The 288,358-nt window shown below is 36.5% G+C and overlaps 2 protein-coding genes across 15 annotated transcripts; one reads left to right on the top strand and one right to left on the bottom strand.

Moving 5' to 3' along the window:
- Positions 1–3,037: 3,037 nt before the first annotated feature.
- On the bottom strand, positions 3,038–30,732 carry GABRA6 (gamma-aminobutyric acid type A receptor subunit alpha6). 7 transcript variants are annotated; one of them, XM_084535496.1, is made up of 11 exons: positions 30,521–30,732; positions 30,157–30,275; positions 29,873–29,940; positions 28,387–28,607; positions 28,201–28,283; positions 27,468–27,611; positions 26,875–27,027; positions 26,642–26,794; positions 22,285–22,544; positions 11,688–11,948; positions 3,038–6,838 (listed from the first exon to the last, which is right to left on the bottom strand). In XM_084535496.1, exons 1-11 carry the CDS (start codon positions 30,556–30,558, stop codon positions 6,788–6,790), a joined length of 1,551 nt encoding a protein of 516 aa, XP_084391622.1. In that variant the 5' UTR covers positions 30,559–30,732; the 3' UTR covers positions 3,038–6,787. The 7 variants fall into 7 exon arrangements, with proteins under 7 accessions (XP_084391622.1, XP_084391625.1, XP_084391627.1 ...); XM_084535499.1 differs by lacking the exon at positions 26,642–26,794; XM_084535495.1 differs by lacking the exon at positions 3,038–6,838 and having other exon boundaries at positions 11,288–11,948.
- A 19,830-nt stretch (positions 30,733–50,562) lies between these two features.
- GABRB2 (gamma-aminobutyric acid type A receptor subunit beta2) lies at positions 50,563–240,697 on the top strand. 8 transcript variants are annotated; one of them, XM_084535314.1, is made up of 12 exons: positions 50,563–50,633; positions 71,801–71,918; positions 72,707–72,939; positions 73,063–73,154; positions 74,087–74,154; positions 133,898–134,118; positions 168,182–168,264; positions 212,281–212,418; positions 213,598–213,750; positions 214,858–215,102; positions 230,706–230,756; positions 234,253–240,697. In XM_084535314.1, the coding sequence occupies exons 3-12, from the start codon at positions 72,863–72,865 to the stop codon at positions 234,598–234,600; spliced, it is 1,476 nt and encodes a 491-aa protein (XP_084391440.1). In that variant the 5' UTR covers positions 50,563–50,633; positions 71,801–71,918; positions 72,707–72,862; the 3' UTR covers positions 234,601–240,697. The 8 variants fall into 8 exon arrangements, with proteins under 8 accessions (XP_084391440.1, XP_084391439.1, XP_084391441.1 ...); XM_084535313.1 differs by lacking the exon at positions 50,563–50,633 and adding an exon at positions 70,210–70,949; XM_084535315.1 differs by lacking the exon at positions 50,563–50,633 and adding an exon at positions 70,966–71,078.
- Positions 240,698–288,358: the final 47,661 nt, after the last annotated feature.

Raw genomic sequence — 288,358 nt, forward strand, 5'->3', positions numbered from 1 at the left:
GGGCACAAAGAGTTGTGGTGAATGGAGTCAAATCCAGCTGAAGGCCGGTCACTGGTGGTGTCCCCCAGGGCTCGGTACTGGGGCCAGTCCTCTTTAATATCTTTATTGATGATCTGGATGAGGAGATTGAGTAAGTTTGCAGATGACACCAAGTTAGGTGTGTGTGTCGATCTGCTCAAGGGCAGGAAGGCTCTGCAGGAGGATCTGGATAGGCTGGACCAATGGGCTGAGGTCAACTGCATGAAGTTCAACAAGGCCAAGTGCCGGGTCCTGCACCTGGGGCACAACAACCCCAAGCAGAGCTACAGGCTGGGAGAGGAATGGTTGGAGAGCTGCCAGGCAGAGAAGGACCTGGGAGTATTGGTGGATAGTCGGCTGAATATGAGCCAGCAGTGTGCTCAGGTGGCCAAGAAGGCCAACAGTATCCTGGCTTGTATAAGAAGCAGTGTGGCCAGCAGGGCTAGGGAAGTGATTGTCCCCCTGTACTCAGCTCTGGTGAGGCTGCACCTCGAGTACTGTGTTCAGTTTTGGGCCCCTCACTACAAGAAGGACATGGAGGTGCTCGAGAGAGTCCAGAGAAGGGCAACGAAGCTGGTGAGGGGTCTGGAGAACAAGTCTTACAAGGAGCGGCTGAGGGAGCTGGGCTTGTTCAGCCTGGAGAAGAGGAGGCTCAGGGGCGACCTTATCGCTCTCTACAGGTACCTTAAAGGAGGCTGTAGCGAGGTGGGGGTTGGTCTGTTCTCCCATGTGCCTGGTGACAGGACAAGGGGGAATGGGCTAAAGTTGCGCCAGGGGAGTTTTAGGTTGGATATTAGGAAGAACTTCTTTACCGAAAGGGTTGTTAGACATTGGAACAGGCTGCCCAGGGAAGTGGTTGAGTCACTATCCCTGGAGGTCTTTAAAAGACGTTTAGATGTAGAGCTTAGTGATATGGTTTAGTGGGGGACTTGTTAGTGTTAGGTGATCTTGATGGTCTCTTCCAACCTAGAAATTCTGTGATTCTGTGATAAGAAAATGAAGAAAGGTTCAGAAAACATTCAGGTAAATGTTCAGATAATGCTAAATTCTCCGTACTAGGTCTGCATTTTAAAGATTAAAAAAAAAAAAAAAAAAGATAATGTCATTTCTTGCCCTCAGTCTATGTTTTGGGCTTTGGCTTCCATTAGTAGAATTTTTAATTCATGGAAGGCACCATGTGCCCATCACAGACAATTCTGCTCACAACCTTCTACTTGTATTGAGAGAGATTTAATGGTTAGATTGTTTGTTTGTTTTAATATTTTGTGTGTGTTTTTCTTTCTTTACTGTTGTAACAATACTTTGTTTTAAATGTTTTGAATTAAATTATTTGACAAAAGAAAAATCCTGCACCTGGTTCCCCTACTACATGCTGCCATCACAGTACATCAGTAGGTTATTCAGAGTCTGCATTCTGGGTTTCATGTGCGTTTACAATACTAAAACTACTCCGTATTAGTACTTATCCAGCTACTCCTTTAACACAGTGAAGCTGATTTGGAGTAACTTAGTAACACCTTAGAAACTTTTGTTTTTCAAATAATTGTTTAAAAGGCCTCTATTAAGTAGATTCATTTAGTTTGTGTAGGAAAACATGCTAAAAGGGTAAAGAGTGTTTTAAAGTAAAATGTATTTGGATAAAATTTAAAACTGATAAAGCTTACAAATAAAATTTATTTCTCCCTTTGAATAGAGTTCCAAGCAGATTTTCAATACCAAACAATTAATGATGTTTTATATGTGAAGACTGGATAAGAAAGGAAATGAAAGTTTTTACTCATCTAAAACATGATTGGGGGGGGGGGGGAGGAGGGGAATAAGTCAACTTTTAGCCCATAAAGAACGTATGAATTCTTAGAAGTTGAGAATATACAATACATTTACATTTACATTTACTAGCCACAAAGGATCTTTTCCTTCAAACATATTTCTGCCAATTAAAAAAAAAAAAAATTTGCAGTAGAATTCACCTCTTTAGATAAAGAACTATTCTATTTCTGGTTATTTCCAGCCTGTCACATCATCACAATCAAATCCTTCCTACAGACTAGTATAAGGAACGTAAAGACCTTTATATAATATAATATAATATAATATAATATAATATAATATAATATAATATAATATAATACATTACATTACATTACATTACATTACATTACATTACATTACATTACATTATATATTTTAATATAATTTATTATAATTAATATAATTTCCCCAATGAGATCATAAATGTTCTCCATTGACTTAAATAGTAGTCAAGTCAGAACACTTCGTAGTCAGGAAGAGCAGAAAGTAAATGACATAGTATTAGTTTCATCGTTGTCTCTTATTATACTTTGTTTTACATGGAGGTAGAACCTCTGACTTCTTAGCAGAGAACCACATTTTTAATCTTCTAACCATCCCCCACATCTCTATTGGGAACACCTTGTTTCCAGGTAGGTTAAGTAAACACACAGAGTTCACAGCCCTTAGAAAGGTCAACTTCTAACAGTAGCTATTTCCTTATTTTCACCAAAGCAAAGCTGTCATTCAGATATAGTAATATAGCTTTTTTTAATGTACATGAAGAGTAGACATAAATATTCCAGTAGTTTCAGATTGTTAATTTTATTTAATTTTAAATTAGAAAATATTATATTTCTATCTGCTATATGAAAACATTATTATAAATGAAGCAGGTGGTAGCAGGAGAAAAAAAAAAAAAAGAAACAAAAAGCAACCTTTGCAATAATGCTTGAATAGTTAATTACACATGGCCCAAAGAAGGCTTATTTGCTCCTTAAAGCATGTAGAGGATTTAGTACCTTAAAACCATTAAAGATCACTTTTATAAAGCTAAAAATAATCCAGTCGTAACTGATGTCAGACCATGTTTTCATGAATTATTGACATCTTTGACCTGATAAAAATCCAAGTGCATTGCAAAGGGATTTAGTTGAAATGCCCATTTCTATGTTTTAAGTTCTGCAATGTTGGCCTACTTTCATAAAACTACAGTAAATACAGGGGATTCTTTCTTTTTCTTTTTTTTTTTTTTTCCTCATCTGTGTTTGATTTTGTTCGTTCCCTTAAAATTGTATGGGTGGTGTTGGTTTCTTTGGATTCCTTCGTTTGTCTTGGTCAAACTGTTTTAAGACTTGTATACCAGAAAGCATGTCTGGGCCTCATTCATGGTTTGTCAGTAACTTTTACTTCCAACATACTTTGCTGACGTGTAATTGACTTGTATCAATCTACTGCCTGGAAAAAAAAACTATGGATCCATAATCTTTGTACGCAAGAAGTAATGAAGAATGGAATTGTTTCTGCCCAAGTCTCTACTCATTCTTCTTCTGGATAAAGGACTTTTTCCTTTGCAGGGTTTAAAAAACCCTAAAGTAAAGCCAGGTGGTGGACAGCATTTACGTGGAGAGCTGAAATACTTTGTTTTTTGATTAAAGGTGAATCCTGCAAGAATGACTTATAAAGAAAAGTGGATAAGTAGATGAGGAGTGTTCTTGTCATGAACAAGAAGAGAAACAAGAATAATCTAACCAATGACAGTCACTTCTGAATTTTGTTTGCATACAAGAGAGACACTGAGTTGGTAATGTGATAAGGTAGATCAAAATATCAAAACACGGGACAGTACTTGATACCAAACCATAGCGAGGACTTTCATCTTTATATGTACATTTCATGGATTTATTCAATTCTTGCTGCCACAATAGTGGATGATCTAGCGTCCCATTACATAGATTCTGTATCTGAAAACTCTGATGAATTCAAGCCACATTCTGTCCATTTGAGGGTTTATGGGCTCAACTCAGTCCATTCTTTTTACTTGGATACATAGAAAGTTAGGTCAATAATGTATTACAAGTGTGTGACAGCTCAAGGTAACTGCCAACCTACCTCCCCCTCATCTAATGTCCTTTTTTAGAAAAAAAAAAAAAAAAAATCAATTTTACAGAAACTTTAGCTTCTGATCTTCTAATTGCAATGCAGTCAAAAATACTGGAGGGAAAAAAATAAAAATCCCACCATCTCCCTTAGTCTCCTTTAAATTAATATGTATTTTTCTATTTAATACTATTTGTATTATCTTCAGAAATACATATCCATATGCTTATATATATATATATATGAATCCTCTTTTTTTCTTTTCTTTTTTTTTTTTTTTTTTTTGATGCATATCTTGTTTGGTTACTGTTGGACCATAACTAGTATTTTTATGTTATTATGTTACTATGTTATTATGACATTAATTGTAAGTAATTACATTTATTCTAAGATATAACTTGGCATTATGAACATTATTGATGTTGAATATGATTGAATATGAACTGTTTCCTTACAAAGCATTTAATAGGTTAAATACATAGCCCCTTCCTACTATTCAGACAAATGTGGAGGACAAACCCTTCCCTATCTTGTCCACATGGAAATCTCCTTTGAAGCAAAATCAGCAGTCTTTGCATTGATGTTAAAATATGGTATCAAACACCAAGAGCTGTTAGTATATATTAATATGCTGATAGAACCTTACAGTTAGGAATTTACCATTATTTTATACATTGAAATACTACATTCCAAGGAAATAATGACTATTTAGTAACTCTCTGGATTTTCTGTAAAATTCACATTCAAATATTTTTTAAACAAAGAAGACTGGGTACAAAATTTAACTTCATTGTAACTCTTTTTTCCCCATAACTTCTAAACATTAATGTATTGTGCATAAACCCATTCTAAAGTTTTTAGAAAACTCTTAAAGACGTTAGTGTATTCAAAATAGAAAGTTAGTCCATGGAGCAACAACGAGTAAAGTTAGACTAAAAGATAACCTCTGTGTCTTTACAACACCTCTTTTTTTTTTTTTTTTTTCCAAAATAAAATGTATTTGCATGCAAACTGCAAAATGGTAACTTGCATAGTGTCCATATTTTAACTTTTAAAAATGTAAAAGATCAATCTCACAATTTTCATTTCACAATTTTGATTTCAAAGCAAAGTGAAGAAAAAATTCAGTGCACTTGCAAATACATCCAAGTGTGCCGCCTGTTGCCAGTCAGGAAAAAAACAAAACAAAACAACAACAAAAACACACCTGCAAACACAACATCTCTGTGCAGCAATAGTTAATTTTGACTCAAGCCTACTTAAATTGTCTGCAATTATGTTCTAAACAAGAAGTTTGAAAAGTGATCTCACATTTTCAGTCCAGGAACCACACCAGTAAAAGCTATATGCTTCTCCTGAAATAGGAGAAAAAACAGTGGAGCTGTAAAAAAACAGCTGGAGCTGAAAAAACAACTGGAGCTAGCTTAACAGATAGTTAAATTATTTATAGTGCCAATGAAGCCAGTAGGAGCACCTGATAACTTACTGGAATTAGCCAGCCCTCAATTATTTTTTCATAAGTGACCAAGTATGACCAAGATGTTTGTTTAGACAAAACAAAAGACCCTGATTTTTCCATCTCACTTTAAAATGAATTTAATTTTGTTGCACTACAGTTAAATTCAGGATAGGGGACCTCAATTTATATTTGGCTGCATGTAAGACTTGTGTGCTTCTGACTCCCACCAGTGTCCGCTACACCCGCAACAGAGGTGGCTCAGGTTTGATTTGATTACCTTTCCTATATGATTATCTTTCCTACTTGAGAAGGACTACAGAGATGAAAGGTTTGAATGTACAATAAAATAATAGATGACTATGAACTATGAAAAATAAATCCTGTGCCTGTTTTTGTTGAGAGTGAGAAATAAAATACTAGGACCTTTAAACTCTGAATTTGCTGACAATAACTTGTCTCTGAAAAAAAGTTCTAAGGTGTTTGCTATGTGCAGTTCAGTAGAAACAGCTGATAAGAGTTTGTTTCCTAACTAGCTGTCAAGAATTGCTTCTGGGAAATTTCCTAGATTTTCTGGGAAATCTCCTAGACCTGGAGGCTTGCATTTCACTTGATGGGTAGCTGCATCTTTCTAGCCAGTCAACTTTAGACCCTGAGATCTCCCTGGCATCAGTCCTATGTTTCTAGATACTGCCCATAAATTGCTTGTAATTAGACTGGTTTCACTTTCACAGTCACTCTCAATAATAATAAAAAAAAAAAGCATGTAGCCAGCTAAAGTACATAACCAATCCTTTCTGTTTTGTTCCTTATTACATATTTTTTCTTTGCAAATATTACCTTGGATTAAAGGATATGAAGTTGAAATTACAGAAAATCAGTGTTCATCATTCATCTTATCTATTAAAAGGTTATGAAAAGGTAATGAGAGTGCAGCTCCCTCTCATAGCTTTCATTCTTAACATTATTTTGGGCCAATTTCACCTGATGCAAATCAGTGCATCTCCTAGCACTTCAGTGAAACAGTGCTAATTTATACCACTTCAGAATCTGGCTTCCTTTAGTAATCCTTCGTTGCATCTAAGAGAAATAATCCCATTACTGATTTTTATACCAATGTAAACATTCAATTCTTTGTTACAGAACTAGAACAAATACACATTCTTTTCTTTGACTGTTGGACAAAATAATTTAACAAGAACTTTTATAGCAGAATCACAGTAAGAATTTGTAAGAAAGTATTTTTAGAACACTGTGCAGTTTCTATTTTTTTTTGATTCGTCCAGAGTTTGTTTCCAAGTGATGTCCAATAGAAATATTCTGTGTTTGAACATTGAGAATACATGTGGATAGACAATTCCTTTGAAGTTACTTCAACCCTACGAGACCTTTGGTGATTTTTTTGAAACCTTGATCTGTTCCTTAGTTGGACTGATAGTCATTTCGAAGATGCATTGCAGTAGGTTCAAAAAACTGGAAGAAAAGTTAAGAGAGAAGTTTAAGCTATGGATTGTCAACTGTGTAGTTAACCAACACAATCACTTGATTTCTAGCGGTCTCAACAGGCTTAGAATAGAACTGCAGTCCAAAGGAGAACCTTCTCAGAATTTGATATTCGTTACCTGATCTCCAAAGCTCAACTGTAAGTACATGCAGCAATGACTATTTTCTCCTGAACATTATTTTTCCAGTGTTAAACTGAAGCATGATGCACAATACACACTGTAAGCTTTATGAGTATCAACAATCTAAAGCAAATACTTTTCCAGTTTTTGTTTCTCTGCTCTTAGTTGACCCCATGCATCATTGGCTTCTCATCTTCTCTTTCAGCCTGATATGTAACTCCTTTTCTGCCATCATGCTATGTTCTATGTATTCCAATAATACCTAGGAGTTAGCACATTTACCACATTCAATTACATTTTACCTTCCACCCCCAAACATAAAACCTGCCCCTTCTGCTTGTTTTTCTGCAGTTCATCATCAAAAATTTACCATAGTCTTCATGAGCTTAAATCACTCCACAGACCTCATTCTGTGTTTTATTACATTAAAAACTGTAATATAGTATGATACATATAAAATATTGAGGCAGGTTACTTTAGAGAGGATATGTGTAAGAAAATGTGAGAACAGCATATGCATTATGAATGACATGAGAAACATAAACTAAGTTCTTATACCCTTGTTGTTAAAAGGGCATTTCTTACATTCTAAATCAAGCACATTTTTTTATTTTTTATTTTTTTTTAAATAAACCAAGCATGCAATTCACTTATCAAAGTCACTATTATAAATTAGTGTTCAGCTCAAGGACTTAGCATATTTAAGAATGAAAAAAAAAAAAAAGTATGACAAAAAAAGAGGAACTTTTTTTTTTTCCTCAATTGTCAGGTTGCTTTTTTCTCCCTTCAAGAACTTCTATGTTTGGCTAATCTGGACATGTGTATATAGTTTTTTTTTGTGTAGAGCTTTCTGTGGATAGCAGATATTAGTGTGCTTTACAGAAGAACATACAACATCAGAATACTCCTATTCCACTCTCCATGTATAAATCATGGGGATGTCACATCCTCACATATTCCATCTAAATTAATTACAAACAGACCTTGCGTATGTAGATTGTAAATCCTCCTAGTGTAATTTTAATGCCTTAATTTTTCATATAATAAATGGCACGGTCATGCTGCCATAGCTAAACATCTGTTAACATTTCAGTTATAAAACCTTTTGAGAGAGGAGGGCTTATCATACAAGTATCAGCATTATATTTGGTCTAAAACTTTTCATCTGTTATTTCTGCTAAGGATTCTTTCATATAAATACTTGCAAGTACTTTCTTTCCTCCACTTATGTGTTGTCTTTTGTTTATATGAGGTTCTAACAACGTGCTGTCTAGCAAAATGCAGGCAAAGAACTGTTGTCTTCATTCCAATATTTTTACCAATATAACTGTTTTGCTGCAATATTACTGCTACTCCACAGTGCAAAACAGTTTTTGTGTTGAAACATCATTTATGGATCAAATTGCACAGTGGATGTCTTACTGAATAAGAATGCTTACCCACCCATTCCATTAGAGAACAGAACTGTTTAATTAGATATCAAGGCCAGAAGAAGACTTCATCTCCTTCCATGTATTAAAAAGCATTCAGTTAAAGTGCTTAGTTTCAATACAGATTTTTTTTTTCCATCCATTCTAGAGAATGCTGATATTTTGTTTAAAAAATATAATAAAGGATTAATTGTATAATGGAAATTTGCTGCTAAGCTTCCTGGCTGAGCTACATTTGGTTCATTGTATGTGTGGAAAAACAAACAGAGTTCAGCATAAGTTATCTTGTTATCTTCTCAATCCTGTCTGCTTTTATTAGAAACACCTTCTTTAGTATACAAACTTCCAAATCCTAAAAGTGCTGTGTAATTAACATACTTTTAGATTACATGTACAGTATGAGAAAGGGTAATTGATCTAAAGTCATCCAATGAGACAATGAGTAAGAGGGAGGGTGAGTGGGAGGTACTCCAAGGAGTATTTTAAAAAATACTCAAACCCCACAGTGTCTTAGAAATATTAGGTAAATACAGAGGAATGACTTCATTTCTGTAATGTGGACTGTTACTTGAGCTATAAGAAAATTCATTACCAGTGCACAAAAATATTACCAAAAAGCTCAGAGGACAGCTCTTCATCTCATGCAACTGTGTCTTTACATTAGTAAAGCTGATGGTCTGAATTCTGAACAAGTAGTTAAAAAAAAAAAAAAAAAAAAAAAGATTTTTGCACTTCTTTGAAGTCTAAGAAAGAGTCTGGCCAGAAGATAGTGATAGGAGTTAAACATTAACTTTCACTCCAGTTCTAACAGCCTGCTTTCACAGACAGCACAAAACAGATTAATGTAAAGCTCTTTGATTTGTTCTATATGCATTGCCCAAAGACACTAGAGAGTTATTCAGCTTAGGAATCTCCACAGTGACAGGCTGGAAGGAAGTGACAGGAAATTTCTGCACAGGAAATTTGGTTGTTTCAGTGAGCTGATTATGTATTTTTTCCACTTTTTTAAACATAAGCCAAATAAACTCAAAAACAGCTAATATATTTGAAATACCACACAAAATGTACTCTTTTCGAAGAGTCAGATTCCATAACTGGATAATACTGAATCAATATATAATCTATTGGGCTTGAGGCTGACTTGAGCTAAAGTGGCCTTTAAGAATGCCAAGCTTTGCTCACCTAACTTTTGTATCACTTCTGCTTGAATGGAAAAGCTTACCTATTTTTAAATACATTTTTAAAAGCAAAAACAATCCTTATTTTCCTTGAAAGTAACAACTTTCAAGGATAAAACATATTGAATTAGAAATCTACCAACGTGCATCACAATCATTAGTTACAACTGAGCACATGAACAGGAGAATGTAATTTATGAAGAAAAGCTTGAGCAACACTTTACATAACTGTTTATATTCTTTGTCATTTGAAACATCCCAGCTGTTAAAACTGTTCTGTTCTATAAATCTTGATGGTGGATTTTTTGCATTCTATAATAATTGCTGCACTTGTGAACAGGTTTGTGAACTTACAAAAAGGGAATTTTAAAAGTATTTACAGTCAGCACTATGTCCTATTTCTTAGAAGTATTTTTAAAACCTAGTTCTACTATAACTATTAATATACAAGGTTTAGGTAAATATTTCATCACTATGAAGGTAAAATGTTCCAAATATTTCTCTATCCAAAATGAGAATGGTTGAAGGAAAGAACTGGAATTATGGCAAGCTACGCAGGCTGAGAAACTGGCCTCTAAACAGAAACTGTAATGATTATACATGAGCTTTTTTGATACTTCCCTTCTCTGATTGAGATAAGTAATGTGCAGACATAGTCAATATTTTAATAGAGGGATCAGTATCTCTGGCACAAATGCTAAACTTAGCATTGGGCAGATTTTGAGTGGCCAGGCGTTAGCAGCTGTGACCTCTTGAGAGAGACATCTGCAGAACATTTGCAAGAGGTAGTGCCTCCTATCTTCCTGCCCTTCTGATTTCATATAAGCTGCTTGGCAACACACTCTCTCTTTGAGAGACAGCATTTTCCAGATCATACTAGTAGCAAAAAATCAGCAAAATTAGAGGCTACTAGCCTCTGCTTCAAGTAGAGGCAAGATGCCACCAGTCAGCTGATCAGCACTGTCTTGTTAGTTTGAACTGCGTATCTCCTGACTCTCCAAGAGATTTCCCTTGGCCTTCTTTACCTCTAATCTGGGAAATAAAGGCAGAATTTGCACACCACTCTGATCAGATTTCCAGCCTATTTTGTTATTGATATAGGGACTCTGTGCATTCAGAACTGTCTAAATAATATCATTATATCTGTAGCTGTCCTAAATAAAACTAAATTGACCAAACATATTGACTGCAATGTACAGTGAGATTCAAAAACTCTGTGGCAACAAGGCAAATGATTTTTTTTTTTTTTTTTTTTTTTTTTTTTTTTTACCAAGGAGAAAGGGCACCATTAACTGTATTTCGACAAAAAGGAAAATCAGAGAATTAAAGCATTAAAGACTAAATTTTAATAACTGTTTGAAAGTGATAAGCTAATCACTGACTGATTATTCTAGGCACGCTCAGTTTGCAGGGTACACATCTCTTCTGCACTTCATGGACATCTAAAGGCACAGTAACTCTTAGCCTGATTCAAACAAGCAAAGAATTTAGCAACTTTATCAGAATAAAGTAGTTCCATTTTATGAAGAAACATGGAAAATCAGCATTAAAATGTATAAAAACAGGGACTCTCAATTTACAATGTATGCTGTAATTGTCAATAGTTTCTCATGCTGTAGATACATATTTAGAATAAATGACTTATTTTAGTAGACTGTTATTGTGTCATTGAGAAAATATTAGCAGATATTAATGTTCTTATCTCCTTTATTGTACTGCTGCAACAGATAATTTAACAGATAACTTTACCATTCCTTGCTGATGACAGGAAGATGAAGAATTGGAAGATTTAAGATTGGTATGTTTGCTGAGAATGGTGTCATATGTTGTCTTACACAATTTCCTATGTTCTGCTCAGTGTAACATAGTAAAGAAGTAAGTGTTTACATTTCTCACCTTCAAATAGCCTTTCTACAGTTTACCGAGTGCCACTGTTATTGTAAGTGACAGCTGATTTTTAGATCAGTAAACTTTCCTCAGACAGAACTGATTAACTGCAGTTGCCAAAGCAAATGAACAGTTCAAATAGTATTGGCTAACTAAGCATGGTACATATTACAAGCAAGTATTCTGAAATTCTACTACTCACTTCCATAGTGTCTTTTGAAAGGTAAACAACCCAGTATACCAGGTTGAATCCTGCAAATGCCACTGGGAAGAGGATCCTAGAATACTGGTCTATTTTACTTGTGCCTCCAATAGGTGGTGGTGCTGGGGTGGCTGGTGGAGGAACAGACACTGGTTGATATTGGGATGCACTATTTGATATTATGCTGGCTTCAGGAGATTGATCTGCCTGAGACGCTACAGAGTTTGCTCTCTTCTTCAGGTTACAGTTGGAGTCAGAATGCTGTGGAGGAAAAAAGAAAAAAAAAAGAAAAAAAAAAGGTTGATTTATGGCTACAAGAGTCTTAGGTCATGTGATCATTACATTTCTCTCCATCATTTTACACAACTTTCTGATTTGTTATTTTTTTATTGCTCTGCTCTAGAACAACCTTAGGAAACCACAAAACAATACTAATCTACAGAGGTACATTTGTGGCTTTACTGTAAAAAGATAAAAGACCATATGCTCTCTGTATCGCTAACATGTTAATTAACAGGAACAACGAGAGAAAGAAATAAAAGAGGAGGAGCTGTAAGGAAAAGATGATAATGGTGTACCTAAATTTTAGTATATTTGTGTGACTGAAGCTTTTGTAGATATGAAATCAGCTCCAAACATGTAAACACTTATCATATCAAATGGGAGGACATAGAAGTTCAGAGACCTTGCTAGCAATTCCTGCTGCTGCTGCCACCACCCAGCATGACTATTAGTAATGTGAATGCATGGCAGCAGCCATAAGATTTTACTGATAGCTAAGAAAATAGAGAAGAATGGCTAGAGTGTCATGGTGCTGTTTATTGTTTTGATATGAAGTACTCAAGTTTTCTAAAAATAGGGAGCAGTATAAATACCTTTAGATGCCACCAGGCAATGGAACATCCAACATTTTGGCTGAGTTTATGTCTAAAGCTTCATTAATAAAAAATTACAAGGATTATTCCCAGATTACTGATGTAACCATTGTACAACATAAACAGCTATTCTTGGCTTTGAATAAGCAGAATTTTTGGTCAGCAGAAGTAGATGACTGAATGAATGAAGTTGATGAGGGAAATGTTAGGTGACGCAAATAATTTACAATACACAGTATATTTATATATATATATTTTAAGTGGAATAGTAACATTCAAATGGTTTTGAGGCAGCAAAATTCTGCTAGATGTGATGTTTCTAAAGTCATTCTTTGGGAGTGATTTAGTGGCAATCATTCACCTATATGGAGCCCTCTGTCAGCATTTTTGAGATTTATCCTGCAGGACTTCTATGCATGGAAACAGGCTTTAGTCAGATAAATGATTGCATCATTACAAGGAAAAGAAACATTTATTGCAGTACATTGCCTATACGTGTATCTGGGCCAAAATTTCTAGATAAAAGACCAGCCTAGCACAGCTGGTATCTTATGTATGATTTCAAATATAATTTTAACAGGAATTATCCTTTTAGCAATATTACTGCCAAAGTATGAGAAGAAGTTACATTACTACACTAAAATGCTAAGTTCTGCTCATGGATGAAAGGACTGGTATCCAGAAGAAATTAGGGAGAATGGATTCCTCACAGCTGAATTTAGTCTACGTAAAAGGCTCTTTTTGTACATATGTTTTTCAACTATTATACTCTTTTTTCTTTTTTTTTTTTTTTCTTCCATATCCTATCATACCTACCTCTTGTTATAACCCCCCAACTTCCACTCTGATAGCAATTAAATGATCACTATCATGTTTTGAATGGGTATCAAAGGGCATTCATATTCTGGAGCTATACCTATCTAGAAAGCAGTTATTTGTTTTCATATTTTCCAGTTACACAGCAAGCAACAGACAGATTTAAATGGAGGATGATCTACAGATGTGTCACAGAAACAGAAAGAGGGTTATCCATGTCCACTTGCATTAATCATAATAGTAATCCCACATTTTAAGTAGACTTACTGTCAGAGCCTAGGCCACTGTTTTTCTGTCAAGTAGCTATTCTATTTTGCTTGTATGCCCTGCTTTGAACTCAATTGTCAGAGTTGTAACATAGCTTGTTTTTTGCTTGCAAGATAGCTCGACCTTTTGTGGAGAATGAGTGGTTGCTAAAAACATAGTTGCTGAAGTGAAACTTAGACCTTCTTATCCGCAATACATGTATTGTGATACAAAGAGGGTCAAATTCTGCTCTGGATCACTCAAGCATGAATTAGAAGTTATTGTTCTGAGGTAGAGTTAAAAAAATTGTAGGCATAGCAGATGTAGCATAGGGTCAGTGGATTATGTTGAATAGTGGACATATTTTAGAATGCAGAAGTACTAAAATCATTGTGATCATCCACACGGGCACTTGGAAAAGGGTAATCCTGGTTTAAATTTTATTTATAACATTTATTAAATCTTATGTGTTGCTGTAGAAGGAGGATGATCTTGATGTGACTTCAGGAACTGAGATAGAGTTTTCAGGAAAAGAGTCAGAGACAGGAAAATCTGGAGTCAGCGTGTATCCTCAGATTTGGGGAAGACACTGACTAACTTGCTTACATGCATGCTATGGGGCCAATTTGGATCCATTTCTATAAATGGAGCGATATTAATTATTACCTAAAATAGCCTGTTTCAATATTTGGGAAGGATCAGTGCATTTTGCTCTTTCAGGAATGCCACAGTTTTTGTGTTATGCTATTCAGGTGCTTATATAAATCTTTAAGGAAGTCCCTAAATAACTTCTTACACTAATACACTCGAGGGCCAATCCAGAAAGTCAGCGTCAAGAATATATTTTTGTCTACCACTATGCTACCCAAGATACAGAAGCCTAAATTTATTTTGGATGTGTAATGAAGTTGTTTCTCAATTTGGCAGCTGACAGTAAACCAGACTTGCTGCCGCAGGACAACAACCCATACTTTTCATTAGAATTTACTATTAAACCAAGAGGAAGAAACAGCAGGAAGAGATCATTCTTTTGAAACTATTCTTAAAAGATCTGAGTTCTGAACAGCAGCTACAGCAATTTTTTTTTTTATCATATTTAGATTTAACCCCTCCTTTTGACAAAGATTTCTACCTACAATTACATGAAGTTTTGGCAAAACACAAAACTTATAAAACAGGAATGATTAGCCTATTTCAGTTCCGATTTTTCACCATTCACATAGCCAAACGGTGTAAAACAATGAAGACTGTTTTACAAATAGCAAAAGCAACAGCAAGAATCATGACATAGCACATTGGGTCATAATGAAATAATACATTATGATAAGTTACTGAACCCGCTTCAGAAGAGTACTTTTGCACTCCTAGAGACTGCTAGTCCCATTAGGCCATTTAACTTGTCACGACGTATGGCTGCCTAGTGACGCAGAACAGCTTGCAAGATCACTGCGTAATGTGAGGTACCATAAAACTGGACTAGACAAGAGATTGGCACGTATATGGGCTAGGAAGGTATAGTCTGAATTCTGTTAAGGTTTTGCAGCTCAGCTACCTGATCTCCTAGGAAGCTCACAAAGTAGTCTTGTCTGTAAAGGTACTGATGATCTCTCAAAACTCTCATCAATATCACTAGAATTTGTTTATGCTCAAAACATCTCAGGAGGCTCTCAGTAAGTCACTCTGCTTCCAGATATACAAAATATAGCATATATAATTTTGGGGTAAACGGAATTCTTCGTCTCCTTTTTCTGTTTTCTATAGATGCTAATTGTGATGAATGCACTCAAGAGATTTCTGAAATATATATAAAATTCTCTACAGTTCTGTTTTCCTTTATACTGCAGATGTGTATTCTTGCTATGAGTTTAGCTTATGACCTAGCAGTAAAATGAGTATCTTATGTATGCATTCAGATACTGGCTAATTTTAAACAAATGCATGCCCTTACCTCTCTCTCTTAGTCACTTATGTCCCTTATTGCTGTGAGCACCATGCAGTACAGAGAGGTTTTTGAGAATAAATTCTAAAAGTTTAGACCAAAAAAAATATTATCTCTCCTTTAAAAAAGTATTAGATTGAGACAATTAAATTTTGATATCACAAAAGAAAACAGAAACAAACAAATAGCTAGGACCAAAATTCCATCTTTGTACAAAGCAGAATACTAAATTGAACACATAACATTCTTTTTCCCTGCTCATCTAATTTGTAGATACAGTAGTAGATTATTCAATAAAAACATTCATATTACCTACATAAAATCACATGCTGGTAACCTAGCTCCCAAAAAGGGAGCTAAGCATAGTTTAGGTATTTAAATCCTTCTTAGACTTTGCTCTGCATACATCAGTGTGATTTGTAAGACCTCTGGTTAGCTATTGATCTATATACAGCACCTTGCAGCAGAGAAATTCACCACATTGTGTAAGATCTTGGGCATGTACTAAGGTACCTCAATCTTTACTGTCTTGTGCAGTTTAAATCTCCATCTAATGCCAGTGATACGTTATATCCTGAGATTCCTTTGCATATCTCTTGTGGGGTCTGATTAAAAAAAAAAATGTGAATTATAAACATTTGTAAACAATGTTCTGCATAATTAACAGCTGAATTTAGTTTAGATGTCATTAATAGTTCCTAGCTTTGGGCATTTCTTTAGGCATTCTAAATTTTCTTTCCTAGGCATATTATTAGTAATTACTACAAAATTATTTTATTTCTGCTTTACCCTAGTAAAAGGGTTAAATCAATTAACTGGAGCATGGAAAAGTCATATTCAAAATTTTTCTTAACCTTCACAGACTGAAACTCATCTCTCTGAAATTATAGCCTAACCTTCAGGTGAACATGGGTAGGGGAGACTGATAATTTGTTATTCTTTTCAATATGAATATACCATAGCAGAGTTTCTCCCTAAAATTGAGATGTACCATGTCAGAAAACTCATATAATTATCACAGAGCCTCTGTCAAAAGATATATTTGTGTATGTTAAATTTAAGCGAAGTCAACTTTGGGCTTTTAAACTTAGCCAGTGTCTGTCCTGATACTTGGTGGGAGTCTGAGTTGGGAGTAGGAGATAAGGAATCAAAATTCTGCCTGTTTGTAGTACAAACAGTACTACAGAGCTTGTATTTTTCATATTTCCATTATTTGACTGACTTTGTTTTTACTTCCCCCCGCAAAAGAAAAGGATTAGACTTCAATATTTAGCAAAAATGTCTAAAGCCAGGGAAATCTTTCCTCCCCTCCCCACCTCTCCCCTCTCCTCCCCTCATTTCTCTTTTATTTCTCTTTTCTTTCTAAACCTTCCTTGCTGCTCTGCATTTGCGTTGTCAAACAGATAAATATTTAACTCTGGCAGAGCCTAATAATGAACATCTACTTTCCTTGTTGGGATGACAAAAAGTCAATAGAATTGAAAGTTGTTGTTTGCTTTTAATAGTCTATTTGATACCATGCAATTGTGGAGAAGCAGGAAGGTCTCTCTGATTTGATGGAAAGTGCTGCATTCTCAGTCAAGGCTTTATTGCACATAGCTTTTCTAGCATGACCTCATAAAGGGTTGTTGATAATCCAAATAGAAGTGCTCTCCTTTCAGCTATACTATGATACTCATTAAACATCCTCAATATATTCTGACGTAATTATAGAAAACTAAATCCTCTATTGAGAAGTGACATATGGCTGCTCTGCAGTTGGGCAGGGTTGTTAAAAAGAATGAGAATCCTCTTTTGCTCAAGTCATGTTATTTTGAAAACAGGTACAGAGCACTTTGTTGGGACAGGGAAGCTCCCCCAGCAGTATTTCACTGTTCTGTGTTGCTTTCTGTTAAAACAACAGGTCTTTAAGACAACAAATGTAATCAACCAACCACCATATAATAATCTTTTGTCTGTTACATGTAGTCTTCCACATGTAAAGGGTTTCTTTTCATTCATAGTGTGTACTCCCTGTCCTCTGCTGGGTACTCCCTGACCATCTTGTAGAGCATTACTTAAAATGATGCACTCCAAACAGTATCACCAACGCCTCTTCCCCCACAACTTCTAGAAATGGGGTAAAAAAGCCATAATGATGAAACAATATGATATAAGAACAATACATTTGAAATGGATTAAAACACTAACTGCCACAATGAACTATATATTTACATATATACGTGTGTGTGTGTGTGTAATATATATATACACATACACAAACATACACTAGGTGTTTGTTTTTGACATGCTATAATAAGCTTGTCACCATATGAATAAAAACAGGCTTCTGTCAGGGTCCAGATGACTGCCCAGCTTGTTGCCATCATGTTGTGGAGTGGAACACCCATAGTTTTGTATTTCATACAGGGATTGCCTACAGCTGACAGAGAGAGCAAGCCAAACTCTGCCTTCAGTTAACTGAGGTAAATAGAGTTGCTTGCCTAGAACCAAAACAGGCATGCTGGGCTGTCATCAGTAAACAGAGCACATACTCGGACCATTGCATCTCTTACTGAATCTAGTGAATTCCAGTACCTTCAACAGAGTTTCTCATATTTTCATTAATATAATAGAGAAGAATGTGGTTTTATGCCATCTTTCTTTTCTGAATGTATTGTTTTGGGGGAGATATAATAAAAACCTGAGAGAAAAAGTGTTGTTCATTTGAATAAAGCACAATTTTGAAAAAAGTTAACTAGATTCAATTGGGAAGGAGTCTTTTTAAAAATAAATACTATTTTGCAGGAAATATAGTTAATTTAAAAGGGGAGGGGAGGGGAGGCGAGAGGAGGGAATTCCATAAATACTTTTGTCTTCATGAGTTCAGGTCCTCAGTGAAAGCAGCAAAAGCTTCTACCTGACTTTTATAGCTCCTTATTTTCATTTGTATTGAAGCTATCTCCTTGGGCTTGTCTTACGTAACACAGTAGAACAGGTCTCCTGTCATACAAAAAGTACTAGTTCATACAGGGTAAGGATATTCTCACCACAATGTTCTTTCAGGCAAAATTCATCAGGCAATTTAAGATAATATAACGTAAAAAATATACAGTCTATTTGTTAATTCTACTGCTGCTGTGGGTTAAAGAGCTGCATAGGCAGTTGTACAGCTATGACAGTTTTGCAGTAAGAACATCTCACTTTTTCACTTTTATGTTTACATTTGGACTCCCCAAACCTTTCAATTCTTTGAAAATTTCTCAGTGTAAAAATACTGACTTCTATAAATACAGAAGACAGTAAACATTTTAACACATTGTGCATTATTCTTCATCCTGTATCTACCCCTCCGTATAACTAAAATTCTGACAACTTCCACACATTTAAAAATTACAGGCAAATAAAAACGCTAACATTACAAGGGGATGAAAAACTTTACTACCCTGTCTAACAGGGCAAATAAATAAGTACAGCACAGATTAGGAAAAACAAAGTACCAAAGCAGGAGAGAAGGAAAAGATTTTAACACATACATATATATCACATGGAACAGACAATTAGTTAAAATCATTTTAAATATATATGACAGATTCAAAATAGATTTTTTTTCTAGTGAATTAGAAGAAGGCAGAAAGGTAAGAGTCAAAAAGAGGAGCAGAAGAAGTAAGACAAATTATCTAAAGAGTAAAGAATAAGAACTGGACCTTGTAGAAGGAAAAGTGGTAAAAGAATTTAGAGGTGAAGATTTGGGGTAGCAAGCAGAAGGGAACGACAAGGAAGAATTCAGGACCTCAGATATCTACGGTAAGAAAAAAACTGAAAATTATGTTTTGTGCCATACTTAAACAAACTTCTCTAAGATCAGTAATGTAACTATAGAAGCACAGAGTTCAGTAGAGGATGGTAATGCTGAGGAAATAGTCATATACTCAGATCAGCCTGTACTAACTACATTGTTAGCACTGAAGTGATCTAGTTCAAATTTGTTTCAGCTGAAATTATATTACTGACTGCATCATATATCCATTTATATGACAACATGAAGTTTTCCCCCCATGCTTCTGTCACAAGAAAAAAATAAAAAGAAAGAAAGAAAAGGAAACAAATAAACAAAAAAGCCTTTTGAAGCTTGTTATCTTGTAATTAGTCCTTTTTCCCAGGATGCCTTTGTGGAATGGGACCTTTGATATCCAGTAGAGTTAGCTAACTACATTCCTCCAGAAACCATTTTGACGGCATCTTCTTTCCTTCAGTGGTAGGTACCCACCATTTTTGTGATCTCACTGATTTTTCTTTTACTGAAGTGTGGGGTTCTCGGAAAGAACTGTTCCATCGAGGAAAACATGATGGACTTACAGGCTTGAAAATTACTATTTTAGATTACAAGAGCTCTGAGGAAGAGTAGGATTATAGCATTTTTTGGATGCTATAGACTGCTTTAGAGACTGAGTTTACCTTAGGACTTTGATGTGTCTTTACTTATTTTCTAAATTTCTGTGTTATTAACTAGTTGTATATATGTGTGTGTGTGTGTGTATATATATATATTGAGGAAATGGTTTTAGTGTGCTTACCGGATGTTCTTAATGCTTGATTTTTGTTTGGAAAAACTAAACTGTGTCTTGAATTTGGTTCTGTGCTTGTTTGTGGGTGAGGCCCTTGATAAGGAAACTTGAGGTCTTAATGTGTGTTGGTTTTTTTTGTTTGTTTGTTTTTTGCTTTTCCTTTTATTTTCTGTTTCAATAGTAATTTTTAAATTTCTGATTAGCTTGGTCTTCAGTGATATAGAGAACACCCAAATCTCACCCTCTAGTAGTGAAGCAGCTACAGTCATCAGGAATACTCCTGTATATTCCAGTAATATCAATGTTATACCAATACCAATATGTATGTTCCAATAATTATAATAAAATAATACTCCAATACTCTGGTATATCTGGGCATATGTAGAGAGCCACATGTATTTTGAAATAGTTGTCCTCTAGAGATTCTGGGGACTTGGGGAAGGATTTCTAGTGTCTGCTCTGAATTCACCACCAGTAGCATGTGCAGAGTAGCCCAAATCAAGTTTTCATATCACTCATCACAGACATCAATATATGATTTTTTTTCCCCCTTCTTGGAAACCTCACTGTGATTAACTCAAACTTGAACTAGAAAGTGTGTAGTGCATAGATTGTTCCAGCAGTATTTTCCTCATGCTACAAAAGGCTAAGTGATCTCTCTAGGCACTTTTCTGATAGCTTGTCCTCAAAAAAAAAAGTCAAACAGAGTAAAACTGCAGCTTTAGTACATTTTAAACTTCCTTCAGTCTTAACATTATTCTTCTCATTTTGCATTATTATACTGTTACAGAATTCTGCTCACTCAGTCCAAAGTAGTTCTCAAATATGATATTTGGGGGGCGGGAAAGCATGTTCTAAATACTAGCAAATACATATTCTCTTTCTCTTATTGTTTTTTGTAAGGTTTAAATATAATCATAAAAGTTTTTTTGATCTCTCATTTGTGTTTTCTTTATACAACTGGGATTTAAAAGAAATAATCTGTGGTTTTCAGTTAAAATTTATAAAGATTTAATTCTTCTATCATTAACATGTTTAGTGAAATAAAATGCATGTTTGCTTTCTTATTAAGTCTGACAGTGTTTTTGAATACTTTTTTCAATATAAATAAATTAAAAAAAAAAAAGTAAAATGCAATATAGTTTACAAGCCCAATGCTTCCCAGTCAAATTGAGGAAGATTAGCTGATGAGTTCCTATAAAGACTACTAGCAAGAATCTTTGTAGCTTTGGATGCAGTATTATATGGAACTTATTAATTATAACAGTTTGCATGTACCAAAATGTTACAAGTCTAGCTGTTATTTACAAGCAAAAATGAAAAAAAAATGACCATATGATGGGTAAGGTGTTGCCCTATTGTTCAGTAGCTTTTAAGTTGACTTTCCTATTCAACTACAGACTCAATGGTTTTGCAGGTCATTCAAATGCTGTTACTCCTCTCAGAATGGGAAATGTGGTGATAGTAAAACTGATTCTGAAAACGGGAGGGCTATGCTGATAAATATATTAACATATGTTGTGAAACAGCTTTAATTACTTAGCCCAAGATGTAAGGAACAATATTTACAAGCAATTCCAATATAAGATTTTTGGTATTAGACAGCCTTCTTTTTTGTCACATGGAGTGAAATCTATCCTTACATAAATCTTTATGTTTATGCTTTTTATTTTCGCCAAGCTTCCACCAAAGCAGACTTTATGAAAGTAACAGATGCCAAGTTTATGTAAAGGCTAATTCCTCTTCTTCCAGATGACCCACTTATGGTATGTGCCAGTATGCTACAGTGATCCCATAATCATCTGGCCAATGCACATGTTCGTTGCACTGTACAGTGTCTTACAAATTCTACAGACTCACTCAGAGAACAACACAGCTGCCTGAACACAATGCCTCCAGCATCCAGCATAATAAAGTATCATGGGTAACAGTCTAATGTATTACCTTAAATATCTTATCACATAAACATCTCTGTAGTAACTTATGTAACAAATCAAAATAAACATTATGAATAAATGACATCTTTCATTTTCTGCAATAAGAGCAATGTCTTGATAAATAGATATGATCCAAATGCATAACCTGTTTCAGGTTAAGATCACTTTAATATTTCACATTCACTACTCAGCTGCTCTTCCTATATGATACTTATTATCAGAAAAGCAAGCAATTACCGAGACAATCTCGTCCTCTGCCGGTACAGTTGCTGCTGATAGTGCTGCTGCCAGTGCTGCTGCCCTTGCTGCCTTCCTCATTGCTCTCTGAGTCTGAAGATTGGTAAAGTAGTTGACAGCTGCAAACTCAATAAGTGCAGAGAAGACAAATGCAAAGCACACAGCTATGAACCAATCCATGGCAGTAGCATAGGACACCTTGGGCAAAGAATGGCGTGCACTGATGCTTAAAGTGGTCATTGTTAGAACTGTAGTAATTCCTTGAAAATAAGAGAAAGGAAAAGGGGGCATTAGAATTTTGCTAAATTCTAGATGTAGATGTAAATGCCTCTACATATATACATATGTGTGTATATATATATGCGTACGTATCTGTTTAAATACAAAATACATAAAATATAAAACCAAAGAGGTTTTAGCTGTCAACTAACTAACAGGAATTCTAAGTATTTTGTTATCATAAATAATTCATGTATAGTGGCTTGAGTATCTAAAAGCTCTGAATAAACTTCCTTAATAGACCAAGCAGATTCAAAGTTAAGATAACCTCGTGCTACAGGGTACAGCTTCTTAGAATTGTGGTAAGACATGGGTATAACAAGAATCAAGATCAGGCTCTGAAAGACACTTTATTTGAGAGGTTGCTAAGTGGAATGCTTGGCAAAAAATCTAAATTAGTTTACCATGATTTCCTAAGTGTTATGATCCGCTATTTCTCCTATTGTTGGACAAGACAGATCATGGCTTCCAGAACCCTCACTAGATTCATCAGAATTTTGCATTGAAGTCAGTGGTAAGCTATGATCCAAATATTTCTAGTAATAAGAGTTTGGTCATCTATACAGTGATCTTTAATCTCTGAATACATTTTTAAAGATTCACTGACAGTATATTGATTTGAAAGTTCCCATAGTAACAAATATGGAAGGATGGAAAAGGTGCTTCTCTAGAGATCCTTTTGTGTTTTCATACACAAAAAATCTGGTCACATAGCTCATGGGCCGCAAAGTATTTTTAAGGTCTATTGTGACCTTATGATTTCTCTTTTGTAATGTAAATCATTAACAATGTGGGAAATACACTTCCCACTGCTGCCTGATACAAGCAAAAAGTACAAGAGCAAACTTATCCATTAACATATAAGGCTCTGTGACTCATGTTTGCTTGTAATTATGCCTGCTGGAATCTGAAAATTGCAGGTATTTAAAGACAGTAAGCTGGAGAATACCCTCTTCTGCTCTTTTCTGCAGTTGGGAAAGGGGAGGTGGGAAAAATAAAGGATGTTATAATGTCATGCTGTGATGATGAATCAATATGCTGTGAATGATGCTCAGTAGAAAGGATGCAGTGTCATTGCATCCTGCATCATCAAGACAGGATGACTTGATTATTTTCAGGATTTTTTTGCAGCTCTCTCACATGATGTAGCTTGCCAGCTGTCTGAGGCTAAATAAGTCCCAATGTCATTACTTAACATGTTTTAATGAAATGCAGATAGAAGATAGTATAAAAATATGTAGGATCTCTACTTCTCCCAAATCTGTCAGACATATTTAATAATATAAGTACAAGAATACTGATAAAAATTTCAATTTCAAATGTCCAGAATGAACTTTTCAGTATGATATGTGATTAGATTAGAATCTGCCCATGTGCTAGTTAGTAATAAAGAAAGATGCATTCTGTGTCTGTATAAAAACTTACTGCAGAAGGAATTTAAACTTAGGAGTAGGACTCCTATTCTATTACAGATATAGATAAGAACACTCTCAATGTGGAGTTGGTGAAATGCTCTGCACTGTGGAAAACTACTTTATCAAACAGAATGCCAAATTACAGTTGGTAAAGTGTGTAACTGATGTTCTTTCCACTTTGAAGACTTCTTGGTAATTTTTAAAAAATTTGTTACATATTGCAAATACTGAAATATGTTATCTTTTTTTTTAAAATACAAAATCCATCTCTGACACTTCATAAATAAAGTTTAATGACTAGATAATAAGTTAAAATTTCCAGAGTAATCTGCTAGAACAGTAAAAGCCAGCTGTGTGTCTCTGCAAAACAGCAGATAACTCTTTGCCAGGACTAAAAAAAATTAGATAAAGACACAAAAATGCAAAGTAGTAGCCATTGTTATATGGGTTCAAAGCATTTGATACTTAATAGGGCACACTTAAAACTTGGCTTTAATAAACATGTTTCTTATTCCAAGTAATTTCTGATAATGAAATGCTAAAAAAAAAAAATAAATATGTATGCATATACACATGTCTACATACAGAAGCTCCATGTAAGGTAAGAATTTCTTATTGCCAATCTGCTGTTCTTTCCAATGGCATAGCTACAAAGAGCACAAGAATGTCTTGTCTCTTCAAGTATTTCTGTCTCCTATATTTCGTCTGTAGGTCTGTAAACAGCAGATGTTTATTAACATTAATTTATTTTATTGTAATGTTACCTGCAAAAGATAACTAGCATCCACTTTGCAGGTAAATAGAGTTAGGTGAATTTATTCTGAAAAATTAGTTAGTGCACACTTACTTTTCTACCATTAATTTATCTTCTCTCAAATTTTTGAGAATGTCATGCTTTATAAAAATATAAAACTCTATGATTCTCACACTTAAAGGCTTAAAACATAGGAGCAAAACTGAAACATCTTTATAATTCAAGTATTTGCAATATGATGCAGAAAGGATGCTTACTTCTCCATTTTAAACCTTTTCTTTGTTGCTGGTGCCTAACAGTCAAGCAAATATCAATTTTTTCCTTAGATGATGGTATTTAGAATCCATGGGATTTTGAATTAGAAAGGATTATAAATCCATGTTGTTCTTGGGAGAAATAAGAACGGATTGAAATATTCTTTTAAAATGCCAACATGACTAATTTTCAAAAATACTGAGAAAGGTGTCTATTTAACAGTTTTCTTAAAATATTTTCTATTCCTTATTCTATATTTCCTCTTCAATATGACTAAGTCATTATTTCAGGGTTTGGGATCTTTATGTAATTGTTGCTGAATCATCTTCAGACTTATTTGGACATTGCTTCAAGTGTATAGAATTGACCTCTGCTGCCCATTAGATAGCAAGTATGTTTTACTCACATGTAAAGAACGTAAAATCCAGAGATGCAATATAAAGTTGAATCAGGTAGTATTTATCAGATACATTTAGCATTGGATGCCAAATAGACCAGAATGTATGGTATACAAACTTCCTATGCATATTTTATGCTTCAATTGCAATAAACATCTTTGAGAAATTATTGCCTGGTATTTTAGTATTTTAAGCAGTTAAATATGAATTGCTGGAAACTATTACATACAAGTGCCTAATGATACCTAGCTGCATCCCAACTCCTGATGGGTATTTCAAGGAAAAAAATGTATGTTCATATTCCTTCAGAGACACCTGAGGAAGCTGTGCTCATGTACGATTCCTAAAAGTTTGCAGTGCTTTTTTGAATACCATTCCATGCCTGAAATCAAAGCCCACAAATTCTGTATCGTGCTAACTACAACTGTAGGCTTATTTTGAATTATATGACTTGCATCATTCATGCTTAGGCAATTTATACCTGCCTATTTGCTGTTGAAGACAAGTCTGGCAAAGGGAATTTGTTGTGCAGAAATACTGGGTTATGAGAAAATAGTAAGATAGGGTTGCAAAATATGTATGGATAGTGGATTCATGAGAAATTTCTGACAAGTTTTATTATTTCTGCTTGGTGTTTTTATGATTATTTTTTTCCCTAGAAACAACAATTCAGTCAAAATTTACCCCTTGACAATAAGTGTAGTTTCAGAGATTATTGATATTGAAGCGGGTGGGGTGGCAGAGTAGTGGGAATCAGATTTAATAATAGCTGAGCACACAGTTAAGGAGATGAAGCTCCCATTTGGGGGAGCATTAATTCAAACCACTAAAAAGAAAAAAGGGCCCATGCAATACGGACATGCATTCTGCATTATTACTATAACTTGTGCTAGGGACGATACATCTCACCTAACTTCATTCATCTAAAATCCTTGCTGGTTGTTTAGAAACCTTTGTAGGGAATAGAAAGAGAACACTCTGGAATGAGTGCTAGATGAATTAGGTACCTAGCTGAGTTCCAACCCATGTGATTTATTTATTCTTTTTTTTTTTTTTCCTAAAAAATGCTTTAACACAGGTAAGTTTCACAACAGAATAAATTGGTTTAATTTTTAGTATTTGCTTTTGTTTGCTGAAACCTACTCTCTGTCTTTCCCAATTTAGAAGTTAATCCCCATTGGTTTAGTCTAGCTGTTCAATACAGTGGATTCAACACAGTGAATGAAGTGAGTGATAAAAGAACAAAACATGAATACCAGCCACAGTTCTTGCTGGAACAGATTCTTTGTTGATCCAAAACACAACTTGAGACAGGACTACAGTCATGATGCATGGAATGTATGTCTGAATGAGATAGTAGCCTATTTTCCTTTGGAGATGGAAATAAAGCAGCTGAAGTGAATATTCACCTAAAACAAACAAGCAATGAAAATGATGAATGAATGGTATATGTGATGCAGAACTGGTCAAAGACCTTAATGCAGCATACCAAAAACTGTTCTGGCTGGAACAGACTCCTTGTTAATCCAGAAAGACACCTGAGAAAGAATGACTGTCATAATGCAGGGAGTATATATCTGTATCATGAAGTAGCCCATCTTCCTTTGCAAGTGGAAATAAACTGTCATGATTACATATTCACCTGTTAGGAGACAAGTACTTTAGCATTATTTTGGCACTGTATTATTGGCTTAAACCCAAAATACTATGCTCTTAGGCAAGCACTAATAAGCCTCCTAGTGTATAACAAAAAATAGACTAACAAAAGGTGAAGTGACCTATTGGAAACAGAGGAAAAGAATATTAATTTTTATGTATTGTTTTTACTGGGATAGGGAGGCAGGGGGGATTCTTAAAGGAAATGTATTGAATGGGAGTCTTTCATTCAATTAACTACAGTTAATTGAATTAAATTAACTAATTGAGTTAAATTAACTACAGTTAATTTTTTTACAAGGATTTTAGTTTTAAAAATGACAGAAGGCAGTAATACTAATGCAGTTACATAGCGAAAAAAGAAATCTGTAAAACATCTTGAAAACAAATTACAATGTCAGTAGTTCCCATATGGCTACTTCTTACCTGTGTTAGATTTAATGGTTTCACTAGATACAGTTTGTCCTATGAGGTCATACTGGAGGAGACTGGAAGACTCTTGTGGTACTTCTACTGAGTGCAGGGGTCCTTTTTTCCATGTATAAACGATTTCACTTTTTGGATAAGCATCTGAGTTAGGGAAAAATTACTCATATAAATTACATGATTTATAAGCAATTGAAAAAACAAGTAATATGATCCCTTCTGGGTCTAAAACTCCAAAGAAACTTGCATCCTGCTCCAAGAAGTCTCTAATCACATTAATGATGAAATGCAATAAATAAATAAATAAATAAATAAAAATAAAAAATAGGAGTAATAAGGGAATGGTTGTGGTCGGAATTGATAGGTGCTAGCTTCTGCTTCTTGATTTGTTATAAAACACATACATTGATTACCACAGGTTGTCTAAATATCTTCATTTTGTAAAACTAGACTTTAAGGAATGAACCATAGCTTTTATGACTTCTTAAAGGGCCAGATTTGACTACTAGATCTGTTAGAATATACAACAGAATATCTTTTAACAGCCATCCTTCAGTGAACTAATCCACGTGACTAACAATGGTCTGAGCCTCAGAGGAAAAAGTAAGATTCTAGTCTAAAAAATAAAAATAAATAAAATGTTTCAGTGATGTGTCCTAGGATCTCACTTCTGATCTCACATACATGGAGATTAAATGTATTACTATACAAAACTGAAAAATATAGAACTTACAGCTTCCAAACTTCAGCGGACAAGCGTGTCCATCCATTGGGAAGTTCACCAACCGCATAGGACAATCAGCATTAATGGTTAGTCTAGATAACATTAAAGTAGATGACAGTAAAAAATAAATGGTATGCAGCAACACTGAATGAATGATAAAGAAGGTCAATCAAAATCAGGAGAATAAGCTCTCACCTCATTGTGTAAAGAATAGTTCCATTCTGCATAATTCTGAAAAGTTTGTTAGGAGTTGTCATATTATGAGCAATTGATTTTTTTCCATTTCTAAAAAATGTGTCTGGTGTCCAGATTTTACTGACCATTAGATTGTTCAATCTCAAAATTTCAGTTGGTCCACCAAACTTCAACCTCTCATCAGTCCATGTCTGACGAAAGAAGACATCCATTGTGTATTCCTATGGAAAATGAATAGGTGAATTATGCATGAGGGTCAGCAGTCCTGAGCTGCTGTATTTAAAGTAACTCCATGAAAGACCATAACACATATGTTAATGTCTTTTAATTTACTGCTTAGACACGTAATCCTATTACTATTAAATAGTTCAAAAAAAGAGTCTGAGAGAAATGTATCATATTTTCTTATTAATTAAATTGCAAATTATCAAGTGAACAGGTAACTTTGATGTAAGGAAAAAAGTCTCATTGTCCTCTCAGAGAAATTAATTTAATTCAAAAAGACTGAGATCCAATGAGAAATACAAATGTCTACTTTAACATCCTTTCAAAGTGCAAAACCAAACTATTAATATTTAGCTGCCAAGAACAAAAAGTTATACACAGTGCCACTTCTGAAGCTTACTTTTCATAGTCATAAAGAAAGGACCGACGTGAAATACATTCATCACAGTAAGATTATGTTGTCAAGTTAATATGAGTTATTTTTCTTAAGGATTCTTAATAATGTTGTTGTAAGCCTTCAGAAGGGAATTCTCTACAGAAGTTGCTTAGGAAATGGAGCTAAACCTTGTCAGGAGGCAGACATGCAAGAAAGCATACTGTCTCTATGCCTTCTTGTAGACTGGCTGATGAAGAGAGGTAGAAAAACTTTTGGGTGTACCTTGGGGTGCGCTATTCCTTGCCAGCGTGCTGGAATATAGTCTGAGGTGAGCAGGTATTGGAGGAAGGGTAAAAAGGCAAAAATAGTGATAAAAGTCCATTTCCAGGATGAGAACGGTGATGGCTTAACCTTTCCCTGAGGGCTGCAGCTGCTGTAATTGATGAAGCTCACCCAAGTCTGCACCTACCTGAATTTGGGGTCCCCAGCATGATGAGCTGCTGCCTCAAAAATGGCACCACTTCCCTGCAGCTGTGTAGTAGGTTGTCTCCTACCACACAGCCTTCTTGCAAATCCCTGTCAAGTCACAGATGCTTACACCATTCTTAGTGAGGTTAAAGAGGCATCTTTAACCTTCTGTCCGTGTCCTCAGTGGAGGCCAGTGGTGTCCTCTGTGTCCAGCCTCGGGCCTGGGGCCATGGGGCTGTGCCGGGTGACTCCGCTGGGGAAATAGCTATATGCAGCTCCAGCCAAACCGCTCTGCTGGGCCGCGGAGATTGTCAAGAAGATTAAACCTCGTAATCTGCTCTAATGACGGACAGCTCAGATGCCACCGTAATGAATCCCGGGAAAAGGAGAGCAGGGGCAGCGGTTGGGGGCCCTTACCATCTCCACGTCGGACACCGGCCCGAAGCTGGTCACGTAGATGTCTGTTTTGACTTCTGTCACGGCGCCTGTGGGACACGGAGAGGAGCGGGCTCGGGGGTGGCCCGTCCCGTCCCTCTGGAGGGGGCCGGCGGGCTGGGGGCTGGCGGCGCAGGGACGCTGGTTGCCAGCCCCGGGGTTTTCAGCGCCCCACTGCCCCCTCCCGCTCCAGAGGGACCCCCATTGCCCGATTCACCCCAGGGCTTTGCAGCTTCCCTGACGTGACGGGAGCTTCCCCCCTGTACCTCCAAATCCCGGCCGGAGCCTGTTGTCGTAGCCGTCCAACAGCTTGTCGAGGATCCGAGTAATGTTTTCCGAGTAGAGGTCCCCCGCGTTGCCCTGGCCCCCCAGAGCCTTCTCCATGCTGCAAGGAGAGGCGAGTCCCGCCGTCAGCGCCCGCTCCTCAGTCCGGCAGCCTCGCCTCAGCCTGGCCGGTCCCTCCTCGCACCGTCACCTCAGCCCTCCCGCCAAGCCCGCGGCCGTAGAGGAAGCGGCCCCCAGAAGCGAGCAGACGGGGAGAAGGGGCTCAGTCCCACCTCGCCGCAAGGCTCGCGGGCTGTGGAGGGGCTGAGGGAAGGCTCTGGGGGCCGTCGGAGTGGGCTCGCTCACCTCACGACCACACAGAGCCAAGCGATGAGCAAAGCCATGCCTCGGGGCTGCGCGGGGACGCTCAGGTGCCCTCAGAGCCGTCAGCTGGAGCAAGTTTCGGCGCTCATCCTCTCGGCCAACGAGTGAGGACGTCGGGGAGCCCGCCTGGCTTGGCCCCGTCCCCTCGGCCCTCAGGCACTCGTAGCCCGGGCTGGGAGGGCGAGGGGCGGCGGGGGCTGCCCCTACCCCGTCGGTTTTGCCGCCGCCCTTCAGCCTCAGCCGGGTGTCCGGCGGGGAATTAGGGTCTGAGGGGACGGCGTGCGGTCGGAGAGCAGCGACAATAATCGAATAAGGCATTAGGGGAGATTAAAAGGAAGAAATCCACTGCTAGTTTTGGCATGGAATTAGCAGGGAGTCGTTAGGAAATCTGGAAAAGCGCTGGCATCTTGCTGATAGAGATTATAATAGAAATGGCCTCAGCTTTTATTATGTTTATGGTTCACAGGGAGATTATTATGCAGTCTCTGCATCATTAGAACTTAAAAAAAAAAAAAATCCCTAGTTTCCAGTTTGTTGTTTTTTGACCTTACTCAACAGATTTTCTCATGATCAATCCTTCAGAACCATACCGAGAGCTTGAATATCTCAATATATGAACACTGAACATTCAAAGCTGGTTCTGGTTCAGGTCTGGGGATTTCTTTTTTAATACTAAGCCGTTTTTGAGGGTTACATCCACAGATTTCACTCAGATGTTAAACCCGAGCATTACTAGGACTTCTGTTCAAAGTGGAGCTCCTTACTCTAAAAATGTATATAATTACTGATTTTGTCCCGATAAATACTGACTGGATCACTACTATCGCCTCCTTCAGTAAGTGTGTTAATGTAGTCAGCCCTAAAGGAAAATGAGATCAGGCTGCTCCGGCTTTTTCTGTGACCTTATTACTTCCTATAAAGCCAGTGAATGATGTAGCACATATGTCATTTAGCTATGCTGTAAACAAATCAATTGGATCAGTTTTCTTTCCTTATGGTAATACAGAGGAGCAGGTAATGAGGCCAAAGCAAAATAAGTGTCATAAAATGTTGACACATAAAACACATTTGCATTACCAGCTTCTAAACAAATGTATTTAATTATCAAGTTATGTATAATAAGAATTTGAACAAAACTAGGAGACTCCTTTATTTTTTTTTGGCAGTAAGATGAGCTTTTCATGCCTAAATGAAGTCCAACACTGGGGCTCTATGCTCAAGTTTTGTGTTTAAGAAAAGAGACTGGGATTCTTAAAATAAATAAATAAATAAATAAAATAAAAAAAAAATGTGAATATTAGAAATATTAGAAATATGAGATGCTCTGCCAGTGAGTCCCGTTCCCTATTTTTGTTGGCAATACTGCCGTCATATATACCACAAAGGTGGGCTGGTTGTAACACAGCCTTTGAACAGTTGTGAACCCAAATTCCTGAGCAGCATTGCTCAGGTGCTCTGTGAACACAACAAAACGGCAATCTGTGTGAATTCATTATGTGCTAGTCAGGTTTGTGTTGATACTCATAACCATCTGTCTGCATGAGTTTATTCATATATGATCACATTAGCTCCATAAAAAATCAAAAGTTTATATGAAATAGTAATAGAAAAGGGAACTGTCATTCTTGGGGTTATATTCTATCAGGTCTGTATTCAAAAACTACCAATTTGAAATCTTACCCCATTCATCAAATATTTTTTATCTTACTAACATGTTTGAAGTATTTGTGTGCATCACTCTTCTCACAACTTTAAAACTATATTTAGAATATAAACACCATTAATATTCATTTTTGCAAATGTCTTTCCAGTAGTATTACATATTATTATATATGTTATGTAACACTAAATGCTTGTTGTTGTTGTTCTTGTTGTTTTTTCTCTGTTACAATGCTTTATTCCTTGCAAAGAGTTTTATGTGCTATGGCTTACTGTAAGGACATTTGAAACAATGTCCTTTTCCTTTTTGAATGAAAGGAAAAAGAGATCTTGCCAAACTATTAGAAGGACTATTCTAATTTCAGTGATAAAATATGTAAGAGGAGCAAACTTTTTAAAATGACCGCATGCTTTCTGCAACCAGCATTCCTCAGCTAAATCACACACATCCATTTATGTTCTTTTAAATGATTTATTTTAATAAAATTCTCATGCGCATTAAAAGCCCAGTGCTGTGCTGGGCCAGACAGCACACCTTATTTCCTTTACTTCACTTTTCATTGTTGTAAATTAGACAAAATATTTTCTATTAATCACATCATTTACTTTTTTTCACTACCTTTTGTTCACTACCACCCTGTTCCAAATTGGGCTCCTAGGGTGTAAAAAGAAAAATCATCTGTCTCATTTGCTAAGAGTAGGCCAGGATGTGAATCGGTGGAATCAAATGTTTGTCTGTTTGTTTATTTTTCTCCCTGGTAATAAGGGGTGATTAATATGTTTACTTTGGGGCCAGGTTGGACCCGGATGTGGTTGGATGTACAGTGCAGCAGATGTTCTTGGACATCTGTGACTGCCTTCTCCAAAATAAGGCATCTATATAAATGCAAGCTTTAGGAAATTTAGATTTACATGTGCATTCTTGTAAGCCCACTTCATCACTTAGTTAGATTGAAAATTTAATACTTTGTGAAGAAAAAGAAAGGAAACAGAAAACAGAAAAACTGTGAATTGAAACATTCTAGTTCACTGTGCTCTGTTTTATCCTTTTCACTTGAGATAAGATAAGCCAAAGGGATGATTTCAACAGACACAATTCAGTATGCGCCTTCAAAGTAATAATACAGACTATGACATTTCTCCTCAAACAGGATAGTTCCGTTGAATCCCAGCCAGCTGTTCAGCAGGGTCTAGCTGTGGCATGTTCACTTATCCAAGTTTAGTACTGCTCAAGTACTCATTGTACTCTGAGGAGTGTAGTGTGCACACTATGTACACGTTGCTACTGTAGGAATATAGTGCACAAGCCTCTTTGTGCCAGCTTGCCCTGTTAAAAAGGATGATTTATGGGAGTAACTAAATTAGCATGGGTAGATTCTGTGCTACACAACTGTTCACTTTCCAGGCCCTGAGCTAGTTTTTATACTGATGTGCAGCACAGAGCTTTGCTCTGGTGTTATGCTGGTGTTGAAATGAATTAAAGAACGCTGTAAATATAGAAGCGTAAACTGCAAGATGAGAGTTAAATTAAAGTCCAACTACAGTGAATCAGTGACAGTTTAGAGGTCACCCAACTTAGTGTAATTGGTGTATTGAGGAAGCTAGAGGAAAACATGCGTGCATCAGTTTGAACGCTCTCTTGGACTCCCTTAGTTGCCTGCTGTAAGCTTGCTTCTGATTCTCATCTAGCAATTCTTAGATGGCAGCATCAGGCTCTGATGGCAAGGCAGATAGCTTGGGCAAGTGGACAGCTGTGTGTGAATGAGTCATATACTTTCAGTCTGGGATTTTCCTGCAGGGAAAGGACATGACAATGTTCTTCACAAGGAATTTGCAGAGAAGAGTCAGACAGGCAAAAAATTTCTAAGCAGTTCAAAGTATACCAGCCTGCCTTCTAAAATGCTGACAACAGCCCTTGCATAGGGAAGGCAGTAGAAGTGGCTTTGCTGTCTGTTGCAGGGTTAGAGTGTGTCATGAGCTTAAATAGTTTTGGAATAGATTTTCATCTAATTTTTCTAGAACTTCCAGTAGAAGTTTTCTTTACTGAGGATTTGGAATTCTCAAGAGTGAAACAAGTATACGCACTTTCACAGCAGTTTTGAAATACTTTGAAACAAGAAGTTGTGTATTTCTTTATTTGTGGTCTAATTATGAAGAGAAACTCACTGTCAAAAGCACAACTTCCTTTATCGGAGAAGATCAAACCATCAGCAAATTTTAATGAGACTGTGGTTATCATGCCAGTATGAGTGTAGACATAGCTGAGAAAATTCTTTGGAAATCATTATCTTAAAGTGATCTGAACAAGCTAAAAAAGGGATGGTGATCATGGAGACAAAAGGAAGAGTTTACTGGGAGATAAAGCTCTCATGACAATAATGAAACTGTTTACCTTATAAAAGGCTTGTCAGCAACATATGCTTTGGGCATATAAGCAAGCAGTTCGGAAATTTGTTGAGAAAGTGGCATGAACTGGACAACAGTTTGGAGGATGTGAATTGCAAATTGAGGAGTGTGGTTGCAGGATTACACTTTCCAGCTGCTAATTTTATCACCTTGTAGGATGTCATTAACACTGAAAGGAAAGATGGTATTTCTGATTCATTTGGGAACACTACTCCTGAAAATTAGATGAGTTTTGCAACAGCTGAAAACTGCTTGAGAAACTTGTTTGTTTACATCTCAAAACTGAGCAATTCAGAACTGAAAACAACTACTAGGAGGAAAATTAACTCTGTCCTAACTGAAACCAGAACATCATCAAAAGCAGAGCTGATGGCTGAGTGGTCAGTCTGTAAGTACATAAGGGAAGGAATATTTTACTTTTCAGAACCTTGCTGGTTCTCCTGGTGATCTCATATATGCAGTCATAACTTTGGTATGTGATTTCACTGTATGTTTGAAAGACAGTCTCATTTTAAAAGGAATCATTCTCTCATACCTCAGAAATACTATGAGAAAAACAAAAGTCTAATTTATGAAGTTATATTTACTGCATCTGATGTTAATCATTGATTATTATTTCAATATAGGTAATTGTTACACAGCCTTTACATAACTAAAGAACGAGACTTAGCATTAATTTGCCAGGAAAAGAATAGTAACCTTTGTCTCAGGGCAAAATGGTTATGATAGGGGAGTAACAGTTTCCACAGTATATGTTCTCTTTTTCTGGATCTTGTATAAATTTTGCCATCTTGACTGCATTAGCAAATATCTCAGTCCTAATGCAGATGAAGCAAGTTCTCCATATGTGACTGTCAACCCAGCTTCCACTGGTCCTATGGTTGTTTGGGTGTGCTTCCAGCACAGGTGTAAAATGCAACAAGGTGAGAAGGAAACCCTTCTCCTGCAGCAGCACCTGGGGTAGAAAGCTCAGACAACACAAGTTCATTGCACCTGAATTGGGTGAAGTTTTGCAAATTCAACAGTGTTAATTAACAGTGTTAAGCCCAGTAAATCCATACTTGTCTTTTATTGTTTGTGTGGTAGTAGGTACATACCATTCTATTCAGTTTATATGTGGTAGTCTATAAGGTCTTACAGGTGGAGCCAAGTCATGTTCAATTTCAGTGTCTTAGATATGAAGGTAAAGCTGTCTGGGTAGAAATGCCTGAGACTGCACAAGATACAGAACTTAGAGAAGTGATCCAAGAGCTTATATAACTGTTTAATATATTGCTTACAAATCTCTGCTTGAATTACAGAGTGTTTTGGGTTGGAGGGGACCTTAAAGACTATCTAGTTCTGCTCTCCTGCCTCCCACCAGACCATGGACACCACCCACCAGACCATGTTGCCCAAAGCCTCGTTCAACTTGGCCTTCATCACTGCCAGGGATATGGCATCCACAGCTTCTCTGGGCAGCCTGGGCCAGGGCCTCAGCACACTCTGAGTGAAGTGAGTACATTTCCTTAGGAACACACATTTAGGAATTAGCTTAAAGAAAAAAAAATACATTTCAGATGTGTGTTTAAGAAGTCTTTGCCAACTTTCACATAATGAAACTTATTTTATTACACAAACTCTGGGTTAAATTATTTTTATTTTTTATTTTTTTTTATGCCTGTAATTTTCTTATGAATTTATTTTTCAGATATGTATATTGCTGTACTTGATTTTTTCTAAAAGTATGATTTCACATCTTCTCTTAATTTTAGACCTAAAAGAAGGTCTAAAATTGAGAAGGTAAGGTCTGAAATTGAGTGGTTTTAATTTATTTTTTGTGTTAGTTTGGTATATCTGCTTTTCCACGAGAGTGAAATATAACAGAAGGGGTTAGGATTTAGAGCTTGTTTACCTTTTGCTCAGTCAGTTAAGCCATTATGTTGCTGGATGGCTTCCTATGTGTTTAGAGAATCCTACAGTTTGCTGTCAATTCTGGAGCTGTATGTCAGCAAAAAATAAATAAATAAAATAAAAGTCACATATATATTTTATTATACTAAATACATTAATATTTCACTGGAGTAGCTGTGAAGCACATTGATAACCAGTATTATCCTCTCTAGCTAACACTCCTTGACTGTGATCAGAGATTGGAGTCACTTCCCTGTAGATATTCAATTAAGCACTTTAGTAAAATTAATTCATCTGTATTTGTCTCTATTTTATATATTATCTCAGAAACAGTTATGTAATTGAAATACATAATTTAAATGCTTGATTTCCAGAGTTTCATACCTGTATTTTTGTATGTTTAATTATGCACTATTAGCTGCATACTCAGTTAAACAGTAAGTTGTTTGTCAGTAACAAGTTAAACCATTTTTAAAATATTGCTTGCTATGGGGCACTAATTATATTTCTAAAATAAATCCATTAAGATAAATATATTAAATGAGAATTTGTATTTGTTTTGGTTTTGAAAGTAATTTTGATGGAGTTATAATTGGCTGGGAGTCTTTCCTCCCAGCTCTGCAGGGGGAATTTAAAAAAAAAAAAAAAAAAAAAAGAGAGAGAAGTAAGATTTCTCAGATCATTAGATGTGGATTATTTGGTCATCCTTAAACATTTCTCCATATATTCTTCTCTTTAACGATGTTAAAATTGTTGAACCTTCCAATGTTGGAGATGATTTAATATTAAATCATTAGATGATTGGCCCAAATACTGCTTCTGATGTGTGACCCTTTCCTTGTTGACTGCCTAGGCAGAGATAAGCTGGTTAAGTGTTTCTTAATTAGGCTCATTCTCAACAGTTACTTGACGTTATTAGAGGAGATTATATGGTTGCATTGTAGAAAACATTAAAATACATGTTTAATGCTCTGTATTTATAAAAAGAGTAAGAAAACTGTTTTGTTCTTAGCTTCCCAGTCATATTAAGAACAATATAAATGATAGTTATCACAGACCTTACCTGTGGAACTAGCAGCATTTCCCTCTCAACTTCTGTATGCACTGAATCTGGATATTAATTATACTATTACTGAAACGTACCTGATATCATAATTACTCATATTGGAGCCAAGGTTACAGTACTGTAAAATATTAATTTTCCAAATATCTTGGAAAACTTAACCTGTCTGTACAGCTCCTTCTGAGGCACTTTATACTCAACTCAGGTTTTACTTAACTGTTTGCAAAGATCTCAGGTTATTAAATGAATGAACTAAACAAGAAAGAGCATCTAGATTTTTGCAATATGAGCAATTAACTATGAGTTAAACCTTTGTATATTTACATTAAAGATGTCACACTTATTTATTTACTTAAAATGTTGTTAGGCCTTTTAGAGAGCACAAAGCTAGTTACTAGGATGTATGCTTCCATAATGATTATCCCTAAATGCCTTTCTATAAACAGGAGTGAGATATTTTAGTCAATTGTATTTGAAAGCTGAAATATTGACAAATGAAGCCCGGTATAATGCAGTTTCAGAACGCATTTATGTCTAGTTGCTACCATCTCCTAACATGAAAAGTAAGCATTATTTAAGTGTAAATATATTTAAAAAGTAGAAATAAGCAAATGGAAAAACATTAAGGTTGGAAAAAGAAACCCACAACAGAAATACGTGCTGTTTTCAATAAATGTAAAACTACTCTTTCAATGAAATACTGAGCAAGAATGTAATTTAGTTGTAGTTTTTCTTCAAAAGTTTAATGCAGAATTTTAATATAGAAAATTGTCGATAAGGAAATATTATTAGATTGCTCATGTATTTGCTACATATTTAACCTAAAATAATTTATGTGTTTCACACAACAGCTTTATTAGTTATTAATATTTTAATCATTTGCTTTTTAACAGCCTCAGTTCTTAAATTTTGAATAATCTGCCTATCTTATACAAAAGTATTTAAATATGTTTGTCATTTACTGAAGATTTTTTCTTTCCTCAATGATTTACAGTACTGTATATGCTATTATTAATAGTATTTTTATAATGGATAAATTCATATTTTCCAGATGAGCATCTTGGAATCATTAATTTCTCACTGGTTATAAAATAGAGAAACACTAGTTAAAATAAGTGCTTTTTTTTTTTTTTTTTTTTTAGCCTTTACTAGAAAGGGGGTCAGGCAGGGAGAAAATGTGAGAGAGAAAGAGAGAGGGGAAAAAAAAGAGCAACTGTTTGTTTCAAATATCTTTCGGAAGTTCTCTGACATGATATTTGCTGAAAGTGAAAGAAACTATAGATCATATAGATCAATGTTGTTATAGATAAAATAATTGGAGGTTTTTCAAGTTGCCAATACATTCATTTCAATGAAAAAATATTCCTTTCTGTCTTGGAATAGAAGGATACATATATGAATGTGATGTCAACAGCTGGACTCAGGTGAGTCTTTCATAGTTCATCATGTCTAGATGATATTCAAGGCAGATATTGCCCTCACTTAATGAACCCTCCTATCTTCTAATATAATAATCACTCTTCCAAAGAGAGAAATAACATGGAATAGGATTACGAAATGTGATCCTGAATATCAATTTTTATGTACAGACTTGTGGAGGGGAACATGTAAGAGATCTTTGTTTTTCTGAACAACGTAAAGAAAGGGTGGTAGAACTCTTCTATGCAGTAAACCCCTATGTCTTGTATACAAAGTGGCTGAAATAATTCAGTTGCTACTTTAAGTTTTGGAGAAAGTAAGTCAGCAGTTGCATTGTGTCACAAAGAACAAGAAAAATATATTGGGTATATCTACTTGTAACAACAACAACAATAAAAATGATTTATCCAGAGTCTGCATGGTGTTGATTTACAGAGGGAGTAGCATAAGCTATGTCAAGGACTTTAGGAATATCTGCAGCTTCATTAGTGCAACGACTACTGAGCAATTTGTTTCAGAAAATCCCTCTTCATTATATTTAGCTTTTTTTAGGTTTCACTGTATGTCTGGTTGCTCCACCTTCCCCCACAACATTTTAAACATGTACAATGTATTTGTATTTTCCAATGAAGTGAAGCTATAGCTTAGTAGATTTATGAGAAGGCTTGCTATCAAACTGTCATGGGATGGTAAACTCTGTTCTGAGTTTATTCACCTTCTTCCACCTCACTACTGGTAATTTTATTTTCCTTAACTTCCTGCCAACTTGATAGTAGTGAAATCTCTTCAATTTACAAGTAAGTCGATCTGAAAACATATATTTGTCTCACCTGAAAGCTTTCCATTTAATGGAATAACAAAATAAGCACAATTATTTTAGCTGTTGTGTTAATTAGGTTTTATATGTATTGTGGATATTAAAAAAAAATACATTTTATATACAAGTATATAATCTTGATCTGCTCTGTCATGTTTTCATATGTGCATTAAATACATGCAAAATATGAGATTAAGTATCTTAGACAGTGGACAAAAACATTGTTTTAGGACAACTGGAAGAAAAGTAACAGTTTAATGGCAGCTATTCTTATTCTCTTTATCCTATTTCCCAGTATAATTATTTCTGGATCAGCATCCTCCTTTCTGCATACAGGCTTCTGTGAATATACTAAACTTTTTCTTAGAAGTAATTTATCCTTTTAATTTGTTTTTCCCAATTTTTCTAGCTACCCTTTCTCTGCATTTCACAAAAGTATTCATAGCGTTTTGAAAACTATTGCTTAATACTTACATAATTTTATAAGCATATTTCTGCTTAGAAATGACAACTTTTCTTTCTATTTAGTACAAATGATGGCTTCGGTGTTCCTAATTGAATCTTAAACACTATTTCTCTTTCCTCTAAGTCATGGTAGACCTATACAAATGTTGTAGTTCTAGATAATGAGATAGAGATGCTATGACTCTCACTTTAATTAGTGTGTTGGGTCATAGTGGGCTTATGGTCCCAAACTAAATTTAATTTTCTGAAGTCTGAGTCCCTGGGCAAATGGGGAGGGGGAGGGGGGGGAAGAAGGCTACTGATTCCTTTGAAGATATCCCTAGGTCAGTAGATGAAACTGATGATCAGTGCATGAAAACCGTTGCATTTAACAGCGTTTTTTCACCAGTATATTTCTAACAGAGAAGTCAATCACACTATCTTTGTGAAGTACACTTCTGTGGTTATTTTTTTACTTGTTACCCTGACGTTAAGTGAACCGAATTCTTGGTGATCAAACTCTAAGCTTTTTACTAGGTAGCGCTTGCTGTAAAATTGGTGTTCTAAAAATGCTAGCAGTTACTCGAGGTTACCTGACTGTTGACTTTGACGGCTTCAATTGTATCTGAAATGTGCAAGTTCTGTATGTTCTTATGCCATTCAAATGTAGTTTATCTCCGCAGCCTTGTTTTAGGTCTTCGAAGCCTTAGCTACTTCTGTTTTATCTTAACTATCCTGAATTTATTAATTGTCACCTTTTGTGTTTATCTAATTTAGTTATAACATTTTTGAGTGATTCTGCAAGCACATGTAAGCTCCCACAAATGCAGGAATACTACGTGTGTGAGAAAGAACTAGTGTGTATAAATTTTGCCTAATGAAAACTCTGTAGCTGATAAAATCATAGGAGTTTCTCATAATGGCTCAGGTCTTACTAAAACTTGTTTGTGTGTGACTGAGTCCATGCTTGTGGTTAAAGATAAATTATAGTAATAAGTGGATGAAAAATTCTGACCATAACAAAATTTCTTATTGAAAACTGTTCCCTCAAACTCTGTTTTGAGGAATGGATAAATTTTACCTCATCTGCAAAGGACCTCAAGCTTCTCCTTATGAGGAATGTCTGAAGTTTTCTGAAGCTTTTCTGCCTTAGGTCTTCAGCAGTCCTAACGACTGCTAAATAGTAGAGCATGATCATGTTCCTGATCACCATTTAAAACCTTTGGGCTTTTATCCTTTCGAGAGTAGTTCTGAAGAAACTGGCTGCTTGCCATGTGTTATTATCTAGGCTCCCATTAGCCACAGATCAAGAGGAAACCCTGTTGGAAGGCTGAAAAAAAGCACAAATTATGCAGAGAATATCAGCATTTCTGTGTTTTGCTGTCCATCATAAATGTCAAAATCCATTGCAAAGAATTTTTTTGCTTTTTCCTAGTCAGTGGTAATGATGATACTGCCTTCCTCCTCCTTTTCCCTCATTTGTCTGCCTCACTGATTTATATTATTTAGCTTGCAGAGTTCTATTGATTAATTTTAGTTTCTACAGTGCCTAGCACAGTTGGATCTTGTGGTGCTACTGTATGACAGCCTTTATTGGTGGGTTAACATTTGTCTACTGAAGATTTTAAAATTACTAATCAAATACCTCATGGGAATTGGCAGCTTTCCCCAATATATTTTTAAAATCAATGGCAGATTTAACAGATAAATTTCAGTTAAAAATGCTTTCTGTGTGGGAGTATTGTTGAATGTCTGTCAGTTTCAGCAATCACCAAATAATTCCAGTTATCACGGTCTGACAAGCAACATTTTATCAACAGACAAATTTTAATTTTACTAGCATTTCTTCGTGAGTAAAAGATCTTCAGACCTTGGTCCTCTTTGTTCCAATTATTTACTATTGTGTCCTAAAAACTTAAAAATGAAAAGTCGTTTGACTTTTTCCTTTTGCTAGTTTCAAAAAGGAAAGCTTTAACTTTTTTTTTGTTTGTTTGTTTGTTTGTTTGTTTGTTTGTTTTCTTCTGAGCTAGGAAAAGAAGCAATATACTTTCAGAGAATCATGGAGTAATTAGGGTTGGAAGCAGCCTTTGCAAGTCATCTGGTCCAGCCCTCTGATCCAAGATTAGAGGCAACTCTGAAGTAAAGCCAATTTTCTCGGAATGTAATCCACCTCAGTTTTGAGTGTGTAAACACCAAGGAAGGTGTTAACACAAATTTTCTGGGTAGTCTGTTCCAATGTTTGACTGGCATTCTTGTGAAGTTTTATTCTTATTTATCTTTCTGAAATTTGTGTCTATTTGTGTCCCTTCACTTCCATTTTTATACTACTACATTAATACCTTCTAAGAGCGAGTAAAGAAACTATCCAAATCTTCTCAATGTATAACATAAAACCTATCTAGAAATGTGAGGGAAGGTGTGACTGAGGCTCAGTTTTCCTGTTCCAAATCAAAAGTTAGTCATGTCATCAGAAAAACTGTTGCTGTGTTTGAAACTTTTATCATCCTCTCCAGCCCCTTCAATCCCTCGCTCATATATTGCTGCTAAGAGTCTGCACAAGTTAATTAAATGCTTTCTGGCATTTCAGCTACATAATCGGCATTTGACCCTGTTTGTGAACAATAGGCAATAATAATAATAATAATGTATGTCACAGGTTATAATAGACAGAGAAATTGCAGAAGAAATTGGGAAGGGAAGGAAAACGTTTGTAATGATCATTGAGTAGCAACATACATTCTTCAGCCTGCATTTGCCCTGTTGTAATTCAGTTTCAGAAGTATTCCTATTGGATGTGTTCTGAGTACCTGAGGGGAACAGAGCTTTCTTAAAAACAGCATTTAAAAAAAAAAAAAAAAAAGAGAGAGGCAACACTGATCTAGCTAGTTGAACAGAAGTTGATTGCTATACCTCAATTTCGGTTGTTTTCTTATCTCCATCTGCTGGGAGGAGGCTATATTACACAATTGTCTGCAGTGGCATGTATGGTTACTTTGACTTTAAGGTTACTTCAGAACTTAACCAAAACTTAGGTTATGTGTCATATTAAATGACTGGAATAACCAAATAAGTTAATATAGATGATAATCAGATATTTTTCTAGAAAATTTTGTTACCTGTCTGTATGTTCAGCTTCCTCTACCATATAGAAAGTGCAAGATTTTGGAAAACAGCAATGGGAATATTTTTTTTCCTAAACATGGTATATTTAGGAATCATTGATTATTATCAATTTATTTTTGGTCCATGACACTAATTAAATGTTTTAGAATAATATGCACGTATTAAAATATTTACAAATGCTTTATATATATATGTGTGTATTTTGCAATAGCAGTCTGTGAAGTTTATTTCATTTCTTACCATAGAAGCAAGTCTTATGGAGTTTCACTGGTAAACTCTCTAACGATGATGGCCTGAATGTTTCAGAAGTGACAAAAAAAAAAATTACTATTTTCCATTACCTTATCAAAATTACTTTTATGGCCTTCATATATTTCCATAGCTGTGGAAATTTGGGTCAACTTTTCTATTTTGTTATTAATGATGTGCCAAATTCCTGTCATATAAGTAAAGAATAAAGGAGGGTTTGACGTCTTTAGCTCACTGGACCAATTGAGAATTACATGACTATTCTGCATGATTATTGTTGATGATGTGTTTCAGAAATACTGGAATTTCCTACCAAGGCAGCCATTGGTTTTGAAATTTACTTTTGTTGTTGTTGTTACACTAGAAGCCCAATTTGTAGACTTCTTATCACAAGTGATGTCTTTGTGCCCATTCTTTATTAAGTACCATATTATACCAAAATATTTGTCTGAACAAATACCATCTATACAGATGTTTGTTCAACCATATGTGAATCTCACTAGCTATCTGAGAGTTCTTGTTAGACCTTTCCAACTTATTTTCCCTTTTATCTCAACATGGTTGCACGAGTAACTTCTGCTCCTTAGGAGGTCTGATCCTAATTTTATTGGAATACAGTCTGGTAGTTACTACTTATTTCAAGAATATGATCAGGCTACTATTTTTCTATTTTCTCCTATTTGAGCTACAATCAAACTGAAGTTTTGATGTGAATTCATTATATAGGAATTTATTAATTTTGTTCCAAAGTCAGTTACAATGATAAAATGATGATTTTGATCTAAAGAAAATTACGTTGGTCTTGGATGATTGTATTTTGCTGAATTTTACAAATTAATCTTATTTCAACAATCAAGTAACATGGATGTTATATAACCAACTTAAATGTAGGTTGTCTTAATGTACATTTGTTTCTTGACAACTTCAGCTATAAAGCATTGGTTTCAAGGCAAAAATAAAAATGTGTGTAAATCAAAATTTAGTTCAGAATTTAGGCCAGCCTTGATGTTATATTCTGTTGTATTTGAAGACTTTGTATGAAATACTGTGACTCAGCTTAGCTGGCCCTAGCCAGATAAAAGTGTGGCTGTGCATGAAACTGCTATGAAGTTCATAGATTTTGCTGTTCTAAGGATGAAATACCTTTCCTGAAGGAAATAATATCCATTCCTTTAATTTTAGAAAATTACTTATCTAGTGATTCAGCAGCAGCCTTAAAATTAGGCTTTCCTTTGAAAGGATACTTACATCATTTTTCTTATGTGTATGTTAGAGTCTTCCAATTCTCACTCAGGCAAATATAGAAGAAAACAAAAGATTTAAAATGGCTGTTCAGCATTTAAAAAGCAACTCTTCTTGATATAATGCCATAGTAAATGATATTCAACAGCTGAGAAATATAACAGAATAACAACAGATTTTTGGGAACTGCGTTTTTTTTTTTTTTTTTTTTTTTTTTCCAGAAATTCATTAATGAAGGACAGCTCACCCCTTCTCTAATACATAACAAAATCTGTGTTTTGAAGTCCAGTTTTTTTATTTATTACGTACATTCTCTCACAAAATTTGTGATACTTCATTTGATCTGACTCCTGTGCAAATCAGCAATATATGAAAAGATAACACCTTTAGAACTCTTCTCTTCTCTTAGGTAATTGTATAGATTCATTGCAGAGTGTTGTTTGAACTTCTGACTTGATTAGTCAACAGAAACATCCATAGTTTCCAAATAGCTTAGTCAGGAAAATAATTTTATTTTTATTGGATACATGTCTTTATGCAGAAGTCTTAAAACAAAATGGTAGTACAAATCTGTTATATAATCCCCATTTTTAGGAGCTATTCTGTGTATGCCACAAGTGTGAGGAGTTTTCTCAATCTCTGAAAAATCCACCTCATCTAAACCTGAAACTGTGTAATTTCTAAAATCCAGTTATGTCATGCATGAGGTGGAGTCTCAATTCTGTGATTACCTTGCTAGCAAAAATTAAATAATCTAATAAAAATAGCACTTTTAGTAAGCTCTTCTCGTTTTCCAGTTTTTCTAAATCTTACTACCATCACTAACTTTTCCACTAAGAAGTTGGTTTTTAAACTTTTTTCAAGACCATGGCATAAATAAGCAATTCCAATTTAATGAAACATTAAACTTACAGCTTAAATGGGATTCAATCAAATCATTAGGTGATCTACACTAGAAATATGATGATGATTTAACTGGGAATCTGTTGAGTCCCTTTAGGAAATACCTTGTGTTTTTCAATGAAAATCTAAATTTATCATCTTACTAAGTTTTTATTCAGGATTCCACTTTGATTCTCCTGATTACAAAATATCTAAAACTGATGCTTAGAAAAAGCAAGGTAACTCTTCTCCTACTGTTCTGTCTTCTTACTTCGATAATGTGAAAAGGTTTTAACTATGTACACAAAGCATCTGTGGCTTTTTATGACGTTTGAACTTTAAAATAATGATAAAATTAAAAAGTGAAATTCCAGAACTGCAATTTAAATTCTTATAGCTTGAGCTAAATATTAATTGATATATCAGGCTTTTCTATTAATCTGCAATCATCACTACAGGGGTGTATGGATTGCCTTAAAAAAAAAAAAAAAAAAAAAAAATCACCATCCAGGTGCTGAAATGCTACTATCTAGCTTTTTAAAGCAGATAACTTGCAACAATACTACCTAAAGATTCAAAGATAATTTTGTGTAAATTACATTTGTTCTAAGATTTTTATAGAGAAATATCTGATTTTAAAAACTAAAATAACAATTTACTTAATCCATGTTGCTAAACTACTGCAAAGCCTATTTATTTTGCTTAGAATCTTCAACAGTCACTTATGTGGAAACAAATTCCATGCTGTTCTGCCAGAAGTATTGGCTGAGAAAGATGAGTGGAAAGAGTCAAGCTTTTCCATATGACTGTGTAGGTTCAGAACCTAACTTTGAATGGTTAGCATATTTATTTATTTATTTATTTATTATTTCTTGGAGTTTCAGAGAATATTAGAAATTGCTTCTCTCCCTTTATCCAATGAAGAATAAGAAAACCCTTGGAAGGGAAAACCATATATTATAACTAGAGTATCCAAAGGTTATCCATTTTGAAATTTGCTTTTATAAAATTGGGAAGTGGGAAGTAAATTGGGTGAGTGATGGGTCTCTAATCAGTTACCACCTCACAGCAGGGAGGAAGAGAAGCCACTTCTGGCACATCCATCAGCCAGTCAGAGCTCTTAGGGCAGTATCTGATGAGAGAGATCACTTAAATAGAAAAACGCTTTATGTAATAATCATTAAATAAATAAATAACACTTTCTTACTAAACTGCAAAGTGAAATGTCTCAATTAAGAAATCTTAAAGCAAATTGCTCGTTCAGTTTTGTGTGTTTTGGTAGTCTCACCTTTGTTCTTCTGGGGATGTTTGATATCATCACCTGGAAGTATCATTATGTTTATTTCAACTGTAGTTCATTTAGTTTCATGGAAGTATTTTGTTTTGAAAATAATGAAGAGCTCATTTAGTAATGTGTGGGCTATATATATTCAATATTTAACAATGCTCTGGTCCTGAAATTGAGAGATTTCAAAGGAATGTAACTTCCAGTTTGCAAGATGTTCTGTACATCTTAGGTGCTTCAGATAGTGTTTCTAAATAACCAAATTGCTGCTTAACATCTCAAAGCTGGTATGATTGCTAGACAAAAAGAAAAGATTGCAACTAGACGTGCTCTCCAGCAATGCTGATGACCGAGAGATGGATTAATTGTGGTAAGAGCTATTTAGGTGCCTTGATATTGTTAGATGTTTTAACAGGGTATTCTATGATTCTGTGATCTTGTTTTGTTTCTTTCTCTGCTATATCTTTCCTAACAGGAACTGAATGAACACCTACTGGTTTACCACATGATTTTATGGTGCTATGAAACATTCTGGAGTTCACAATTAAGATACCACTCTATAGTGACTTTTTATTTAATCCAGATCTTACTGTTTTGCTGTTGCTATGTTGGCTAATTATAGAAAGACTGTAGATAAAAGTAAAATAACTTACTGTGACTAAACCAGTCCTTTTTCCCCCATGTGCCCTTACAGAGATGCTGTTAACTGATGCTGAAGTGACAAATGGTTAAGGGGAGAAAAAAAAAAAAAAAGTAACAGAACAAGGTGTGCAGTCTTTGTTAGAGCAGATTGTACCGTGTTTAAGGTTTGGCTTCACAGACAAACACTTTGGCTCTTCTGATGCCAAGTGGTTCCTTCTTACATTCAAGAAGAAATGCAAGTATGGCACTGTTTTTTTAGCATGATTTTCCCTATAATTTGCAATTTAAAGCATAATTGTACATTATCCTAAATTTAGAAGAATGAGCTGCTGTATTCTTTTTGCACAGGGAGCTCTGGACTGGTCTATCAGAGGCCACTATTGATCATACTTACTGTCTATCTGCCCAATCTTAATGATTAAGGACCTGAGAGGACTGTCTGAAACTGGTTGGTTTATTCTGATTGTCTACCAAGAGTGATAAAGAAAGGTCAGTGTAGAAAGAAGCTGATTGCAAAGAATACTATTTTGTGAGTTACAGTCTATGTTCATAGTACAAAGCATGGTATTTCTAATGTGTTTATTTTACAGACTTGAACAAGAATTTGACTTACCCTGGATCAGAATGTATATATGAGTTGACATTTTCATAAGTCTGATTGCATGGAAGCAACGCACTCCATTCTAGCTAATATAATCTATTTTGGTAACAGACATTTGGGTCAATCTGTTCTCATACAAATTCTTAATAAGCACATTCTTTTTCCCTCCTCTATGCAGTCTGAATAGACGGAGATGTAAAGCAAATGGGTGATCTAGAAGAATTTCATCTTAATATTTCCAAGAAATGTTGTTATTGTTTACTACTATACAGTATGAGGGCTATAAAAATGGATCTTACTTTTTATTGTATTCTATTGTATTCTATGAAGTTTCAGGGTACAATTTCAAAATGGTATTTTTCTGAGTCAAAGAAAAACTGGTATTTCTGCAGACAGATGGCTAAGTATGTAGTTATCATGTCTGCATGTGCAAACAAAAGTTATTGCAGTCTCATTGCCTGCACCTTGTTTTCAAAACTTGCCCTTCATCTTATTTACAGAGCTGTATATTAAATAATGTAGGAAGTTGATTCCAGTGTACAACATTTCACAAGGGCTGTGGAATATAAATGAATTAGGGTTGTTCTGAAACCATTTTGTCTTACAGCAAGATTTAATATGAAGTACATGTAATTAAAATTACTCTTTGATTGCCAACTTCTGATCTTCTCTAATGCTTATATATTTAGTTATCTTAGAGTGCTAGTGTTAAATTTTTCAATAATTGAAAAGTACTATTGCATTTGAAAATATTTAGTGACTACTGCGCAGTTGTTAATTTAATAACCTAACCAGATTGACTGAAATCATTGAAATATACTACCAACTCAAATGATTTTTAAACTCCTCAGTAATCAGTTCACCAATCTATGAGCTTGAAGAGTCTGTCTCACAAGCCTCAACAAACAGCTTTTGTGTCAGTCAGCACTTCATAAAAGCTAATGAATGCTTTCATGAGATTTGTCTTCATGAACAAATATTCCTCTCTAACCACCAAAGCTTTACCCTGTAAGGTGATAAACAGAAAGCATAATGAAATAGCTCCAGTGAGTGGGAGTCTGGGTGTGGGGTTTCTTGTTTGTTTGTTTGTTTGTTTTTGTTGTTTGTTTGAAGGCAGATTTGTAGACAAAACAGCTTTTTCCTGGTGCAGAAAGTATTTCTCTGTTCTGTAGATCAAAGGCTGTTCTTCATGAATTCATGAGGAAAAGAAATAAAAAGCAAGCCTCTGGACTGTGTTAGATTCTGGGGAATGTGATGTATACCCACTATGTGGCTCTGTACTAAGAAACATAATTCACAATCTTTGTTCAGGAAAACCTCAAAATTAGAGAAGTGATATAAAGACGTCTTTCAGGAAAACCTTTCTGTACTAGAATCTGTAGCCCATTATTGGGTTCAAGAGCTTTATTCTTTATAACAACCATTGAAGATGAACCTGATATATGTGTAGATGATGCTTGGTGCTATTGTCACAGAACCTGTGTTTTGCTAAATCCCAATTTTAAGTCTTTGAGTAATAGCAGCCCAGCTTGGCTCTTTGAGATAAATTCCACCAAGACCACTTATTTTGAGATACCTTAATTTAAAAGGAACTAGGACCTGAAATGTTGGTGTTAGCATGAAGGCATAGCAGGGGGAATCAAAGAAATCAAACATTAATTTTCCCTGCACATCCTGCTCTGAATGACAGGATGGAATGGGGAAGGGGGAGAAGGCTTTTCTAATGAGTAGTTTTGATTCCTCTTTTACACTGAAGCAGTACTGACTTTTGTGTGTATGTGTGTATATGTGTATATATATATATATATATTTGTAGCTGGTAAATTAAACTTCTAATGTAAATCTGTAAAAATCTGCACGATGACAAATGTAATTCACTCCTGCTTTAATCACTGAACAAATATGCATTTAAGCAACCATTTACAGGAACAAAACAAAAGGTGTCTTTCTTCTTAGGATATTCTGCCCTTATTTTCAGGGGTTCTCCAGAAAGAAGGGGTCCCTATTGTGGTTCATAAGTGGCAAAGCTTCAAGAAGGCATTGTAGCCCTTCTGAGTCACTGAAGACAGAAGTGCTTTATCATTGTTTTTTAACTCTGCTTTGGATTTTTTGCTACTGTTTATTGACAATACTGATGCATTTGGATAACGCTTTATAATATATGATCCAAAGTATTAAAAAAAAAAGAAAAAAGTAGAAATGCGGCAGCTTTTTTCATGCATTTCTTTCTACTGCATGCAACCCATGTCAGTATCTTTGTTGGTTACCTTGGAAACTATTGTGGGGTGAAATTTGATTGGCTGCTTTCTCCAACTGATTACCAAAGTCGTGGGCAGTTTCAAGTGGCAGACATGTCATAGGTTGCACAAAGTAAGTAGCACTAAATGATTCACGATTAAAGATTACTTTTATTTATTATTATTTTGAAGGAAACCGCATGAAGAGCTATGTCAGTAATACCTTTTTAAAGTTTGATTTGAATGAGAAATGGATTGAAAAAAAAAAAGATCTATTTGGATAGTATTTGATCTCTCTACCCCTGCTCCCCTCTCCGCTCCCCCCCCCAATACTTTTAACTCTTCATTTAATGTCTAGAGCCATTCCTAAGATCTTTTGTGGAGCATGCTTGGTACTAAGAAGGGGGAGGGGGGGGGAGAGGACCTGCAAAAGTGGATGGGAGCACTGACTGCAGAAGAAAAAAGGCATGTGGTACAAAGAAGAATAAGAAAGCACAGAAGGCATTGAAAGAAGTCCTCAGAGAGGAGAGGAAAAAGGAATTAAGAGTTGCAAAGGGATTGAATCATAAAAAAAAAAAAAAATAGTCTAGAAAGCAGAATTGTGTATGTTCTTTTTTTAATGTAACAATATATAGCATTTTCTACAGTTGGAAGGCACAATGGTTAAAATAACTTCTATTATTTATAATCATGGCTGATGGATACTTGTCTAAATCATGGCTTAAGAATTTTCCTTGCAAGAGCATCCTGTTGCTATGTTCTTTTTTGTCTTCGGAGATGAATAGGTTGCAGTTCTTGAACATCTGTCAGAATGCCTGGTCCCCGATTCTTTGCTCAGATCTGTCTCTGAAATTTGATTGTATTCAAGATGGCTGAGAATTAAATGCAGATAGAATGACTCATGTTGCCCCGAATTTGGATGACAGTCACTGAAGACTCCTGACATCATGAAAATTTTATACCAATGGTGTTTGAAACAAGCTTACTTACCTACTTGTGATGATTTTATTTAACCTGTTTTTTTTATGGATTCAGAATGTTTCAATTCTTTCAATATGTTGATCAGTGTTTGGCTTACTGGCTGTCTAAACTTACCAAAGAAGGCTTTATGCTTCAGTTCCTTCAGGAACATTTCAGAGGTGGAAGTAACATCAGCAAAGTCCCAGGTGCATCTAATGGAGCTCTTACAATTCCAGCTTGTTTCTAGCAGTTGTGTGGAACAGAGTTCTTCTGCCTGCAGATGTACATAAGACTATTTCCCTGTTCTGCCCTCCTCCCTTTCCCTTCGTTTGGGAACTGAGTTAGGTATTCAGGAACAAAAATCCATATTGTAAGTGTCCCTTTTATAATGAGACTACTTCAAGGAGACAGGTTTGACAGGATTTCTCATTTCATTGAGGCCCTGGTGCTGAGAGAGACATGTAGACACTATTGTAGTTTGAATAAATACTTCAGGCTCAATATCAGTGTGAAAAATCACTGTTTTCTTGCATGATGAGGTTCACCTTGCAGTACATAGTGATCCTGAAGACAGCATTATTCTTACATCAACCATTCAATGGTACAGGAAGACTTTTAGACTTTTTTTTTTTTTTTTCTTTATCCCAACCAAAAAATGCACTGGTGATTAAGACTTTGTCAAGTTCTCATATACATTTAAAAGGCAAAGTATATGGCATAAAGAAAAAAATCATTATATAGTTGCCCTATTCTTTGCATTTGTACAGGGGTTGTCTTTAATATCTATGGTTAATTGACCATTATTGTGCCTCAAGTCCAATATCTGATGTAAGAGTTTATATCATCTTGCAAAGAGCTAATGTCCCAGATTACTCTAGGATGCTTAAGTGGTTGTATTAGGTGACAAGAATATGAACGTACAGGGAGTAAAATTATGATACCACTTAACAATATACTTAGCATCTTTATTTTTTAGTTGTCACTTTCTCAGGGGTAGCTTTTTCATCTTCATTTGTATGTCTGAACAACACCAATACTTATTTCCTAGTTGTAGACATTATTTCAATTCAGAAATTGTATAGCTGAAGTATATTTTCACCTCTGCTCAGCCCTGATGAAGTAATAGAAATAGAACAGTTTTTGCGGTCTCCACCTTGGTAAATTTCAAAATCTGACTGGATAAAACCCTGAGTGAGAGTCTCTGACATCAGAGCTGACCCTACTTTTAGCAGGAGATTGGGATGTAAATGACCACTCAGGTCTCTCTCGGACTGAATTACCCTATCCTATGAAGCATCTCTACTTATTTCCAGATCTTGTTTCTCTAGCTGTAGCGTTTAGCTATTGGTTTCCATTGCTCTGTGTCCTGTTAAAGAACTCCATAGTACTTCATGCCTCTCTCATTGTGTGAGAATACTTAAATACATCTAGGAGGCTACCTCTAAGTCTCTTGCCAGACAAGCAGCTAGATAGACATTTCATTTGTCTACCCTGTGACTTATGTGCTCTATTTAACCCTGGACTGGATAGAGCAAGAATGTTTAAATTTGTTTCGTATTCTGAGGATGGATGCAGAATTCTTTTTATTTTCATTTATTTATTTACTGAAAATGGGATCTGAAGCAAACTCTTGTATTTCCAAGAAGTTTACTTTCCATTTGGTCAGCCAAAGGTTAAGTGAAGACAGCCAGACACAGGTTTCTGTAGGGCTGTTCTGTTCAGGTCCCCTGTAGCCATATCACTCATTCTTTCGAAGCAGGAAACCTCAGGAATTCATGGACTAACTCTCCACAGCAGTCAGCTACCCTTTTCACCATGGATGGAGTATAATACTGAATTTGTACAATTTTTTTTGATGCCCTGCAGAAATTGTTTATTACATATAGGCAATTACCTTCATCAAACAAATTTCTAATCATCCAAAAGATTAAAATCAAGCTTTTTGCCCAGACCAATTGTCTCTAAAATCAGGTAGCTGGACATTAAATATTTTTCTATAACTTTTCAGACTGTTACAGCAGCTTTCTGTTATTTTGCCAAGAACTGAATTTGGGCAGCTGGCCTGTTGTTACCTGATTCATCCCTTTTGGCATTTTTAGTATGGGCACAACATTGGCTCTCTTCTAATCTGGATTTTCTCCAGTTTTCCATAATTTGTTAGAAAATTAATGCTAGCAGACAAGAGACTTTATTTGCCTATGCTCTTTTAGTATTCTTTGATAGATTCTGCTCCCCAGGTTTCCTGATTTTAAGATGGTTATCCCTGGTAAGTCTTTTTTAGCATCCTTACTAATAATTAATTGTCAACAAATTATTTTGCCTTCTTCCTCTGCAATAACTTCTACTATTTCTCTCCCACCTCCCTTCACAGTAAAAGACTCTTCATATATGCATTCATTGTAACTGTAATTATTAAAATATGAATTATACTATTTGGTATTGTATACATGTTGTTACTACAGTTGTTTTTCTCCTTTGTAGGGGAATACTTTTCATGGAATTATACTAAATTATTTAAAATAGCATACTAAGGTTGACTGTACCTACAAGGGGAAAAAAAAAAACACAAACTTTAAAACTTATTCAAAATAAGAAATGACAGAATTGACTTAATCCTAACAGTCCAACTGTTTAGGAGAGGATTCCAAACTGAGATGGAATGGATTGGAATGGCTATCATTTGTAAATTTCGTATTAAAACGTGTAGAATAGAAGTTAATAAAGCTTTCTGTACCACTAATCCTAAAATAAAACTATGAAAAAAAAATACATATATGCTTAAATATCTTAAGACTTGCTGTGATAAGACACTAACTTTATTGGATCAATTTTTTATGCTTCATAACTTCTACTTTATGTTAGTTAATATTTCCTTACCTTTTTTTCTTTTATTAACCTAATTTCCACCTTCATTTTATCCTTGAATTGAACTTGTCTCTTTCTAGTACAATCATAAATTTGGGAAGTTTAATATGCTGGTCTTTAGAAACCCTTGATTTTTTTCATTCTATTTTTTCTAAGTTTTGGGAGACACTCAAACATCTACCGCAGGTAGAAAGCTGCAGTGCCATGCAGTTCCCAGGCTGCATGTTGGTTTACCAAATGACTCCGTCGGTTATTAAGTGCTGTTTTTAGCATCAGGTCCCTGTGTCTATGTTTGAAGCAGTGAAGATATAATAGTACTTAATGGATGGTGTTTTGAATATAGCATTAGACTCGGAAATTGTCTCCTGTAACATCTCAACTGTTCACATAATTGAGCTGATTTTAGGAATAATGCTGACTTGACTTCAGTCTGGAATCTCCCCATTAAATCAGGTGTAGAATTGTAACCCTGATCACACTTGGATCAGACAGTATTTGGATCCTAAGAAACTCACTGTGATGAACTGGTAGATACAGAACAGCTGTCACAGCTGGTGGTTGGGAAAGAAGAAAAAAAAAGAAAAAGGTATCAATGTTTTGATTTCCTAAAGACTGCTTACTAGCCCAATTCAAAGAAACTAAATTTTTGTTTGGCTGGATTTACATAAGAAAAGGCAGGGATGTTTTTTGTAGTCCAAATTTAAGTATTGGCACTGCTCGAAGACAAATATATGGTGGCTATTCCACTGGCTTCATTATATCAATAATTTTTCAAGAGTAAATAGGTTAATCAAATTGGAAATACTGTTTCTTGTCTATGGGGATTCTCAGATGAGGCACGGTTTTATCTCCTCTTTACCTGAAACTAGGCAGTTTCATTTACAGCATCATATTAACTAAAATATATATGAACTATGAGATACTGAAAGAGAAATGAGTGTCAAGCAGCTTACAGGATTTACCTTTCTGGTAAGTAGGCCACTCTGAAGCCTGCTTTCAGTTTCTTCTATCTGTAATATATAGTTTCTTTTCTGGAAAGTGAATTTTTAATACAAGAAAAATCCAGCATTCTAGAGGTAGCTTTCTGTTTAGTATTGTTTTGTTTAATTACTATTATCTATGTTTCCAGGCAAGCAATTTTGGTCAGACTATATCATGTATGTATTTTTTTGTTTTGTTTTTTACCTGAACATGCATATGTGTGCACACATTTTCCAGACTGATGTTTGGAAGAATACTTGATTCCAGAAGTACTTACACAACTTCAATATACTATTAAAATAAATTCAGAAACCTAACAATAGAATGGGCAGAGGATACCTACATTTTTCCCTCTTCTCTCTTCTTTTTGGAGTTACATTTAGACAAGTAGTAATCTACAGTGGCTTAAAATTCATAAAAGCTACTTATTTAAGAAATATCATTAGATGATTTCATTTGAAAAGCATATTATAATATGATTTATCAATAATAACAAGGCATTGTGCTGTAGGAAGTAGAATAGCTACACAATACGAACTTCTCTCACTTGTTACAGCTGCTTGGACTGAAAGTAATCGGGTGCTGGGTACTGTGGGGTGGTGTAAGGTTGCCTCCCCTGACCCAGGCAAAGTCAAGCAGCATGCAGTCAGGGAATTCAGCAACTTCTTTCAGTCCATTGACTGAAAGTCCATTGACACCATTGACAGCAGCTCACTGAAGTACCCCATTTGCAAATACTGTATCATACTGTGTTCCTTTCTGTCCTTTAGGAAAGAGGCAGCAGAACAGCGAAGGCAGGCAATGACCTGTCATTCAGGTTTGAGTTCCTTGCCCTGTTTAAGTCTATCATGAACTTCCTGCCAAAAGCTCTCTCATCTGCCTGCCAAATGTGTGTGGTCTGGCTGATGCATATTTTTCTAAAGCAAAAGTTAACTTGGCATTCCAGATATGACTAAGTGACTTTGCTGGGGTCAACCTATAGACAAAATTAAGATCAAATACTTCACAGTTTAAGGTGTTTTTTTTTTAGTTGTTTGTTTGTTTGTTTTTGTTGTTGTTTTTTGTCTTTGTGATTTACATGTTGTTTTAGTGTGGAAATACTCATAATTTTGCTTTTACATTGAAGAATAATTAATGTCCTCTCTAAGATGAATCCAACAGTAAACCTATTTGATGCTTAATCCTAAGCAAGAGATAGTCTGTCATAAATATATATTACATTGCAGAGTTCCAGTGGAAAATGGATTTATTTATTAATACGTTTAACAAGAAAATATTAGAATATTCAGCCTTGGATACTAGAGATTAAACCTGATGTACTGCATTGAATATTCACAAGTAATTGTGAAATACATCTTACTTGTGAAAGGAGCAAAGCCAATAATTAAATATATGAACTTGGAAAAGATGCTTAACATATCACTTATCAGTTCATGTACTTGCTGTTAATGCAAGACTTCTATACATCTTGATTTATTCAAAATAGCTGAATGCACACAATGAACTTAACTAAACAAATACTAATTTAAATTCAGGTGTCATTTAATAGAGCTATAGTTCTTATTCTCAGATGCACAATATAGTAAAAAGATAATAACAGGTAGAAGAGCAACTGCTTCTCTCTAGACTGGCTTACACAGCAATTATAGAAAACTTTCCACTTTGGATTGCTGTTCCAATGCTATAGCAAGGCAGATAAAGTAGAACTATAATATTAGGTTAAGGGCAGGAGATGAAACAGCAATAAAAATAGGTATACAGATGGAAACTGTTTCATTTTTCCATATGCTAATATAAAACTAGTAGGTCTCATAATCATCGGTCTCATTAGTGGCTACACTTTGAAAAGGTCTCAAAGGGATCTTTAAATGTGAATAGCCAGAGAGATCTGCACAGACAAAATTGATGCAAAAAATTGAGGAAGCAAAAATTAGATGCAAAGTGTTAATGTCATGGAACAGCTGGAATGCAATTTTGTGTATAAATAGTTTGCACATAGGACAGCTTATTTATCTCAAAAATGTCTTTGTCAAGCTTTGAACAGTGTAAGTTTTTTAATGTAGTTTTTACATTATTCTCTGTTGTTCGAGATGACCATTTTTATAAAATGTTTAATTTTTTTTTTTAACCTATGAAATTTTGAGTAGTGAAGGAGCCAGCTTGAGAGCCAGGGACCCATTGATGCCAAAGACAGCAAGTTAAAACAGTGTTGGTAACATACAAATGTGGTCCTCACACAGGAGTTCTAACACATGAGTCTTCAAAGCAATCAGTAGTTGTGGCAAAAAGGCCATGCAGTGTATCTTTGAGACCCTGGGTATAGGTGGAGACTCGCTGAAAGGAGTGTAAAATTCAGCAATTACAGGGATATCTCTCTGTGTACAGTAAAAAGCTCAGATTCAGAAACTGAATAGCATATTTTTCTGAGCAACAGAAAGCCTCTCTTCAAAGATCAAACAAACAAAAACAACTCTCTAGTAACTCACTATATTGTTGATGCTATTGGCAGTCACTGCATATTTTTATTATCCATTATTGTAGAACTAAAGAATGTTTAGAATATAAGAAAAAAATCAAACGTGTCACGTATTATATGAGGTGCTTATGAATATAGAATAGGAGAGCTCCTTTTATCTGTGATTTATAACATGGTTACGTTTCTTAAAATTGGAGCAGTGGCTTTCTAAGAATTATGATATTATGGCAGAAATCACTGTCAAGTTTTAGTTGAAATTTTCCTTATTCTCTTCACCATAACATGCAATGACTTAGCTTTTGGTTTACTTTGCTAAAAGATTTATACTGAGCCTCCTAAACACTGAAATCTTCTTAACATAGATCCCATCATTTCTACGTTGTATATGATGGATTCTTTGAGAACAGTGAAAATAAATTGTATGTACCTACCCAGCAAATATTCACCAGTTCCCTGATTATCCATCTTATTTGAAGATGGACTTTTCTGCTCGTATTTTGAAACAACCATCTGTAAAAATGTTCTGTATTAAAAATAACTTTTCATATTGTAAAAACCTTTACCATACCACATAATATGAAGTAATGTGAGAGCATTGATTTCCAAATCTTTCTTGATTAATACGGAACACTTGTACAAGCTATATATACATTAAAAATCAAGTTCAGTCTTGAGACACTTAACCAGTTGGTACTTCAAATAGAGTGCATTACGTAAATAGATGTGATGCCTTTAATGCGATGTCTTTAAGATACCTGGCAACTTTTATTATTAATCATTTATATTATTTTTTTTTTTTTCCTTCATTATTTCTGCCTGTTGGACTCAAAAAGAACCTTGCCAAACCATAGAACTGGTTTTAAGAGTACTTTCCAGAACAATTGTGAATTGGGACTGACAGCACAAGTTGAGAAAAAACATGACAAAGTAGTGTGGAATTCATGCCTGGGCAAAACACTGTTAAGTACTAGTACATGTTATCTAGTACATTGTTATCCCCAGACCTGCACAGTTCTTAGGAGATCTATGAGCTGTGTGGTTATAAATTTAGGTTTCCTATCTTGTTGGAAAAAATACTCTCTTACCAATTTTAAGTTTAGGAAGCAAATAGACAAATGCAAACTGAAACTTGTGTTTCTAAAGCCCACAGTAAAGGTATGCAGAACTTGCAGATGTGTACCTATTTTAAACAGTTCTAAGAAAGCTGTTCTAAGTACTGAAACAAGTCATTGGTTTCCAATCAACTGATACCTCTTCAGTTATCAAAAAGTTTCTAATGGTAATTGCTAATGTCAGCTCTTGAATTTCTAATCATGCATATCACCTGTGGGTACTAATTTATTGCATAAGATTTTTACCTTTATCCAACCTCACTTCACCTCAGTTCATCTTTTGTTCTTTCTTTAAACACACAAATATACTTTTAAAGTGTTTTAATGTTCTTTGCATTTTATATAAATCACATGTTTCTTCCTCCTGTGTTCTCCTTCCCCATCTGCTCTTAGTTAATAATTCCTTAATTCTGTGGATATAGGGAAGGCTTTTAAAAAGCCACTTTAGGAACACAACTTACTACCCAAATATGTCACATAACCTATAGAATGTTTAAGATGTATGCTGCAGAAGTCGATTTTAGTATATTGATTAGAATTTGTGACTTGGTAGCAGTTGATTCATTATTCCAACCCTTTAGGATTTCTTTAACCTTATATTAAAAACAAACAGGTAACATATGTTTTTCTTCCTGAAAATTCAATTTTTTAATGTGCATTTAGGCTCAACTCAAAGAAACTAATGGCTGAATTTTTCATGATTCTATGTCATGCTCTCTTTAAATTTATAATAACTTTTGCCTGTAGGACCTCATCCAAATACTGCTACTGTGTTTCATGCATCATGAAGTATTTTAAGGTTTTTAAGCTTTGGTAGGTCATTTCAGCACCTTCTTAAATCCAATTCCTTGGAAAGGAATGGGGTATTTAATGGAATTATTCCAGAAAGTAAAGGACAGCATCACAATGTTGAAAGTATGTATTTGTTTCCAGAATCGACTGGTCATTTCTGTAACAATGTTTTGGATGGGTTCTGTTGTTGTTTTAATGTGTTTGTTTGTTTGTTTTTGTTGTTGTTGTTTTTTGTTGTTGTTTTTTAACTAGTAAAGCCTGTTCTTTAGGAATAAAATTTTCATGTATCTGAATCAATTTGCCAAGAATCAGCAAATTGCTTTGTGAGTATAGCGACACAGAGGAACATATTTAGAAGGCATATGGTAGAGAAAGCAGGGTGTGCTGCACCCTGGGAGATCTCTTCCTATTTTCCTGCAGTACTTCACTGACTAGAGCACATGCATATGGGGCTCTCTTGAATGTGCATTAATTGAATAAGAGACCATTTCCTAATGATGAATTCTATGCTCATTTAGTTTTTCTTGTTTACAAAAATAACACCCTTGAACAGTCAGTATATAATAATTGCTGGTCTCCACTAAAAGAATTAAGTAATATGTCTTTGTTATTCATGATTCAGTTGTTTTGTGCATAATATAAAATTTCAGATGAAGCAAAGGAAAGAAGATGACAGAAGTGTTAAAAGTATATACACATAATATAGGTACCTATTTTCTATACATGACTATATAGAAAAGATAAGTAAGACATGACATAATGCACATATATCTAGCCTGTGTTAATCTTCTGCTGCCTGACGTCTTGTTTTCAAGCACAATGATATTTGCAATAAAAGGCAAAATACCTTTTTTTTTTTTTTTTTTTTTTTCCTTTTTAAAGGGTCCCCTATATTGCAATCACAACAGTCACAAATGTGGTTACTTTTAGGCTAGCATGTGTTTCAAATATCAGCAGTGTCACTGAGCTCAGTGTGGCCTGCAAGTGCTTTCTGAGAAGCCTAAGTAATTAGTGCACACTGAGTTTCATGCTGCTTCTAATACCTACGCTAAATATAGTTCCACAGGAAGCCCTGTCAAAGATACTGTAATGTATGAGATTTTTTGTGAAAGGTACAAGTTGAGAGTTAATGTACTACTACCATCTTTCTTGAAGGATCAAAACAGGACTTCAGTGGGATAGGAGTAATGCAGAACTTTTTTGTAGCCTACTCTAAATGTTTTGATTCCCTACTATTCATTTAAATCTGTCCTGAATTATGTCATGAGGAAGAGTATGGACTGACTCCAAAATTAGCAGCAATTAAAAACAGTATAAATTCTCTGCATACTGCATCTAGACATGAAAGATTCAAGCAAAGACTTATCCTAAGTTCTGAATAGAATAAGTACAATAGGATAGTGGTCTACCTGCTTCAGTGGTCAATAACAGGACTTAAGAGGGAGGTATGAAGCCATGTGATGCATCTGATTTGGCATCTTGTTGCAGTCTAATCCTATGATTATATGTGAATTATAGTCCAGCATTCATAGCAGAGAATGGGTGTTCCCCTTTCTAGTTTTGCCTTCCTGTTCATAGAATTGTGGAATGGTGCGAGTTCGAAGGGACCTTAGATATTGCCTAGTTCCATCCTGCATGCCCTGCATAGGGACACCTCCTGTGTTCTTGGGAAAGTCGCATATGCTTCATCTGACTAACAGAGTTACTTTGAAGTGGCATGTTATTTTATATTTATCTTAGTATTCTTAGTGTAAAAAAATTACTATAATATTGGCATACTTATGAGTCCTTAATTAGAATCCACATAGCATACTATGTATGTTCAGCTGTAACCTGATTTTTTTTTTTACTCTTAAAAGGCCTAAAAATACTATCTACCAGTTTTTCACTTTATCTTTAATTTGTCAAGAGTTGTGAAAAGTGCTCATCAGTTAGAGAAACAGAATTCATTCAAAACTTAGTCTCGTGTATGCACATAAAAATTTTTAACTCTGACTTTCATAGGTTGTCTGATAGTGCTTGCTACTGCAGTCTTCAGTTCTTTCAAAACTATTTAAGTCATATTATTCACATAAAAATCTGATCGCTGTTTCATTCACTGCTCTTATACTTATTATTTCTTTCTTTGGGAGTGCTTCTCTTTCTCTCTTATATGGAATGATAGAATTATTCAGGTTGGTAAAGACCTCTAAGATCATCTAGTCCAACCTTTAACCTAGTACTGAAGTCCACCACCAAACCATGCTACTAAGTTCTATGTCTACAAATTTCTGCAAGACCTCCAGGGATAGTGACTCAACCACTTCCTGAGCAGACAATTCCAAACTCTTTCTGTAAAGAAATTTATCCTAATATACAACCTAAACCTCCCCTGGTGTAGCTTCAAGCTATTTCCCCTCATTTTATCACTTGATGTTTGGGAGAAGAGCCCGATCCCCACCACCTGACAACCTCCTTTAAGGTAGTTGTAAAGTACAATTTTGAATCTTCTTTTCTCCAAGCTAAACAATACATGTAATATATATATGGATATGCATATTTCCTATTCACTGTATCTAAAGAACTAAATGAAAAACAAAACAAAAGATGTCTCACTTAAAGATTTACATGGGTACTTGCTTCCCACATGCATTCTGCAAAGATTCCAAAGGTTTTTTTTTTTTAACCTTAATTTGTTCTTCCTATTTTTGGCAATCATATTTGAATTGCAACCTTCTAGCCAGCCATTGTTTAGAATCTTCCTGCCTTAACTTTGATAGTTCCATTCAGAAAAAGTGTTACTTTGCTATACAAACATTTTCAGATATACTCACTAAATGTTTAACAGGAGAGTGTCCAGGCTGATTCCTACAGATTTTAGCTTCCATTGAATTTTTTTCATTGTCTTCATAACTGCTGTAGTTTACTCATTTGAAAAGTAACTGGGTCCTGAGTTTCAACGTCACAATATTATCTTTTAGTTTGATCTCACAAAACATGTCAAGTTTAATTAAATTATATTTACTCCATACTACTTCAACCATACTTATTTACATGAATTATTTCAGGAAGTTACTTAGAGCAAAGTCAAGAATAGCCTATTCTCCTGTATGCTTCAGAAGGTGCTGTTCTAAGATGCAATTGTTTATTACTTTCAAAATTGTCTTTCCAATTTATGTTGTGATGTGACATGCAACTAATTTATATTTGGTACGATATTTTCCTAGCAGACTTTGTTATAGATCATCCTACTTGTTCTGAAGACCAGCAAATGCTTTCAGCTGTAGGGGTGCTCTTATAACCTGTCTCTTGTAGTAGCATGTGCATGATCCTAGGTTCTGACATCTGAACTAGAACAGAACAAAACCTATTTAGAAATATTGCTAAATTGGCTCAGGATACACCACTCTAGTATAAGATTTATCCATCAGGTACACAGAATCAGAAGCTTTGTGTAGTGACCCAGTGCCTATCTAGTGGAGAAGAGTCAGGAGTTTTTGGGTGGAGGGGACAGGCAGGATGCCTCTTGTCACATTGATACTGATGATTCAGTGCAGTGAAAAAAGACAACATAACATCACTGTGGACTTCAAAATACTTTAATGGTGTATTGGATGTATAGTCATCAGTAGAGTCATCATCATTAGTTTTAAGCAAATAAGAGCCAAAGGTAATATTAATAAACAATATTTGACTTGCATTTTGCATTTTTCCTTTCAGGATTCAGGTTATATGCATATCTAACTTAGATATGTAATGGAAACACACTATATATATATTCCAATTGTTACAACACAATTTTCTTTATAGATATGTTTATATATGTGTCTTTAGCACTGACTGAAAAATGTATCTTGTCTTGTTTCAAAAGTGTAAACCTTCTCTCAAAAAAACTCTGAAGCTTACCTTAAGGTTTCTCATTGCAAATTGTTATTTATGTATTTATTTTTCTATTGTATTTTTGAAAGGATTTTTCATACTGTTCACCGTTTTCCTCTTCTGGTATAGGCCATAGGAATGAGAACTTAAAAATCCTTTTCCTGAAAAGAAAGGCAGGATTACTAATGAGAATATTCAAAACATAATGATGCTTGGAGTGTTTGCATTCTTCCAAGAGATAAGTTCATTCCTGCAAATACATAAAAGTATTTGAAGGTGATGAAATAAAAGGAAATAGAAAGTTGTTCTGTTTTTTCCTCAAAACAAAGTCAAAGACTGAATGGTGAAATAATCACTTTTATTTTAGAGGTGTTATATTTTAAAAGAAAAAATATATTATGTAGAAATACAAAATTATATTGTAATAACCTTAAAAAGCACTATTCATGCAGAATTATATGTGGAATAATGGTTATACTTTCTGTGCATGTGGCAAGTTCCCCTGTGGGGCTACGGACTCATACAACATCATCTGAAAATTGATAGGTTCAGAAAAAAATGCCAAGTGCATATGACAGCAACATACATCAGTCTTGCCCTGTAAAGAGAACTCTCATCTGTAACCTCAACAACAGGTTGTGACCATGCTAACTCTATCTTTTATTTAGTGTAAAAGGTCACAATAGGGACTAATGCAAGGAAGCAGAAGCTGGTCAAACTCAAAACAAGAAAAAAAAAAAAAATGGGACTCTTCCTTTTATAGCTTTTTGTAGTTGGTCTTTTGTGCTTCATTTCTTGATATGTTCAAATGTGTCTTGATTCCTTATGGTGATACAAATGACCAGTATTTACAGACTGTAACTACAGAAATGAAAATGTATTTGAAAGATAGGTCTCTCTCTTTCTGGACTTACCTGAACTCTGGGATGTGCTCAACATACAAGATTTTCATGTATACAGAGTGAGATTGTCAGGCTTTGTTGTGTAAATTACGAAAAGCATGCTTGGCTTTTCATAGTGAGCTAAACAGCTAGCTGTAACCAAAGTTAAGCTAAATACATAAAGATGAATAATTATTGCACTATACAGAGGAGGTCTTATTCTGCATTCAACTTCGTTTGTGTTTTGTTTTGTTTTATAATGATGTGAAATTTGTGGAATTATTCCTGATTTACATTGGTGTAGGATGTCAAAAATTGACATTTTAAGACATGAACATTATTTAAATGTAGAGCAGTACTTACTTTGCTGTGTAACATCAAGTATAGGTATTACTCAGCTGCCTCTTTTCACCTGTGAGAGTAAATTAACAAAGTCAATACTGTGATTAGTATTACTTAATCAAGCCTCAAAAAGCATAAGAATATGAGGATGACTTCATTTCTATCTAGTACCTTGTTAGAAAAAATTTGCAACTTATTTCCTTTTAATTTCCCTGAAAATGTGGTGTAGACCATATAGGTAGGAAGATTGGATAACCAGGGCTCTTGGGCACTCTTCCAGTTTTCTGCCATTTGGTGCTTTGTAAGATGGGTCTTGATGTTGCTACTCCTGAGCTGAATGTAGATTTTTACTGTTAATTTCAGTAGGAAGTTGCCTGGGCACTTAGCCAGCATGAGATTCATCTATCTCATTTGTAGATTTGGCATAATATGATAGAAAGTAACTCATTTGCATTAATGAGACCTCCTTCAGATCATAGATGTTTGTAAGTTACCAAGTATGAGCACAAAATGGGGTGGGAGAAGAGCGTGAATGGTAATACCCACAGAAACATTAAAATATTTTAGACAGATCCTTGGATGCAAAGTGATAAATACGGATGGTATCACTAAGTTTTGTTCAGTGTATGGCTTCTTGAGAAGGATTATTCTACATTTTTTTTTGTTGTGGTTTTGTTTGCTTGTGGATTGTTTTTGGTTTGTTTGTTTTGTTTTTGCTTTGTTTTGTATTGGTCTTTTGAATTGTTTTCCCATGTTATTTTGCTAGGACATGTTTGCAGCACCTGTGTAATCCACACTAAATTAATTTTATTTTCTGTTTTCAGCTTCTATTTTTCAGATTCATTCACTCATCTGGTTTTAAGTAATTTGCACTGCTTTAGATATGTACACATAAGTTGCATCTTAAAATGTTCTTTCTGACAAGTCAAAATAGTGTATTTGCATTTGCTGGCCAGGCACATTGCCATCTTGACTGGCCTTAAGTCCGTTTCCATGGTATACCATTTAAGTAATAATGCCGTTTCTGTAGAAAAGCGATATAGCTCTGTAAAATACTCTCAAATCAATTCAGCAAACTATTCTGTTCTTTTTCTGCTGAACAGAAACATCTTTGAAACTTCTGTCTTCCAGAATCTGCAAATAGGGGCAGATCACTTGTACACCAAGTAGTGATTCCATAATACATTTGTCCTGTATGCACAAAGTTAGAAAACACCAGTAGGGCAAAATGTGCTGCAAACCATGTATTTATGATTACTGAAACACTTTAGGACATATGCTCTACTCTAGGACTAGCCAAGGTTTTAAGGTAGAGGGGAAGGAAGAATATTGGCTTGAGTCATTTGGGGTGGGAATGCAAGAAGGTGCAAGACGATAAGGAGCACTGTGTATTCTCCATTTGTTCTCAGAGACGGCTGAAAGTAATAGCTCTGTGTGTTCGCAGATGGCAAATTCATCTCCCTTTCTAGCACACCAGTAAAAGGACAGCTATAATCCATTGTACAGTCAGATACAAACCTGTACTCTCCTAGTTTTCTTAAAGAAAGAAAATGCTTGAAGAGCAGTTAAAGTATTGCTTATGTTCATTGATAATACTTCTCTTTGAACTCTGTCACTAAGTTTATCTGTTTTTCTGTTTGTTTTCAGCCAGAATGATTGTTTACCAGATGATATAAGGATCTTGTTTGAGTTGGAAAATTTATCAAATAATACAATTATCTTTTTAATTAAACATGTGAAATATTTTGCATTTTTAAAATTGATCCAATGATTATGTTTTGGCTGTCATATTCTGGTCACAGTTGGTTTCTTTGGGTTTTGTTTACATTTATTAAGACATTTTTAATGTGAAATCTCTTACAACTACAAATGGCAAATTAGATTAAAAGTCTCCTATGAAGTTTCCTTATTTACAGGAAAATAAAATATATTTTTAAGTCTCAATCTGGATCAAAACATATTTGGTAGTTGATATCACAGAGCTCAGGAGTCTCAATGATCACTTCAGTAGTCTCCCTTTGTCAAGAGAATAAAGAACTCGTGTAAGAGCTGTGCTTGATTTCTGAGATAGAAGTACTGTTTCACATTTTAAATGTTACTTTAAATGAGCAGGTGTTTTTTTTCTTCCCCTGGCCTCCCTTTTAAATAAATGGCTCTCCTTTCTTTATATTTTACTGTGTTGAGCATAATCATTGCCTCTACTATTCTTTTTTTCTCTTCCACTTCACTGCTTTTCCTGTCTCAGATCTTGCCTTTTTTTTTTTTTTTTTTTTTTCTAGTGTCATCCCCTTAACTGGTCAAGGTGATGGCCATAATGGGGAAGAATCCATCTGGAAATATGTAGATCTCTATTTAGGCTTAAAACCTGCATACTTTTTTTTTTTTTTTTTTTTTTTTTTTTTTTTTTTTTTAACCAGACCCTAAATTGGTTTTAAAAGCTTAAATGGCTTTGAAAATAAAAAAGTTTTAATTTTTCAGCAAAAGCTTCTAACCTAAAAGCTCTAGAACCCTCAGATGTTGTTTTTAACAATATTCTGGAATGGATTATTCAACAACAACAACAAATTCTGAAGTCAACTCTGTCCAAGAGAGCTTAGAAATGAAGACCAAATCCTGCACTCAACTGATGCAGACAAATGCCACTCCATTAATTTAATAACAGGTTTCTGCAATCTGCTTTCAGGGCTGAATCTTACGAGAAGAGAGTGGAGGAGATTTACTCACAGAGTGACATAATCTTGGTCTGCATTCTGTGTGGCCTTTCAAATGTTTTACTATCCTTACCCTATGCAGTCATCCCTTATGCCCTGCTCTGCCTTCTTGTCAAAGGATGTGTATGCTGTAGATATTTCCTAGCTATATAAATGCCAATGTAACCAAAACTGAGGAATTCAAAAATTGCCTGTGTAACTGTTAAACTAATTTATTCCTCCACTTTGAAGGAAATGGGGCTTTTTGTGGTGCCTCATATGAGGACTGTAGACTTCATTCCATCATAATTCCAGGTGCTGCACATTTTGTATTTCACTCCAGTCCCCACTGAGTTGCTGACAATTGCCTTAAATCAAAGCACTTGTGCTTCTCACACAACCTTTTACTTCCATTTTTGAATCTGTACTTTGATTTCACATTAAAAGACTTTCTTCTATATACATGTAAGGTGTATTGATCCCAGGCTATACAAAAAATAAGAGGCTATATTTTTATTAAAAGATATAACAGCATTTTCTGAATCAAATAACTATCTGGGTCATGAGCTGGGTTAAATTCTTATCTGTAATGTCTTTAACCCTGTGGGGACACCATGCAATGAGTCACAGAATGAACAAATCTGAACCCCATTAAATGAAGTCCTACGTAAAGATGTAAACCAAATAGAGACTGTTACTTGCCCTTCTCGTTTGCTTTCCTCTTACAATTAAATGGAATTCTCACTGTATCAAGTGATACTTATTTCCTAAGCTATTTATCACACTCAGTTTCTGTACAGTACTGATGATTTCACCTGTTTTTAAGGGCCAAAATTGGCACTATTGTCTTTGGTTGCTTTACCACTTTGGAGTTTGGAGATTTCTAGGTATACAGTATTCAAAGCTTATTGCAATCTGGAAATCCCAGATGATTTTCACTACACAAAACCAAATTCCATTGGTCGTGAAGAGTAAAATCAAGGTGCATCTCCATGAATCATTTTTTTCTGTGCATGTGTTGTAATGTCAATCTCTATACTGATGGGCTGATTGCAAATAGGATGGTGTATGGTGCATGGATGCTGACATGATCTGACCACCTAAAAGGACAAGTGAAACCAAGGTGGGAGTACATTCAAACTTTGTTCGGGAGAATTTTACTGGGCTTGTCTGTTTGATTTTACTTGCATCTATAACTTCACAGAAGTTGGAAATAGAAAATGCATCAAAGTAAATTATTACAAGGATTCAGCTGAAAAATATTGAATAAAATTTTATAGATGGAAACAACTCTCAACAGAGTATTTCCAGTATTACTGCATCTTACCGAATGCTCAAGAACTTGGGAAACATTACTTCCAAAGAACGGTATGCATACCTACCTGTTGAGATGCAGTGAAAGGATTTCTTCTAAAGTGGGGTTTTACCCCTTTTTAAAGAGGGGTTGTTCATATTACTCATGGTACGGAGATGCAGTTCCTGGGCTGGCATAAATCAGCAGCTTTTTTGTCTCAGGGCTGGAGTGACTGGCTCACTTGAGAACCTCTCTGGAAATTCTTATCCCATCTGAAAGTATATTTTGCAAAATCTATACATTTACAGCAAAGTATTTTAAAATCACTTCAGTGCAGTTCTTGGTACATGGCCTGGGATATTGCTCGTGGTGACAGGAATATATTGCTACAGTCAAGGGTTGACAAGACAAACAAAATATGACATTGCCTATAGCCCATTTCTTATACAGTGTCACACAATGGCCAACAAGGATAGCAGACTACTTTAGCATGTTTTAATGTTATTTGGGTATTCTTTTGCACTCTTCAAAGATGAAAGCTAAGAATCACAATGATCTGCAATTGGCATCCAAATTTTTGGTTTCTCTGTTATCTCTGTAGTATTCGTAATCTCGTAATAATTTTAGAGCTAAAAGTAATTATCATATCCAACCAGGAACCGGGTTGTTTCTCCATTGTAAGACAGCCCAAATCTTAGATAGCAATCCCTAAATATGTTAAACAAATGGTTCTGCATCTTGCCAATACTGTTGTTCATTACAGTCATTTCCTTCCCTTTTCAAACAAACACACAGACACAAGTAAGAAAGAGGAAACCATTTATTTGACGAGTTGCTTAAAATAAGATGGAGATTCTGAGGGTGCTGAAAAACTTTTAATAATGAAGGTGCTAAGAAATTTTTAATTTTGAAATTTTGAATTTGAGATAGACCAGAACTCATGGTCAGACAAAAAGTGGTACTGTCAAAAGCGTATAGCAAATCATTAAACAGTTTTCAAAAAGTAGAGTATTGTATGACTTTGTATTCTGTGTCAATACTTCAGATGATATCTCTATCACACAAGGACTGGCATGGTGGTAGGATATGTTACTGGTATAGACAGGGGGCTGTTCACATCAAGTCAAAATCATAAAATATGGAGAGCATCCCAAGCGTGGCTCAACAGAAGCTTCAAACTTAAAAATAAATATATATATATATATATATATATATATATACACTCTCTCTTCCACATGGAGTGCACCATTATATCCATATGCACTGCATTTGGCTGAGGGATGGGCCGTGCCTCTTTATTGGAGCAGCCAGCCTGAAGCAGGTTTCCCTGCACGGGGGCAGAACAAAGATTCCCTCGGTATCCGTGCATGCATGAGGAACATGCTGGATACATCGAATTCTCGAATTCAGTGTGTGCCCTAGGCTAGCACTTCTAGGGAAAGACGGTTCTTTTCTAGCCCCGATGTTATGTTAAGATCTACAAGTCCTGTCGCTCTAGCACTGACTATTGCCAGCTCTCAGGATCTTGTTTGAAGCTGCTTCACGTTCAGACACGGTGAACGCACCAATTCTGTGGTGTAAAGGCAATTAATAGCTGAGGCTTGGAACCAGTTGAGGGATGAGCAGCATTAGATGCGGTCCCACGTTAGCACCCGAGGGTGAGTTTCACAGTGCGGGACCAACGTGCTTTACCTTGAGCCCTCCGTCCTGCCGTATGATTGCAGAAGGGGAAAAAATGCCTGTTATGCACATAAAGCAACCTGATTCACAGCATGGGGTATCCACCATCTTCCTTCGGGGCTGTATTTCAGGAGGATTGAGCGAAGCAGCCCAGCACCGTGAGAGCAGAAACCTCCAGCGGCGGCCGGGGGCGGCTCCGTGAGGCAGCGGTGCCGGGGGCGGCTCCTGCCTCGGGCAACCGCGCACCCGTTCGTGCTTAGTCCCTTGCAGTTGGGCTCTATTTAAATACATTCAGGGGAATTTTTATATTTAGCCCGCGCACACACGCACACACAGCAGGTCTTGTCTGTTTCATTTGGAAAAGTACTTTCTCCTTCTGTAATTGTCATGGTTTTCAAATGGGAGAGGAAAGTGAGAATGCCCTAGTGAATCCCCCCTCCCTCCCAGCAGCCCTAAGGAAGCTCCCTTTTCCCCTGCAAGCAGAAAACCGACCCGACACTTGCTCTCGGCGATGCAAGGTGGGGCTTTAAGGCAGTGTCGGGGAGGGGGGGACACGGCTCCTTCGTGCCTGTGGCACCTGCGCCTCTGCCGTTGGCCGGGCCGGGGGAGCGGCTCCCCTAGACTCCCCACGGCTCCGGTGGATCCCGGTGAGCTCTCCGAGCGTCCCGGCTCGGCAGCAGGGGAGTGCTGCGGGGCCCGGCGCGCCAGGCGCCGGGCTGCGCGAAATGGCCGCCTGCTGCTGGGGTCCGCCGGCTCTTCGCCGCGCCGGCTTCGGTTCCCTGTGGTTCCCCCAGGGGAGACGGCGTCCCACCGCCTCTGCAACCAGTCCGTCCTTCGAGGGACACCTCCTCCTCCTCCTCTTCTTCTTCTTCCTCTTAGGGCAGCCCCCCCACCCCCACGCGTGGCCGTCGGGCCGGGCACAGGGCGTGCGGGACCGCGTTGGGTTTGGGGCATAGCGGCTCTCCGGAGCTCCCTCACCTCACCTCACCCTCGTCCCTCCCCCCGCTGCATTTTTTCCCCCTTCTCTTCCCTCCTCCTGCAGCTAGTTAAATATTTCTTTTGGTAATTGACGCCCCCGGTGGTCCCGGGCCCGGCCCGGCCGTGTGCACGCCCAACGTCGATCGCTCCGGCAGCGCCGGGCGGCTCTGGGCAGCGGTAGCAGCAGCAGCAGGAGGAGGAGGAGGTGGTGTAAAAGGTGCTGTGAGCACAAGGCAGATTGGCGAGGAATCCTTGAAATCCGCTGTTGTTTTCTTTTTTTTTTTTTTCTTTTTTTTTAATTGTGGGTTTTTTTTTTTTTTTTTGGTTCGTTTTGAGTGGTACTTTTTTTCTTTTTCACCTCTCTCTCTTCTGTCTCTCCTTTTCTGCTCAGAATTTAAATGTCACTCAGAGCATCCCCAAATCAGCTTTCTACTCGTCTCTGGTTTCTTCTGAGGCATTAATTGGATCACACGCTGCATTTGGAGGGCTCGGGTGGCTCAGCCACGAAGGTAAGAGGGCTGGCTTGCGAACCTGCACCAGGTCTCTGTGCCCACCGAACGCTTGATTCCCTTTCGGGGCGTTGTTTTTTCCCCTTCCCCGGTTAGGCTTCTCTCTACCTGAGGACCTCGCATCCCGGGGTTAACCACGGGCTGAGGTACGGAGACTGCGCTGGTCGAGCCAGTCGGGGGGAGCGGGGCCGGGCGGGCGGCACTGAGGGATCGGGGGGAGCTGGCGGCGGCTGCTGTAGCCCCTCTCCCGCCCCAGTGCCTCTGCCCCAGGACCAGAGCCTGGCAGCACAGTAAGGCAGGAAATAGCCTAATCCCCTTTTACAATACACTATTCGTCATCGCTTGCTTTTTTTTTTTTTTTTTCCTCACTTTTTTTTCGTGAGAAATCCTGTAGGCGCCTATCTCTCCTCCCCCCCCTCCGCCCGCCCCCGTTGCAAGCTCCGTCTCCTTTGTCCGCACCTCGCAGCTCTTCAGGCGGGTCTTTCCAGGGACGAAAAGTTAGGCTGCCCACCTGCCCCTGGCACCGTACGTATCCGGTGCATTCCCTTTTCTAACCTTTCCCCACTCCGTGTCAAATCCCAGCCCGTCCAGCCCCCACCCCCCTTTAAACTGGGTTACAAAGGCGCTGTGCCCTGCACAACTCCCAAAACTTCGCTGCTTGCTGGGATTTATATTCGCTGCTAACAAAAAGGACAACAAAAATATACTCGAGCCTCCTGTGCATGACTTTTTTTTTTTTTTTTTTTTTATAATGCATTTCCTTCTTCCCCTTTAATTTTTTTTTCAAGGAAATTTGCTCCATCTCCAGCAGCAACCACTGCTCCTTTTGATGTTGTGGTACGCCGTGCGCATGCGCCTCACATTAGAATTACTGCACTGGCCAGAATAAGTTGGATCTCTTCTTCTCTTCACTGAAAACCTAAATCATATCAAAAGCTAAAGGGATGCTGAGAGTCCGGAAGAAGGGTTACTTTGGGATTTGGTCCTTCCCTTTAATAATCGCCGTGGTCTGCGCCCAGAGGTAAGTGATGAACGTATCTCTTTTGCTTTACTTTGAATTGCTCTGCATGTTACTGCTAAGGGGAATGTACGGCTGGGGTCTGAGAAATAAGAAATGATGTATGATTATTCTCTTTTTCTTTAGTGTCAATGACCCTAGTAATATGTCACTGGTAAAAGAGACCGTGGATAGACTGCTGAAGGGCTATGACATTCGCTTGAGGCCAGATTTTGGAGGTAATTTGACAGTTTTTGACTAGGAGACGTTACATATCCGGGCTGCTGTACCTTCGTGTGCATGGTTTTGAAGCGTGCTGTGGATGCTGTTGCTCTGGAGCGTGTGCGATGCCATTTTCTAAAGCTGATCCAAAGTTAAGCCAATTGGTACTCGATTTTCTTAGCATAGGGCGTTCTTAACGCGATCATTTACACGTCTTGCACATTTAGAACTGGTCCCTCATTGTGTGTGTGAGCTGACAATTAATTAACCTGTGATTCAGTCCGCGTTTAACTGGCTTTCTCGAGATGCAAACCCCTCAAGTTTACCCAACGTTGGCTCCTCAGAGCCTAACGTGCCTGTCACCGCGGTTACTATTTTTGAGTACAAGCTGCGCTGCTCGCTGCTACCCAAACGGCATTTAACCCCCTGTGCGCTCCCCCTTCCCACTATTTGCTTTCTCCAGCCATTTAGCCCTTTCGGAGGGGGCCACTGGGGGCTGTGTTCCCTCCTCCCCCCCCGGGCCGGGCACTCGCAGCCCCCGGGGCCGCCCCGTCCCGGGCTGAGCGCGGCGGCCGGCGGCGGAGTGGCGCTTGCCGGGGCGCGAAGGGGGGGAGCCCCCTCGTCCCCTCGGGTCCCCCCACGTACCCCCCGGCCCCCCCACGCAGCCCAGCTGCCCGCACGTGTGCACGTTATATAAAAGCTGAACCCGGCGCTCCCCGCGGATGGGGGCAGGCTGCTTTCCTTGGGGGGGCTGGGGAGGGAGGACACGGGGGGGGTGGGGGAGAGGAGGGGGCGCACACACACCGCACCTCGCTGTCATCCTGGCTTTTTCTTCTTCGTGTTTGTAATCCTCGTTTCGTTTTTTGCCGTGCCTTAGTCCGTTGTAACTCTGGTAAGAATGAGTTAAGTTCTTCGCGATCACATTGCGGACCATCTTATCGGTTTGCAGGTCCCCCCGTGGCCGTTGGCATGAACATAGACATTGCCAGTATAGATATGGTGTCAGAAGTCAATATGGTGAGTACTTAGGGGCTGGGGGCTGCTTGCTTTCCGCGGGGGGGCTCTCGCATCCCCCCACCTCCTCCTCCGAGGCGGAGCGCTGCCCGCGGCCTCCGGAGCTCCAGGAGGGGGGCGTCGTGTGTGTACCCCCCCACCCTCTTAACCCCCCATGGCCCCCCCCCCACCTATGGGGCTGGGGGAGGCGGGCCCGGCTGCGGCAGCTCCCGGGGCTGTGCCCGCGCCTTGCCGCGACCAAGAGCGCCCCCTGCCGGCCGCGCGCCCCCGCCGCACTCCGCCACCATCCCCGCGCCTTGGCGCGCTCCCGCGCAGCCCTCCGCGGCCTTCCCTCCTCGCCTTCGGGCGAGGAAAAAAAAAAAAAAGCTGACCTCTGCTTTTGTTTCTCGACACCTCCCCGCTCCCGCCCCCCCGCTGCCATCTGTAGGTATAACACCCCCTTTTTATTTAAGCATTACAAATAGTTTGCTGTTTTGTCTGACCAGAACACTTTCAAATAATAATAAAAGGCAGATTTTACTTCTGTGTGTAACCAAAACACCATTTTTTTTTGCCTGGAGCTGTATTCATGGTCATGGCTGAGTGAAAGAAGTTTATGTGTTTAGTTTTCAAGATGATTATCTCTTATCTGAATAGTTTCAGCCATCTGTGCTCAGCTGCTGAAGTTGCTCGTAGGACAGTTGCTCAATGCTTTGTGTGTTTTACTTTAATTACCTGGGAAACTAAAGAAGAGCAGATGAAATAAGACAAGTCTCAGCTTCTTCTTACTGAAGAGGCTGTTCAAGCTTTAGACTAAAATTGTCTAGCATTTACTTTGATTACTTGGAAATGTTTGAGGTCAAGTTTTGAAGTTATCTCAACACTTTAAGGATAAAACTTGGCCTTAGACTCTTGCGGGTTTACACCCAAAAGACAAGAAGATGCTGAAGCATGGTAGCAGCAACTGGTACAAAATAAATGTGTTTTTGTGTAACGTTTGTTACTACTTCTATAACTTTGTTTGAAAGAACCTTTCCGTTATTTTGAACTAGTTGTAAAGAACCATCTTTCTAAACAGAAATGGGATTTTAGGGATACTGCTGCAATTGTAATGATGCATTTGGAAATAATATTTTGAAATTTATCAGTTGTATTAATGTGATTATTCTACTGAAAAAATTTGTTTAATGCCTTAGTGGCATGTTTGTGTTTTCAGAAGTGTTGACAGCATTTGTTCTCAAACTGGGGGCATTCTGTGATGTACAGGAGTTTTTCCATAACGTAAGCTATAGCCCTGGGCCTAATCTGTGGATGACCTTAGTGGTAGCTGTGTTGTGAGGTCTCAGTGACAGAAAACTTGATGCTGCTCTTTCAAGATGCCAGGAAAATGCTGAATAATCTCACCTTGAGCAACACCACTTGTGAAGTAAGGGGCTATCATGGACTTCTAAACTTTGTTTACACTAAACTGTTAATATAGGACCTGTTTTAGTGTTTAGGATTCTCCCTTCCAGAGCTTTAAGAGCAAAGAAAAAAAAGTTGCCTAATGAAAAGAGTTTTCATTAAAACTAGTCTGGAAAGGAGAGAGATGAACATACTTACTTCCTAGGCTGCTAGGAGTAGTGTGGGTATGATGAGGGTTTTCTTGATGGAACTGCAGTCTGCTAGGACCGTGTTACATCTCACCCCTTCTAAAGTGAAAGGTAGTGCAAAATATTTTCTTGTTTAGATAAAGAGAGAATGTTTCAGTGACTTCCAGAAATTTGGTCTTCATTTAAAGGTGATAGCATATTGCAGTACTGTGATACGCTGCTCGTAGACTGACTATACAACTGCATATTATTTTTAGTATTCTGAAGTCAGTTTGTTATTTGTTATGTCTCTATAATGAAATGTTGACCTTTGATAGAAGTTTTTCCAGACTGTCTGTAGAACTGCTGGGGGGTCATGTATAGTTCATTTTGTCACACTTTAGACAAAAGTCTTAAATTACCTGAAGATGATACCTGCTTCTTAAAAACAGCCATTAATTTTCCAGCTTTTTTCTTTCATTTTACAGCTTCAGAAGAGATTCTGAACCATGATTATTTTCTTAATCTGCTTAAATGTAACATGTAACAGTTCATTTAGCAATGAACTGTACACAAATATTAATATATCCTGATAGGCCTGAAGTAAATGGGAAGAGAGGCATTCAAGCAGAGAACAAAACACTTGGCATACAAGACCTTAACTTGTTCATTGCAAAGTCACCAGAATTTGGCCTTGATTTTGGTAGAAACCAAAAGGAATACCATTGAATACTAGCTGTAATTTCTAGATACAAAACCTTTTGAAATAATGCGAGAGAGACACACACATGGAAATAATCTTTTGGATCTATGGACCTGTTTTCTGAGCAATGGGCTTGCTGTTGCTCACTGTGTAGTCATGGTAAACACCATTGACTTAAGATAAATGCAAACCGTTGTCTGGGGTCATGTATTAATGATATCAAATTTTTGCTTTGAGGTTAGACTAAACAATGACTGTTACTTGGCTTGAGCTCATTTCTGTTAATTCTAATGTTAACTTACTTTAAAATTACCAGCCTTGCATTTCAATTCCAGTCCTGTCACATTTGGTGTCTGCTCTGCAGGCAGAAGGCTTGTCTTCAGTATCATGAAATACCATAAAGCTTTTACTTTGTTGAACAGGAGAATTTAGAACAACTGTTACAGAAATTAAATGTATGCTAGGGATGCTTTTAGACTTTGAGTTCTTATAGAGCTGCTGAATATTTCTCATTATGATCAGCTCACAGTGTAACAGGTTTTACAGTTGCATTCCAAAGTCTTATTGTATCCAATAGAGTTAAATCTGTAAGCTGTTTGCTTGTTTAACCTTTTGTAGACAGAAACTTGAACTGGCATTTATCTTACTTTATAAAAATATTTTTAAAGTACTGGTACTTTTGAACATAATTCAGAACACACTGAATAAACATGAGAAAAGTAAGAGCTTCAGGCATATTTGGCTGTCAGCAGGTGTCATGGCTATTCATACTCAGTCCTTGCATTCTGTGAGAAAATAATATACATCAGGTAATGATTCTATGCAGTACAGTAGAGACTATGGCTAACTCCACTCACCTCTTTGGACCAGGCCGTGCACTTGTTGAGTATATGCTTTAGGCTGGTTACACTGTAGATTTTCTTTAAGTTTATCTTATTCAGGTGATTATAGAAAACCAACATGGAGAGGTATGAAAGCTATTTAAACTGAAAATATTTTCCTATGTTAATTATTTTGATTTTATGTAAGATTATATATATTTCAGTGAGTCTAATGCCATATTCTCAAGAGACTTTCCAGGTGTTTGTTACTTTACTTGATTGTTTCTTCTTAGCTTTATTTTCCTTCATAATAAACATATATTGTAAAAACAATACCTCTAGGGAGCTTAAGTTTTGTTTGTTTGTTTGGTTTGTTTGGTTTTTTAATAATAAATGCCAGCTGGGATGCCATATTTTCCCTATCTTCATCTCCATATTTAACTGTTGGGCAGGCCAGTTGACAACACAGTGATCAAGACAGTCCTTCATCTTCATTTTCTTCAATTCTCTCCAAACAGTTCCCTCGTAAATTGCTGGAAGAAAATGGTGCAGGTTCATTAGGTAGTACTGAAATAACTTTTTTCAGAAGCAGCTGAAGATTGCAAATATGTTGTACGTTTGATCCATCTAGATAAGACGTGAATATTTCTGTGGGTAATGTTGGTTATGTGGTGCTTTTCAATGTCTTGGCTTACTCTGTGTTAAATAGGTCAAAATCAGCCCTTCCCCTCCCATCTTCCTCTTCCCTTGGTCTACAGCTATTTTGTGAATCTAGTACAGGATGTCTTGAAAAGAGGCAGAGATGTTCCATGGTTTTATATATATATATATATATATTTTACCCAGTAAATATAAATGTTTTTAAGTAATGATTTGTATATTTAATTAATTACAACTCTTCGCATTGAGGGTTTGTGGAGAAGAATCTGAACAGTTTTTATTTAACTTAAAGTATTTGGTTGCCTACCATTTTACAGATTTTGGCACAGATTTAGGATGTGTACATGGAGTTAAATAGACACAATAGACTGGTTTGTCTTAGTGGGAGCCATTTGGATTGATTGAGTGCATAACCCATTGAGTGGGAGCTGCAGAAAGTGATCGTCATCTAACAGGGTGAGATTTACGTATTAGTATATGCCAAGTTTTACAGAGCAAGCCTAATAACTTTAGAGCTCTAAAAATTAAATGCTTTTTGTATCATGTTTTGAATTCTGTAGTCAGGATATACCAGTAGTAAGCACAATACTCAGAGATCTGAATAATCTCAGTCCAGCAAAAAACAGACACAGCTGTATTGTGCTGATAGATGTTTGGCTTTTGGTTGCTTTTCATTACAGAGGCCCACTACTGGTTTTCTTAAAATATTTCATGCTTCCTTGAGGTGTTTTCATTAACAGAACTCAACAGACATATTGTGAAAACAACAGGAGCTGTCTTGCTCCCTCTCAAGTAGCAGTATTTATCCTTATGTGTGAAAAAGGAAGAGACAGCTTGTGATATAAAAAGAAATAGGGGTTAACTGGAAAGGAAGTAGCATGGAGCTGTTCCAAACCAGAAAACTCAGTGTAAAACATGGATAAAGGTCAGGTAAATAAAATTGGAGGGAGTGACAAAGAAAATAGCAAAACAGAGAAGAGTGCCCTATGTACACTGGTATGGAGGAAAGTGAGGAAATGTTTTCTGTCAGCAGTATCCTCTTTCGTTGATCCATTGTAGTTGTGCACATTGTACTCTCTATGGATCATGTACAGTAGAATTTGAAATACATAGAAAGGAAAATATTAGAAATATTGGTTAGGTGTTGCTTTGCTAATCTTAAATGCTTCCCACTGCTAGAGATGGTTGTTTTTATTATATCTTCTGTATTGTAGATGTATATGCTTCTTCGCATAAAATAGCGTTTCTTGGCAGACAGTTTGAGTTTGGCTCTTGCCAAATTATTTTGCCAAATTACTGTGCTCATACACAGCTGGCCTGTGTTGAATTATCTACAAAGACTTCTGTGAATGCAAAGTAGGTGATGTCTATCTTAGGAACGGATTTATTTATTTATTTATTTATTTATTTTTAACTGAAAGGCCTGCTTTATCTGTTTCTTCGATTATTGTCTGGGAAGGCATCAGAAGACCTTTCCTCTCCAACTGTAGTAAAATACATTAATATGGATTTCCATTTAGCATCTCTCGTACTATGTCTCTAATTCATGCAGTTTTCTTTTTTAGCTTTAAGATATGTAAACATTTATTTGAACGTGGGAGTTATTTTTTAATGTTTATCCTTGGGGACCAAAGCCTATATTCCTATGGTACACCACCTATGGATTGAAGTTTTCATACTGGTTTTGCTAGAATACACATAGTCACAGTCTGAAATTACTTCTTTAGAACATACACACTTATGTAGCATGTTGGAAACTACTTTTATAAGTCAGCTCAGAAGCAATTAATATATATTTATATACATGATACATTATATACTAGTATCATAAATACTATCATTAGGTGTCTTCTTTGAACAGTGTCTGGAAATATATTTTTATAAGAATTTCAACAAGGGAGTGAAAGGCATTTTAATTCCACAGTGTACTTACTTTATATGTCATAGCTTCTGCTTAGAGATTTCAGAGCTAAATACTGACTCCTCGGTTTATCTTGTGCTTGGCGAAATCTTGTTATGATGGTATAAATTCCTGCCTAGCTGAACTTCATGTGGATTTTTTTTTTTTTGAGGTCTTCCCAGCCTTGGAGACTGAGAGTTTGTATATTTGCTCTTTTTTTCTTTGTTTCACAGGTGGAAACTTTTCTTTAGCGCTGTCAGAACTCATGGTAGTTGTAGGTTCAGGCTCATGCAACTTTTAACTGAGAAGTGGAAAAAATGGCTATATAGATATCCTATTTGGAGTCATCTGTCCAGTCAAACCCATGTTTTTGTATCCTCGTCTAGTTTGTTTTTAAAAAAGTAGCTCCTGGTAAGCACCCCGTGTTGTTACAGCAGTATACTTCCCTGTTGTTTTTTGGTGAGTTCCCCTATGGAGTCTCAGTAGACCCAAGCATGAATTTTTATTGTGCAGAGATGAGAAGCAAATTACTTATAGCTATTGATCCTGTAGGCATTATCCATTATTTATTTATTTATTTATTTATTTTCTGAAAGTATGTTATTTACCTTCTTATTTGAAGGCAGTGAGGGGCCAGCGACACTACTGGTATCAATAAGAGGCTGGTGCTGGTGTTTTTTTGGCTTTTTTTTTTTTTTCTTAGTGTGTGTTTTCTTTTTTCCTCCTTCTTTTCATCTTCTCTAATAGAAGAAATTAATCAGCTGTCCTAGTCTTGGTGGCATGTATAGGGGACAATTACCACTCTTTAATTTTGTACAAAGCAGTTTGACTTATATCTAAGCAACTACAGCACTTAAGCTAAGACAAGATTTTTTATTTTTGTTGAAAACTGTAATGGGGATTTTTATTTTATTTTATTTTATTTTATTTTATTTCTCCTAGAAGCATGACATAATTTTTGTTCTGTTTCTTTTTAAGGTCAATATAAGTAAATTGTTCTTTGTGTGCTACAGTAGTGGAAAACTTTAATCAGCACCAATGAACCAAGAAGATTTCCTACTGTTGATTTTTCAAAGTGATTGCTCTGGATGTATTCTGCAGGCTAGGGCATGGTTGTCAGTAATTTAAAGAGATTGACTTGGAGATAATTTCTACAATTAAAATAATAATTAATGCCGCATTGTTTTTAGTAAACCTTGTCCTATAGATATTTAAGTAATTTGACACCTGCCATGTAATAAAACATATTTGTTTTTAATATGTTTTATGGTCAGTGTGTTGGTGGTAAAGAGTGGGAATTAACATAAAGTGCACTTTGTTGGTTCCTAGTACAGGGCTGGTTTATTTCATAACTTCTCTATTGAAAATCACGTAAAATCTTTATAGATGAGCTGTGTAGTAGAATGAGAAATTTTATTTTGTGCTTTATAAACTTGTTACAACTTTAAGCTATTCCCATAGTTGTATTTGTGCTTCTTGGTGACTCTAAAGTCTGTCACTATACCACAACTAAATCCTTATTTTTTGTCTCTCCCTTTTTTCTCCTCATACCCCATGCAGCTCTCTTTAAAGTTTATATTACAGCTTTCAGTATTCAACCATTAAGTACCGTCTTATATGGTAATAACTCTTTTATTTTTTTCTAAAAGTAAGCCAAATCCCTCATAGGCTCCTAGTGGTTAATACCATAGGTCTTTGCAAGAGCTTGTATGGATTTGGTAAGCAGGATTTGGTCCTTGCATTTAGAAAGAGGGTGCTCTTCCATAATTTCTTGTTTGTTTGTCTGTTTTTTTTTTTTTTTTTTGTTTGTTTGTTTGTTTTTGTTTTTAATGTCTTTTTGAAAGAAATGAAAAATAACATTGCCTGTCTTTAGAGTTAAGAGCTTCAGGAACAGTCACATCTTGAGTTCTTAGTACTAAAAAAACTGTCTACTATGGATGGATAAAATCTGTAACTTAAAAATAAAGCAATATGCATAATTACATTAAATGTATAGGCATACTATGGGTTTACGAAAAGATAAACATGACAGAAGCAGCCTTTGTGCTTTATTGTAATTATTTTTGCTGTGCTTCTACAACGATGCCTACCCTGTTCACATTTCTTGACAGCAATGGTATTTATCTTGTAATGGCTAGTATAATGCAAGTCCTGTAGAAATAGTGCTATGATGGGTATATATAGTTAGTCTTGCTTCATATCCTGGCCTTCAGACAGGTAGGTGCTCTCACTTCATAGGTTTTTGTCTAGAAAGATCTTTGCATATTAATTATCTGGCTAGGTATTTTCAAATTAGCTAATCAGTGCAAAGATTGAGACTTGCATCACATCTATTGCATGTGTCCTTTCGAATGAGTTTTGCAAACAGTTATGTACATACTTGCCAATCAAAATTAAAATTTATGTGCTAAATATGAAAAGACACTTAACATTCAGGAAGTTGGTATGTGTGCAACTGAATGTAGTATTTTTAGATCATATTTAACGTAGGCTGTTACAGTCTAGATGAAGCGTTTTGAGTCAGTGGTCTTCCTATTCCCCCAGACTTAAAGAATGCAGGGACTATTATCCTGAGCAGCTTTTTTCATATCAAGTTTAAATCCTATTAATTTTTATTCTGTAAATACTAACAAATGCATTCACTTCTTAGGCCCAGAGGAAAAAGAATTTAGCTATGCAGGGGAAAGAAAAGCAACCCTTCTGAGAGATGTGTGTTGCACCTCCAGTGAGCACTGTTGTGGAGGATGTGACACTCTGGTGGTTTGTCTGTAGCAAAATCAGTGGAAATTGTAAAAAGTTTGGGCTTGGATGGGGTAGTATATTAAATTACCCTAATGTATGTGTTTTCAGAACCAGCTGCTTGAAATGGAAAGTCCTCATTTCAGTCTTTGCTCTCGGTGCTGTTAGTTCTTTCTTTTCTACTTTAATGAATAGTCATCTCCATTAACTAAGTGACTCTGAAAATGGATTAAAAAACAAAATTTACCTTCACATTTGACTCTCCTGATTTTTGCTTTTGTATGCTACATTTCTGTTGCCATTAATTTTGAATTATTTGCTGCATAGTAGCCTGGGTGCAGTGAACCCCTATTCTAGATAGTTTATTAGCTTTTGATGATTGTGAGTGGAAGCATTTAGATTGCAGAGAGCCAAGAGCAGAGGTCTTTGTCACAAGTTAACCCATGGAAGGCTGTCACATTCTTTACCTTCTACTCCGTCACTGGAAATGTTTGTTTTGAATGACAGTAGCCTTGACTTGCTATTGTGTTAGACGTGACTTGAGCATATTAGCTTTATCTATTTTTTTCATTTTATATATATATATTTATATTTTCTGAATTTACTGAAGTAGAAGCTCTGTCTTGAGTAGAAGCACAGTACAACTCTTCAGGACTTAGTAAACTAAGCAGTCAAATTGGCAGAAACTTGTTAATGGAAACTTGTTAATGGAAACTTTTCCAGAGGTGAGTCATCATAGAGAATTTTCTTTAAAAGTTGTTTTGGATTAACACAGTGCAAAGGTCCCTTTATATGCCCTAAATGTAGTGTGGTGCATGTTTGTGTGGTGTTTAGTTTAGATATGACCTTTGGAAAAATATTGGGCTGAAGGCATAGAGTTAGGTAAAGGTTGTGCTGAACCCCTTCTCATCTGAAATGGGTTTACAGCAACACTTGTGGATTTTCATATATAATTTGAAATACATATTCCATAATTTTGGGGATGTCTGAGAACTGAAGTCACATGGCTAACAATGTTTAAAAGTATTTATTATCCAACTTCTTCCATTGTGTACCTAAATGAAGCAGCCAGAAGTTCCTATTGCTTTTAAGTAACTGAAGGCAATTTTTCTCAGTGAGAATTACAAACTTAAAAAAAAAAATACTTAAGTATGCGAACAAGGTACTGAAGCCTCTTAAAAAAACTACTCACTTCTATGAGTGTAGAGCCATTTTGAAAATCTGGTCCAAATTTCTACTGCAAATGATTTTTTATTGGAATTCTAAATTGTTTTTTAATAGTTGGAACAGAGATCCATTATGCTCAACTGTGTAAAACTGGTGCTCAGATTTGTTTTCTCTATAGGTCTTTAAAAACTTCTTATATGCATGCTTCTATTGCATCCATTTAACAAAAGTAGTGAGGTAAGTTCAATTCATTGTGGTTTTGAAAGAGTCGATATGTGTTGTCATTTGCATAACAATTATTACCCAAAAGTCCAGAGGTCATTATGATCCATTTTTTGAGTCCATATTTATGTTTCTTTTATAAAATATATTGGAGTTAACAGACCCTGCAGCTCCAAAGGAATTTGTTGAGCATTATGGAATTGTTCTCCTCTTTCAAGAATTGATGACCTATGTGGGATCCCTTCAGGGCACTAGAGTAACAATGTTAATCCGTGTTTGACAAGATATACACTGAAGGAGTCATACAATTTAAGTAAAATAAAATTAGTTTGAAGGTTCATTAGATTGAGTTTCTAAATTAAATAATTGAGGAACATAACTCTTTTATTATTCCTTATTATGAAGTGATTTATTCTTTCAGATAACATACAGAGAAGAGGGAAATGTGATTAAGCAATATGCATGTCATATTTACAAATGAGAAGCTGTATTTTACAACTAATTGCATCATTTCACTACTTATATAAGTCCAGAAATGACCAAGAATGCCTTTTATTCAGTTTGAAATCTTCCTTAAGTATATGTGAACATTCAAGCAGTTCTGCTGTCCTGTTGCTTTTTTTCCACTGACACTTTGCAAGATTGCAAGATGAGATGCTTTTAGTAATTCCATCCCTAATAAAATTTACATATGTAATATTTATATCTAATAGCATATGCCTCCTTATGTTGCTCAGGATAAAATACTTAATGACAGGAGTAGATGGAAAAATTGCTTGCTTTATTTCCAGTTTTGAAAGAAGCCTTTTCAAAGGTGTAGGAATGTTTATTGAGTTAAGCATAGGTTCAGATTAAGTTTCAGTCAGAAGTATATTATTATAGCTGATATACAAGTCCCTGAAAATAGATTTGTAATGGAAATGCCAGGAGACCCTTAACTATAATTGGTCTTGTTAGCCTAGGAATGAGTACAGCTTTCATTGATCTACTATTATGTGACACAAGTGACCACTTACAGACAAATCCATAATTCTAGTGAACTGGCTGCATTCAAAACATTAGAAATATCCAGATTTATGCATAGGCTTTACAGTGTTCTTGTGTGAGCTCAAGTCCCACACGAGACTTGTTTTGAATTTTAAAATGTTCATATCTGATGCTGATTTTTCCACTGATGCTATTTCTGACTGTTTTCACAGGTTTGTGAGTACTTTGAAGACTTGAAATACAATGAAATGTGGCTCCTGTATTTTCTCAGACATTGCGTGAATGTGAACAGGGTACTAGTTTTCAAAATTATTACCGTGTGATAGGTGTTCTTTTGAAATGAATGATAGTACTTGGTAGTTATTTTTGGCCAGAAAGTCGTTACACTTTGCGCATAGATTTGGTTTAAGGATTTTTAAAAGCTGGAGACTCTAGGTGTAGGAAGGAAGTTCTTTGCTCAATGGATTGCGTCTGTAATGTGCTATAACTAAATGCTTTGGTGAGGCAGCATTAGGAGGCTCCTGTGGTTCCTGCCAGCGCCAAACTTCCACCATTGATAAATGGAAGACATCAGTTTACACCTATATCTTTCTGGCATCCAGTTAGACTTCTGAGTTAAAAAACAAAACAAACAAAAACAAAACAAAAACCTTTTCTGTACCAAATCATAAAATCATCATAGTTAAGGTTGCTGGTAATGAAAAGACTTAAGCATATATTTTAATTTTGATTAACTTCATAATTGGATTGACTTTTTGAGAACAGAATGATGTATGAACATTTTGTATGTCATTTGACATTTTAGAGAGAGGCATTTATGCTACCGTTATATTCTGACTAGGTAACAGTTTTGCAATAGCATAAAGGCAGCAGTCATTCAGGAAAGATCAAAATGAGAGATTTCATTCAAAATTATTTCTTGTATAGAAAAGAGTTTTGGTATAATTGTTTCACATGGAAAATTTGTTTTTGTAAGGTAGTGTTTCATATTGCATGTGACTTTAATTACATCTTTTGGGTTAACTCAAAAGTAACTGGATATTGTGTTGTTATAGTTAAAGAATATGTTGACTGCAATATACACAGCCTTTTTAACTCTGTAGGCATTAGGAGATTAATATTGGAAATTTTCTCAGTTTATATCTAAGAAGATAGCACAACTCTTTTGCCTTTTTTTTTTTTTTTTCCTGACTATACTGTGCTGTGTCTTTTCCATTTTAGAAATGAATCCCTGTATGCTAGCGGCTGTTTGTGACTCAGTGGTAAAACTGCTGTTTGACTCCTGAAAATCATTTTGGAGGCTTCTGTACTTGAGAAATGTTTACTCCTCAAGTACAAAATGTGTCAAAAGCAAACATGTCACTGAGTTGTTTGGCTGGTGTGGGGCTTGTGTCTACTTCTACCACTTTGAAACTTAGTATTGGGAACTGCAGGATGCAACATGTTGAAAGCACAGCAGGTCAAATATTCAGTAATATTCAGGTCAAATATTAGCCAAAACTTTTAGCAGAACAAATACAGAAATGTTGATATTGATCATGTATTTTGTTCTTCAAGGACCACCCTTATTTTGTTACCGAAGGTCAGAGGTACAGTTGATCCTACTTTGGGAGAAAGAGAAGGGCTAGCTGCTACTGTGAGGTTCTTCTCGGTCCAGTTTTTGCTCTTGTGTCATGATGAATAGGAAAGGCTTTGTTTGGCTAAGGGCATCTCTGGATGTGGATCTATGCATGTATGTGAATCCAGTCCAGGGCAAGCTTTTTATAAATTCCCTTTGAGTCTGTGGGGAGCTGTAAGGACTCATGTTCAAACTGTTTTGTTTGTTTTGCTCTGTACCTGAGCCTTTGCTTTGCTTAATGATTCACCTATTTCTAGTTGAGCTATTTTTGCATCTATTCTGAAAGCTGATACACATTAACTGCACTGATTTGTCATTATAGCTTCCAGTGCGGATGAATATTGATATTTGTGTTTCACCTTTGTGTCTAGCTGTAGAATGGTTGCTAGACACAGAAAAGATCTGGACATACTTGTGAAATATGACGGGGGTTAATCACTGAAATTAGGGAGAAATTAACTTTTGTTTATGTGTTTTGGTTATCAGGGAGAAAAAAAAAAGAAAAGAATGTCAAACATGGTCATGTTTTGAAAATTGGATAACTAAACTCAATGGGGAGAGAATATCAGTGAGTCCTTCAGGCTGTGGATAATAGAAACTAGCATGTGGAGAAGTATGTGAGAGTTTGGACTCAGAAATGTGCAGCAGGAGTTGTACATCCTAAATACGTGCATTTGTTGCAGTTAGGACAAAGATTTTAATTTGTTTACTTTTTTTTTCTTCTTTTAAATGAGAACTTGAATGGGAAGGAGCTATCTTCTGGTAGCCTGAATTCTGGAATAAAGGGATTATCCAATATCTGCATTTCATTGTAGTAGGTAATTGGGAGCTGAATATTAAATCAAAGATTTATAGGTTAATACTATTAATGCATTGTCAATACATAAATTATTGTACATAAATATTGTTTCATAGGTCAGATGGTAAATGACAGACTGCTTTCCCAAGCTTGAAGTCAGACTGTTTTCCACAAATTGAAAAATAACTTTATATCTGATGGGGACAAATCACGAAAATACTGCTTTGGTTTTGTGTGAGATAGTTATATCATATGGATTTTTCTGGGAGAAAGAGACTTCCTACCTTGAAATGCATGTTTTTTTAAATCTTGATTAACATTTGTGGCTGGAGATTCTGGAACCATTCATTATATCTTTCATAGACATACCAACGTGGATTTCTTTTTTTCTTTTTTTTTTTTATATATGTATATTTTTTGCTTGGTTTTATGCAAGTGTCAGTGCGAGTAATTATCTAAGGTATGTTGTATGGCTAGAGTTGAATGTGTTGAGATTGACATTCCAGTGTGTGTGTATATAAATTTGTTTATTTTGTTACCAGTTTAAGGAGGGGCAGACTGTAAGGCAAGCTTATGGCTGTGGAACTGGGGATTTGGTTTCCATAAATTACATGAGGTTTTGTCAGCTGCTGGGGACAGAAGGGCTCCTTTGCAATGGCTGCAGCTAATATCAGCCTGTAAGCAGTGGCTTACACAGGGGTGTGTTGAAACAAGTCTTGCTTCTGGAGTCTTAGTATATGTTTGATGATAATATTCAGTTAGACATGTATTGGTGCATCTTGCAAACTCAAAACTGAGAAGAGACAACAAACGTGTGTGTGTGTGTGTGTGTATATATATATATATATATTTAGGTTGGAGACAATGCTGGTGTAAATGGCTGTGTGCTGGTGTAAATAGCTGTGTAGGTAGCTTCTTTGATAAAGACAGATAAAGGATATCTCATCTGTAACAGGTGAAACTGCATGCCAATACTTCTACTTCTGTAGCCAAAACCCAGAATATGTACTTGAATTTTCTCTCACCTTTTTAAGTAAGATATAAATGTGAGCTTTAATGAGAAAGGTGAATATAAGTTATGGATGGGGCTTTGTAAATCAGCATTTCTGTATTTTAACATGGTCTTAATTGATACAGATCTCATGGATCTTTAAAGAGAAAATACATAATTCTGTTTTAAATATGCCACTTCTGACTCACAGCTTCCATCTTATGTTAAAACAACCTTAACAGAATCATCAATATGCTCTTGAATTGTCCGTAATAGCAAATCTATGAAGCATGTAGTTGGTTTTGAGTTTTTGAGTTTTAAACATTCATTTAATTTTATTATGCCAGCTGTATAAGCCAGTGCTTACTTAAAATTGGCTCAAAAGTTAGATCTGAGATTTTCTTTTAATTGGTATATGCCACTCTTCCAGTGTGCCCCTGCTTTGCATGAAGAAACGTGACATTTCTTGAGAATCTTGGCCTTATAACATTATTTTTTTGTGCTTTAGTCCTCCCCCCCCCCCCCCCCCCCCCCCAAATAATTATATAGACAGTTTGCAGATATACCACTGTCTGCTTTTACTGTCGTACTGTCGGCTGGTAAACCATAACCCAACTTGTTCCTCTTTTTTTTTTTTTTTTTTTTCTTTGTCCCCCAATCTCTATTTTAAGTTAGGTTTCTGTTGTTGCAGACAGGCTGCCTGGGAGTCCTTTCTGCATTTTTGAGAACAGCCCTGTTTTCTTAGAGATTACAGAATGATCTGGGGAAATGTTCCTGGTCCCAGGATCAAGTCAGCACTTGCAACTTGTATCATCTTCATTTTCCTGTCATATTTTTCACTTGGTGTTTGGCCACAACAACTTTGGGTAATACAAGCACACAGACAAGGATGATGATTGCATGCCTGGACTTCCTTGTACTGAACATGAAGTACATGTATTGATGAAGTACAAAACTGTCCTCATCGTAACTATGTGTTTCACCAGTGTTTCATCTTGTTCTTCAGGCTTGTTCCCTGCGAATATTTATTGATGTCTGTTGTCTTAGGACTGGCTCAGCAGAGTATTCTCCTTCTCCTTCTCCTTGTACACGCTTCTGTAACACTTGGCACTCTCTGCTTCCATGGGTCAGTTATGTTTACTCTGGCTGGTGTAGAAAAATGGTTGAGCGTTAATGGTTCAGCAAATGTAAACACATTTACAAAAAAAAAAAAAAAATTGAAATTGAATTTGTAGCCTGTGAATGTCTGACAGTCAGTATTAACCCAGCTTGCACTGCTGTGGTTATATCATGGTACGGAGCGCAGCAATAATGGCAGCCTGAATGCTTACCAGCACAGGGAAAGAATTTCTGTATATTCTGTCCTCACATCTTCATTTGCTGAAGACACAAGCATGTGCTAGAAGTAAAGCTTGTAAGTGTTTTGCTGAACAGAGCCTTTTTTGATCATCCTGCTTTCAGCCTGGATAATTGCATTTAGCTAAGAGGTGGGGAAGTTCACATTGTAACCAACAGTTAATGTCATAAACAGGATTATGCCTTGAGTTGTATGTGGCAGATTAGACAACCATCAATAAAGAAAATACATTTTCCAGCAAATATTCTCATTGGAGAAAAAAAAAAAACACGTAGGAGAGAGAGATTAAAATGCAGTATATATCTAGTATTGTTTCTGTGAAGAATATTTTTCCAAATTTCTCTTAAGGCTTCATCTGTTCTCTGAACATCCAAGAAGCATGTTGTGCTTCTAATCAGCTTCCCACTCATTCTCACCCCCACCACTTTGCTGTGTCATCTTAATGTCATTTTTAAATGCTAACAAAAGAATCATTTTGTTTATCATGCAGAAATAAAAATCTCGAGGGGGAAAAAAACATGTCTTTTGTATGTTATTTTAGCAGATCAAAGCTGACTCATAAGAGTAGCAAATATGAAATAAAGTAATTGATGTATTTAAAATTCTCAATTCCTGAGTCAAGGATTTAAGAAGTACTTTGATTATAGTCATCAGATTTCACAGACTTCTTTTTTTTTATAGATGATTAGTATTATTTTTAGAAAGCTTACCTTGCTAGAAAGTATTGCATTTAGAATACATAACAGCATAGCGATTTGTGATGCTGGATATGGAACTGATACTTTAAATAACTCAGTCCCTTAAAATGAGTAGTGACCAAGTAAAGTGGAGATCAAGGGGGAAGAGCAAAAGCAACTTTTGTCTGGAATAAGAGCTCTGGCATCACTTGGCATGGGAAGTTTTAGGTAACTTCATTTACTGCCTTTCTGATAGCCTGGTATAGGAAGGTTCTAGAAAAAATTGCAAGTATGTAACTGGTAACTAGTGCCAGTACTTTTCAATATTTTTATAAATGATCTGGATGTAGGAATAGAGGGTATTTTGAGCAAGTTTGCTGATGACACCAAACTTGGAGGAGTTGTGGACTCAAATGAGGGCGTAAAGGCCTTGCAGAGGGATCTGGACAGGTTGGAGAGCTGGGCGATCACCAACCGCATGAAGTTCAATAAGAGCAAGTGCCGGGTCCTGCACCTGGGACGGGGAAACCCTGGCTGCATGTACAGACTGGGCGATGAGACACTGGAGAGCAGCCTAGAAGAGAGGGATCTGGGGGTCGTGGTAGACAGCAAGTTGAATATGAGCCAGCAGTGTGCCCTGGCAGCCAGGAGGGCCAATCGTATCCTGGGGTGCATCAAGCACGGCATCGCTAGTAGGTCAAGGGAGGTGATTGTCCCGCTCTACTCTGCGCTGGTGCGGCCTCACCTCGAGTACTGTGTGCAGTTCTGGGCACCACAGTATAAAAAGGACATGAAACTGTTGGAAAGTGTCCAGAGGAGGGCTACGAAGATGGTGAAAGGCCTGGAGGGGAAGACGTACGAGGAACGGCTGAGGTCACTGGGCCTGTTCAGCCTGGAGAAGAGGAAGCTGAGGGGAGACCTCATCGCAGTCTACAACTTCCTCGTAAGGGGTTGTCAAGAGGCAGGAGACCTTTTCTCCATTAACACTAGTGACAGGACCCGCGGGAACGGGGTTGAGCTGAGGCAGGGGAAATTTAGGCTGGACGTCAGGAGGGGGTTCTTCACAGAGAGGGTGGTTGCACACTGGAACAGGCTCCCCAGGGAAGTGGTCACTGCACCGAGCCTGTCTGAATTTAAGAAGAGATTGGACTGTGAACTTAGGCACATGGTCTGAACTTTTGGGTAGACCTGTGCGGTGTCAAGAGTTGGACTTGATGATCCTTAAGGGTCCCTTCCAACTCAGGATATTCTATGATTCTATGATTCTATGGTACCATTGCAGACAAGCACTCATATTAGTTACCATTTTGACCAAAACAAAACAAAAAGCCATGGTTACTGAGTTCATGCTACATGGTCTACTGAAACTGCAAGGTGAAAAAAATATTCCGTTAGAGGTCAGTGAGGCCTGAGCCTTTTGCTTCTAGAGAAAAGGGAGAAAGGTGTTAATTTTGGGGTGGGAGCTTAATCTTGGTGATGGCAATGCATAACAAATGTGTTAAAGAAAAGAAGGGGATAAAATATACAAACATTACTGAGAGTATACAAATAGCAATGGGAGAAAAAAGCATTTGTATTAACTATATTGCATAGTATTAGTAGAACAAATACTTTGTCACATTTTTCCTGCACACTCATAGACTTCATGCACTTTTAAATATGATATTTGGTATTTTATCCTAGAAAAAAAAAAAAAGTGTGTGTATATATATATATATATATATATATAATGACTATTAGGAAAAGTAATTGGAATTTTGATTCATCTCTGGTGGTCTTGAAATATTTGAAGTCAAGTCCCCCGTGACTTTCTAAACAAAAAGTCTTCATAAATTTGAATTAAGGTTTAATTCAATTTATGTAAAAATTGACTTCAGTTTATAATTTCTGCTTGACAATCTTGTGAGTTTCTTCACACATGGAATAATAACAACTTCCAAATTGTGGGGTTTGTAGTGCTACTGTTGCTGTTTCTTTTGCAGTATCAGATAAAAGCCCTTGTAATAATTTTGTTGTGATCAAGACAAACAAAATTGATGAACTACAGGTTTTTTTTGTCTCAAAGTGGCAACCAACACTAGTTCCCCTGCTGTTTAGAAGAATATCCAAAAGATTCATTTAGCAATGTATGTAAAAGCATCTACAAAAAGCAACAGAAACATTGCTGGATGCAGGGGGAAACTTAGTTATAAAAGATGAGGAAAAGGCTGAGATGCTTAATGCCTTCTTTGCCTCAGTCTTTAGCGACAAAACCAGTTGTTCTCTGGATACCCAGTACCCTGAGCTGGTGGAAAGGAATGGTGGGCAGAATGTGGCCCTCACAATCCACAAGGAAATGGTTGATGACCTGCTACAGCACTTGGATGTATGCAAGTCGATGGGACCGGATGGGATCCACCCAAGGGTGCTGAGAGAACTGGCGGAGGAGCTGGCCAAGCTGTTTTCCATCATTTATCGGCTGTCCTGGCTATCAGGGGAGGTCCCAGTTGACTGGCGGCTTGGAAATGTGACGCCCATCTACAAGAAGGGCCAGAGGGTAGACCTGGGAAACTATAGGCCTGTCATTTTGACCTCAGTGCCAGGAAAGCTGATGAAGCAGATCCTCCTGAGAGTCATCATGTGGCACTTACAGGGCAAGCAGGCGATCAGGCCCAGTCAGCATGGGTTAAAGAAAGACAGGTCCCACTTGATGAATCTGATCTCCTTCTGTGACAAAGTGACGTGCTTAGTGGATGAGGGAAAGGCTGTGGATGTGGTCTATCTTGACTTTAGTAAGGCTTTTGACACTGTTTCCCACAACATTCTCCTCAAGAAACTGGCTGCTCGTGGCGTGGACTGGCGTACGCTTCATTGGGTTAAAGATGAGGGCATCGAGTATACCCTCAGTAAGTTTGCAGATGACACCAAGTTAGGTGCGTGTGTTGATCTGTTGGAGGGCAGGAAGGCTCTGCAGGAGGATCTGGATAGGCTGGACCGATGGGCTGAGGTCAACTGCATGAAGTTTAACAAGGCCAAGTGCCGGGTCCTGCACCTGGGGCACAATAACCCCAAGCAGAGCTACAGGCTGGGAGATGAGTGGTTGGAAAGCTGCCTGGCAGAGAAGGACCTGGGAGTATTGGTTGACAGTCAGCTGAATATGAGCCAGCAGTGTGCTCAGGTGGCCAAGAAGGCCAACAGCATCCTGGCTTGTATAAGAAACAGTGTGGCCAGCAGGGCTAGGGAAGTGATTGTCCCCCTGTCCTCCCTCTGGTGAGGCTGCACCTCGAGTACTGTGTTCAAGTTTGGGCCCCTCACTACAAGAAGGACATCGAGGTGCTCGAGTGAGTCCAGAGAAGGGCGACGAAGCTGGTGAGGAGTCTGGAGAACAAGTCCTACGAGGAGCGGCTGAGGGAGCTGGGCTTGTTCAGCCTGGAGAAGAGGAGGCTCAGGGGCGACCTTATTGCTCTCTACAGGTACCTTAAAGGAGGCTGTAGTGAGGTGGGGGTTGGTCTATTCTCCCATGTGCCTGGTGACAGGACGAGGGGGAATGAGTTTAAGTTGCGCCAGGGGAGTTTTAGGTTGGATATTAGGAAGAACTTTACCGAAAGGGTTGTTAGGCATTGGAATGGCCTGCCTAGGGAAGTGGTGGAGTCACCATCCCTGGAGGTCTTTAAAAGACGTTTAGATGTTGAACTTAGTGATATGGTTTAGTGGAGTACTTGTTAGTGTTAGGTCAGAGGTTGGACTCGGTGATCTTGGAGGTCTCTTCCAACCTAGATGAGTCTGTGATTGCATGGCTGTCACTGTGTAGTGTTTTCCAACAAACCTTACTTCTGAAGCTCACTAGTAAGAAACGTGTTTCCAAATCCAGTGGCAGTGTAGCATAAACTTGCAAACTCTCCAGTGCAAAACATCGGCCTCTAGAGCAGCCAATTTTTGTCCTGCTTGTATTATGTCTCTGTATTTAAGAAAAAAAATAATGAGTGTAGGAGGGATACTTCTTTTCCAGTTATCTTAAAACACAACTAAGTTTATGACTTAAAAAAGCAAAATGTCTGGAGTTGCTTAGTTTTATGGGCAGAGGTTTATTAGGGCTAGTTAGATTTTTCTTTCTCTTTCTTTGTGTAGTTATACTTCTGATATTAAGAGAATGTAGGACTTAAATGAACTGATGTGGGAATTAATGGTGATAGTGAATTAAGGTTTTGATTGAGATCTTCAGACAGAAGGAATTAAAGATCATTCTTATAAACTTGAATAAGTTGCTGGAGAAACTTGGAACTCTCCCTTGAGATAGATCAATGTTATAGTCATTTCTGGCTTCCCAGCTTCTAATGCATTTGTTTCAAATCTGTGATGGTAACTGCTGGTTGACCTCCAACACCTGGCTAATATAGGAGAGGGCAGAAGCTTCTTGTTTCATTTCATTTTACCTTTATGTCTACTTACAAGCAAGTTTAATTCTGTCTCCAGTTCTAAGTAATTACACCAACTGTGAATGAGTATTAATGATAACACCTTTTTTTAAAGGATGGCAACCCTTGGATATCATTAACTTGTTATATCATCAGATTGTTATCTTAACATCTGATGAAAGCCATAAAAATATTTGAGAGATGGGTTGCAGGAAGGGATGGAAGGGACCTTCTGTCCCACCAACCAGGTAACAATCCTATTTTACAGAAGGTTGAAGTAGTTTCTTGGGCTTTTAGCAATATGACTATAAAAGTCATTGGACTGTAAGCTTGTAAGTAAGAGCAGACTTTCCTCTGGTGGTGGAAATCCCTGGTGCCTTGCCTTCCAATGTGTTTTAAGTGAGGTGGAGGAATGGTGCTGTTCGCTATGTCTCCTCTGCATGCCTCTGACAGCTTTTTACACAAATGGCTGTGTTATAAACATAACTTCTCTTTCATGGTCATGTGCCATTATTACTGATTTTGGAAAATTTTCCCTTCATTCAGCATTTATGTTACAGGGTTTAACAATAACTTTTTTTTTTTCCTTTGTAAAGATATTTTTTGCTAACTCACAGCTGGAATTTGCATAGATATTTATTCATGAAGGTAAGAACAGTTGCCATGTTGCCTCTGTCTTGGAAGTCTTCAGCAGCAGAAAAGAATTGCTATGTTGAGCTGTTTTCCCTCATGTTTTCTAAATATAACTCAACAGCAGTCTGGTTTCTGAAGCCATCTGCATTAATATGTCTAGATAAAATATCACATTAGTCATTTATTTTATAAGCGAGCAGAACTTGGCAGAAATGAAAATGGTCCTTCTGTATGAAGAACTCTTTTAAGCAGAGTTCTTAATGTGCTAACGAGTAGAGTTTTGCAAGACTGGTGATTTTGAGTTGTCTCCTCTTTATAGGCACCCAACTGTGGTGAAGTTTTCAGTGTTCAAGACGTGGTTTTGAAAGAGTACTGATTATTCACCTTCCTCTGAGATTTTCACTTCCTCTGTTCTCAGCCCAAAGCTTTTTTTTTTTTTTTTTTTTTTTTTAATAGGGTAAGGGCAATGATTCCTTTAAAGTCTTATTATGATGTGAACCAGAATAGCAGAAGGGCTGGAAGTTTAAAGAGAATAAATAAATGGAATGTGGGTAAACCAATGTTTCCCACACACCAGCAATGTCTATTTTCCATAATTATTGTTCTTATGAAAATAGTGTTTTGAGGTGACGTGCATTAAATAAAATAACCAATATTTTGTCTCAATAACCTTGCTAGATCTCTGATCATTTTCTTTATACTCACTTTTTTGTCCCCCCCACCTTTTTTTTTTTTTTTTTTTTTTTTTTGTGGTGTGGGGGAGGGTTGCTTTCATGCATTTGCTTGGAAAGAGGTATGATTATGATTTATCATTTTCACCATTCAGGCCTGCAAAGATATTCACAGAAGTGCAATTATTTAAAAGTCACGTTCCTTTAGCTACCATCACTAAGATTTTATAGGTATTTTATTCAGTATTCCTCTCTTTCAGTAGAAAAGGATTTGCAATGTAATGACAGCATAGAAAAACTGAGGGGCTTCAGTTCTTCCAGGAATCCATCTGCCTGACATTGACATACTGTAAATCTTCTCTGTGATCTTTGCCCTGTCCTCCACCATTGCAATCACTACTCTGACTTTATTTAAATTTCTGCATGGTGTTTTTTGTTGTTGTTCACTTTTTTTTTTGTCTGTCTTACCTATCTGTTCTGAGACAAGGTATGACAAAGGCAGCAGGTGATTTCTGGATGAGCATTTGTTGTTGTTACTCATGCTGTGGTGGTGGTGGTGTCTTTTTTTTTTTTTTTTTAACCCAAGATAATATATATATATATTTATTTTTTTTCCTGGATATAATTAATCTTAGTGTTTATAATAATTAGAAACAATTCCTTATGAACTTATGTTTTTTATAGTAAATAGTGTTGCTTTCAAAAGCTGAAGGCTATCAATACTTTCCAACTTAGGTGTGTGTTGGCACTCAAGATATTTCTCTGAAGGCTGTTCAGTCTGTATGCATGCAATCCTTTTTTTGTTGTTGCCGTTTGTTTTGTTTAGAAGTTATCATTATCATTCAGGTGTCAAAGTGACAGCCATAACAGTCTTCAGACAGTATCTAAAATTTTTAGCTGTGTGTTTATCCCTGAGATTGGATGTGGATTTGATTATTTTAAAATATTTGAATTAACTTCTGCAGTGATTGCCATTACGAAGTTATCACTTACCAGTGACATCCACACAGTGGTAATGGAGCTAAAACTTCTGTATATTTGATAATAACCTCTTTAAAATGTCAGCAAATACCAGCTCCAGATAAATGCTGCCTTTTCAATCTGACACTTCCAATGCTGTCCTACAATGCATTGTTATCTATTCTGGGAAGGTCTGATAGCATTTTTATAAAATACATGTACTTAATGTATTCCTCTGTTTTCTTTTTGCATCCCTATAAACCAGGAAATTGTGTGAAGTCCCTGCTGTGTGGATTCCTGCTTGTATGAGTATGGACTCTCAATGTGAGGACCTCAGCAACCATCTTTCTTTTTTTTTTTTTTTTTTAAATTCTCTGTAGTATGAATGGCAAATTAAATGAGCGGTCTAGTTAATTCAAATGTCTGGCTCTGGGCTGTCTGTATCACAGAGAGAACCAGTAACATAATGCTTGTTTTGTTGCCTAGAAAAGTAGTGATGGTAGCACTCAGGTCAGAGGCTACTGTGAGTTTTCTCTAGTCAGCATCCACAGAAGAAGGGATGATATACTAAGTACTACTAATACTTAATTATTTGTTAACTGTTTCTCCAGATACTGTTAAAACACTTTTCTTAACTGCTTTTTTTAATTTTATTTTTCCTTAGTGCTTCCCAAACATTTCATTACTGAACAAAAATAGTGAAACAATAGTGTAGGGTAAGAGCATTAAGAAACACTGAATAACACTTCTGTATTCCTCAGCTTGTCTGGTGCTTTGAGAATTTTAATGGAGTACCTATTGATACTGCCTGTAACAAATGAAATGCAGCAGCGAAGACTCTGAACATCCGGAGTGCAAGCTAAGTATCTAGGTCAACAACTGAAAGTTATGTTGTTGATTCAAGATGGTACAGGATAGTACAAGTTAAGGATAGTGGTTGAGCCTTACTTCTGCAGGATTATCTCAGTCTTTGTTGTTCAGTAATTTGATTTTTCTTTCAAGTTACTGGGAGAATATAATTTTCAGCTTCAGCAGCTTTGCATGTGCTATTATCTTGTGACTAATTTTATTGATGTTGTTATTAGTGTGCATCAGAAGGTATGGTAGCAACAGACTTTGTCACATGAGGGCAACCTGCCTCGAGCAACAAATGCAATAAAGGATTATGTGCCTCTGTCTGAATACTACAGAGAAGAGTTTTTCTTAAAATTTTCATAAAGACCTGAATAAGATGTTTAAATTCTTTACAGACATTTTCTTCAGTGCAATCTGATGTCATTCTCATGCCAATAGAGTACAAGAGAGTGGCATAGAAGACATGTATGTATCTTCAATTGAGTGCTTTATTATATAGGACTATTCTAAAATTTTTAATTATAAATTGCTTAATATCTATATGTGTATTAGATTGGAAGGAAAAAGAAACTAAAATAGATTATGGAATTTGGAGAACATGTAAATGTGATTTGACAAATGTGGCAGTCTTTTGATACCGATATTCTATGTTTGTACAGTTTTGGCAAATGCCATCTTCTTTTTAGAAGGCTGTTTGAGCATTCAAATGTTCAAACATATATATATATATTTTTAATCAAGTAAATACAGGCAAAAGTCCAGGTGCTTTCCTGCAGTAGAATTTTTTCAGCTTTTCTACAAGTATGTCCAGAGGTGCATTGCTGTTATCTTAGTTTTATCCCCCCAACAGAAAATACAGCTGTTTGTAAAGTAATTCCAAGTTGCATATTAAGGCACTTCCGTTATTTTATATACGTATACAGACATGTGCACACACTCCATAAGTAGTCCCTTAGAATCATCCCATTCTGATGGGAAATATATGCATACAAACAGACTTTTTAATTTTGTTTCAGAGGTAAATTGTATCAGATTCTAATTTGAAAGAGGCATATATGCTATATTTTGCTGTTTTGTGTATTATTGTGTGTTATATTCCATAGCATTTCTACTGAGATAAGGAACAACAGTAACTGGAGTATATCCATATGAGAATGTACCTGAATATGTAGGAAGTAGTGCAGGAAATATGTCTGCAGTGGAGCTGTGTTCCACCTAACAACAAAATGATAGCTCATCTTTAAGCATTCATTAATCATTACAAAGAAGCCTCTTGGAGATGTTTTTTGTTTGGTTGTTGTTTTTGTTTGTTTGTTTGTTTGTTTGTTTTGGTCACAGTAAACGAGGAAAAAAAAACTTTAATGAATAAAACAAGCTAAAATTAGTAACCAGCTACTGGCCTGCTCACCCTTTTTAGGGTGATATGCAGCTGACAAGTTATGTGATGAAAGACAGCAGAAAAATTCTAGTATTAGTCCAGAGAAAGTAAAATCTCAAGGAAAATATTATTTGACTTGTGTATTGTGGAAACCTCAATATAGAATACATAACATTTTCTCCAGAAGTGTTCTCACACAAACTCTTCTGGTACTTCAGAGTTGTTAACTAATTCCAAAAACGTACTGCTGATATGTGGGTGGTTTGTTGTTGTTGTTGTTTTCATTTGTTTTTAAATCAATCTGTGTTGTAAGCCCCGTGTTTTTAGGAACCAGTGTTTTTGTGACATCCCAGTGGTATGAGGATGATGATTGGAATTGAGCTTCCCAGAAATTAATTCTCTTCTCTCAGGACTGAACCACAGACTGAGAGTAGAGAGGAAACACAGAAGCACTAGTGCTTTAAAATACTTAATCTGAGAAGCTCATTCATGGGAGGGGACAATTCAAGCTTAACATCTGCAATGTGATTAATAATGACTGGAATTTCCAAGGACCTTAATTGTATGAAAAAGGAAGGTTAAAGAAAGCTTCAGTATTACAATAATTGCTTTTTGGATTTATTTATAAATTTGGATTTATTTATAAATTTGATTTATTTTATTTTGATTATATTTTATATGGATTTATAAAGTTATATTTAAAGTTATAAATTTGGATTTATTTATTTCTTGCTGTGAGCAATATGTAGTTTATTTATGGTGAGAGGCAAGAGACCGATATCAGTTTTCAGTTTGCAATCTCTTTGTTGTAAATAATAGTAATTATAGAATTGGTTTTATTGACCATATCAGCTGTGGTATCTCAGTTCTCATGTTTTGTTTTACTTGGAAATGTTGGGATTGAGAGTTTTTTTTTTTTTTCCTCCAATATGTTGAATGTGGAGGTCTTGTCCATTTGGGAAATTTTGCTTTTTTCCTCTCTGGCCATATAGTTTGTTTATAAATTGGAGAGTGTAGAGGTGGAATGAAAGTTCGTTTGTATTCTTTCCCTCCAGTGGGGTATGAAGAATGCATAATTTGGGTGCACCCTAAGGCAAGTATCTGGTTCATCACTTGTTGCTACCCTTTAGACAGCCTTTCTGACTTTTATTCAAGGTTCTGTCTCCAGTGGTTTCTTCAGCTCTCGTACCTTTCTTGCATGGTTTTTGTGTAGGTGCCTGCTACCTGCCTACTCCTAAGACCTTATATTTGCTTTCCTGCATCTTCACCATGTTTTACTCAGGGCTTCTCTCATACCTCTGCACAGGTAGATTAAGGGTTTTCTGATAGGAAATGAGAGTTGCAATTTGATAAGCATGTACAATTTCAAATTTCTTCTCACAAGCAGATTAGTTAGAAGCACCTTTCTGGTATCTGTGTATCAGAACTGCATCCCCTGAGGTCTTCTTTTATTTGCTTGTATACCTGCCATGTTCTGAACATTGTTACATAAACTGCACGTTGAGACAGAAGACAAAACTTTGTTTTGTATAATGTAAAATGTCTCTACTTTCTGTCGAGGGAAACAGTTATTTCTGGAATATTCTATTTTTTATTTTATTTATTTTTTATTTATTTTACGTACAACTGCACACATTTCTGACCTGTGACTTTACATTTTAATTCAAATATACTACAGTTGGAATTTATCTGGCTAATGCTAAAAAGTGCAAAACAGCACTGAGGAATTCAGTCTAAAGAAGGAATTTGAGTGAGGAAGTGGGCACCTATTTTAGAAGATACAGACGGATATTTAACTGAGGGCTGTGACCTGAGAGAAAGAGGACAAACAGCTGGCATATGAGAAGTCAGCCAAAACTGATGGTTTTGTGCAGTGGAGAAATTCAGCTGTAATTAAGAAGAGCAGCATTTGTGGTATTTGAGTTGAAAATCTTTGTGAAGATGCAGTTCTGTCAGCTTTGATTTGTCGGCACAGTTAAATATGCTGGACTGTGATTTTTTTTCAACTGAGTTTTTGAGGTGGAGACCATTCTTCAGTTATGTGTTTGACCAGTGCTAAACTTCAATCTATTGTCAGAGCTTTGGGGCGATAATCACAGGCAGTAACGTTTGTGCAATTATTACTGTCAGACTAAGAATCCGAGACAAATGGTCTTCAGAAAGAGGCATAACTGTTTATCTGTGTTTGATAAAACAGTTAATTACAGGCAGATTTGTTTTTCAGAGCTATCATTATACATTGCTATTTAGTTTATAAGTTTAAGATGTTTAAATCCGCACAGAAACTTTTAAATGCAGAAGGGTCAGTAATAGCAGCAGGAACATAGAGCTATTAGATGATTAGAATGCAGGTCCCCTTGCTGTTTGTTTCCCTGCAACTATGTGGAAATGAGTGGATCTGTACAGGAAGACGTTTCAGGAGATAGGAAACAAAAGAAGAGAAACTGAATTTTAGAATAATTTAGGTTGGAAAAGACCTGTAAGATCATCAGGTTCATTCATCAAGCTAACGCTACCAAGTCCATCACTAAAATGTCCCAAAGTGCCACATCCATGTGTCTCCTAAATACCCCAGGGATGGCAATGCCACCACCTCCCTGGAAAGCCTGTTTCAATGCCTAACCACCCTTTTATGAAGAAATTCCTCCTGGAATCTAAACCTGCCTTGTGCAATTTGAGGCCACTTCCTCAAGCTCTATCACTTCTTGTCTGAGAAGTAATCAACACACCTCACTGCAGCCTCCTATCAGGCAGTTGTAGAGAGCAATGAAGTCTTCCCTCAGTCTCCTTTTGTCCAGACTGAACAGCCCCACCTCCCTCAGCTGTTCCTTACAGGTCTTGTTTTCTAGTCCCTATGCCAGCCTTGTTGCTCTTCTCTGAAGGCATTCCAGCACCTCAATGTCCTTCTTTTCATGAGGAGCCTAAAACAGAACACAGTATGTGAGGTGTGGAATCAACAGTGCCACATACAGACAATCACTTCCCTAGGTCCTGCTGGCCACACTTCTGATAGAAGCTAGGATAGCATCAGCCTTCTTGGCCACCTGGGCACACTGTTCATCTGGCTGTTGACAAGCACTGTCAGATCCTCTTCTGCCGGGCAGCTTTCCAGCCACTCTTCCCGCACCCTGCTGCATGAGATTGTTATGGCCCAAGCATCGCACACAGTATTTAACCTTGTTGAATGTCTTGTGAATGGATGTGGCCTATGAATCTAGCCTGTCCAGATCCTTCTGCAGAGCCTTCCTCCCCTCAAGTAGATCCAGGTTGCTGCCCAACCTGGTGTCATCTGCAAGTTTAGTGAGGGTGCACTTGATCTCCTTATCAGAATTGTTGATAAAAAATATTAATCAAAACTAGCATGAATACTGAGCCCTGGGGATCACTTATGACTGGTTGGCAGCCAGATTTAGCTCCACTCACAATGATGGTTTGGGCCTGGCCATCCAGTCAGCTTTTTATCCACTGAACAATACAGAGCTTAGGGATATGGTTTAGTGGAGGGCTGTTAGCGTTAGGTTGGAGGTTGGACTCGATGACCTTGAGGTCTCTTCCAACCTAGCAAATTCTGTGATTCTGTGATTCTGTGATCCATCCAATCCATGAGCAGCCAGTTTCTCCAGGAGGATATTGTGGGAGATAGTATCAAATACTTGGCTAAAGCCCAAGTAAACAACATCCGCAGTATTTCCCCTGTCACAGAATCACAGAATGTTTGAGGTTGGAAGGAACTTCTGAAGATCATCTAGTCCAATCCACTGCCAAGCAATATCACCTAAAGCATATTGTGCAGGATGCTAAGCATGTCATCTCATCATAGAAAACAAGGTTAGCCAACCAGGACCTGCCTTTCGTAAACCTATGCTGACTGAACAAGAAAAAGAAAGATGGGGTCTTTTGGAAAAGGGGTAAAAAAATATTATGGAAGAAGAGGATAATATTTTTCACAGTTCCTTAGGTAGGGAAAGAATACTACTTACTGTCAACTTCGTGTTGCAACATTTGATACTGTTGTGGCACCAACCAAAAGAAAGCTATGATCTAAATGAAATCTATGATGGATGATTTATCCATGTCTGTCTACCATTTTTAAGTTTTAATAATATAAGAGATTTACATTTCATAAGGTTTTTTTTCTTATGCGATGTAATAATATTTCCTTGCATTTTCCAAAGCTGAGTAGTTTGGCATTGTTACCTTTAGTCTTTCTGGACTTGCTAAGAAAGTAATGCATTTTTGTGCAGTGTGTTGTATTCTTCTCACTGTGTAACCTTCTCCCATGTCAAATATTCGCAGAATCATCTAGGTTGGAAGAGACCTCCAAGATCACTGAGTCCAACCTCTGACCTAACACTAACAAGTACTCCACTAAACCATATCACTAAGTTCAACATCTAAACGTCTTTTAAAGACCTCCAGGGATGGTGACTCAACCACTTCCCTAGGCAGGCCATTCCAATGCCTAACAACCCTTTCGGTAAAGAAATTCTTCCTAATATCCAACCTAAACCTCCCCTGGCACAACTTAAACTCATTCCCCCTTGTCCTGTCACCAGGCACGTGAGAGCACAGACCAAACCCCACCTTGCTACAGCCTCCTTTAAGGTACCTGTAGAGAGCAATAAGGTCGCCCCTGAGCCTTCTCTTCTCCAGGCTGAACAAGCCCAGCTCCCTCAGCCGCTCCTCGTAGGACTTGTTCTCCAGACTCCTCACCAGCTTCATCGCCCTTCTCTGCACCCGCTCAAGCACCTCCATGTCCTTCTTGTAGCGAGGGGCCCAAAACTGAACACAGTACTTGAGGTGCGGCCTCACCAGAGCTGAGTACAGGGGGACAATCACTTCCCTAGCCCTGCTGGCCACACTGTTTCTTATACAAACCAGGATGCCGTTGGCCTTCTTGGCCACCTGAGCACACTGCTGGCTCATATTCAGCCGACTATCAACCATCATTCCCAGGTCCTTCTCTGCCTGGCAGCTTTCCAACCACTCATCTCCCAGCCTGTAGCTCTGCTTGGGGTTATTGTGCCCCAGGTGCAGGACCCGGCACTTGGCCTTGTAAGGCAGAGAAAGTCAGTGCTTGTCTGGTGGAACATTTGTTACAAAATTTAGAGAAATCAGTATGCTTCTTCCATGTTTTTGGAGGTATTAAGATTCATTGAATAGCAGTATTTACAATCCAAAGCCCCAGATAAGGTGAAAAATTGTTTTTAACTTTTAGTAGTAAAAAAGAAATTTTGCTTTTACTTGCCTTTCTATATTACCCTCCCTTCCTCACACTGTCAACAGGATGACAAAACAAAGATATTTTACCTACATCCCAGAGAAGGTTCTATGGTAAAAATAATTACAGTTGGAAAAATATGGTTTATTCCACTTTTAAAGAAGAATATCTTCTGTAGTAAATGCCGCAAAGTGGCTTATGAGAGGTCTTGTTCACAGGGCAGAAATAGATTCAGGAAGACAAATGTCCTGTCAAGCCAAAGCAATACCCATTAGCCACACAGGAATGATCAGGATGGACAAGTCTGGATCTCAAGGGTAACTTCTGCACCATTTTGAAAGGTTTTTGTTTTCTTTGAGATTGTCGTGGTTTAACCCGGCCGGCAGCTAGACACCACGCAGCCATTCACTCACCCTTCCCCTCCCTCTCTGGGACAGTGGAGAGAAATGGAAAGTGAAGTCCATGAGTTGAGATAAAGACAGTTTAATAAGACAGGAAAATAATAATAATAATAATAATAATACAATGATGATAACAGTACTACTAATAATAATGTGTACAAACAAGTGATGCACAATACAATTGGTCACCACCCGCTGACCGATGCCCAGCCTAACCCCGAGCAGTCCGGCCCCCTCCCCCGCCTAGCCACCCCTATATATTGTTTAGCATGACGTCAGATGCTATGGAATACCCCTTTGGCTAGTTTGGGTCACCTGTCCTGGGTCTGTCCCCTCCCAGCTCTTACTGCACCCCCAGCCTGCCTGTTGGCAGGACAGAGCAAGAAGCTGAGATGTCCTTGGCTTGGTATAAGCATTGCTCTGCAACAATTAAAACATCGGGGTGTTATCAGCACTCTTCTCATCCCAAGCCAAAACACAGCATTCCACCAGCTACTAGGAAGAAAATCAACTCTGTTCTAACTGAAACCAGGACAGAGATGTGTATGCTTGGTGCTTTGATTAATTTCCCAGCACATTTGCAGATGTGCTGTGATAAAATTTATGCAAATGGTGAGTTTTTCTGCTTCAAGGCAGTATCTTTGTTAGCATCTGGTTCTGTAAAGAACAGTAACATACCATTCTATGAGACTTGCACCTTTCTGCAAGACCGTATTATAAGGAAGCTTTAATTGAAAGACTGCTGCTTCAACAGTAAGAGAATTTTTGATCACCGGTTTTCTACAAATACTTGGTTGTAGATTTGTGTCCAGAAATTTTGTTTGTGCATTACTGTAGAAAGAACTGATTTTTGAAGATTTTAGGGATGTTGATGGAAGTAATTTTCCATTTTATGAATTACTGGGGACACAGGAGGGCACTTTTTAAATCTACCTGCACATGTTCTCAGTGGACAAATTATCATTTAATAGCTGCGTCCTTAATTTGACACCTAAACTAAAGCAGAAAGAATCTGAACAGTGCTTTCACCCTCTGAAAAATGTATCTAGATTGTGATGGGAGTTTGGGAAAGTGATCAGAAATTATCAGAATAAAAGAGGGGAAATACCTGTGGTTTCAGAGCAATGTTAGTAGAAGGCAGATGCTTGAATTGATGGTACTGCAACTTGCTATTAGAGCATGATAATGATTCAGAGTAGACCCTTACCTTATGCTTGCAAGTTAATTGGCATAGAGTTTAAGATTAAATGGGACTACTTATGACTACGTAGATATGGTCACCAATTTCATTTTAGGTGTCCTTATCTGATTTTTATTTCTTGCACATAGTCAAGTGTAAAAAGGAAACAATCGTATGCTTCATACCTGTGAAGCATATGACAATACCTTATTAGTAGGTAATACCATGCTTCAAAATGAACACACTTGTCATCGTTGCTTCTCTACCTTTCTTGATCATCTCATAGTGTAATATTGTGAGATTTTTCTGTAATGTATCAGTAATGTCACTTGAACATTTTGCAGCAGGAAGTTCTTACTAAGTGCTTTGGATTTTTAAAAATGCAAGAGAAAGAAGAAAGGGGGGAGGGGGAAGGTTCTCCCCCCCCCTTTTTTTTGGGGGGGGAGGGGGCAGGAAATGAGCAAGTGAAAAAATATTGTCATTAATGTTCTGTTCTTGTTAGAAGAAATATGTGAAAGAAAATAATTCCACTAAGCTTTCTTTGCCTTAGCTGCAGTCACATGCAACTAGTAGCATTTTATAGGTTCCTGAACAAAAGAATTTTCTAAAAAGTATTCTCGTTTTTCTGTCCAGTAGTATTAATGCATTGAATATCAGCAAAGGTTAGCATTTGTTTTAGTGTCATATGCACAATGAATTGAATTTAAAGGAAAAAAAAAAAAAAAAGGTACCTGCAAGAACAAGTGCACTTGATATATAGATTATGATCTGAAACATTTGAAATGGTTCTGTAATAACTCTACAATGGTATTTTATTCTTTAACAACCCTTTCAGTTCGTGCTGGCCAGCTGGGATGATCTGATGGGGAGAATGGAAAAATAGAGAACAGTGGAATCATCAGGGCAAAGGGGTACAACTAATGATACCCCAATCTCTTCCATGTTCTCACAGGGTTTTTTTGTTGTACTGAACTGTAATGCAGTTGTTCAGTTGATTTAATTTCTCCTGTTTTGTTCCATTATTCTCCAAAATACCAAGGTCCCAGACCTATCAAGATACTAGGCAGATTGAAAAAATCCAAAACCAAAAACCAAAACAAACCCAGCACATATGGACTGTAGATACCTTTGTATTGTACCACATATGTTTTTGGTTTGTAGGATCACCTTTAATGAGGCGAGGATACATTTTATCTTGCTTAAAGCAATGTGAGATTTTGGGCAGTATATCAAAGGGTGATAAAATATGTTGTCTGCTTGTTTTTATCTTTGTATATAAATGCCTTAGATGTGGAAAGCCTAGTGATGTGTTGAGGTTCTTGCCACTGCGTGCTTTGTAATGGGAAATTGAAAGAAATATGTATTCTTTGGTGTATTTCAGGCTTCTTTTTTTTTATTTCCAATATTTGAAATAATGGTTATGGCTTAAGATGAATGTGTTGCTGCTCGTGGTAACGTAGAACATAGCTTTGCTAAATATTGAGTAACTAAACAGAAGAGATATCCCTAAAAGTTTTTATTTTTGCTTTTATTTATAGTTGTCTCAACCTGTGATTATTAGCTGTATATGCAAGTTGCTGGTCAGATAGGGTTGGCTGTGTTCTGTTCCACGCATGCTCCCACACCCCCCAACCCCCTTCAGGAGTGTCATTTGCTTTTCAATTAGCTAATTGTGTCCACAAATTATCACTTTTTTTTTTTTTTTATAAAGTTTAGTCATGAGAATGTGTATTGATTATAGGCATGCAGTTCTTAATACAAAGGAGGTTTCTTCAGAAAACTTCCATTTCTTAAAGGAGTATTTTGCCTTTCATGTGTGGGAGTGGGAACAATGTTTTTTATACAGAGTCTGAAGCCTCTGATTAGAGGACAGTAGGGCTATCCATGGTAGTCCTAATCCAGTGTGAATTTATTGTTCATGCATTGTGCAGAATGTCATGCAAAAGTGATATATATTTTCTTTCTTTTTTTTTTTTTTTTTTTTTTTTTTTACATTTTCTGTGCTGTTATATTAAGATCATTTAGATTTCACAGAAGTGAAGTTTGGTTTTCCATAGCATCTATGAGTTTATGAAATTTTTAATGCAGTATTTATCTGAAGATAATCAGGTCAGCTTTTTATGAGGCAGGCAAAAATTACTAATAAAAATTGCACATCGCGTTCTGGAAAGAAAAGAGAAACAATGCTTTTGCAATTAAAAATAGATGTTACCAGCTGTTTTATAGATTGGTCACTGGGGCTCTAATGTGGGATAATTAACTCTACCTTACATAAGGTAAATTATGTTCTCACCCTTTGGATACTGCTAATGAAAGGCCCTTTAGGAAAATGTAAAATGAACTGCAGGATCAATTTTTAAGTCTGTCTGGTGCTGTTTACTTTAGCTACCACATTACCTTATGCCAAAGGGAGTATAAGGAAGCAAATAACTATCCTTTATTCAGACATACATAAACACAAATGTGTAGAGCACACAATTTGAGTCTACCTCTAGAGCATTTAGCAGTTTCTTAGTGTCTGCTGAGATATATTTAAAAATCTATAGATTTCTGGTGGAACCATAGTAAATTTTGGCATGTCCAGGTCTTTTAATATATTTATCCCTCACCATACAAAGGCAGGAAAATATAACTGACTTCACAGAGAGTCTTCAGTCACTTATTCCTGAATACACAAAAAGTTTCTGGAAGGCAGATGAACTTTACTGAGGTCTAGTGCCATTACTAGACCACCAAATGAGGAAGTGAGACTGGATAAAAGGGTATAAAAATGTCCTGGGACTGGTTTGTCCCTTGGATTAAATATGAGAGAAAAATTGGCATTATTTGGGGGGAGGGGGGGGAAGAGAAGCTGTATGCTGTGGAGTTCCCTGAGAGGACCATTTTAAGCTTTTATATCATGTTGGCTTTATGTGCGTATGCTTTTCTCATCTGAACAGGATGGGCATTAATAATACAAGTTACCTCTGAATTATATGGATGATTTAACTTGTGATGGATCCAGTGCTTTTATTAATTGTGAAAGCTCCCTGAGAAATGACTCATAATTCAGATATAAATTGAAAGAAGAAATAATAATGCAATAAATAGTTCTGTGAGATGCAACAGAACTTGAAATTTCTAAAGGGAAAAACCTTAACTATATAGTAACATCTAGTTTTAAACATGAAACCTATGACAGACAATTGGAGGTAGCTGGATGACAATTGCCCTAATCATGTAAAATAAAGGATTGGAAGCAAGCTTACAAAATCAACATTTTCATTAAATTATAACTGCAGAGGTCCTTTAATGTTAGCTGAAATGATCATGGTAATTGTTGGAACAGTCCTGGTTTTCTTTCCATGGATTGTATACTTGTTTTGCTGTGGATGTATAAGTGTTTCAGGCTCCCAAACTTCAAGATACTTCTAGCAGTTAAATGCATCTTGTGTGCCATTGTTCTCAAATGCTCATTGTCTGAGTTATAGGCAAGTTTAATTTTTTTACTATATTCAGCTGGACCTCATGAGAATCTTTGCTTTAATTAGTAAATTGCTTTTCAGTTATGTGTTTTTGTTTGTTTGCTTGTTTGTTTTCATAAACTAATAATGGTTAAGTTTGTACTGCACTATTGTGCTTATCCATTCTGTCAGCTTTCCATAAGGAAACCACCTCACCTGCTGTGAAGGAAGGAAACCAGCCAGTGGGTGGTACTTACTTAAATCCAGAGATGCTTATTCAGCGCCGAAATACAAGGCTATAAAGCTGAATGCATAAAAAGATTCAGATTCTTCAGCTTACTCTGATATTGAAAGCTCTTAAAAGCTTCAGATGCACCACCGGTGTGTCAGCCATCACGTGTCCTAAGAGATGTGGTTTTGCCTGCATGTTTGTGTGCCATGAACCAGCCAATATCACTGAGCAAAACTGACTCACTAGCAGTTATTTGTGCAGCAAGAGTCAAAATTACCACTGGTGCTAAGGATCTTAGCCCATATGGCTTTGGATTCCCCGATGCGATTTCATTTCAATATGAATAGTCTTGGCGCTGTCTCTGGATGTTGTGTAAGCACTTCTGTTTCTTCAACAGTGTTATCCTTATCCAACAGTTACAGCAACTTCCTTGCTTCTTTACAAATTTGGGGATGACTGTTGCTGAACCAGCACTTTGGCAACAGTAGCTCTATCCACTGCTGTTGCGTGGTCTTATTAAGAGCTATGGGTGCTCACCAAGACACTCACCAACAAGCTCTGTTATTGTAGGTTCCTTTTACATTAGACTAGGCCACACAGACCATTACAAAATCTTCACCTCTCTGAAGAAAATGGAAAATGTGTGAAGCCACATCCAGTCCATGGACATGTGAAGCCTTGCACAAATTTTCCCCGAGAGGAAGAAGGATTCCATTTTTTTAAGTTGCTTGTTAATCTCTGTGCAGAAATTCAGAAAACAAATATGTTTCAAGTACTGACTGAGTCATGCTTCTGAGACTTCAAACCAAGTTATTACTGCTTTAAGGTCCCCACTGTGCAGGACTGGTGCATGAACAATGAGTCAAAGGAAAAGAGTAGTCTGCTTTCTCCAGATACCTGAAACTCTTTGAAATGTGGTATGCACATGCCCTCTATGCCCTTTGTTAGTGTACAGTGTACCTCATTTGGAAGGCTGAAAGAAAATAATCCCTTCATGCTGCTGGTGTAACATATGCAAGTTTTTCTGGGCTGCTAGCAAAGGGTTGTGAACCCAAGAACATACAAGAGTGTACTTATCCTTCAATGTAAATGTTTATTTCTGCTTCTGGTCATTCTACTAAGCTGTACTGTAAGTTGTGGCAAGTCTTAGTTTCCCTGTCTACAAAATGGCTGTAAGAATACTTAGCCAATGTTATTTGAGACTTGGTTGAGGTTTACATGTTTGGATGAACGGCGTAAGTGCTGTGGTGTTCTGCAGAGGTCAGTTCGAATGCTGCAAGTTCAGAACAATATAATTGTTCTGAACTTGCTGCTCTGTCACAGGTATTAGATCACATGATTGAATCAACATACTCTACTCAGTATAGTAGAAATGTCATTTGCAGTAGAACATTATCATAGGATTAATGTCTCCTGCTTTGCAAATAAATGGCTTAGCTGTGCCTTGGCATTTTATAGCAGCAGGAGACCATTATCTTCTAACAATACACTGTTTCACTGACATTATCTCTTAAGTAACACAATATTGCACAAAGAAATTATCTAGGCATGTTTCCTTCTACACATGCACACAAAAGAAACCCCACACATGTAAATCCAAAATTTATGTTTATGTAGGTAATTTCTGTTGATCTTCTGAATCTTCCCTTCATTGAGACAGGATTGTGAGCAAGGATGCGTCCAGAGTATTTTATTTTTTTGCAGGAAAGTTTGCATGTGGTTTGAACAAAATTAAGAAGGGCAATCTTCTTTGCTGATGCTTTCAGGTGGGGGGACAATGACACTGGACTGACAAAATTAATTACAAAACCACACAAACCAACCGTCTGCTGTTTTGGAAGACAGGTTACTGAATGACAAAATACATTCCCCACTACATAAGGTTCTGGGTTCTGCGATGTGTTATGTGATACCAGCATGCCACTTCCTGCAATTATAGATCATAAGAAGACCAAATAAAAATCAAAATGCAAACAGCTAATTAGAATGAATATGTAGGGGTATCCAAACATCAGCATGTGAGGAGGAGCTGCTGAATATCCTTGATCTCTACAGGGGGAAAAATAAACTGATCACGGTTTGATTTCCCTAGATATTAAAAACCATCCGTTAGAGTTGCTTTGTCACAAGAAAGTTTCAGCATCTTTGATTTGACATACATGCTCCAGTTAAATATTTCCAATGCATAATAATGCCATTCTCTGTCTAAAACAGTAGATAGAAAATGCTGTCTTGCAGAACAAGAAATGCATAATATTACGATGCGTTTACGGACAAGCAATTTGCTGTTAGATCTGTTTAGTTAGGTGTTTCTTTTTTACATTTGGAAAGGCTTTCTGGCTTTAAGTTTTCCAGACGTTTTGTCCTTCAAAATGCATTCTTTTCAACTTACATAGGCCTTAAGACTACCTATTGTGAAATTGTGATGCATTGTAACAGGTACGTTATGTTGTTCTTGTTTTTGATATGATATGACTGTTGCTAGTATTGAACAAAAACTGTTAAGTATTATTGTACTCTAATAGACTATCATAGAGAAGAGGGAAGGACTTTTCAGCGTGTTCCTTAATGTTATTTCAGCTAAGGTTTTCCCAGAAGTTAGGTTCCTTTATATTCATAAGCCAATTTTATGCTACACAGAGGCACAGTAAAGGATTGGAAGACTTTCTAAGCAGCTGACAGGTGAACTTGACTGCTCTAATTACCGCATGTCTAGTCCAATATGCTGATATGGAACATGACCAGAATCAAAGCTCTCCACTCATGTAGATCCCCTGCTTGTCTGACTGCACAGTCACACAAACTCTAGTACTGAGTTGGTATATTTCAATGAGAAATCTTAAAATACTTGCTACTGAACTAGCAGTGCTGGTTTTCTGATAACCATTTTAAAAACTAAACAGATGGACACCTCAAAGCTAAGAATAATTCTGAGTTCTATACCTGCCTAGTGGACAGATAAGTGAATCAGAGAAATCCAAGGGAATAGAAGTCATTTTTTCTTTGAAATGCTAGGTGACATAAATTCTCAAAACATTGTTGAAGGCTGTAATGTGAACACTATATCTAGTCATTATGTCTTCCTTTATAGGAAGAAAGAATGATACAATTAGTGTAATAATGTAAACTGAAAGGCTGCATTAACTCCATAAAATGTGTTATGAGCTGCCATGCTCAGATTTACCAGATGGACATGAAGGAACTCATAGTTTCTAAGCATTGCATGAAGATGGAATAATTATCTAAGAACAAGATATAATGTATTAATGAATATATGGACTCGATGACCTTGAGGTCTCTTCCAACCTAGAAAATTCTGTGATTCTGTGATTCTGTGATATTGTCAGCATTCAGGGAGGCGTATTTTTTTCTACAGTTAATAGAGGTGTGAAAATAATGTTCATTGGTCTTTAAAGAAGAGAATATGCTCTTCAATTGCCTAAATGTAAAAGTTTGAACAACATCCATCACGGTTCTAAGTCATGTAAGACCAAGAGTTAATGTAGTTCAACCCATATGATAATCTGTCTTCTTTAACAGGAAGGAAAAAACATACTAAAGCCACTGTACTTTCTTCAATCTGATAATAAAATGAAAATGTTCTGTGAGCAAAATAAGACAGCAATAATCACTTGTGCAGGCTAATCCTGTCATGGCATGAAAATTCAATAATAAAAATTAACAGAATATTAAGGTACTACCAAAAAAAAAAAAAAAAGGCAACAAACATTTTCTTCTTGGGATTCTGCCTTAGAGTTTTTAACTCCAAAGTACAATTTGAGTGGCTGGTTACTTTGAAACAAAATTTTGGCAGACATCACTTTGCCATTTATTTTCTGTCACCAGACAATACTGAAGAGTGAATTAGTCATATCGTATTATCAGTAATCAATTTAAATGGCCAGCATGGCAGAGGAAACTTAATATGTAGAACGCTTTTTTAGATCTTTTAAAATGCATATTGACAGTTAATAGGGACTAGTTTATTCAAATTCTCAGGAAAACCTCTATGTGATATGATTAACATACTTAATAAATACCTATGAATATGCGACTATAATTGATTCAAAATGCGGTATAGCAGAGTATGAGCTATGAATAACAGTCAGCTGTATATTTTAAAATAAAAGGAAAATTAAGATATTGCTTTACTGCATCATTAGCTCCAGGTGTAACTTGAATTTTACTTGAATTACCTTGAATGAAGTTAATTCAAGTAACTCGAATTAAGAGAAAAAAAAAACTCTTACAGATGCATGCACAACTCTAGTACAAATTAAATTATACCTTAAACTCAAGTTATCTACTGTGTCAAAAGATTTGGGCTAAAGCACAATTATTCTTAGCACTAGAATAGAAAGACACATGTTCTCTGCTGCTGAAAGACAATAACAAAAACAAGTATTCTGCACCATCCTCTCCAACTGCAGCAAGGCCAGCTTCTGAGCTGCATGGGAATCATGTGTATTAATGGCAGAATTAAGAGAAACATTGACTGGATAATGAAAATGGTAGCCTATTTACTATTACAAAATCCCTGAAGGATCATCTGTTAGGTAGCTGCATTTTTAATGACATGACATTAGGGAATTGTGTTATCTCATTTCTTGGTGCTTTAACAGTTTAGCTATACATAAAATAATCATTTAATAATTTTGAAGCAGTATACAACAATGTAAGTATTATATAAAATCATTGTCTTTCATTTCAAGTATTCTCTACAATTTGTTGGATGCTCAAGGTGGGGAGATAAATAGCCCTTTCTAAGAGTTGCTTAAAAGAGGTAAATTCACAAATCTGTGACTGGCACCTATTCTTTCCCAACTTCTTTTTAGCTTACATTAGGAAGTGAATTACCATTTTATGACAGTATCAAATAGTCTTAAAACTACAAACTAATTGAATTACAGTAATTATGATTTTTCTGATAGTACCCTGAATTCTTCAGGTGGGAAACTAGGACACAAGTCGCATAAGTTTACAAGAAGTGAACAAATTTTGTCCATCTTTCTGAGTTTTTCTTTTTCTCCTTTTTGGTTTAGGGGTCTCAATTGAGGTAATTCTCTGCTGCTTGTGTGATGGCATATTTTCCTGAGAAGAACACTTTTCCATAAACTTTTTTTCCATAAATAATTTTAACTAATGTCAAATACTTATGAATCATCCTCTTATCACTTACAAAAAAAAAAAAAAAAGAACTTTAGTCTTCCATCTGCTTCTCCTTAATTTTCAGCTTTATTACACATGCAATTACAATTTTCCTCTTCTAAATAATTCACTATACAGTTCATTTCACACAGAAGGTAAATGAATAAAAATTTGTTTTCTTTAGTATTAGCCTGGCAGTTTTCTGTGCATGACTGTTGGCTGGGAATACTAGATTTCAACATCCAGGATTTTACAAACTGTGAGTTTTAGTGTTAATAATAGATAATATGTATGAGTATTGTGTAAATTATACAATGGTTAGAATTCAAATCCTATCTTGCCTGATTTACCCCTTGACTGATTTTTTTTTCATTGTCTGTTCTGTTCAAAGCAGAGTGACTGATTATATTGAACTAAGACTAATGGAAAAAGTTGTTCTTGTGCTACAAAGACTACTGACTAGCCTGAGATTTACTTTTTGATCAGAAAGTTCCTGTGAGATTTTCACTATTCTTGATCACAGGGTATAAAGACAAAAACAACAACAAAAGATTTGTCAATGACGATAGCAGAAATATTTTTTCTTGCAAAATAAAGACTGTTGTACCTGAAAGGGAAGTTAAGAAGGAACTTAAGTCATCAGCAAATTACTGAGCAGTGGTTGGTTTAATGTTCTTCCAATTGGTTTGAAGCACCAGAATTATATATTCACCCCATTCCTCTCCCCTCCCCCCCCCCCAAAAAAAAAAAAAAGGTTCCTCAAAGTTCTATATCATGCAGGGAGTTTCTGAAAGATGGAGTAATTTTTTGATGGAGTTGTACATTTCTGAAATTATCCAAAAAGATATTTACAAGTATGCATCTTAAATACAGCTGAATGCAGAGATAAATTTGTTCTTTGTAAGAAAAAAAAAAATATTGAGAGGTTTATGGCAGCGTGGCGTTGTCATTTTAAATCACACTCCTTGCATAATCATACTTGTGTAGGGATTTAGAAGAAATTTATGCTAGGGAATAAAAAGGATATTTATTGCTTATGAGACTGTTTAATGGTTAATTTCCTGACACAGTATGACAGCAATATAGATAAAATTCAAATGAAATAAAGTTACTCCTAATGGAATAGGGTATGTAGAGGCTTTCCATGCACCTAGATCTAGAGAATGGAATCTATATAGAATCTTAAAATCAAATAAAATCTTAAGAATCCTCTTATAAACAGTCCATGCGTGTATCATCAATTCAGGGAAGCTCAGGATTGTGACCATCTGTATAAATAGTCTTACATAATAGTACCACATTTTTTTCATAGTCCAGCACTGGAGTTTGATAATTTTACTTGGTATAGGATGACTAAACTATGTGAACTTTTATGCCTAAAATCTTTGGGCCTTCATGTAGATATAAAAATGAACTTTTTTCCTTGTGTTTTCATCTGTTTTATTTTTTAAGTGCTTCTCATATTGATTTGGGAAAATGCTCAAAGCACCTTTGGAAAGTGCTGCTGAAGGATATGCTGCTTAGTTTTAGGTTCTTAATCTGCTATACATTTTTTTCTTTTCCTGTTTCATCTAAACAGTCTTTAATTCTCATAGGTTTTGAGAACAACTTCAGTGTTTCATTTTCCTTGCTGAACAGTTCAAACAAGCAGGTACTAAGATTTACATTTCAATGAGTTCCTAAATAAGTGTGTTTGAGAGTGCACGCAGCATAGCTTTAATTCATTAATTATAAACTGCTATAGATAATCATGTTATGCGAGAGGCCAGCTGAGGTCTAGCTTGACTTTTTGAACACTGTAGAGATCAGGAGATAATTTAAGAGGAGTGCTTAATTGTAATATTTGGTGACATTAATAATAAGTTGTCTAATGCAAGAAATTAAGCAATTAATTTAGGATGTACTTGTCTCGATGTTCAGTAAGCACAACAATCTTATAACCATTCTGTCATCTTTGCCTCCATCTCACAATGGAGAATTAAAAAAAAATAATAAAAAAAAAAGAATCTTGCAATGGTTCTGTTAGATAAGACTGAGTTAGAATATGAGTGTCTGTGCCTGGGCACTAGTAGGCACGGTGTTACCAATGCAATACAATTGACTGTACACATCATAGTATACTATAGCAAATGGGAACAGAATTTTGGTACAGGTGAAGAAATATTGCATCAAGTAACAAAGCAAAAAACAAACAATAAAGAATTTATAGTGGAGATATAAATCAAAATTTCAAGTCAATTTGATATGCAAGTGGTAAGTGATAATACATCAGACAGTAAAATCAATGAAGGCATTTACAGGAAGAGAACATAAATGGTGGTTCTTAAATGCTATTTGAAATTAGTGGACACTTTTGTTTGTTTTTTGAAGACTTTTGTTTAATATATTAGGATTGACTTAGGCACTGGGATAGCAATGGATTGAGGCAGTATAAATGAATTTTCAAAATCCTATGCATGTTCATAATTCTAAATTGGTATGCGAAAACATTTGGTACATTCTCATATTGTAGATTTCAAGTCAAAACAAAAAAAAGTTTTAATCTGTACTAATGGTTCTTAGTCATTATACTGATACAACTGATTTTTAACTAAAGTTTTACCTTAAATTTAAACAGTATAAGGAATGGCACATTTGTCTCAAAATAATAGTATTGCTAATATCTCTTCAATAATAAAGTAGTGCGTATGGGTTACTACTCATGTATTAACTTCTTTTTACAGTTTTAATTACTTTTTCCTGTAGTTCTTCTAGAGTAATGAAAATTTCAAGCTGTTAATTGTTGATTATGGACCAGCTGAAAAAAAAAAAAAAAGAAAAAAATCTGTCTATAAAGGAACCTAAGTCTCCTTTTTCAGTGATGTTGGGATCAAAAATGGATGTTGTTGTATCTCCTTACAAAGGTGAATCTGAGTCCTTTCTCATATTGCAATTGTAGTAGCATCTTTCTGAAACTTCCATGGAAAAGGTGGTGATTGGAATTCAAGAATAGGGCACTGATAAGCAAAACGCTATGGAACAAACTTCTGGGGTGTAAGTAACAGTGCTGAGGATTTTGTGCTAGCTTTCGTTATAATGGGAGTGAGGAAAATGAGAGAGAATGAAAAATAACTAACACTTCAGTGAAACACCCTTCTGGACAACTGTAGCACTTAAGATTTCACTTTTACAAACTGGGCAAAATCCTTTCAAAAAGGAAAGTCTTAGAATTTGTATATCACTTTGACATTGTCGAGAATGTGTCACAAAATCATCTCTTTAAAAAAATCATAAATTTCAACTATCTAGTGTATAGCAATATTATAATACATTGTAAAGTGTTTTTATGACTCTTGAGCTGGAAACCATGTTATTTTAAAAGAATAAATGTGTGGTAAATCAAGCCAGTGAACTGATGTATAAATGCACACGTTTCATGCATGAATTAAACATCTACAAACTAGTGGATTTCAAATCAATGCGTTCTGCTTGCCATCTAACATATAGGGTGCTCATGCAGAAATACGGTATAAAGCACATATGAGGTAGTGGCTGGAAGTCTGAGCTATCTGAGATTTTGTTTGTTCAACACCTGCTAAAGCTGTGCTGCAATAGCTTAAAGTCGAATCATTCAAGAGAATAAACAAAACATATGATCTAATGTCTTCTTGAAGCTGATAAGACTAAAATATTAAACCAAATAAGACGAGGGGGAATGGGCTTAAGTTGCGCCAGGGGAGTTTTAGGCTGGATCTTAGGAAGAACTTCTTTACTGAAAGGGTTGTTAGACCTTGGAACAGGCTGCCCAGGGAAATGGTGGAGTCACCATCCCTAGAAGTCTTTAAAAGACGTTTAGATGTAGAGCTTAGTGATATGGTTTAGTGGGGACTGTTAGCGTTAGGTCAGAGGTTGGACTCAATGATCTTGAGGTCTCTTCCAACCTAGAGATTCTGTGATTCTGTGTGAAATTTGTATTGTGAAGGTACAAAACAAATTCCAACAACCAAACAAACTCAAGACTGACCAAGCTGCCAAGAGAGACCCAGAGACGGTCATTACTTTCAGGACAGTCTCAGAAGAGTCATAACAGGGCTTTTTGATTTTTATTTATTATTTTTGGTGTTTGCTTGATTTGTTCAAAATGGGTTTTCTTAGTAATGTGTATACATTCAAAGATATATGGTTACTATGGGTAATGTGTATACATTCAAGGATATATGCTTACTATGGGTTATGGAACCATGAAGCTGTGGATACTGTATAACTAGAATTTAATGTGTTATGGAACTGTAAGTTATACAGTGCAATGACAGTTTATTTGGCAGGGGGTAACATTGAATATACATATGGGTATCAGTGACTGAGAGCCAATCATGTTGTGTGTTTTTTTTTCTTACCTGGTTTTAAATTATAAAAGAGGTAGGCAGGCACACATTATGGAGAAGGTTGTTTTTATTATGGAAACACAATTACTTTGCTGGAACAATACATATTTAGATACATTTTCTTTCTCCCTCTATCTCCCTCTTTCTCTTTCTCTCTCTCTCTCTCTTTTTTTTTTATTTTTTTATTTTTTTAACTCGGTGCTTTAATGCCCAGAAATAAATGTTTTTTAATGTCATTTCCAATTAACCCTTCAACTTTTTTGCTTTGAGAAAAGGCAAACTTCTGTCTTTCTCTTGATGTTTCCAGCTGTGAAAGCAGTTGATAGAATCACAGAATTGTAGGGGTTGGGAGGGACCTTGAGAGATCATCGGGTCTACCCCTCTGCCAGAGCAGGTTGCCCAAGTAGGCAGCCAGACAGCTCTTGAATATCTCCAGAGAAGGAGACTTCACAACCTCCATGGGCAGCCTGTTTCAGTGCTCCATTCACTGTGAGTGAAGAAGGTCTTTTGCATGTTGGTGCGGAACTTCCTATGCTCCATTTTGTGGCCATGGCCCCTTGTCCTGTCCCCACAAACCACTGAAAAAAGGTTGGCCAAATCCCTCTGTCTCCCACACTTCAAGTATTTATAAACACTGATGAGATCCCCTCTCAGTCTTCTGTTCTCCAGGCTGAACAGACCCAGGTGTCTCAGCCTTTCCTCATAGGGAAGATGCACCAGGCCCCGTATTGTCTTTGTGGCCCTCCACTGGAATTCTTCCAGGAGATCCCTGTCTTTTTTGTACCGGGGAGCCCAGAACTGGACACAGTACTCCAGGTGAGGCCTGACCAGGGCAGAGTAGAGGGGGAGGATCACCTCCCCTGACCTGCTGGCCACGCTCCTTTTAATGCACGTCAGGATCCCATTGGCCCTCTTGGCCACCAGGGCACACTGCTGGCTCATGGTCAAGCTGTCGTCCACCAGGACCCCCAGCTCCTTCTCCTCAGAGGTCCTCTCCAGCAGGTCATCCGCCAGCCTGTACTGATACATGTGGTTGTTCCTTCCCAGGTGCAGGACTCTACACTTGCTCTTATTAAACCTCATTTTGTTTCATCCTGCCCATCTCTCCATCCTGTACAGGTCTCGCTGAATGGCAACACAGCCTTCTGGCGTGTCAGCCACTACTCCCAGCTTTGCGTCATTGGCTTATTTGACACTATTCCCTCATCAAGGTCATCGATGAAAATGTTGAACAAGACCAGCACTGACCCCTGGGGAATACCGCTAGTCACAGGTCTCCAGCCGGACTCTCCACTGCCGATCACCACCCTCTGAGCTCGGCCAGTCAGCCAGTTCTCAGCCCACCTTACTGTCTCTATCCCACACTTTCTCAGCTTTGCTAGCAGGATGTCGTGGGAGACAGTATCAAAAGCCTTGCTAAAGTCAAGGTAGATGACGTCCACTGCTCTCCCCCCATCTACCCAGCTGGTGATGCCATCATAGAAGGCAACGAGGTTGGTTGAGCGTGACTTCCCCTTGGTGACTCCATGCTGACTACTCCTCATAACCTTCTTCTCTTCCAATTGCTTGGAGATAGCATCCAGAACAAGCTGTTCCAACACCTTTCCAGGGCCAGAGGTGAGACTGATTGGCCTGTAGTTTCCTGGATCCTCCTCCTTGCCCTTCTTGAAGACTGGATTGACATTGGCTATTCTCCAGTATTTAGGCACCTCTCCTGTTCTCCAGGACCTTTCAAAAATGATAGAGAGTGGTTCGGTGATCACTTCTGCAAACTCTCTTAGCACAAGTGAATGCATCCCGTCAGGGCCCATGGATTTGTATGCACTGATCCCACTTAGACACTCCCGAACTACTCCCCCATCAATCAGTGGGGAGCCCTCCATTTCCCAGACCCTTTCTTCTCCCTCCAGGGTTGAGGAGTCCCGGGGGGGAGTCCCTGAAGCAAAGACTGAAGCAAAGAAAGCATTCAGTATCTCCACCTTCTTGGCGTCTACCAGGATACCCACCTCGTGGGAGCAAGGGATCCACATTATCCTTAGTCTTCCTTTTACTGTTTACATACTTAAAAAAAACACTTCCTATTATCCTTCATCTCTTTAGCCTTACTTGTTGTGTCCCTGCAGGCCCTGACAACACTTCTGTACTCCTCCCAAGAGGACAGGCCCTTTTTCCACATTTCCATAGGCGTCCACTTCCTTTTGATCTTGTTGATGAGCTTCTTGCGCATCCACAGAGGTTTCCTGCCCTCCTTCCCTGATTTCCTACTCTTAGGGATGCACTGATCCTGAGCTTGGAAGAAGTGCTGTTTTTGTTACTTCCATTTGGTCACTGAAATACAAACGATAAAAGGCATCTCTGCTATATTCTTTCTGATCTTTGCTGCTGTCCTTCAACTGTTCTTCACAGAATCACAGAATCATCTAGGTTGGAAGAGACCTCCAAGATCACTGAGTCCAACCTCTGACCTAACACTAACAAGTCCCCCACTAAACCATATCACTAAGCTCTACATCTAAATGTCTTTTAAAGACCTCTAGGGATGATGACTCAATCACTTCCCTAGGCAGCCTATTCCAATGCCTAACAACCCTTTCGGTGAAGAAGTTCTTCCTAATATCCAAGCTAAACCTCCCCTGGTCAAGCTAGACCACATCCACAGCCTTTCCCTCATCCACCAAGCGCATCACTTTGTCATAGAAGGAGATCAGGTTCATCAAGCAGGACCTGCCTTTCATAAACCAATGCTGATTAGGCCTGCTGATTTCCTGCTTGCCCTGTAAGTGCCGCATGATGACACTCAAGATAATCTGCTCCATGAGCTTCCCTGGCACTGAGGTCAAAATGACAGGCCTATAGTTTCCCAGGTCTGCCTTCTGGCCCTTCTTGTAGATGGGCATCACATTTTCTAGCTGCCAGACGACTGGAACCTCCGCTGATAGGGGAATGCTGATAAATGATGGAAAGTAGCTTGGCCATTTCTTCTGCCACTTTTCTCAGCACCCTCGGGTGGATCCCATCTGGTCCCATCGACTTGTGTACATCTAAGTGCTGTAGCAGGTCACCAACCATTTTCTTGTGGATTGTGAGGGCCACATTCTGCCCACCATTCCTTTCCACCAGCTCACGGTACTGGGTATCCAGAGAACAACTGGTGTTGCCATTAAAACTCAACAGTGAATAACTTCTGTTGATTTCTAAGTGGCTCAAATAGTTGTGAGAATGACTGTGGGAATTACGAAGCAAATAACACACGTCTGCACACATATTTTGGAATAAAAATACACTAAACACAATAGGTAGAAGCTGTAGTGTGTAGTGGCTCTAAATATTAGACAACAGAGATTATAAAGCAAACAAATTAAACTGCAGTCATTGTGATATTAGAGTGACCGTCCTGTTTGTTTTTGTTTGTTTTGAAGCATAAGAAATTTCTTTCTAAATGCAAATTTAAATTTCGTTGTTATTAAAATGTTGTTTGTGTTGACTGTGACCACACTAATTGTGAAAATAATGGCATAGTACTTTCCCTGCAAATCCTTCCTGTGTTAATTTTGTGTTGGTTTCTTGTAGCTTAAATATGCAGATTGGTTATGAAAATTAGGTGGCTTTGGGATTTTATTTTTTTTTGTGGGCATTGCAGCTGTTCTTTACTAAGAAGTTTTTTGTATCTGTCAGGGAAAATAGACCTTTGTAATAGAGGCACTCAAAATGGAAATTCTTCCCTGTGGGTTGTTCCAATAGGCTTTGGTATTGCTGAACCATAAACAATTTAAAGTATAATTAATGCAGGTGCAATGACTATTAAAGATGCAATGTTTTTCCAGATTATTTTTCCCCAAACTTTTCAGTGTAGAACATAATATTAATTTCTTTTTCATCTGAATACATCACTGATTTTCTTGGAAGTGTCTCTATGAAGGGTATTCTCTTTGCTTAAGTGTTCAGCTGTCATGCAAATTGGACTTTCTATCAGTTTCCACAGGCTTGTCATCACTATGAAAGAGATGATATGTACTTATTTAAAATTGTCCTTTTATTTCAGTGATGCCAGTTCTCTGCAGTGCCTGACATTTTTGAGAAGCAGCGTGTCACATCCTGGGTAATGGGGAGAGCATTTAAAATACTGAAAAGGCCTACATGTAGATGACATGGCACTATTTGTTTTTGTTTTTGTTTGTTTTTTTCATCCTCACACTCTTCACTGTTCAACCCCATGAAATCTGTATGTAAGGTTAAAGGATTCAAAGAGGAGGAGGGCAGCTGAATCAGGGTGTTTGGTCTATTCCCACAAGATTTATATGTAAACAGGAAGGAAACACATTAGTCTGAAGTGCATTGTGTAGCCTCCAGCGTATTAGACCATGATATATAAATGCTTATAACAACATATCTGTGGGAGATTTGTACTCTCCTGAGTACATTGCTGCCTTAGAGACATCAGTTTGTCACTACCAGATTAATGAACCATTTTAGAGAACTTGGAATCAGCAGGCCAGAGAGATGAAGAGTAGCAGGATCTGTGAAAGTGTTTAACAGAAATCAATTGCTGCTGGTGCTTTCTATGTGAGTGGGGAATGGCTTTAAAAAAAAATGAGCAGATTACCGTTGCCTGGAACAATTTTCGTCTGTGCTCCCAAAGTGGGTTCATGTGATAAGAGCAAGGTGGGTATCCAGGTTTTCTACTATTTTTTTAATTATTATTATTTTTATTTACACTGAAAAACACAAGGCCAAGAAAAACAGCATGAACATCTAATGTGATTAGTAGTAGAATTTAGTAGTTGAATTTTTTATTTTAAAATGCTAATCCTTACAGATTAATTCTTTTCTTTGCAAGACTAAAATGACAAAGAAAAAATAGTATAATCACTCACCTGAACTTTGTTGACACTTCCAACCTGAAAACTCCATGTACATATTTTGTCACACAGAAATAGAAGAAGAAGGACTCTGGGTTCATTTAGAATTAAAACAGAGCCAAATAAATAAATTGGGATGTGTTATGCACAGTCCCGGGTGTTTTTCTCCTGTAAATTTGTGTGAAGCAAGCTCTTGGAGACCATTAGAGGCTAATGGAATAAATTAGTCCAACTTTATTCCAGTTATACATTAGTAAATAAAATGTGATGCATACCGTTTTTAAACAAATAAGTCTTGGAGAGATTTTTCTAAAAACATTTCCTCCAACTCCTTTTCCTATTCCCACTCAGTCTCTATTATTTCAATGTTGCCCGTGGGTATGTTATTTAATAGGATTAAATGCTACTTTGAGAGGTGATCTTAAAATTTACTTTAAAGTTTTAATTTTTATGGAATGTAATCTTCAGTGTAAATGATTTTGTTTAAAATTTTTCAGATGTAAGATAATTGTAACTGCTTTGATAAAAATGAACTGTAACTAACTGAATCTTGCTAAAGGTTATTCCAAGTTCAAAGAGATGGGGCAGCATTCAGTGTCAAAACAAGCACTGAATTCAGTGATTATCTCATGAATTAATGAGTTATCTGAGTTATCAGGCATCATGTTTATGATGCCTGATGCTTGACCTTATGATGCCTTTATGCTTGACTGGCGGCTAGCAAACGTGACGCCCATCTACAAGAAGGGCCAGAGGGCAGACCCGGGAAACTACAGGCCTGTCAGTTTGACCTCAGTGCCAGGGAAGCTCATGGAGCAGATCCTCTTGACAGTCATCATGCAGCACTTGCAGGGCAAGCAGGCAATCAGGCCCAGTCAGCATGCGTTTATGAAAGGCAGATCCTGCTTGACGAACCTGATCTCCTTCTATGACAAAGTGACGCGCTTGGTGGATGAGGGAAAGGCTGTGGATGTGGTCTACCTTGACTTCAGCAAGGCTTTTGACACCGTCTCCCACAGCATTCTCCTCAAGAAACTGGCTGCTCTTGGCTTCGACTGGCGCACGTTTCGTTGGGTTCGTAACTGGCTGGATAGCCGGGCCCAAAGAGTCGTGGTGAATGGAGCCAAGTCCAGTTGGAGGCCAGTCACTAGTGGCGTTCCCCAGGGCTCGGTGCTGGGGCCAGTCCTCTTTAATATCTTCATCAATGATCTGCATGAGGGCATTGAGTGCACCCTCAATAAGTTTGCAGATGACACCAAGCTGTGCACGCGTGTCGATCTGCTCGAGGGTAGGAAGGCTCTGCAGGAGGATCTGAATAGGCTGCACTGATGGGCTGAGGTCAACTGCATGAAGTTCAACAAGGCCAAGTGCCGGGTCCTGCACCTGGGGCACAATAACCCCAAGCAGAGCTACAGACTGGGAGAGGAGTGGTTGGAAAGCTGCCAGGCAGAGAAGGACCTGGGAATGATGGTTGATAGTCGGCTGAATATGAGCCAGCAGTGTGCTCAGGTGGCCAAGAAGGCCAACGGCATCCTGGCTTGTATCAGGAACAGTGTGACCAGCAGGGCTAGGGAGGTGATCATCCCCCTGTACTCAGCTCTGGTGAGGCCGCACCTTGAGTACTGTGTTCAGTTTTGGGCCCCTCACTACAAGAAGGACATGGAGGTGCTTGAGCGGGTGCAGAGAAGGGCGACGAAGCTGGTGAGGGGTCTGGAGAACAAGTCCTACAAGGAGCGGCTGAGGGAGCTGGGCTTGTTCAGCCTGGAGAAAAGGAGGCTCAGGGGCGACCTTATTGCTCTCTACAGGTACCTTAAAGGAGGCTGTAGCGAGGTGGGGGTTGGTCTGTTCTCCCACGTGCCTGGTGACAGGATGAGGGGGAATGGGCTAAAGTTGCACCAGGGAAGTTTTAGGTTAGATGTTAGGAAGAACTTCTTTACCGAAAGGGTTGTTGGACACTGGAACAGGCTGCCCAGGGAAGTGGTGAAGTCACCATCCCTGGAAGTCTTCAAAAGACGTTTAGACGTAGAGCTTAGGGATATGGTTTAGTGGGGACTGTTAGCGTTAGGTCAGAGGTTGGACTCGATGATCTTGAGGTCTCTTCCAACCTAGAAATTCTGTGATTCTGTGTGATTCTATGTTTACGGCAACATTTGGAAGAGCAGTTTTGTTTTTGTCCGTGTTTCCAATAGTGGCATAACAGGGTACTGTAATCAAAACTATTGACTGCAATTTCAGTTAAATTTTGGAAAAAAAATAAATAAATTATAGGGTTGCTCAGATCAATTAGTAATTTCATGCTGATGCACCCTAAATTTTTTATGACTGAATACTTTAGTCTGGGCTTTTCAGCTTTCCTTACATCTTTTTCAGTAACATGCAGTTGGTATGTAACACTTGTGTAAGGCTCAAGATAGTGCCTTAGTATTGATTAACATTCGTAATTAGCCCACCATTACTTATTTCTTTATTTATTTTCAAGCAGTTTAAGAATGGTTATGCTTATAGCAAGGTTATCAGAGGAGATGTCTTTGGTCCTCTCTAGATCAAAAGTGCATTGTCACATACGTTAATATTTTATTTTTTTAATTTGTGCAGATACAATGTCACAAGCAAAGCAAAAACTAATAGTATTCTCACCTGTGCAAGAATTCACAGGAGAAAAAAAAATCCTGAAGGCCAGAAAATGTATCTGAAAGCAAACCAAAGCATTTTGTTATTCCATGATACAGAGGGAATATGAAGTAGTTTGACATAGGGTATTACCATTTATATTTAACAGAACAGCAGAATAGAAAAATGACTTGAAAATGTTAAGGAAAATGAACAGTTTTGAAGGGAGGACTGTGTCATCACTGATGTGATGTCAATTGGAGTGTTGCAATTGCTTTTTTCAGGGGTATTGTAAGCATTTAGAATTCCTCGTCTCCTCAGAGATCCACTGTATCTTCGTAGCATGAATATACTTCCATTTCAGCAATGCTGAAGCAGCAGAAGTGACTGCTTTGAGAATTATTTATTTATTTATTTATTGGGGGGGGGGGGGGGGGGGGGAGGGATTTTTTTCTGGTTTAGTTTGCAATCTAGGGAATTACCTGTAAAGTAAAATTTGCAAGCTTAGACAATACTGACAATGCTCTGCTTATAGCACTTCAGACCTTCACTCTTGAAGCTGAAATGTTTTGAGTTGTTGATGATTGTCAGTAGTTCAGAGCAAAGGAACACCCTGTAAGGTTAAGCAAGGTGATGCAGGACTCCTTAAAATGTCAGCAGGTTGCATGTTAGAGGGGAGGAGTGTAATTGTTTGTGTCTTTACCAGGTTTTGTAACGGGCAGCCAGTTTCTCTATCCTTGTCTTTTGGCAAACTATGAAGGATGTAAATAACCTGTTCTGGTAGTAAAATGCTGAGTGCACCTCAAACTGTTTTATTCTCATTAAAACTCAGTTTCTATTGGACCAAAGCCTACAGTTGGGAATTTAGGGATAGTTGTGCAGCCTTTTAGATGTGAACAGGCAGGTGGAGCTAGCTGTTACAACAGGCACAGTAATGGCTCTTTTGTCATTGGGGTCTCCTTGCCTTGGAGTGATCTTTGATAGAAACATTCTTCATCAGCAGGGCTATATTTAAAAGATGCATATATGTATGTGTGCATATGTTGTTTTCTGGGAATATATTGTTTGATGTTTTCCTTGAAAAATAATGCAAATACTTATCATAAAAATGAGTATCACATGCTTTAAATGAAGAGCCACTCATTTCATTAATGTTTTAAGTTGTTCAGACATTATTTACAATGATATGGAGCAGCATTGACTTGGCAATTCTTTTACTTTATAAATATGTTTCTAAGGATTCGCATATATGGTAGTATTTCAAGAAACTGTAAAGCACCAGGAAAAGGAACAGTTGCCCAAATGTCATGCTAGTTCAGCTCTGCATCTAAACTCAAAATTCCCATGTTTTACCCAGATGCAATCTCACTATCAATTACTGCATTCTTATCCTGGAAAAAATATCTTAAACTTTTATTTTAAGATTATTTAAAACTATCACTAAGTAATACAATTTTCTGGTAGCAGTCTCTTCAAAACAATAGCTTCATTCACTATTTACACTAATCAAACTGTCTAATTACATCTCTAGTGGTCTGCTTAATCACCAGTTTATTTCCACTCTATTTAAGCAGATGTATTTTTTCCTTATTCTTTATAATTTTTAATAATATTTTTACTCTTTTGAAATGCTGCTATTAACCTACAGTAAGGGAAACCTGGAACTGATAGCAATATGAATGGTTGCTGTTTTAGGTATTTACCTTGCTTAAGATCTATAGCATTGTGCAATTACATAGGAACTCAGAATTATTCTCTCTCGAAGAATAACAGAAATATACAAGTAAAGAAATATTTCAAATACAATTGTAAATAAACATATTGGATATTTCTTGTAGCTTAAAATAGCTTATTGTACTTCAGAAACCCAAATAAATAATAATACCACTTAATTTTCTGTCTTGAGGGAAAAAAAATACAGTTTCCGTAACTTTTATTTCAAGTGAGTACAGTTTAGACTATTCATTTTACTTCGCATTTGAATTGTTCAACTGAAAATCCTGCAAAGAGAGGACAAAAGAGAAAAATCAGAAGATATCAAATGTGTGATTCTAGAGCAAATAGCAGAGTTAGATTACAGCCTTCAGTCCACGTTCACTTTTATCAATCTTCATCTAATTATCACCAAACAGCAAATTAGAAAGCTAAGACTCATGGCATATGCTTTTTGAGTGGAACAATGTGCAGATTGCTTGATCAGTAAAAGTGCAGTATCATTGTTCAGTCTGGGTGACTGTCAGAAATGAAAATCAAGTGTCTTAGTGTCTTGCTAAACTAATTGAGCTGACAGGGAACACATTAGCCATAACTGCTTAATTTCATTGGAGTGCACAAAATACAATGATACTGCATCACAGTGCAGTGTATAAATCACTGTGGAGAAACAATGTCAATGTTGGCTACTGTCAGTAGTGCTACGGAGACAAATATTCATGGTCTTGTCACTGAAATGATAAGCAGTCCCTTACTGCAAATTTCATAAAACCAGTGGAAAGAAGTTTTATGTCTAGTGCTCAAGCTCTACTACATTTGTACTCCACATCTCTTCTACATCTGTTTGGCTTTCCTACACAAGTCTCTTGTTTGATTCAATAATACTGTGTTTTTCTAAGAACTGTGTTGCAGAAGGTAAACAGCACATCTTTGTTTATTTGTTCACTTGAGAAATGAGAATTGATGATAAATAACTTGGGGATAGTTGCTGCAGAATAAATGGTGAGTTTAGGTATTGGGATCTTTTTCCTTTTGGAAATACTGTAGACTTCAGATCATACAATTCCCATCAAGAAAAATCAACCATGAAATTTTAGCAGACATAAATGATGAGAAGTGTTTCATGGCTTTGGAGCAACTTTGGGAAGTGGGATTTAATGGATCAAGAGAGTTCTACTTGAACTTTGTTTAAGGATCTTGATGTCAATGAAGTATTCATTGTCATTTTTGAAGTGAATATTTACAGAATGTGAAAAATACATTTTTTATAAAGGGCATGACAATTTATTTTAGCATTTCTTTTTTATTATCCATTCCTAAAACCCAATTTTTTCAACAGTTTATTCTGCTTTCATGGATGTCACTTAGTAGTGTCTCCAATGTTAATAAAACAGACTTTCTGTGGTAATTTTCTTGATACATGAGATAGGTAGTTATGGATGGAATGTGTTGCAATGGTTGTTTTTGAAGAAAATAAGGATTGAAAGGATTTTCAGTGAACAGCTCTCAGGGAAAGCCATTGCTTTTGAAGTAAATTCACTGAAGCTGCTTTAGCTTGAAGTGATTCCATTTTGGCTTGTTTTCCATATCGTTTGAATAGTGAAACACACCGTGTTTCTTCAACTGTGTCCTTCATTGGTAACTTCATCTTCATTTGAGTCTAAGTTCATTCACTTGAGTCTAACTTCATTTGAGTAGACTTAACATTTACTCCTTTCTTCTTGAGTATGTAACTTTTAATATATTAAGATACGTTTTGCAGTGTGGATGTATATTTTTCATAATTTACCTAAGCAGCACTTTTAAATATGTCATCAACAGACTTTTTAACAGACTTTTTTTTTTTTTATTTTAAACATACACATTAAATATAGCATTCAGGCAAAATCTTCAGCTTCAAGCATTTTCAAAGAAAATTAGCTGGCGTTAAAAATACTGGGAAGTGCAGTAAAGCGTTTATTTATGCGAGTTAGAAATAACCAGGAAAGCAATGAGAAGGGACTTAAGCCAAATCGCAGATGCGTTCTCCATTCATTACTAATGAGTAGAAATAAATAGCTTATTCAACTCCCTGCTGCTGTATGTCATATTTATAAAACACAAAATGTTCCTTATACTTACTTATTTTTCTTCGCCTAACTGTTCTGATTTTATTACTTGCAAAGTGTTTCAGTAGCTGCATTATATCCCTGTTAATAAAAGTGCTGGTACACATTGTCAGGCTATACTGTGAATCAGCCTTGTTGTCTGTAATGTAGAAGGAAAAAAAAAAAAAAAAAAGCTGTATTTTAAACGTTATTGTCAGTTTGGAGTATCCTCTTAAATGGTATCTGTCTCCATGCTTGGCATTAGATTCCCGTTGTCATTGTGCACATTCGGGAGGCTTATTTCTTTTTTTGCCTAGATATTCTTTGCCTTTATTCTTCTTTATGCATATAACATGCACATATGTGTGTGCATGTATATAAGATGAATAGAAATAAGATGATATAAGTAGTATTGCCAGTTTTCAGATTTAATGCTTTCCTGCACAGTAACTTTCCATGGATCATTGGCCATTAACTGGCAACTTGGCTGTCTGTAACAATTCTATCGATGTAAATTTGGGTTTAAATTTCCCATGGTATACATGTTTCCAGCAGCAAATGTGTTTCTGGACAACTACCACACACAGGTAACTCATGAACTCAGGATAAAAATATTCATGAATATGGTAAAAATTTAACTTATACTAAAAATTAACATTTTTTTATTATGGTATGAGGAAAAATTGCCTTAAAATTATTTGTTGCTTCCTGTATATTGTGTGAAATAAAGGAGGAAAACTGAGAAGCTGAAATTTTACTGGTGAGGAAAAGAGATCTCTTCTTGGATCAGGATAGAATGTTAGTAGCCATCCATTTTCTGTTGCCTCCATTTCTGCATTGGGATAGAATCAGAAAGTTTGCCAAGTGTAAATGTCTGTAAACAATGGGATGATAGAAGCTGTACAAAATAATAATATTTGTGTATGTTAAGAAAATGCACTAATTGTCTCTTCTAGGTTTTAGTTGTAAATTTGTCTATGCTTGTAGAAATTTACACAATGTATTTTTTAAGCCTCATGTTCAGGGTGACTGACAAACCTATATTTTTACACTTTGTAAAATGTATCTATATGCAAGTATTTTAAATATTCTATGCACCCATCTTTTGTCTGTGTAATGGTGTACAGAGCATAGTCAGCACAGTCACTGTGAGGTTTTGTTTCATTATTCTTTTACCCTATTGTAATTAGTGTCTTGTGCCAGGTTTCTCAAATGAGTTGGCTCCTGCTTCATCTCTATACTTAAATTATGATTCTACCAATCCCGTTCTGTGAATTTAATAGGACGCTATGATCTTACCAAAGTAAAATCATCCTTTACTAGATATTTCATTTCTTCCACTTCTTCACAGCCTTCTGTGTGTCCGTCTTCCTAAAAGACATTTGTGTTTGTTTTGATGTTTAGAATAGAGGGGAATTCCCATATTTATTGTGAAATTTTAAGACTTTTATTCTTTGAAGTTAAGACATTACCTTGCAAAAATATTACTAAGTGCCTGTACCTCCACTACCTCTCCCTCCCTCTCCTCCTATACATTTTATAAAAATGTATATATGTATATTTAAGGTATATTTCGACCATCAAAAACAGCACATCTGAAATCTAGGGCCATTTGATGCCAACTAATTTTTAGTTGGTACACCAGCTCTGTTTCTGGAACACAGTGTGTTTGGTTCTGACCTCCAGCATGATGACTTGGCTTTTCCTTCTGCTATACCAGTGCTCCAAATTCACAGGTTTATGTAATTCATTTTTATGCACTGAACCATGCTTGTTTAGTTTTCTTCTTCCTTTACTTTTCTGCTTTTACTGAGGTATAAAGAGGAGGGAATAATGTTCTATATATGTGTTTTATATTAATACATGTAGGTTATACTTTAGAATAGGAATAAAATGCAATATCCCAAGGATAATAGGGGAGCAATTGCTACAGCTTGTCTACTTTATGTTGTGGTATGTTATTATAATGAAGACTAATACATTTTCTTTCTGGCAATATATGACTGAATATTTTCCAGTATCTCTTTATGAAGCAAATATTGCAGTACAATGCTGAAGCACAACAGTAACTTTCTTTAGATGTAGGTGGGATATTCTTGAAAGCAGACTCTATTCCTAACTGAGAACTCATATTGCAATTTATGCAACAAAATGTTCATACCTTATAAGATCTTCTCAGTTATTCAATGCTAGAAATTAGTTTGTGTTATGTCACCAGAATAAGTAATTATTTCTTCAAAACGGGTGTGTGTATATGTGTGTTCCTGTTTTCAAATGCCCCAGACTGACGCATAGATGCAGGCTCCTATACTGTGACATGGCTGAATCCTGGCGCTGTTGATAAATTTCTGATGACTTTTTTTGTTGAAAACAAGCTTTTGTAAGCTACCAGTTCTCACTGATCAGTGAAGACTGATCAGATCAATTCAAATAGTGTGAGGTCTGATTATGATTTTGTAAAACAAAGTAAAAAAGAGTGGGTTTAGAATAGTTTTTCTTTGGTGTTCCGTCAGTATTGCTTTTCAGCCCTTGACCCTAGGATCTGTGATCAGATATGCAGCCCCTTTTTGTATTTTTTAATGTTTTGTGTTTGTTTTGTTTTGTTTTGTTTTTAATATAGGTTAATATATAATGAATGTTCTATGTCTGTTTAACAGGTCTTAGTAATTTTTGTAATTATTTTGTCCACTAAAACATAAAAATATCTCCCAAGTACTGTTCATTAGTGGCCTTCACTGAGACAAGGAAAGCTGGCAGTCTCCTAATACTGCAAATATTTAGCCAGATGCTTAATTGTGCTCTCTGAATCGTCCCGTTGAAGTAACCAGAATTACTTCATCTGTAAAATTAAGCATAAGCATAACACTCTGTAGCACAGAAACCTTGGAGACTTCCCATTGATTTCAGTGCCCAGGGGAAAGTTAACAGGCTTCGAAGAGATTTTAATTTAGAGAAGTATTTGAATGGGTAGCTGCAATTTTTGAGATACAAGGGCAGATCCAGAGTTCTTGCTTTACTGAATTCAGTGAAGACAGTGAGACGAAATTCAGATCTGTAAATGTTCCTATTTTTTAGAACTTGCAGGCTTGTAAAGTGCTACAGATATTGCTGGTTGCTAACCATTTAAAAATATTTTCCTTATATTTTCCTTTTTTTTTTTTTAATATTGAAACAAGAACTCAGAAGTCATTCACCAAATATCAATTATACTTCTATATTCTTATTTCTCTCATTAAGCATGCACAAGCTCTTTGGTACTGTAAAAATAAATAAAATTACTTACAGAAATTCTAACTGAAATGTTTATCTTCAAGAAAAGTCACAATGTGTAAATGTATATTTGCACCTTTAGTATATGTATGTTATTTCAATAAAAACAAATTTTCTGTTGTTTTTATAATTACAGGACTATACCTTGACAATGTACTTTCAGCAAGCCTGGAGAGATAAGAGGCTGTCGTATAATGTAATACCTCTAAACCTTACTCTGGACAATAGAGTAGCTGATCAGCTATGGGTTCCCGATACCTATTTTCTGAATGACAAGAAGTCATTTGTACATGGTGTCACTGTGAAGAACAGAATGATCCGTTTGCATCCAGATGGGACAGTTCTTTATGGACTAAGGTCAGTACAAACCATTTCTGACTCTTATAGTTTTAGTCTTTTAATTACAGCTTCAAATTAATAGATTTTCTTTGCCTTTTTCAAATGCTATTTTTTGTATTGCTATGTTCTATAAAACTGCTGATATTGCACAAACAGTTTCAATTTAAGTGTTTTAAGAATGGATTAAGGTTTTTGTGATAAAGTTTTGAGATGAGCTTCCATTCTTAGTACACTTCAAAGATACTTAGGTACAGATAAGGATATAAATACTATTGTAAATACACATTCTGGATTAAAAGCTGTTTTTAGAACTGCTTCCACAATGGAATTGAAATAAGAAATACCAAGTGATAATTAGAGGGGGAAAAAGGAAAAATTATGTAACAGGACTGATTGTATAACTAAATGGTATGTTTTATAAATATTTTTGAGCATTCAGTTGGTGTGTATGTTGCTCTCATGAAAATCAGTTTTCTGATGACATTTGACCTGAAATGTCCTTCAACCTAATGTTGTTAGTGTATGACTACATGGAAAGTGGTGGTTAAATAAACAAGTTCTTAATGACTGAACAAATCAGCAGAAGAACTTGAGCAGATGTCCAAGTGAGGAAAATGTCTGTTTGGTAGTATTCATAGAAAAAGCAGTTCCCATGAGAGGTAATTTAAATACATTACTGCAAGAGATGACTAACTTAATATGGAGTGAGTAGATAACAAGATAAAAAGCACTGAGTGGCTTTAAAAAAAAAAAAAAAAAAAAAAAAACTTTAATTTAGAATGTCTGATATTTTCATATTGAGGAAAATTCAAAATATTAATTTTGGGGAATACTAATTCTTAAAACTTTTATTACTGTATATCTTTCATTTTCAGTAAGATTTTTCCACTGTCTGCCTATAACTGAGGACAAGGAGGATGCATTTTTAACTTGGTTATTTTCTACTCAGATGTAAAGGAGAGCAGCACAGTCTTGTGTATTTAGTTCTGTCATTTTAACAAATACATATCATGAAGTTCATATCTAATTAAGATCATCTGTTAGAAATCACTAGTCTTGAAAATGCTAGATGCCTTTGCTTTTCTTACTGCACTTTAACCGTTCAGGTGTTTCTGGAATCCTTACCTTAGATCAATGAGATCACTAAGAAAATGTAACTAATCTTCTTATATTTAAGTATAATTCTCCTTAGAGCCTCTTGTTTAGATAGCTACCTAAATTGGAACTTAAATGTCTAAAACTAAGTCCTAAGTTCTTCTGGGACTTGAGGTTTAATGCTTTTGGCATTTGACTTCAATATTGATGCCCTGATCTGAAAGTTTCCTCAGGTAGGAAAGGGTAGTAAAGTTTAGCCAGGAAATACGTTTCTCAGAATAGTAGGTTTTTATTGCTTAGTTAGAAACCATTTTCCTTGAGATCAAGAGATTGATATCAGATCAGTGCTCTCACCACTATGCTGGAGTCTGGCATCAAATACCTCCTGTGTGGTTGATCCTTGGACTCTTGCAGTTTGTGCCAGATGGTGATTCACCTTCAGAAAAGAGGGATAAAAAAAGTGTGCAAATGTTCATTTAGCAATGCACTTCATGGTTTTGATGCACTCTCCTAATGTGTGACACGCTGATATCATCTTTCACTGTAGAACCTAAAACCAATATCATCACCTTAGTAGGACTGATCTGGGCTTTTCCTGGCTCCTTAGCTTTCTCTACCCCGAAGATAAGAGGCAGTGCTTCTCATTATGTTTGACATATTTTTGTTTATTGTTTTTTTGTTTGCTTGTTTGTTTGTCTTCTACCTAAAAAATAAAGGGCTGTTAAACCTACAAAACCAAATACAATTAACTAAAAATAAACAGAATTGACTAGTGGGATTTATTAGCCATCAAAAGTATGGCTTCTTGGTTATGACCACAGATGAATAGTATATAAGTAATTAGATTTTTTTTAATTATTTTTTTAGAGCACCAGCATACAAATTTGTATAAAACTTGAGATGAGATAGAGAATTTAATTTAAAATTATACAAATTAAGTCCATTTATTTATTTAATAAAGGAAACTTGAAACAATGTATTTCATTCCTAGATCTGCAGCAAAGACTAAGTATTTTTATGAACTGTAGAGAAATGTTTTGTTATTTGTAACTAAATGGAATTCACTTTGATTTGAAAAGCTGGGAGCAGGTTGAGTTTTTGTTATTGTTCAATGAAATGATGGATACTTGGCACCTTAAAATGTTGAAAAGTTCTATTGACAGAAACAATAAAGTATGAAGTAACTACCTAACACATTTGTATCGACAGAATGAGAGTAATAAAAGCATTGAGTATGATTTTCAATTCATGACTGAAACAATTTATTAAATAAATATCAGATTTAATAACTATTTCTGACTCTTTCATTGCTATTTCTGACAAGTTATTTTTCATTCTGACTACTTAACTGATATTTCTCTATTTGATAATATTGGTAAACATGAAGTGAAACTCAAAAAAGATTGTTCTGTAGAAGAAACACGTGGCAAGTTTTTTTCACTAGAAATGTTTAAAAAATTGTGAAAAATGTTTTTTTATATTTTTTTGTTTCCCAAAAGAAACATGATATATGTGGTTAAAAAAAAAAAAAAAAAAAAAAGTGGAAACAAAGAGCTTAGTTTTACTTTATTTTTTTTTCCTTTTTGACAAATCTAATTTTCACAATTTTTTAAAAATATATACCTTTCATATTCTTACAAAATAACATTGCATTTATTCTTTCTTGCAAGATAACACATGCATACACACACTCTCTCTTTTCCTGAGTTTTGGAGGAAACATAACTCTATGCTTGAAATAAAAAGAAAAATATATATATATTTTTTTTTCCTAACTTTTGTGACATGTTCTGGTTAGAAAAAAAATGAAAATATTTAAAGGCAAAATATGTAGTGACTGTCAATTAAAATATTTCTTTGGTCTCGGTTTCATGGAAAAGAAAGTTTGTTTTAAATAAATCTTGACTGCATGTGTGGATACATATGTTTGTATTATAGCATCACAATGCTTGCTGGGAATTTGTTGCATAGGCTGTATTACTTTTTTTTTTTTTTTTTTTAATATATATATGTGTGTTTCTAGCTTTATCTTTTTCTTGTCGATTCTGTAAGGTTTCTATCTCTGTCATTCCTGGGATGCAGCTCATTTCCAATAAAAGCATTGCCAAAGGCAAGAGGCAAACCTGATTATCAGTATAATTCTATGATAGTTGGGTAATTACACTCAAAAATTGTTCTTATATTCCCTAATTATTTATGATCAAAGATTATGGACAAATCTTTGTAGTGAAATGTAAAATATCCTTCCTCCTGCTCCTTGCAGGAGGAAAAAAATCCTTGCCTCCTGAAACCTACTCATTAGAGTAGGTTTCAGAAAGTTTTTGGAGGTCAAACACAGGGGATGGATGGAGTAAGCATACATGCTGATTAAAAAAAATAATAATAAAAATAAAAAACACCATTATGCATTTGCCTATATTCTGCTTTTGCCTTTACTTGGGCATGTGGCAATAAATGTTATGATTCTAATGTTAAGGTTTGTTTTAGAGCTTTAAATCATATTAAATAGCTATTTTATCTAAAATGAATTCAAGGTTACGTGATTAAAGTGTCAATCATAGTGATATATTAATTTTGGCTTAACATTAGTTTTCACTTACCTTAAATACCCCCCCAACACACACACAAAAATACCTGCACGCTACTACTGTTCTGAAATTACTGTTATTAATAATTTGTTTTAGCTTATACTTGCGATGGCATATTCTTACTTTGAGATGTATACAACAAAATTAAGATTCTTTTAAATATCAACATTAATTTTTTGCTTTCTTGCCTCTTCATACATGAATATGTATGTATAAATTCATATACACATGTATACATGCGTTTCTATGAATTCAAGTTCATTTACCTTGATTGCCATAATTAAATGCATTGTGAGTGTCATATTACAAAAATGGTCTTCAATGAATGGTCTTTAAAATGAAGACATTTAGCTGTCACATTCTTTTATGCTCCTATAATTTAATTTCTATTTTGGATATTGCAAGTGGTGCTCTCTTAACATTGTTCTTCATTTTTTTCCTAGCGGAACCCATACATGGTATGAATGTCAGATCTGATTAGATTTAACACTGTGAAGGTAAATTTCAGGAAGATATAGGAGACTGTTTTGTAAGCAACTGGCTTATGCTGTCCCTGAGTGGGGAGAGAGAATGAGAAATGGCTAACAGTGAATGTAGACATCTATACGGTAGTTACAATGTTCTCATAGCCTGCAGTGTTGCTCCTGTAGGGCATTAGTTTAGGGCATGACTGAACTGTGACCAGCTATTTTACAGATAATGTGATGTACTGGTTACTTTCAGTTTCAGAAAGATTTTTATTTCTGAGGGATAGCTGCCAGCTCTTTATGTTTTGGAGAAATAAAGGAAAGATATTTGTTTTTCCCCATGCAAGTTTTAGGATGGTATTTTAAAAAATGACTGAACTTTCTTTTTTTTTGCAATTTAAAAATGACTTTATTCCATATTCCATCTGAAAAGAAAATTTCTTTGCCAGATATGTGAAGGATAGAACATTCAGGAGATGATACACTCAAATCACAAAAATGGTAGAAAATTGCAAGATATAGGCTGAAATTAAGTCATTACAGGGAAAATGATTATTAGTAGACAAGAAGGCTTTCATTAGGATATAAGTGCTTTGACAACATGTGTAGAAATGTGGATTTTGAGAACAAAGATTCAAATCTAGAAAAATAATCAGTTGACTGTAGGTTGAAAAAATCTGGAACAACATATGCAGCCAGAACTCATGAAAAGATATGGCTTTAATTAAATTTCTGTGTGCGAAAATAGCTGATTTATATAATACACATAGCAGAAATAGTTGCTGTGGCACATAAAATTTATTTCTTAAGTGAATATATATAGTTTTCTTCTGACTTTTGACATCAAATCTATTCCAAAATGCAGACAGATAATTCTGACATGTTTTGAAGTATTCTGGTTTCAGCTGGGATGGAGTTAATTTCTTTCTACTAGTTGGTATGGTGCTGTGTTTTGGATTTAGGAGTAGAATAATGCTGATAACACACTGATGTTTTAGCTGTTGCAGACCAGTGTCCCACAGAGCCGAGGATGTTGTAGCTCATGCTGCCCTGCCAGTGAGGAGACCAGGGGTGCTCCAGGAGCTGAGAGGGGACAGGACCAGGACAGCTGGCTCGGGGTGGCCACAGGGACATTCCATACCCATCCCATACCATGGCACATCTTGCAGGACAGTAAAATTGGGTGGAGGCGGGGGGGCAAGAGGGGAGGGCATGGCTTGCACGAAGGGGGTAGATTCTTGTGGTCTGGTTGGGCATTGGTCAGTAGGTGGTGAGCAATTGCATTGTACATCACTTGCTTTGTATATTATTTTTTATTACTATTGTTATTCCTTCCTTTTCTGTCCTATTTAACTGTCTTTAGCTAAAGCCATGAGCTTTTGCCTCTTTCCTTCCACCCTCCACCCCCCAATTTTCTCACTTACCTTTTTTGGGGAGCGGTGGGAGGAAGATGAACAAACAGCTGTGTGGTGTTTAGCTGCATGATGTGCTAAACCACGACACGAAGAAACAGTTCTCTGATTTTCTTCAGCTTGTAGAAGTATTGGAATTTTTAGTTATGGTTTTATTTTATTTTTTTCCCAAGGTTAGAATGCATGTTTTGGTAAGGGGGACAAGGCACTTCTGTTAGCCAATTTGGAGCTTCTACTTGTGTAACTGTTTCTTGGGGTGGTCCTCCTGCAATTTGTCTCTTTGCTGGATGTAAGCATATGAGTGATGTGTGTCAGACGAAATAAATACTAGAATAGCAGGATTAAATATAGTTGAAGTGGCTGAACACAACAATGTTTCTCATGGTTTTACACCAGGATATCTATAGAGATTTTTACCCTTCTGTACTTCTAACAGTCCTCACAAGTGAACACTGGGATAGTGTATAGTCACTGAGGACTGATGACTGCATAACAAAGAATGTCCCATTTCCTCAGGGGACTAGTTTTATGCTTTTTGTGACTGAAACTTGTGGATTTTATTGTTGGTGGTTTTGGTTTTTTTGTTTTAAAACAAAATATACCCAGAACTTTTGCTGGGGACCACATCCTGGGAGATGGCAACATTTCCATCCTTTTTAGCCAAAAGACAAAATGAAGTAGGAAGGTATAGTTCTGTCAAACATGAAAGACTTGCCCGATTTGAAAGCCTAGTTTTCATTGTCAAGTTTTCATTGTCAAGTTTTATCTAATGTGTTGTTGGCTATGTTTCTAGCCCAACCAATATTTCCTAACAAATTCAACAGATATAACCTCCTAATCTCTCTTAAATGGAGATGAGGATCTTGCTTTGTCTGCCTTTTTATTGTTGTTGTGTTGTTTGTTGTTTTTTCTTGTTTGTTTGTTTCTACCAACATTGACTCATGTGAATTCAATGATTCAATGTAGTCATGGATGCTTGGATTTCGTATCTTCTCAGCTATGTCTTCTGTTATCTACTTTGTTGTTCTGGGTGCAAGGAAAATTGCACTGTTGCAAGTAAAATAGAATCCCCTGCACTACGAGGTACTAAAACAGCCTTGGGCATTTTCATTGTGTAATAGATTTTTTCAGCAATTTAACATCTCATGTGGAGCTTCTTATCACAGAATTTCTAGGTTGGAAGAGACCTCAAGATCATCGAGTCCAACCTCTGACCTAACGCTAACAGTCCCCACTAAACCATATCCCTAAGCTCTACATCTAAACGTCTTTTGAAGACTTCCAGGGATGGTGACTCCACCACTTCCCCGGGCAGCCTGTTCCGATGTCTAACAACCCTTTCAGTAAAGAAGTTCTTCCTAACATCCAACCTAAAACTCCCCTGGTGCAACTTAAGCCCATTCTCCCTGTCACCAGGCACGTGGGAGAACAGACCAACCCCCACCTCGCTACAGCCTCCTTTAAGGTATCTGTAAAGAGCAATAAAGTCACCCCTGAGCCTTCTTTTCTCCAGGCTGAACAAGCCCAGCTCCCTCAGCCGCTCCTTGTAGGACTTGTTCTCCAGACCCCTCACCAGCTTCATCGCCCTTCTCTGGACCCGCTCAAGCACCTCGATGTCCTTCTTGTAGTGAGGGGCCCAAAACTGAACACAGTACTTGAGGTGCGGCCTCACCAGAGCCGAGTACAGGGGGACAATCACCTCCCTGGCCCTGCTGGCCACACTGTTTCTTATGCAAGCCAGGATGCCGTTGGCCTTCTTGGCCACCTGAGCACACTGCTGGCTCATATTCAGCCGACTATCCACCATCATTCCCAGGTCCTTCTCTGCCTGGCAGCTTTCCAACCACTCCTCTCCCAGTCTGTAGCTCTGCTTGCGGTTGTTGCGCCCCAGGTGGAGGACCAGGCACTTGGCCTTGTTAAACTTCATGCAGTTGACCTCAGCCCAACAGTGCAGCCTATTCAGATCCTCCTGCAGAGCTTTCCTACCCTCAAGCAGATCGAAACACGTGCACAGCTTGGTGTCATCTGCAAACTTATTGAGGGTGCACTCAATGCCCTCATGCAGATCATTGATGAAGATATTAAAGAGGACTGGCCCCAGCACCGAGCCCTGGGGAACGCCACTAGTGACTGCCTCCAACTGGACTTGGCTCCATTCACCACGATTCTTTGGGCCCCGCTATCCAGCCAGTTACGAACCCAACGAAGCGTGCGCCAGTCCAAGTCAAGAGCAGCCAGTTTCTTGAGGAGAATGCTGTGGGAGACGGTGTCAAAAGCCTTGCTGAAGTCAAGGTAGACCACATCCTCAGCCTTTCCCTCATCCACCCAGCGCGTCACTTTGTCATAGAAGGAGATCAGGTTCGTCAAGCAGGATCTGCCTTTCATAAACGCATGCTGACTGGGCCTGATCGCCTGCTTGCCCTGCAAGTGCTGCGTGAGGTCTGATAGTGTGAAAAGCAATCCCCTTTCTAAGTGCCTTTAGTTTTCAGGGGAATGTAGTATTTGAGAGGTGAATTGTTGACACCAGACATCCTTCAGTAAATCATCTGATTCTTATTTTGCTATTTTTTTTTCTATTTTTTCCTCCTGATAGGGCTTATTTCTTAATAAAACCTGAATAATTTGGAGTTAAATTTCCATTTTTTTGTTCTGGGATCATAAAATCTTCTGTGCTAGCTGGAATTAAAATTATGTCTCTGAAAGTGCCAGCTTCCTCTTTAAAAAACATCTCAATAGTGTTGCCGTTTTTATAATTTTATAAACATCCTGCATATCTTCAGAAGGGGTGTTAAAAATGACATGTAAGAGATATCAAATCACCACTGAAAGTGTAATATGAGTTTGAGGGGGAAAAGCTCTGAATTTATTCCCGATACTTATGTGGATAAAATGCATGTAGTGGCTTACCTGTTCATTATTTCCATTTTATTAAATGTCATTCTGAGGAGATATTAGGTCCTTCTACTGTCTCTGTCCTAGGGATTTTGGCCCAGTGGAAAGATATGTCATACAATGAGATACAGAATCAGATCAAAAATATTTTCTGGAATGCAAAGTTTCCAAATTTTTTCTTAAAGTAAGAAATGAAATGGTACCATACTGTTGTCACACGTAGTTAAAACATAAGTGGTTTTTTTAGCTTTGGATGCCACTTGTTGTCATTCTTTTTTATGTCATGTAAACATATAACACTAAATGCCATAATAGGACAATACAAGCATTGCAAAGAGTAAGAGAAAGGTAATTTGAGTAAGACTTGTTTGAACTTGAGAATCGCAATACTGTGAACAAGTGTTTCTATTATGATACCTGGGTAATTTTTTGTGCTACTGTGCATGTTCATAGTAGCAATTACTGAACTTTCAGTTGCCAACACTTGCTAAAAATTAATTCTCTGTCTGCACAAGGAGTGAACTGGATTTCTGTGTTCAAACTGTTAAAATATACATACACATTTATAAGAACCCTTAAATCTTGCATGCAGCCGTTCAAAGTAGGAGCCATTTGAAAACAGGCAGAAATAAATGCAAATGTAATAGAAACTGTCTCAAATTGAAGTCATATAGCTATTATGTAGACTGAAAATTTGAATTGCCTAAGAAGAATTCTGCACAGTTATGTAGAATTTTGTGTACAAAGCATATGAATTAACAATTTCTACAGCATCCAAGGGTGTGAGCAGAGAAGCAGCAGCATTCCCCCAATCTCATTATCTGGAAATCCCAGGGCAGGACAAGTTACCATCTCTTGCTTTGCACAGTCAATTAGATCAAACATGAGGAAAGGAAGTTGGGTTTCTGGAATCCCAGCACATTCCTTAAGGGAATTAACTGTAGTTTTAACTAAACAAGGCATCAACTCTGGCTCAAGATGTGGGCCATATTCTGTTTTTCTTACTCATGCAAATAGTTCAGTTGAAGGTCCCAAGGAATTTGCCACAGAACTACTGCTGCTGTTATTTCTAGTCTACAAACTGAAGACCTAGGCTCCCTTTGTGACATGAATCAAATCATACAACTCCTCTGCCTCAGTTTCTCCATTTATTAAATTGGAATAGTAAAACCTACCTTCTCACAGGGGTGTTGTGAAGATGAATTAGTTAGTTTGTAAAGTATTTTGATCCCATAAAACAGTATGTAAGTGCCAAGCATTATTATGAAGAATTATAAAATGCCAGACTTGATATGCACATAGGGATGATAGCTGTTTTATAGATACAAATCTGTTCCATTGTCCTTAGAATCACACTGTTCCATTCTTCCTACATAGCAACACATTCACAAAATGAGCCAATTTTAGGAAAGATGCAATTTTTGGAATAAAGAGGAGATCACTGAATGTCATAAGTATCTTTTTTCAATTAAGGACTGATAGATTAAAGATGCATTTTGCTGTAGGATTTGGGATGATATCATTTCAGAACACTTCCATCCACAGCAGGAGAGAGGGTAGTTGGATTTTAAATACCTCCACATCTGAAAGAATCAAAGAATCATCTAGGTTGGAAGAGATCTCCAAGATCACTGAGTCCAACCTCTGACCTAACACTAACAAGTCCTCCACTAAACCACATCACTAAGCTCTACATCTAAATGTCTTTTAAAGACCTCCAGGGATGGTGACTCAACCACTTCCCTAGGCAGCCCATTCCAATGCCTAAAAACCCTTTCTGTAAAGTTTTTCCTTATATCCAACCTAAACCTCCCCTGGCGCAACTTTAGCCCATTTCCCCTTGTGCAACAAAGGTATCTTTTTATTTTAGTTCCTTTATTAGATTTTAAGTATAGCATAAGTGCTCAAGAGGGTCTCTTGCTTCTATTTTATATGGAGTAGCTGTTAAATCATTAGTATGTGAATAATTAACTCAATTAAGCTTAATAAGGAAAAAGCTTTAAGTCACAGGAATATCCTCCATTAAAAGCTCTATTATCCAAGATAACTATATTGCAATGAAGTGAAAGAAATTCTGAGTTTTATACCCTAACAGATAAACTGTGGCATTTACTCTCTATTAGCAAGAAAATCTCCATCAGCTAAAGAACTGTGTAATAGTTTAAGTTGCTCCAAAGACATTGAATAGATGTATTCCAAAAACAAAAAAGAGGTATCAAACACTTAATCTTGAATTGAAATTTAAATATTAGCATAATTTAGAATTACAGCAACACAAATCTGTCTGATTTTCTTTCTGTGATATGTTTTATATCACTTTTGCTGGTACTCTCTGATTGTGACAACGGAAATTTTCATTTAGGGAAGGTATACATAAAATCTTATTGCAGGATACTCTGATCAAGACTCAGATAATGAGATGGGTGCTAAATCTGTGTATAATGTTTCTGTACACATGCTTAAATATATGATGTGTATATTTGCTGTATATGTACAGCATATGTATATATGTATGAATATTTGCATGTCTTTTTAATCAAAAATCTGATGAATTCTGAGATGGACATTGTAAGTTGGGGCAGGATGAGAGAGCGTTCAGAATGAAGTTGTACGGCCTTGCATGTCTAAGAAAAATAAATGTTATAAGTCTATGTTTAGAATTGATTATACATATTATTCCTCCTGTAGTCACAAGTAGTAATGCTTTAGTTGTGATTGTAAAAGAAAAACTATCTATACACTGTTGTGAGCATTGTTATAAGGCATTGTTTGAAACTACTTCTTAAATGAATGGAGTTTTTTCCTCGTGTTTTATTTTTGCTTGGTATTATTTTTCATTCTAGCAAAGTATCTAGTTTTAGTGATTTTTTTTTTAATGTTTTCATTTATTTTTTCAATGCACGTCCTGTGAAGAGAACAGTTAACTTGTTAACCTGCTGTTTTATCTTGCTTTGTTAGCGATTTTCAAAATGGTAAATATGTTTTTGAGAAATAGTAATCACCTAAACTCCTAAAATCTACATAATACTTTTTAATTAAAAAGTCTAGATGGTTCAGGACTTTTTTTTTTTTTTTTTTCCTCCATATATGTAAATTTTATTTGACTCTCAGTGTGCAGAGGACTAGAGGAAAGCCTTTCCTGGAAGAATATTTAATCCTGCTTAGAAGGAGAGAAACTGGGATGTTACAAGAAATTCTGTTCTTGTGGTATTTCCAGATAAGTTCTTCAGACTCAAGGGATACATGTAAACATGTGCAGAAGAATGTTTTTAAGCCATGCTTATCCCTGGTTGTAATGTTGGCTGTTTAGCTGCAATGCAGGCATTTGCTGTAGCAATTTAGTGAGTAGTTTCTGTGCTAAATCACATTTAAGAAAACAAGTCTGTGTTTATGTGTGTACGTGTACACATTTTTCTTCTGAGTTGGCATCCCTCGAACACATTCTACTTCTACAAGTCTAGAACCATGTAATTTAAGGAGAGAGAAAACAAAGTTCGGAAAAACATTCTCCTAAATTCACATGAGCGTACCATCTGTATGAGCAGATGGGAAATATGTCTCAGGGCCAGAGGAAGACTACAAGAAAAGAACTGGGTTCTTTCAGCATTCAGGCGTGATTGGAGTGTCAGAACAAAAAGGACCTTTTACTGTAGTGGCGTGACCTAGAGACTGGTTCCTTGGAAATTGCTGTCTGTATAGCAGATGATGTTTCAGGGGACCATAATCAATATGCCATGGCTTGTAGTCTGTGGACACTCTCAGTTCTGGGAGAATACCAGAAAAGAACAAGTGCTCATGTCTCTAAATTCTTCTTACATGTGAACTGTAAATCCAGATTTAGCATTTCATGGGGTTGATTTGCCAGTGTGTTATCCTCCCAGCTGATCTCCGAATTGAGATCATTGCATTTTTCTCCATTTTTATGTGATACAACGTGTCCTTCTTAAAAACACACTGAAATTCTTTTTCTTCTTCTTCTTATTTTTTAATTGCAATAAATAAAAGCTATAGATTATACTGACAAGGCTTTCTCTCCTGGAGATGTATTTTAAAACTGGTGCTTAAAAACATTTCTTCCAACAATTTATATTGAAAAGTGAAAGGTATATAAAGGTATACAATCTTTTAAAGTATTTCCAGATTTATGCAAAAAACCTCCTACTTTTTTCACAGCCCTTTGAAGGGTTGTGAAGCCACTGAGAATTATAAAGCTAACATTTTTTTCTATTTAGAAAATGTAGAGGAAGGCAACAACCACTGCTAGACTAGGTTTTACTGTAGAAGGTGTTGCATGCAAGTGCATTGCCTATTTAAAGTGTTGATAGAAAATGTATTCAGCATATATTGAAAAATGTTATGTCACTTTCCTCTTCAGTATCAGAATGGAAAAGAGCTAGGGATGTATAGCTGCTGGGGAAACGCTTTGTGATCTGTTTCACTTGTGTTAACTGAAACTGACGCAATATGGTTAGGATCAAAGTGTTCTAGCAATTGTTTTGCAGGCTTCCATCTAATGGATTTTCTTAGAACTCTTAACTAGCAAAATTTAACAAAAAACATGCTCAGTGCAAAATCACAGGGAATGACAGCCATTTGCCTTTGGTTTTGGTGAGTTCAAATGCTCTTAGTTTGTATGCAAACTATTAAGGTATTTAACTGTTTTTTTTGTTGTTGTTTTGGTTTGGTTTTCTCTCTTTTTTTTTTTTTTTTTTCTGAAGAAGAAGAGTGTAAGAATGTAGTAAGTGCCTGTTGCAAAGTAAGTTTTAAGTGTTTTAAACTCTGTTGTAATGAAGTGCAAGTTTATACAGATATATAAGGGACTTTGGGACTAAAGTGATAAATGATGGGGTCTTCTCCAAGTCCTTACTCAGTTCAACTTAAGTCATAATATTGATTTCCTTCCTATTTGTGGGTCTGAGTGTCAATTAAGAAGAACCATGTGGTTCAGTGGGCCTGTGTGACAGGTACCATTGCTTATAATAATTTATTTTTGCATGGTTCATTTTTTTCTAAAATATCTTATTTTTAAATGAATAATAACCATTCATCTTAACAAGCAATGTAGCTGATACTGTGCACAGAAAGAAGTACTCCAGAGTTCTAAATGCCCCTGCTTATGTGGGAGAGCAACATAATACTAATTCACCATGAACATAAGGTTTATCACAATGTAGATAAGTATCACAAATTTCTGGCAACAAAAAGTACTTGAAAAGAGAAAAGTCTCCTAAAGTTAGATGACTACAGAACATTTTTGTGTGGTCACTTGAGGATGTAAATAATTTATACAGGTTGATGATAAGCTCCATCTTTCAGTGAGAGATCATCTGTTTGTTCATCTTCCCATCTCTCTAGAAGATAGCTTGTATCTACTCCATCTGGTTCAGTATGCAAAAAGCAGAGATGGCAATTGGTGCAAAGGACAAAGGCAAGAAGGCAGATACTGAAACTTCAGAAGTTCATCCCTCTTTTTTTTTTTTTTTTTTTTTTTTTTTAATAGTACACACTAGAATTTTATTTCATAATTGCATTTTTTGCTTTTGGTCTTTTAAAGAGGTAGTGGAGTAGCTATAAGACAGTTGTGCCATTATTTGTTTTCACATAACTTTGGTATGCGTTCAACAGAATAAATTCTGGTGCTGAATTATTTATTTGAAAAGGAATTGTGCCTCTGTAGGGGCATTACTACACATTTAAAACAAACAAACAACCACAACCCCTCTCTGCCCAACCCAAACCAAGGAGTTTATTTCCTGTTGAAAGAAGAGATGCTGAAGATATAGTCAAGATTAATTCCTTTTCAGAGCCAGTGTTCAGCTTCTGATGCAAGAAGATATTTTGATTTCATAGAGAAGATAAGATTTCAGAAGAATCATTTGCATGTCATTAAGACTGGAGAATATTGATAAAATATTTGATGCTAGCATTCAGGAAGATGTTCTTTATTTGCATTTATATATGTCTTTTTTAAACATTACAAATGCATAAAACTTCAGCCTGGCCCTCAGGTCCTTGCCAGATACCTACTCTGCAGGATTCATTGCCATAGGATATCTACAGCAGGAGTTTGATGAGTTTGATGTTTCAAAGATGCTAAAATATCTTTTTTTTTTAATTTATTATTTTATTAAAAATTATTATTAAAATTATTTATTAAAATTATTATTTAAAAAAAAAAAAAATCTGAGGAGGGATGAGTACAAGTTACAGTTCTGGAAGGGATGATCTTTGTGTGTACAAGGATTAAGAGGAAGTCTACCCTCTGCTCAGGTAGTTCTGTAGAGATGCATTTGAGGTCACTTTCACATATATCAACAGCAGCTGTAGTTGGTTGTTTAAGTCAGACTTGCTATCAACTCCTTTGATTTAGCTGCATGGACCCAAAGCTGATAAGGGGCTTAAATGCTACAGTACCTTTTCTTCTATTACATTAAACACCTGATATGAATTATTTCCAAAACTGTCCAAAAACATTACCTACAGGGAAGACTCAGAATGGGTTATTGTGGTGGTATAGTATATTTTTTTCCCCCTTTGTGTTAGTATTTTGTTTCTATAAGTACTGAAGTTATTTTGAATATATTGAAGTATATAGACTCTAATTCCATCTGTCTTATCAGGTCTTGTCTGCTTCACCTCATTTAAGTTTCCTTAAGCCTAATCTGTTCATTTTATTTCAGAACAGCTTTAATTTCAATGCAATCTATATATGCGATTTATGGGATTACTAGGGAAATATGCTGTGTCCTGGTCATAGAAATAATGGTAAGACTGAAGAATGTTAGCAGAGGGAATACTACCCCTGCAGAATTGAGCACAAGGAAAAGGGCATGGAGAGTTATATTTGTTTAATGTCAAGAATGAAAGTAAATATTTAGTGGTACCTTCACTATTCATTATAGCTATTACAGAATCTTATTAGAAATTTATTCAGATGATGGAATAGATATTAGATCAATAAAATGCAATTAGGAAATACATGACTAGTATATGAGATGCCTGAACTATGTAGCTTCAAGATGGGAAAGATGATTGACTTAACCTTATGAAAGAAAAGAAAGCATTGCTAAAGCAATCTTTCTCACTTAGATTTATTTTCCGTGTTTTTGTTTTGTTTTGTTTTTGTTGTTGTTGATACATTTGTCCATGCAATAAATAACAAAAATAGCTGTTAGTTTTGTTACATTAAGTAATGTATTTTGTATATTGCATTTTGTCTTATGCTAGATATGTTACTGATGGACAAGACGATAAACCTAGAAACTTTGTTGTGCCTGTGTGAATATCTCAGAATATCAATATATTCTTGAATTTCTGAAGTCTGCAAAATGGGGTGGAAATGTAGCAAATGTAAATCTTCTTCCCATAGCAGGAAAAACACAAATGTGCATAGAAATAAGGCAAAAAGAAAGGTGTCCTGATACTTCCAGATTTCTTAACTCCATTTCAGTTGAGAGAAAAGTTCAGGAAGTGAGGATCATTTGTATTAATTAGCCTTGACAGGAATGAATAACCAAAAAGTTTTATTCATTGCAGTAGTTTGTTGTTCAGCAGTTCTTACTGGCTATGGAAAATACAATATCCAAAGTGTTTTTTAGTAGAAGTTGATAGCTTAGACTTGGTGTGACAAATATCTTTCGTACTCCATCCTGAAAATGCGATATCCATTAAGAGAGAGTAGGATGTCAACTCTGCATTATTGGCTCTATCTGCAAAATAAATAATTAAATGAAAAGGTCTTTCAGAAGCCATTTCATAGCTAAAACCATGGGAGAGTTTCCATTCCAATTAAAAACAAACAAACAAACAAACAAAAACTCAGTGGTATTGGCAAAAAGGGTCTATGTTACCAAAGAAAGGTGGGAAGGGGCTTCCTTCCCTTCCTTCCCTGCATGATATCAGGGCATTACTTTTACTGTGTTTTCAATACTGAATTCCAATGAAAATAAACTGAGTAGGGAAGTTTAGATCTGTGGCTGATCAAATGTATTCTTAACACTGACAAAGCTTTCCTCTCTTGTATCTGCTTCAAAAATGCATGATTCTCTCCCCTTCTGGCTTCTCTTAACACTCTTTGCTTCATCTCCCTGTGCTCATCCGGGCTTTCTGTTCTGCAATTTCCTAATGTAAAGTCTATATGTTCTCTAAACCTTTTTGAAAGCTTCTAGTAGTTTTGTGGTCAGTTTTTCATTCAGTTACAGACCTTGCTTATCCCAAGCCGTTATTTTCTTCTAAAATTTGTGATGTGCTCTATTTTCTCTTCCTCCTTATAGTAAAAATTGCTTGAACTGGGGGGAGGAAGATGTTGCCTTAAATTAATAGCATTAATCACTTTATCTTCTTCTTTATCACTTCTGCTTACTAACAACCACTTCAAAATGCATGGTTTTTACCCAATTCCGGTGGGCCATTGTTTGTATTGTTTTTGGAGCCACTGTGACATCTACAGTAAATGGTGAGTTTTAATTCATTTTTCTAATGAAGATTGGGATCTTGGCTAATGACTGCATAGTCATAACTGATGATGCTTTTCCCTCCTACTCCCTCGCTGCTTAGAACATATAGTAATTGTGCAGATGGTAGCAGTTTAGCTATGTGATAGTTTGCTTTCCATCTCCTCCTCTCATGACATTTACACCATGTAAAGAGAGTGTATTGCCATCTCCTTGTTTATGAAGACTTGTGATTCATCACCTGTCTTTTAAATCAAGTACTAAGATTATATCTTGTTGCTAAGAGGCAGAATTTGGATCGATGCTTTCTCCTTTTAAGCACACCTGTGCCAAGCTTTGCCTGAAATCTTCAAGCAAGTCACAGCCAGGAGCACTGAATTTTCATCTTCATTCCTACTGACATGTGAAACTTGCAGTGCCTCTTTTATGTGACTAACTATGTCATTCCTTATGCATTCAAAAGATTCACAGACTTTTCAGAGCCTGTAAACTAGCCAAAGCTTAACACAAGGTTTCAAGATATTTAGGTTTCACTGCAAGCATTTTTTGAATTACTAGAAATAAAATATGATTTGTATGTGACGAAGTAAATACTTACACATCGTTTTGGTTTTCTTTCTTACTCATATGTTTATTAATTCTTACAGTTTGTGAAAGACAGGAAAAATAATAATTAAGGCACAACTAATAAAGATAATTCCTTAAAATTTCATTTCTTTGTTGATTTGTTGAAATGCTTTGTTGAAAGCATTACTCCTGGGTTCCCGATCATCATTTGCAAATACAAGGACAATGGGTTTTGGACTTCCTGCCTTATTTTGCTCTTCATGTGTTTAGGAAAGATCCTGCATTGCAGTTGCAATCAAAGGAAGTACAGGGTTTCTCTTCAAATGGGATTTGTGCAAATTGAGACACAATAAGCCTTTGGGTCAGAGAGGAGTGATGCTTTGTAAGAGAGATTAATAGTTTTGCGAACTACTTTTGCTAAGTGCCAAAATTCCTGATACAGATGGCCACAAGTGTGAGTGGAGAAATGACTGAAGGACAAGGAACTTGTTTCTTCTACTGTAGGGAACAGTAGACTTGCACCCAGTACCTGGCTTTTGTTCCCAAACACAGATACAATGTCAAAGACTTTGTGTACCTCATTTGCCCTGTGATTTGAGGTGTTGGTATTCTGAATTTAGGAGCCATACTGCTATTTCAAAAAGAATGAAGTTATTAGGGCCTTGTTAAGGGACTGCTGCAATGATTAAACAAACCAATTGACTAGAAAATGGCTTTATTGGGGTAAACGACAACTGAGACAGACCCACTGTGGCACAAACACATGCTTTCAGTGTTGTAGTCTAGAGATTGCCGAATGTTGGAAGTTCAGAAAAATAGAGCAGATTTGAGCAAGTTAATTGCTATCTCAATGTTTGTATCTGTGTGAAATGTGGGTTACAATATAAGCATACTCCACAGAACTTCTGAGAGCCTGCTTCCTTAATGCAGTACTGATGTTCATGTGATTAGTCTTCTCATTTGTCAGCTTGGAGGAACATTGGGGAAGATATTTAACCTTAAAAATGAAGTTATTAATTGCTGGCATTACTTGCTAAAGCTGTAGTCTGCTGATAAAAATTAGATTTACTACCTATAAGAGATGATTTGCAGAGTCACTACTTCTAGTTCTAGGTTAAATGAGCATATGTAACACACAGCATTAGTGATGAATTCTGGTCAATGTTTGAAATATCTGAAAACAAAATTTTAAGTGAAATACTGAAATGTTGTGACCAAACAAACAAGAAAAAACAGGAGAATATTTATAGATATTTCTATCTGTGCAACATTTAATCAGATACTCGAGAATATGCATTGTGAAATGAAGGAGTTTGAGAAGACTGCTGTTCTATATAAACCAATATAAAAAATTCTCACCTGTTCAGGACATGGTAGAGATCATTTTCATGTGCCTTTCCCTATTTCTCACTGAAGAAACTTGCTTGCCCATAGAAGCGTAACTGGTTCATTGTATAGCATTGTCCCTATATATACTGTCCCTATATTGCAAACAGTGCTGACTTGAAGTCCACATCCATGCTAAGACTTTTCTGTTCAGCTATTATCTTTCCCATAAGTACTATGTCTCATGGAGGGGGTGGTATGACCTCTTACTATCCTTGTACACTAAGAAAATTCAAATGTGTTCTGTCCAGGTAGTTGATTCATACTGTCATCTCCTCTGTGCCATTATTTGGTATCAAACACCATAATGTGAAAAATATTTTAAAAAGATGCTCAGTGGGAAGTCTTCTGTAAAATACCAGATATTACATAGGGGAACAAATTTGATCTGAGTTGTGAAATTCCTGCTTTATAAATGTGAATCTTACAAAGTATTTCTTTTGTTCCTGGGAATTCCCTCCTCTAAAGCCTATCAAAATGGCTGGGTTTGTAAAAAGCCATCTATATCGGGCCAAAGGGCTCTGGCTGGATGGACATTACTCCATGCCTAGGCTCATAAGTACATAACAATGTGTGCAAGTGGACATGGTCCCCGTCAGACTCACTGCTGTGCCTCTGAGTCTGTGCTGAACCTGCTATGCAAGCAGTGCTTCCATCTTGAGGGTTTGTGCCAGTGTTTTCATTCAGCTCAAAGCACCTGTACATTTAATCAAGTAAATGTCATCCTGACATAATGGTCATTGCTATGAATTTAATTTACTGAAAATCAGCAAGTGTTGTCCTATTGCTTATGTATAAGAGACTTTTAAGTAAAGCACGGAAGTTATTTTCAGAGATTTTGTTGGGGGAGGAAAAAAAAAAAAGGCTTGTAGAAAGAGACTGTTTTTTGTTGTTGTTGTTGTTGTTGTTGTTTTTGTTTATTTTATTTTATTTTATTTATTTATTAAGCATCACAATGCTTAAAAAATCAACTTTAAAAAGAACCTTTAATATATGGAATGGCTCCAGAACAGATCCAACATGTCTTAGATAAGCATTTCTTTTCCTGTCAATTATATATTTATTAGTATGTGTATATATATATATATATATATATATATTCAGGTATGACTGATATTTTTGATCTGACTCTTAATCTACCTAAAATGTGAGCTAGTCATAACTTCTATTTGGAAAAAAAGAAAGTCTCAGGAATATCCTGTCAAGTTACAAGTGTGGTACTTTAAAAGCAATGGTGAGCATGTTGTGTAAATTATAAAAGTACACAATATGGAAGAAATCTTTCATATATATTTTTATATGTCATAAATAAATATATATATTTATTATATGTCATTGATATATATATGGCATTGATTCAACTTCCACTGCTACATGGTAAGATGCAAATCTGGTTATGCAAAATGTTAAGTGTTGCTTGTCGTCTGCAGGAATACATGGAAATAAGAAATGTAAATAAACTCTGAGAATCAGTTGAAGTCTTATGATACTCTTTGAGAGTCATTTGTTGTATGATAACAGCATTGCATACAGAATCATCTGTCTGTTTGGCCAGTCACAGTCATGTATTTTCCAAATCTAATAACTTCAATCACAAATGCCAATAACCAATTGTAGAAAAACATGGATCTTAAAATTTAAAATGAAGAGAAAAAAAAACACAACAACAAAACATGCATTAAAATGGAAAAAGAGAGAAGGGACCCTGTTAAAATTACTGGAGATTGTCTTAAATTACCACATTTTATTTATTAAAAGCCCCATGTGGCAAAATATTGATGGCTTTTTTTTTTTTTTTAGGAGTAAACATTTTTATGATTTTTTTCCGGTGTATGGATTTGTGTTTTTTCCCCAGAAATCTAGTTACTGAGAAATTTTAAAGGTATTAGGTTAAAAACAGGAGAGGACCACCTAAATATTCAATGCATACAAAAGTGGTCTTTATATTTCTGATGTATTATGTTTTCTATAGCTTATTAGGTTTTCAGTTCTTGTTGACAGTATGATGCTGCTAGTATGTCAGAAGATTGCCTTTTTTTTTTTTTTTTGTCGCTTCTGTTTCAAATGACGTTAATGTTCCTCTGAAATGAAGATAAGAAAGAAATTCAGAAATACATTCTTTGCTGTGGTAGTGAACCACTGGAATAAGTTTCTCAGAGAAGCTGTGGATGCCCCTTCCCTGGAGATGTTCAAGGCCAGGCTGGATGGGGCCTTGGTCAACCTGATCTAGTGGGTGATGTCACTCCCTATGGCAGGGGGGGGAGAGGGAAGGAGGTGGAACTGGGTGATTTTTAAGGGCCCTTCCAACACAAGCTGTTCCAAGATTCTGTGATAAGAAACAGAAGGGTCATAACTGAACACCTTAATTTTGGCACAGAAGTGCGTGTAGTCCTGGGGAAACTGAATTTCAGTAGGATAGCTGGAGTTAACTTAGGTGCCTGCTAATTGCAGTCAGTAGGTTTGACTCTGTTAAAGAAAAACTAAAAAAAAACTGCATGCTATCCTTATATGTCGATAAACCCCTAGCTTAGGTTGAATTTCTCTGAAATGTAGATACAGTTCTGAAAATGCTAAAGGAGAACACGGATTCCCATTTTCAAAGTAATATTGCTGCAAACAAAAATTAAAAGGTAGCATTAAGTACCATCGCTAAATACTAAAGGAAGCAGAAAATGGCTGAATTCTTCAACAGCTTGAAAGTTGCAAATGCATTTGGTATTTAAAATAAACCAGATACAAGACAGAGAATTGAAGTTATGAGCCTAACACAATACAAGAGAAAAGTGCTGAGTCAAGGCACAACATCTAAAATGTGATAGAAGGTAGTTTTATTACTAATTTATTTTTTAAAAAGGTTTAATGGCTTAGGTATGGTGTCAGGAGAAAAAAAAATAAATAAATAAATCAAGCTTTCTCCACAGATGCCTATGTGCTGATTAGGTTGAGTAGGAAAAAGAACAATGTTTAGGGTGAAATGTGCAGAATAAACTGTTCATATTTTGTTCAAGTCAGACCTATCTTAAAGCACTTCAGAAGGATGTTCTTTCCATTGTAGCATTTTATATATAAAACCATAGGTATTTATGTATTTATTTTTTCCCTCTATAGTAGTCTTACCTAAAGTCACTTGGTGCTAATCTGTCATTTGGTATCTGTATGCTGTGAATGAGGCCTAAAAACTATCCTCTAAATTTTTGTTGTCCTTCAGTGTTCACATGGAATAATTGTTCAGATGTGGTTATGTGGTTTGTAGCCACAACACAAACAGGTGATTTATTAAAGGATTAAAGATTTATTAAATTAAGATTAAAGATTTATTAAACTGCACTAGATCTGTCTGTTAATTGGGGTGGGGAAGCTTCACTGATGCTTGGTGAATGTACAGGGCTCAGGTGAAGGGCGAAGTTTTGTAGCTTTGTCTCACTGGGGGTTTGTTCTTCATGCCTATGTATAGGATGCTTTACAAAATGTCTCAATGATTTGTGGATACTGCTTTTTTGGCTAAATATGGTTTGTAATAAAAAAAAATTGTTGCTAATCTTAAGAATTTTGGGAGTCATTTTAAGTGAACAATTTTCCTAATGCTAGGTTAAAGGTTGGATTAGATGATTTTAGAGGTCTCCTCCAACCTTCTGTTGATTCTGTGATTCTTATTTGCATACCCATAGTTTGTGTTCTTATTGTACTTTTTTTGTCTGACATAGTGTCTCATTTACTCTGTACTTCAAAGTGTTTTTTGTTTACCACACATACTATTTCCCTTATTAAAATAAAAAAAAAAAAGAGGGAGAAAAAAAACAACTTTAGTTGTAAACCTGTCTCATCCATAAACCTATAAATGATTCAATTATTCATTTATGATATATTCTGTTTGGCATACATAAATGCCTAGCAAAGTAGCTTGGAAGAGTGAATGAGTGCTAAATCACTAATTGTTAAATAATCCATATACTTCAAACGTTAAATAAAAGTATATTCTACCTAATAAATGACCTAATTTGCTTAATAAAACCAAGTGAATCTTCTAGGAACAAAAACAAAACAAAACAAACAAACAAAAACAAAACAAAACCAAGCAATTCAAATTCAATGAGCAGGATAGTTCTTTGTCCTTTGTTTGATAATACAGCCTCCCTCTCACTTACCAGTGCAATATCATCCTCTTTCTGTAGACCATGGCAAATATGTGGGGATGATTGGTTCATGACTGGTTCAAAGTTAAAAGCAAGAGAGGTAGCTGGAAGTGAAAATTTTATCAGCGGTATATGGGTTTGTACTCTTTTTTTTGTTTGTTTTTTCCAAAATTTGAGTGATTTCAACACTTTCAGTTTCTGCCTTTTCTAGGGAAAAGCTTTCTCTTGTGGGGACTCAAATGATATGTTCAATCTGTTCAGTAATAACTAGTCTATGAACATGACAATAGCCTCAGAAAGAACCATGAGCTCTTTCCCCCAAGCATATGCCTGTAATTTCACAATGCCCCTTTTAATTCTATGAGACAGTCCAGTTCACTGTGTACTACGGCAGCTGTCGCACTCTGTCTCGAAGTAGGCCCACAGTACTGCTATACCTGCACTCTAAATGCATGAATGAATGGTTTTAAAAACTGACTGTGGAAACCAGTCCATGATGTTTGCTTGCAGTGTTATAATGGGCTGACACCGTAGCTTTCAAAAATCAATAAATACAATTTGACTGAATTATTTTATTTTTATTGTTCTTCCCAAGTATGTAATAGTAACTTTGCTGTAAATATTAAAATATAAAATTGAAATTTTTGGGGAAAAAAAAAAAAATATATATATATATATGATTTATTGCTAACCTATGAGCTACAGGAATTAGTAACTAAAATGGTGCAAAGAAATTAGATAAAAATCATGGAAAAAGCTAATATACCTAGGAATTAAACTGCATGGATCAGTACTAGATTCTAGTTGGGGTGTCATAAAATTCATATTTTGGTCAGATTTTGTTTGCTGTGTGAAATCTATACATTGACTTTGATGGTCTAGTGGTGAAATACAATGTGGAGTTGTTGACAGTAAAGATTTGTGTAAAATTGAGGATAACAAACTAGGTGATTTGTAATGGTTCTAAATTGCTGAAAACCAGTTCTTAGTCTGATTGGTAGGGATTTGATATAGTATTTGGCTGTAAAAAAGAAACATACAACTGCAGGGAGGAGCCCTGGAAAGCAGGAACAGAATGTAACAAGGGAGGAGAATTGTTATATAATTATATATAATTATGTATTATACATTGTATGTATATAATTATATGTTATTATTCCAAGGAGTAATTGGCTGCCCAGAGGCATTTGGTTTGGATCCTGAAAGATGTATTTTTGAAAATACCAAGTCACAAAGCTTAAAAACACAAGAGGAAGGTACTGAGGAAGCAGGTTTCTCATTACAGGTGTAATTTCATTTATTTACTTATATTTAAAACCTGGTACATGCCCATTGGAGATGCCAATCTTTTAATCAGGTGGGTATATTCAAGCATGTTTGCAATTAGTATTACATACATCGATATTATTGATACCAGGTTAAAATCTATAGTGATTATCTCAACTTCACTGAAATATAATCCCTTTACTTTTTAGTTTACCAGGAGCAGTGATATATGTATTCGTGAGCCTAGCAAAATCTCTCATGAACTTCACAAATGAAATAAATAGTTTGAGACAAAGGAGGGTAGTGAAGCATTACATGCTAACTACAAACAATGGTCATTCAGTAAAATTAAAGGTGAAATTACATCGATACATTAGTATCGATGTTTTGTATCTAGACAATGGTGATGTTAATATCAGCTAGCATTGGAGGCCTATAGTCTGAGGGCAATGCATCAGATGTTTTGAGACTTTAAGATTATCTGTGTTATTTGTTTGTGTTCCTTCTTTATTGACGGTTGGTATTATAGTGATATTTGAAAGGATGTCAGTGGGGTGGAATTATGTCTCTGGATAAGTGTCTCTTACTGTTCCCTAAATACCAGAGCAAAGCTGAAATGTTTATTCAAACAAAGCAAGAGATATTGATCTTATAATAATTGTCAATTACAAGGATATTTGGTTTATTCTACTGAATGATTACACTGGACTTAAATTGGACACTTACACTGGACTGCCTTGCTTAGTGGTAATACAAAATGGACAGTTTCTCATTCCCATTTTTGCTTGTATTGTGTTAAGCTTAGAGGAAGATGAGAACAGCAGAGAAATTAAGCTGCACTGGCACGAGGGCCTTTCTGATGTGCTTAGATGCTGCCTGTGCTTTCAACGTTCATCAGAAATAAATAATTTTATTCTGGATTTTGAAAAGCTGTTTGATAGTGGGTGACCTTTCTCAGGTAGAGGAGGAAAGATTGCATTAATAGAGGTAAGGGGCTCCATTCTACATGAGTACTTCAGGCATGCAGAGCACATTAGAGCTGCAGTAGGTGAGTTAACTGCCCTGTAGTGGATCAAATTGGTACTGCTTTGGGGAATGTCCAGTTGTTTACAGAGAGAAAGTAGAAGAGTAAATAAAGACAAGATAATTGAACGCTTCATTCCTAACAATGATGAAGTTCTATTAGAACAAGGTGAAGAGGAAAGAAATGATAAGTTGTGAGATGTTTTTTTGTTTGTTTGTTTGTTTGTTTGTTTGTTTTTTCCCTCAAATAATAAAGATACATAGTGAATTGCTTAATGAGAAAAAAAAATAGAAAGCACTAGTCTAACTGAAATCCTACAATCATGTAGGGAGTCAGTACCTCTATCCTCAATTCCAGTCTTTTGTAATCATAATTGTTTTAATAAGGATTAACCTGTGTCTGTCACCGTACAGTATTTTACACAGTTTGCTTTAATTCTGACTGCTAACTGTCTCCTTGTGTGATTGCTTTTTAAGGACCAGTCCCACTTTAGGACAGGGAAGCTTCATTTTACTGTTTTACTCTTGTCGTACAATTTTGTGAGCATTAGAATTTTACAGGCCACTGCTTTGCTTTAAAGGTTCTTGAAGGAAACAAAATTTTAGGTCTGCGCTAGAGATGTGTGTTTTTGTTTGACTTTTTTCTCTCCTTTTCGGATCTGAGAATATTTCTGCTTATGAAGAATTTACTTAGATTTATTATTTCTATTGACATTTCCCTGTAGAAAATGAGGTGTCTTATTCTGACCCCCAAAAACAAAAGCAATAGATGATTTGGGCTCTCATCATGCTTCTTCTGTAAGAATTACTAAATAAGCTGCAATCATAAAATTGAATGTGCCTTTTCTACTGCAGATTGTTTTGACTTCCATATTAATTTTTAGCTCAGGTAGAAATTCCTTTCTCCAGAATACTGAAAATACCATATTGTCAGATCATCCACTTGGATGTTTCCTTGGATGGACATGTAATTGGTAATATTCTTGGTGGTGTTTTGTGAGAAGAAAGAGTTTTGCAGGATTAATTCTGTCACAAATGACAAATTAAGAAGATGGAGAAATAGCAAATGCAGTTTATTTGTGAGATCATTATCCAGAGTACATATTCTTCACCAACAGAGAAAAGTGCAGGAGCTGCAGGTTGTGTAAACACCACCACCACCTGACTTGAAAGCTGGTTCCATGAGGAGCTGTGCCCAGCAGCTGTTGGAGGTTGGCTGCTGCAGACATTTTGTGGGTAGGAAGCAGTTTACACATTTGTTTCTAAGAAGCACATGATTTAACATTTAGATGCAGATTCCTGGGAAAATAAGACTGTTCTCTCAAATAAAAGCATTGCAGTATAGGATGGTACTGCTATTGTAGACATAAACAGGTAGGCTGTGGGCAAAGCTCTTGCTATATGAAATAATTTTTCTACATTTTTAGCAGCAGCATTATCTCCAAAATTTGTGCACTGAAAAGTACGTATCCTGTGGAGAAGTTATTTCCTTCCCTCCCCCCCCCCACCCTCCCCCCAGTTCTTCAATTATTTAATTGTTATATTTTTATCATCAGGAATAAACAATATTAATGTAGGATGTGTATACAGTTCAACATACTGACCAGAACTAGCTACCAATTATTTTAGGCACTGAGAAAGAACCAAATCCATGTGGCTCCTTAGAGAGCTCTAGCTCACTTCCACAGTTTGAGAATCTAGATTATATAGATAATTTCAGAATTGTTAAGTAACTATTTTTAAAAGAGAATGCAGAAAACTTTATTCTTTTCATACCCTCCTGCATATAAAGTGGAATTTCTAGAAAAAGAAAAAGAAAAAGAAAAAGAAAAAGAAAAAGGAAAAGGAAAAGAAAAAGAAAAAGAAAAAGAAAAAGAAAAAGAAAAAGAAAAAGAAAAAGAAAAAAAGAAAAAGAAAAAAAAAAAAAAAGAAAGGTTGTGAAAAGTGTGTTTCATATGTTCTGAAACACATGAAATTAAACAATTTTCTCTTAGAACTTTAGTAATTATAAACTTTTTTCCCATTAAAAAGAACACAACTTGTTAAAAGGTGTTTTGAATATATAACTTCTCTGTTGTATGCAGCATGTCTTGGCTGGTAGTAGTGTAAATTTTTAAGAGAAAGAAGCTGAAATTAAGCAATTTTTGTTGCAGTGCTGATGTTATCTTAGTGAAATGGACATGTAATCTTTCCAACCGGAATAAGAAACATTTTGCAAAATGTTTGAAAGTAAAACTTTCAGTTTTATATTGTTAGGCATAAAGCAAAAGGGCTATGAACTATGTATAAGCAGAGGAGATGTACTGGATTTTTCCTCCAAGGCTGTAGTTCTTTGTGCTGTCAGCACAGTTTATATTGCTTCACTGTTCTGTAAATGCTATAGTTTTTTATGGATCTTCCTTTTGTTTATTTATTATTTCTCTTGAAAGGGAGAAGTGAAGTGAATGCTGAAAGACAAAGATGCATTTCCCAGTGATAAAATATTAAAAATCTGAAGTGCTCCTCCTAGTTCTTCTGGCATAGCTGTTTCATTGTGTTATATGGGTGTTAATCTTCTAAGGAGCATGTAGTATTTCAGAGAGAGGCCTGAATACCTTCAGTCTAAAGCTGAGATTATTGTACCAGAAGATTTTCTGTAGAGTGACGTCTGCTTTTATCAGGGATTTAAATTATGAACATGATGTTGTGGCTGAGTTTTGGACTCAGTGACAGGATAGAAGGCAATGCTTATCTAATTTAAACAACAGTTTAGAGAGCTTTGTGGGGAGAGAGTAGAAAGCTGGGCATTGCTGCATGAAAATTATCATTTGCAGCAACAAAATTATCATTCTTCAGAATCACAATTCTTTTACTATGAAATAAGAGCCAAATTCACCAGTTTTCCATGAGCAGATAGCACAACAGCCAATCCTTCAGCAGAGAAATGGAGAGCTTCTTCCTGAAAAAGATCGCAGACCAATATTTCTTTCCTCTAAAACATCTTTTATTCTTCTTTAATCAACAGTGTAAACCAACAAAACTTAGAGGTTGAAGTTTCTGCATTTGTTCCAGCTCCTTGATTTTTGTCAGCTCCAAAATTTGATTTGAATCTTGTATTATCCTTAGAAAAGGTTTAAGCATCATATACTTAACTTATGGTCATGAGTTCTAGCTTTAACAAATAACACTTAGTGTTTTGAGAGAGCATCTAAGTATGTGAGGGTTGGACAGGGTAATGACTAAGGAAATGAGGAAAGGAATAAGAAAAACAAGCTAGGCTGAAATACTCATGAAATTTTGAGAAGTGGTATTAGAAGAGAGCATATTACAGGCTCTCTGTGGCCTGACTATATCATTTCATTTCAAACGAAGGTATCAATATCAGCAAAACCATTTCTACTTTTTTCACATTAAACTACACTGAGAGTTCTATGCATTATTTAGAATCATAGAATCATAGAATCATAGAATCATAGAATCATAGAATATCCTGAGTTGGAAGGGACCCTTAAGGATCATCAAGTCCAACTCTTGACACCGCACAGGTCTACCCAAAAGTTCAGACCATGTGCCTAAGTTCACAGTCCAATCTCTTCTTAAATTCAGACAGGCTCGGTGCAGTGACCACTTCCCTGGGGAGCCTATTCCAGTGTGCAACCACCCTCTCTGTGAAGAACCCCCTCCTGACGTCCAGCCTAAATTTCCCCTGCCTCAGCTTAACCCCGTTCCCGCGGGTCCTGTCACTAGTGTTAATGGAGAAAAGGTCTCCTGCCTCTCAACACCCCCTTACGAGGAAGTTGTAGAGTGTGATGAGGTCTCCCCTCAGCCTCCTCTTCTCCAGGCTGAACAGGCCCAGTGACCTCAGCCGTTCCTCGTACGTCTTCCCCTCAAGGCCTTTCACCATCTTCGTAGCCCTCCTCTGGACACTTTCCAACAGTTTCATGTCCTTTTTATACTGTGGTGCCCAGAACTGCACACAGTACTCGAGGTGAGGCCGCACCAGCGCAGAGTAGAGCGGGACAATCACCTCCCTTGACCTACTAGCGATGCCGTTCTTGATGCACCCCAGGACACGGTTGGCCCTCCTGGCTGCCAGGGCACACTGCTGGCTCATATTCAACTTGCTGTCTACTACGACCCCCAGATCCCTCTCTTCTAGGCTGCTCTCCAGCGTCTCATCGCCCAGTCTGTACATGCAGCCAGGGTTTCCCCGTCCCAGGTGCAGGACCCGGCACTTGCTCTTATTGAACTTCATGCGGTTGGTGATCGCCCAGCTCTCCAACCTGTCCAGATCCCTCTGCAAGGCCTTTACGCCCTCATTTGAGTCCACAACTCCTCCAAGTTTGGTGTCATCAGCAAACTTGCTCAAAATACCCTCTATTCCTACATCCAGATCGTTTATAAAAATATTGAAAAGTACCGGCCCTAAAATGGAGCCTTGAGGGACCCCACTGGTGACCGCCCGCCAGCCTGACGCAGCTCCATTTACCATAACCCTTTGGGCCCTGCCCGTTAGCCAATTGCTCACCCATCGTATGATGTTTTTATTTAGCTGTATGGTGGACATTTTGTCCAGTAGGATCCTATGGGAAACCGTGTCAAAAGCCTTGCTGAAGTCCAAAAAAATCACATCAGCTGGTTTCCCTTGGTCCACCATACGGGTGATCTTATCATAAAAGGAAATCAGGTTAGTTAGGCAGGAAAGTTGAAAGATCATAGCAGTCAGTAGCTGAATGTTTGGTTTTAACGATGGACTTGTAGAAATGTCACTGTTTATCCTTTGTGAAAGCCAGCTCTTAACCTAAGATTATATAAGGGAAGCTTATGCTTGGTGTGAATAAACAGAAGGAAGAAGACCTCCGTGACCTCTATATTTAGTAATAAATGTTTTTTAATTTAAATGTCAATCTGTTAGTACTTATAGCAACCGTGACACATGTTTAAATCCAGTATTAGTGTTCAGGAGAGTGATATATCACATTACAGTGTTGTTTTTTTTTCCCAGATTTCCATGTATTTGAAATTGAGTATGCTGGCTGCTGCTGCTGCTGTTTCCAACTGTCACGCAGCAGGACTGTTTCCAAGAAGCAGAAGTGAACAGTGGGTATAGCTGCAGTGCGTGGTTTCAGTAACGAATTCAGAGAGAGAGATAGTGATTGCCAGTTGGTGGGCACATAACATTCTGTTGAAGTCCCGATAGAGATACAGTCAGTTAAAGAGCATGACTTCCTTGCAAACTCTTTGGATTTGTCCAGAAATTGTTAATGGAGAGTCAGATTGTGCCTTCAGACACAGAGATCTGAAGCAAAATTTCACATTGCTTTTGACTGGACATTGTATACGTGCATACACTTGAAGAAATAATTGATCTTTCATTTTCCTGGGCTTCAGCTTTGTCTCTTTTTCATTAGGATTGTGATGTGTCAGTGCTAGAGCTAAGAGTATTATATAGATCTCATACTACCACTCTGCTCTGAGGAACTATCTGAAATTGTCACCTCCTTTCTCATCATTTCTGTTCTGTCTGTAATAGGTCAGACCTGTTTCCTTCCAGGGCAAAGATAAGTTTCTGCTGTGACTTACTCCCTACAGCTTTGCTGAGCTGCAGCAGCTCCATGAGGGCTTTGTATTCTGTCCGTCTCCACATACCAGTAGCGTTGCTCTCCAGTCTCTAGTGGTGTTCTTTCTTCTGCAGCGATATCAGAACTATTTTAGTTGCTTTTTTGATTTTCAAATTCTACTTCAGCTTGTAGGAAGGCCAACATCTATTAGATTTTGAAAAACTGTCCCCTGTGTAGCACTGAAAAAAAGAACCACTAGTAGGACAGTAGTATTATTCAACTACCAGGACAGTATTATTTTCTGCAAAACTTAAAATATGAAAGTGTTTTAAGAGTTCCTTATGGCCTGACAAAGGAGCAGTGTCAGTTTCCAGGTCCTATGAAGCACAGAACCTCCCCAAAGGTTTGGAGACAAGGGCAGATTTTCTGTTTTCTCAGAAGTAATAGGTATTATTTTTGGAATTATTGACAGCAAACTTCACTTTCCCTGCAAGATAATCAGGGTGAAGGTTTCTTTGCACTGGTTTGCATCATTAAGAGTCATGAAATGAAACATCATAAGGTTTCTCTTTCTTTCACAGCAGATAAAAAGATCAGTGTATGAAACAGTTCTGTAATGTGTTTCATTTCACACTGTCTGAGAGCAGTTATTCTGTTATCATTCTAATGACTAGTGTGTTGAGTCAGTGTTGTTTTTTTAAAAGCTGTCATTTTTTCCATTGTTTGTACTCAGGGCTATGTTATGCAAAAAACAATTTTATATTTTGTGCACTAGTCCTTGCTAGTATATATTTATATAAAAAATATTTTTAATCCCTTTATGAAAATTGTAATAGCTCTGCTTTGGGGAAGATGCAGAATGCCTGTTTCAGGCATTCCTACCTGCTATAACTATTATTTCTTCCTCTGCAAAGGTATAGATCATGAGTCTTGAATTTAAGAGCATTTAAAGGTGGCAATTCTTCTGTGCTCTTGCATTAGTAATTTTGTTTAGCTATTCAATGTGAATTGCAAGCCATTAATAATTATTAAAAGGTAGCTTTGTTGCTTAAATAATTTTGAAGATGAGAGAGAACTATTTCTATTTTTCCAAAGGTGAGAAAATTCAGGGTAAAAATATGAGGGAGGCATGAAGAGAGGAAAGGACAGATTTCCTTTTTTATTCCAGTGAATTTGCATTATGGTTAAGAATGATCAAGTGAACTGAATTACCAATCGTTTTCATTGCTCTGCTTTTGCTTTTGTTAAATGCTGGAAATAATCTATTCAAAGGAGCCAAAAGATTCTTCTCCCCTGCTTTTGTCCACTTCAGGAAGATTTCTTTTGAAGTATTTGTGGTGATCCACACTGATGGAAAACAACATATTTTCAAAAGCAATTCTGTGAGTAGCTATGTAGCGATTGAAGCAGGCACTTACTGCCAAAAGGTGTTCATTTATTATTGAATTCTCTCAGAACCCAATAGATATGTATGGTTAAAATGTAAAATTAAGGAATATTGTCTAGATGTACAAGAAAGAGGTAAGACTTCCACAGTGTTTATAGGAGTAACTTGCTTCCACTTTTGCTCTCCTCCTTTTGTTGAAGAAATTTACAGGGCTTTTTTTTTTTTCCTTCTTCTTCTGTAAACAACAGCAAAGCATTGGTAGATAGTACTGTAAGGACACTAATGAGAGGGCTGTATTGCTTGAACACTTTTTAATACCTTGTGGAAAGAACTGTTAAAGTCAATTTTGAATCTATCTTTAGCAGTTATAGTTTTCTAATAGCTTCTAATGAACTGTCATTAGGTATTTAAGGAGAAAGATTGAGGTCCATCAAGTGAAAGAGTTCTTTGTCAGATTGAAGAGTAGTAAAGAAGTTTTTGAGCCATTATCCAACAGTCTCAATATATTCTATAGAGGACTAGTAACCCTCATACAGGGCAACAAGATTTTGAGAAGAAAACGGTTGGTCACCCAGGATCAGTCATCCCTTGAATCCCAACTGCTGATCCCATCAGGTGGTATGGTGTCTGCACATGCTATAAATACTTCATCTATCAAGTTGGGTCCCGTTTTGGAGGCACACCTACATCATCTTGGATTTTGTGATTTGAGTTAAATTATTTGCCTAACTTTCAGCTGGAAAAAAAAAATGTACACTTGGCTGCTGTACAGTGCTCAAGTTCTTCTGTGGATGTGGAAGCAGATTTTCCAGATACAGATGGCCAGTCGGCTGTACTTAACAGAAAAGTACAGGGACTAAAGAAAATCCTTGTTTGTCTGAGGATGCTGTATAAATTGCCAGGCTTTAGCAGCTGTGCAGGAGAACGGCTCTTAGAGAGTAGAGGGGGGAGAGAAGAAAGGCTAGAAACCTCTAGCTTATGCACTAAATTCCCACCTGGCCCTACTTAGAGTATGTGTAGAATATACCTATTTTGACTATTGGTGGATTCCAAATTTTAGGTGTGTTTTTTCAGTCTCTACAGATACTGCATATTCACAGGAGGAGGGAGGAAAAAATAAAATAGAATTGATTTTTGTTTATGTTCTAGGAAGACTTGCAGGTAAACCATTAATAAAAGGCTGCTGAGCATTTTGCCTTGGTTCAGATGATTATGCTCAGGATTATTCTTCCAGGAGGTCTATCAGCAAAAGAGTCTATTAATAATACAGATGTTTGTCTGAACATTTAAAAGAAACACTTGACCTGTGTTAAGGTTTCGAGTCATTCAGGGGCGCAAGTCAACTATGGTCTAAACATTTTGTGAAAACAGTCCTGAAAATGTTCACTTGCTAATGTGAAGCTAAAATAATATTTCATTTACAAAGAAAGCACTGTTGAAAAGAAGACAGAATTAAATTTCATATGAAAGGATTAGGGTATTAACGCAGGATATGAAGTACACATCTTTCTTTGCTCATCCCTAGATTTCCTCTGCCACTTTCCATTGAGACTTCCTTTTTGGCTCAAACTGCTGCACTATATAATGAAAGAATTAGTAGTATTCTAATTCATGATGATTTTTTTTTTCAGGATAGACTGATTGCTGATGATTAAAGCTTGTGGTACTGTGATAATGGTGAATAAATGGGAAGCTGTCTATTGCCCACCAGTGGCATAACCTTGCAGTGGTATTACTTACAAACAATCAGTGTATACAGTATTTTAGTAAAAATAGTCGTGTCGGTAAAAATATATTTTGATCTTTCAACCAAGTGCAGTCAAAGAAAGATTGGAATGAGACACGTTAACAAGCTCTTCTTTTTCCTTCCTAGAATTACAACGACAGCTGCTTGTATGATGGACCTACGGAGATATCCGCTGGATGAGCAGAATTGCACGCTGGAGATTGAGAGCTGTAAGTACTTCTGCAAATCCTACTTATTCTGTGGTCAACTGCTTCAGACTTTTTATCCGTCTTTCTTTTTTATTTTTTTTTATATGCTACTAACCTAGTTGTGTCTCCGATGACATTTAGATTCTTGTAAACACATTTAAAAAAAAGCTTTCCAGATGGATTAGTAATTTGTGGCACAAGGATTAACAAAAGTTATTCTGTTTTGATGGACAATTTTCAGCTTTAAAAGTCTCATTCAAAGGCGTTGGAGTTCATGTGAGGAGCATGAGGATTATTATCAGTTTTTTATCCCCCTTTACTGCTGAGCTATGTTGCAGCTTGTTTCCATTTATAAAAGATAGCAAGAGGCCAGAATTGTTTTTGCAATAGGTGTTTTGTGGTTTGCATGTTTTTCTAGACCCTATTCTGTAGTTAAGCTTTCAATTCATGCAATGCAGTTTATTATATATACTGATTTAATAGCTGGACTGTCTATCAAGTTTTCCATGTCAATAAATCTTGTGTTATGAAATAAAATTTCCAGTATCTTTTCAATGTATAGTCTTTAGGGTACTATAAGCACTTGAGAAAAAAAACTACTCATCATCACTTATATAAAGACAATATTGTAAATATGCAATACTTGATGTTAATGAAGAACAGCACTTTCAAGATACATTTCCTTTTCCAGGAGAATCATAGGTAATAGATGGGGTCTATTATTGAGGTGAATGCAGCAAGCAAAATGAAAAGTAATGTCATTAAGATACAGTATGAAAAAATGTGTGTTTTTAAAATAGCATTTATTTTAAAACATTATGGGATTTCTGCATGAGAAAAGTGATCATAGCTTGTACTACAGTCTGGCAAGAGCTTGGTAAAGCTTCTTTCTCCTGTTTTAGAAAGCATTTAAGAATATGTTTTAAATTTGTGTCCAGGTTTCATTCATTTTAATGTGACTGAAAGACATGACAATCTCTTCCTGAATTGCACTGGTGATACTGCTGTTTGAAATAATTTACATGCCTGAAGTAAGCAAAAAAAATTTTTATCATTAAAATTCACCCCTTCTATATGTTGACATGCACAGCCTCTAGAAGTCAGCCCACTTCTACTAGTAATGTGAGAGAATTCTGTACAGACTAACTGTATTCTGGCTTACAGAGATTCTTGACACTGTTTATTCATGCAGTATGAAAAATACAGAATTTGTTACATCATAGAAAGGGTGGGGGGTTAATTTCCCATAGTGGTTAGGATAGGACAGCTCCTCTGTGGATCTCTTAGCTCTGTTGCAGCCTTGCAAAAGTAAAAAAGAATTCTAAAATATGATACTGTATGTAGCTAGTCTGCCTTTGACTGTAGTAAAAAGGGTCATTAAAGAATGAGGATAGAATGAGGCTTTGAAAAACTTTATTGCTGCTTTAGAAAATTATTACTCTTTACCATGTCACTCTGTCCAGGTAAAAACCTGAGTCTGTCTAATCATTATAAATTGCTTCAGACAAAATGCTAGTAGGCAGTTGGGTAGAATAAATAAGAATGAAAGTGACTTTGAGTCATTTTATGCAGGTACTCACTTCTTTAAACTCACTTCTTTAAACTATTTGCATGCTGAAAGTATCATAGTTTCTTGGCCTGCTGGTTCTGTTTCATACCTGTTTCATTACTGCTTTCTTGTGATGTTTACAAACACTCTAAATTCCATTGTAAGTGTTTTCATGGCCAAGAAGGCATAAAATTATACTCATTGTTTATGTCAACAGTCTTCTCCCCCCCTCTTTTTTTTTTTTTGTTTCAAGCTTAATGTCTTCCCCACCACTGCTGTGACCCTCACAATGTATTTAAGGAAGGTAGTCTTAATTTCTCATAGCCTTCATTTCATGAAACTTGAATGTGCTGGTCTCTTTTAGCTTTTTCATGCAAGTGCATTCAGTGATTCTATGTTAAGAGAAATGCAGAACTAGCTAATACTGGTTTCTACAACTGCTATAGTTTATCATCCTTCTTTATGAATAAATCCATACCACAAACTGTATCCCAGATGAAATCTGTATTGCATTTACCCTGCCCTTTTTTCCAAGAGCGACCTTTGCCTTTTTTCATAACTGCATAACTTCCATAGGCAGTAGCCATTCCTGGAACATTACAGTAAGATTTTGCCTTCACTCATCTTCCATCAGTGGGATCTAGCTCTTGATAGAAATATTTTTGCATAGTTCAAAGAACATGTGACTTAGCATTTCATAACACTTTTCACATAAATCAGTGTTCTTAATTTTGCTACAGTCCTCAAGGTTATCAAGTTTTTGGTATTTTAGTTCTGATCATCTGACCAGCACCTGCATATTTTGTTTCATTAAGAATATCCTTCACACACAAACACTAAATAATATTAATGGTAACAAAGATCATGATGATCTTCTTATGATGATCTTATGATCATTCTCTATACTGAGCACTATCTAATATTTCAATGCAGTACAATTTCCTACATATTATTTATCAATCTTTACTGTTCTTTGTCTGTTCTCAGATAGTCCTATATCAAATGTTTTCATAAATTCCAGGTTAGTTGTACTTTGCATAGAAACGTAGTTATCAGCTAGCCAGAACCTTTATGAGTTATGTCATGATGGCTTTTATCCAAGTTCCATGCACATTGACGTCTTTAAAGTTCTTCCATTCTTTCACTGCTTCTGTCTTATTGATGCCAGTCGACTTTTTTCTTGTTATATGCCTGGATTATGTTTTATCACATAACATTGTGTTTACTGAATTTTGGGTCCAGTGTCAAATTTTTGTAAATCTAGATTTACATAAACCTAGATGAATCTACAAATTAGGAATTATGGCAGAAAAGGGTTTTATGGTAAAGCTAAAACATAAAATGGGGAAGGATGTATCATTTGTTAGATACAAGAGGCAGTATTTTACCCGTTTCAGTTTAAATTAGTAGTGACAAGATTAGATACTGAAAGCGTAAGAGAGGACTATTCCTCACTGGTTCAAAGAGCCTTAGTTTTGAGAACTGAAATCTAATTTTTTTTTAACATATAGGCAGTTTACATCTCTGAACATTTTATTTTGATTTGCTCACACTTAAAAGGGGGCAGAAACATGTTGAATCTTTAGTTTTCCTAATATGTTTTTAAACCTGTACAATGTCTTTCACATCAGGGTATAATTTAGCTACTCTTCTCTTTCTTTTATCTCCCAAGATGCTGAATTGTGGGGATATAAAACCAGAAATCACTTTTATTGTGCATTCATTTCTTAGATACCCAGCTTGCAGGCAACAGAGTGTTTTTTTTCCTTGTTACTTGAATTTTGACTTGTCTCAGTAAAATGCCTCTCCTTTCTGCTCTGTACAACTGCCACTGAAGTATGAATGATGTTTCTGATGATGCTCTAGAATACTTATATTTCTCTCCTGTCTCCTGCCTTTCTGGAGTTGTAACTGTTGAAGGAATTCCTTAGCTAATCAGCCTAAAGAATAGAGGGAGCTAAAAGGCAAAAAGAAGCACGAGGGAGTTTGCAGAATACTGGTTCATACTGATATTCTTTACTGAGAGGGTTGTGAGGCATTGGAATGGGCTGCCCAGGGAAGTGGTGGAGTCACCATCCCTGGAGGTCTTTAAAAGACGTTTAGATGTTGAACTTAGTGATATGGTTTAGTGGAGGTCTCGTTAGTGTTAGGTCAGAGGTTGGACTCAGTGATCTTGAGGTCTCACAGAATCACAGAATCACAGAATTTTCTAGGTTGGAAGAGACCTCAAGATCATCGAGTCCAACCTCTGACCTAACGCTAACAGTCCCCACTAAACCATTTCCCTAAGCTCTACATCTAAACGTCTTTTGAAGACTTCCAGGGATGGTGACTCCACCACTTCCCTGGGCAGCCTGTTCCAATGCCTCACAACCCTTTCAGTGAAGAAGTTCTTCCTAACATCTAACCTAAAAATCCCCTGGCTCAACTTAAGCCCATTCCCCCTCGTCCTGTCACCAGGCACATGGGAGAACAGGCCAACCCCCACCTCGCTACAGCCTCCCTTGAGGTACCCATAGAGAGCGATAAGGTCGCCCCTGAGCCTCCTCTTCTCCAGGCTGAACAAGCCCAGCTCCCTCAGGCACTCCTCATAGGACTTGTTCTCCAGGCCCCTCACCAGCTTCGTTGCCCTTCTCTGCACCCGCTCAAGCACCTCCATGTCCTTCTTGTAGTGAGGGGCCCAAAACTGAACACAGTACTCGAGGTGCAGCCTCACCAGAGCTGAGTACAGGGGGACGATCACCTCCCTAGCCCTGCTGGTCACACTGTTCCTGATACAAGCCAGGATGCCGTTGGCCTTCTTGGCCACCTGAGCACACTGCTGGCTCATATTCAGCTGACTATCCACCATCACTCCCAGGTCCTTCTCTGCCAGGCAGCTCTCCAACCATTCCTCTCCCAGCCTGTAGCTCTGCTTGGGGTTATTGCGCCCCAGGTGCAGGACCCGGCACTTGGCCTTGTTGAACTTCATGCAGTTGACCTCAGCCCATTGGTGCAGCCTATGCAGTCTCTTCCAACCTAGACAATTCTGTGATTCTGTGATTCTGTGATTCTGTGATATAAATAAGATATCATATTGTAACTCCTCTAGCATTACAGAGAGAAATTATTGTGATTTGAATATTTTCCAATGTAAATATTCAATATTCATCCAGTACATTTTGACTGTTGTTAACTTTAATTACACAGTGACACAAAAGGACATTAAAATTCACGTCAACTCTTTATTTTTTGACAACGTTAGGCATAGCTGTATTTGTTATATTGTGGTGTAATTCAGAAAATGCTTGCTTTGTGACAGTGATATTTTAAAATTTTCTTTGTTGTTCTTGAATAAACAAAACCACACTGAGTCTCACCTTAGAAGCATAGTCTCAGAAAAGTTTTCCATAGTTTATTAAAGATATGGCAAAAAAAAAAAAAAAAAAAAAAAAAAAAGCAGCATATGAAAGCCCTACTGTCTGAAGCCACAGCAAACAGGCAGTTTGCATATACGGGGGGGAGGAAGGGGCGGGGGGGGGAAGGGGCGGGGGGCGGAAAGGGAGTGTTTTGGTGAAAAATGAAGAATTATTGTTTTGGGACCTTTCTTTTATTTAACAGCTAGGGGCATTTGGACCAGGAATTAATTAAATTATTTTATCTGTATCATGGCAAAAAGGCAACAGTAACACACTAAATAAGACCAGTTTAAAACTTCCCTTGTATAAGAATCTAGAAAAAGGCAGGAAGAACAAAGGCAAAAGTGTATCATTCCTCCCAGTGACTGTGTATCAAACACTTTCTAATCAGATCCTCTGAAAGCCCATCACCAAGAGAAACGAGTAATTTTTGTATGTTGAAGGTCAGTTTATAAGCACATTTAAAGCTTTAGAAAGAAATAAAAGTTGCCTATTGCTGAAGTTTTGAGTACTTTGCAGACAGCTGCTCTGGTCAGAAATCAGAGCTATAATCAAGGTATATAAAATGGTAGAACTGCAGGAGCTGACCAGGCAGTACCCTTCTGGGTTAGAGGTGGATCTGTCTGATACCAGGTGAGAGACTCTGCTTATCCCTGGTAAATGGGATGTTCAGCAGAGGAGGGTACCTCTGCTGGAAGTGAATATGTCACTTCCAACATTTACACAGTAAGTGGAAAGCTGAATATGTGACGTTAGGACCATTAAAGGTTAGAATCTTTATAGTGGTTCGTTTAATTTTCTTTTCATTTGTCAAGTTTAGCATGTAACCTGTTCTCTTCAACCCTTCAATTAAGTATTTTTTGCTTAGTAGCTGTTGTACAGGGAGAATATTCTTCTATCAGGAGAAGTTAACCTTATTTTCAAAGTGCTCCTTTCTCCTTCTTGTTTATCATCTATATGTTTGCATGTCTTAATTTAGATTCTGTGACAATCCAGCCTACACAGTACTTTGATAGGAGGAAAAGATGCATTAATAAATAGTCATGAATTCTTCCTCTGTATCCATACACTGTCCATTTCAGCATCATCAACTTGTAATGTGGCTTCCTCGGGATAGGTACTCCAGTCTTTATTTTTGCATAGTAATTTCATCTCAGTTCTATTGAGAAGAGAAGAAAAGAAAATAGATTTAAATTCAGTGATGTAATGCATACTGTCAAACATGACTCCTTTTCAGTGTGTAGATGTATGATCTTCAGTAAGGGCTAAAAAAATACCAACAAAAATGGTAAATGTTTCTTCTGGCTAGTCTGAAGAAGGGAAGGATGTTTAGACTAACCATCAGTACACATGTGTATATGACTGGGGCAGGTTCTGTGCAAGTGAACCGCTGTTTGTAATGTTTTGATAACCAAGCATGAGCAATGACCTCTAGGGACTTTGGTCAGGCTTTTCAGACAAAAACTCAAGTAACATCCAAAGTAATTTTTTCCTATTACCTATTATTATGGGGACACAAGAAGGAAGTACTCTCTCTTATTTTCTTTATTTCTAATTGCATCTTTACAACATTCTGCATCTTGGAAGCACTCATAACACAAATAAAAGCATGTACTTTTTGCAAATCAATAAAGAAAAATGAATAAAGGGATTCAAGATACTAATATCCAGTTTCTGCTTATCAGCATGGGACAATATAGGCAATGTAGTTTTCCACAAAGAAATTTATAGCATGAAGCTCATTTTTATATCATTTTACAGATGAATGTGAAGAATATATAGAATCATAAAGATTCAGAGACAAAATGCAGTTTTAAAACTTCTAAAGCATTTTGCCTTTCATAGCTAGTCTATGAAAGGCCAAATTCAAAGTGTTCGTATTCAAAGAGCACCATTTTCATTTGCTAAAGGGTTTGGAAAAAAATAAAGGTCTATGAGAATATCTCTGATGATCTTGGGGAAAAAAAAAAAAAAAAGTCACCCAAGAGAAAAGAATGTCTTTCTAGCATCTTTTCTGATAATCCTCTATACAATAAATTATGTGAAATAGTGGAAAACTGATGGGATTGGCACTTTACAATCCTGTTTCTAGAAAGTATGAATTTTACAAGGTAAATATTCATTTTTTATCCTTTTTTTTTTTTTTTTTTTAACTGGATAGTAGGATCTCTGTTATACTATCACACACTTAAAGTAAATATTTTTGTAGGTCTAGAGTTTTTTGAAACAACTTGTACCTGGTGATTTCCCTGAAAGTAAGAGGCATTTATAAGAGTTATTGGAAAGGTCATGTAGAATACTGTTCTATATTTTAGCTCCATGCAGTGTATAACCTGAGATTATTATTTTTCTTGGATTACATTTTATTAGAATTTTGCTGTACTGAAAATGCTTTAAAGTCTTGATTCAGTCCATAGGCAATTCAGGCAGAATCTTTGCTGTAGATTGAGTCAACTGGTGATGTTAATTGCACAAAAGCTGAGTTGAGCAGTATAGCTTGTTCACCTCTGTTTTTTTCTTTCACTTGCTTTCAGTTATTTTTGTTCAGTTCCTCTTTATTCCGTAGTGGTAGTTCAGGCTGTTCAAATTCAACCTGTAGCTAGAAAATATGAGCTTTCTGATACTGAATGCAGTTTCATTTTCCTAGTTCTTCTGTAGCTTAAGAAATATTTCTGGTACATACTTAATAATATGAGTGGCATAAATATTTGAAATACTGTCCAAAATTATTTGGATGGAAATTCAAGAGTTCGATCTTTTGTTTATGAAAGTTCTATCTGTTAGATAAATATATTTCATAGCTTTTTCATGCTATATTTCTTTAAAGTCAAAATTGAATGGGAAGACTATTTATATTACTATAAGTTTTCTCAAAAATGTTTTGTGAAAAAACATGCATCTAAGAAAGGTCTTAGTAGTTTGAGAGAATCATAAAAATTACAGTCTCAATCGTTTATTTTCTGTTTATGTTCAGTGTAAATTTTAATGGGGGGAGGGAGGAGAAGTTTTGTTTTTTGTTTTGTTTTTTGTTTTTTTTTTTTTCTTTTTATTATTATTAATGTATGCTTATATTTTAAGACATACATCCAGAATAATTCAAGATGGAAGCGACCTCAGGAGGTCTCTCTTCCAACCTCCTGCTCAAAACAGGGTCAGCTCTAATTTCAGACCAAGTTGCTCGGGGCTTTGTCCAGTCTGGTCTTGAAAATCTCAAAAGATGAAGAATAAAAAAAAATCCTCGCTAGGCAACCTGTTCCAGAATATGGCCGTCCTAAAGAAGTTTCACAGCAGCTGTGGAAAGGGAAATATTTGCTTTATATTTTATCATGTACTGGCTGCATCTGCCTCGGAAAGAATTATTTATTTTTATTAAACTGAAATAGAATGCAAGTGTTGTGCAAACTGACTTGTAAGAATATAATTTATAAGTCGTATAACTGAATGATATCAGAATGCTCTGAAAAAAAATCATATACTGTACAAGTAGCCCTATAAATTGATAAAGACATCTTTGAGTTAATGAAATAAAGTTTTCTTTTTGTTTTTGATCTGGTCCATATTTCTTGATCCCATGATATGTAAACCTTTCCACCATCAAATAAGAATTCTTTTCCCCTGATAATAGCAAAAGAATTTTCAGTAGAATGACTGTAAAAAGTTTCTTTTTTATATACATCTAAAAGGCAATTCTTTATATTTTGCAACTGCACAATGCACAAGTCATCTTTATTGTGTATGGAGCACACATCTGGATAATCTGCTCTGTATGACTCTTTAAGTCATAGCTTTGGAATTTGTGATATGTAATCTTCAACTATTCAGTTGCAGAAAAATCCACTACTTACATTATATACATGTATCATATGGCCTTATAACACATCTTGTGGTTGATGTGTTACCATAGCCAGAAGCTGAGATGTTATGAGTCCAGGCAATAATCTTACATAATAACAGGAAAACAAAACAACAAACAAGCAAAGGAGGATTTGGTCGAGGTCAGTATTTAGCCTTAAGAATGGACCTTTCCACTTTGACATTGGATGTGTGAAGGTACTGTGCTCTAGATGAGATTACACAATATTGAAACTGTTTTGTAGTTGTCTGTGATGGAGTGAAATACTGTGCTGTTTGATTTGATACGCTATTGATTTGAGAAAGATGCTTATCCAAGGATTTGATGTTGTTTTTTTATATCCTAATATAAGTTCCTGGTGAAATCACAACTCTTGTTCTGTTTTCTGAAATGGTTAATTGACAATCAGTCTGTATTAGAAGTGTCTATGTGTTCACTAGCAGACAGCTTTATTTGAGGCAAAGGCCTGTTGTAGGCTGCTACAAGAATTATTTTCATTTAAGTACAGCTGAGTTTTACTGTTTGGGAGCTCATCTGCACACATCTGGGTCTCTTCAAATGAGCAGTTTTTCTCTTCACCACAGTCTGGAATGATCAAGTCTCTTCAACTCACTTCTGGAAGAATGACCTGTACCACAACATCTCCCAGACAAGCTGAAATACTGGTAAGTTAAGTTTTGTTTGTGAATTTTGCTTTTATTCTTCTGTTTATTGTTTGTCTAAACCTTTGTAACCTTTTATCTGACAGGTGTTATATCACTGTTTTGGGGAAGTTTTTGGACGGGGTCCAAGAACACAAAGTGAATCCTTCTTTTCCTCTTTACCTGCTGTTCCTTGGCATCTTTGCAGAGCCAAAATGAGTAATATCAACATTAACATTGGTAACTCTGGTCAGAATTGTTGTCCTAGGGAGGGCATATATGTCAAGGAACTTCTCATTCTTCATATACATCTAACACAGATTTAGCAACATATGCATGGGAGCAGATGAGCATCAAAGGAATGGATAATGCTACAAGTGTAATGCATTTATACTGTAAGTTTCTTCCATTGTTGTGGTGTAATTGGTGTTAATGGTCCTGTGTACACTTACTAACTAAAGCATTCATTTCCTTTCAGGTTTCAAGAATGACCTTGTGCAGGTCTAGAAAGACCTACAGTCTTATTAGGTAAATGTATGTTGCTTTCCTCTTGCAAAAGCTAGCTAAGATCTTATCCAAGTTTGTTCTGTTGTTTACCAAGAGGAACTACCTTGTGTTCATCTATGGCTTTTTGTTTACTTGTTTTCAGTTATGGAGAGGATTAAAGAGGTGGGCTTCACATTTGCTCTGAAGGAAGAAAAACCTACATCTCACTATACGTCCAAAATTCTTATTGTAGCCTAAAATATACTATATACAGCATAGCCTTCTATTTGTACTCTATAATGACTCTTCATGTGCTGCTAATAATACTATGGAATTGGTTTTATGAGTATAGAAAACTTACTTTCATTATAAAATCACAAAATATGTTAACTTTTCTAAAGAAATAAAATTGGGATTTTAACTAATGTCTCTGTCTGTTTCATTATAAAGGAGTTCTAAACACACTAAAACACAGGAAACTAAGTCTACAAAGAGAAGATGACCACACGATTTGAATCCCCGCCAGTTAATTTTTTTCTTTCATATACCAATTTAAAAAGTCAACTTTCTATTTTGGATGGGAGATTTTGAAAGTGATGTAAATATAAGTAGCATCTGTGCTGTGCATGTCACTGTCAGTTTGTGCTACTGAGTAATGCATGTACAGACTTTTAGTCTTTTTTTTTTTCTTTCAACATCCATCTTTCTGCAAAAGACCAGTGTGCTTCTTTTTGCACACATTGGCGTATGTACTTGCTGTGCCTTGAAACTACTCAGGGCCAGATTATTCTGTGGCTGGATGCCAACTTGCTTTTTATCTTAAGGAACACATAGGTGACATTTGATAAATTAGATCATTGTGCCTGTTATAAATTATATGGTTATAATTTTTGACTGGACATCAAATTGTAAATACATTGGTGTAACTGTCATTTAAGGATGATTTCATCGTTATAATAGCCATGTATGAACAGGCCTCTTAACATGGTCTTATACTTTAGAACATATCTTTAAATGAGTTGCTTTTACAGGAAATTCTCTTGTCTAATTACAGCTTGAGCTTTGATCATCAAGGAATGCCGAATCAGAGTTGAGAACTGGGGCCAGGGTGCTTTATCCACAGCTCTGTTACTGCTGTTCAGAGCAAGGGTATCTTCTGACTGTCTAGTGACCTTGTGAAAGTCAGCCAGTCTCTGTTGCCATTCAGTTTTTTAACTTGTTCTGGTTTTGAAGTGTACATAAGCAAACTTTTTTTGTTTTTGAAAAAAAAAAAAAGTAGAAAAGAGAAAAGTGGAGTTCCACTTTAGTCCACAATTTGCTTCATAGACCTCAAGGTAGAGTATTGCAAATACAGATAACAGTTTCACACCTGTCCTTTTCAACAATTCCTCATGATAATGTTGTAAACTTAAATTAAAGGCTTGTGATTTTAAAATATTTCACATATGGTCTTTTTTGCTTTTAAAAAAAACATCAGGAAAGCTTATCAGCAATTTACTGTGGGGAGTGAGAAGGCAACAAAGAAGTGGACTGTTGATTCTTAAGTTTTGTTTGAATTATTTTTATCCACCCTATTAGGCAAGCAAAATTTCACAATTCCATGCTGAGACAAAGCCACAGCTCAACTTATGAAAACATTCTGCTTGTAAACGTAGACAATAGTTGCAAATTTTAGGACTTCCAATCTTATTTGGGCTATTTGGATCACACTTACTTAAGCTGATAACCTGTATGCCTAGGATGTGGTCAAGCTTGTTTGATTGAGCTTCTGCAGGGAAGAATTTTGATAAATGTGTTCAAAGCTGTAAAACCTGAGTTTTTGATTTAGGATTCCAGCTTTTCAAAAGACATCAGAAAAGTGCTTTTTTTTTTTTTTTTAAAAAAAAAAAAATATATGGAATTGAACAGAAAGGAAAAGAAAAAAATCATTTAGTGGAAGAGGGAGACTTTTTACAGATGCAATGTTCTAAAGTACTTTGAGATATCTTGATGCAAATGATACATAACCAAATTATTTCAGTGACAGTAAGATTAGACTGCTACTATTTCCTAAAGCATTTTTTACAAGTACTTCAGTACTGATTTTTTTAAATACTCTGTGAGAGAGAAAGATTGAGAGAGATCGCTTAATAAAGTCAATAAAATCAAAAATTTTAGCTTGACATTATTTTACATTATTTAGAAAATTGTTTTCACAACTTAGTAAATTAGTGCTTGTACCCGTGCTGTTGTAAAAAAAAAAAAAAAAAGAAAAAAAAAAAAAAGAAAAAAAGTGTGGATGCTTTTTAAATTAATCTCTTGCATCTTTGTCATAGAACTTATTCTGTAGAAGAAGAAATAATAATGTGGAGTCTAGAAACATGTCAAAGTTTGATCAGCATGCATATTTAAATCTAGGAAAATTATTTCACTTTTTATCCATTATTTAAAAATGGAACAAGAGTTCTAATGCTGTATGTTAACTAGAAAAAAACATTCAGTATTCTGGTTCACAGCATTAGGTGTTGAAATTGTGAATCTTTATTACTCTCTTATTTAAATATCCATCCAGAGGCATTAATGTATTGACAAAAACTGAATTAATTCTATTCTAGACTTACTTCTGTTTCACCTAGATTTTTTAACAGATACCACAGTAATTTAAACGATGAGGTGACTATTTTGATTCAATTGTGTGAACTATGTGACAGTGAGATAGGAATTGAGTCTTGTACCTTTCCCTATCAATGCATATGTGGTAACAGCATTACTTTTGTCTTTTTTACAGCTGGCATTCAGCAAAACTAAGTTTAGATCACAGACCAATTCTGATGGTGACATAAAATTGGTGTCTGTGGAGGGGTCTTAGAATCACTTGGTTCCAGGATTGAGTATTGAGTTAAGGCATTTATCAGACGCTGTATATGAAATGTATAACTAATTTTTGTCTTAAAAGCAGAAGAAATTGTCTATAATGCCTTTCTAGGTCAGTATGCTTAACAAAAAAATTAGCCTATATTTTTTCTTTCTTGAGACAAACCAGAGAAGAGGTGGGGACATGATGTCATGAACTCCAGTATGGTAAAGATAATAATTTAATTCAAAGATTCTCAGTTTGAGAGGTTTCTTTAGATTAGCAAAATGTAGCCCCTGTCATTGTACAGTAGCATTTGGGGATCTCATCAGGTTAGATGGCTGGATTTCTGATAGGTGACTCTAGTGTAGTGTTTTCTCAAACTTGGTTGCAAACACAATACAGTTTCTCTGGTTTAATTTCCTTTAACATGAAGTGATATTGGGCATGCATTTTGGTAAGATTTGATGAACAGAGTCATGCTGGAATTTGATCTTTTTTTTTTTTTTTTTTTTTTTTTTTTCCCCTCATTCAGCCATAGTGCTGGTTTCAGTAGCCAATATGTGCATACCTGGCTTTTAAAGCCAGAGTGTAAGGCAGCACCTCCAACAGAGTTCACCACAAAAATAAATAAATAGAAAACCATCAAAACCATCACCTTGAATTAATACAATGATATTAAGGTGGCTATTTGGAAATGAAAAGGATCTGAGAGTATTATTTGAGTGTCATCACGCAGCACTTACAGGGCAAGCAGGCGATCAGGCCCAGTCAGTATGGGTTTATGAAAGGCAGATCCTGCTTGACGAACCTGATCTCCTTCTATGACAAAGTGACGCGCTTGGTAGATGAGGGAAAGGCTGTGGATGTGGTCTACCTTGACTTCAGCAAGGCTTTTGACACCGTTTCCCACAGCATTCTCCTCAAGAAACTGGCTGCTCTTGGCTTGGACTGGCGCACGCTTCATTGGGTTAAAAACTGGCTGGATAGCTGGGCCCAAAGAGCTGTGGTGAATGGAGTCAAATCCAGTTGGAGGCCGGTTACTAGTGGCGTTCCCCAGGTCTCGGTGCTAGGGCTGATCCTCTTTAATATCTTCATCGATGATCTGGATGAGGGCATTGAGTGCATCCTCAATAAGTTCGCAGATGACACCAAGTTAGGTGCGTGTGTCGATCTGCTTGAGGGTAGGAAAGCTCTGCAGGAGGATCTGGATAGGCTGCACCGATGGGCCGAGGTCAACTGCATGAAGTTCAACAAGGCCAAGTGCCGGGTCCTCCACCTGGGGTGCAACAACCGCAAGCAGAGCTACAGACTGGGAGAGGAATGGTTGGAAAGCTGCCAGGCAGAGAAGGACCTGGGAATGATGGTTGATAGTCGGCTGAATATGAGCCAGCAGTGTGCTCAGGTGGCCAAGAAGGCCAACGGCATCCTGGCTTGCATAAGAAACAGTGTGGCCAGCAGGGCTAGGGAGGTGATCGTCCCCCTGTACTCGGCTCTGGTGAGGCTGCACCTCGAGTACTGTGTTCAGTTTTGGGCCCCTCACTACAAGAAGGACATGGAGGTGCTTGAGCGAGTCCAGAGAAGGGCTACGGGTCTGGAGAACAAGTCCTACAAGGAGCGGCTGAGGGAGCTGGGCTTGTTCAGCCTGGAGAAGAGGAGACTCAGGGGTGACCTTATCGCTCTCTACAGGTACCTCAAAGGAGGCTGTAGCGAGGTGGGGGTTGGTCTATTCTCCCACATGCCTGGTGACAGGACGAGGGGGAATGGGCTTAAGTTGCGCCAGGGGAGTTTTAGGTTGGATGTTAGGAAGAACTTCTTTACTGAAAGGGTTGTTAGACATTGGAACAGGCTGCCCAGGGAAGTGGTGGAGTCCCCATCCCTGGAGGTCTTTAAAAGACGTTTAGATGTTGAACTTAGTGATATGGTTTAGTGGAGGACTTGTTAGTGTTAGGTCAGAGATTGGACTTGGTGATCTTGAGGTCTCTTCCAACCTAGAAATTCTGTGATTCTGTGATTTAGAAACTATGTTATTTTGTGAAGTTATTAGGTTTTACAGGGAAAATAGAGTATTTTGAATGCAGCATGTTTTCTTTTAATACAGTGGTTTATCCAACCTAGAGCAGCTGCTTGTTTGTGTTTTGTATTCTTTTTTAATCCTTTTTTCCCCTTCAGGGATTTGGATGATTGTACAAAGTATTTTAGCCAGAAGGTAGAGTAAAGCTCCCTGGGGAGATTCCAGCTGGGACTGAAAATACAGCATTGTTGGTTCCACATGATCATGAGTTAACATGAGGCCACTTGACCAGCCAAAAATGAACTCAGTCTGTTAGAAAGGAGATAATACCTTATTTTAAGTGCTATTCCTATAGACCTATCTTTCTGTTATGACAAATATATCTCCAAATTTCCTAATTGGCTCATGAATATTGGCTATTTCATGAGTGTCTGACCTTTGAATAAGTGAGCTCAGCTATCAGCTCAAGTGCTATCATCCCTGGTAAGTTATTCAGAATAGATTAAAAACTGCTTCCAAAGGAAGGATAAATGTAAGCCTTAAATAATTATGAGGATGATGAGTAGGCAAGCCTTTTAGTTAGATCTTTCCTTATCTAAATTATTTTTCTATCCGTGATAAAAATATCAAAGTATGCTGTAAAAATATCTGAGCAAAATATAATAATCAGTTGCACAGAGGAAGATAATTAGCAGATAGTGTGCATCTATTCTTACAGAGTCAAAGATGAAGGGCAGATGAGCTGATGTGGAGCTCTGTGTTCTTTAACCTGGACTATTTTCAGCCCCTTGGTTATCAGTATCTATCCACTGCATTGCAGCTCTCTTCAAAAAGGAGTATTTAACAGTAATTCAAGTGTTATTTTTCTGTGGTGCATCCCAGAGCGCACAAGGAACTTTAAAATTCTGATTTTACTTGTGATGGGAACGGCTGATGTTTCCCATTGAATGTGGATAAAGGAGTAGATGACACAGAGATGCAGAGTCCTTATCTCTCATTAAAATCTGACCCAAATAAACAGTGAGTAAGAACTCTTACCATTTAAAGATGCATGTATGAGAAGAGATGATCTCATCTAAAGACATTGTTACAACTGAAACATGATTTGAAAGTACCTCTGAGATGAATGTCTCCGGTCTCTTGCAATACCTATTATTGTTTGTGTGTGGTGACACCAAAAGCCTTTCACAAATGCATTTCAACTCCAAATAATTGCATGAGAAGTTGGGGGAAAAAAGTGTCATCTAAACTTTATTTTAAAGAAATCAGGTTACAAAGGTTTACCTGCAGAAACATGCTGCTGTCATCAGTGTGATATAGTGTGTAAATGATGTTTTTCTTTTATCGTCTGTTCAGAAAGGAACTTGTGCAATCTCTTCTTGATGGATATTGTTAGACTTCAAGTTGGGAGTCTGCTTTGAATCACCACCATCCAGAGAAGGCAGATTTTGGTGCTTTGTGACATCTTCAGGTGACCCATCCACAGGGACTATAGGAGTAGACCACTAGCTTTGGCATCAGTGCCTCAGTGTATGCAGCATGAAACCCTTCCTGATATTTCCAAAGTGATAAACAGACACATTTGAAAATACAACATTACAATTAAGGGAATAAATAAATAAATAAATAAATAAATAAATGCTAATTTATGAAACTGTTTTTTTTTTTTCAGAATATATGTAGCAATTTAGTAGTGTTTACTGGGTATCTGCAGCTCAGTTACATGTTATTACATTTTCAATTGATCAGGCTAGTATCATGGGATGTATGTGATCTAGAAATATTGGGATGTATGTGATCAGATAGATATCTCAGAAATTTCTGTTTTGCAAGGATAGATATACTGGCTTATGAAAGTGTGATTGTGCTTCCATAAATCTTGGTAATGGTTTAATATTTCATCTATAGGACAGGTTTATTGTTCATTACTCACCCATTTTTTACTTTATCCTTAAGAACTATAGAACTTATCTGAAAACTGATGGCAATAAAGAATTATTTAAAAAAAAAAATGAGTTACTTTGAGGACATTTTAAGAAAGAAAAGCTGCCTTATTGGAGTTGATGCCTTACAGAGCATTTCCTCTTTTGTACGTAAAGAAATATGAGCATCTTGGTAAAGACTAACCATGTCAGTTCAAAGGTTATGAGGTTACCAGAATCAAGTATAAGCAGGTAATTTATATATAAATTAAAGTATTAAAGACTTTTTTTTGCCCCACCCTGAATAATAATAATAAAAAATAAATCTAATTTTGTTTCCCTTTTGATATAGTTGGTGGAGCAGGTAGAGTGGCTGATAGGAGGGCTCTGTGTCAGCAGCCCTCTGTCATATTTTCTTTTTAAAAAGCAACAATTTTCCTTCATCCCATTTGCCTTTTTTCATACACTTATGATTCACTGCTGTGTTCCTTATACAAAAAAAAAAAAAGATGTCTTCTAGGATCTTACTGCAGATCCTCTGTTTCAGTGGCCTTGGTGTTTCCCTTACACTGTTTTGTAGTTGTTTTTCCCTGATCCCATGTTGATCCTATGTTTACTCTTTAAATTCAGCTTTCACTACTTTTCTTTTTACATGGCCAGTCTTAATTTCTCCATCTCTTCTGTTAAAGTATTTTAAAGTACCAGTCTTAGAACGTCAGATTTATTAAGAAAACCCCTTCTTGCTTATTTAATCTTCAATTTAGTAATGCAAGGGAACAGCTAACTTGACAAGTTCTCTCTTGTATTAGAGAAAGCTGAAGTAATCACAAACCTTTTCAACAATAAAAAATAAACTCTTGCCGCATGTCTGTAAAATTCCAGCTATTCTTAAAATGTCTGGATTCTTCCAAAGCTCAACAAAGTTCTTGTGGACTCACAGTCAAACAATTTAATGATAAACCCTGCAATATCAGGATGGTAGGTTAGTACAAGCTTAGCTGTTTTAATCTGTCTATTGTAAACCAAGTTGACTACTCACATGTTCCCATGTTATTTCTAGACATGTTTGTTGCTTTAATTCCTTAAGATCTCCTCCATAATTTTGGGCATGTTAAATGTTCTGTGATGTTCGTCCATAGGTTTGAACAAACCTGAAATGTTTTCTTGGGTGTTTTCCTCAGAAATGTCTGCCTATAGAGGGTTATCCTTTTTGATCATGAAAGTGATTCTAGGCTGTTTGGATTTCTTGTTTGTCGTTCTATTTTTGATTGTCCTTTTATTATTCTACCTTGTTTTTTGTCATCATTTCCTGTTGTAGGAATAAATGCACAGATATACTTCCCTGTATGCATCTCTTAAGAGGTTTAGTAATATATACCCTACTTAGAAAAGGTATTTCTAGTTTTTTCCTTATTGCTTTTAATGATATATCCTGACCCAGTATCACTGGCACAAATACGGAGTTACGCATTTTGTCTCTTTACTTTGCAACTTTATGGGGCAACTTTACAGGGAGTGTAATTTATACAACTGCTGAAAATTTCTTGCTGAATCTGTGATTGTTTTATAAATTCTTGTATTATAACAGGGGACTGATCTCCTTATGTGTTAAAACATTCACCAGAGTATTCATGAATCTAGCAGCACCGTGAGACCTTACACCCCCTGCTGCCCACTGAGTAGCCCGAGGCTGCTGCCAGCACAGTGGCACCATTAAAGGTACTGTCTCTAGAGAAAGATCACCTCTAGGCGGCCACAGTAAGAGCCAGAAATGTTTATGCTTTTAAATGAGCAACAGAACAGTTTGACCAATTATTACTGTTTTTTTTAATACCCTAGTCTGCAAAGCTGGACAGGTGTATCCTACATGGCCCCTACAGTGCAAATATTTCCTATTTGAACTGAACATTCCTTTTCATGAGTGCATCCCATGTGGTAGTGGCTGGACCACTTCTGAACAGTGGAATAGTTTGCTGGAGGCAGCCAATGTCCTATATTTTGACATTAATAAGGTTTCTGACATTGTCTCAAATGACTTTCTTATAAAGAATGTAGGAAAACACAGATCAGAGGGAACCATACTTGTAAAATAACACAAGGGACATGATTATGTAGTTAACTGGAGGGAAAGAATTTTGAATCAAGTCCATCTACAGTGTTTTCATTAATGATCTGAAAATAATGAAACTTGCCTAAACCTTTAAGCAGCTAGAAAGACTGAATTGGGTTTTAAAGGATCTCAGCTATCTGGAGAGGTGGCCTGAAATTATGAAATTCCAAATCTTACACCTAAGAATGGCACCCATCACAGAATTGGGAAAGGACGAGCTGGATGTCAATCCCTTGCCATAGTGGGAGGTGAACATCAACAAGAAAAGAAAACAAGCCCCCTCCCCACCCCGGGAAAAAAAAAAATTATATATATATATATATATATATATATACATACACACACACACACATATATATACACACACATACATATACACATATATATATATTAATTTATATATATATATATGTAAATTTAAATTTTAATCCAGGGCCTGGAAAATGAAACTTAGATTGAATGGACATTGTTCTGGTAAGAGAAGGGGAATCAGAGGAAGAGAGAGAATGAGTCTTCAAATATACAAAATGTACTGCAGAGAGGAATATAATAATATTTTTCTCTATGATATTGGTTAGTATAAGAAGTATAAGAGCTTAAATTACACCAGTGAAAGTTCAAATTGAACATGGTGGGTATGGAAGAGTATGATGATAACCATCATTATACTAAGCAATGACAGGGATAGTCTGTGGCTCTTTCACTCACTGTAGGCTTTCAAAACAAACAAAAAAAAATCTGATAGTAATTGCGGAGATGCACTTGCCACCAATCTTGCTAATGCATAGTTTTTGCATGAATAGCAGGTTGGCAATTTCATGCTGTTGTCTTCTTCTTTAAACAGTTATTAAAAAAAAAACAAAAGTAAGGTTTGCCGAATAGTTCAAGGAGATGACACTCAAGGACTAAATTTTCATTTCCTCCTAACAGCCTGAGGCAGAGCTAGGATAAATATCTCTGTAGCACTGACTGTCTTTCTCTTTTCACCTGCCTCTTCAGAGCTCTAGAGAGTAGAAGTTTATTTTGATTTGTTTTCCAGTAGGTGGCTTTCTGCATTTTCTGCATGTGGTGGTACACACTTCCTCCTGAGATACAAGGATCAGTAATTATAAGTATTTTGTTGTTGTATTAGTAGTATTTAAGTATGCAAAATAAGGGAGTCCTTTGCTACTTGCAGCAGTAAAACATGTTGAAGTTTATAGGATCTGACTTTGTAAATTTGTGTTGGGTTTTCCTCTAGAATAGCCCTGGAAAATAGGTATTGTGTCTGAATGGCCTTTTGTGTATAATTTCCGTGCTATGAAAACAGCTTAAAAGAGGATAAATACTAGTATTTTTTCTCCTGAGGAAAATGATTGGCTGTAGACACGACCTGGCTTCATTACTTTGTGTGTTTTATTCATTGTTTCTGTTGCTTTTGATAGTAAAAGGAAAAGCCCATAAAAACTTATGATGTTCTAATCCAGGAACTGTGTATTTGATGGCAGGTTTAATATCCCCTGGAACTAACACTGGCATTGCTAGGTTTTCAGCAATTTCAGTTTGTCAGTAGTGCTGACTTTGCATGTTCAGGAAATTGGCAACATTCTGGGTTACTGCTTAGGAACTAATATATTTCTGTTGACATTGTTTTTCTCCCAGTATTTTACTCTGGAAAATATTCTTCTTTTTTATTTTTTTTTCCTTTTTTTTTTTTTTTTTTTTCTTCTCCTTCTTTGCTCATTTATTTTCTTTTGGTATTACTGCTTAAAAGACATCATTCTTATGGGGATCATAATCATGTATTAGTTATACTGGTCCTAATATCCCAAAGAGACCAGTGTGAAGAAGAAATGGTGGTGTTATGGTTCCACTTCTCTCTATAAGTTCAGCAGGCAAGGGGATGTCATACTGTATCACTTAAAGATCCCTTGTTGCAGCAAATATTTCTGGGGTTTTTCAAATGAATGTGTAGAAATTAAACAGAAATGAAGTTTGGATTCTTCATGCTGTATTAACTGTTTCAAGTCCAAAAGTTATCTCTCTTAACCCAAGGTTTGGCAAGAAAAAAATTATACCTTAAATAAGAAGACAGGACAATACTATTCCATCAAACATAGATATGCCAGATATCTCCCCTGCCATTGCAATTGTATAAATGTGTGACCCAGAAAGTGGGTAGAGGTTATCCATTTTCTGTCTTCATATACCATGATTTTATTCCTCTCCATTAGGATTTATATTCTGTCCTACACTTTAACTGCAAGGAATTGACTTTCCTTTGATTAACCTTAGCAGGTCCCCGTTATGATAGAGAAAGATAGGGATGGCTTATTGAAACAGACAGTGAATTTCATATTCACAGAATATTCTGTCTAAACAGATTGTGATAAAGCTAACAAAACATGGGGAAGTGAAGTCACATGTGTATAAAATGAAATATTATTCCATTTTGTACTTTTCAAAACAATATGCAGTATAAGTGCAAAATAATTTTCTTGCTAAATGTCCTAATCGAAAACATTTACTGTTTTGTAACATATGGTTATGCCTGGAAAAAGTAATGGCAGAAAGCATGTCAAAAGGCAATGCTTAGAGTATTAAAGTTTTAACAAAATGTCAGAGAAAACTGGAAACTACTTAATCCACAGAAATCTGTCATAAAGATTGCATTGTAAGGTTGTTTCAGCATGAATTCTAGTGACATATGGGAGCTTAAAATATAATATAATGATATATCTCTATTGGTGAGATGTTTATGTGACGTGATTGCAACAGAGATGTCTTTACTTGTTAAGTTGTTAGGATAGTAAAAGTTAGTGGTTCTGGAACAATGCAATGAATTAAGTTTTACTCAAAAGCAATCTTGCCACTGGAACCCAAATTTTCTTTTTTTCTTCTATCTAGCTAGGGTGTCCTGAAGACTGGCAGCCTGCTGTATGGAAATCTGTGGTGCTGCTGTCTTCTGTTACCTTGGATTGCTGTTCTCAGCATTAATGTGTGTAGCCTAGCAAAGAAACATGATAGAAGTACGGTATGAATTGTGGAACTACTTGCCCAAGTGGAAGACAAAACTTAGTTCAGAGCAAGTTTTGAGGGAAGAGATCTCATGTAGCAGTAATCAAGTGAAGCTCTTTCCAGTGGAACTGGAATTTTAAAACATCTGTCTAGAGAAAAATCCTAATAAAAAAAATCCTAATCTGCTGCAATTTATAAGCTTTGGTTTGGGCTACCATGCTTCATGGTTTTACAGAGATGTTATATGAAAAAGTGATTGAATCACAGTGAATTTTTATTCCTTTTGCTCCTAAGTAAATACATTTATGTGTTTTTCAATTCATCTTCTTGGTGAACATGATTTGTAATGTAACTGTAGCTGTAATATATCACTAGTGCCACAAAAAAATGTATTTTACATGTATTTTATTAAAATTTCACAGCTGAAGTACTTTCCAGTGTTAGTTTACATCAGTGGTCATAGTTACACTGATTAATCAAATACTGGGAAAGGAGTTCAGATTTATTTATTTATTTATTTTCCCAGAAGGTAAACCTGGGCTAAATGTTGTAACTGAGGATTTTTGCTGCGGTTGCTGTCTCAGCAAGGCAGCATTTGCATGTGTCAGTGAGGAGGCTTTTCCCAACAGGTCTTCTGAGCAACCAGCTGGGAGGCATGGCAGAGGGGTGGCACATCTGCCTTGGTGCTTGCTGTCACATCCCCCTAGCCATTTCGCTGCAGTCTGCTCTCCTGAGCACCCAGGAAGTGTTGGTGCCTTGGATGGAAAGTTGTCAGCCTCATGCTGTTAGGGCCAGGAACTAGAAGGCCTCGGATCTTCAGAAATCATCAGGCAGTCTTAATTCTCACCACATCTGTAGCTGTCCAAATGGACATATTGTAGCCACTTCTTAAAGCTTGGCTTTTAGATCTAATAATTATTTTGAATACATTACAGACAGACTGAGCAAGTCATATCTGATAAATACCTGTTGAAGAATAATTCCTTTTATATAAGGATGAAAGTTATGACTGCATACATATTGTTCTGTGAGATATTTCTGGATATCCAGGAAGAAGATATCTGCACCTGAACATTATACTTTTCATGTATTCTTACTTTTCTTTTTTTTTTTTTTTCCTTAACTAATGATAGTATTAATCAGTGCCCAGTTTTGTGAATTATTTCATATAAAAGGACAAGGTTGCAACAAGATATGCATGTGCACAATTATTTGTAGTTGTTGAACCACTGTATCTGACAGAATCGTGTTTGTAAGTCACTGTTGACTTTTGTGTGCTAGGGGGAGTTACGTTGGACAAACATTATGTGATTACCTGACTAAGAATTGTAACAATGCAATTACACAACTCAGCAAATTCAGGAAAAAAGGTGGACAACAAGGATCTACTCTTGGGTTTAGGATATTTGAGGGTGTTAGTACTTTTCATTTTTTATAGATCAGGTATTTCCCAGTGGCATACCTCACATATCTGTGAAGCTTTGTATGTCTTAAGGCTATTAGTGTCCTCAGTTTACAGGAGATAAAAAATGGCATAGTTTCATGGGCAAATTAAACATTGTTTCATGAACAGGGATTGTCTGTAGCTAGATAACATTTTTATGTGTTTTAGTGTTTTTGTTTGTTTGTTTGCTTGTTTGTTTCTATAGTATAAGATCAGTAGTAAAAGAAATTTTATCCTCTTCAGAAGAGCATCATTTTGCTTTGTGATTCTGCAGAACTCTTTTAGATGCTTAGTAAGGTAACAACACAGCCTTGGAGTGCAGTTTGCCTTGGGAGTTAGAGCAGAGTTCACCTAAGGAGTCATCTGAAAGTCAGCTAAATATTCTGTTAGGCTTCCCTGTATTGTCAAGTGACAGTTGTATATCCCCCAGAAACTGGGTTATCACACCCATATTAAGAGGAAACAAATACTCTTTTGGAGGTTTTTCATTCAAAAAACACCTAATTTTAAAAGTACTTGTATATTTAGATTATCTCAAAGAAAATGTGTTAATTCCAAAGGTATCTTTAGGATGATAGGTTGCCCAGGCTAGAGAAGCAAAGTTTCTTATGTTATGTCTCTATATAAATGTCTGTAATATTGTGTGCATATTCTCCTTGATATTTTTTAGTTTCTGGGCTATATACGCAGACCATCGCTCAAGTCTGTTTTTCTCATGCAGAGAAACAGCTTGCATCTGTGTGGTTCATATCTATCACTGGGATGAATTAAAAGCCAACCAGGTGACATCATTCCATACTATTATGAATAGTATTGCTTTGCCTAAATTGTTTGTTACTTTGGAGAAGAAATCAATGACTAAATGTTAATAGATACACAAGTACAGTTGTTATAAAGAAAAGGAGCAAAAAAGTCAGATACCTCAGGTATGTAACCCACTTTAGAGTAATGCACACTGACACTGGTCCTTGTAGACTGTACCTGATGAAAAAGGTTTCCACTTGATGAGTGTTTCTGTAAGGTGTAAGAGAAAGTGCATTTCTTTTTATAGATCAGGTCACTAATTTTCTTTGCTAGACTGATAAAATCTTGTGTTGTTTGAAGAGAACTCATTTAGGAGATTTGTGTCTCAATAAGGGTGAGCATCAGAGTTGAGGTAGCACCAGACTGGGGAACGGACTTGAATTCCGATTCTATGTTTATTACTAGTTTTGTCACTTCTGTGACATATAGTGGCATATTTCTGTTTGTGCTTACTTTATTTATTTTTATTTATTTATTATATAAAATATATATTCTATTAAATATATAAATGCTTCTCTGGCTAACAAACCCACAAACAACTATAAAAACTGAAGCTGTTGTAATCTAGAATAATTTAGTTGTTATTATACAGAATATTAAGAAAAGGCTGCTAATAGTAATAGGGATAAAATATCACATAGTTTCAAACAGAGGATGGTAATATAGTAAAGTAACAACTGAATAGCCCATTGTATTTTCAGGTTATCAGCAATAATTGCTATCAGCATTATACCCTTTACATCTATTCACCTCTTTAAATAAAGCTGTTTTCTCTAAACCTTTTTCTTTTATTCTACATAATGTTTTATGATTCAGGCATCTAATGATTCCTCAGGAGAAAACACACCATATACAGATTAGCCCCATTAGTGTAAACCACAAAATAAGATAATACATTAGTCTGTTACACATGAATTTTCCAGTGATCGTTTCTTGCTTTTCTTACAGATTCCAAGCAGAAATTTATACATTAGATGGTATATATGAGAGTATTATAATCTGATTTGTCTGTTCCTGAAGGTTACATGTGGTCTGTCCTGCTTAAACACAATTAACATCTTATTATGTTTTTGATACCTCTGGTTTACAAACAAACAAAAAAGCAAAACATGAGTTACATACCATATCAGGACTCATACATGATGTTAGAAAAAGATTAATTCAGTATTATGTATCTATGTATTTTCAAGGGAAGTAAATTATTTCAGATAATCAAGAGGTTTACAGTATTAACAAGATAGGAAAAATAGAGCAGGTATTTTGAAATCCAAGGGATAAAACGCACTTCACCTGATTGCATTTATGTAACATATGTGTGAATTTCTGATATTTTTCTGCATTCTTTTTCTTTGCCTGTATACATCTCCTTTTTTTTTTTTTTATGGAATACAAAAATTCTTGGAATTTTGGTAGTTAAGAGATGGTGTATGTAATTTTCAGAAACACCCAGAACACCCAGACCAGCTTCCCTCTATTTGAAATGGTTCGTGTTGCATTTTATTTTTGACTGTAGAGGAAGTTGAGATAGGCTAAAACTACGCACTTCAAATATTGAGGACATTGGCACATAAGAATGTAAGTGCAGCGCAGAGAAAAAAAGTTGCTTATGTGCCATAACCTATCTTCAACAAGGGCATTTTTTTAATCTTTGCTTTTAAAACTGTGGAGTATCAAACATGAGAATAAATGTTTGTCACAGGAAACAGACACTCCTTTGCTCAACTTAAAAAAAAAAGAGAGAGAGAAGAATGAGAGAGAGAAGAATAAGCCGCGATGCGCATATATTATTAACAGCAACAGAATGTGAAGGAAATGTGAAGATCTGAATTGTTTCTAAAATGGTTCTATGAGAATGCTCAGGTCAGAGCTTTCAACAAAACTTGAGCAACAAGGTCATGATCTTTGGGATGCCACAATTATTTTGTCATCTTTGCTACCAGCCAGTGTTTTCATCTGGTTTGTAGGATGGGTTTGAGTGCTGTTTGTTGGCACTTTGGGTTTTCAGTTGTTTTCTTTTCCCGCTTCTCATGTAGTGTAAACCCTAACAGGAAGGGTGAAAGTTCAGGACAATTCAGGACTGAAGATGTAGAGGTCAGGGGATGAAGCCAGAAGCTGGATGCTCCTAGTTAGTTGCCTTCTTCTTCTCTAGAAGAAGGCAAAAATCACAATGTTCCTTCCATTGAGAAAATTCCATTTTCTTCTGAAAAAGGCAGTGAATTTTACAGAAGAATGTTCAACAGTGGAGTGTGATCAGGGCATTCAATCTGAAAGTGTTATATAGATCCAACTTCCACTGAAATCAATGTGGGGATATGAGATCACTTAATTTGTAATAATGTGGAATGTATATGCCTTTGACAATTTTCCCTCCTCCTTAAATACAATTTTTCTTAAACTCAAGGGATATATATGTGTGGAAATGGATGCTATAGTGTACTTTTCTAGGGATTAGGCCTGACACATGTAAATATTTCTTTTGTATGATACAACCATTAGAGGATGACTGAGTTTCTTTAGTTATATTGAGCAACAATCTATGGTATGACAATCCAATGAGACAGAGCAATCTGTTATAGTATCCTGATAAAGTCAGTATTATTAAATTAAGGCCTGCAAGTTTATTGAAATACAAGGAAAACAATCTTATCTTTCAAATAATCATACTGAACATATGAAGCAAATGACTTTCAATTTAATTAGCTGTGAGAAAATACTATGTAAGGCTTTCTGTTCAAAGCTGGGTTGCAAATTTAAATGATGAGATTATGCTATTACCTGCTTTATTATTGTGCACAATATAAAAACGATACAGAATGCACAAAGCATATTTCTTGAGATCACAGATACTTAGCCATGATTTCAGAAGAAAACTAAATTGGATATAATTGGCTTCATCACTGTGTGAAAGACATAGGCATTAAAAACCACAAGGGTGAAGCCAAAAGGAATAGAGTACTAATCAGTACAGTTGCATCATGAATCAATCCACTTTTTTTGTTAATTGCTTAAATCTAGTATTTTGATAAGTATGAAATGGATAAATCCAAAGTAATGTGTAAAAGTATATTCTTCGGTTTTCTTACAGCTGCTTTGTCTCATTTCAGTTGTAAACCTTTTCCTATTAAGGGAATTCATTATTAGGAGGAGGAAGGAACAGTATTACATGACAAAATAACATGGTAAAGTCTCTAGCTACCTCTCAGCACATTGATCAAACCTGTCTAAATGCCAATGAGGTGGGACTTCTCCAGTTTTCAGTAATAATTGATCCAGCTTAGAGGTGTTATTCCTAGACAGAAAATAAGCAGTGGGAATTAGTGTATTTTTGTATTAATTTTGTGATTTTTTTTTTTTTCAAGCACATCATTAAGATACTGGTGTAAGTGAGTCTGGGAAACTGTTGATTCCTTAGGGATTGCAAATTCTTTAATGTATTCCTGCAGTTCATTATAGGTCTTAAGAAAATGAGAAATTTATAACTGCTTAGTGGGGGAAAAGCTGTATACATGTTAAAAGCTTTGAAATTGATTTCTGTTAAAGATTTGCAAAGACTGTGTATATATGTGCACATATGTATATAAATCAACATGAAGTAGCATTTTTGTTTCTTCTAAAGCATCAGTTGCCTATTCCAAGTACTAGGTGAATGGTATGTATACTAACACAGAAATCTAGTTAGTTTCAAAAGTTAATGTACAAAAATCAATGGAGGAGATGGAATGGTTCTATTTACAGGTTTGATTATAAAGTGGTGCCTTGCATCTCAATCAAGGTGAGTGATCTGTGTATTTAAGTGACTTGAAATGTTCTTTTGTCTTTGTAGAAACATTTATTACAACTAATTAGATATTTAAACTATTGACCAGCCAAAGAGAACTTCTGTCGGATTGTTTTATCTTTTTGCTATTGTTGTTACATGCATTAAAAAACATAAAAAGTTCACTGTAAGGTTCTGTCAAATTTAGCCAACTTCAACAAAGCAAGCATGCAAGAAATGTGTAATTTATTACTATGAAGGGAAGATGAACCAGATGGGAACTTAGATGAGAAAAATGTTGTAGCATATCCATGCTCTTACCTTTCCTCTTGCAGTTATTTCTCATTTAAAACCATATATGTGCTTCTGTTTGGTTATATATATGTGTCGATTAATAGATATGCTTCAGTTATTAGACAGTGAAAAATTTATGAATGACTTTATGTGATTGTGCGTCCCAGCGTAAACACCAGGAATGTGTGTTATTTCATGGTACCTGCAATATCTCCTAGTTGCCAATGTCTCTGTCACATTAAGGGGTGTAGCTGATTAACAGTTATGGGTCCAGTCGGATTCAGGGTACTGAACTATCACAACCACAATAATGTATACCCTTACTCAAGTCACATTTAATGAGAACTGTCACAACTAGGAACAATGCAATCAAGTGCAATTTATTACAGCAACAGGTACACAGGTTCTTTGGATTGCAGGTGATAGTTATTGTCTGCAAAAGTGAGCCAGCATGCATGAAATACATGTACACAAGTGCTCAGCCTGGAAATTAACCCGTTAAAAGGCACAAAGACTCTATAGAGATTTCTAAGTTTCCACAGTTTCCACAGTATAACCAAGTGTTCAGATCTCACACAAAGGCATCCCAGTGGAGGAGGAGAGGCTCAGCCCATCGACTGATCCCAGGAGTCCTCAGGATGGCGTATTCCCTCAGTGGTATCTTCTGTATTGGGAGATGAGACTAATGGAAAGTGGAATTTCAAGCCTATGCTGTAATGCTTCGATCATTGTATCTTTTGTCAGACAGACTTAGAGCAAGCACGGACTATAAAAGGCAATTTGCAAAAGAGACCATCTGCAAAAGACAAATGGAAAATAAGTCCAGAGAGGAGCTTTTTAGAATAGAAAGGACTGCCAGTCCTGGGTCCATGTTTTAACTCAAAACCTAACAGCGCATCACTCTTTCTTCCTTCAATGCTTGTATATTTTAGATGGAAGATATGCTTTCCTCTGACTGCTGTTCTGGAATGCTAATGGTGAGCTGTGGAAGTGCAAAGGTTTTATGGCAGGAGACATTAAGCTAAGGGCTATGCTTCTAAGATCACAGCAAACAAAGATCATTTTGAGATACCACTGCAGCCAGCATAATTTTTTTTAAGAAGCTCCTTAGAAATCAAGCTTGTAGAAGTGGAACTCCCTATAAGAAAGCTTAAGTCAAATTTTAGTGGTTTTTTTTTTTTTTTTTAATTATTATTTATTTTTTTATATCAATTCTTACATGTTGCAGTGATTTAGAATCAGTTTAAATATCTGATTTTATAGGTGCATGTTGTAATTGATTCTAGGTGCATACACAGGAATTAAGTCATTGTTTTTTAATAAACAGATCACAGCTGTTTTACAGTGGATAATTAATGTCACTTGCTGAGTGAGAGCTGAGCTAGGGTAACCAAATGCTCTTGGCGAGAAGTGGGAAGGAAACCCCACAGTGCAAAAACAGGTAGCATTTGCACAGCACATATCATGCCCTGAAAATTTTCTTGCCAGTGTAAAAGCAACTTTGCTTCTAAAACATGTTTACAAAGTAAACAGGATTTGTTAAAGCTGTATGTATATAATGAATGCACTACAGAAATGACCCAGACATTTCTATCATTTTGATGGTTTTGCATGAATATGCTTGTTTTCTCTCATCTATACCAGTAATTGTTTGTATTCCAGCCAGATTAGATACATTACTCTAGACGTTTCCTCCTTCATTGCCTACATGTTCATGTTGTGTTTTTTTTTTGTTTTTTTTTTTTTTTTCCACTCTGCAACAACCTACTGCTTTAGTTCTCTCTATTTATGCCACCAGGAAAAACAGTTAAGAAATGTTAGCTCTGAATTCTTAACCATTGCATTGATACCAGTTGCCAGGAATACTGATAAGTATGTATTCTAGAAAGGAAATACATCTTAGCAGCTGGGCTACAGCGGCTGTAACATTAAGAATGCTTCCTCACATTTTCCTTGATTGGCACAGACCCATTTAGCTACTATGTTGTAGCTGCAATCAGCTATATTTGTATCAATGTGAAAAATGTGCAGTTCTGTATTTTCATTAATGCTTCAGCTGGGGAGAGAGGAAGAAGAACATCAGTATCAGTCTGTAGACAGTAGGGCAGAGATTTGCCACAAAGAGGCTTTTCTATAGTCAGTCCTACTCCTCTGTAATGTCCTGTCCACCTATTCTCATTAAAATGTCAGGCCATAATACATTTTGCATAAATCTATACAAGTCGCAGTCAGATAGTTTTTGACTTCTTCAGAATCCTCTTGTTTGCTAAAACATAAAGTGGCTCAAGTTTCTGAAGAATCAGGGAGTGGTTGAGGTTGAAAGGGCCCTCTGGAGGTCACCTCTTGTCCTTGCAGTGGATGCCAGTAAAAAGGGCCTGGCTTTCTCAGCACATTAATTATAAAGCTTTTTTTTTCTACAGATGCTTACTGAATTTCCACTACCATAAGTAACTTTGTACCTCTGAGCTGAAGGATTAACTACTTCTGCCCTACTACTTATGATACGCAGTGGAATCGTTGCCCTCAATTTCAACCATGCTGTTCTGTGGAGTGAGACATGTTAGTTATAATGGCAGATTAATCTAGTACCAGATGTTCTCCCTCTCCACTTTTCAAAAAAGACGGCTTAGTAATTTGGCAATGTCATTTTCAACTGTACATAGCATGCAGCTGAACTGGTAACATATTTTTTTTTAATTAAAACCTTAAGTTGTAGCAGCTGATCTGAGTAATCTGTAATACATAAACGTAGTTCACATTCTTTTCTTCAAATTGCAAGGTTTTACTTTTCTTTCAATAAAAGTAATTTTAAGAAATAGAGAGCTCACAATTTTATGATGAAAATTTGTATTTTCAATATAGAATTCAAAATGCTAAATGACAATTAAAGTAATGGTGTTCCAAATGTCCTTTGTTGAAAGGACAGCCTTGAGGCAACAGTGAACATTTTTTGAAACACTCTTTGCATTTCTACTTAGAGACTCTGACAAGGCTTTTTCAAGTGCAGTTTTCAAAATTATTTTCTCTCTCATTATTTATGTAATTATCAAAGCTTTAATCTTGATGTTTTATTTGTTGTACACTGCAGATACATGTGGATTTACTAACAGTAGGGTTCTTTAATGATGAGCTTCTAATATTTATTTCTTTCTTCATTAATAGCGTAGGATTTTAACTCATAAGTATAATGCGGATGGATATAATGAATAGCTTAGTGACTTCATCTTTTCATCGAGGTAGTCCAGTTTCTTACTGTTAATTCTAATTAAGTAATCACTGAAGCCAGAGAAAAACATTAACTGCAGTAATTTGTAAAAATGAATTTGGATTTTAATTCACAAAGTTGGTTACTGTAGCAACTTGCCAGATGTAGAAAATACTTCCATCGCAATTTCGCAAGATAGCACTTCTAGAATTGGATATGAAAGGTACATTTCAGTGGATGTTTTGCATACATATCAAAGGAATACCAACTTTCTCCAAAGTTAAAAGAATAAAACAGAAAATGGTGATTGAGTTTATGATTTTAGTTTATTGTTGAATTTTCAACTGTTGGGAATGCTTACTGAAGTACAGATTGCTAATTTTTGTAGGTGTTCCAATACTGTCAAGTAAATCAGTGTGGTCACTGCTAGTTTGGACATGCAAAAGATTCACAGTGGGATTTAGAAAACTCTGAGATCAAGTTAACTTCAAGAACGGGATGAAACTGAGTCATCTTGGTTTTGCATACATTGTTGAGAAGGTACTTTCAACCATCTTCAGAGTTGGTACATTGCAGCTGTATCCAGTTCTTTTCCTCCAAAGGGAAGAAGGCTCACAACACAGTTTGCAAGTCCTCCTTGTCCTTTTGCTATGTGGTGTTGGCACAACCATTGTATCCCTGTGGCCACTCACAACAGCTTACAGAAGGCATTGTAGCTCTTCACATACAAAGTAGGTGAAAGGTGATAATTGGTGGGTTTTAAACTGTGTGCAGAAATGAGAAAATAAGCATATTTCAGTGCTCAAACAGAATTGCTTGGGTTGGATTAGAATTTTGGAATGAGTCAGACTTCTGTAAGCAGCTCTGGTAGTTGAGGAAGCAGTACTTCTCTCATTCTGAGAGAAACAAGGATCTAAATGAGACTAGAGGAGCTGTGTAGCCAACAGAACATGAATTACGACCCACACATTTGTTATTGCATATTCCATGTCACTTTACCCTTCAGAACAGGTGTTAGCCACAGTCTCATGGCAAAATTTTATCTTTGCTAATTAAATTCTGCCCTGCTAAATTCCCCCTGAAATTTTAATTTGATTTTGTATTCCTCACTGTATGTCATAAATTGCTGTGTGATGGTACTTTGTGCTGTTAAATCGCTGCCTTTAATTGGTAGGTGACATATTCCTTATCCCCAAATACAAAGTGAGAAAATATTTTATCACTAGTGAAATGATTTAAAATTTACTATTGCTGATAGCTACAATTCGTGAAATCCTCATCAGACAAAACTATTTCTTGGTTCCCCCAGTCTTCCCAAATGACTTTATTCAGCTAAAAGTTCTGTTGGAGAATTGTCTAATGGGAATGTTCAGGTAGAACTGTAAATTGTCCCTTTCTTTAAAAAGAAGCAAAGAAAAAAACTTCTATCCATGCTGAGAACTGATTTAAAAACAGTATGTAGTATAAAGACAAACTATAAAATGAGCTAAGCTGAAACACTACTTGTTCTCAAAAGGAAGACATGGTTTGGAAGTATGTTACTAAAATCTGTTATTCACTATGTGTTAGACCATTCACAAGTTAGCACTTCATAACACACTATGCATGAATTTGAACATACCTTAAATATATACTTGAACTGAATTTAGATATGAGCCACAGACACTTCGTAGTCTACGAAAGTTGAAGTGAAGGCAGACAGCTTGTAACCAAAATTTTCCCATGCATTTTTCCCATGCATGTTTCTAACTCATTTTCTGTTTTAAGACCTCTTTTTTCTTTGTGGCAGTATTTTTTTTTTCTTCTCATAATTTGATTTGATTTTGCCTTCCAGTAATTTAAGTGCTTAAATATTTTTAGTCTTTGTAAGCTGGCATTAATTTTCCTTCAATTATGCTGTTTTTCATACAGTCCAGTTTCTAATGTTGTTTAATGTTGTCATGACAACAAAAGCTACTGAAAATCAGGTACTCAATATTAATGTGGCATTCTTTCAGATCTTCTTTCCAGGCTGAAAAAAGTTTATTGGCAGATCCTCAAAAGGTGTAAACTCTCACAACTCTATTGGTGGTCAACACCATCTGATCATCTGCCACTGTATCTCTTTTCTTAGAAACAATTTTACTGCACTTCCTGAATTACCGATGACTCTGAAGTATTGGCATATGGTAGCTTTGCAGAACAAAAATGATGTAATGAAACTTCTGACAAAGCTCATAGTACAATTGTATTTTTAAGATTATTCTCAACAAACTAAGTGAAAATACTTTTTGCAGAGAGCATCATTCCTGAATATGCAGTTCAGATTTAGGCTCTCAGGAATTTTGCCATTATCATATACAACAAATATGACTGCCTGGTGATGTTTTTTGTTTGTTTGTTTTGTTTTGTTTTGTTTTTGTTTTTGTTTTCCCTGATATTTGCTGTTTGTATGTGATCTTGATATTCAAATTATGTAGAGATTATCTGCCACCGTGTATGTTTTTATATGCATGGTTTTATGCATTATACCATGTATCCTATTAGAGAGGAAAATATTTCAAAATCTCTATGTTTAAAAATACTTTCAGCATTTTTAATGTATACATTCAGAAAAGAACTCCATTCCATTTTTCCCCATATTCTGTTGTTTTCAGTGGATTGCTTGCTAGTTTGCCAATATGTTCTTTAAATGTTGGTATTATGTTAATTCCATGTCTTCAGCTATTGACCACATTCTAAGTGTGCTGATGATCAAACAGAAAATGTTAAGAGTATGGTGTCATTTTCCTTATTTAATGATGCATCAAGTAGCTATAATGAACAAGGTCATGAATATATTTAGTTTAGGGAATATGACAGCAGTTTGATCAGTGCACCATAGATTTTTATTTTAATTTAGCTGTGCTGCTTCCTATGTATACAATTTCGTCCAAAATAGACAAACAAGCCTTGGAAGGAAACTTGTCATTATATAACCACACAGACATTATTAAATGTTGTTAGGCCATTTTCCTCATTTATGCGAAGTGTTATATAGATGTTATCTCCATTCTCTAATAACATTTTTGATGTTGAAAGGTTTTAAGTGGTGCCTTCCACTATATGTATATGTATGTATAGTAAGGCTGCAGGAGGAATTTTGGATGTGTTTGAGGCTGTGCAGTGGTTGTGTGTAGCTTAAAGCTTGGTGGTGCATCCTCTCAGAAAGCTGCTATATGAGCTTTGCCTGTGCTGCTGGGCTGCTGGTATTTGGTATGCTTGTGACAAGAGCTGTACAAGTGCTTTATTGTTTTTGTTTAAGGGGAGGAGTGGAGAATGAAGAGGAGGGAAACCTCCTTTTTGTTAACATGCATTTATGTTTATGGCATTTGTTACTATATAATATACTGTAGTTAATTGCCAAACAACATGAAGAGTCTAACCCACTAGGCTCTCCAGTAAGGGCTGTTTTTCTTTAGCCCTTTTCATTTGGTTTTTAAATGCATCTTCACCAACAGTTTTTAAATAGTACTGCATTGGTATGAATTTGCAGACATTAATTGGTTTTCACTTCCTTAAAGAAAAAATATCCTATTTCTTCACCTTGGACTATTAGGCATAGCACTCAACATGCACTTTTTGTTTCAGTAATATTTAGTACTTTGTAAAGCAATAATTAGTTTTAGTCTGTTTTTCTATGAGTGCTTGGTGCTGAGTATGTAGTGTTCTTAGCCATTTCAGCACTTTACATGCTAGCTGGGTGTAATGATAGACCTTGTACCCAGGAAAACATTGGATTTGCAGCCTTTCAATTTGTCTAACAGTTCCACAAGATGTTTCAAGTCAATATGTCTGTTAAAAGCCACTTTGGGGCAGTTCAGTTCTTTAGCATTCCCACTTCTAACTTGTGACAAAGTTACATGATAAAACCTCCATGAGATGCATGTTGCATGTTCCCATTTATACTTAGCTATGTAAGAAGCCTTTCATTCCTAGCTGTGGACAAATAGTTACCTTGTACAACAGCAGTAATAAAAACTATCACAATAATAAAAAAACTATCATAATAATAATAAAACTATCATAATAAATACTATAGCGTATAAGTAATTATAATATAAACAGACTGCAACAGTAATTCAAATATTATGCAAAGTTGGCAACACTGCATATATGACAGTGGCTTAATAAACATGTTGACAAAGTGACTGTTAGATACCTGCAGCACTGATCTGCTCCTGAGCTATGACAGCCTCCTGGAGACCCAGAATGCTGGTCGGGGGGGGGAACAGCTTTCGTGTGGTAACAGAGCTCACTGTACCTGCAGCTTCTTGCTCCTGTGCAGAAGCACCACGCTTCCTGCATAAAATAACTTCAGTGAATGAATGACACATGATACATGCAGCATAACACTTTTTAAAGGAAGGATGAAGTTGGGAAATAAGAATATAAACATAGGTACTAAAATGTGATGCAAATAAGCCTTGGGTTGAAAGAATATGCTAGGAATGTCACTGCAAAGGGAGTTTAAAGGAGGACAGTTTAAATAGGAAACACTTAAGCACAGTTATGGAATACTGTGAACTCTCATGTGAAAATGTCAAGTTGCTTGATATTTTAGTTTGTTTCAGGACAGAATTTGAGTCATAATTCCTTCAAGAATAAAGTTGTGCAGTTCTGAGTTTCAGAAGAAGTAGTGACTATAAAGTACTAATAATAGCATTTTCCATTGCTGCGTTGTGTATTATACATTATTGTATTATTCATGTGTTTTTCTTTTAGTAAATGACTTTGGGTTTTTTGATGAAGGGCATTTATTTCAAAGGCATGGGAGAGGTGCAGTCCACATGGGGCTTTCAGCATAAAGATGTAGTGCTTTAACTTTTGTATTTGAGGCTGATTTCCTTTTATGTATGTTAAAATATTGTACTGGATTCTGTTTAATGAACATTTACATGCAGATATCCTGCTTTTCTAGCCCAAGAGGCAATCTTATGTAATACATATTTGCATATTGACACAGTTACGATACTAGAACTAGAGGAAAACTGAATAAAAGTCAACAGTGTGTGTCAAAATATACTTTCAGAGAAAAGTTCCTTTAAAGTTTGGCATTATCTTTTCTCAGTCACATCAACTTCATGAAATAAGTACATCCTCAAGCTATGTGTGGAGTTCCTACTCACAAGAGAAGTGAATGTTAACTTTTATACAATTTTGTTAACTTACCCTCCTGAAATGTGAAATGCAGTGAAGAAATCATCTTGGTGTGGTGCCTGGCAACATCAAGGTCAACAACAGAGTGGCAGAGAATACAAGATAAAGCAGGATAGTACTTGTAGGGAAGGATTTCACACAGTTTTGTGTCACATAAAAGACAAAACTTTAAAATGGACTGGAGTAAGTGAATAGTTCCAGTGACCAAGAGGAAGGGACATTGCTTCTGCTGTGAATTTTACAGAAGTCATTCACTGAACAAAGAGTTTGGGGCCCTTCGGGGTTACAGCTTCTGTGTCACTTAAATGAATAGAGATGAAGATTTTTCTCCTCCTTTGGCCTTGTCCCATCTCCTCTAAAAACAATTCCACTTCCTGATACCTTGTGCATACCTATCCACAACCATTAGCATCTAGTTACCCACCAAGTAACTTCTCTTTGTATACTGCATGTACAACCTCGAGGCTTGGGGTGTCAAAATAATTTATTCTCACCTCTTTCAGTATCCTAGGAAAGTAGTTGCAATACTGCCAACCAACCTTTGCTGTCTTTTCTGATATAGGTGTCACAACAGAGTTCCCTACAGAAAAGTCCTCTGAGCCTTGAGGTGCACAGTTCCCACTGAAATATTTTGAGAAGGCAGCAATGTGATTTCCCATACCAGCCAGCCTGTGTGAAGGTCGTGTAGGAATGTTCCAGGTCTCTGGCAGTTCTGAGGAAATACTGATGCAGTTCTAACAAGATCAGTGTATATAATTAACATTCCCATAAACTTCATTCACACAGTACTGTATAAATAGTTGTCCACAGTAAGGGTACATGTAATCCTTGAAAAAGCTTTTAGAAGACAGAGAACTTATTCAGACAGTAAACTATATTAAGAAAAAGTTCCAAAATCTATGTGTATAAACTACTAAAAAGAAAACTACTAAAAGAAAACTAATTTTTGCAAGCTCAATTAAGTGTTCCAAACCAACCTTAATTATGTGTGTGTAAATACAGCTTGTTTTGTTGTTTGTTTTTTTTTCCAAAATTCTGATGAAGTGTAGCTGTTATCAGTAAGTTTTTAAGATATTCAATGTCTGAAAAAGGGAGCAATGATTCTATGCTTTCATAACAAAATCTTTATTTAGAAAGTTTTTGTTACTATGATGCACTGAATAACTGCATGTAAGGGTAGAATAATATTCAAGAACATTGCCTTGCACATCACTGCAAGCTAATATATCTTAATGAATAAATTGAACAAATGGCACAGGCACCAGACAGCAGGGCTTTCTTCTACAAATTACATTTTTCTCCTTGCAGCCTTGGATTTTTTTGTATAGCTATGAAATAATTAAGCAAAGTGAAGTATTAATGCAGTTTTATAACTAGTATGTTAAGGTTGCCAGATGTTCAAATTTTCTCTCCTTTTTAATGTACATTGGTGTTCAAATTGTAGGCTGATAATGGGTTGTGGGGAACTTGGATATCAAAACCAAATGTTGTAAGGTATTTAAAATGAGCTTATATAGATGATGCTTTACTGTTTCATTTGTTTTGATATACTCGGCTTTTTATTTTCAGTTTTGAAAAGGCTAAATCTCAAATCAGATTTCTTGATTGGAAAATTCCAACTTACACAGTATTTCACTGATGACTTCTCTTAAATCAGAAAATTTGGAGATTTATTTACCTCTTAGAAAACAATATTCAATGTCTGAACCCTTTCATCACTTCTGGAACATATACAATTTTTGTACACAGATTTTTCAAAGCATATATTTGAAATGAATGTGGCCAGTCAAAGTAAAAATGTAGATATCAGAACAAATATGAGGATGAATACAGGTTGTAATGATGGCATTGGTGTAAATGTAGGTATTTGTTTTTCTCATTTGATCTGTGTGCATAGTAAGGGGTAGGAGGGGAATATTTATTATTTTTAACCACCCAGTGTGGATGCACATTTTATTACCAGAGTCTTCTTCCTGAAAACATAGCCTCCTAGTCAGGTACAGAAGGCGATTACTAATAGTTGTTTTTGAACATAGAAGCAATCTTGAGTTTTGTCCATAAAGCTCAGGTTTTCATCAACCTTCTAAACTATTTCTTTGAGATACAACTGAGAAATTGAGTATATATTTGCATCAAAATCAAAAAAGATGTTCCCTCCACACCCAACCCGGATCCTAAATATTGTGCCAAAAGATAACAGTACTTTGTTAATGTAATTCAAAAGTACAAATTGAATCTTCAGTTACACGTGTGTCATTTAAAAACACATGAGACTTCATATGTGGTTCTTTGAATTCAGTTGAAGAGATTACCCATGCGAAATCTATTCAATTTTTAGTTATTTTGCAAGTATGTCCTTCTGTTAATGACAAAGGTATTTCCTCAAATGTATGAGGTAGATTCTGTCAATTTTTTTCCTCAGTTATATTCATGCATAGCGTAGGATACTTGAGAAGTGAAGACTAAGCAAATTAAGGCTGACTAGGTTCAAGATAGTGGAATGCCTTCAAATTGCTTCAGTTGAGGAAATGTACCATCAACAGAAGAAGGAGGGCAAGAAAATAGTGTAGGACCAGAAATCATGGTATTTATTGCCTTGGAGATTTGTGTCTTCCTTTCACTTCATTTAAAACAGCTATGACTAACTTTTTTTCTTGGGTGATTTTGCCCCCAGTATGCTCAATCAGTTTATCCAATTGTTGTGTGCTTGTTATGTGAAAAAAATAACACAGACCTTCTTAAAGGAACTGTAAAGTTGTAGTGTTGTTTTTGTTTTTGTTTTTAATACCGTACTTGTTTAATTATTCAGTCCCTTAGAGAATAAGTTAACAAAACTCTGCACAAATCCAGTGAAAGTATTACAGTTGAACGGAACTATTGTCCATTTGCTTAATGTGCTTAATGATGGCCTATGAGTCCATAGATTTTTGTATATTGTAAAGATGCTGTCATTTTTCAAAAAAATGGTGTTTATAATACAGCTGTATTATTCTCCACGTGTGCTGTTCTTATTGTAAAAGGTTGCTTTATAATAGTATTTCTTTTCAGATCCTGCTGCTTAGTTTTTACGTGTTTGGTGGTGTTGACCAAAAGTCAAATATGCTAGGTTATCAGAAAGATTGTGCAATGTCAGCTTTTACCAAACCTCTAGACCTGCTGGGCAAAAATCTCATTGGAGTGGCCAAGTAGTCCTACATCATGCTTCAGTGCTGATAAATCATGCCTAGAACAATAATAGAAGATCTAACTAGAGGGACACTTGGACATTTTCTCTGATGAACTTGAACAGAGTTAGGATTAAGATAGCTCCCAACAGCATCCTTTTGGCTTATTGTTAATGCTGAAGTGGTTTTCCTTAGTTTGGACGTGATGCAGAATGAAAGCTTCCATTCCCCAATGATATTCTAAACCTGCTCAGACAATTTTCCGATGGTTCAGAACAGAATTACATTAATTCACAGCCTTGGAATCCTCTCTACATTTTGGCTGTATTTACACTGTTTTTCATGTTTGTCATTGTTTTTTTTTCCCTAAAATCAACAAATATCTTATCTCTAGTCTCCATGTGCTACAGTAGCATTACTATGTGGACTACTTGAATTTCCATACAGAGTGCACACTGCTCATTAGTAGTGTACATGTATCTATATATGTCAATAATATAGACCTGCTGTCATGTACAAACAAAAGCGTTGTGAGGCAATGAATCCCTCTAATCAATCCAATTTAGATAAATTGGCATTTTTTAACAATGTGTGGTGTTTCTGATAACTCTTGTGTCTAAATAATCTCATGCTCAGCTAGTAATATTACAGCTTTCATTTGAGGTTGTCTACATTTAAAGAGCTTATAAATTTTGATTTCTGATAAAAAGACTGATTTTTTATTATTTTTTTTTGTACTTTCTGTATGAAGAGGTTTTTATTCTTCATGCCTCTGGTTGTTTGTTTTCCTTCTACAAGGAGTGACAGATGATAAAGCACTGAAGTACAGGCAATGATAAATACCCTGTCCCTGTTAATGGGAGTTGAGAATGCTTTGCTTCTCTCAGGATTGGTGCCATATTTCCAGGGCAATGTATTGATTTGGTTGACTGCCGATGTGTGATGCATGACAGAAATGAGAAATTGAACATTTTGAATGTTAAGTAAATCATGCTGCTGATGATATATAAATGATTTAGGAAAAAGCAATCAATCAGATTCTCTGTCCTGGTTGCAGTGCTACATACAATTTAATATATGGTAAAACAGTAGCTCTTTTGCAATCAAAATCAAATAGTAGTGTGTTTGTTTACTAAAATCAGATTCTTGCAAAAAATACTTGCAGAACTTTGTTTTTAGTATGCTTTACTTTCTGCATTACTGATGTTTAAGCTGTTGCAGAGCAGTGCTCACACAGAGCTGAGGACATTTTAGATCCTCATGCTGCCCTGCCAGCAAGGAGGCCGGGGGTTCACCAGGAGCTGGGAAGGGGCAGGACCAGGACAGGGCAGGACCCAGGGTGCCCACAGGGACATCCCGTACCATGCAGCATCATGAGGGGAGAGTAAAACTGGGGAGGCTGGTCAGAGGGGCTGCTGCTACTTAGGGAAGGGATGGTCATCAGTCAGCAGGTGATGAGAAACTGTATTGTGCATCACTTGCTTTGTATATGTTGTTACTATTATTATTAAAGGTTTTCAAGCTGTATGTTTCACAGATTGGATTCATTGGTTCAAGAAACTAATTCCTTGTTACTTAACATGTTAAATACTTAGAAGGGCCTCAGTATTTCAGGACATTTTGTATGGGAAGAGACTTAAAGTACTGTACTCTTCCATCCTTCCATCTTCAACCACCTTTTGCTGGATTTAGTCTGTTGAGGAAAAATAACAAGGTTAACTGAAGAAATTAGAGATAGGAAGGGAGGCACTCATGTAATTATGCAGTTTCAGAAAATAATAATTATGCAGATTACATTATTTCCTCATGAGAACAAATTCTCCTGGGTAAATCTGAAATTTGACTTTTTTTTTTTTAAATAGTTTAACTGATGCTATAGAACAGTTCTAACAAGAGGCTTGGCTGAACAAAGAATGTCTTGCATAGTCATCGGAAGTAGTTGTGCTAAAACTATTCTTATCTCTAGATACTGCAACTCGTGGTCAACAGGCTACAATTTTATGGTGTAAATTTCTACGTGAGCTAAATCAAAACTGGTAGGTTCTGATGATTAAAAGTGAAAGCTTGAACGTGTGTTTTATCACAAAGTATGTAAGAAGCATCAGTACAATTGTGTAATCAAAGCTACTGTTCGTTTGATTACAGAGGTTAGACCCACTGACAGATAGCATTAATCTTGGCTCCTTTTCAGATCTCTCATGTTTTAGACTATGAACAGGTAATATGCATTAAATGTAAAAATTGACATCTATGAGGTTCTTCATTTCACAAAAATTCAGTGTAGAGGAATTTAGGTGATTTACTTGATGGCAATGTCCAAACAGAAGAGGGAAGCTGAATATTATGTGAGGCTATTAGTCCAAATTATGTTAAGTTTTTCCCTTGCTTCTCCTCTTGATAACGCGAAAGAGAAAGTATGACTGGCAACAAACTGGTAACTATTAATGTAAGCTCTTTGATGATGTGAATTCAAACTCTGTTTCTTAAGGAATCTGAATACATCAAAAGGCATAGCATGTTTCTCATTGTGTGTTTTTTGTTTGTTTGTTTGCTTGTTTCTTTTTCTCCCTACACAAGCTTATTTGGAAGATATGGGTCTCTTCTTTTCTTTGGTTTATGTTGTCAGTCAGAGCCAGTCTTTTTTTTTTTTTTTTTTTTTGATAAAAAGCAAGGTTAAGAAAGAACATATTTCACAAAGAGATGAAAAAATCTATTATCATTAGTTTTGCTGTTAATATCAGCAATTCTGAAAGAAGAGCAGGTTCCATCCTGAATTCTTGATGTCAACCATATGTTCAAAATCTGTCCCATATAAATAAGATGGCTCTGGTTGCTGAATTTAGTTTTCATTTTTCTGCCATCAAACTTATTTAGGTTTTCATGATACTAGCATCATGAAAAATAGGAGTCACACACACAAAACTGGAATTGCCATCAAAATGCTGTAAGAACGTGACTACCAAAATACTTTAAAACTTATACTTTAATACTGTATGTTGAATAGATTTTTATGGTTGTTTCAGTGTTTTCATGTATTATGTGGTTCATATCTTCAAACTTGCTAGTTTTCTGCTACTGCTGTACACCTGGTTTATACTAGGTTTATCAAAAATTAATGATGCATGGTACCAGTTTTTATAAATTCTGGGTTATCACAAAATATATATTACTTGCATTATTACTTGGAATCAAATCACATTTGAGCCCTCTTGAATGTCATTCAGTGTTGTTTTGTTTTTTGTCTGTGGGCAAGATCAAACTCAAATACATGTATATATAATTTTGTGAGTTTCCCACAAGGTAATAGTCATTATTTGCTCATAACTGTTTCTTTATATTTTCAATTTTCAATAGCAAAAATCTTTAATAAGTTGCAAACATTTGAGAGGGTCTTATTTCCTATTTTTGTTGCAGATTTATTTCTGTTCTCCAGTGGTCAGTTTTCTACACCAATAGAGTATTTAGGTTAGCTCAACAGCTGCTAGGAGAACCCAGATTCAGATTTCATGCATATGTTCTACAACTGTGAGAACACTAATGCTGTTTTTTTTTCCCTATCTTTTTATTTGTTTGTTTGTTTGGTTGGTTGGTTTTTTGTTTGTTTGTTTTGATGTTGTTGTTTGTTTTAGCTATGCAGAGTGTGATGGCTTTTGAATCTGTTAGTGTTGCTTTTTGTGGGTGCCACACTAAATGTGATTGTCTTTTCTTGCATTCAAGCATCTTTTGGAAGAAGGAGTGGCCTTGTTTTACAAGTGAATCTAAATGGGTTTGAACCAGAGTTTTTCATTTTCATCCAAAAAAAAATAAATTAAATTAAATAACAGATGAGGTTATAAACCACACTGTGTCCAGAGCAAACGTCATAAGACACTGTATGCTGAGCTTCTCTCTTAACCATGTTCCTCTCACTGTCCTCTTTCCTATGTTGACCAGGTTGCACAAAACAAGTACATCTCTTCTGTACCTCTCTTGGTGGCCTGGCTACATTTTGGTTACCCTTGCTGATGTTTTGGCTCAGGTGTCGCAATTGCAGTAAAGCCACACTGTTTTCTTCAGCCTTGGGATCAGCTGCTACCTTGAGCTGTTGAATGTGCAGTTGCTATCCATAGATAGGATGTGTGTAATTGTAATTTCCTATTAAAGGTTTGCTTCATGAATATATCAGTATTAAATATATATATATGTGTGTGTGTGTGTGTGTATATATACACCTGGAATTGCCATTTGAAATGATATTTAGAATTACCCGTGTCTGTCTGTGTACTTATTTATTTTATCCTTAGTGCTTTAGAAATATATTTGAAAGTATTTTATGAATGAATTCTTTTGACTGTTCTCCATGATGTGGGAAGTGATGTGTATCTTAACTCTTTGCTCCTGTTTTATAGATGGCTATACAACAGATGACATTGAATTTTATTGGCGAGGGGGTGATAATGCAGTCACAGGAGTGACAAAGATCGAACTGCCACAGTTCTCCATTGTAGACTACAAGCTTATCACCAAGAATGTTGTTTTCTCTACAGGTTTGTGGAGGGGAAGCTACAGGGGGAATTCACTGGAAAGACTTTTAAAAATGAGCAAGTTCTCAATATGTAGTTCAGGATCTGAACAAAAATTTTAGAAATTGAAGTAAATTAAGGCAGCAACTGAATTTTTTAAAAATAAAGCAGTTGTTATTACAGTTTCCACAGTGTATCAGTCATTAACATATGACGGAGATACAATAGCCTGTCTTGTTATGGCTCAGTCAAGTAAGACTTTTTCTGTTTTTCTATGAAAATTGACTAAGCCACCTTGGTGCCCTGTCTCCAACTAGATATAGCCCAGCTTGCAGAAACCTTTCTCTGACTGTTTCTAGATGTTCTTTGTGCCAAGTGGTGTTAGGCTAATTATTTTGTTTTCACTGTAAAATCTTTCATGTCCTCCTTCCACGGGACTATAGTTTAGCCTATGCTAGCTAACATATGACTTTTGGAAGGCTGAAAATATTTTGTATGACAAGAAGTGGAAAATAAGATTGGAATCCTTGAACAAACAGCTAAAACATTTCAAAGACATATTAAATCATTCAAGAGAAACAAGACTTGGGCTATTGGTATTTATGTACTCTACCTACTTGAGAAAGCTGCTAGGTGTGTTCAAAATAAAACTAGGAGGAAAAAAAAAAAAAAACACTTTTTAGATATGGACAGAAATCATCTTGGGAAGGAGTATAGAAGGACTGTGCATTCCAAATTCTTCAAAACCAGGGAGAGCAGCACTTGAATACATAGTGATCTGTAGGTACCCATTTCAACAAGTGTTTCATATACTTTTTTTTTCTGATGTCCAGTGACAAAGGGGAAGTGAAGTATTGCGTTGTTTGGATAGAAGGTTAGAACAAAGGTTACCCTGAAGGAGGCATGCTGCAACTTGTCAATGAAGAAGCATTTTTATGCTTTAATTCTGTGAAGTATGTTTTGGATGTCGATTCCTGAATATTATAATTACCATCAGGAAAGAACCTAGCAGCATCCTTGTTACCCTTAAAATAAAAGATTATTTAATCACAATTCTTGCTAGAAATTCTACGGCTTATTATCCTGGATCTTTCAACCCTGTGTGTACTCTGTGTTGCATGAAGCAATAAAACCAGAATGACAGGAAAATGTTTTCAGGCTTTGTGCAAGTAAATTATGGCCATACCAAATATTCTCTTTTAGGTGCCTACCCAAGGCTGTCTCTCAGCTTTAAACTTAAGAGAAACATAGGTTACTTCATTCTACAGACCTACATGCCTTCTATTCTGATCACTATCCTGTCCTGGGTTTCCTTCTGGATTAATTATGATGCTTCAGCTGCAAGAGTTGCTTTAGGTAGGCATTTTTACGCATCTCATGTAGTGTGCACTAACTGAATTCTTTTTCTTGCTTGTGGCTTAGTGGATAGTGCATGATTTGAAAAATAAATCTCAGATCTTTTTATATCTGGCTTGTAAGCTTTGTATATTTTGAATCAGCATTTAAATCATCCCAATTTAAATAAAAATTAAAGTGATTTCATGTCTGAATTAGCTAACTGTATAATCATTGTAACCAGAATTAGCCTAATTGTCTCAATGTTTTCTGTTGTTGTTTTACTGCTTGTTCTCCAAAGAGAATGCATTTCATTTGGTTTTGCTCATGGCAGTCCAGAATACACATTCAGCACCATATTATGGAATACAAATTGCTTTTCCTTTTGGGTATGAATTAAATAATGTTTTACTGGGGTTTTATAGGTAACTTCTCTGAAGTTGAAGCTCCTTAATTTTTTTTTCTTTACTGTTACCTTGCATTCTAAAAGTAAAACCATTTGCCTAATTAATTTGTTGAGAACTCGTATCTCATCAGTAATCCCCTGTGTCCTTGTTTATACTGTGCCCCTCATCAGAGGATCCAAGCATGTTACAAAAATAAATGAGTATCTACTGTCAAATTTTGTATAAATCAGACTGATTTCTGCATGGTCCTGAATCGGATAAGTAAGTAAATCACCACAAAAGACAATTGAGAATTTGACATTTAAAGTTTTTCTTTCTGCATTTTGTAGTAAGAAATTAAGTCTGCAGACAGCATGAAAATGCTGGAGGAAGGCAAGATACAATAACTCTAGGCTGGTAATTTATAACAGACTGTTAAGAGAAGATTGTGGTTTAGCTGGTTAAAAGCATGCTTGTTGAATACAACTACTGTTTCTTTCTTTGATTACAATTAGTTATGTGTGTAATTTTCTTTGCTGTGCAGGATAAGGAAGGAATATGAATAGAAGTTGCTTGTTAGCAGAAAAAAAAAAAAAAAAGCATCTAGAAGCACCTAGATTTTTTTCAGCACTATCACTTGAATATTATGAACTAAAATGTTAGAAAATTAAAAAATAATTCAATCAGACTTCTCCTTTCTTTTTCTTTTTCCTTTTTTTTTTTTTTTTTCTTCTTTTTTCAGGAATCACAACTGTACTCACAATGACAACAATTAACACTCATCTTCGAGAGACTCTTCCCAAAATTCCATATGTGAAAGCCATTGACATGTATCTCATGGGATGTTTTGTCTTCGTTTTCATGGCTCTGTTGGAGTATGCTTTGGTCAACTACATCTTCTTTGGCAGGGGACCTCAGCGTCAGAAGAAAGCAGCAGAAAAAGCTGCCAGTGCCAACAATGAGAAGTTGCGAATGGATGTCAATAAGGTATCTTACAATAAGCTTACTTTCAGTTCTGCAAGATAGAGCTTTGAAATGTTATTTCTGATACAAAATGAATGCAGCAGAATTATTATGATTTTGCCTTAGCTTTCTGTAGAGCAGCATATTTAGCCACCTCACCAGTGAATGCTGCCCTCTATCCTGGAAAATTGAATGTTTTTTTTTCTAAGGCATGCACTCAGATAAACTTTACTGTGAGTTGTTTTCTCAGTGGGGTTGTAGACTTAAATATATCTAATCTATTTGCAAAGGAACAAATCCAAAATGATGGCTATATTTGATATTCTAGTAAGAGCTGTATGGAACATTTGAAAGAAAAAATAAATTTAACCTATTTCAATAAATCTTTCAAATGACCTAGATAATAAATGTTTGTTATAGAAGTGTTTAAAGCTTGGAAAGTTTGCATATTTTCGACATATAATGACCCAGAATGTTGTTGACTAAAGAAGAAACTGCTCAGAAATAAGGCATCAACTTGCTGTGCACTTAATTCTGAATCTGAAAATGGTCCCCTGGGGAGGGAGAATTGAAGGCAGAAAAGACATTTGCCAAGACGTACACTTTTGGAAAAAGTATCCATTATGCTTTACGAAAATGGAGCACTTGTCATTTTTCACTGTGACCATTTTTGATGAGTTTCACACAGTGGCAAATCTGGGCTGAATACTAAAATGTACTCAGTGTGAAATGTATAAACTTTCACACACATGAAAAATTAGGAAGTTAAAGTTATATACTCCCTCCTTTTTTTTTTTCTTTTGGTATGGAAAGCTTCTTGTATTCATAATTCAGCATGATACTCCAAGAGAGGTTAAAAAAAAATCTAAATCAGAAAGAAAAGGAAAAAGAAAAAAAATATTTGTGAGTGGAAACAAAAGTTTCATACAGCTCTAGTGGTGAAATTTCTCATGTTTGTTCAGAATTTCTGTGCTGTCATAGAGTGCCCATGGACAGAAGATGGAACTGCAAAAACTCACATATCTATAATATTAAACAGTTACAGTTTTAAAGCCTATGGTGTATATAGTTTTATAGTATTTTAAGATGCAGGATTACATTTTCATGGCTGAGATCTCATTCATTCAATAATTTATTTTTTTCTTTTAATTTGAGAGAAACATGTTTTAATGAATGAGGGCAAATGCATAATGAAGAGGTTAGTTTTGATGGTATGATACCATAGATTGCTCATTTTACTCATTTTACTGCTCATTTTACTTCTGCAGTGTTCATGATTACTATTTAAATCCAAAATAAATTCTCATTCTATTGGTTATTTTTCATTTAAGTATAAAGTAATAAAAAGTATTTCATTTTTTTATAGCCTTTTATTTCATTTTTCAACTTTATTTTTTAATAATCAGGTTCCCTTTAAATAATGAAAGCCATTAACTAAGAAACTATAGATAACATAGATAATTTTCTGAGTCTCTATCTGCATCTACCTAAGGCCTTTCATGTGGAAATTTAAGATTCTTAGATATTAGCATGTCTTCCAAGCCCCTCTACTGTTTTGCATGTGAGATTCTCTATATACTTAATCATACAATAGATCTATCATATTTGATATCATATTGATATTCTCTCATATAATAGAGTATCAAAGTCTATTGGCAAATCGCTAATCATGAACTAGAATTTGAAAGCACTAACTAGTCCTTTTGAATGTCTGTTGCAGAAATTCATTAGCTCACAGCATTAACATGGAGTACACTGGGGAAAACTTTACAGTACTTACATTTTTGAAATTGAACCTTTAGCTTTACCAGGCCAGTGCAGTTCATAATCTGTGGCAGTTCTGCTCTGGGATCCCAATCACACCTTGATCTGATGATCAAGTTTGCAATCCCTTAAGCAACAGACAGAGAACCAAATAGGAGAGGAAAAAAGAACAGTAATTTGAGAACTTTGTCCTGCTGCACATAGAGAGCTTTGGGGAGGAGGAGAGGAGCTGACAGTTGCTCTTTCTCTCTGATCATCAACAAGAAAAAAGGTTTGTATTTAATGGACCTAATTTTCTTCCTGAAAGGGGGACAGATATTGTATATTATTTTATTATATTGTGTAATATTTTCATGCACAAGAACCAGAAGTGTGTCTTAATGAGCCTTAATGAGCACTCTGTGTCTAATTAGGATCCAACACTGAAGGACTATGAACTACAAGTATTTTTTTGTGATATTACTAGATTCCTCAAATATCAGTACATGGAATATTATGAAATTATGCTTGTGTCTTTGGATACAACATGAGGAAAAAAATAATAGCAGTAGCAATAAACCTTGAAATGATGAGGATGAACACTTCTATGCAGCTCTGTTACTGCATATAGACATTGTAAATAAGGCAGGTGAATAGTTATTGGAACTGCTGCTTGCAGTGCAGCATCTTTGTTTATACAGTATACATCAGCAAATCTATAATAAATTTCTTCATCTTCTAACAACAATTCTTGTAACAGCATCTTAGAATTTGTCTGAATAGCAAACGCTGGTCATAAGAGAAGTGTCCATTAGTTCTTCCATCCACAAATACTTGCAAAATCATGGGCACCAGTTAATACCTATGCCCTTTATGCTGTTAAATTCTCTGGTATAGAAAGGTTCTAGGACAGGTAAAGGCACTGGTAGCTTCTCATTTTTTTGTTCAGTGTTATTCAGAAAATACCACAGAGTCTACAAACTAGCAGAGGAGCAAAACAGAATCTGCTCTTCCATGTCTGAGGTATCGGCTAAATCCCAAGTAATCCCTTGGAGATTTGGTGACTCAGAAAGAGAATGCCATATTTTTTCTATATGAGCACACACCATCAGGCTGGCTTCAGAGCTTCTCCTGGGCTATTCCAGATGGAACTGTGGCCAAATATTTCTTTAAATTTTAGATTGAATGTCATATGCCAAATGTGGTGAGTTTGGTTTTGTGGGTTTCTTTTGGTGGTGTTTTTTGGTTTATTTTGTTTGCTTGTTTGTTTTTGGTTGGTTGTGGGTTTATTGTTGTTGTTTTGAAATGTCATGTAATAGAAGATTGTGAATTTATATACTCTTTTGCTTTCAAAGATTGGCTCTGATTGGGATATGGAGTGGAAAAGCAGAGAAGAGATTAGAGCTATATCTTGGTTTTCTTCTTGCATTCTAAAATGTGAATAATAAAATCATTGATAAATTCAAAGGACATAAAGTCAAGGGAGACTCATGCTCCCTAGATATGCTGTCACAGACTCATTAAATCTCACATGCTCAGTTTTCTTTGCCATGATTTCATGTTGAAATGGCTGTGTGTGTAATCATTCCACTCTTGAAACTTCTCGAGCTGTTTTCAGCAGTTTATTCCTTTAGTCTAACTCTCATCATCTTTTGCCTTTGTCAAGGCTAATTGTTCTCTCTGTAAACAGTCACATTCCTTACAGGTAAATTATCTTACATTGTCTTTCTTCTTACTCTAGACATCCTTCCATTGTTGGAGATGGCATTTCTCCTCACATCTCTTTTCCAAGCATGTCCTCGTATCTTCCCTTATTTCTTCAATGCCTTTATTATCTCTATAGTCTCTGATTTAGGAATCTTTTCTGTTCTGAAGGGCATAATACTGCAAACACATATGGAAGGGTGGATGAACAGGGAGTGTGGCATTTCTGCTGTTGAAGATATAATGTGTTGTGAACTATGGTATATATATATTCTCTATCCCATTAACTACTTTATTTTATTCTGTGATACTTCATTCACAAATTTTATTCTATGGACTTTTCTATTTTTTATAGGAATGTTGACAGGAGTCTGTATTCTTTTGATCCTCTGTAGTCACATTTTGTGCCAACTTTTGTTTAGGCTCAGTGCACTAATCTGTTTCATTCTCTCGTGGTTCTTTCCCATGATTAACAGATACATATATACATATTGGGGTTGGGTTGGGTTGGGGGGGGGAGCAAATTATAACCTCTGGCTTCATAAATGTAATTCATTTGACTATTCCTGTGGGCAATTGTACACACACCTGTGTCTTATTTTACCCTCAGTTTTTAAGATCATGTGTCAAAGGCTTCAGTGAATTCCATAACTTCCATCTGTTAAACAAATAACTGTGATACAGCCCTCCTAGTTTTCTCCTTTATGAAGCCTGATTTCATTTTCAAGATGATTAGCCTAGCCAGGATCTCAGTGTAAACTTGGTACAACAGCCATTTTAATATAACTAATTTCTTTTCTTGTAGTTCAAACAGTTAACTTGGTGCGTTTTCTCAGTACTGATTTATTCCCCAAAAATTTCTTCAGGTATCCAATAGCCAAATTAGTTTTTCATTAATTTTGGTGTTTTCTCTTGCATTGTTGATCCACTAATTTTAGCTTGGTTGTTTCCATCCCGGAACTGTGGTTTGAATGGGCTTGGTGATCACTGTGATGTGTCCATTGCATCTTCTCTTTGTGTTGCATGAGATTTACAGTTTGACTGCCTGTCAGGTTTCCAGTATATTTTCCTGTGTTATTAAATTCCCATTCAACCTGCTACTTATTGTTATGTCTTTTGGATTCATTGCTGTTTTCTCCACAGTTGCTCATTTAATTCAGATTACTAAATATATTACCTTCTCTGGAGGTGTAAGGAAGGTGAAAATGTTCTTCAATATCAGTGATATTTGTATATTTGTTATTCTAGATAAATCAGAAAACATTCACTACAGCTATCTAGTATTTTAATGGAAACCAGAACTGTCATCTTAAAGAACAACATGGTAAACATACTGGGCTGAATGAAAGGCTGATTTATGGCCTCTTCCTCTGTAAAGAAGCACTTCTTGGGTCTTACCAGCTGTACATTTGAAAAGGGGTGATTAGAATGGAAAAGCAGCTGTATGCTGTCCTCTTCCAAAACAACAGACTGGAAGAGTGTCAGGCAGCAGAGAAATGGTGCTGGCTGTGAGTATTGGTATCAGTTCCTTCATCAAGGCTCTTGTAAAAAGAAAGGCTACAGATCCATCTCCACATAGAACATCTTGTCGGTCTTTTTTTGGACATGTGTGTGTTTTCCTTACTAGATATTAACTAGAAACAGGACAGAGTATTTGAATTTGTTGGTTTTGTTGTTTTGGTTTTTTTTTGTTGGTTGTTTTTGTTTGTTTGTTTGGTTGGTTGGTTTGGTTTGTTTGGTAAGTTGGTTTCTTTTTTTTTTTCTTAATTTAGATATATAACCTAATAGATGTGTTATCATAAGATGTGTTAACATTAGGTGCATTTTGCCTTTCATTTCTAGTCCTATGCTTACCATTTGTGTAAGTGTGTTATACAGGCTGTGTTTAAATTATTACAAAATCATATTTATTCTGTACAGTTAGGTCAGCTATGTTTAGAAAAATTAAGTGGCTATTGTAAATTAACATTTCTTATATAAAATTTATTTATTATTTTGATTCAAAGTAATTTGATTTGCATTCACAGAAAAATTCTGCATAATGTAGATAGATCACAATGTTCACACTACAGTAATAATTGAAACCTTGAAGTTACCAACCTAGCTTGAAGCAAAGAGAAGCTGCAAGTGTATAGGCTATATACCTGAAGTATGTGATGACATAAGTCATGTAAATAAAATTCTACCTCTGATGTTGCAATCACATTATTGTTTTTGTAAGCTTTAATAAAGAAATTTCCCTCTGGAAAAAAAAGGAGGGGGGGGAGAGGGGGAGTGTGTCAGCATATTGTGCAACACTTCATTAAACTGTTCATATTTTTTTAGCGTTTTTTTAAATAAATGTCACTGACATAAAATCATAGAATTATGGGTTCTGATATTGCTAGCCTCTACAAGTTTAAATAAGCTGTTGAGATATTTGTTTGCTTGTGTTTTTTTCTGGACACAAAGACTTTCTTAAGAATATACTGCATGTATTTTTGAAACTATGAGTAATTCTTTACTCAGTAGTCTCTTACGTAAGGTATTCAGTCAGTATGCCTGAGAGTTGCAGTGTGTTGCTGTTAACACAATGCCAAGTCACGACCAACAGAAATTGTCAGACTAATTGTCAGACCTTTTTCTGTCAGAAATTCGGGTACCATGTAGAGAACATGGAACTTAAATATGATAATGAGATTAAACTGGATATTAATAGATTTGAATAACAATAGAAATGTTCACTAGAAGAATGAATGTGGGGCTTAGGCAGCTAAGAAGATTTAAGCAAATATAGGTATCTTGGCAATTCATTGCCCTCCTGACCCACTGTTTTTATATCCAAATTAGCACACAGTTGCTAAAGGAGATGGCAAGAACAAAGCAAATAAAAGCCTAACCTGCCCCTCAGCTGCACTTAACATGGTAATTTTCTTTCCCTCCATTTTGTGTCAACTGCTAATTGAGTTTTTCCCTACACCTCCTTGACCAAGGAAGAGTTAGACAAAGTTTAACCAGAAAACTTGTCCTTAGAGCTTTCATTTTCAAAGGACTCCACTGCATTATCAGAGTTTAAGACAAACAAGAGTATGCAATAACCTGTTTTGTAAGAGATCACACCTAATTCTTACACCTATGGAGTTGGGCAGGTTGGGGGTAGATGGTCTCTGGCCATTGTATGGTCTAGGACATGCATCCTTCTTCTCCGAGTGCCCATTATTAGATTGACTGGCATGGTATGGGCTGTTCTAACCCAAAGACAGAACACTCTGCTTCATTGTGTCTGCAGTGCCACCCATTACAGTAGCATGCTTTGTAATGGCATAGAGTGAGCTCAGGTACTGCTGTGCCACCTTAGCTTTTCTCTCATGACATCATGACAGCCTCCTAGCTTTCTTTACCAATGAATAAATGGAAGAGTCTGTGGGGTTTTTTTCTTCTTCTTTTTTTTTTTTTTTTTTTTTTTTTTTTTTTTTACTGCCATATCCATACATGTGTCTTTTTTTTTTTTTAAAAAAAAGGGGCAGAATTAGAGGAATGACTGCATTAATGTTAGCCAGTGAGAATGCACAGATACATATACATGTGGGCCTTTACAGGCTAACTTGTGATAGCTTTTGGTACACTGCAAATGCACAAGGTCACTCTCCTCAGTTTTCAGACTGTGGTGTAAAGATGCATTAACAGAGCCCAAGCCTGAGATAATATATCCTACTCCAAAGCAACATTCATTAATTTAGCCTTGGCTAATGCTTTTATTTCCACTCTGATTTTTCTCTGATATTTCCATTCTGGCATCCCTGCATCCTTTTCAGTTCATGGAAATACATATATTTGTTCATTTCTCTCTGAAAATATTGTGTAAATGCACTTCTGATGAGGAGGAGGAACTATTGCAAAGGTACTTTAAAATAATTGTTGTTTATTACATACAACTATGCCTTATACCAAAAGCAGGAGAGATGCTTCTAGTCTTTGTGAGCATAGGGAAAAAAAAAAAAAAAAGAAAAAAAAAAAGAATTTTAAGATCCCTATGTATAACATAGGGATCTTAAATCATTAACTCACTTAATGAATTCTACATGATATTAAAACACCGTAGCAACATAAAGCTCTTAAAATTTCAGTTTAAAATCTTATATCCTCACTGTTCTGTATCACTTGAGATAGTTCTTCCACTGTCCAGATTTCAGTGGTAGTTTTCTTTTTTTTTCCAAGGAGAGTCTTTCTTTTGTTTGAAGGACACATAAAACTGCACGAGGACTGATTCTTGAGCCAGGGACAGAGGGACTTACACCGAAGTTTATTGAATGACATGGAGTGAAAGTAGGCAGGGATTATAAAAGCTCAGCGTTTCTCCTCAATTTACATTCTTGCATTATCAATGAATTACTGCAAACAAAACAACCAGCAATGCAGAGTGCTCAGCCAGCCTCTGCATGTGCTGTTGAAACAGGGGGTATGATAGGAGTAAAATTTGAGGCAGTTCCAGTTTTAGCCTACAGCACTTTGCAGAAGCAGTCAGAAGGTGATTTATTTCCGTGAACTGTAGTGATATTCAACATGACATCTGAATAAAGGTCAAGTCGACTGCATGAGGGTTTCTTTCTGCAGCTGCACTCCTTTGAATGCCATGTTTAATTAATATAAGAACAGTGCCTGTACAATCCATTTGTTGAAAGCACATTATTCTCTTTGCTTATGTAGCTCATCTACAAACCTGGCATCCACCAGTGACCCTGAATTAAATACACTTTTGGTTAAGAAAAAAAAAAAAAGAATCTATTAATACAATTTATATTATTATTTCAGATTGCAGGTGAATAAAAGCATTGCTTCACAAAAACAAACAACCAAAAAAAAAAAATATATATATAGTGAAGTAGAAGAAATGTACTAAGCTACAATCTATAAGAGATGTCTGGCTAGTTAATCTGGGGAATTGGTTTCCCAAAGCAGATCAGTTCTGAAGAGTTTCACAAGGTTTAATTGAATGGCCCTGAGTCAGCCAATTCCTATTTAAAAAAAAATAAAATTCATAACTCATTATAAAGATTGTACTAAATGCTGTGTGCTAGGGGATGTTACCTGGTTGTGTTGATGAATCTTGAGATCACTGGATCGTAAGTACACTAAGTGGTAAAAATATTACTGTAATGTAGGAAGTGTCTGTCAAACCCTGCTACCTTTGCTTTATTTATACTGACTGGAGTGATCATCTCTTTAGTTTCTTTTAGCAAACAACAATTTGTTGTTGTCTAATTTAGGGGAAATCAATTTCAGGCTAAAATCTAAATTCAGAATCTAAAATTCATATCAGAATTGTTTATAAATAGAATGATACAATCCTAAACTAGTAAGAAAGATAGATATTTCAAATTCCTCTTCTGTAATTTTTGCCCATTTGTAGTCAATCTGTAACTGTTAATTACGATGCCTTACCTTTTATTATTACACTTTATTTTTATTATTACACTTTAAGCTGCATGATCAACAATATATAAAAAATATATATATTTGTGGTAGAACTCATCTTAAAGATTTTTTTTCCCAATATTTCAAAAACACATCCTCCTCAAAAATAGCGTGTTTTTTTTCAACAGTAGAAATGTTCTAATTCCTTTGGGGAGAAACCATCCAATCACCTTGCCACAAAGACACTGCATGCCTTACATGAAGATCAAGACAGAGCAAGGTTAATGAGCAGAATAGCCCATGCAACCTAGAAATAACATGCTGAACACTAGTCATAGCAATATATTACTCATGTACTATATGAATGGGGCATGCATACAGACCTATGCAAATTATTATATTTCTTTATAAATATTATTTATAAAGGGTGCTAGGGAGTGTATTGCATATGTGTATGTTAAATTTAAAAAATAGTAATTCTGGGCTACAAAGACCTACAGTTTTCTGTAAATTCAATTTGGTACTCATTCATTGGGTACTAGCTGCTTTCTCAGAATCCTGCATATGGAGAAAGATAGACATGGGGTATTATTTTCTTTATCTAACTCAGGAAAAGGTTTAGGAGACTGGTAAGATTGTGCGTAAAGTTAAAATATATACATGTATGTATATATACAAATGTGTATATATATGAATATATCTTTCGTACTCTTTAGATACTAGGTTTAAAAATCACTCCGTAATGATGCGAGATACTAAAACATAGAACTGTGTGTGTATATATAGAGAGAGAATTTATTATTATTATTTTTTGTATGTCTCCATTGCTCTTTTTAGAGGTATGAGAGGCCGAAATTTAGTTTTCTTCCCCAACCAAAAAATTTAAGTCTTCTCCCTGAACTTAATGCATTTTACGGAAAGCCTTGCTTACCTATTCTTGCTTTTATCCTCAAGATGAACTCAGCTTTCTGTTAATTTAGCTGTCAGAAATTTAACACTTTTGGGCTGTCTTGAGGGACGTAACAGTAAAGGTCATACTGCCTAAAGCAGCATGATTATTTTAGGGTAATGTTTTCTGGCTTTTTTTTTTTTTTTTTTTTTTTTTTGACTATTTATTTGACTATTCAAAGGTTTCTGCAGGTAACTTTAAAAGAAAGTCTTCTGAAACCGAAGATTTTAGCTTACTTTCTGCTAGATGGATTTCTAGGGTTTTATGCTTCAAAAAGATATAGTAATTTGGGATAGGAAAAGCGTCTTTACATAAGTTTCAATTGTTACATGAGGGTTTTATTAAAGTACATGATAATGTATCTGGAGGAGAAGATCCAAAGCCAGTTCTATATAGTTATCATTAGAAGAGGGTTTATGTGGGGAGGAGTATTCTTCAACTTATATTTCTTCTTCCTTTTCGTATGTATGTGTATGAGGCATATATCATTTGAAACATAAAAATACATCTAGATTTGGTCTCCAAACATTGGGGGGGGGGGGGAGGGTGTCATTTTTTCTTAATTTTAAATGTTCTCTGAAATTTTCCTACAATTCAAATGTGTATATTTTGTATGTGTATACATGTTACTATAAAACTATAACATTTTTAACTAATCAAACTCAAGACAATTTTAATGTATAAGCACATAAGAACACTAAAATGACAGGAAGAAGACTAATTAATTTTGTTTGTTTTCTCTAAGATTAATTCATACACGAATACAAATTAAGTACAATACAAAATTTGCAAAGGTGCATAATATTGCTGTATAATTTGCATGATACACAATATTGGTATATAGTGAATATACAGAAATTTACCTAGAAACAAATCTGAAATGACTAAGCATTTCGTGTCAACAAAGGTTTTTTCATTCTTGTCACTCATTTCTAAATGAGTGACAAAACATTAGATTCTCCCCAAAACATCAGACTATCAGCATGCAAGTGAATCATGCAGGAATATTCTAATTCTGTCAACAAATTCAGATTTTCTGATTATTTTAAGTACTGTTCTTTTTAATATTGTCAGAACCAGTCCTCTGAGCCTTGCAAAATCTATAGCTGTTAAACTGGCAGTGTTTCAGGCTTCTATATCAGCCCTGAACATGATCATAAGTACATTTCTAGATTTTTTTTTAATTTGAAAATATAGTGTCAAAAATTGGAAATTCATCTTCATTTTCCCCACACTGAAAATGTGACACTGTTTTTTTTCCATAAAAAATCTCAGGAATTTCCTGAGTCAAATTCACCACAATTGAATTTCTCTCTACTGTTTTGTCTGACATTTGTTACTGCTCCTGAAATCTTTCCTTGTATGTTCTACTGCCTTTGACCATGTTACTTTTTGGGCTGAGCCCATGAATCATGGTGGTGTTCTTCTACAAAATCACAAGCCTAAGTCTGTAGGCAAATAGATGGAAGTTTCAGGAGAATGAAACATTGGTAGACTGCCATACAGCCCACCGACCTTTATGACAAATGCATGATGTGTAGTGCTTTCCATGTTGTATTTGACTTTAAGCAAGAAAAGTAGCATCTATGGATTTTATAAAAGTCTGTTCTAGAAAAGCTACTTTATCAACCTTATTTTTACTGCCTAGTTCATATATCAGAACCATAATTATATTCAAATTATACCTTGGAAATTTTGCCAGTTGTAACGATAATCAAATGTTTCATGTATTTTTCATCTTTCATGAAGCTTTTCTACATATATCGAAGAAATTTTACTGTGTTTCTGTAGTAGATTTCTGGTGCTAGCTCTATATATTCTAGCTAGTTAAAGTATATTTTGCAAGACAGCATAATAGGAAACTTGGTTTATGGGCATAGAGGAAATGGAAACTACTACAGAAAGAAAATGCTCGAACGCTCTTGCAGGTTTGTTTTTCATTTATAGGATCTTGAAGAGAGTTAAATGCATACATGTAACTTTGGTGACACTTTAACAATTTATATTGTTAGAGAAGTATTAATAAGAATGAGAGCTGCCTAATTCCTTGTTTCTTGGTGAAAAGGTATGACTGTCATTAATCGGTACTCCAGGAGATTTCTATTCTAAATATCCTACCTTTGCTTCCTTCTTAATGTTTCAGTAGTAAAGAAATATGGTTGAAAATTTAAGTTGAAATTTCAAAAAGTCCACTTCTACTTAAATCACTTTCTTTATGTTTATTTCTGGTTCAAGATTAATTTTCTTCCATTTTAGTGTTTATAGAGTTGGCCTTGTAGAAATACATACTCTCAGGTGGTTCAGAAAGATTCATTTTTAATTTTTGCAACTTTTATCCTAGAAATTTTTTTTCACTTTACTGTAGAAGAATTGTGGTTTTTTTTATTATTATTATTATTATTTATTTTGTTTGTTTTGTTTGTTTGTTTGTTTGTTTGTTTGTGTGTGTGTGGAAAGGTTAAATTTTTAAAATGCGGTCACTTACTCAAGACATTGATCTGAATGATTGTTTTGCAGTCTCAAGGACAAAAAAAGAAATCTGTACCTAAAGCTTCCAGAAGAGAGGGCAACTACCTTTAAATATCATCAATACAAACTTTATTCAAATGAAAAAAACTTACCAGCTAGAATTCATCATAACTAGTATTTAGATCCACCATTGTAACGTATTCTTGTAGACTAAAATAAAGCAGTGCATATACACAGGAGAAGGAAACAATTTGTGGCTTTGGATTAAAAGTGACAGTCTTATTCACAGGTCAGGAAATCACTTGAAAGCATGACTAACCTAAGTATGTGTTTAAGTCCCATTAAATTAATGTATCCACTTAAAGAAAGTCACAAGCTCCATTCCTGATTTACATACTTGTTTACTATTTATGGTATACTATATTTTCTATACTGGAATGGAAATTTTATGTGCAAGATCAAGACCTTAAGCAATTTATTCCTTCCACTTTATATTAGAGATTGCATTGTACTGAATTATCTTGGTCAAAGGTGAGATGGAAGAAGATGCATTTCTGTATTTCTGTATATATTTCTGTAGATTACAGTGTACATTACATTTTTCTTTCTTGATTGGCTAAGGTGCTTTAGCCCACTTTATTCAAGGAAAAGAAAAAAAAAAGCAGAACAGAAATGTTTTGTTTTGTTTTGTTTTTGTAATATTTCACAAGATGTTGGTGTAAGCTTCAGGCCTCAGGACAGAAATAAGGGCCATTGTCCTGTTTCTCCCCATCTTCCCCCTGGTTTTGTATATTTAGCTTGCTGGATTTTGGTTCAGAATGTTAGATTCCATGCAGTAGTTTGCACAAGTTCCTATGACATGATTTTTATTCCAGTTTCAAGTCAAAGATAGTTCACCCTTTTTAATATTATTTATGCACTTATTCTAGAATGTCTTAAGTATGGAATCTTGTATGTAAGTAATAGGTGCCAAAAGAACGCATATGTTTTCAACCATTACTCCAGAGTTCAACAATGCTTAACGACTGATTTACCGATGTGTTACTAATGATAATGATCAAGATATTCACATATGTTGCGGGGTAAAAATAGATGCTTAGAAGCTGAATTACAAGGAATTAGAAAAGTGTTTAAAGCTCTGTGTCCAGATCTCACATTTTTTTCTGATTTTTTTTTTCTTTATTTCTTATTGGCTTGCCTTTTTTTTTTTTTTTTCTTCGATTTTTAGGCTTTGAGAAGCTCAAGAGCCAAAAGAAAAGCACAACTGAATTTGGAGAGTTTTTCTGGATTTTCTGATCTGAAATGAAATAAAGTAATCCAAAATTATAAGTCAACTTGTGATACTGTGATACTGTGAACTTATTTTTACTGTCCTCTAACTGCATACTTTACAGCCTGACTCATGTCTTAGGTGTATAACACAAACTGAGTCAATGTATCCCAATGTGGTTTCATAAACAGTTACTACAATGCTGGCAATGATTTTCATCTTATACAGACAATGGAAATACAGTGTTAGTTACATTCTTAGGGGCATTGTTTCACATATAGATGTTTTAAAATATTAGGCATTTGTGCTTTATTAGTTGATATAGCTTTGTCTCAGTAGAATTGTCTGTACAACTGTAGGTAGGTGCCATTTGAAAATCATTTTTTCTTTTTTCTTCCAGAGTGAAACTTGCAGCATCTTATATAAAACCTTCTATGTGTTACCTTGAGTAGTCAGTACTATCCCCAGAGATCAGTGGTTCCTGAACAATAAAGCAATCCTTACTGATGAAGTGGGAGATCCCTATTATATGTAAAGAGTGTTTTGCACTGTCACCTAATATTCCTAGAGCTACTAAGATTAGTCAGGAATGGGTTGTTACTGGTTTTCTAAGTAAAGTTCAGTAACAAAGAGGTGGGAAAGTATACTATGGGTAACACTAAGAGTTTTATCTCTAACAAATTAAATTATATATCTAGGCATGCCACATTGAGTTTCATTGCTACAGGGATATTTATTTCTGTGTTTTCACTTCTTAAGAATGTTGGTTCACAGGACCTATAAATGCTGAAACCTAATCTGTAGTGTTAACTTTGTAGCAGACCAGCGACTCCTGTTCTCCATTCTTGGTTTAGCTTACCATATTTTCTTTTAGTTAATGGCAGCCTTACTTATCAAACAACTATTTCTATGGAATTTACAAATGTTTTGTTTCATAAAGTTTTTCAGTTGGAAATTTCAGTCCTGCCGAGTGTTTCATCGATGGTATTTGTGCCATCCTGCCATAAAGTGAGCTATCAGTACCTGCCTGTAATTGAAGATTACCTTACAGGGGAAAAATAATAGAATATGAGAAAGCAAAAAGGGACAATACTATATCTTTTCAATTCATGAGTATGAATTTACCTCCTACTATTGAATTGTTTGGCATAACAGCAAAGTTTAATCACCAAGATGCTGGTTTACTAGATGTTACTAGTTTCAGAGATGTGGTCATCGTTGGAGGATTCCTAATGTACATATGTCTGCCTGCATGTATGATTGTGAGAGTTGTAATTTCCTTGTATTTTGCAGTTGCTAATATATTAGCATAAGAGGATTTCCTCAAGATAGCCATCATTTTGGAATGTCTAGATAGCAGGAAGAATATATAATGGTAACATTTCTACACTTTCCTCTATTCTCTTTGAGGCCATCAAAATGTCATGGCCACTTTCTAGGCTCCAGAGTCAGCTTTTTCACTGGTTGACCTGGACCTATAAGTGAATATCATTTATATCATATATTTTGTCATCCACCTTTAAGATTGATTTTAAGAAAAAACAAACACCCTCTTGCATGGTTGCTGAGCTCTGGTCATTTCTCATTCACTTCCACATTCACCTTTTTTATTTTCATGGCCCTTTCTGCTGCTTTTTCTTCATCTTCACATCCTCCCTTTGTTCCTTGCCCCTGGGAGTTTTTCCATTGTTTGAATTCTCCTGTTCACCATAAAGAGTCTAGTTGTATGGTTGAACAATCCTTCAGCACCGAGAGAGCTTTCTAACCTTCTGCCACCTTCTTTTTAAATCACTTTTACACTTATTTTTCCCGCAGAATAATTTTAACAGTTGTTTTCATATCATCATATCTTCCTTGGTCACAGTGACCAGTTGGAAAAAATACATTTACATCACAAAGTTATGTTACCTTGAGTACCAGGGCAAGGCAGTAATGGCACCTCTGAAGCCAGAATATACCTATGATAATTGTTGGCTTAGAGGTCCCTGTATCTTCTAATTAGTTGTCCTATTAATACCCTAGAGTGCTTTAATTTTAAATGAAAGATAATAGCTGCCTTATCTCTAAGGAAACTGGTCTTGATTTTATTAACTTACAGGACAGAAGAATAATTGGCACATATCATTGTCCAGAAATGTATTCAACAAAGGTATCTTTCATTGTTTTCTGCTTTTATCCTCAGAGACTTAAGATTCAGGTCCTGACCACTTATGGTCATTAAAGATCCCATGGCACTTTTTTTTTATAGAGTGGTCATCTCAGCCCCAAGCATCCGGCCAAATATCAATTTATGTAACTGTTCTGCTTACCTAACATTCCCCACCACTACTCACCCACCCCATAGTTTTAATTGGCTACAGCATTCTCCATTTCTTTGACTAAAATATAGTGTATTGTTCAGCACTTCACCTCAGAGGTGATTGCACTTCAGTGGGAAGTGGTTCTACTTTCTAATGCTTGTAAAGCGCTTTGGGATCCTTTTGAATGGGTGGTGGTGTGTACAATAAATGTAAATCATTAACATTCTGTCTCACACTTCCCTTAATTGTGAAGCATGTTTTATTAGAGTTGGGCGAACCTGCTTGGTGAAAATAACACTTCCAGCTCTCTCTAATCTACTGAGGAACCTTTTGTCAGAGGTTGAAAAGTCGGGTTAATTTTGTTCTATTGTTGCTGTTTCATTTATTTTCATATTTACTCATTTACTTGTACTTCTAGATTGGAACTGGATTGGAATTCTTCAAAATACTATGAAAAATTCAGTTCTTGTAACTGTCAATCCACTGTAATGGGTGCAGGAAATTCAGATTTGTGCTGGAGAAGCACCTGAACTTTGTGGTGCTTACCTGTCTATTCTAACACTTGAAGGTTCACCCATCACTAATTTTTACTTTACTTTGAATTATTTCTTATGAGAAATTCTTGGAATATTGAGAAATGCTTTGTTCCAACTCCTATATCAGTGTGGTATGTGCAGAAGAAGACACTTTGCCCTAGAAGATAGTCTAGAATATTGCTGGATGTTCTTTCTGCCCACCATCACTAATATTGCTAACTACTGCCAAAGATTGCCAGATATATGCAGCAATTTTCTGTGTTAGCAACATATATTCAGTAAATTTCTTACTTCATTGATTTTAATATAAAATCCAAAGTCAAATGAATCAAAGCAAAAAGTTAACTGAGGGAATGATAACAGCTGTACACTGTCTATTTTAAACTCTGGTAGACTAAAATAACTTTTGTTATATTTGTGTTCCATAGCAAAGTGTATGAGTATGTAAAGAGCACTCAAATTTCTAATATCACTGCAGATCAAAAGGATAAAATTTTTAGAGTATATTCAGACTAAGAATATTTAAGAGGTGAACAAATTTGTTGGCACTGACATCTTTCCAAAGATAGTGTCTTAGAATACACAACACATAGGTGAAAATAACCCAAGCTCTAGGCTCTGGGGTAAAGCCCTTGTATTAGTAAATGTTATGTCAAATTTCCCCTTATGTCATTGGAACTAAAATTTATTTTGTCTTTGTAAGGATATGTGAAAATATGAACAATGTAGTTTCCAAAATGTCTTTGCACCCCTCTTGTAAGATAATTTACCTGTTTGTTTTTAAAAATTCTTGAGATCTTACAGTTGTTTTTATTTTCAGTCTTATGACAGCCAATTTTGTCTCCAGAAATCTCTTCAGAAATTTCTAAATAACTGTACTCATTATAAGGAAATAATTGCAGACCCTCTTGTGAAGTTTCATATATCTATTTGATAATTTTCTGTATGTTTGCTTTTGTTCATATTACAATAGCAGAATACACTTTTTGCCTTAATTCTGCTTCATGCATATGAGAACTGATTTGATGATCTTCCTGGCTAGAACACAGTATTTCCTTGCTGTGTTCATTATCAAGTACTTAAAGGAATTCGTGAGTTTCAGCCCAACTTTCCTATTTTTTCTGGTGCTTCTCAAAAGCAAATGCTGATTTCTCTAGCTAGAAAATTCAGAGATCTCATATAGTTGTGATTGGAAGCAAGCAAAGTAAGTGATGTTGGCTGTTTCACACTGAGTCATTACATTTAATCTAAAAGTAAAATATAACGAAACTAGAGGGGTGCAAACTCTCAAAAATTGAGAAAAATAGAAGGGAAATCTGGCATCTCAATGATGCTGATTTTCATGCATCACTTGAACAGATGTAATCACTCCAAATGGCAATGTTTTCAGTAGGTCCAAAGTACTTTTGTGAGTACCTATCTTCCACTATGCAATGGATGCTATTAAGAAGTGACATAGCTTTTTTTTTTTTTTTTTTTTTTTTTTTAAGCTAATGGCAAATACTGTGCTATATCAGGTAGCACACTGAGGTGCCTGGTGGTGGCTGCTGGCTTTTAAATATTACAAAAGAATTAATTCTATGTTACTGTTTAGAAATCCACAAAAGTCACAATTTGTGCACTTTCAAGAATAATCATAGTATATAATATGTACATGATAAATGGTTAAAATGGATGACTTATTCCTAAAGGAGCTCTGGAACAGTTCCACTTCTTATTTGGCCTGGAGTATAACCTGCACTGCCATCACTCAAGTCAGTGTAGTTATTTAGCTGCTCACTAGCTATTATTGAGTTTGAAAGTATTTTTATTGAATTATGCTTTGTACTCACAATTCAAAATATATGCTTGGAGGAGAGGCTGAGGAGAATTAGAACTCCTTAAATGACCTTATGTTAGTTTTCTATATATTACTTATTTTGAAGTTCTCCTACTATATTTCAGATCTATTTCAGATTGACCAAGAGTGGAATTGGTTCATATTTGAAATCTTAAATTTCTAAGATTTTATATTCAAAATTGCATTCACATTTGCTCTCTGAACTGTCTTAAATATATATATATATAGTAGTCAAAACTGTTTATTGAAACAAGTGTTCAAAGCACATTTGATGTGATTACACTCTGAACTATATGTCTGAGTTTTTCCTTGCTCTAAATTGCAACCATCTGCTATTCCAGTGTTCAGGTCTCCACAACATGCACACTGTAGTTACATAACACATTAGCACTGGGGAGTGGAGATAGTTATACTATTCCAGATGGTTACACTATGCCAGAATCTTTCCCCATGTAAACAGTAGTCCTGTCTGCATATGGGGAGTGAAAAGGTGCATCCTCCTGTGCAATGCTCCAGACCTCTTTTTATAGAGGCAGACACCTTGCTAATACCTGAAGTTCTTGTCAGAGCAGAACCTTTCATTTGAAAGAAACAAAACAAACAAACAAAAAGCAAAGGCTTTTCCACCTGCTTTTACTCCATAAACCCTACTAAGTAGAATAATAGCCCCAGATATTCTACCCAGTGGCAAAATCTCACTTTCAGGAGCTGAGCATATACACCACATGCAGGTATTGCTTCTGCTGACTAAATATAGGGTCTAGAGAGATAACATTTATTCCATTATATGATATCAGCCATATTGCTCCCTGAGTTCACAGATAATTGGCAAAAAATATAGCCACAGCTATGATTAAAGTCTTTCAGACAGGCTGGCATCCAAAGAATGAGTAGCCAGCATGGCTTCAATTTGCAATTGAATGGGCTTCTTTTCTTACCTTGTTAAATCTGCCTTCTTATTTCTTACAGATGGATCCACATGAAAATATTTTGTTGAGCACACTTGAAATTAAAAATGAGATGGCTGCCTCTGAGGCTGTGATGGGGCTTGGGGACCCTAGGAGCACGATGCTGGCCTATGACACTTCAAGCATCCAGTACCGGAAAGCTGGCTTACCCAGACACAGCTTTGGTCGCAATGCCCTGGAGCGGCACGTGGCACAGAAGAAAAGTAGGCTACGGAGACGTGCATCTCAACTGAAAATTACCATCCCTGACTTGACTGATGTAAATGCCATAGATAGATGGTCACGCATATTCTTCCCTGTTGTTTTTTCCTTCTTCAATATTGTCTATTGGCTTTACTATGTGAACTAAGAAACAACGTCACACAGGAAGCAAGAACTGGATTTCTCTTCAAATCAGTTGTACAGCCAAAAGTGGGACTTAGAAAAATTCTATTCAGGACAAAAAGTTATTTTAAAACACCTTAGTTGCTGGCCCACTCTCTGGTCTGCTTTTGTAACATTGTGTTTATTCCTGCTAAATCATAAATATGTACATTTGCAGTATAGACACATACCCTTATCAAACTATAAGTGCATTCAAATGCAAATGCAAATTAGATTCTGACAATCATCTCTGTCTCGCTGTCCCCCGCAATCTTCTTTTAGTGCTCATGTAAGTTTAGTGACACAAATTACAGGTGTAACAGGGTTTAATTTCAACAGCAGTATATACCATTCCCTGTGAAACTGTGTGTACAAGACATGCGTCTAAACTTAAGAGAGTGTACTGCTATCATGCTTATGAAACACACAGTTTACCTTTTAAAGGTGTAAACTTGAAAACAAGTAGTGCCTATCATCTTTCCAAGATGATGATGCTCAGAGGTTTCCCAATCATATTCAGGTATTTCCTGTTTATTGAAAGAGCTAAACCTTTGACTGATAATATTAGGGTCGGGTGTTTGCACAGATGCTGAAGCATAAAGCACTAGTTTTGTTTGGGTTTTAAAGAGATAGCATATGCTTGGAGTCTCAATGACTGTGGTTGTGATCTGTAGAGAAATGTAGCAGTGGTATAAAAATGAATCAAGTGATCATGTCCTGAATAGGTAGACATGCTGTTGTTTTGTGTTGGGGAAGGGGAATCATTTTTCCAATGTGCCAAAAGTTGGTTGGCCAGATAATAATTCTCTAGGTGGCTGAAGGAAATCAATGGTGCCCTGGCATTCTACTGAAAGGCAGAGAACAGTTAAAAATCAAGCACCAAGAAAAAACAAGGCTACATACATATGTAAGAATGTGTGTGTATGTATATGTCTATGTGCATTCCTATACCTACTTGTCTGTGTATACAGGCATAAATACACACACATTGCAAATGAATGTTGTCAATCATAGTATGTACCTTAGTCTGAAATATTCATGTGGGTTTGTGTGATTTCTTAAAAGTTTGCAGTCTCTTTAGTGTTATGCTTGTCACTGTCATTATGCTTAACACATAACATTCAGTTTGATTAAAGTTATCATACGTCTTTCAACAGTAAATATCTGAGCATATGTACGTCAGTACAAAGATACTGACGGTATTTTCTCAGTCTGGAGTAGGTAATACCATTTCACATTTTGTTTTGCTTTGATTAATGTACTATTTTAAAGGGAAAGATTTGGTAGCTATCGCTTTAATAGTTTACTTACACTGTAGCACCATAAAGTGGTTTGGGTTGGAAGGGACCTTAAAGATCACCCAGTTACAACCCCCTGCCATGGGTAGGGATATCTCCCAAAACTCCGGGCTGTCCAAAGCCCCATCCAGCCTGGCCTTGAGTGCTGCCAGCGATGGGGCATCCATAGCTTCTGTGGGCAGATTGTGCCAGTGCCTCACCATCCTTTTGCAAGTCTCCTGCTTTAGGATGTTTTCCATTGGACAAACTAGCAAAATTCATTTTTTTGCTGTAGGAAACTTGTTTAAGGTATTTTTTTATAGAGCTTTAATTTTATAGGCAAAATAGAATAGACAAAAATAAAATTTTATAGGTTAAAGTGGAGTTTGCCATTTAGTCCATTGTGGAAACATTTTCTGTAATGAAAACAATAAACATTTCCAAGAACAGTATAAAAAGTGTAAATTCTTGATGGCTTTTAAAAATCAGATCTGCAGTCTTGTTTAACAGAAAATATTTAATGAAGCAAAAGCCACATGCTGTTGTATCTATGCTACCTCTCATTTGCGTACATATTTCTGAAATAAATTCCAATTCCAGTACCTTCCAACTAACAAAAGAATTTTTTTCAGGCAGTTACTATTTCCCTGTTTAACTTTGGCAATGCTTTAAAGTAGTTCATAGGAACACTTTTCATAAAATATTTTTGTTGTTGTTGTTCTTGCTTTAAGTAATTTTCTTGCAAATTAGTGTGTTTGGTTCCCCCTCACCCCCCATTAACAGTCAATGACAGTGATGGGAACAAAACAGTTCTGTGAAATAATAAGTGATTTTCTGACTTTGCTTTGAGCAAGTGGCATGCTTATTTCCTTTTCCAATGGGGAGAGAATAGTTTTAAGCCTGAAAAGGGATTTGCTGGGCATAGACACCATCTATTGTTCTCAATGGAGTTGTATGTTCACATACTACTTTCAGGTTTGGAGTCTGCAACATGTAGGAGTCAAGCTTTCATCATATGATAAACTTTCCAAGTCAAAAAATGTTGCTTTTTAATTCGTATACTTACTTTCTGACTGCATTTCATGCACAATGCACTAGGCTGTGTAGACGGATGTGGAATTTCAAGTGTTAGGAGTAAATCATGTTGGATTTTTTTTCCCGATTCAAAGAAAACTTCAAAAGTGCCACATTACAATTCAGAATTTCTCTTCAAAGTCTGTTATTTAATAATGGTACCCATTATCATAAATAAAAGCCATCTTATAGTATTCTTCTGTAGAAGGTTTTTTTTTTTCATTTCTTAAATTGCTACCAACCAACTCTTTGTGTTTTTTCATTTGTTATTTATTTATTTATTTCACAGAAGCATAAAGTGAATACAGGGAGCTGGCAGCCTGTTTGTGGTTGATACACCTCAAATATGAAACCTTACAGAGAATATGTTGACTCTGCATTGATTACTGAATGAGCTAATTATGAAAATAATGAATGAGCTAATTATGAAAGCTGCAGAGACTGAATCCTAGAACTGCACATCAATTTATCTGAAGTTATAGTATAAGCCATAATACTCTCTGATGTCACTATTCAGAGCGTGAAAGAGAATGTTTGGTTTCTGCTCAGGTACCACTAGGACAGATGTATTACCTGGGAGGACGGAGCTCTTTTGCTTTTACTATGTCCTTCTGGCTATTAATGTGATATATAAACTCAGTGAAAGGGAAGGCTTCTTCCAGAAAAAGAGTGGTTATCATATTGTACTAAGGCTGAACACTGTGATACAAAAAGATGCGGGTAAGAAAGACTGGTAAGGCACTGTCAAGGGAAAAGTAGAACTCAAGGTGAGCACTCCTCTTCTGAGATACTTGAGTGAAAGTGAGAAATTATGACAATGTACGTGAGATATGGGTTTTAATGGGTGTGCTACCCTCCAGGTAAACAAGAAGAAATTTGCTTTTGCTTTAGAACTGGCAGAAAATCAACATTCTAGATCTTACTAATCCTGTTGGTTGTTGTTAGTTTCAATAAGCAAAATATAAAAGTTAATAATTTAGATGAACCTTGTAATGTAATTATAGTTGCACATTTTATTGTTCTACGAGACATGATAGCCAGCAATTAAGGTGTTTTTCATCTTTGTGAAAATCATGGGCAAATTATGACTATAACATGGCACAGTTTTAATGAAATCTTTGAGATCAATCTGTAAATATCTACTGTATATGACTGCTAGTAAGTATGATAAACATTTTCAGAACTGAAAATCCATGCAGCATATTTATGTGTTTGCATAAGGAATGTTATGTTTCTATCCTATTACAGTTTAATGACTGGGAAGAAAGACTCAAGCAATGACATTTTGAACATTTATTTTCTCATTCCCAGAGGAGGAAAACGGATAACAGTATGTCACAGAGTTCTTCAGAGATTTTTTACATTATAATACAAAGGACATAAAATCTGTAAGGTACAAAAGCACAATGCATAGAGAAAATGAGAGGTTGTCTCACACCTGGGGAGCAAATCCTACTTATTTCAGACAAAATATGCATTAAAATTAAAGTTCAAATACTTTTCATTATAATTATTAGTCAGTTACAATTCTATAATTAACACAGTACTGAACATAAGAGAACAAATGTTAAACATTATCCAACTATATGTGCATATGGACATATGTCTAAATGTCTGTATGGACATATGTGTGTGTATACACAAATGATGAGTGTATATATATGCACACACATTCATATGTTGGTGTGTTAAAGGAATAAGCTAATAATAGTTTTGTTTCTGCCATCAATCAGTGTATGAATATATTTTTGAAAAAAAAAAAAAAACATTCATGTATTTAAAAAAAAACAACTTACTATACAGGGTAACTGGGCATTTCTATATCAGCAGATCAATGCATATAATTCATATGGAGCATTGCACCATTTGACATGATGATAGTACTATACCTCCTAGCATCTGAAATTAGACTAGTCCTCACATTGCTTGCCTATTTCTTCTCTCTCTTTTTATAACAACATTGTCCACTAGTAAGTTTTCAAAAACAGTCCTAAGGGAACCAAGAAAAAATGACAAAAATATTAACTATTTCTAGAAAATAATCTAGAGTGGGATGGCCAGGGTACAATACTATATCAGTAGAGATCGTAACATTTTGCTATGTGTACATAAAACATTAAATGTGAGCAACCATAACTTAAGCTGAGCGTGTGTAAATATTATCAGATTTCTTAAACATTTTTAACTTCTAATTTGTACTTTATGGTAAGGCAAAAAGCTAATTCTATTTATGGTTTAGATTAATGTGTCCTAAAATTATGTAAATAATTAAATAAGCTGTAAATGAGCAGTCAATAGATACAGTAATTGTTTAGTGACTTTTTTTTTTTTTTTACTAAGTACAATAATTGCAGTGCTCTAGCAGAGTAATTTAAACACCCTTTTGCATAAAAAGATTTGTATTCCAGATATAAAAATGTATTGAAAGTACTGCTGTGTAAAATAGCCGCTGCGATTCTATTACTGCTAGCACAATTTTTTTTTTTTTTTTTGGTAAGGTTAAAATGTTCAAGCAGCAGAAGACAGTAGTCAGTACTCAGATAGCAAAAACAAATAGGGCCTGATTTTCACATACAATAAGTTACCTTTATGTTGCTCCTGTGAGTGGTGATATGAAGGAATCCAGGGTAGATGAGAATTCAGCTGTTAGTGATTTTGTTACAGAAAGCCTGCATACTGCGTCTGTTTCTGAAATCTGTATCTCTTATGATATCTAATAGTAGACTTACAGTTTTTCTTTCGAGAAAAAAAAAAGTTTGACTGTCGTTAGATAGCATAGTCCCCCCAAAGCCAAAGAATCTTAACTCCAGAAATTGTTTAAAAGGGAAAACTATTAAGTCACTGCTTAACACCAAAGGTAAAGCTTAATAAAATGCACTAGGAACTTTGTCGAAATTTTTAAGAAGCAAATGGAATGTTGATCAAAAATACTGCCCAATTTAATTTGTAAAAATAGTAATAATTTAAATATCCATTAATATTAAATTGAAATAGTTCAGCTGTACAAGAATATGCAACAGAAACATTTCATAAGTATAAAATTATTTTCTTTGTAAGTGCTTTGACAAAAAAAAAATGATGAAAAATCTCACATATACTTTCATACTAAGGGTTGTATTTTTTTAATGTTTTTTCAGACATAAGGTCATCTATTCCAATTTGATAATGTTTTGTATGTTTTCACTGTTAGTGTCATTTGACAGATATTCACCAGGCTGTATTGTTCATGGTCTGTCCTGTTACTTTCAGTTGAAGACAAAAAGAACATTTGAAACATTATTAATTCTAACAAGCTGACTATGATTTGATTTCTATCACATTTTTATTTGCATGGGTGTTTAAATGGTTCTGTTAGTACTGTCTTTGCACAGTTCTGATTTATCTTTTTTACTTAGTACAATTTAATTCATAATGTAGTAATCATCAGCCTTACTAATGACCTTGTAGCCTTTCTTATATGCACATAATGCACATTTTCCAATGGCTAGAAAATGCAAAATACTAGTGGATATCATCACATCAGATCTTCATGTCTTTCTCAAAAGGACTGCTAACCTCTGGGATATATGAGGTAGTAAAATGATGATTGTAAATGAGTAGCACATAAGAGATATTTTCTTGAATTTAAAATTATTGCAGCCAGTTTCAGCATGTAAATATATAATAATGTTGGCTAGTGTGTAATTCTTGAACTAAAAAAAAAATATAAATAAAGAAAACCTAAAAGATGTATATGGAGTTGTGTCATGTTGGGCAGGTTCTTTTCTCAAAGCTGCAGAAGATTTAACGGTCACAGCTCTCATCTGAAGTGAATGCCTAAGATTTTTGGGGTCAAAAAAGGAAGCTGGGCATTGAGGCATCTGAAGTGTAGGTTTAATGTGTGAACGGGAACCCATAACTTGGTGTTGATTTGCCTGTGCAGCAGTAGGGGAGTTGGTGATCTCAGGAACATCAGCAATGTACAGTGAGAGGTTTAGTGCTAGTCAATCAGAAAACGCTGAGGGAAGGGGAACAGCTGAAAATCTCTCCTCAGAAGTTTGGTAAGTCCTTCTCAGAGTCAACTCTTCTGATCAGTTGCTGGTGCCCTAGTTACAGAAATATGGCAGTGGCTGTTTGTGGTGGGATAGTATTCCCTTTTAGAGAAGAAAGTCTAAACAGTCTTACATCATTTTATGTGGTGTTCCCATATGGAAAACCCAAGCTCTGTTCCTTCCTCTTTCTGCTTAACCTCTAACAGAAGACAGCCCAGATAACCAACTTATTGACTCTTTAAGGATAGTGGAATTAGCTCTTTTCCAGGGGGAGTTGTTCTATTGCATAAGAGATGATTCAAGATTAACAAACCAGGAAGAGAGCTCTGTCAAGCTGCTGAGGGAACAGTTCATGTTTATTATTTCTTCTTGTGTTATGCCAGCCCAGCCAGAAGCTCATAAGGGAGTTCATAGCTGTGTTTCCAAAACCTAAGTATTGCTACACGGGGGAGATGGCAGGGTATTTATAGGTAGCCTTATGTGGCTACATATAGGCTACCTATAGGTAGCCTAAAGGACCCACAGGTCCTGCCACAACTGGATTCTTTAGCTAGCCCAACCAGGGGGAGCAGATGGAGCACCAGAAAAGAGAACAAATGGCCAACAGGCAAAAGGCTGCCAAAGGCTAAAACTGCCAAATCTTCTTTCTTGTCTGAAAACACAGACAGCAGCAGGTAATTCCTTTTGAAGTAATCCACCTGGCTACCCTCTGTTCCCAGCCCAACAGTCTTAGTTTTATGGCTGATCTGTTCTGTATCAGTTTTCTGTGGATAAAGAGCTCCTTTACTGCAGAAAAGGAGTGGAGATTGAAGCTGGGAAGATCCGGAGTCTGGCATCTGGTACTGAGGTGAGGAGCTGCTCATGACAGGATGCTGGGTATGCATCAGGAAACATACAAGAGAAGTAAAATATTACAGACTGTTAAGGAAAACTCAAGCATGATTTCAGCTCTTCAGTCTTTGTAATATATCACGTCTTCCTCTGAGCTTCTGAATTGTAGATCCGAGTTCTGAGAAAACACTTAAATGTTAGCACATTTGCTTTGTTACAAGTATGTGATGGACAGTTGCCCCTTATTTTCAGAGTTTATTACAAGCTAGAAATAAATTTATTACAGTTTTAAGACTGATTCATGATTTTGGGGCCTAAGAATATTTTTATTTGAGTATCAAATATCTCAAATATTTTTAGTATAATTTCCAAATCCAAAGAGAGCAATTATATATGTACCCTTTTATCTGCTGTATCTATAAATACAACTAATGTTATCACATTCTAATAAGTGTTATATCAAACCCACTGGCACAAAAATAGGGCTTATGCTGCAGAATATCTGATTTTTTAATTTTTTTCCTATTCTGAGTTTTAACATTATTTCACGACTTGGATAACGTCCTTTTTTCATTCAATTTACTTGACTGCAATTTAGAAATATTAATACAAACTTCTTATTGGTAAACTGTACTATTGACTATTTCTTTATAATCTAAGAGTAGCAAAATGTTTTATTAAAAATTATTTAACAAATCACAGTTCTCAAATTATAAAAGGGAAATCATTATTTAAAGGAACAAACATGCATCAGCCAAATATTGAACAGCTGTGAAAGAATCAAATAGTGGGAACTGGCTTGTAACACATTGTAACTGTTGCATATTAAATAAATCTAACATTAATAAGTAAATAGCAAGTAAATTCTTTGGTTATCAAAATTAATAACCAGCATGACATTATTAATTTTTAATGCTTATTATACTTGAAGGGTATTTTGAGTGACTGATTTATTATGATGTTCATGAGTCTAAGTATTCAATAAATTAAAAAGGGATGGTTACCTACAGAAATGGGGTTGCATTTTCAGGTGATGTAAATTATTCATGCAAATAGAGATACACTTCACTGGACTAAGACTCTGGCCAAGACAAGGTTTTTTGTTGTTATTTTTGTGTAGTTGTTGCGATTGTATTGTTTTGTTTCATTTTTAATTTTAGGGCAAAGCTTTTGAAAATATGTTATTCTTGGAAAAAGATTATTTTTTCTATATTTCTGATGGGTCGTCAGGGCTGATTTATGATGTTCATTTTGGCACTTTAACAGCATGTTTCCAGCTGTGACTATTTTTTAAACTTTCCCATTTTTAGACAGAATATAGCTAAGGAAAAAAAATCTTCCTGTCGTTCTGGGTTTTAGATTGACTCAGGTTCCCTTACTTTAAAACCTAAATCGTGTAAACTGTGCACATTTTTAGTTCTGGTGCTAATTGTTGTTCAAATACTACTTGAGTAGAGATATGTAGATATATATTGATGTGCATAGTCACACATATTTACATTTCTAAGTTTGGTTGATATGTCTAAAGACTGATGTTTCCTAAGCTCACAAAAGAATGGTATGAGGCCTTTGAGATCTCCTAGTTAGATGTTTCCAAAGATCTTGTCTGAAAAATTGATTGATCATCTCTGTCTTTAATTTTCAACTTTTTATTGACATTTTCCAGTATTGATGTTTATAAAACCCTGTGAGGAGAGATGACTGGCAGGCACAGGTGTACAATGTCATGCAAGTTACAGGGAACAAAGGCCTTTGTATGCTCTTTGACAGCAGTGAAAAGGACAAGATGTGCAGTGTCTAGTAATGGCTACATTATAGAGGATGATATTTTCCCCTTCCATGTCATGCAAAGAAATTGTTCCTTGAGGAGAGAGGGCATTGTCTGGAAAAGAAATGTGGTAATACAGAAGCCAAAGCCTCCATGTCAGGACAGAAGGATTTGTCTTCAATGTTTCTAGACACATTGAATTGTTTTTGCATCAAAACTTATCTGAAAGAAAAGCGTGTGCCAAGCATGCAGAAGAAAATTCACAGGGAGTGTTGGATAAGAAGAAAGCAAGAGAACCACAGCATGGGAAATCCTCCCAACCAACATCAGCACCTAATCAACATTGCCTAATTTCTCCAACTCATAACAAATGCTTTAAAATTAGAGGGGTTTAATATTGTAGGAAGGACAGACTATCTATTCTCCACCCTTACACACACACACACAACCTTATTTTAATGATATTGTTTTTACACAAGTTTGGAAATTTAACTTGCTGACCTTTGTTAATTCCTGTGAATCATACAAGCCTTAATTGTTTTTGGAAGGGTTTCCAGATCTCTCTGTGAAAGGTTAAGCATTATTTATTTGCCTTCATTACTACCCAAAGCTACATGATTACTGAACAGGTTTGACATTCACACTAATTAAGGATAAGAGAAAGAGGGAAGAAAAAAAAAAAAAAAAAAAAAAAACTTTTTATGAGATCCAAATGGAAAAATGGAAATTTACAAAAGCAAGAAATATTTAATAAAAATAAAAAATGGATAGAAGAGGCAAATAAAACATAAAGTACAATTTCTCACTCATGCTAGAAGATTTTTAATTACATTCAGGCTCTTTTTCTGTCATAGTATATTTCTGTCTATTAACTGCAACCTGCCCATCCATCACCCGCTCACTATCTGACTCAGATTGCTTACAGGGAAGTCTGGGAAGTCTGGGGAAGTCAGGGAAGCCCTCCTGGTGCTGATGAGCAGGAAGGATGTCCAGCATAAGTCCATGCTTCTTCCCTAGGGGTATACTTCACAGCTGAGAGTGTTTGAAAACAAATACCAAATCCTGCTCCCTTTGCTCAGATGAGCAGGTTCAGACCCAAAGGTTTTCACAAGGGGTTAAACATCATTTATAAAACCAATCATTTCTCTTTACTGGGCACACCTTGAAAGTTGTCGAAGGGAAGGGAAGGGAAGGGAAGGGAAGATCTTCCTCCTTGAATAATAATTGACATAACGATGCAAACCTGTTAGCCTATAAACTCAAACAATTTGGTTAGACTTTGCAAGAAGTCACACATTGCTAAGTGGAAACTACACCGTATGTAAAATCTCTGTGGTATTGGGAACAGATTTGGCTTTTCTCCTTAGTGGTAGATGTAAAGTGAGCTATTTAATTCTAATGACATATATTATTATTCCACTGTGCATATTACTTTGAAAAGTCATTTTATAACAGATCTGCGCCATTATTCTTTAGTAGATGCAGAATGCCTCTTGCTAGTTTCTGTATTTATGAGATCTACTCTGAAAGAGGATAAGAATTGTGCCACTACTTTCCCAGCTTAAAAGCACATGGTAACCATTTCTTTGTCAGTGAATCATACTGCATAAAATAATAGATGAGTTTGGGTTTTTGTGTTTTTTGTTTGTTTTCATTAGCAAGATGTCTAAATTTGACATTCCCAAACATTTTGCTTTGTGAAGATGCAATGATTGTTTGTTATAAAAGTTATATCCCTGTTGATAGCTGGACTACTTAATTGTGACTGCTTGGAGAAAACACTGTTCATTTCTTGTTAGATGAGTCTATCTATATCAAAAATATTTATGGAAAAATATATGCTTTGTGGATATTTATTTTTGAAAAGTTAGTATTTGTTACTTTATACCCTTGAAAAGTTTTGTGATGCTTTTGGATTTAAATTTATACAAAATATTTATCTTAGGAAAGCTTTTTTTTTTTTTTTTTTTTAAAAAAAAAAAAAGAACATTATTGTATTAGTACATTATTTAACACTTTAAACAAAGAAAAAAAAATTATTTTAATATCCCATAGAAGTGATTTTCTTTTCTAGGAGATTTTATTTTTAATTTCAACTAAATTTTTTTTTTCGTTTTTAATGTCAAATGTTTGTGTTAAGTTTGCTAAAATGTTATCTTCTTTTTCCACTAAGCTTTCTGGAAAAAATAAAATCTAAGTACTTCAACTCAGCAGTTAGCTTCCCTCTGAATGCATGATGAGGAATCTTGGCATGGTGAGGAATTAGGAATGGACAAGAAAACTCTAGCAATGACAGCATTTTCAGTCTGCCTGCTTTGGTGGCCATAATCTTGAACTTTCTGATTCATTCTGTACACTGTATAACTGATTTGGTTGTCATTTCTTTTAAAAGTTTAACATTCTTATATGAGAGATGCTCAAAGCTCTGAGACCTAGTAAAGCATGAGTACTGGGTGCCTGTGTGGTGCTCTCTCTGCAGACCTGGTCTCCTCAGCTTCTCTGTTTGCTCTCAACTTCTCTTCTTGCTGCAAGGTAGGACCCATGAACATGCATGCAAAGTGCAATCAATTATTTATTTATTTATTTATTTTTTATTAGTATCACTATGTTTATTGTACCCAGGTCAATTTGCTTTGAGGAACTGAATCAAGATTACCATAGCTTTTGCATATCATGTTATGCAAGATTACCATAGCTTTTGCATAGCATGAACTCAAAAGATGTTGTTGGATGTCTAGATACTTCTGGCAGCTAGACAACAAGCCTGTTGTCAGATGGGGATTTGCCTGAGGTTTGTATCCCATGTGGCATCTCCCTTTTTTCTCTCCTTGAAGAGAAAAATGCCCTCTGCTGTCCTCACATTTGGTGTTATGTGAGTGAGTGATGGCACCAAAGTTCAAGGAGAAACACCTTGAGCACACAGCACAGCCTAGGTCAGTGACACCTGCTAACAACTTGCAACAGAACAGTCCTACAAGGTTTACTGCAGCCCTTTGCCTCTCATAACTATTGTTAAATTAAATATTAAGTATTTCAATTTATTACATCTTATGTTAAGTACATTTTTAATTACTTATGCCTTCATTATATCATTAGTATGGTGTAACTAGAACAATTTTTTTTAATATTTATTTCAAACGATCAAGTGCCATAATGGGGAAAAAGTCAAATGAAACTTTCTCTTCAGAGATCCAATCTTTTCTAGATTATCAGGTCATCAAAGGACTATAAGAATTTAGGATCTAGAAAATAAGTTCTGGATTTTGAATACCATTACCAAATCTAATTCTTTCATTAATTGTGGACCTTGTAGATTTCAGTGCTGAGTGGATATGCTAGCTACATCTGTGTTTTGGAAAAGAGCACCTTTAATCTACTTATCATTTCTCATATCAGAGCGTGAGTTGTCGGGTTATCAACCCTCAGTAGCTACGAACAGAGAAAACAGACACCCACAGTCTTCCTGCAAGGACTGTGTGGAAAAAATGAAGTTACAGATATGTCAAAAATGAAGAGAGACTTTGTAGACAGCTGGCATCTAATTAATTTGCAGCAAAACCTGAGGAAGACAGTACGTATGATCCCACAGGTATTGCTGGATTTTGTTACTGCAATGATTATGATACAGCCTTGCCAGCACAAAGAACAGTAAAGCATTTACTGTGCACTTGGGGGACAGGGGTGTTATTAGTTGATGGAAGAAGTGTACTGGGATCCTTTGTATTTGTGTGTTGTTGGTTCGTTGTTTTTGTGTTGTGTTTTGTTTTGTTTTTTTCCCTCTCTGTTTCTTACTCTCTGAAAGACAAAGAAGGAGAGGCTCCATTTTGGAATATTTTTAACAACTAACCAGCCTCCTAGCTGACCTCAGAAAAGCTAGAACTTCAACAGGACTTTCCTATGAGACAAATGAACCAGCATGCCTTATTTCATTGGAAGCAGCTCCCTTTCTGACAGCTATAGTTTATTATGGTTAGTCCATTATAAATTACATGATGTCTCCAAGGACCCATTCTGTACTTGAAATATCACAAGACTGCTGTCATGCATAGTGCTGCAGAGAACTGCTAAATTTATATCCAGTAAAAATGTGCTTTACATTGCAGAGTGATCCACTTTAACTTTGATGCATAAATGGGTTGGTTTTCTTTTAAGTATTATCTGATATTTTCTGTTTGTCCACAGTTTTAACTTGCTCAGAAAAGACTTTGGGAAAATCTGTCCTTTGTGCTTGGTGCATAGAATGATTATCATTATTTCATAGAACTTGGACATACTTGCAAATTCCCCTAGAGACAAAGCATACAAAGGGCAATTTTGTCTGCCAGCCCATGTAAATTCTCTCAGATTGTATAAAAAGACAACAGTGGCAGATTGGCTCCTGGAGCTTATAGGTTCTTCTGCCACTAAACAGCACAGCAAATAGAAAAGACTGTGAAGCAAAAGTTGCCCTTACATATAGATAATGTCAGTTTAGTTGCACAGTTTCAAAATATGCCCTATGATGCTTCCAAATTCCAGCATGTTTTTAACAAAATGAAAAAAGCAAAGCATAACTGTCCCCCCTCCTAGAGGAGAGAAAGAGCAGACACATGCTCAAAATCTCTTCAGATTACTATAAGCCATTATCTACAAGAAGTACGTTCCTATGAATTCTGCCATAAACCTTCCTTATTTTGTAGAAGAAGGATATATGGAGGACTATTATGTTAGTGTTTGATGTGGCTTCCTCATGTGGTCAAATAGCTGATAATTTATTAAACAGAGTTGATGTTTACAAGTGTAGAGTAGATGTTTACAAGCTTATGTGAAAGAAGAGAAGCATGTTAAATTGAAAGGATTTTTGCTTTGATTTTTTTTTTCTTTAGACTTTAATAAATTGCATCCTTTCAGGCAAGAAACATCTCCTCAAGCTTAAGTGATTCTACGTGATTTTTGTCCTGAGAAAATGGCACAACATCCATTGGTCCTGATAACTATGGGAGTGAAATTATGGGCAGTGATAATGGACTCATCTCTCCACAGATTCTATTTCCCCTCTTGGATAGGCAGCGATGGGTGACAAAAGTATGTTTTCTTCCTCCAGGCTTGACATCGCATTAGACTAGCTGAAAGTTGGGCTAGAATTATGTTTCAGTGGTGGTCTTTGCAATAGTAAATATCAAGCTGTCCCAGCCCCTACCCCTTCATCTTCTTTTGGAGCTTTCTGCAGAAAATAATCCTCTATCTCCAGAACAGGAGAGGACTGAGGTTCTGCTTAAGAAACCCAAAGGGAGGAGTCCTCGCTGTCTCCAGTGCTCCTTCTCTCTTATCATTCAAAAAGGAGCAGATTTCAATGTCTTCATTTAAGAATTTCAAACTCAGGTTATCCTGATCTTTCTACAACGTTGTGCATCCAGTCCCTTTTGTTTTTAAATAGATTTAGATTAGGTGTATCTCTTAGCAACAGTGGACAGGAAGAGATGCATTCCAGTTGAACTTATAATATTTTCAAAATGCATTGGGTTTAAATCAGGTTTGTTCCTCTGAAGAATTGAAAGGACATCAAAATACATAGTAAAACATATTCCTTAATAAATACTTTCCTTAAGGAATTTGCTAAACATATCTTCCTGTGTTTGCATTTAAAAAAAAAAAAAAGTTTACATGCATTTGCAGCTTCCTTTTGTCTTTAGAGTGTTGCACTAAGAAGACATATTTAAGTGAAACTCAAATAAATGGACAGTATATATGCTACCATTTCAAATGGCATTAGAGAAAATGTCAGGAGTTTGGGGCAAGGGAAGGAAATAAAGTTTTGAGGATTTAAAACCTGAACCTTTCCTTGCAGGCTGTGTAAAGTCTGGGAGCTAATAAACTCCTTTTGATCATCTGGTCATCAGGAAAGTTCATGCATAACCTGAAGGTTCGTGAATTATAAAAAATGTTTTCTTAAGCTCATTTTAATGAAGAACCAGAGCTTTCATAGGTTAGTTTTTAAATTGAGAAAAGGTTAATGTAGACTGTAATTACTGATCTATGAATACAGCTGGAAATACAGTACTGTTCTGCATCATTATTTGGACTACTTCTGGGTAGGAAAATAATTCAACAGTCTAAATGAAGATCACTGTCAGATTCAGTAACAAAAGCATTTGTTTGCTAGGTCTGATGATTACGTAGGAGGCGCTTAAAATAATTCAAAATAATGGGCTTTTTTCTGGCCTTCATAAATATCAATATTGTAAAAGTGGATAAGAATATGAAAATTGGCTTTTAATGGAGTTCTTATGCTGTGAGTAGCAGTTTTCTACCTTTAGGAAGTGTCACCTTTGGAGAAAAGGGCCTAAGAGACCTTGGGGACAAGCAGATGACTGCGTCTTTAGTGTGCTCTTGCAGCAGGGAAGCCAACTGTATTTTGGGCAGTATTTGAGTACAGAGTATAGCCAGCAGCTAAAGGCAAAGCCACTCTTGACTTCTGATGGCCATGCTTACATATGATACAGTGGGTTGGTTTTTTTTGTTTTGTTTTAATAAAACCTTAAAAATGTAGTGATCTGTGCATAGAGTATTGATCCTGTATCAAACTGTTAATTTTTGCATTATTTTTATACCCCAAATCACGGGTATGTTCTATATGTACAGTGTCATGTTACGGTTGCGTGTTTAGATGAATATGTAAAAAGGAAAAAAAATATTATTTTTGACCAGACTATCCCTTTATTCACTTTTGTGGAAATCTAAAATAAATGTGATGTCATTGTTAAGAAAATGAAGTATTTAAAATGATTTGTGTGTTTAGCATTACTTGAAGGAATAAGTCAAATTTAAGCAAAACTATATGGGGAAAAATATATAAAGGGAAGATCATAGAATCACACACAGAATTGTCTAGGTTGGAAGAGACCTCAAGATCATTTAGTCCAACCTCTGACCTAACACTAACAAGTCCTCCACTGAGCCGTATCCCTAAGCTGTACATCTAAACGTCTTTTAAAGACCTCCAGGGATGGTGACTCCACCACTTCCCTGGGTAGCCCGTTCTAATGCCTCACAACCCTCTCAGTAAAGAAGTTCTTCCTAATATCCAACCTAAAACACCCCTGGTGCAACCTTAACCCATTCTCCCTCATCCCGTCACCAGGCATGTGGGAGAATAGACCAACCCCCATCTCGCTACAGCCTCCTTTAAAGTACTTATAAAGGGCGATAAGGTCGCTCCTGAGCCTCCTTTTCTCCAGGCTGAACAAGCCCAGCTCCCTCAAGCTGCTCCTTGTAAGACTTGTTCTCCAGACCCCTCACCAGCTTTGTCGCCCTTCTCTGGACTCACTCGAGCACCTCGATGTCCTTCTTGTAGCAAGGGGCCCAAAACTGAACACAGTACTCGAGGTGCAGCCTCACCAGAGCTGAGTACAGGGGGACAATCACTTCCCTAGACCTGCTGGCCATACTGCTTCTGATACAAGCCAGGATGCTGTTGGCCTTCTTGGCCACCTGAGCACACTGCTGGCTCATATTCAGCCGACTATCAACCAATGCTCCCAGGTCCTTCTCTGCCAGGCAGCTTTCCAACCACTCCTCTCCCAGTCTGTAGCTCTGCTTGGGGTTATTGCACCCCAGGTGCAGGACCCGGCTCTTGGCCTTGTTGAACTTCATACAGCTGACCTCAGCCCATTAGTCCAGATATAGAGTTTATGAGAAACTGGAAAGCAAGACATACACTAACTATCTGTAGAAATAAGACTAAATGATGTTTTTTGCATCCTCTGTGATACTGATTATGATCTAGATTATAAAGAGCCTGCTCATACTTTCAGCGCAGTCATCATTCAGCTTCAAATACATGTATTACTCTCATTACAGGCAGGCATTACAACACCCTAATGGTGTTTAAATCCACATAGATAGTGTCCTAAATTATTGGTCCAAGTTACCAGCTGGAGCTTTACATTTTTAGAGGCTCTGTTGGACTGGTCTATATATGATTATCTAATGTATTCTGCCTGTGGTATGGGGCCACAAAAAGTTGTCAGGGAGATCAGAGATGGCTTATCCTGTGATTCTCCTTCCACAAGTTAGTCTATGTACTTGTAGAATCTACGTAAACTTATGAATCTAAGATATGCATTAGCAATAATCTCTACAGCTGAGTTTGTGTGAAGAAGCTTCTCCGTTTGGCTCACCACCATTTTATTAAAATAAACAATGAATACTGTTCCTAAACTTTTCCATACAAAAGATTGAAAACTTTATAGATCCCTATTGTATTTCCCTTTCATCTCTCTCTTTACCTAGCCTGGCTAATCATGCTGTTGAATTTTTAAACCATGAGAGCAAAGATCACTGACTTTGTTCTGTATGTTCTGCATTTGGTTGTGTTAAAAATGTTAATATGTCATTAAAAGACATATCGTAAACCTTTTCAGTTACAGGAATACTCTGTAAAAAGAGTATTATTTATGAGGCTGGAAAGAAAAAGCAAATAACCTAATGGTAGACAGAGTATTTAGTGGTAACCTTATTTGCATTGCCTTTAACATATTTACTTTACAAAATAGCTTGAGAATTTGCAATGGTCTGTAATTCATATGAAATTTTGTTGCTACAAATTCACCCTGCTGAGATCTTAGAGAATATGGCCATGTAGTAATTAAGAAAGAGAAGACAGAAATGCTTAGCTGTGCAGGGTGTGCTGTGCAATTTGGGATGAAAACTGATGCTCATCAGGAGAGGAACTATTTTATATGGAATGCTTTCAGCTAACTTAAGGTGCTAATTTTTGAAAACCTGCCTCCTGCAGGTACCACTGGTTCAATTGTATTTAAGTTATCACCAGTAGAAAATCTAGTTACTATTTCTTAGTAATAATCATGTCTAAGAGGAGGGGTCTGTATTTGTTTTTTAAATGATAATGAATAGAGAAGTAGATGAAAAACACAAGGAAAAGGAGCAGAATTATAGCATCTATACATTCTCCCCCCCAAACTTACAGATGAAAAACACATTCAAGTGGAAACAAAACAGTAAAAACAATGGGTGACAGAGTACGGGTGACCAAAAAAAAAAAAAAAAAAGCATTTTTAATGTAGAAACTTGGGAGAAAAGCCTGCATCATGGTGTTGATGGGCAAGTGTCAAAACAGAGGAAGTTATGGGCTGAACATGATGAAAGTCTTGTTAAAACTGTGGATTTCTCTCTGAAAGATCCTTGCTTTACCACTGTAATATTTATGTCCACTTCCTGGTGGTGTTCTCTGGACTTGGTCTGTTGCCTTACTGCTTTCTTCAAGGTGCCACCTGTGGCTCCTTGCTGGGGTTTAGATAGATGTTTGGAAAGATAAGATCTTGGCTTGGCCCAAATGGTCTGCCATTCTTCTCTGCAAAATCAGCTTGTCTGGAGCTGATATTGCTTGAGTTCTCTACAACTACAGGGGGGGTGGCGGGAGGAGGGGTTGCAGGGGTGTAGGGTTAGTTAGCATTTGGACAAATTATTTGCTTTTTTATCCTAGTTCAGTGAAAACTTTTGTTTCTGTGGGACTGTGCTCAGGTTTTGTCTATGAGAATGTGACTCTGCTGGGCAATAGGAAAAATCTTTAGAAAAGGTAGGGAAGGCTGATTGAAAACTGGTAGCTCTGTTACAATTGTAAGGCTTTGACATTCGTTCTTTATTCTGCACTGAAGCAAATTAAGACTATGCAAATTAAGTTTGTGAAAACATCAGAGAGAGCAACAACGGAATAGCTGCTGGGAGCCTAAGGTTTGAGATGTTGTGCTTCCTGATTCGTTAAGTCATGGGCAATGTTCCAAATCACCCTTTCTTAGTTTGATGAATATTTAAAGAAGTATGGGAAATGGTGCAGAATACCAATATCCCAGTGATTAGGACTTCCACTAAAGGCACAGGAGAGAGAGAGATTTGTCCCTGTTCTGTGTAAATCCTTGCTCTGGCTAGGAATCACCGCTAGTTCAGTGCAGTTTTGCTCTGTAAAGCCCTTCTCAATATGCTTGTACATAAAAATACTTCAGAGTTTTTTGGTGTTTTAAAAAGCCTTTCTTTTGAAATTTTATCAGAGTATTCCAATATTTAAGAGCAGTACAGCTTGCTGTGAATGGTTTGGAAAGCTTCACAGACAGACACTAAACATTTCAGGAGAAAGGCAGACTTCTGTAATGAAACCATTTTAGAAATAGGGATGATGATACTGTCCCTCATTGCAATAGAAATAAAAGAGAAGTTATTTTAACATAGAATAAATAATAAACTCCCATTCATCTTTTAACATGCTGCAGATAAAGGTAAATTAATGTATACCTCCTTGTGCAAGAGACAGTGCATATCTTTGCAAACATAAATAAATAAATGAATAAAGTCATAGAAACCTGATACACCTGCAAGTGAATATTTGGGAGGCAAGAGTAATCATCTCACTTGACTTCCATGGACTGTAGGCATAACTGAATCATCCTCTGAGAAATTAAATATACAAACAGTGACTTTTAAAGAGCTAGATGGATTTGCTTGAATCAAGCCAGCAATATGCAAGAATCATTTAACAGAGGAGGAACAGATAATCCGATTGTAAGCAAAAATATATGAGACAACACAGGAGTGATTTTTTTCTTTCGTCAAATTTCTATAGTTTTTTTTTTTTTTCCTAGATTATTCTTTGTCTAAAATGTTTCTAGTAAGTCCTCTCACCCAGAGTGAATGGGATGCTCTTGAAGTAAGATGTCCAGTGTGCTGTGAGAAAATCAGAATGTCATCCTAATGAAACTGGCAGTTTCTCATTTAGCTCACATTTGAAGACAGAGAAGGTTAAATGTCAGCATATAGAGACTTCAAACATACAGTCTTGATTTGGCCTCTCTGCTATCTTTTTTTTTTTTTTTTTTTCCATATATGTAACTTTTTGTCAAAATTAATTTGGTAACAATAAAATACATCAGATGACCTACAGTTCACATTCACTAGAGCTTTCATAGCATCCATAGTTGAATAATTTTAATATTAATGGCTAGTTGGTGCTTTTGGATAGAGTAACTGAACTTGCAAAGGGAGAGAAAGGTGTACTGCCAAACCTTTTCAAGTGCTATGGCAGTAATGTGGAAGACTTGGCATTTCCCACTATCATTTTCATTCTCAAAGCTCAATAAGCGTATTCCGAAGAACATATTTCAAGTACATGGGAAGAGTAGCCCAATAGACTATCAGCCCAACTCTTCTGGACAGCTTCCTTTATTTTTATAAATTAAGGCATACTTTGTGAGAAACTAGTGTTGACCCAGGTGATGACCACAGAAAGAGTTTTCCTATGCTTTCTATTACTGTCACATAGTTCTGTATCCCTCCATCATCTGTTTTCTTGTAATCAGAATAAGAAAAGTATTCCTCCTGCCCTCTCCCAACTAGCCGTACATTATATTGTAGATATCATACAAACTGCTATATTTTCAGAGACCACACTTTAAAGTCTAGTCTTCAGTTTTCAAATTTCTTAATTCGCCTTCATACTTAATCCAGGAATCAGCACTGGGAAATGGATGAGTACATTACTGTAGTTTAGCACCAATGTTTCCATTGACTTGGTAAATTACTGAATTCCTGGAAGAGCTGTGGTTTACATACATCCTCCACCATTTGGACTGTGGGTGGAAGGCTTGATTGAACTAAGGGTGTTAAAATGACACTATTAATGGTTTTGGATGATGTTGGCCCTATGAGAACAAAAAGAACTTCAGCTGGTTAGTTATTTTGTCTGCAAAAATAGCAACAAAAGGACTAAATACAGCAGGAGTGTGTGCATGCACCTATGTACAGACACATCCACACAGATACATATAAAAAGAATGCATCGTTACAGTGATAACAAGGGTGATATGAATTATTTTTTAACATTTTTGTTTAAGTTTCCACATTTGCTGAGATGGAGAAGTTCACTGTTTCCTGTAGCTATGACTATACAGCAGTCTGTAAGAGAATTCTGTAGCTTACGGTATTTTTGTTTTATAATGATTTTGCTAAGAAATTATTTTTAAATGCTAAGAAATTATCTTAAGGGACATTTTCTGAAGCTGAATTCTGCAACATAGTATTGGTTCAGTAACAAATGCGCTGACAAATGGTGGATCAGAGAGGAGAAAATGGCAGCAACAGCCTTTGCACCAGTAATCCAGAGCCCCACAAGCACCTGTCTCCAACCTCATGCTTATGATTCTAGGCACACTTATTGACATATATCAGCAATTTTGACTCCTAACAATGTTAAAAACAGCTCCCAGTTATATTTTCAGTTATTTTTCATTTAGACATATCTGAAAGTACAACAACAGCAAATCTTTAGCTCGTTCTCTCCTTTTTCCTTCAGGTTTGTTTTGTTATTGTTATTGTTTTGAGATTTTGTTTGTTTATTTGTTTATTTTGTTTTGTTTTGTTTTTCCTTTTTTTTTCTTCACACCAATACTGCAGGTCTGTGTCTCTCAGAAACAGAGAGAAATTGATATTGGGACGTGCTGAGAATGTATTGTAGTTACCAAGGAAGTGGTTTCCCAAGCAACAGTAACCACACAAAATTTGACAGAATTTCTTCCTCTGTTATTGTATCATGTTTGCAGCTTTGAAGGAGCCAGTGTGGGTAGCATAAGTGATTTTCTCCTTGTTAACCTTATTTTTTTTTATGGTAATGTTCTTGTATTCATTAAAGGAAGGGGTAAATTCACTTAAAGCTGAAAGTTCCGGTGTTTTTGAGAGGTGGTTTTTTGTTTGCTTTGATTTGATTTGCTTGTTTTGCAGTTTTCTGATAGCAGACAGATTGCGGGTGCGCCAGATAGTGCTTCAGCATGTGGGCAGATGCTGGAGGCAACATTCTCAGCTGTTACACACCATTGATGATATTTACCATTCAAGAAAGCCATGCCAGTGTCTTGGTTTGCTCCAGAAATTGGAAGAGATATTTGCCAGCTTGACGATGTCAGAAAGTGTAGGAAATATGCATTTGTTCAGGATTAGTGGAGGGATCCAAACCAACAAAAATGCAGGGGCAAATGTCCTAAATTCTCTATAGAGGTGCAAACAAAAAGACAAGCTGGACATCACTCAAAGAAAACAGTATTATAGTTCTTCTACTTTCATCAAGAAATGACAATAACAAAATAAATGTAGCTCTCTGAAAACTAACTTAATCCTTGTTCCTATAAAAGAATAGAAAAGATCAGGTTCTACAGCTTAATAAGCAGTGCAATGTAGTGTGTTTTCTCAAAAGAAAATGTGAATAATTTCTACCTGTTTCTGTGTACTGAGTTTTTTAAGTGGTAAGACACCACAAAGGCACTGTTAAAAGGGCTCAGTCCTGTGTAAAAAAGAGACAGAGGAATCATTTTTAATTTCAGTTTCAGGTACTAAGAAAATCCAAATTTCTTTCAGAGAATTGTCTTAAATTCAACAATGACTCTTGATATCAGCATGGTGAAATCAAAAAAGAACATGTGGTGGTATGTAGATGAGCAGAATCCTAAAGGAAGATATGCATTTTAAGTAGGAGGTATTTTCCTGTAATATTTATTTAGGTTCATGTTGTGTTAATTCCCTGACATCTTTACTAAAAATTTAGACTTCTGCTTTGACTAGGATTGTATATATATATCCTAGTCAATATAATATATATATATATACGTATTTAATTGTGCCAACTCTCACTTGTCTTCTGAATTGCAGGTTGCCATGGATAATGAAACATTAGAGCTATAAAAGCTTTTAAAGTGTATGAAGAAATCATTATGGATATTATGAAACTGTTCAGCATTATGGATCAAAGCCAGCTGTACATTTCCAGCCATAATGGACACACCTTTTGCTCATAATTGTTAGTCTGCAAGCACAGAAACTGGAGAGAATGACCAGGGGGATTTGGAGGATTTACTGGCTCTGAGTCTGTACTAGCACTGCCAGATACAAGCGGGCATATAAAAAGTTTTATTCTTTTCCAGTATTCATTTAATTCTACCTTTGTGATCTGCTTCATACAAAGAACTGCCTTTTTAACCCATCTCTCAACCCCTCTTCAAGTTCCAGAACTAACGTTCCAGTTAACTAAGAAGTATCATGTTCTCTTCAGAGAAAGCTACCTTTACCCTAGAAAGCCTCTTGTTTTACCAGGAAATATGCAATGCACACTGACCTGATAAGGTTGCACATTCTGTTTCAAATTGTGAAAGGATATAAAAAGACATTATTTTTTGTTTTGTTTTCTTTTTTGTTTGTTTGTTGTTTTTTGTTGTTTTTTGTTTGTTTGTTTGTTTGTTTTGGTTGGTTGGTTGGTTGTTTTTTGTTTTGGTTTGGTTTTGTTTGTTTGTTTGTTTTTTGAGGAAGAAATGGATGAGATTTCATATTGCTTATTTAAAAGTCTGGAACTGACCTATAGTATGGTGTTATTTGTGGGATAATACCCCTGTGGATTGAGTGCCAAATAACACTGCCGTGCCAAGACCTGGAATAAAATATTTTCTACATGAAAAAATGTATTTTCTGCATGACAGCGGTCTGGCCTGCTGTTATGACTGGAATGAGTGACAAGCTCTTCCTTCCAAAAAGAGAAGGAGCCCCTTTTTCTCATCACCTCCTGGGATGGCAGTACCTTCTCACTCATTGCCTGAGGAAATGTGAACTATTTGCAGAGTCTAATGTCTGAAACAATGAGAGAAATTTAAAGACAAAAGACCAGAAATCTCTATCTTTGCAGCTAGAAGAGTTTCTTATGAACTAAATGTAGAAGGTTTGTAACTGTCTTTCTGGATATTTTCTTCCAGATGTGAATATATTGCTATCAATAACAAAGTTTTGTTAGAGGTCAGATGCAAGGGTTGATTTAAAATTTATAATTCAGAGAGCTTTTAAAACTGGCACTCAGGAATTATTTATCTAACTAGCCTATTCAATCTGTTAGCCATCGATCACTTCACCTGCTCCTTTCCCCTTGATCTTTTTTATACCACCTATTTGCTTCTTTGCATAAGATTATTTATCACCTGCTCTTCCACTTCTTACCTATCAATAGAAAAATTGCCTCTTTCACCTCTTTATTCAACATCATTCATACTCCAGAAACTATAATCCACATTCCTCCCTTCTCATCCTGTTAAATACAGTTTAGAACTTCCTTCCAACTCTTTTCTTCATTTCTACTAACTTGACATACAGTACTCAATTTTTACACGGTATTTGTCCTTCTTTCCTTCCTCCTAACCATTTGTTTTTTCATGCTAATGAAATAGCACTCAGGTCACACGGTTCAGACTGCTCACCCCAAATGCCTGACATTGAGCTAGTATTTTTCTGAACTATTTCCCACAGTGCCAAAACCTGCTGATCTGAGTGCGTGATGGGAACAGGTGGTCCAGGCATAAGCAGCAGTAGGAAGTCTTTAACTGAGTATTTAAAAAATGGATGCTTGGGTTGAGCACAAAACCTGAGCAGAAGGGCAGAATTCATTTTAACCTCTTTTATTTTTCAAATTCTTCCTTTCTTACAGATTAGCACCTTTTGGTATGTTTGGTATGTTGCAAGGCTATTTTTGATTTAGTTACTGTTCTCTTGAGAACAGGGAAACTGTGTGCAGTCTCCTGGGAATTGTGTAAATTTTGTAATTGTGTAAACACAAAGAATCAAAAATGGTGGTAAAATGTCACAGAGTCAATTGGCACCGCAGAGTGAAAGACTGACAGATTTGCTTTAAAGTAATTTCTGCTTTACTTTTTGATTTTGTTATTTAATAGAACTTTATATAATTAGCTTATATTTTAATGTTTTATTTCCTTCCAGGTTACTTTTTTTATTTAAAAAAAAAAAAAAAAAAAAAGAATTCAAAGTAGAAAAAAACATCACCACTAATAACTACTAACAACAATACCACACACAGGAAGAAAAAAACTGGTAATTTTTTCACTTCTCTCTATTGCTGGACATGGGTCATTTTTCAGGGCCTTTTTCGTATCCTGTTTGTGATGAAGAGTGTAAGTATTCAAATTGCTTCTTAAGCAATTTGTGAGGCGGTACTGTGCAGCACTTGGGTGAAAGACTCAGCTGGGTTGGCAGACAATGTTGTGCAGGGTACCCTGGATCACTTATTCTAGTAAGGAGAATGTATTTTTACTTAGACAAGTAAAACATGCTCTGCTTTCTGGACTTTTAAAAAAGAAAACTTTGAGAGGTTGGTGCAAGGGAGCTGACAGGAAGGTTTCTGGCAGCAGGAAGGGGTGAACACATAGCCAAGCCACCAAGATGAGAGAGGGACATTGCTGAGGCCAGCAAAAGGGATGGGGTTCATTTAGATCTCAAAGACACTAAAGAACAGGGGCAAGGAGCTGCCCTCTGAGGACACAGGTAACTGGGCAGATCGGCACTCCCAAGGTCTGTCTCACCTAGATGACCTCAAGTTGTCATTTTTTTCATTATTTTTTTCAGGTTTATCATGTTGTAATAAAATCTTCCTTCAGAGACTGAAACTCAGGATGGGGATATATTTATTTTGAGGAAATGTGGGGCAGAACCCACCTTAGGGCTCTTCTAATGTCAAGTTCCTGCCATGTGGAAATTAATATTTATGTTGTTGGGTTTTTTTGTTGGTTTGGCTTTTTGTTGTTGTTGTTTTGTGATTGTTGTTGTTTTGTTTGTTTTTGTCCTTCCATCTGCCTCCATTATTTATCCAGCATGGCAGTTATCTAAGTTTGATTCTAATGATGGCAACATCATACCAGAGAGCAGCAACAGCCAAAAGACAGCCAACCTGTAGCTCTTTGCTGTAGTCAACTGTTCAGAGGCACATAACTAAATATAAAGTTTAGACCATGTTCTAGACCATGATTTCACTCCATCATGTGCTCATGTGTTTTTTTCCTGCATCATTCATCCATACTATATTTGAACTCTGAGACAGATGAATGCTTCTGACACCACATCTAGTAGCCTTCCTAGGTGTTTTTAGAAGTATCATATATGTTGCAGGTATATCATAGGATTGCTGGGATCTACAAAATCTGAATTTGCTATAAAACCTCTGTCATACCATATGGCTTGATTCCCTCTATGGCCAGTGGTCACAGGAGCTTCAAACACAGTTTTGTACCCAGTTCTCTTGATGATTGTATCTGTGTAGCTTTCAGTTTATAAAGAACAAGGTACTAAGTATGCTTATCCAGGCAAGCTGTCCCTTCCTTTTTGTTGTCTGTGCATTGTATTATACCAGATTTAAAACTGCTGAGAAATAGCCCATCCCCAATTAGCTCCCGAACTTCTCCACCTCATAATTCATCAGTCATGATTGCTGACATCAGGGAAGAAGCAGGAATGTACTACCAGAGAAAGACAGAGTTGACAAAATTATGGCAGCATTGTTTTAGATCAGTGCTGTGGAAAAACATCCTGAGGTTTCATGTCAGTACTGTAGATACATGAGTAAGTTACGCTTTACTCAGGAAATGATAGTCTAGTCATTCTGAAGTATTACCTGTAAAGATGGGAAGAGTCAGACAATAATCCTTCTGCAGTGTTAAAACCCATAGTTTGAAGTAATGTTCAAACTGATGAATTTCAGCATCTCCTTGAAGTGGAGTCAACTTTGAACAAGTGAGACTTCTAGAAGAGAGCAGCTAGCTACAAGTAAGTACTTGTGTGTCCTCATCAAGATTTTGGTCAGTGAAAACAACATCTAGGCAGAAGTTATTGCATAATAATTGCAATGCTGTTATGAGAGCTCTGAAAACATTCTAACCAGCTGAAACCAATACCTCTTGAATTTGGAAATTCAGAGATACTCCCTTCCCAGGGTGCCTCCTCTAAGCAGCAGCAGTAAGTTGAAATATTGTAAGACTGGATATTGATTTGCAGAATAGTGACAGATATTAACCAGATTTTCTATGTGGCACGGGGCAGCAGGAAAATAATTTTATGAGTTTTCTGCATACTTGTAATATAAGCCATTTCTTGTGGTTTGTTGTTTGTTTTCCAAAATTCCATATTATTTCTTCAGTGAGTAATGTGAGAAATGTTGTTTTGCTTTTCAGGGAATGTCTAAGTTGTGTTTCAATGTTTTTTCCTAATATTTAGAGGTGTAACTGAATATTTTGGGGATTTTTTGTGGCCATTGATATGGCTCATTACTAGAGGTGGGCCTTGCTTTTTATCATTTGTTTGGCCTGCACGAGCAGTCATAATAGTCGAAACTGTATCAAACTGTGTATTTGCCAAAATGTCATACAGCTTATATATGCATATTGACCTGAATTACTTAATCCATCTGCTTCTTTTATTACATATTGGATTTAAACAGTAATATTGTTTGCTGAATGCTGTTATTTCAGAAGAGCCTAAATTCCACCAGCCCACTTTTCAATGACTTCCTCCTCCCTAATTGGAAACTCCATCTTTCATCCAGCCCATTAAGTCAATTTTGTTTTAAAATGATGAGGTACTGAAAGGAGACTGCTGATAATGTCTTCATACATTAAATCCCTTGCTTGTTGAAACTATGGTGGAATAGTACAGCTATAACAATTCATACATGTACATAATCTATGACATTTTTATTCTTTCATTGCATCTGAAAAAAAAAATCAACACACTCAGAGATTTAAAGCTTAAAAACAAAATTTGATACTGAAGCCAGAAATAAAAATGTCAAGGTTAATATTTTTTTTTAATGCAATAACAAACGTATGTTTTTTTTCTAAAAAATATGAAGATGCTGTTTCTACTAGAGTTCAGGATAGTCAGTTACCCAGAATCTTCACTTATCTCAGAGGAGAAAAGAAAATTGTCTGAGTATTTACAGCTGCAACTGGTGATCTTTCTGGTTTGTTTGGAGGCACAGTGAGCCAACTCCTGTACACAGGTGTATTCACACTGAAGGCAGTAGACTAACCTGAACTAGATAAGGGGTGGGGGGGGGCAGTTCCCTTTTTTTTTTTTTTTTTTTTTTTTTAACCTTAAAAACTATATTGAGAGAAAATGTCTCTCTGTGACACCCATGTGGAGAGTTATACTGTTCTGAAAAATTATTTTGCCAATTTTAGCTTTTTTTTTTTTTTTTTTTTTTTTTTTTTCCTCCCTTTCTGGGCATACTAATATATTGTCGAAGTGTTTCTAAAAGCCAACTATGATGAACACTAATGGGCTATCTATAAACAGTATGCCATTTCTCCAACACGTGTTTCTGTTCACATTAACTTTGTGACTATTCTGTGAGTCTACAATGAATGTTAGCCTGCAGCAAACTGTTATAATAAAATATTTCCTGCAAATGTTTCTTTAGGCATTCACATTGCTTTCTAACATAATGTCTCTGCCTGGTTTATCAAGATGATAGTGAAGACCACAATGCAAACCTCTGCACAGGTATGTGTTCCAAGGACAAATATTTCATCATTTTGTAAATATTTTGATGGAACAATGGGAGGAAAAGGGGAAATTCCCCCATTTTTTCTTTTCCCTTTTCGTGTGTGTGTGTGTTAATACTTGCAAGCTCTGTCTAAATTAGCTTTTAGCTGGGAATAGTAACAAGGATAGGGAGCATTCTGTACCATTTACTGGTGGAGGCAAGAGGTCCAGAGGGTCAGACTGAATATTGAAATAAAACTCAGACCACATGCAGTGTAAAAATTGAGGCCTCAGTACTAATTCTTTTGTTCTGTAGGTTTGTTGCTGTTGCTCCAAATTACTCATTAATATGAATACAAATTTATTTTCAAAATAAGTTTGCAGACTTCTGCCTTGTTTTTACTTTCTTTGTAACATTCATGAAGTTTAACAAGGCCAAGTGCCGGGTCCTGCACCTGGGGCGCAATAACCCCAAGCAGAGCTACAGGCTGGGAGAGGAATGGTTGGAAAGCTGCCAGGCAGAGAAGGACCTGGGAGTGATGGTAGATAGTCGGCTGAATATGAGCCAGCAGTGTGCTCAGGTGGCTAAGAAGGCCAACGGCATCCTGGCTTGTATCAGGAACAGCGTGACCAGCAGGGCTAGGGAGGTGATTGTCCCCCTGTACTCGGCTCTGGTGAGGCAGCACCTCGAGTACTGTGTTCAGTTTTGGGCCCCTTGCTACAAGAAGGACATGGAGGTGCTTGAGTGGGTCCAGAGAAGGGCGACGAAGCTGGTGAGGGGCCTGGAGAACAAGTCCTACGAGGAGCGGCTGAGGGAGCTGGGCTTGTTCAGCCTGGAGAAGAGGAGGCTCAGGGGTGACCTTATCGCTCTTTTTAGGTACCTCAAGGGAGGCTGTAGCGAGGTGGGGGTTGGCCTGTTCTCTCACGTGCCTGGTGACAGGACGAGGGGGAATGGGCTTAAGTTGAGCCAGGGGAGTTTTAGGCTGGATGTTAGGAAGAACTTCTTCACTGAAAGGATTGTGAGGCACTGGAACAGGCTGCCCAGGGAAGTGGTGGAGTCACCATCCCTGGAAGTCTTCAAAAGACGTTTAGATGTAGAGCTTAGGGATATGGTTTAGTGGAGGGCTGTTAGCATTAGGTTGGAGGTTGGACTCGATGACCTTGAGGTCTCTTCCAACCTAGAAAATTCTGTGTGATTCTGTGATTCCGGCTCTTCTCTTTGAAGAGACATGGCTACACAATAAAAATGTATTCAAGGTGGTTTTACCAAAACAATAGCAGGAATTATACTTTTTGGTTTGTTTGTTTAATTGCATAAGAAAAATGATATTGTAGAATTCTAGGCTTGCCAATCTAAAAATGTTAACCTAAATTGTACAATTGTACGGGACCACTTTACTACTTTTCTCTCTTTTTATTTTGTGGGATTTTTAATTGTTGTTGTTTGTTTGTTTTGTGTGTTTTTTTTTCCTCAACTTTTGTTGTTTCCTCATGAGGCCAATACTGAGAATATTGAACAGCACTACGTAATGATATTAAGTATGTGTATAGGGGTGGAATAAGGAATCTACATGTGTCAACTCTAAGAAATGGGCTTATAGGAATTGCTGAGATGAAGAGAAAGACTGTAGAAGTGCTTTAGGGGTATTGAGAAAGGAAAGTTACTTTTTACTTATAAATGAAAACAAGAAGGAAGATAAAGTAAAATCTTTTATGTAGTGTTTTCCATAGTTTACTTGAACCACATTTGTTGTAGGGTTAGAAGATAATTATGCATGATATTTTTAGCCATGCACTAAAAGTTTGTCATCATGTTCACTTACAACTCACTTTAAGCAAAATCCTTTCTTAGTCCCCCTTCTTTTAAGTTAGAGCCACTTGGCAATTGAAGAAGGATTTTGACAGTTTCCTCGCAAAACACTATGGATTTTGGCTCTGTTGCTCTCTTACAGGAAGTAACAGCTTAATTTTTAAATAATGTAATTTGTTAGAATCACAGCTGCTTTCTCTGTTTCAGCTCCTGATATTTTCTTGATTCTATTCTACCAAAAATTGAATCAATAATGAAAAAAAAAAATGTTCTGCGAGGAGTGACTTAGCTTTCAAGTAGTGCTAACTTGTGTTCTTTAAATGGTATTACCTTCTTAATTCCACCTTTTCTTTCTGACAAATTAATACACTTCAAAGTACTTTCATTCAAGAATTGTTCAAAAAATAATTTATGAATGGAGCTTTTATCTTGAGGATCCAATAATTAATACAGACACCTTCTAGCAACAGCAACTGTTTTAGTGCATAGTGTCTCACAAAGATTATTTCTCAAGTATAAATTATAAGCTTTACTTTAGACCTAGTCATTTGGCAATGAAATTTTACAAGAGCATTTTTACTGGCAGTTTTCTACCAAGTTATCTTCTATCTAGTTTGTAATATATCTAATGATTGATGGGCATGCATGTTAACTTTGGTTTCAATTTAATATATTTTATAGAAACTTTGTCTACATTTAATCTTTTATGGTAACCCTGAACATAATACTTAGTCACTTAGTGTTCCTCACTACCATGAAGATACTTACGTGGTTACAGAACAAACACTTATGACTAATGCATTTATTACTCATCTTTTAAAAAGGGAAAAAGTGACAGAACTATCAGAAACACATTTGTTTAAGATGCATTTCATTAAATAAAAGCAATGAGAGTAGATTTAGCAATAAATGTAATGTCCAGGGATAACTGCTTGAAGAAAGGCTTTAAATAATAAAACACTTGCTTCATATACTTCTAATTATTTTATTGTGTATGGATAACACCCTTCCACCTCAGAAAAATCAAATAGCCTTTGTTTTACTCAGTGCTGAGTAAAAGACATTGAAATTTTCAGTGGCTGAGATCAGAGGTTTACTTCTCTTCAGCAGAAACTCACATTTCAAAGTTACTGTAGGAAGTGGTTAATTCAGACACCATTTCACATATATCTCATATATCTGGTAAGATAAAGTAAAGAAATAGAAAGGACAACAATGTCCTTAGGAACTAGTATGCTCATTCCATGTGCAAATCAGATATTCCATGTTACTCCTTCTTGCCAGCTCTTTTATTTCTTCTGACTTTTTAAGATGCAACAAAGAAGTAATCTTTTCAGGATTTCAATATCTAAAATTATATTCAGGATTTAGAAACAATTACAGTAAGTGCAATGGTAAAATTCAAGTTAATAATTGGATTCATACCAGTGAATCCAATTATTAACTTTCGCTCTCTATGGGTACCTCAAGGGAGGCTGTAGCGAGGTGGGGGTTGGCCTGTTCTCTCACGTGCCTGGTGACAGGACGAGGGGGAATGGGCTTAAGTTGAGCCAGGGGAGTTTTAGGTTAGATGTTAGGAAGAACTTCTTCACTGAAAGGGTTGTGAGGCACTGGAACAGGCTGCCCAGGGAAGTGGTGGAGTCACCATCCCTGGAAGTCTTTAAAAGACGTTTAGATGTAGAACTTAGGGAAATGGTTTAGTGGGGACTGTTAGCGTTAGGTCAGAGGTTGGACTCGATGATCTTGAGGTCTCTTCCAACCTAGAAAATTCTGTGATTCTGTGATTCTGTGTGATTCTGTGAAGTCTGAGAGCAGCATAGAGCTATGACTTTGACTCAGAATCATATCTCTGAAGAGTTACTTTTTTAAAAAATAGAGGGCCAAATCCTGGGGCCAGCTTTAGCTTATTCCTGGCTAACTATAAGAAAGGAAGTGTTGTTGTATTTCTAGTACTACATATTCTTGTATGTTCTAGTACTACAAACTACTAGAAGGTTTCAATCACATACAACAAGGTTTGCAAGTAATTTCTCATATATTAGTTGTCAAAGGAGAGTAAATTAAGTTTTAGTGAATGTCACTTGGCAGTACACTTTCAGATCCTTTGCAAAACCTTATTTACTGATTGCAGAATCCATTATAGGAATTCCACATCACTCTCCTCTGATTTTCTGAACTATCACAGAATACTGAGATGAATTTTTAACTCCATAAACATGACCTCAAAATCCAATATCCTCTTCTTTCTTCCATTCATAATCCTGTCAATTTTGAAAGTGTTTCCTTATTTCTACAGACTTATTTTCAAGTAAGTGTTTCTATTTCTTGTGTTATTTTTAGTATTTATATTTGAATGCTAAAAATAGGAATAATTTTGCTTCCACAGCTGTTGAAATGTCCTGGGTTTTCTTTATTTTCTTCTTTATTTAGTTTCACTCTTGACAAAAATTCTAAAAATTTCATAACTTTCTTGCATAATAGGAATAATAGGCAGGTCCCGCTTGACTAACCTGATCTCCTTCTATGACAAAGTGACGTGCTTGGTAGATGAGGGAAAGGCTGTGGATGTGGTCTACCTTGACTTCAGCAAGGCTTTTGACACCGTTTCCCACAGCATTCTCCTCAAGAAACTGGCTGCTCTTGGCTTAGACTGGCGTACGCTTTGTTGGGTTAGTAACTGGCTGGATAGCCGGGTCCAAAGAGCTGTAGTGAATGGAGTCAAATCCAGTTGGAGGCCGGTCACTAGTGGCATTCCCCAGGGCTCGGTGCTGGGGCCGGTCCTCTTTAATATCTTCATCAATGATCTGGACGAGGGCATTGAGTGCACCCTCAGGAAGTTTGCAGATGACACCAAGTTAGGTGCGTGTGTCGATCTGCTTGAGGGTAGGAAGGCTCTGCAGGAGGATCTGGATAGGCTGCACCGATGGGCTGAGGCCAACTGCATGAAGTTCAACAAGGCCAAGTTCTGGGTCCTGCATCTGGGGTGCAATAACCCCAAGCAGAGCTACAGACTGGGAGAGGAGTGGTTGGAAAGCTGCCTGGCAGAGAAGGACCTGGGAGTATTGGTTGATAGTCGGCTGAATATGAGCCAGCAGTGTGCTCAGGTGGCTAAGAAGGCCAATGGCATCCTGGCTTGTATAAGAAGCAGTGTGGCCAGCAAGGCTAGGGAAGTGATTGTCCCCCTATAATCGACTCTGGTGAGGCTGCACCTTGAGTACTGTGTTCAGTTTTGGGCCCCTCGCTACAAGGACATCGAGGTGCTTGAGCGGGTGCAGAGAAGGGCGACGAAGCTGGTGAGGGGCCTGGAGAACAAGGCCTACGAGAAGCGACTGAGGGAGCTGGGCTTGTTCAGCCTGGAGAAAAGGAGGCTCAGGGGCGACCTTATTGCTCTCTACAGGTACCTTAAAGGAGGCTGTAGCGAGGTGGGGGTTGGTGTATTCTCCCACGTGCTTGGTGAAAGGATGAGGGGTAATGGGTTAAGGTTGCACCAGGGGTGTTTTAGGTTGGATATTAGGAAGAACTTCTTTACCGAAAGGGTTGTTAGACATTGGAACAGGCTGCCCAGGGAAGTGGTGTAGTCACCATCCCTGGAGGTCTTTAAAAGACGTTTAGATGTAGAGCTTAGTGATATGGTTTAGTGGAGGACTGTTAGTGTTATGTCAGAGGTTGGACTCGATGATCTTGAGGTCTCTTCCAACCTAGAAATTCTGTGATTCTGCTATTCTGTGATAATAGGATGGCAAAAGCATTGCGAATAGTGTAAGTTTGGTCTACAAAAGTTAGGATTGGAGAGGAAATATTGTGACTTAGTCTTACTCCTCCTACATTATCTTTTAGATATCTTTTTAGGCGGGAAAAAAAAAAAAAATTATAAATTGAACAAGTGCATGTATGGTCATTTTCTTAACCAATGTTTTTTGTTATTTAATTTCATGTACCTATATGAAAATTATAAATAGTTAGTATAGCTGGGCTGTGTGTTTTCAAGTGGATAATGCACAGGTCATATATTTAGTTATTGAAAGATTTACTCAAATCTCTATCTTTTACTGTTTCCTGCTGTGCGCAATTACTATCCACATTCTTCAGACTTCAGTAAATTTTCAAAAATCTTTCTGTTTGTATTAGGGCAATCTGCCCAATTTATTAGAGCACTTCATTCTCATTTCTTATCTTTAATGAGAAAGCACTAATATTCTGTGTATAAAAGACACAAGATAAAGTAAAATTAAATGAAACAGTTCAGCTGAACCTATCTGACTAGCATCATGACTTTTAAACTTGACTATAGAGGTTAAGATAGCAAATGAAAGTGTTCTGTTAGATGAGAAGACAGTGTCCCAACTTTTTCACCTTTTGTCCTAAGTCTTCAAGGAAGAAGAGATCACTGAGAAGAATTCCATGGATTTTCTGGTGATATTGATGCTGCTACTAAACCACAGAAAAAACTTTTGGTAGTTATGATAATGTTCACGTGGAAACTTGGGAGGATTTGTAGAGCATTTAAACTGACAATAAAGAAAAAAAAATGATTCCAGTGAACACAAAGAAGTTAGACTGTATTATAGAGAGTGGGGTAGTTTTACCGTGCTAGGCAGCTAAACACCACAACTGCTCTCTCACTCCCCCTCCTTAGATGAGGAGGAGAAGAAGTAAAGAACAACTCACAGGTTGAGATAAGGATAATTTAATTAAAGGAAAAATAATTATTATTATCATTAAGGAAAGATTCTTATTAACTAAACAATTTAACTAAAGGGGGGAAAAAAAGGGAAAAGGAAAAAGGGAGGGGGAAAGGGAAAAATAGAATAATAATAATAATGGCTATGTGGAAGTGCAGAGGAAAGGAACTCTCTACTCCCCACAAATGACTGATGCTTGACCACGTCCTTGAAGCAGGGCCTCAACGCACATAGCTGGTGTTCGGGAGGAGGACTGTTTTAACAACGAGAGCCCACCATGCCCCTCTTCTTCTTTTTTCCACCTTTTATTGCTGAGTGTGACATCAGATGGTATGGAATATCCCTTTGGTTGGTTTAGGTCAGCTGCCCTGGTGATGTTTCTTTTCTCACTTTTTTTGCCCACTCCCTAGGAGGGTTAGAGTCCTGATGCTGTGGCAGCACTGCTCAGCAGCAGACACAACACTGGTGTGATACCACTGCTGTTCTAGCTACAAGTGTCTGCACAGCACTGTATGGGCTGCTGCAGGGAAAGTTAACATACCAGCCAGACCCAGTACAGAGAGAAATGACATGCTATTTAAATCTAAAAAGAAAAAAAATAGATCTGGAGGGAAGGTTATATAGCCTCAGTTAATTTACATTTATTAAAAACTATCCTGTTTGTGTACATTGAATTATTTATTTTAAACTGGGCTATTCTATTACACCAATAATTTAGTATTCTTGCAAGGAAGAGCAATTATCCTGGTAGATAATATATAAACATAATTCATTTTCTTAAGTTGGGTGGCCCTGCAGTTTAATACAGTACAGAACTTGTTCTCTATATCCAGACTATTTTAAACACGACAGGCAAATTAGCAATTACGAGTTTTTCCTTTTAAAAGACTGACCATACCTGAATATAAAAATTTGAAACCTTTTCAAAACAGTGGGCTGTTTGTGTTTTGTTTTGTTGTTGTTGTTTTCTTTACAGAAAGGAAACCAACAGCGTCAGCGGCGGGCCATTTAAATCAGGTGCCACCGTCATTTCGCAGCCACTTGCCAATGCGATCGGCTCCTGGGCAGACGAGTTCTGCAGTGGAGCGGGGGATCGGACTGGCAGGGCTAATTCTTCCGGCACCGAGCCCACTTGAGGGAGCCGCCAGGACCCGGCAGCCCTCGAGAGGGAGGTGAAGGAGGCGAGAACGAGGCGTAGGCGGAGCCAGCAGCGCCCCCTCACCAGCCGTTCATAAGCTGCCCCTAGAGAGCATGGCTGACCAGGATGGGCAAACAGGGCGTGGCGCGTCAGAAGGTAAGGGCGCGACAGTTCGCGCAGGCAGGGCAAGCAGGAAGGGCAGAGCGTGTCCCCCCGCCCATATGAACACCTCCTCTAATGGCTGTACACTGCTAGCTCAGCTGCAATGCTGTACACCAGGTGCTCTCCAGGAAGTCTGTACACACCCAGACCGAGTGCCCGCTCAAAACTGCGTCAGTTCAGGTCTCCGGGTGCAGGGATTGCCTGAGCCTGTTGCTATCACCTGTGGGGGGCAAAGAGACTGTGTGCGTGAGGTGTGAGCAGGTGGATGACCTGGTCCGCCTCGTGGCAGAACTCAAGGAGGTCGAGAGATTGAGGGATATCAGGGAGTGTGAGTGCGAGATAGACTTGTGGAGCAACTCCCTGCATGACCTGAAGGACAGGCACTGGGGTGAAACACCCCAAATGGGGGTGGACCCCCTGCCCTGTTGCTGTCAGGCAGAGGTAGGGGACCTAGGAGTTGAGGAGGAATGGAGACAGGTCCCTGCATCGCATGTGATGCCCCTCCCTACCGGCCCCACCTTCCCAGGTACCATTACGCAACAGGTTTGAGGCCCTGGAGCTTGAGAGACCGGTAGCTGAGGAAGAGGTAGAAAGTCTACCCAGGAGGATGCCTAGGGTGAGGAAGTTGAGGGCGACTCCCTTCTCAGGGGAACAGAGGGACCTATTTGTTGGCCTGACCCTACCCGTAGGGAAGTCTGCTGCCTCCCTGGAGCCAGGGTCAGGGACATTGCCAGAAAGTTTCCCAACCTGGTTCGCCTCTGTGACTATTATCCTCTTTTGCTAGTCCAGGCTGGCAGTGATGACATTGAAGAGAAAAGCCTGAAGACCATCAAACGGGACTTTAGGGGACCAGGACGGTTAGTGGATGGAGCGGGAGTACAGGTGGTGTTTTTGTCCATCCCTGCGGTGGCAGGGAGGGGTACAGAGAGGACACGGAAAGCCCACCTGATAAACATGTGGCTCAGAAGCTGGTGCCAACACAGAATTTATTATTTTTTTTGACCATGGGGCGCTTTACTTGGCACCCAGCCTGATGGCTGCAGATGGGTCCCTATCTCTAAGGGGAAAACAGATCCTAGGCCAAGAGCTGGCAGGGCTCATTGAGAGGGCTTTAAACTAGGTGAGAAGGGGGACAGGGCTGAAACAAGGCTTGTTAGAGCTGTGCCAGGGGTAACAGTGGCAAGGCTGGGAGAGAAGGCAATGGCCCGACTGAAGTGCATCTCCACTAATGCACGCAGCATGGGCAACAAACAGGAGGAGCTGGAAGCCATCGTGCAGCAGGCAGGCTACGACTTGGTTGCCATCATGGAAACGTGGTGGGACCACTCTCATGACTGTAGTGCTGCAATGTCTGGCTATAGGCTCTTCAGAAGGGACAGGCAGCATGGAAGGGGTGGTGGTGTGGCTCTATGTATCAGAGAGAGTTTTGATGTCGTGGAACTTGAGGCTGGGAATGATAAGGTTGAGTCCCCCAGCAGGAAGGCCAACAAGGGAAGCATCCTGGTGGGGGTCTGTTATAGACCGCCGAACCAGGATGAGGAGATGAATGAGGAATTCTACAGGCAGCTGGCAGAAGTTGTGAAATCGTCAGTGCTTGTGCTTGTGGGGGATTTCAACTTCTCAGATATATCCTGGAAGTATAACACAGCCCAGAGAAAGCAGTCTAGGAGGTTTCTGGAGAGCGTGGAAGATAGCTTCCTGACACAGCTGGTTAGTGAGCCTACCAGGGGAAGTGCCCTGCTAGACCTTCTCTTCACAAATAGAGAAGGACCGGTGGGAGATGTGGTGGTTGGAAACTGTCTTGGGCGGAGTGACCACGAAATGGTGGAGTTCTCCATTTTTGAAGAAGCCAGGAAGGGGACCGGTAAAACCACTGTATTGGACTTCTGGAGGGCCGATTTTGAACTGTTCAGGACACTGGTTGGTAGAGTCGGGAGGCAGTTCTGAAGGGCAGAGGAGTCCAGGAAGGCTGGGCGCTCTTCAAAAAGGAAATCTTAATGGCACAGGAGTGGTCTGTCCCCAGGTGACCAAAGACAAGCCGGTGGGGAAGAAGACAGGCCTGGCTGAATTGTGGCTTGAGCTTAGGAGACAAAAGAGGGTTTATGATCTTTGGAAAAGAGGGCAGGCCACTCAGGAGGACTATAAGGATGTTGCGAGGCAGTGCAGGGACAAAATTAGAAAGGCCAAAGCTCATCTGGAGCTCAATCTGGCTACTGCCATCAAAGACAACAAAAAATGTTTTTACAAATACATTAATGCAAAACGGAGGACTAAGGAGAATCTCCAGCCTTTACTGGATGTGAGCAGGAACTTAGTTATGAAAGATGAGGAAAAGGCGGAGGTGCTTAATGCCTTTTTTGCCTCAGTCTTTAGCGGCAAAACCAGTTGTTCTCTGGATAACCAGTACCCTGAACTGGTGGAACGGGATGGGGAGCAGAATGTGGCCCTCACTGTCCATGAGGAAATGGTTGGCAACCTGCTACGGCACTTGGATGTATGCAAGTCGATGGGGCCAGATGGGATCCACCCGAGGATACTGAGAGAACCAGCGGAGGAGCTGGCCAAGCTGCTTTCCATCATTTATCAGCAATCCTGGCTATCAGGGGAGGTCCCAGTCAACTGGCAGCTAGCAAGCGTGACACCCATCTACAAGAAGGGCCAGAGAGCAGACCCAAGGAACTATAGTCCTATCAGTTTGACCTCAGTGGCAGGGAAGCTCATGGAACAGATTATCTTGAGAGTCATCATGCAGCACTTGCAGGGGAAGCAGGCGATCAGGCCCAGTCAGCATGCGTTTATGAAAGGCAGGTCCTGCTTGACGAACCTGATCTCCTTCTATGACAAAGTAACGCGCTTGGTAGATGAGGGAAAGGCTGTGGATGTGGTCTACCTTGACTTCAGCAAGGCTTTTGACACCGTTTCCCACAGCATTCTCCTCAAGAAACTGGCTGCTCTTGGCTTGGACTGGCGCATGTTTCGTTGGGTTAGAAACTGGCTGGATAGCCGGGCCCAAAGAGTTGTGGTAAATGGAGTCAAATCCAGTTGGAGGCCAGTCACTAGTGGCGTCCCCCAGGGCTCGGTGCTGGGGCCGGTCCTCTTCAATTATCTTCATCGATGATCTGGACGAGGGCATTGAGTGCACCCTCAGGAAGTTTGCAGATGACACCAAGTTAGGTGCGTGTGTCGATCTGCTCGAGGGTAGAAAGACTCTGCAGGAGGATCTGGATAGGCTGGACTGATGGGCTGAGGCCAACTGCATGAAGTTCAACAAGGCCAAGTTCTGGGTCCTGCATCTGGGGTGCAATAACCCCAAGCAGAGCTACAGACTGGGAGAGGAGTGGTTGGAAAGCTGCCTGGCAGAGAAGGACCTGGGAGTATTGGTTGATAGTCGGCTGAATATGAGCCAGCAGTGTGCTCAGGTGGCTAAGAAGGCCAATGGCATCCTGGCTTGTATAAGAAGCAATGTGGCCAGCAGGGCTAGGGAAGTGATTGTCCCCCTGTACTCGGCTCTGGTGAGGCAGCACCTCGAGTACTGTGTTCAGTTTTGGGCCCCTCGCTACAAGAAGACATCAAGGCGCTGGAGGTCTTTAAAAGATGTTTAGATGTAGAGCTTAGGTATATGGTTTAGTGGAGGACTGTTAGTGTTACATCAGAGGTTGGACTCGATGATCCTGAGGTCTCTTCCAACCTAGAAATTCTGTGATTCTGTGAAGAAGGACATGGAGGTGCTCGAGTGAGTCCAGAGAAGGGCGACAAAGCTGATGAGGGGTCTGGAGAACAAGGCCTACGAGAAGCGACTGAGGGAGCTGGGCTTGTTCAGCCTGGAGAAAAGGAGGCTCAGGAGCGACCTTATCACTCTTTGTAAGTACCTTAAAGGAGGCTGTAGCGAGGTGGGGGTTGGTGTATTCTCCCACATGCTTGGTGAAGGGACGAGGGGTAATGGGTTAAGGTTGCACCAGGGGTGTTTTAGGTTGGATATTAGGAAGAACTTCTTTACTGAGAGGGTTGTGAGGCATTGGAACGGGCTGCCCAGGGAAGTGGTGGAGTCACCATCCCTTGAGGTCTTTAAAAGATGTTTAGATGTTGAACTTAGTGATATGGTTTAGTGGAGGACTTGTTAGTGTTACGTCAGAGGTTGGACTTGATGATCTTGAGGTCTCTTCCAACCTAGAAATTCTGTGTTTCTGTGATTCTGTGAAGAAGATAGAAAAGGACTAAAATCTGTGAGAAGACTAGTAGAGTACATTCTTCCACATAGAGGGAGAGTCAGAAACACTTATCTCAGTCCTGTGAACTCCTCACAACCGTCCTGTTCTCTGTCACTACCTTATTACTCCAGATTCAAAAGTTGTACTCACTTGGCATGTCTTCAATGTAAGAAGTGAAAACTATGTCATCTGTATTGGCCATAATAGAACTAGTAATTAATTGTGCATGTACATAAAGACCCTTTCTCAGTGTGAAACCTTTATTGGCTGACTCTTATTTGCTTTCTCATAAATAGCTTTCTCTGACTTATTTCTGATATTCTAGATAGTTTCTGCCATACAGAGAACCCGACAGCTATGTGATATTTATAGTAAATAATTATATCACGTTTAGCTCCTAAACAAAAGTAAACAAAGGCCACATCTTCAAACATCTGATAGTGTGATCTCACATTATGTGGTCAGGCTACATCGCTTTACAGTCATTGATGTTATAGCCTATCCTACAAATTATCAGACAAGCAAATAAATCGATTTGATTATGGTTTGAGGTTAATTTGTTTCAAATAATGTTTTATGGCTCAGAGAATGAGTTCAAATATTAGCATAAGACAAATTATAAAGAGATCTATTAAAAGTTAACATGAAATTTATATTTTTATTAGGAATTAATGCAAATTGTATTAATACATGTCATAATATGATAGCACATCCCTTGAAATGTATGTGCAACTTGACATCACAGTCATCTTATATCCTGACTTAAAAAGAAAACAAACAAACAAGTGAAAACTGGCATATGCAGCTGTACTTTTTTTTTTTTCTTCCAAGTTTATACTTCTTTCTGAAATTACTTTTTGTGGTTTATTAAATGTTTTGTCATAAAGTAGTCATTTAATTCTTGCGTTTTAATTGTAATGGACTATTATCACTGCTGATTTACAATATATTATACTCTTACAGGCAAATTTAATCACAAGAGCTCTTCTTCCCTCTAAGCTTTACAAGAGAGAAAATTCTGCCACATATATTATTTAGCAAATAACTGCATATTATAAAAAGAGAAAAAAATATCCTGAAAATCAACCAAACAAAGCTTTTGTATGAGTAGAGAGGAATTTGCAAAGATCTGAATGGTTAGGGGAAAGAAATAATAAAATAAATGAAAAGAGAATGATGTCTTCATGTATCAACATCAGAAAATATTTGGAAAAAAAATAAAGTTGTGTTTGCATGTTAAAAAAAGAATCAATAAACATAAAAAGAATAACATTATCTTGGTTGTCATAGCTAGGCAATTTTAACATTAATACTTCAGTCAATGTGAGAAAAAATTTTCATAACCATTTAAAGCTTTAATAATTCTATTATTTCTTCCTCAGGAAATAGTAAATGATGCTGCCAAGATATTTCAATTTACTTTGTTAAATAAATCAAACTTTGTTCAGGCTACTCTCTTGCTCCCATGTGGCTCTTCTCCATTATGCTGACTTTTCTCTAGAAAGTTGTGCAAATGCCCCCTTTTTTGAAAAGCTAATTCTGCAGAAATGTGGTTTGGGAGATTTTTAGTTACAAAAATGAGTTACTTCAGCTGACTTTACTTAGGGAAGAGATTTTTAGTTTTTTTCACCATTTTTATGAGCCAACTAGGCAATCACCTATATATTAAGACACCATTACCACATGACAGGCTCTCCCAGGTGGTGTGGGCTGTAACCCTCTGTGGTTCAGCATGGTACTTCAAATGGACGGCCAGTTTCTCTTTGAAATGTAGCAAAATATGAACTGAGGAAAAAAGGCGTTAGAGGCATCTGCACTGACAGATTATTTACTCAGTCATAGTTCAAGAAATAATTACTAGAAGTAGAGTTAGTACAGTTTAACGTATAGGAAGCAAATGTAGGTACTATTTGCTAATAGTACCTTTGCTGAGCCTTTCTATGCAAAACAAATGCAAATATCACCCTGTGAGCAACAGGGGGTCAAGGAATGAGATCTGTATACATATCATCCTGGATGATAAGTCTTGATTTCACTTGTCCTAGCAGTAAGAGTTTATGTCCTCAGAGAGCATGTATGATAGCTAGAAAATGATGATTTCTTGAATGCTTCAGAACCTGACACATTTTGATGTGAGGAAAAAAAAAATAAATAAAAATAAAAATAAGCTCTAAATTTTGAAGAGTTTAGAGTCAGAAAAGTCACCTCATTCAGGCAACTCAAGTAAAGCCTTCAATTTATTTTCTAAAAATTGTTTTTCCGGGACTGACATGGACGATCTATGGTCTGCTGTACTAAATAAAATGAAGAAAAAAAGAAGAAAAAAAAAAAGAAACAAACAAACAAAAAAAAAACAGGAGAGACAAGATTCTTATCTGAACAAAAAGGATTATGTGATTGTGTCTTTCTTACACTTACTATTCCAGTGCAAAGCACTATCCACCCTATTTCATTTTCCAGTGCATTCTTGAGTTCTCTTATTGACTGTGACATGTCTTGCATTCTTGTAAGTAGAATAGCCAATTATTGCTTGGTCTAGTACCACACTTCTAGAGAGCTGCCTCTTTGTTTCCTGCAAGGCTTTGTTCCCTGCTCAGAGTTTGATACAGATATAATTATTTTGTGAAATGCAGTAAGCAAGACATGCATACTTTGATCTCTGTAAATATAACATGACAATTTTAAAAACTTAGGTTCTTTAAAAGGCACAAGTTTCCATCTTTCACAGGTAAAGACAGATGTATAAAATATCTACAGTTCCTAAGCTTTTTGCTATCGCCAATTATGTCAGAAGTGTCAGGTTTCTTAACAGAATCAGGAACATTAAATAATGTTTCAACCATTTCTAGCCAATTTCTAGACCTTTAATTGAAGTTGCAGGTAAACATGAATTTAAATTAAAAGACCATGGGATGGGCACTTGTTCTGTCCTTCTTACTTTGAAGGGAGATGGCATCATCAATAGTAGAGGGATGGTGTGAATATCACTGAGTCAGTACCACCTGAAACCATAACAGTTACTCTCACTGAAGTTTCAATCAGTGCTTTTGGAACAGTTAATTCTTGCCTAACTTAATAAGTTAGGAGATATATGTAACTGTGTTCATTTGTCCATGAGCTTACATCTCTTCCTAGTCCAGTCTAAAGTGGGCTGTAAGGTAAGTAGGATGTTGTGTCACATCTTGCTACCTGGATTGCTTGTTTGGTGCTGAGAAATATCAATTTTGAATTCATGGTCAGAAGGTGGCAATCATTTAAATATAGCTAATGTTTTAGATTTTTTATATGTAACTGAACAGAATAGTTACAGACACACACATGTACCAGGATGATAATAAATAAAAAAAACAATGTGCCAGGATAGAGCAAATTGATTTTGAATGCTGAGTCAGAGACATGAGTAAATGTTACATTCTAAATTGAATTGAGAATCAATGAGTTTCATTTAATAACCAAATGTTTGAATGTTACTTATTAAAAGTTCCAGATATCTGTTAAGAGAAAATCTTATGGATTCAAAATAAACAGTAGAAAAAAAAAAAAAAAAACGTAAATGCTGTAATTTAAACTTTGTGTTTTCAACGTGGCTGATGTTTTTTTCAGTTCGTAGCTGACAGAACGGTAAGTGTCAGGAATCTTGTTTCCAATGTGAACTCCAAAGAAGGGTTTACGCCAGCAGTCAAAGATTTTTCTGTGCTCCTTTGCCATGTTTAATCCCTTCCCATTCGTTTTGTCTTATTTATTCTAATTGTAGATCCACATCTTCTCTATCTCAGCTTGTTCCACTTAATTTTCTTTACCTGTTTACTTAGTGGCTCTGTTTCTCATGCTTTGTAGACTCATTGTTCAGATTATGGTCTAGTCAGCCCGCCCATTTGTCCTCTTCCTGTATCTGATTATAGTGTCCTCTTGATGGTACACGGCCAGGACCATGTCCAAAATGAAGATGAAATAGATCTAACTGATATGAATTTAATTTTGAACATATTTTGCTTGCTTCTGATTCAAATGCATAGATAAATTCATCATAGTGAAGACCTGCTAGACAACATTAACTGTACGGTGAACATGTAGCAATATAATGCAAAATCAAGTAATTTTCATGTTTTGTCTTTTATTGGAAGATATGTAATTTTAACTTTGAACTACAACAGGACTCAAATTATTTGTCCTTCCTTTTAAGTTGTGTTCGTCATTTCAAAGTCTATGTGAGGTACTTAGATCAAGGTCATCAGAACTTAGGCTGAGCTTGTAGATTTTTTTTTTGATTATTTTTTTTGGCAGCATTGAAAGTATTTTGCTTTATACTTTTATCAAAGAAGCATTATAGCCTAGAGTTATTTGGCTATCAGTGGGGGAAAACATTATTTCAAACGTCTTTATTGGGGGAAGTGTAAATAATAGAATAGTTAGTCTGCACTTTTTTTGGATCAAAATCTCATTTCTGACTTTATCCTAATTGATTTTATTGCTTGTACTTGACTGAAGGCTATGCCTTTCATGGATGATATGTATTATTATTAAGCAAAAGGCTTACCTCTCAGTTTCTTTCTCCCACATTTCTGTAAACTACTTAGATCACTGTGGACCAAATTGGTATCCTTGCTAAAGATGTAGAGGGAAAAACACCTGCACACTTCTCCAGAGGTTGTAGAATGTTTATAATGAGTAATTAAATCAAGAGTTCTTCTGAAAATGTAAATATCATCCAAGATATGTAAGGATTGATTTTTTGGAATTTTATGAGCTGCCATAAATTATTGCAGATTTTCAACCTTCAGTATTATGTTTTTTTCAGATGTGGATGAAAATGGCTCTGATATATTCCTGCTAGATGTACCATTTTTGAAGATTATTCAACCAAGTTATGGTACAAGACTAAAATATGTCTGATTTTTTCTTACTCTTCTCTAGATTAGCTCCTGAGGTGTCTGACATTTACCTGTGCAGATGCAATTTCATAACTTCTCTACCATTAATCCAGCCTATGGCTGCAGTTTCCTGTGTATCAAGTCATCCTGCACATTTGTCTTTGGCAGTTTTTCCTTTGGGAACTTGTGACGTGATTTTTTAGAAGTAAAGGAACATCCTCAAAATTCACAAATTTGATTTTTAAAATCTACTTTTGATTTGATTTGGTAATCAATTGTATGAATAGTAGAAAGAAACTTTTCTCTGTGTAAGGATGTCAGGAAGTACTTTGATAAAGCAGTTTACATGCATATTTAAGTCGCTTAAGGGATTGGCATACCCTGATGGGAACTAGGTCTGACCCAATTTCTTAGATCACTTCTGAAGCTGTCTTTGTCTCTGCCTACTCACTTCTGTCTTGCATATTAAACTCTTCTGAAGCAGCTTTACTGCTTTTATGCCTCTGAATTCCAGGACATGGGCCTTTCTGGTGGGGAGAAGATCCAATGTTAAACATCATTGAGGTACTGTCTTACAGCTATACCTGTGCAGAGAAAAGCAGTTCTGTCACATATCTCAGTGCATGAGGTGTGTTGGCAATTTAGTTTTACCTGGAAATAAAAGTCTTTGTGCTGATGACGAAGAATCATCCAGGGCCCGAGGCCCTGGGGCCACTGGAACGGGGCAATCAGATTTCTTTTCAAAGGTGGGAGGCACTTTGTGGCAGGACATGGGCCATGAGTCAGGCCTCGTAACAGTATGCCAAACATGAGCTCTCCCACACAGGCCTGCAGGGAAGGCGGCCTTTGTCTCCTGATGCTGTGCTGGGAAGCTTGTGGGGAGGCAAGGAGGATAAGCAGCTCTGAGGAAAATCCTGTTGGAGAGCAGCAGAGGAGAGGTAAAATGGCTGCTGGGGTCCTCACGCACCAGTTGCAGCCCCTCTGCATCTGACAGGGAGAGTGGTGCCACTGGTGGCAATAACTGAGGTTAGCCACTGGCCACCACACTGGTCCACAGTGAGGGCAGGCTGAGATGTCCTATCAGCCAGTGAAAAGGCCAACGCAGGTGTGGGGACACCATTGCTCAGGCCAACACTGAGGACCTGAGGTAAATGTTACTCTGCTGCTTGGTACAAAGGACCAGGGAGGCTCTACTCAGGTCTTCTCCACAGAGGCTCTCCTAGCAGTCTGGTTTCCAAGTCCTACAATCCCAACTTCAGCTGTATAGTTGGGATACAGCTATTTGGTGTTTTCAGGGTTTCTCTGCCTTTTCAGCCATAACGTAGGCTTATGATGGTGTTCTTGGTCCCTGACATCCTCAGCACCCAATGCCTCTAGACTTGACCTCTGGTAATCAGATTAGGCCTCTGCTACCTTGATATACCACCATGAAACCAAAATAAAACACAAAAAACAAAACAAAACAAAACAAAACACCCATTCAGTGGTTTTGGCACCTTTTTTTTTTTTTTTTTGATGGGGACACAAGAAATGCAGTCTATGGCACCATTTCCCACAGAATACTTAACTTTTTCTAGTCCTCAGTAACTGCTGCTAAACCAAACAAACTAATGCATAAACAGGCCTTGGATTTCTGTGTCCTGAACTTCATTTTAATTTATTTTTTAAGTCTTTGTCTCTGTGGAGACCACTATGTTAAAGTTGTGCATCTGACCAGACTCCCAAAAGCAAGAGTAAGACAACCTGGTCCTGTTCATACTCTTGCAAAAGTAAGTGTATATAATGCTTACTGCAAAGACCGTGTATGTATCTTTAAATGGCAATTTTTCAAAATTGTATTTCAGACTGTTATGCATGGAAAAAAATAAATCTGAATTGAATCTACCTTTAACTTATACATTTGAAGATCATACGCTTATATCAGTGTTTGATGTTAGCCCTGAATTGCTCCCATTCATCACAGGAGTTTAGAAGCTTCTATTGGTGGCAGTGGTTGACTGAATATAATATTTGATAATAACAAATCCAATGTTGCAATAAACATCTCATTTGAAGCAATGATAGTAGGCTATTATTCTAAGCAGCCTTAAACTTCGTTGGCTGTAACAAATTATTTAGAATTATTCAGGGTGAAACGTAGGTGAGTTGTTAATGGAGAAGCTGTTACCCCAAAGTACTGTTTTAATCAAGAATTTGAAATGCAGACTAGAGGAGAATTTGATACTATAATAGCACCTTTCATACTGAAGGCATTCTGAAGCAATTTTCAGTAATGAGCTAGATAGTGTGGGTGCTCTGCCTGTGCAAGGAATACAAATTCCAATAGCCACAAATTACTCAACATAAACTTTCTTACACAGAGATTAGAGTAACGAAATTTGTTTGGAATGAGGAAAATCACGTAAGAGACTGCACACCTACCCAAAGATCATTTAAAAAAAAAAAAAAAAAAGTATTAGCATTTTCACCTCAACACAAAAAGAAAGTAACTAAGTTAAAGGGTTTTTGTGGGTATGTTTTGGGTATGTTTTCAGCAGTAATTTCCTGGTCCCCTTCCCACCAGTGCTTCAAACCTCAAAAATAGGACACCTGCATACACCTTCACTTCAAATAATCTATGAAAATGAACAAGAACATAGTTAAAGCCAGGCAACATAATTAGAGAGAGAGAGGAAAAAAAAAAAAAAAGAAAAAAAAGAAAACTTTTTCTCTGAAAACAGAAAACTTCAGCGAGTGAATGTATAATTGAGATTTTTATTTTTTTTGTAGTTGTCTCAGTGAACTCAACCAGTGGCATAAGAGGCTTTCAGTCTCACTTCCTCCAGGTTAGTGGGTGGAATAGAGCAAAAAACTTGTATAAGGTGTCTAAAAGTGATTTTAAAAGTGATTTTTGTGTTAAGAAAAGGAGAAATAAAAGATTCTTTGTTCTTGTATTAGGAAATCAATAGCCATGCTGTAAAGATTCACATAATGAATGATATTAGGGAATAGGAGAGAGGAAGTTTCCTGGTTTGGTATATTATACGTTGAAATGGTTTGTGTATTAGTGCCTAGCATCAACAGTTTGACAATGAAGTCTCTGAACTATTGATTTATATATCACTGAAAAACATCCTTATAGGTGAGGTAAAAGTCTGTTAAAGCTGACGGAGTCATATGAGAGCAATATACTGTACAAATCTATATTAACTTCAACTAGAGAAAAATAATTTGAATATTTGAAAAAAGTTTGTGTCAACCCTAGCTGAAGAAAAAGTGTAAAGTTAAAGAAAAAAAGTTGTGATTTACTCTGACCGAAAAGCTGAACTCAGTTTCAAAATGTAACTTTAATGATAAGTATTCAGAAAAGGTGACATTTGAGTAACAGATAAAGGGATATGAAAATGTTTTAGAATTGGTACTCCTAAGGAAGTAGAAATCAAATTTTTGGTCAGTAAAGCAAAGATTTTGCTACAGCAAGGATCAAAGATTTCTTTCTTAGCTTCTGAAAATGTCAGTAGATTAACCATGGATTTGAGCATGCCAGTTTTAGGTAATAAAAGATAAAACACAGTCTTCCAAATACATGAATGTGGGATAGCTACACAGGAAGAATAACTTTATGTACAAGACGCTGGAAAACTGTTTTCTTATTTTGACAAATATTTATCATATCAGCTCAAGCAAAAATCTGGAGCAATTAGAATTTGGTGTATTGGAACACCAGATTCATAATTTCCTTGTTTCCTCTACTTATAAAATTTTCATGTTCATACAATTCCTGGATTTGCAGGAATAGTGTCATGAGTTTCAGTTAACAAATGTGGATAAGATGTTCAAATGTCACTCTGAAAAGTTATCACTGACAGGCATAGAAATTCAAATACAGTATTCGAATGTTGCTTCTCTGACATTTTTATCAAGCTGAGTAAAACATTCTGGTTCTGACAGTACTTCTTTGTATGCTTGGCTTTAATGACACTCCATTTTTATTCATATGCTATATGAAATATATTTTGCCACATTATATATCTTTTAAACTTCTTTCACATTCTTTGATTAGCTCGTTGAAGATGAGACAAAATAATGTGGTACCTTATCATGTAAGTGTTGTGTAGTGCAATACCTCTCCAAATGAGAAAAAGGGAACAGATAACCTTCTAGATATAAAAAGATTAAAGAAGAAAGTGACCAAGAGAGTTATTTGCCAGTCTGTTATCTGTTTCCTGTTATTTTTGTAACAGGAAAACAGTTCTAAGACTTTTTAGAGAATATTCACAGAATCGCAGAATTTTAGGGGTTGGAAGGGACCTCAAGAGGTCATCGGGTCCAACCCCCATAATGTTTCATTGCATATCAAAACATTGATAGGAGAAGCACCATCATACTAAACATTCTGATAGTATAATTGTCTGCAATGAAATGCTGGAGGAAAAAAGGATCTAAATTTTGAGTAATGAAAAAGATGATAAATTGCTATCACTTTTATTATTATTATGTTATTATTGTGTCTCATTTTCTTAACTTCAGGCTGGATGAGGTACAAACTCATTTGTGCAATAGCTACATGAGCATCTATCTATCATACTACAGTCTTGAAGGATCCAAAATGCTTTCAGGAGAGCATGGGACAGAAAAAGGGGTATTCCCTAAGCAAAACCCAAGCTATTAACCTGCATTCTGTTAATGTTTTCCATTTTTAATTCTGTAACTTCATAAAACTTGGGGGGGTAGGGGGGGGAGAGGCTCTGAATGTTTTTGATTCTACTTACTTCTATTTACATTGTTCTCATAATTACCTTTCTAGGTAATTAGAATTACCTTGTAAATATCCTGTCTTCTTCAAACTAGAGCTGCAATAACTTGTTCTGAAACATACTTTGAACTGAGTGTTTTACTTAAAATTCATCCCATAAATGCACACTCTGTAAAATATGTAAAATAGTTTTTGAATTGATTTTGTTTTTTATTAATCATGTTTATAAACGTGTATATATGTACACATTAAGGGTGGGAGGATTGATAAGAAACAGTGTATTTCTAAGAACAGTATCATGGTGTTTGCAAATCTATCAAAAACTGCCATACTAGATAAGAAATGATTTCCCCAGTACTTTGGTAAGAAGTACTTAAGAACATAAGAAGTTCTTAAACATGCTGTACATTACTGCCTGCCTTATTTGCATTTGTCATTTTCCAGGGCTATTCCGTTATCAACATGACAGCTTCTGTGGTTGTACTGTTCACAATAAATTACTTTTTTTTTTTCTTTTCTTTTTATTTAACTCAAGGTTATCCTAATCCTTCAAGGGCACTTAAGGACAGTAAAACTATGAAAAGACAGAGAACAACAACTGAAGTTCCACCACAAGCTAGTAAGTTCATTTTCACATTTGGTATTTGCAGTGAAGAGTACAGAAAACGTGGAAACTTTGCACCATTGTGCAATAAACTATGACTTTCTTAACTGTGACTAGAACACTACAACATAGAAAATTTCTGTATTTTTAAGACAATCATATGTCTAGTTTTGGGGGATAATTCCTTTATTTGTTAAGTATTAAGGGGAGAGAGAGGGTGGCTATTTATTTGGTCAAATCACAGACATTCAAAGATGTTTGCTCTGCTGTTACTGAAGAGGCTAGCTGGCTAATGTATCATTTAGATGTCTGAATGAAGTCATATCAGTCTCATGCTGTGCATCTAACTTATAATTTGTAACCACAAAAAATAAATTAAAATACTGTTTGAAAATTTCTAGCTTGCGCAGGTATAAATAATTTTAAAATCACAAAAGTATTAGCAATGGGAAAAACATGGAACAGAATTAATCTAACATGACTTTAGATACAATGCTTACAAGACAGGATAAATATCTTTGTTCTTAAAAAATCAGTAATTGTTAGAGGAAGTTACTGCAAACAATAATTGTTATCTTTTCTATTATCATTATTGTTTGAATTTCTCCGAATAGTATCCACACTCTAATATGTACTGTAGTTTTCAAAGTTACAACTAGATTTCAGATTTCAGGAGACTTCTGCAGGAATTTTCTGAATGTCACAGATATTAAAATGTAATTATTTATTTTTTTTAAACAAGTATATCCTTTATCCCTTATTTCCCGGTGCTTCCTTTCCCTTTCCCTTTCCCTTTCCCTTTCCCTTTCCCTTTCCCTTTCCCTTTCCCTTTCCCTTTCCCTTTCCCTTTCCCTTTCCCTTTCCCTTTCCCTTTCCCTTTTCCCTTTTCCCTTTTCCCTTTTCCCTTTTCCCTTTTCCCTTTTCCCTTTCTCTTTCTTTCTTTCTTTTTTTTTGGCTCCCATAACTACCTACCAAATGTTAATTAAAAATAATTAGTACACTTTTTGACACCTCATAAAATTACACTTCTGACATAGCTGGCTTGTTTAGTCCTTTTTCATTCATCAAAACTGAGATAATATTGAGGGATGATTTAACTATTCTTGCTGACATAACAAGACTTTCTGAAGTGCTTTTTATCTGAAAGGTAGATTCTTTGTAAACATGATATTAAAACATAACTGATACCCAGTCTCCTGAGAAACACCTCAAAATGTAGTTATGTCTTCTGCTAAATCCAGAATTATTGAACAATCTACATCTAGAAACTGATCTACATCTTGAAGCAAACATTATTACTTGTTCTGCTTTATGTCAACCTAAACATTTAGACAATCTAATGGAAAGAAGGTTGGACAGTGTAGTAACAAATTGGAGTCAGGAGTGAAAGCAAAATTAGTTGCTCTGGCACAAGCTCTTGGCTTGTTATGGAGTTACATGATTACTATAATTAGTGGCAGTGAAGATGTACAATTCTCTTTATGAAATAGCTGTGGATGATCTCCAAAAAATTATTGTGCTGTCTTGGATGAATTCCATTTGGAAGATAAAGAAGAAAAATGGACAACCTTTAAGGAAAGATCCCCTTTCTTTCACTTTTTCTCCTTATTGTTTTATATTACAATTGTCCTTTTTTTTTTTCTGGATGGTGGATATAGAAACATGGTCACTATTCTGTCTAGGAGGAAGGACAATCTAAGTCTTTTTTCTGGCCATTTTGAAATAGAAAACAGTTTCTGAGATTATTATTATTATTATTATTATTATTATTGTTGTTGTTGTTGTTGTTGTTGTTGTTGTTGTTGTTGTTACTATTATTATTATTATTAAGAGGAAATTAGTTTGATTGTGGTGCACTCTAAAACCTGCTAGCTCAAGACTTTTAGAAGAGTAAGGTAGAGGAATGGTTAGGTTTGCCAGCTGTAGTGAGGTACCTGACACTTAAGCCTATTGTGACCAGTTTGTTTCTTGACATTTAGAGAAGCAGAAGTTTGTGTATGTGGAGGACCGTAATGTTGAACTTCCTTTTTATTTTATATGCTACCTAGAGTCCAAATAATGCAAGGGCATATTCAAAAAGTTTTATCTTTGGGTCTGGGAGCTTAAATTCCATGTAATTGATGTATTAGACATTCAAGTTCATTTTTGAAGCTGTGGTTAGGTATCTTATCTGTTTGGGGGGCAGTTATATTGTTTTAAATGTGCTATATTTGCTCAGTCAAACTTGAAGTCTGTCAGCAGAGCTGATCTTGTATTAAGTGCGATTTCAGCCAAATTGTCTATTATTCTGATACCTGACACTGTGACATAAATTAAGAGTCCTATTCATCATATATCTTCTAGCTGTAACTTTACAGCCATTACTGATCACATATATATTATTTTTCATTTGTATGGTGCTACCAAATATGGAGTACAATGAATGAGGAAAAACTTTGTCATAGTAACGTTACATAAATAGTACTTTCAGAACAGGGAGAGAAATAGTGTATCCAAATGAAGATTAAAGAGAATTTGTGGAGAAGAGCTACCTGAATTGGAGAAAAGTCAGGAACCCTGGGGCTAATAAGCTCATTCTCAGAGAAAACATGAGGCAAATTATGAAATCATGCCCAAAAGTACGGATGATCAAAAGTATATCATTACTTCCACATATGTTTTTTATTTCATGAAATAACAAATAATAATATTCAAAAATAACTGCAATCATGACTTTAGTAGCAGTGCTGGAACATCCATGTAAATATAAAAAAAATTATTATGTGAAATGATGCTGTCCTTCCAAAATGAAGAGAAAGTCTGACTTGAGGGGTGACAGCAAAGTCTTTCTGCTCTTTTTTTCTTTAATCTGTTTAAAAAGCCAACAGATTCAGCAAAATGTTATCACTTTATAATGGTCTCTTTCACAAAGCAGGGATCTGAGGAGGCCTTATATTTGATGCTCCATTTCCCAAACTAAAATCCCCTGCTTTGACATTGTTCAAGGTGAGCTTAAATAGGGCAAGTGGCATGCTGTTCTTACAGCTGTATTTGTTCAGGTGCACAGATCCCAACTGCATGTGGCTACCCACTCTCTGTACTAAATGCCAAAAGACAGAAAAGGGAAATGGCTAGGGAGGAGAATTCTATTTAAAGGTCCTGCTATCGTTAGTACAGTCGCATTGTCCAAATGCATTATGATTAACAGTATCAAACATGATTTTCTCTTCCTT

The sequence above is a fragment of the Aythya ferina genome (assembly GCF_964211825.1).
Source record: "Aythya ferina genome assembly, chromosome: 14".
Taxonomy (NCBI): Eukaryota; Metazoa; Chordata; class Aves; order Anseriformes; family Anatidae; genus Aythya; species Aythya ferina.

What these genes read in the sequence shown, in the direction of transcription:
- GABRB2 (XM_084535314.1), top strand. Translation starts at nt 72,863, where the DNA reads ATGCTGAGAGTCCGGAAGAAGGGTTACTTTGGGATTTGGTCCTTCCCT. An exon ending in GAATGTTGTTTTCTCTACAG is followed by an intron (nt 212,419 to 213,597) that starts GTTTGTGGAGGG and finishes ATTCTCTTTTAG; the next exon opens with GTGCCTACCCAAGGCTGTCT. An exon ending in CAGAAATGTATTCAACAAAG is followed by an intron (nt 230,757 to 234,252) that starts GTATCTTTCATT and finishes TATTTCTTACAG; the next exon opens with ATGGATCCACATGAAAATAT.
- GABRA6 (XM_084535495.1), bottom strand. Translation starts at nt 30,558, where the DNA reads ATGGCTTTGCTCATCGCTTGGCTCTGTGTGGTCGTGAG. An exon ending in TCCGCTGAAGTTTGGAAGCT is followed by an intron (nt 27,612 to 28,200) that starts GTAAGTTCTATA and finishes TCCCTAACTCAG; the next exon opens with ATGCTTATCCAAAAAGTGAA. An exon ending in TCCAGCCAGAACAGTTTTTG is followed by an intron (nt 26,795 to 26,874) that starts GTATGCTGCATT and finishes TGTTTGTTTTAG; the next exon opens with GTGAATATTCACTTCAGCTG.